Source organism: Balaenoptera acutorostrata, chromosome 17 (assembly GCF_949987535.1).
Source record: "Balaenoptera acutorostrata chromosome 17, mBalAcu1.1, whole genome shotgun sequence".
Classification (NCBI taxonomy): Eukaryota; Metazoa; Chordata; class Mammalia; order Artiodactyla; family Balaenopteridae; genus Balaenoptera; species Balaenoptera acutorostrata.
Genome location: NC_080080.1, coordinates 42360447 through 42648804, shown reverse-complemented (window position 1 = coordinate 42648804; position 288358 = coordinate 42360447). Strand labels below are relative to the sequence as shown.

Here is a 288358-nt window from a genome sequence, read left to right as displayed (position 1 = left end):
CACCGCGTAGAGAAGTCCCGCTACTGAAATCTCGTGGGGAGAGAGCGAGTCCCAGCCGGCCATCTCAGCTGAGGTGCCTGACATGTGAGTGAAGCCGCCTGGGATCCCCCGGCCTCAGCCCGCTGGCCCAACCAATGCCACGAGGAGCAGAACTGAGCCGTCCCCACCAAGCCCAGCTCCATCGCAGACTCACAAACAGCCGAACGGTGGTGGTTTTAAGCCCCTAACTTTTGACGAGGTTTGTTCTACAGCGCTAGATAACTGAAACAGAGGGCCAGGGGGGTTTTCTGGAGAAGTTCAATTTCAGCTAAGATTTGAAGACTAGGTAAAAGGGGCTGGTGCTCCAGGCAGACGGAGCAGCATGTGAAGACCCGGAGAATCATGGCACCGTCAAGAACTGGAAGAAGCCCAGTGTCGCTGGAAAGTGGGGGACCAGGGGGAGAGTAGGTTAGTGTGGAGGCTGGAGGGTAGACAAGGGCCAGACAGCACAAGGCTGGTAAGAAGAGACTGTACATGACTCTTCCCTTCATCCTACATGGTTAGCGGAGCAAAATTGAAAATAAGTACTTTGCCAAGAGAGGAAAATTCCAAACTTGGACTTTGCTAGCTATATCACAGACACAGTGCTGATTACAAGTGAGGTCTGAAGAGAAAAAGAAGATTTATTTATACAAGAAATAGCTGTTGAGCACCAGTCACCTTCGTCATGGGAAAAAGCACTCACAGTTCATGCCTGCTAAACAAAGTCAGTGACATGCACATAAAAAAGCCAGCCTTACACACACACACACGCGCGCACACACACACACACACACACAACCTCCAAAATCCAGAGGGAGCTTCGTGTCAGGTAAGCCTGTGTCACCTCAGAAAAGTCACTTAATTTCACTGAGATTCATCTGTAATCTTGGAAAAACAACACTCCTTCCGTAGATTATTGGGAGTCTTAAGTGAGAAGAATGTATGTAAGACACCTAATAAAATACATGAGAGATGCTAAAAATACGGTAGCAAATTAAAAGAGAAGATCTTGTGTAAATATAGTTCCAAGCAAGACAAGGCACATTTAGTAACACAGCAGAAGTGGAATTCAACATTTAAGACAACAGCAAAGTGCCCTTCTTTTGCCTTCTTTATTGTATTTATCAGGAAATCTATTTCTGTCCGTGGTTGTAGACCACCATGAAAAAAATTATAGTTTGTGTTGTTAGCAAAGCCTTCTCCTAAACCCTTTCCCACTCTCAATGGCATGATAGGGAATCAATAACATATCTTTTGAGACTGTCTGACACTGTGATGTTCGAATGTGCCACAAGGAATGTAAATGAATGGCACTTGGTGATTATTATGTGCCAGGCACTTTGCATACATGAAGTCATTTTACTTCCCCAGCAATCTCCAGTGATAAGTATTACTCTCCCATTTTGCAGATTTGGAAATCGAGGGTCAGAGAAGTTACTGTCTTCCCTGACACTAGGTTCTACAACCAGAAAGTGTCAGGCTCCAAACTCACATCCAGGTGTGCCTGACTCCAAAACCTGTGCTTTCTGCCGTAGGCCAAGCCCCCTCTTGTTTGGCATACCTGTGTTTAGATGCACTGTGGTTTCTGAAGGGAGTTGTCCCAATTTAAATCTTACGGGATCTCACAAGAGGCCTGCAGTGTCTCTTTAAGGACCACCCTAAGTCAGTGGCAATTTTTTTTAAAAACAACTGATATATCAAAGGAGACGAGCCCTAGGGAAGCAGATCATTTCTTGGGAGAAGTGGATCATTTCTTGGGAAGGGGATCATTCTTGGGCACAATGAATCAACATGGTTAGCTCACTGGAGACTGCTCAAGAAAAACACCAAGGTGAGCTCTTCCGGCAATGACCATCACCTCACTGTCTGCTTATTTTTAACATTACTAATCTATTTTAAAGCCTGTAAAATTGCCTAAGGGTCAATAGAGATGATCTCAAAGGGCATTTTCGCTCCAGGATTCTATTATCTCACAAGATCTGCCGTATTGGTTTGCTTTGGAAAGGTGGAGATGCCCATGTGCAGAACTCTGATTGCTCTCATCTTGAGTTCAGGCTCATGTGTATCTAAGAATGGAGACTCTCTAAGACAGACCAGGCTAAGTGACTTCTTCCAAGGAAGGACGAAAATAAACATTTATTAAATTTTGTTTTGTGCTGGGAATTAGGCTAAGAATTTTCCCTTATGTTATTAAGCCTAAATCTGGCAACCCAGTCTATCAAGGCTAAATTTGACCTAAAAGCAGTTTAAGAAAAATTCCATCTTCATCATTAGTACCTATTTGTTATGGAAAAATAGAGGCTGAGATGGGTAGATATCCATTCATCCATACATCAAAATACTTGATTGGCTTGAGATGTGACATGCAGACAAAACTTGGGAGAATTACAGAAAAGAGCTGGGTAAATAGCAAAGAGAACATTTCAGTGCTACGGTGAGACATCCCAGACAAACCCCAGAAAAGGAGGGAATATGCAGCCATCACTGAGTGTGGAGGGGGGTGTGAATGGGCTTTTTAGGGACAACAGAAAGGTGGTGAAAGCCAGGATATAGGACAACAGCCAGGAGATGTGACAAAAGTAATAGGTGTGATAATGACTACAGCTTTTCTGTCAGGATCCTGAACCACACAAACATCAGTCCACCTCCGTTGTATGAATAGGAAATAATGGCATCATTTGCAGCAACATGGATGCAAATAGAGATTATCATACTAAGCGAAGTAAGCCAGAAAGAGAAAGACAAATACCATATGATGTCACTTATATGTGGAATCTAAAATGTGACACAAATGAACTTATCTACAAAACAGAAACAGACTCACAGAGATAGAGAACAGACTTGTGGTTACCAAAGGGGAGGGAAGTGGAGGAGGGAAGGATTGGTAGTTTGGAATTAGCAGGTGAAAATTGTTATATATAGGATGGATAAACAACAAGGTCCTATTGTACAGCAGAGGGAACTATATTCAATATCCTGTGATAAAACATAATGGAAAAGAATATGAAAAAGAATATATATGTATAACTGAGTCACTTTGCTGTACAGCAGAAATTAACACAACATTGTAAATCAACTATACTTGAGTAAAATTAAAAAAAAATAAAGAATGGCACCAACAGTTTCCTTTCTGAATACTAAGAACAAATACAAAATTACTGTCAGCAGTGCAAGGGTTAGTCATATATAATTTAATCCTACAATTAACCCTGAGGTCAAAAGCTAAAGGAAATTAGAATGAAGAGAATCAGAGCCTCTGGGACGCCTGAGAGGGTTCTTAGCGAGGCAATGACAGTTGCGGGGAGTAGTCAACAGATGGAGCTAGGGGGCTGCTAACCCCTAAGATTTCAGCAGGGAGCAGGGCGTTTGCGCAGAGAGCTCGGCTTCCCGCGGTGGCAATCACGCTTAATCAAATATACACACATCCCACACAATCCTGTTAATGGGGTCAGAGAAATATGATTCGAGCCCAAGTGAGGCGTGGGCAGCTGACGGCACAGTGATGTGCATGGATCCTGCGTGGGCTCTGACGCAGCCCCAGGACAAAGCAGGCCCTTTTGCTACCTTCAACCCAGAGGATGTGTGTTACGGAGAACCAGAGGCTGGACCTCAAGGGGTACCCACTTTGGAAATACGGGATCTCTGTCCCTTTCATTTTATTTAATTTACTTACTTATATTTCTCTCACTTATGAATGATCTCATCTGTCCAGAACCGGCATTTTCCCAAAGAAAATGTTTTTGTCCATAAATGGAAAGAAAAATCAGCTAGAAACGTCCCCATTGTGATTCCTGACATAACCACATAACCGGCATGAACTAAGGCCTTGGAGACCAGCCTAAAATCAGTGGCAGGGCTCCTTGGGAGGGGAGGACAGCGGCTCTCCCCTGGTGAGCCGCACCCCTGTGGCAGCACAGGGTTTAAGCTCTGTGAAGGTGGGAGCTGACTCTGCCTGGTATGACTCATGGTTTTATCTGCTCTACCCCTGGCATCCTGCCCGGCACGCAGTAGGTGCTCAATACTTGACTCTTGACTGAATGAACCAACAAATGAATGAATGAAGCTTCCAGGTAGGAAGACTTCCAGCATACAGATTATTCTTAAATTCTGGCTCTTAAATCCTGTCAGGGACAATGTCCTGGGCAAGTTATTTGACCTTCTCTTGGTCATTACTTCTTCAACAATAATGTGCTGTATTTGTCACTATATTCTCAGTGTCTGAAAAATGATAGGTGCTCAATAAATATTTTGTGGAAATGAGACTCCGTGCCTCAGTTTACTCATCTGTAAAAGGGGTACCATGATATCTACCTAGAAGGATTAAATTTGTTTCCATCTACAATGCTTTTTAATCGTACTTCATACTGTTATGATGATTAAATGAGGTGATATATTTAAAGTTCCTGGCCCATAAGAAGCATTGAATAAATATATGGTAACTATTATTTTTGTTGGCAAACATCTCCACTGCCCACTGTTACCTTACTCCAGGTAACCCTCAAACGTGAACCTGGCTGTCTGCATTCCACTTGTCCTCTCCTACACACCCTCTACTCATCTTAGTTTGCACTTAGAGCCATTCAAGGGGTGTCCCAACTCTGAAGGCCCTGACCAGAGATCATTATCCACTTTAGCCCAAAGCTGGAGATCTGCCCCTAGCAACACGAGAGAGAGCAGCAGCTGCAGTGCTCAGCCAGGAGAAGGCAGCTGGCTTCCTGGGAGCCAGGTCCATTCCCAACCATCTCCTTAACCCAAGGTGGGGCCCAGAGGAAGAACACTGCAGTCTAAGCTTAACCCTAGGTCTCAGGGGCCTCCCTGGTTGGAAAGATACTCCCAAAGCTAATCCTGGCCACAGCCTCCTTGAATTTTACTTTGGGAAAGATACTAATGGGGGCTTCCACCTCAAGATTTGGAAGTCATATACTCAAATCTATAGGACATATATGATTCTAGAAGCTTCATGGAAGTTCAAAACTTCAGGACCATCTGGAAGCTTCCAAGAGGCAGACTCTAGATGAATGAAGACAATTTTCTTTCCAGGGTGCTTAAAGGCAGCCTGGCCTGGAGATTCTTGATGAGTCACTCAATTCTGTGTTTCTATAAAATGATGACACAGAGAAAACCCAACAGCAACTCGACTTCTTGAAGATTGTTCTTCTGTTTGGATGGGAATGGATGAGAAGCAACTTTTAGGGAAGAGACAATGCTTATGAGCCTGCATTTGCGTAGTGCTTTGACAGTTCTTTCAATTTTATATTTATATTGCCTACAACTCTATCGGTTAAGTAGACCAGGCACTTTTAATCCCATATTACAGATGGGAAAACTGATATTTAGAAGGTCCAGCTGATTTTCCAAACTTGAATTTAATTACAGACAGACCTGAAATTTGTTTCCATCTATGATGTTTTTTAATGGACCATCCAGCCTCCTAGCTCCCGGCCAAACTTGGAAGAATCTGAATATCAGTATGATGCCTGCCTCCATGACAGGAAACACATAGATTGTTGTGGTTCAAATCTTTCGTATAACGAAATGTCCTTTCCAAATGTTTTCAGAAAAAGACTCAAATCTATTTGAATCTCTTCCCTTTCAACTTCTAATAATTAGTTTCAGATATGTGGCCGCTATTTCCCATGAATTTGTCTTCTGAAAAATATATGAAGGAATGTCACCTTAGGAAAATAATTCTCTCTAAAAAATATGTGAAAAGTTGTGGCCTATAATTTGAAACAATTTGGCCCAAGATTGACTTTTGGGACGGCTGAGGCGCACTTCCCTTCCTAAAATACGTTTCTGAAAATTCATACAAATTTACTTACTTGTAAACATTGACATACACATGATGAATTTAGCTTTGATTGACTTGATTATTTGATTGGTTTATCAGCTGGGTAATTTTCAAAGTGAGGTTATAATCACATACTTTTATTCAGAAATAACGCCTCTCACAACGTCAGCTTCTTCACTCTTGTTTCTTAAGAGATTTTTGAGGAAATTGGCAATAAGACAGTCCCTTCTGTTGGAATAAGAGTGTGTAAGAGACAGCAGTGGATATCTGGAAGGTTTATGGGCTTTGCAATTAGACCTAACTTTGACACCAAACTTGATTAGTTCGTTCATTCATTCATTCATTTGAAAAATCATCCTATCCTATATGCCGAGCATTGCTCTCTGTCTAGGCATAAGTGATGATGAATAAAACTCACGGGTCCTGCCTTTGTGGAACTTACAGTCTAACAACTTTTTTCACTGTCCTTACACAAGTTACAGTACTTCCCTGAGCTCTATTTTAAACTGTAAATTATATAATAATGGATACTAAAACACTAAAATGAGGAAAGATGTTTCTTCACAAGACTGTGGTGAAAAGTTATTTACATAGCATGAAGCACCTGGTTCATGGCCAGTGGTCAAGTAAATACTGGTGTTTGTCCTACTTAATTAAATCAAGTGCCACAGTAGAGGGCAGTAGAATCACTGCCGACCTCTGCAGTCTCAATATAACCTCTGCAATGTGGGCTCACCCTCACCACGCTGCTCCCTCAGAGCTCCCTTGCAACTTGGCCATCTCAGTTGGCTTTTTTTTTTCTTCTTTTATTTTATTGAAGTAGATTTGATTTACAATGTTGTGTTAATTTCTGCTGTACAGCCAAGTGATTCAGTTATACATATACATACTCTTTTTCGTATTCTTTTCCATTATGGTTTATCACAGGATACTGAATATAGTTCCCTGTGCTGTACAATAGGACCTTGTTGTTTAACCACCTTATATATACTAGTTTGCATCTGCTAATCCCAAACTCCCAATCCTTCCCTCTCCCACCTTCCTCCCCCTTGGCAGCCACAAGTCTGTTCTCTACGTCAGTCGGCTTTTCTCACACTTCATCCTCTTCAGTCCTGGCAGTACACTTTGTGTTACTGACCACAGCTTACCTAATTCTACTATTTCTCTCCCATCACTCTTCCTGTTTCCCAGCTCCTTTCTCTCCTCCTCCCCCTCCTCCTATTTATGAGGACCATCTCCATGCACATGGTGCCCATATCTTCTTCACCGGCTGTGACCTTTCTTTCTTCCGACATCCAGTTTCATCTGTCCACCCCCAGGCATGCCACCAGCTGAACAATTCTAGAACTGATTCTATCATCTTCTCCTCAAAGGGGCCTCCTCTTACCTTTTGATTTCTACTTATGAAGTTGAATCTTTTCAGACCCTCCCTGTCCCTCAGTTCCCATAGACAAACAATGATCAAATGCTGATTTGGCCCAGTCTCCTGAATCTGTCCCCTCCTTCTCTTCCCCATCACCTTTGTGCAACATCTCATACCAATTACTCAGACTACCTCAACAGCCTCCCAAATGGGCCCCTGCTCTGTCTTCCTCCATCCCACCTCACTTATGCTACTAGACTCAACTCTATTCCTAAAGCGCAACTCTGATCACCTTGCTTCCTTGCTCAGACAACATTAATGACTCCCCAGAACATACAAAGTAATGTCCAGTTTCCTCAGTCTGGCACCTGGACACCTCTTCACAATCTGACTTCCACTAACATTTCTTTTTTACCTCTTTGGGGCTCTCTTGCCCACACTCCTGCAGATTACGTCCAGTGGGGGAGATCAACACTGATCAATGATCACAGGAGCACACATCTGTAAATTAGGATATGGGCTCTGAATGGCAGAGAGGATGCTATCAAGTCATAAAACTAAAAGCTTGGTTTGGCACATTCAAGGAGCTGACCACAGGTTGGAGAGACATGAACAGAGGGAACAGTGTGGGGTTGTGACTTGAGCCGGGCAGGGCCAACCACTCAGGGCTTTAGGGAGACCCTGTGGCTGACTTTGTTCTTTGTCCTAATGGCAATGGAGCCATTGGATGGTTTTAAATATTATGGGCGGGATCATAATCTCAGTTTTAAAAGATGATCCTGCAACAGGTAGGCTCCTCAACAAGGTGGATGTTGCCTTTAGCTCTTGGTGGCCCTCAGTGCCTGGAAAAGGGTCTTCCATAAGGAGTTGTTAAATGAATATCTGGACAAAAGGAATGAATGCAAACATAAAGGAAGAGGGGGAGATGAAAAGAAGAAGAGGAGGTAGGGAAAGCCAGTTAAATTGACTGGAAAGATGTGAAAGCCACTTGAGATGTATGTATAAAACAATGAGATACTTTTACACAAATATTCTAAGTGTGGGCTGCCATTTCATAGCTGTCACCACAAGTGGGCAGAAACCCTGTTGAAATTTGGCTTTGGAATTGCCTTCAGAGGCTGTTTATCAATTACACACCTCAAATCTCATTGCCTTATTGTCAAATTTGGTACAAACTTTGTCTATTTTTTCACGTTTTCCTCCATGCCTATATGTTCTTTTTATTTGCCTCCTTCTATTGTTTTCTTGAATTATAAATTATATGCCTCTTTATATTGTTTATTTGGATTACAAACATCTAGAAGACAGAGACTAGATCTTTTAAATAACTTTTAATAGGAAAAGCAGCTGTTATGGATCTGGATGCCCTACAGGGGCTTTTCCCATTTACTGCGAAGGTAGAGGGTGTAAGGGGGAGGCATCAGGGCTTGATGAATTAAAAGGGGGACCAGGATCAGGGCAGGAGAAGGAGTCTCCTGCCTTTTTTCTTTCTCCTTTATCTAGTACACAGGATATTGAACTTAAAATATATATATATATATACCAATGTGGAGAAATAGCTTTCATAAGGAGAGTATGGTGTAGTGGTTCAAGTGTGGGCTCTGAAGTCAGAATGCCTGGGTTTAAATTCATACTGCATTACTTACTAGCTGCGGGGCCTTGGGCAAGTGACTTAACCTCTCCATGCTTCAGTTTTCTCATCTGTGCAACGGACTGATAATACCACCTATCTCCTATGGTTAATTAAAGATTAAATATGGAAGGCACTCAGAGCAGGCCTGGTCCATAGGTCTGGCACTCAGCTGTTTACTTCCTCCAATTTTAAGATCCTTTGTTCCATAAGATTTGAAATTACAACTATGAAGTTTGAAGCACATTTTTCATTTATTCTTCTACAGAGTTTATTTTGATGGTCCACAGAAATGTAATTAGCATAATGCAGATATTTTGGTTAGGGCTAAAAGCCACCTCCAACATTTAGCACAAAGGACAAAACGCTTAAGAATCATCACGTTTTGAAAGCTGAATGTGAGAGCTCTGTGGGTAAATCCCCTAACAAGTGAGAGATTTTTGAATAAACAATAATTTTGTAGCAAAAACTTAAGTAACAGCTGCAGGAAGTATTGAAACAAACAGAGCCTGGGGGTTGGTGTAAGTGAAGGATGTAACCTGGTGGAATAATTTATTATCTGGAACAACTGAAATACTAACTTTATGCATATCATCTGTATAGGAAATTTAAGGAATGAAAATCCTTCCATGTCATCTTGGAACATTTATTGCCACAATGTTTACATTTCAAAAGTAGGTGTGACGTTCATTAGGCAGCTGTGGTTTTCTGGTATGATGTATAGAGATGGTAAAACATATGTGTATTTATTTGATATTGTCAGAGTTTCCAGTCATTTCCTAGCCTGAGTATGGCAGCAATTTTCCGTTTCATCATTGTTTTTATTTAACAGAATTTTTGGAAAATATTTCAGCACTTTAAATGATGAGAGAACAAAGAAGAGAGAGGAGAGAGAGAGAAAGAGAGTAGGCAAATGAATAAGACATGGGAAAATGGTAGAGTCATGCGCCAGTAAGTGTAAAGATTAAGTAAAAATCTCGCATATGTCTCTATCGTGAATTTTAGGCCAAATCTTTTCTAATTAAAAACCACCCACGAAGGCCTCAAGATGACCTCTATCCAGAGACTGAATCATCTTTGAGTGGCATCAACATGACTCCCTTGTGCAGGTCGTCAGGAAACAGAGCAAACCCCCATTCCTGATCCGAGAGGACAGCCTGGGAACATTTTCCATCCGTGTGCATGAGGATCTTGATGTGGAAAGAGATGATACACCCTTCTTCCCTACATGGTTCATTCCAGTTATTCATACTCCTAGAACTGAGAAGTTCATAATATACCCCCCTTTTAACGCTGTTTATAGAAATACACTTGTCAGAGTCCATCAAAGTCATGGACAGGGTAAATGGAGAAAGTGTCCAATGAGGGAGAGTCATAGAAATCCCCCAAATGCGGAAATTATAAGTAGATTTTCCATATGACTCCTTTTCTTTAAGGACTTGTTCCATGTATGCAATCCTACTTTTGGGCAACTCCAAAAGAAATGCCCCCTCATCCCTCATTCATTCACCAAAAATTCAAACAGGAAGAGATGGATGATCCTTCCACATTGTCCCAATTAATCCTCAGGGATTGTCTTTTTATTTTCTAACTTGACAAATTAATCAATGTCTGTAGAAAAATAAATTAAAAAGTTGAATCCTTTTCATTTCCCCTACAGCTTAAGTTGCAGTGGAGTAGAATGGTAAAACATATGTTTGTGAAGTGTAGGGCTGTAATGCTGTATTTCTTCTCAAATAAGCAGTATGATAGAGTTTTGGTTTTGCACCATTTTAGAGATGGGTAAAAGCAAGACTCAGAGATTTAAGAGATTTACAGAAGAGTCAGAAACAGCCCATTGCTCTATATTGTAAATCACCTCATTTTGACTGAAATTACCTGATTCACAGAGAAGAAGCCTCATGTTCACTAGGTATAAGAGATGAAGAAGAAGGGAGGAAGGGGAAAGAGGGGAAAAAAAGAAAGGGGGAAAAAAGGAGAAGGAGAAGGGGAAGAAGAAAAAGAAGAACAAAGAACTACATTATTCTCTCAGTTCACTTTTCCCAATTCAAAGTCAGAGCCTGGTAGCTCAGGTAGAAGGGATGTGTGGGGCTAAACCTGTACCCTCTGAGTGCTCGAAGAATTAACTGAAGGGTGTTTATACTGAGCTGTCATCATGCTGCAGACCAGGCTGGGAGGAAGGGTGGGTTTGGTTTATTCACTGTTTACAGCAGTGAAAACAAGTTGAGTAAAATTAAGGCAGACTTACAGTTTGTTGGTTGGTTCTTGGCCAGCAAGGATCATGTGCCTGTCATATTTACTCAGCTCTTACTACTGAGATTGCACAAAAGTTTAGGCAGTGCAGAGTGTTTTTAATTTTTTCTCCAAAGTAATAAACTCTAGACATTCTTAGGTATCAGTGTATTTGGATAGCAGATTTCAAATGTAAGTACAAGAGAAACACCAGTCAGTTGGTTTTACAATGAAAAAAAATTTGTGATTAGCAACAGATAAAACTAACCATGCTTGTTGATTTTAAAAATCTCTTTTCCTTTGGTATTCTGTAGTTTCATTATAGTATGTCTGAGGATGAGTTTATTGTTATTTACACAGTTTGCAAATTGTTGGGCTTCTTGAATCTGCAGATTCATATCTTTCATCAATTTTATAAACTTCTCACCATGATCTATTCAAATAGCCTCTTTCCTATATTTTCTCTGTTTTTTCTATCTTCAACTCCTATTAGCGTATGTGGAACATCTCGTTTTGTCCTCCATGTCTCAATGTTATTGTGTTTTTCATCTCTTTACCTTCCTGGGTTGATGGGCTTTGGGTGATTTCCTCAGATCAATCTTCTAGATCAACAGTTCTCTTTTTTTCTGTGACTTGTCTGTTGTTAACATGTCCATTGAGTTTTAAAATGAATACATACTGTGTAGTTTAAAAATTTGAAATAATTTTCATTTTAAAATAATTATAGAATTATAAGTTGCAAAAATAGTACAGAGAGTTCACATATACCTATGTTCAGCTTCCCCCAGTGGTGACCTATTAAATAACTAGAGTGCATTATGGAACCCAAGGAGTTGATTGGCACAATACTATCAACTAAACAACAGATTTTGCAAGTTTTTGCATGTACTCGTATTTTAAGGTATTTATGTATAAATCTATGACATTTATCACAAGTGTAGATTCATATAACCACCACTACAGTTAACATACAGCATTGTTCCATCACCACAAAGGAAATCCCCCATGTTGCCTTTTTATAATCACACCCCACCTTCCACCTTCTCTTAAGTCTGGACAGCCACTGATCTGTTGTCCATCATCTCTATAATTTTGTCATTTTGAGAATTTTATATAAATGGAACTGTACAGTTTGTAATCCTTTGAGACAGACTTTTTTTCACTCAGTATAATGCCTTAGAGATCCATCCAAATTGTTATATGTAGCAATAATTTATTTAGAGAGTTCTTTTTTTTTTAATTATTATTTATTTAGTTATCCATTTTTTTGGCTGTGTTGGGTCTTCGTTTCTGTGCGAGGGCTTCCTCTAGTTGCGGCAAGCAGGGGTCACTCTTCATTGCGGTGCACGGGCCTCTCACTATCACGGCCTCTCTTGTTGAGGAGCACAGGCTCCAGACGTGCAGGCTCAGTAGTTGTGGCTCACGGGCCCAGTTGCTCTGCGGCATGTGGGATCCTCCCAGACCAGGGCTCGAACCCATGTCCCCTGCATTAGCAGGCAGATTCTCAACCACTGCGCCACCGGGGAAGCCCGAGAGTTCTTTATATATTCCTGATACAAGTTCCTTGTTAGATATGTAATATGCAAATACTTTCACCTCCAACAAGTTTTAGCTTTTACTGCCCTATTTTTTATTTCTAAAAGTTCTATTTGGTTCTATTTCCAAGGTCAGCCTGAACTTTTCTTCAGAGATTCTTATACTTTCTCCTTAAGACCTTCTTTATATAGTTAATCCTTTAAGTCCTTTTAAAGATCATTTCTATTCAAGAATTATAATGTTTAAAATTCTAATTCTGTCTTCTGGATTGTTTGCTGACTCTTTCTCACATTATTGTTTCCTCATATGTTTCACAGTTTTAGACAATGAACTTGGCCTCATTGGAATTTAATCTCTTGAAATCCCTACAGAGACACATTAAGGGGATGTTCAAGAGAGGTGTTGCTTTTGCTTTTGTAAGGTACTCCAGGAGCGTCACCAGCTAAACACTACTTTTTATGCTATTATCTCAATTTAAAGTTTCCTACATCTTGCCCATGGCATGAATTTCAACACCAGATGGTTATGTGGCTATAAATCCTCAGAGATATCTTTTTTATTTTTTTTTAACTCCTATCCAAAGCTAATAGATTTTTTTAAAAATTGTTTTAAAATTCTGCACTGCTTCATCCTGGCTTCATGTTGCAGTTTCAGTTCCAACTTCTTGTCTCTAGGGCTTAAGGCTTTATCTCCTGTTCCTACACAGGGATTAGTATCCAAACCCCTTCCCTGCAGCAGCTGAAGCTTCAAGGCTCATGTTGACCTTACTGGATTTCATTTCCCTCATGATTTTTGGTGACTGATGATTTCTCTTACCTTATTGTGAGCTTGTCTCTTAATTTAAAATATATATTTCATTTTAAAATAGTGTATTTATAAATATTTGTTATATTTTATCCAGTATTCCTTGTGTTTAGTAGTGGAAGAGTTTTCAAACTATCTAGACATGTATTTTTCCCATTAGCTGTTTATAACAAATTTTACAAAACCGTGAACTGACTCCTTTAGTTAAACGATGTCAGTATTTATGATGGAGATATAAGGCTTTGTGTGACTTTGTAAATAAATATGCTTTAAGAGTGTAATTACGAGGTTCTGGCTCTCAACATAAATGTCACATTTGCAGAGAAGGCTTCCTTGACTAATTCCCAGTTCCAGTCTTTCTACCTCTTTTTATCTCTTGCTTTAGTTTAGTTTCTTCAAAGCACTCACACTTTCTTATTTTTTTGATTCTTAAGATATATTTATTACACGTCTTCTCCCCACTAGGATGTAACTTCACAAGATTGTGTCAGATCAGAGCAGAAGGATAGAGAATAAGTTTACCTGTCTAAGGAGTCACCAAGATACTAGTGATGTGAACACATGGAATATGACATAGGTGACCAGAGATGCATGAATGGAATGCAATTTCAACAAAGAAAATGGAAATTTAGTAAAAATATGTTGTGTGCTATCTGAAGGGAGAATAAACATATTAAAAACAAAAGAAAAAAATTTTAGCAAAATCTGGATGACCATCAGAATCATTTTCATTGCAAATCAATTAACAAAAAATGAAAAAAACCCCATCATTTTCATCACCTACAGTTTTGCATGTGGATAACTTTTTAAAAAAAGTTTTCTTTTTATGTAAACTACATACTATTTTATAAAACACAGTAAGAAGCAACATCTCAGGAAGTGTCTGGTCATGCCCACTAGGGGTGGCACAACATTGCTCCCAGCAAGGCTGGAAAAGCTGCCCTTGAGGAGGCAAGTTGCTCAAGCACGGTGGGCAGCAGAACCTTCCCTGGGTTTGCTCTTAGGAGCTACAGAATCTAGAAAAATATGTCTGAGGGCAAGAATTTGGCAGCATTTCTCCAGCTCTGGCCAAGGTTAAGGAGATCTGGTCTGGGGCATTTAGTACAAGGATTATTGCTTCACTTCTGCAGCCTGAATGAAAATGCCATTGGGAGCATCCCTTTGATCTGATTTCATATATCAATAGCAGATATTCATCTGATTAAAAGTGTGGTTGTCCAGGTGTTCTGCATGGCAAACATGGACACTTTGATCTCTGAGAAGGATTATCCCTCCTTGTAATTAGTGAGCTGGCTTTCTGGTTTATACATACGTTTCTTGTGAACTTTGTAAGTGGATCAGTCCCAATCAGCCCTAGTGCAACATCAAGTTTAATGTCTGTCCAGCTGAAGATCAGACTGAAGCTTGGTCTGGGCAACAAACCAGCCTCCAAGACCTCTGGTTCCTCAATTCTCATTCCTGGGCTGGCAACATCAGATGACCCAGGAAGCTTAAAAATATTTATTCCTGGCCCCCACATCAGTCTTTCCTGATTCAGAGCTGGTGTGAGGTGGGGAGAAGAAAAGGGAATCTGTTTTTAAGAAGTCTTTCTGATGAATCTTATGCAGCAGATTTGGGGAACACTGCCCTAGATCATTTTCTTTTCCATCCCCTTGTAACTGGAATGTGCATCTTTTTCACCCTGCCCCCAAATAATGACTCTGATTTCAGAGGACTTAATTGAGTTTAATGTAATCTCCAGTGCTGTAGGCTTAATCATCCCACGGGTAATTGCATTTTGAAATAAGAGCTTGTTAGTGCAAATAAATCTTTGCAGCATTAGGGCCTTCTCATCCTTTGGAGCAAGGAGAAAGGTCAGGTTCAGTTCTAATGTCCTTTCACCCATCCTTCTGCACCCCTCTCCCACATCTGGTGTCTCTTTCCTATTTACACGGGCTGCAAAAATTTATGTTCCAAGGTGCTGTATGCAGCTTTCAGAAACCAGCTGCCTCTGTGCATAATTTCAGTTGGCCCGTGAAGATTCCCTAGGAGACACAGGGTTTCACTCAAGATCTCATGCCTCTCCCAGCCACTCTCTCTGCAGAAAGCATCTACTTCTTTGGAAAATAGAGAAAAAATCAAATTTAGTATGTGGGCCAAAGTGCTGTGACTCAGGATTCCTGTTATTTTGGTTGGGGACAGGGTAGAAGGGATTTTGATATCTTACCTTCTGCTAATTGTTATTCAACTAGGAAAAGAGAAAAGGAATTAACAGGGAATGAAGGGACTGAACAAATAAATATGGCTTTCATGCAGGAAACTGAGTTGATGTCTTTTTTTAAAAATGCATTTTATTGTAGTATAGTTGATTTACAATGTTGTGATAATTTCTCCTGTACAACAAAGTGATTCAGTTATACATATATATATACATATATATATACACACACACATATATATATACATACTTTTTCATATTCTTTTTCATTGTGGTTTATCACAGGATACTGAATATAGTTCCCTGTGTCATACAGTAGGACCTTATTTTTAATCCATTCTATATATAATAGCTTGCATCTGCTAATTCCAAACTCTCAATCCATCCCTCCCCCCACCCCCTTCTCCCTTGGCAACCACAAGTCTGTTCTCTATGTCTGTGAGTCTGTTTCTGTTTCGTACATAAGTTCATTTGGGTCATAGTTTAGATTCCACATGTAAGTGATATTATATGGTATATGTCTTTCTCTTTCTGACTTATTTCATTTAGTATGATAATCTTTAGGTCCATCCATGTTGCTGCAAATGGCATTATTTCATTCTTTTTTATGGTTGAGTAGTATTCCATTGTATATATGTACCACACCTTCTTTATCTATTCACCTGTCAATGGACATTTAGGTTGTTTCCATGTCTTGGCTATTGTGAATAGTTGATGCCTTTTTTTAGAATGGCTGCTTTGGAGAATCTTTGTCCCCAAATTAACCTACTTACTGAAATTTACATGCTGGTAGGCTTTAATTCTATCTTGAAATAAGTGAAGTGGAAAGACTTAAAGAGAAGCATAAATTACTGACTTCACAGGACCCAAGATTTCTTTCCCCAGGACCAGTGCTAGGATTAGAAAGTACAATTCTCATCATTTAATCTCATTATCATTTGAGGATGGTAGCAACCCCTGGCCACAGAGTCCAATTCCATTCATTCAATTCTTCAATTTTATTCAATAAATATTTGTTAGATACCCCATTTGTGTGTAACATTTTTGAGGATGAATACTTTAAATTTCACAAGAGTTAGGACTATCTTGTGTGTGTCTATTCCATGTCCATTAGGGTGAAGTCTAGGAACTTACATGAGAGCTCACATCACCTAGAGTCACATGGACTTGATGACTAAGTTAAGATATCTTAACATATTGCAGAACTCCTATACCTTGTGATGGATTGATAACAAGTATTTTTCTCTCAATGCCTCTGACAAAGCTGTGGAGGCCACAATGCAATGAGTTGTTAAAGTACTGTACAATTCCCTCACAGAAGAGCTTGCACTGCTATTGAAAGAGGGTCTTGTTCACCTTAGAGAAGGTTTCACCTAAAACCACCTTGCATGAACTTGATAACTGGTTTCTCAAATGTTGTCTATTGAGCTTTTCAAGACACTTTTCAAGACAGACCTAATATATTTTCAGTATGGCACCAATTATTTTCTATTTCAGAAAAAATAGAAGAGTTTAAACATCCCATTAAACAGAGTGTAGAGAGGAGTTGTAAGTGAAGGGTTAAAGATGGTATTTCTCTTTTCCTCTTAACTTCAAAACTGTCATGAACAAATGTATAATGATCCATCACTTGGCACTGCATTAAACATATTACAATTATCTATGTCTATACATCTATATCTATTTATAAATTGCCTCTGCCCTCTAACATGTCTCAGTCTGACAAACATAGAAGAAGAGTATTTACAACCCAGCAATATACGTAAGAGTGATATTCAAAATTGTGACAACCATGTGACCAGGACACCTGTCAGTCTAATCACATACTGCTGGGTGCAAGCTTGGATATAATCCTGGAATATATGGATACCAGACGCTGAGATGTGTGGAGATCAAGCTGGGAAAATGAAATGTTCTGGGTACATCAAAGAGGTCTCCTTGGAAAGAATGGGTTTTGAATTGGGTGGTGCACAATGAGAATATGTTTTGGCAAAGTGCCGAACAAAGATTGACTCAAACAAGAAGTGGGTGTAGAGGAAGTTTAAAGGGTGGGCAACCAAGGAGTTAAACTAAGGCATCACTAGAATATAAGGAACTGGAGAAAATTGCACTAATTGGATCTTCATTCAGGGAGAGGACTACAAATGTTTGGAAAGACTATTTTGATAAGCTGCTTGGGATGGTGGGAGGAGATTAAGGGCCTGTAAGTATGTTCATGTTCAAATAACAATACCTGGTCTTTGAATCTCCTTTTATTTTGCTGATTGGGTTACTGCTTCTAGTGGTCCTCCTCCCCATTCTTAATCTTTACCCCAGCCCCTTTGCAGAGCTCAGTTATCTTAAGTAAATGTTGAACAAGTGTCTAAAGAATATTGGTTTGAATATGGGAGCCCATCCAGAGTGCCACACATCTCAATCTGGCCAAGATGCAGAGCTTGGACTGTATGTGAGGGAGCAGGAGGTGTGTCTGTAGTAGAACTATATCCACTGAAGAGAGAGATACAATGGGTAGCGTGGCTTGCTAGAGAGAGCACAAAATTTGCAGTCAAAGTACCAGGGCTCCAGTCCCAGCTCTGCTGCTAACTACCCATATATCTTAAGTAAGTCAAGAATGTAGATGGTTTTTTATTCATCGTAACATCAGCAGGAGCTAACAGGATGCTACAGGGCCTGGAGACATGGAATAAATATTTGTTGACTATATGAGCATATGAATGAGTAAATGAATGACTGCTCTGAATTTTGGTTTCTTCGTCTGCAGGATAGTGATAAATACCTTCTTCTTGAAGTAGGGTTCTTTTTCTTTTTCCTGTTTTCTTTTTCTCTTTTCTTTTTTCCTTTCTTTCTTCCTTAGATTGAAGGAGAGAATGCATATGTATGTTAGTGCTATGGAAACCATAAAGAATCCTCTAAACTCCAGTAGTTTTATAGTCAGTCTAGCGATAAAGGTAGGTCAGGAGGTGTAGAGTCTGCCATGTTAATGTTGAATGTGAGTCTAAGTTGACAGAGATTCTAGAGTTATGCAACCCCTGCTTTGGTATCACAGCTATGAGGACACGTACCCTGCATCCCCAAGTGAAGAGCACTGAATCTGTATATTGGAAAATGCTACATTTAAGTCTATGTCCTGTGAGTTTTTCTCTTTTACTACTCACACAAGAACACTTCACTTCTGGTCACCAAATGTATGGGTGTTTCCCCCACACAAAACAATTCTCCATGACATCACCTGAATATCCTACAATTTAACTCAATTCTGACACTGTCTTCCTGGAGATAGCATCACATCCCACAGGTTAAGGGCTCAGTGCCACAGGACTGCCCCCACCCCACTTCAGATGCCAATTGCAAGTCCCAGGCTGTCACCTGTGCTTCTGACCAATCGGCTATAATTCAGAAGTGTCCATGTCCCCTCTTTGGGTTTGATTAGTTTGTTAGAGCAGCTCACAGACACTCACTTACTTATATTTACCAGTTTACCAGGATATGATACAGGATACAAATGAACAGCCAGATGAAGAGGTACATAGAACTAGGTCTGGAAGGATCCCAAGAGCAGGCGCTTCTATCTCCATGGAGCTGGGATATGTTACCCTTCCAGTGTGGATGTATTCACCAACCAGGAAGCTCTCTGAGTCCCACATTATTGGAACTTTTATGGAGGCATCGTTGCCAGTCCTTCTCCCATCTCAAGAAAGTGGAGGGCAGGGCTGGAAATTTTAAGCTTCTAATCATAGCTTGGTCTTTCCCAGTGACCAGCCCTCAATCAGGAGCCATCCAGAGTCGCCTTGCTAGAATAAAACAAACTCCTGTCACCCAGGAAATTACGAGGGCTTCAGAAGCTCTGTGTTAGTAACTGGAAGCAGAGATCAATACATATTTTATCTATTATCTCACAATCTGAAACCATGACCAGTATTTTACTAGTTCATGGCAAAATGGGGAAAACAAGGTGCTATAATATATATTTTAATAAATCTACTTTTATACAAATTTGAGGACTTTGTTCTTTTTTCTGATATTATGTTCTTCTTTATTTTGGTGTCAAAATATTCTTTTAAAAATAAAATTATGGCAGTAGTAGATATTTATTTTGAATGTCCTTATATATCAAATAATAAGATGGAAATTATCTATCACTCCTTTAATAATAAGATGGAAATTATCTATCATCACTCCTTTAAATTATCTATCACTCCTTAAATTGTATTCATCCATAAAGCCCCCAAATTCAGCAACTGCTAATCCAAGAGAGCTCTGGGTGGACACACAGGAATTTGGGACCCCTGCTTCAGTGCCATTGTCGGGTTATTCAACCCACTAAAGTTTGGCAGTCACAGAAAGAGTTAGAAATTCCACAGGTCAAAAAAAAATCATGTAAAGCCATTTTGGAATGCTGTTGTAATGAAACAGTAAGATACAAAAAAATTTTTTTTGAGTTTTTGTTGAGATTCTGACATCTCTTATTAACAAAGTAAGTGGCTAAGAAGTCTACACTTAAACCAAATGGACCCACCAGCTGAAATATGAATAGATAAAATTACTTATGACAATTTCAGAGCTGGTTTAATTCACTGGGCAAAATGAGGTGCCTGTTTTAACTTGACTCTGGCATCTTCCATCTCTCTGCCTTTTCCAAGATAACTTTTATTTTATTTTATTTTTTAAAATTTATTTATTTATATATTTATTTTTGGCTGTGTTGGGTCTTGGTTGCTGTGCGCAGGCTTTCTCTAGTTGCAGTGAGTGGGGGCTACTCTTCGTTGTGGTGCATGGGCTTCTCATTGCGGTGGCTTCTCTTATTGTGGAGCATGGGCTCTAGGCACACGGGCTTCAGTAGTTGTGGCTCATGGGCTCAGCAGTTGTGGCGCACGTGGCATGAGAGCTCTTCCTGGACCAGGGATCAAACCCTTGTCCCCTGCATTGGCAGGCAGATTCTTAAACACTGCGCCACCAGGAAAGTCCCCAAGATAACTTTTAAAAGACTGGTTTTGACCAAACTAAGTAGGTTTTGGCCAGATTGGTATCAAATTACATTTTGAATTTGATATCTGAGTTAGTCCACAAATCAAGATTGAAGCACAAAAGAGGCTGTCAAGAATTTACAGATGGAATTACCTTTTATTGTTCTTAACAGGTTTCAATTAAGTTTAGTATGTGGGTAGAAGTTATAGAAGTATTTGTTTGCAATAGTTTCTCAAACCTCTTGTCCTCAAGTCATTTTTAGGCCACTGTATTATTTCCTGCTCTTATGCCTCTTAATTTTCCTCTATGGAGGTTTGTCTCTTTGTGTGCATTCTTTGTTTATGAGCTCATCCCTAGGAAAGGTTTTTTGTTTTTATCCTCTCCTGAGGAGGTCCTATGAACCTAGAGCTGCAAATTCTTTACAGAGTAGTTCGACATTTGCATCTACTGAACCCTAGTGTTTTCAATGTTCCTATACTACTTTCATTTAAATTTCTTAGCTTGGGATTCTGGTGCCACACAGATAGTATAGATGTGGATTCTGATGTGCAGGTACGCAGACCTGGATTTTCAACTTTCCTTAATTGACTCTGGCCTCCTTGAAACCCCAGATGGCAAGCTCAAAGCTTGCCTGGGCTGCCTTGTGAATTTTCACTTGTTATTTTTATATGCCCTTTTGTCACCATTGAGCTACCATTTATTAAGTGCTTATCTTGTGCCAGATCTTTTGCAGACACCATTTTATAGGGGCCTCTCTACTCTATCCACAAGGCAAATATCAGTGCGCTCTACCCATTTTTTGCACCTCTCCTTATCAATACTTGAAGGGGATGCTTGCTTTAGGCCATTATAACAAAAGTATTTGCTGAGAATAACTGAACTAATAATTATTTTAGAGTTAATGTATGCAACATAACTATTTTATCTATAAATAAATAGTATATTCTGTGACTCTAATATTAACATCCATTCATTTCCCACAGGATTTAGGGAAAACCCATAGTCCAGAGTCACTGGAATCGTATGTTAGACTACTTGAGTACAGATTATCCTTTGTTTTTTGGTCTCAGTCTATTTCTGGCCCTATTTCCATGCCCCATGCTGCTCTACCTAGATCTACTGTGGATACATAATTTTAGCATCAGAGTGTGTGTGTATATGATTTGCAGAAGGCTTTCAGTTTTTCTCACTGCAATTGTTCAAAATTTAGGTTCTAAAGTGAGCTAAATGACTTGCCATTTTCCAAACTTACCATTCCTCACCACAGTCTTTGTCTTTGTATGTGGAGTTCCTCTACCTGGAATCCCACAGTAACCTTTCTGCCTGACAAACACCTACACTTCTTTCCAGACCAAGTTCAAATGCAGCCTCATTTGTGATGTCCACCCTTAGCCTCCCAGCTAATCCACTCTTCCTCTGTGCTCCCAAAGGACCTGCGGCATCATAGTGACTGGATCACCATTATTTGCACATAGGTTTGTTTCTCCCATTAAATATGAGCCCCCTGGAAAGAAGGGAGTGTGTTTATCATTTCTGTATGTTTAACAAGCAAGAGTTCCTGTCACATAACAGGTGATCAGAAAATGATTGGGGAGTGAATGAATAAAAGTTAAAGGCTTTTTACTTCATCAACTGTATTTCTATTCTAGAATTATTTCCATCCTTTTTTTTGCTGTTATATAGATATGTGTAACGTAGGGATGTGTTGATTCCACCACATCAGGGCTAATGAGTTTTACAAATTGTCTAGGAAACTACCTTCTACAAAACTACCTTCTGAAACTGGTAGGGTGGGTTTTATAGAATTTATCAATCTGGATGAAGATCCCGATTTGTCTGTGTAACAGCCTCATGCTCATGACTCATGGGTAACCTCATAAAAATTCACGTGATCCCACCCAGAGGCAAGAGCAGGAGAAATCCACGACATATCCTATTAAGAGCCTCTGAGTTTTATAAGTGATAAGTGGTTATTCTCTTGCTGTTTTCAAGATTATGTTTTCGTTTTGGATTTCAGTATTTTTAATGTGATGTATATAGTTGTGGCTCTCTTTGCATTTATTTTACTTGGAGTTTGTTGAGTTTCCTGAATGTGTAGGTTATTGTGTTTTTAAAATAAATTTGGGTTATTTTCAAAAAAAAAAAAAAAAAAAGAGCCTCTGGGTTATACACATTATTCCTGGAAGCACTGGACCTTAGCTGTACTTCCAGTTTATAAATGCCTCATCACATTGAAAATGTTTACAGTTCTAAGACCAAGCCACTGCACATAGCTCTCCAGCTTTCCAGTACATGGGGCACAGCTGAAAAGCTGTCAAAACAGCAGAATGATGGCCTGGTACTCTGCCATCCAGAGGTTTGGGGCATAAGGACAGACTCACAGAAATAGATTGCTAGACACGGAAGAAAGGCTTGATTTTTTTTTTAAATTGAGGACTCCAAAGAAATTTTATTTATGTGTATTATATTTTTCAATATTTACTGTATTTGAAAATTAGAAAAGAACATTAAAAATATTAATTCATTTAAAAGTAACAGTAAATCCATTACTGGTTAAAATAACTAATGTATTTTTATGAAAAATAATTACATTTTCTCAAACAAAAAAATTGCTGAGAAGCATGACATTGTTTTACATATTTGAAAATCTCCTTAATGGTCAGTTTACTAGAAGAGCAGTTGGACTCTACTATCTACTTCTGCATTCTATCTGCTTGATATCACATGTCATGTAACCCCTGGAAAACTCCACTGCACACTTGTGAGAGAACAAGTGGAAAAGGGAACGTGACTTGCACTCAAACTCTAATTAGAAAATGAAATTGGATCCTCTTTCTTCCCCAGCGAGAGAAAAACAACCCTATTGCCTCAAGGTGCTGACAGCGGAAGGGACTAATACTATATCATAGTATTGTTATGAAAATGGTTTTGACCTTGCAGATCCCAAAGGGTCTCAGTGACTCCCCAAGATCCCCAGACCACACTTTGAGAATTGCTGCCTTAACTAGATGCAGCCATACCTGACGCTATCTACTCTTACCAGTCTTATGAGCCTACCAATATACGTTTATTTTTTCCCTTAAACTGCTGGAGTTGGGTTTCTGTTACTTGCAACTGAAAGAATTCTGATTAATACACAAATAACTCTTCATGGTTCTTCTTGGTTTAGGAAAAAATTTAGGGAAGCTTAGGGCAGTCTCACAGATGCAGCTTTGAATCTTTTCTCTCTTTGTATTTCCTCCTTCCTTCTAAGGCTTAATTTTTATTTTGTTTTATAAATTCAGTGAACTGGGCAAAGCAGCAAAAGTCAGGTTCTATCTGGTTTACTTCCAGCAAACCAGAGTTTTGTGGTTCTATTTCTCTTCCAAGATATCTCATCTTGGAGATGGGCTTTCATCTTTATCAGATAAAGGGAATAGAGGCCGACTTGGTGGCACAATTCTTGCCGGTAAGAATGAATCAGGGGGGCTTCCCTGGTGGCGCAGTGGTTGGGAGTCTGCCTGCCAATGCAGGGCACACGGGTTCGCGCCCTGGTCTGGGAGGATCCCACATGCCGCAGAGCAGCTGGGCCCGTGAGCCACAATTAATTACTGAGCCTGCGCGTCTGGAGCCTGTGTTCCGCGGCAAGAGAGGCCACGATAGTGAGAGGCCCGCACACTGCGATGAAGAGTGGCCCCCACTTGCCACAACTGGAGAAAGCCCTCGCACAGAAACGAAGACCCAACACAGCCATAAATAAATAAATAAATAAAATTTAAAAGAATAAGGCTTTTAAAAAAAAAAAAAAAAGAATGAATCAGGGGACTTCCCTGGTGGTCGAGTGGTAAAGAATCTGCCTTACAATGCAGGGGACGCGGGTTCAATCCCTGGTCAGGGAACTAAGATCCCACATGCTGCGGGGCAACTAAGCCTGTGTGCTACAACTACTGAGCTCACGTGCCTCAACTAGAGAGCCTGCATGCCACAAACTACAGAGCCCATGCGCCCTGAAGCCTGTGTGCCACAACTAGAGAAGAGAAAACCCGCACACCACAACTAGAGAGAAGCCCGTGCACTGCAGCCAAGAGCCCACGTGCTGCAGCTAGGACCTGATGCAGCCAAAAATAAATAAAATAAATAAATAAATAATAAATAAATCTTAAAAAAACACAAAAGAATGAATTAGGATTCATGTGTTCCCTACAGTTATCTTTGTTTTGGATTATTTAATGCTGAATCCACACCTTGGTCATTCATCCCTCCACTGTTCTACCCTCTCTTGATAAGAAGATAGTGAAAAGTGGACAGGCTGTGAGTTATGTTGTTAGTAATACAACACTTTCTACCTTGTTTTCTCTCTCTTTCTTTCTCTCTCTCTCTCTCTTTTAGAGGTTGATATTATATTCCCAGTCATTGGGCAGAATTATAATTACAATGATAATTAAACCAGTACTTTGAAGGGCCTTGAACAACTTTGCTCTGACAGCCCTCCCACCTCTGATGGCACGCTGCTTGGACAGGGGACTACCTATCTAGAAAGGCAACACAGCCTATGAGATGTTACTGGTTTTGGAGGCAGGAAACTGGATTTGAATCTTGACACTGTGATTTACTGTTGTATGTTCTTGTCTCTCTGAACCTAAGTTATCTAATTTGTGAAGTGGGGCTAATAGAGCATTCAGTTTATGGTAAAAGTAGGCTAGGATAGCACTTCCATGGGGTCAGCAAAGAGCAAGGTGTAGCTGGGATGTTGCTGAGGTCAATCACCCCCCGAATTCAGTGACTCAGTTAAGAAGGCAGGTCCCAGAAGGGCAGCCTAACACGTGCTTGAGGAGCACAGAGGTGACTGGGGCTGAGATGTCCCATGAGGCTGGTGGGGCAGGGGGCAGGGAGGGCCCTTCCTCAGTGGCTACTTAGAAAGCAGGAGGCAATGATGCACAGGTGTTGAGATAATGGCTCACATTTTGGACCTGCCGTTTACTATTTGTGTGACTATAGGCAAGTTATTTAACGTTTGTAAGCCTCATTTTCCTCATCTGGGAGTTGAAACAACAAAATCTATTTGTGGATTTGCTGGGAAGCTTAAAGTAATGGTGTTAATGCATGGCAAGCATTTACCAATAGATTTGATATGTAACAAATGCTTAAAAATTGTAGCTTAAAGCAAACAAGTAGCTGGAAGGTAGCATAGTTCAAGGCAATTTGTCCATACCTGCTAGAATCTCTGTCCATAAGAGGACAGATGAGAAGGGGGTAGACTATCTGTGACAGGTAAGAGCCAACAAGTACAACCATGGCACTAGAGGGTAAGGTCGGGCATTGCTCTTACGGAGCCCACATTGTTGGACAGGATTAGGGAGTGGGTGTTAGGCTTCATCTGGGAATCCTGGGAAACCCGTGGCTCTCATCCTACCTGACAGGGTGTCCAGAACTTTGCCATGAAGTGCATCGTGCCAGGTGGACTTGTGAAGGCAGCATCTCTCAGGGTGAGCTTCACGTTTAAACCTACAGGAGGGGCTATTGCTGAATGCAGCTTTCGAGAGTCTTTTTAGAGCTTGGGGGACCCAGGAGGCGACTGACACCTCCCCTAGATACCCCTAGATGGATCGCATTGACTGAAAAATGCTGCCTGAGCTCCTTAGCATGGCATATAAAGCTTTCTGTGACCTGGCCCCTCCTTGTCCCCTTGGCCCTCCACGTCTTCACACTTTAAGCTTTAGCAATATTCCCATTTATACACTGCGGATCCATGCTTCTGTATCTTTGTTCTTCCCAGACCTTCAGCCTGAAATGCTCTTCCTTCGTCTCTTCATCTGCCAACTTTCAACATTCTTCAAGGCTCAGCAGAGGCATCACCTTCTCGAGGATGCCTTCCTTGAGTCCAGTGGGATGCAAATAGCAACAATTTATTGATCTGAGTACTAGGCAAATGTAGTTAGTATTCTATACTTTGGGTCATGTAATACTTAACAACTGTGAGGAAACAGAGCCTCAAAAAGTTTCAGTGGCTTGTTCATGTCTGCCTTAGCCAGTAGGGTGTGTTGGAGCCAGGATTTTAAGCTAGATCTGCTTAAACCCAAAGCTGATATGATGTGCTGCCTCCCTGCCACGTGCCTTCTTCTATATTCCCACAAACCCCTTTACAATTTCTCTCTAATCACATGAAATGGGAGCCGTTTGTATCTATGTCAGCTTCCACCAACAGATGGAAATTCCTCTAGGATTCTCCTGGGTTCTCTGTACCCAGCTCTTAGAGTCAGCCTGACACAGAGTGTTCATTCAGTAAAGGGTAAAGGTATATAAAATGAACCACAAAGTATGAAACATTTTAAACTGGTGATAGAGAGACATGGACTTAGAGAAGTTTTTCCTTCAGTGTGGAATAGAAAATTGTTAACAAGCAAGGTAATTCAATGGGGGAAAAAGTCTTTAAGACAAATGGTGCTAGAATAATTGGATAAATGTATGGAAAAAACAAACTTTAACCCTTATTTTCCACCATACACAAAAGTTAATTCAACATGGATCATGGATAGCGCTGAACAAAAAAGCTGAAAATATAAAGCTTCTAGAAGAAAACCTAAGAGAATATGTTTGCTACTATGTGTTAGGCAAAGATTTCTTAGACAGGACAAACAAGCACTAAGTATAAAAGAAAAGAAGTTATATCAGACTTTATAAAAATTAGCCATTTCTTTTCATCCAACGATACCATTAAGAAAATGGAAAGATAAGCCACACACTGAGAGAAATATTCACAATACATATGTCTGATAAAGAACCTATATCCAGATACTATCAAGAATTCCTATAATTGAGTAATAAAAAGACAACCCAATAAAAATGGGCAAAAGACTTGACCAGGCACTTCCTAAGAGAAGATATGTGAAAGGCTAATAAGCATATTAAAGATGATCAAGTTCATTGAATGAATTCAAATTAAAACCGCAATGACCACTTCACATCCATGAGAACGGCTAAAATGAAAAAAAAGAAAATTAAAAACTTCTTATTCTAATGTTGACAAGAATGCAGGGCAAGGAACTCTATCTCTCATACATTGCTGGCATAACCATTTTAGAAATTTGTCAATTTCTTATAAATTTAAATATTTACCTACATTACGATCCAGAAATTCCACTCCTGGGTAAATAAAAACCCAAGATTGAAAAAAAGATAAATAAAAACAAATGTCAACAAAACAACTTGTGTATAGAAGTTACATTCATTATAGCCCCAAATTGAAAACAACCCAGATGACCACCAACAGGAGAATGGATAAACAAACTGTGGCATATCCATCCAATGCAATACTACTCAACAATAGGAAGGAACAAACTACCAACACGTGCAACAACATGGATGAATCTCAATTACATTATGTTGACTGAAAGAAGCCCGTCACAGAAGAGTACGTTCTTTGTGATTCTATTTATATGAAATTCTGGTATAAGCAAAACTAATCTACAGGGGGAGAGATCAGAATAGTGGTTGCTACTGTTGGTAGGTTTGGGCTAAAAAAGGGCAAGAGAAAACTTTCTTGAGTGATGGGAACGTTCTCTACCTTGACCGGACTGGTGGCTACACAGGTGTATTTATTTGTCAAAACTCAGAGATGCACTCTACAATATATATTTTTAAAAAGAGCATTAGTTCAAAAGAAGAAATAGAACCACTGTGCTTTGTTCAGACCACACTTTAGTACATTTTAAAAACAACAATAAATCAAAGTACGTTCAGATATGGGTCACCAGGAGGAAGAAGGGTCAGGAAGTGATGATGCAATGAGAAAGGTGAGGAACAGGGGAGATGCAGGCTGGAGAGAAGACAGGTGGGGAGTGTTGTGTCCTTCTATTCATTTATTGGGAGGGCAGTTGTGTGGTTAAATGCGTGTAGTTATTCACTGAAACTGCAGAGGGCATAACCAGGACCAATGGGTAAATGTTAAAAAAAGGAAAAAAGTTAAGAAGAGGAAGATTCTTCTAGATACCAGGCAATGGGGCTGCAGAGCAAAGCAAAACTTGGAGAGTCATCAGGAAGCTGCCACAGAGCCTGGACAAGAGGTGGTGAAGGCCTGGAACACACATGCTATGGGGATGGAGAGGATGTAAAGGGAGAGTGGATTTGAGAAGTGTCAGGAAGTACAGTTGACATGTGACATGTGTGTGTGTGTGCGTGTGTGTGTGTGTGTGTGTGTGTGTGTGGTATACAAGGGAGAACAATAAATTAAGGATGACTCTCACATTTTGCCTAAGCAGACACTGTTGGTATTAGTTATGTATCATAAGATCTTATGAATCATGAAATTGTTTTAAAATGTTAGACCTTAAAATTGTGCAACTGTGTCTGACTAAGCGATTGAAATGGATTTTTTAAAAAATGTGACTGAGTCACAGAGCTATTGGAAACAGGAACCAGAAGCCAAACCACCCACCTGTCTAACCTTTCAAAGTAACAAGGTAAGCTGGCCATTCAAGCCCCATCGCACCACCCTATTTTCAGTTTACTGCACGTACTTATCTGATATTTTGTAGTTTATATTGTCTGTCTCTGTCCACTAGAATATAAGCTTCTTAAGAGCAAGGATGCTGTGGTCTTACTCACTGCTGCATGCCCAGCTCCTAGCACACTGCCTGTCACAGAGGTGCTCAGTCAATACCTGAGGCTTGAAGGGAGGTTTCAGGCAGAGCTTATCTGGTGATGGCTGCTTGGTGGGTGGGTATGAAGAACTGCAGAAACACATGCCAGAGTACGCCAGTCATTCACAGATGCTGTGGAGGGCGTTCCAGATGTTTGTTTCCTTAAGTCTAATGCTCTCCCAATACCTCTGCAGCACTTATACCTTGTGCCAGTGCAGATCCCATGAGCCCCACACCTTGCTCCAGCTGCCACTACTCAAACAGCTTCCAGACAGGGCTCCAAGCAGACTAATACTGCAAACACACTTGTCCTTTCCTGCCTGGGTTTCTCTGATGCCAACGTGTGAGATCCTACAGGAACCTGCAGGACACTCATGAGTGTGCAGTTCAGAAATGCGAGTATGATGGGGCCACCCTTAATCAAACAGGGCAGGTATCAATGCACAAATATTTCCCCCTGTTGTAATTGGGGCTGGTAGTTCTGAGATGACACATTGCAGGAGGCTCCTCAGAAAGTTCAGGCAAGATCAAGCAGTAGTCACCTGTTGCAGGGGCCAACCTGATAACGCATGCTTACATTGGCTTTCCCTCTTCCCTGGCTCCTAGTTCCACTCCGCCCTGGGATCAGTTCCCAAATGATAACCGACCTGCACATGTGCATTTGTCTCAGGCTCTGCTTTCTGGGTGACCCAGGCTAAGACAACAATCTAATTTTCATATCCTCGAATCTGACAGTGCTTTCTTGGTTCAGGAAAACCACCTGTATATAGGTCAGACACCTCTGGCAACAAGAAGGACACATTAAAATCCTCCCATGTCCTTTAACTCCCTGGTCCCCTGAAGTTCCGGGGCAAAGTGAGGATGAGCACGTGGTCCTCATGTAAAGGCAGCATTCCAAGGCCTCCCCAGTTATGGTCTAATGGGTAGTGGCAAACCCTCCCTGAGAAGAGCAAGCAAGGGCAGAAGCCGTCTTCAGATGTGAAAGGCGAGCGCGAGGCCGGGTTGACAGCTGACTGGAGGCACAATGATGGGCTGGACAAGCAGTAGCAAGGAGATTTCTCAACTTCCAATGCAGCTGAAACCAAGGGTAATCATTAGTCAAATCCATTTCACCTGCCTCCGCTAATCAAGGTTTTTTTTTAAGACTTGCGTGTTCTCCAAGTGGAGCATAGCCTAAATAATAAATGTTTGCCTGAATTGTTTTCCAGGAACTTGGAGTTAGCTGTGCCTAGTTCAGGCAGAGCTACTTAAGACTGGTTAGGACCACCAACCCTCCAACTGAGCACACACAAGTGTCCACCGGGTGACCTTTTGATGTCAGAGGACCGAAAACTCCACCCTCAGATGGTGTTAAGTGCCTCCATTTTTGAACGTGCAGAGGTCTGTAGCTCAGTCACACCCATGCAGAATGACGATTACTGTACCTTTTTCCAATTACCTTTCCCTGTGCTCCCCCTGCTTCTATATTCTTCATCCCATAACTACTCAAGCCCCTTGCCTTTGGGGAGGCAGATCTAAGACTTGTTCTCCTGTCTCCTGACTGGGCCACCTTGCAAATAAACCCTCTCTTTGCTGCAAATCTCAGTGTCTCAGCGTTTTTGCTTGCTCTGTGTAGGTTAAAACAAAACTGGCTCGGTAACAGAGCTGCATCCCCATACCGACTACTGAGATCATTGAGGGGGGCAGAGAGGCTCTGGGCTGGGGACAGAGGACAAGTAATAACGGCAGAGTTTCCTCCTCTCCGGTGGGATCTGTATCTCATCCCCTGGCCTTTTTAAAAAAAATTGAGCCAAAATTCACATAACACAAAATTAACTATTTTAAAGTGTACAACTCAGTGGCATTTAGTACATTCACATGTTGTGCAACCATCACCTCTACCTAGTTCCAAATACTTTACATCACCCTAAAAGGAAATTTTATACCCATTAAGCAGTTAGTTCCCATTACCCCGCCCCCTTCCCAGGCCCTGGTTATCATTAATCTGCTTCCTGTCTCTGTGGACTTACCATATTCTGGATATGTCATATAAGTGGAATCATACAATATGTGTGACATTTTGTGTCCGGCACATTTTGATTGTCTAGTCATCATCTGGTGGACATTTGAGTTGTTTCCACTTTTTGGCTACTGTGATTAATGCTGCTATGATCATTTGTGCACAGGTGTGTGATTGAGTCCCTGTGGTCGAGTCTTCCAGTGTGTAGCTAGGAGTGGAATTTCCGCCCATCCATTTTCATGAGGGCTTCTTTTACCAGTGCACCAGTTTGAGTCCCAGAGACTCTATCTGCCAATTGGTTTCCAGAGGAAATTGATAACCGCTTTACACTAAACATCTGTGAAAGGATTTAAGATGACAGCATAACTACAGTCATCCCCAGTATTCATGGAGGATTGGTTCCAGGGCCCTGCCATGCTCAAGTCCCTTATACAAAATGGTGTAGTACAGTGAGCCCTCCGGATCTATGGGTTCGGCATCTGTGGATAGGGAGAGATGACTGTACATCCACTTGGCCAAAGCTGAAGAAGTTGGCTTCTGGGGATGTCTGAGGGAGCTGACCTAAGTGCTTCCCTTGTCTCCCTTTTCTTCACAGTAAGGATCTCAGCCTTACTGTGAACTTACTTGGATGGGTTGGTGAATTTGGCTGTGGGTGAGCGCTGTGCGTGTGTCTGTCTTTGAGCACAAAAGCTGGATTTAGGTACATCTATGAAATCACTTCAGAAAAGCAAGCAAGCAGTGTCCCTGTACCCTTATTTCCACATTCCCTTGTGGGAAGTCCTTCAGCTGGGTGACTGGTTATTTATACTGGTTATCATGTAAGCATTATCTGGAACAAATTTTGAAAAATAGAAAAACGGGGGGAAAAATAGAAAGGATTTGATACTACGAAGCTTAAGGTCAGTTCTCTGAATGAAAACAAACTACCTGTACTGCGACAATCTGGGTTGGAGTTGAAGACTTTCTGTTTTCCACGTTGTGAATGCCCTGTAGACTGAATTCAGAAACATCTCACTGTGGCAGTTTTAAGACATTAAGTCACTATTGGCTTTGATTAGTAGTAATTCTAAGAAATGAATACTGTTTTAAACAAGAAATGTCCTGGAGTTCTCTTTTGCAAACTGTTCTACTTTGGAAAGTTAAGCATGTGTCTGAGTATATATGTTAGTGGGGGAAGAATCTGTGGTAAAGATTGAGACAAGAAACGCTAATAGGGACAGACAACGTATTAAAATATTTGTGGCCGGTCAGGTCTCGGTCCCTCACAGCTTGACCTTTTAATTCAATTCAAGAGCTGTTACTTCTGATGTGTGTACAGGTGTCCAAGTGCCTCTGCAAGAGTGAGGCTTCGCACTTTCTTGCCTTGGTGTCTCTGCTACTGTGGGCACTCAAAACACCCCCCTCTCAGATTTTCCACTGTGGAGGTCACTGACAATGGAGCGATTAAACAGAGGCAGGATCGCTGAGGTATTTAAGTTTCTGTTCATAAGTCTCTGCGGGAACCTTGCACAGGCCCTGCTTTAATTATTTTCTTTCAGAGCCCCAAGGTCGACAGGAACAACCCTTTGGGAGCAGCTTGCTATTTTGATTTTAACTCTCCTCTTCATCAGTCTGATAAAGTGTTTTAAGTGGTAATGGTTTTCATAAGAAAGCTGGATTTGCATCTTGGGGTTTCATGCGTATTTCAGTAATGTATGCAGAAGGAAAACTGCAAGGAGGTATGGAGAATTTTAGCATCAAGAATTTAGAAAAAAAAAATTAGCCAACATTCCTAGGAAAACTCCAAGTTCTAAGTTCTATGGTTCCAAACAAAGCTTCCTTTCCCATCTCATCTCCACAAAAATAGTGTTCCCATAGCACCTAATAGTTACAGCTCCTTCATTTACTTGGCATTGTGGGGTGTAATCTTCTCTCAAATCTTATGATTGGTGTTATAAACTCTGCTTTAAGGATGAAAGAATTGTTGCTCAGGAGGAAGCAGATCATGGTGGTCAGAAGCATGAAATCAAAAGTAAACAGAGGGCTTCCCTGGTGGCGCAGAGGTTGAGAATCCGCCTGCCAATGCAGGGGACACGGGTTCGAGCCCTGGTCTGGGAAGATCCCACATGCCACGGAGCAACTAGGCCCGTGTGCCACAACTACTGAGCCTGCGCATCTGGAGCCCATGCTCCGCAACAAGAGAGGCCGCGCACCGCAATGAAGAGTGGCCCCCGCTTGCCGCAACTAGAGAAAGCCCTCGCACAGAAATGAAGACCCAACACAGCCAAAAATAAATAAATAAATAAATAAATAAATTAATTAATTAATTAATTAATTAATTTAAAAAAAAGTAAATAGAAATAGGATCGAATCCTGTCTACACCTCCATCAAGGTACTTGATCTCTCTTTGCTTAGTTTCTACATCTATAAAATGGAGCCAATAAAACCTTAGTAACTAGGTCTTACGGTTGCTGAGAGGATTAAATGAGTGTATAAATGCATTTAACTTAGCAGGAACATTCGGAAAGGGGTGCTTCAGCTCCCTCTGCCATGACAGGTTTTAAATTCCTGGCTTCTGTTCTTGGAATGGCCTCCCACCTGTTAGTGTCCGTTAAAGTGAGGCTATAAAATTGAGCTCGTCCAACCACCCGCAAGTGCAAGCCATTTCACTGGAAAATTTTCATAAAACTGTTTTCTCTTTGCTGAAATAGAGATAAGAATAGTTTCAATCTCGTAGGGGTGTCATGAGGAGAAAGTGAGGTAATAAGCACAGGGCCTGGCACCATGATATTTAGTGTGTTTTATTAACTACTATTATTATTACTAAATTACCTACTATTTAATATCTACTACTATTTCTACTATCATTTAACCTTTAAAATCTATACTAATTTCCTTGCCCTTCTACCCTTATCAAGGAGAGAAAAAAAATTATCTGTCCCTACTTTTCATAAGAAGAGTTTATACAAATAATTATTCTTCAACCATATCTATTTATTTTCCATTTTCAGACTTGACATTGACCTAGCTGTGCCACGTACATTGCAATCCAGGTACTAGAGGGCAAAGCATCCTGGAATGGCATCAGGAGACCTATGTTCTAATCTCCAACAGCACTAATTTACTGTGTGACCTTGGGCAAGTCACTTGACCTTTCTGTGCTTTGGTTTCCTCCTCTGTTAAACAAGAGACTGGACTGAAGTCTCTTTTAGCACAAAGACTGCATGTTTACAACTCTTCATGTGTGTAGATATATATGAGTATTATCTCTGCATCATAATTATTTTTATTATTTAAAACTGCTTTGTAACTAGCTCATTTAAGCCTTTATTTCTATTTTCCTATGAGGTAATGCACAGAGTTCTGCAGGAGGTAAACAGCAGAGACAGAACTAGGAATTACAGACCTTGGCCTTCAGCCTCTGGTTTAGCTCAGACCTAATATTCCACTATAGAACTCACCAGAGCTGTGGGAAACTAGAAGAGAGTGGTGCGAGGCATACTGTCACCTTTTTCAGTTCTCAAGGATGTTCTTATCATTCTTTTTATCCAAATGTCTCTGCTTTCCTTTGCTTTGGACATTTCTCAAATATATCTAAAAATTTCTCAAAAAATATTATCAATAGTTCTTAAAGATATATTTCTTACCTTACACACACATTTATGAAGGTGAAAAAATTGTTAAATTCTGTCTGGCTCGTAGAGGTATAACATTTGATACCTTCAGTACCTTTAAAATGCTTAAATTTAGAAGCCACAAAATATTCTTTCCCCTGTGACTGAGAGTCCAGATTTCCCTTTTACTACTTCATGCTTAGATTTTTGGAAGCCTGATAACTCTCTCTCATCATTATGATATTAGCGAAGCCTTAAAAGGTTGACCAAAGGCTTTTTAGATTTGATGGAGTTTGGGGTAAAAGCAGAATTAATAGTTAAGAAAACAAACTGATTCCTCACAATCCATCTTATCCCAAGAGGAATTTTCAGCCTAAACTTCTGGCAGAGACATTTTGAATGACTTTGTAATATCTTACAGTTTCCTGGAATGGGCAGGTGCTACACAGATGGGGAAGACCTGTGGGCTCAGGGAGATAACATGAACATCTCTGCTGCTGCCAGCCTTGGGCGAGGCTAGTCCTTCTGCAGCCACTGATCAGTCGCATGCCCTCCTCCTAAGGGCTCGGGACAGACTTGTACTGAGCACATTTCCTTCCTTTTCTTAATTTTATGTAACAGTGGTGTACCCCAAATACAGCACAATACCAACTGGCATTTTACAACATGATTTTTGGCTGTATATGTATAAACACTTTTTATGTTAATAGTTACGCATTTTTAAATGTATATTGTAAAACACTGAGCCCTTTGAGGTTGGCTCTATTGTAATTCCCACTTTACAGATGAGAAGGCTGAGGCACAGAGCAGTTAGGTGACCAGCCCACGGTACTCAGCTGGACAGCACCAGAGCTGGGATTCAAACCCAAGCAGTCTGGCTCCAGAGCCTGACTCTTACCACTGTAGCTTACTTGAATAAATATATAAGCAGGGAATTATTACCGTACAATGGTGAGATACACAGCACTCTCAAGATTTACTTATTTCTATTACTTCTAAACAGTAATTATTTATTATTGTTCATACATCTGTGAGTCTGCTGAGGGTTGGTTGACCTTGACTGGGCTCAGCTGGGTGGCTCTGCTCCGTGAGAGACAGCAGCTGACCATCCACTTCTCCCCATGGGAACCAACATTACCAGTTTCTTGGGTATCTTTCCATATATATCTTGTGCACAAACAGGTAAACAAAAATCCCCCATTTAAACACAGTTGTGGTGTATTTTACACACTGTTCTGTACTTTGAAGATGCTTGGTTTTAAAGGAGGACTATGGAAAACAATACGGAGGTTCCTCAAAAAACTAAAAACAGAACTGCCTTATGATGCAACCATCCCAATTCTGGGTAAATATCCAAAGGAAGTGAAACCAGGATATCGAAGAGATATCTGTTCTCTTATGTTCATTGCAGCATTGTTTACAATAGCCAAGATACGAAAACAACCTAAACATCCATCAAACAGTGAACAGATAAAGAAAGTATGGTGCATATATATACAATGGAATATTATTCAGCCTTAAAAAAAGAAGGGAAATTCTGGGAATTCCCTGGCTGTTCATTGGCTAGGACTCCACACTTCCACAGCAGGGGGTACGGGTTCGATCCCTGGTTGGGAAACTAAGATCCTATAAGCCGCGAGGCATGGACAAAAAAATAAAATGAAGAAGTAGGAAAATTCTACCATTTGTAACAGCATAGATGAACTGAGAGAACATTATGCTAATTACAATAAGCCAGATGCAGAAATACAAATGCTGCATGATCTCACTTATATGTGGAATCTAAAAATGTCGAACTCATGGAAATAGAAGAGCAGGGCCTGGGGGAGGGAGAAATGGGGAGATGGTCCAGGGGAACCAAGTTTCCGTTATCAGATGAATAAGTTCTGGAGATCTAATGTACAACGCTGTGACTATGGTAAACTATTGGTATTGTATACTTGAAATTTGCTAAGAAGGTAGATCTTGTGTTATCAACAAACAGGCACAAACACACAAACACACACACACAACACCCCCCCTCCACCACCAAAACAGAGACATGTGTTGTGGCCAGGGGGATTCTAATTCAGGTCTGAAATGGGGCCCTGGATGTGTATTTTTTTTAAGTTCCTCCAGATGATCCTGTTGCCTGAATTAATTTGAGAATCATTTCCTATTGACGACACAGCAAAAATGATCCAAAGCACAAAGTCAGAACAAAATGTTTCTACGTATTAAAATCTATCTCATAACGAATTAATAATTAAATTAATTAAAAGAAAGGAGAATGATAGGACCGTAACAAGAAGAGAATGAACTCTCTGATGATGGTTGTGCCCTTTTCTTTGATTTTTCTAATCCTGGAGATGCTTCAGCATGTATGGATGTCCAGAGGAGAAAGCCAGGGAGGTAAACTTGGAGAAGGAAGCAGGGGCGTTAGTGCAGAGATCAGAGAACTGGGGGTCAGGCAGATCCCTGCCATAGGCTAGTTTTGAGATCTAGAGAAAGTTACCTCACTTTCTGTGCCTGTTTTTGCATCCATTGAATGGGGTAATAACACCTATCTGAGTGGGCTAGTTTGAACATTAGAGTTTAGATAAGAGAAGGAATAGAATGTATTTAGTCTATGCCAAACCTATAGTCAGCTGCAAATGAGTTGTGGACTTGAACAGACTCCTGTCTGTGCCCCTTTGCCCAGCTCGAACTTGTTATTGGGTAACAGGTAATTATTCATTCTGTGGTGCTGAGATTAAAAATCTTATGGGAATTAGTCACTTTTTACTCTTATCTGTTTTTTCCGCATTGCTTCTGTTCTTCAAAAAGAGTAAAACGTAAAAATACACATCTGAAGGTTTCACATAGTAGTTGCTGTGAAAAATTAATAAACAGAAACCTTAGTTTATAGAGTTGGGAGACCAGAAGAGAGAGCTGTCCTGTCCTGCGACCACAGCAGAGCCCGACAGAAAGAAGCAAGCCTCCTCTTTCCTGGCAACGACTCAGCCAATGAAAAGCCATGGACACTTGGTTTACTCTAGCCCTCCCAACTTCCTTTCCCCCTCTGTAAAAGTGCTCTCCTACCCTTGCTTTGAAAGGACTTGCACGCGGCTCACCATAGTTGTGAGCTCCATGTTGCTTTTCTTTTCTCCGTTTTTTTTTTTTTTTTTTTCCAATTCTCTGCTCATCCCAAACAAACCCGTTTTTTGGCTGGAGAAATAAGTGGTAGGTCAACATTGCAAATCCAAATCCATACTTATGCCAACTATAGCATGAGCCTAGTGTTTTGCTCACATTAAAATCATTTCTGTGACTGTTTTAGTTCTTGAGCTTATTCTCAGAATGTACTGCCTTGGAGCGTGGACTTTGCCTCTGACACCTTGGTCAGCAAAGTAGGTCAAAGGTAATATAAGGTGGCAAATAAGGCATGGCTCAAATATTGGGGGAATGAGGGTTTTCAGAATGTCTTGGCTGATCAGAAGATCACACACCCTCTATCAAAGTGTTCTGTATTCTTTGTCAGTCTCTGCCCTGCCCCTGGGCTAGGAAATGTGCTGGTCACACAGCCTGTGGGGAGTGGAGGAATGATCTTTGCCACCATCTCTTATTTCCCAGGGCAGACGTGCAGATATCTGAAAATGCCCAACATGATGCGCGTGCTCCCAGGTGCCAGCAGCGCAACCTGCAGTGCAACCATGTCCTCTAAGGCCCAAGGAACGGGAGCTTCAAAAGCCAACTGACAAACAGCAAAGATGTCTAATGGTAACCAAGCATTTGCAGCCCGCCTGGCTTCACCCTCTGGGAGGATGGAGTGTGCATTGAGGTCCTTTTAGCAGAACAACCGAGGCTGTCATATCCAGGAAAATGTTCCTTTGTGTCATTTCCTCTGTGTCTCATTTTTAGAGAAGAGAATTGGATTCAACCTTTGTGACCCTCATGTTTTATCCTTACAACGTCTGTTCTAAAGGTATTGCTCTTTGCCAATTTAAGAGTTTAGGAGACAGCACTAAGACTTTTTTGGGGGGGAATACATCTTAGCAAGAAGTGATGTGACAGTAACACAGCAACAGGTCCAATTGATTAAATTACCCACGGAAATCTCCCACTGGCATCAGGAAGGTATTTGTACCAAACTCAGAGTGGAGCGTGAGTCACTCTGAGTCATGGACATATAACCTCATAGAACTCCTCCGTTTGGGGTCACATTACCTTATTAACAAGAAAGGTGTTTTTCTGAGTGTGTTTCTCTCTCGACAGCTCCCAATCATCCCAGATGAAAAAATGTAGTCATAGTGTAGATGATCTAAAGTGGCAAATTATTTGAAAATGCATGTGTCCTTTGCTTTCAAATAGTGAGTGCTCTTTTTGGAGGGGTGGGGGCTGTTTGCCCTGTCAGAACAAAGAGCATTCCAGACGGAGGAAATCTCTAGAGCAAATGATCTTAAGTGAGGATGAATTTGGCAAGCATGAGAAATCGTAACAGGGTCAGTATGGCCACGGTGGAATGGATGAGGGAGAGTATGGACTAGGCAAGGTTGCAAAGGGAGGTGAGGGCACGATCCTGCCAGGGTAGGAAGAATGGTTACAGGGGGCAAGAAAGAAAACAGGGAGATGACGATAGAAGTCCAAAATAAGATACAAGGGATTGGATTAGGGTGGTAGGAGTGGAGATGGAAAGAGGGGAGTGGACTGAGGTAGGATTTGAGGTGCCGTTGACAGAACAGGCTATGGATTAGACTATGGTGGTGGGGAAGGGGGCCATGGGGAGGGGAAGAGGGTTGCAAAGAAAAAATAATCAAAGATAGCTCCTAAAGGCAAGCCTGGGATGCAGGCCTTTTCCTGGGAGGGGTGAGGGAGTACGAATTAAGGATCTTGTTTTGGCCATAATAAGTATGGAATGACCACTATGCACCTAAGTGGTGATGTCCTAGAGGAAGTTGGATACCTAAGTGTGGAATTCCTGGAAGAGGTCAAGGCTGGTGATACTGATTTGGGTGTCCTTGGCTTCCAACTTAAAGCTTGGAGACTAGACGGAATCACCTTGGGGGAGGGAAAGAATGGCCCAGCACTGAGGGGTGGAGGGGTGGAGCAAGAGGAGATGTTAAAGGCAGCTGAGAAGGAGGGGCCAAGGAAGGCGGGGAGGGGTGTTGTGGATGCCAGGTGGGGAGGGAGCAGCAGCTGTGTTGAGCACGGTAGGTGGGTCAGGGACGATGGTCACAAACAAGTGTCCACTGCATTATGCCACATGCAGATCATCAGTGATCTAGACAAAGGCAAGGGCAGCATATGGAGTGTTTGGTAACAGAAAACCAGCTGAAGAGGGTTGAGTAGACACAATGGAACAAGAAGGTGAAACGGACGAAAGACAGCTCTTTCCAGAAATATTGCATTATCTTGTTATAATTATGATACAAAGGTGTGTTAGTCTCACCCCATTTAAGGATCAGAAAATGGAGACCTCAGATCACAGGTCAGTAAGGATTAGAGTTGGTTTTCGACTCACAGTTTTGAGACAGGAGGGAAGGTGGCAGGGCACAACCTTTAAAAGAATGACATAGCCATTAAGGACATGACATAAACTGGTTAGGACGGATTAGGCCCAAGATGGCGGAAGATTAAACTTCCTGTGGACCTTGAGCCTCCTTATGCGCTCATTGTAATACATTAGCATATGCTAAATGACACACCCACAGGCGCCAGGACAGTTCTGAGGTGACCATAAAAGGCCAAAAAGTGGGTGGTGACCCAATTTCTGGAAATCCCTACCCCTTCCCCAATTTAGCTAGAATAATCCTCCCACTCATTAGCCTATGAAATTACCCATCCCATAAAAACTAACAACCCCATAACCTGGAGTCTCTTGCTTTCTGAGATGGCCCCCACTCTGTTTATTGAGTGTGTATCTCCCTGAATAAATTTGCTTTTGTAAGGGGGAAGAGCTAAATGGGACTCCACCTTGGATCTGTTTCTTTGACTTTAACCTTTGCTTTTCCGTTGGTTTTGTTATTATAATCATACACATAATGGCCTGCCTCAGGGAACCCTGCCCCTCTGCCTGAATGTTAAACTAAAGTTCCTTTGTTCAGCTCACAGAGAGACATTCTGACCCTGCCCCCCTGAGAATGGCTGCAGAAAAGAAGAAATCAACACATCCCCTCCTATTTTGCAAGATAAATGGCCTTTTTTCCTTTACTTCCTCACCTCCTCTCCCTCTCTGCTCTGTAAAAGAAACTGGCATCCAGACCCTGCTAAGATGGTTTCTGGGGGACCCTCGTCCGCCATCTTCTCGGTCTGCCAGCTTTCCGAATAAAGTCATTATTCCTTGCCTCACCACTTCATCTCCCGATTTATTGGCCTGTCGTGCTGTGAGCAGAGCGAGAGCTGGGACTCGGTAACACTTTCACTCTACTTCAGCTCCCGCTTGAATTCCTTCCTACGCGAAGCCAAGGACCCTCACTTGGAGGCCCATCCTAGGGACTCCCCTGAGACCTGGAACGTGACCATCCTCTTGTGCCCCATTTTTTTCCTGCAACAGTTTGAGTTCTTATGCACAATTCTTTTGCCTCTCACTCCACTTCACTCTCGAATCCCACAGCTCCTGGGGTAAGGATTAACCGTATAGGGACATCGCTAGAGGAAGAAAGAAACCAAGTTAAGGGCAGTTTCTCTTTTAAATGGCAGTGACCAGAGGCCGTGGTGGGGGGAGTCCCTTCCTCGCCCCCTGGCGCCGCTCCCCAGGGATAACATCATCGTGCCCGTACAGGTATAGCCTGCACCTCTAAATCCAGTCTATTTCTCATCTCCTTATCTTAAACAAACTGCCCCAGAGTCTAAAAGGGAACAGCGGCTACATTCCAGAGAATCAGATTTTGCCTTCTGGAATATAGGCACAGGCCTCAAAACAGCCCAACAGGGAGAATGATTGAAACTTGCAGGGTCTGGCTTTATATACAGGCTTGAAATGCCACACTTTCTATCTAAGCTACCCCAAAAGAAAGGAGAGAGAGCCTGTCAGAGCGAGGCCCTCAAAGAGGACAAGGAATAAGTCTGTGATCAGCACTTTTCTCATTATTCTAGAAAGATTCGCAGCCGCTTCTTTCTCTGCATAAACTGTTTCCTAACGTGAGGCTTAGTTTTCTTTCATAAAAGGTGAGCTCAATAACCATGTCAGAGGTGTCTCATCTCCTTGGAATGAGTTTTCTTAAATTTAAAATGAGGAACAAAGATTCAATATCGTGGTTCAGATGTTTTTCCCCAGGCATAGGCTCCTTTTTTGAAACCAAAAGTTACATGGATCCAACAAACTTATGTTGGTGTGAAGATCATGTGCAACTCCCACCTAAATCAAGCGAGCCTTGGAATACAGTTTTACAAGTTTAGGTGTAGAATCCAGCACCATTCCTCCTGGAATGAAAAGCCATTTACAGTGAGAGTGGCTTCACGTACAAGGCACGCAGCCTCAGGTCGGGCAGGGAAGGCAAGCACTTCTGAGCATGATCACGGTGGTACCCCGGTGGCAAGGCCCACAGCCAAGCTTAGAGGACAAAGGCTGTTCCACAAGGTTCCACAAGGTGTGAGGTCTGCTAAGGGAGCAATAGCCTCCTTTGATCCAAAGCTGCATGCTTTCCCACAGAAACTAGTAACTAGTCCTCTCCTTGGCAAGGTTATTCTCCCCTTCCCTCCCCTCCTCTCCCCTCCCCTCCCCTCCCCTCCTTTCCCCTCCCCTCCTCTCCCCTCCCCTCCTCTCCCCTCCCCCAGATGGCTCTTTTCAGATCAGGAGGCTGATCTGAAAGGGTCCCAGTTCACCCGAGTGGGCTCAGTGCCCTCTCAAGCCTCCACCTGCAAAAAGCTCAAAGAAAAACCTCAAAAGGGCCCAAAGCAGCCTCAGGGCAAGTTACCAGAATCCACAGCCAGAAACTCGGTCTCCTCATTGACTTCTGCAAATAAAGTGGGTCAGCGAGCGCTAGAGCAAGAACTTGAAGGATGTGAACGGGGGTTCCTCTTCTGGGGAGAAAGTGAGGGAGGGAAGGAGGTGACACCCCAAGAGGCCCTCTCTTTGCAGAGGGACGGAGTTGGAAGGACCTTCTCGGGAAAAGTAGAGGACAACACCTGAGCTAGAGAGAGGGCAGCCTTTGCCCTGCCTCTGTCCGCCCTGAGACCTGCCCAGCCCTCAGTGAAGCGCCCGTCGGCAGTGGTTCTGCCAGCTTGGCCTGGAGGAGGCCTGTGAGGCAGGCTGCCCTGGGGAAGGACAGGCTCTGAGGGAGCTGGTGCTGCACGGGCAGGGCTCCTGCTGCCCACCCCACCACGTGGAAGCAGACGTACGCCCTCCACTCATTTGTAGCAGCAAAGACAGAGGTGCCTTCTTGGAGACAAAGAGGAGGGGTCTTGCCACCTTGGAGTGGATTGGGAGGGACACTGGCTGAACTGTGGGTGGGGAAGCCTTGAGCCTCCCTCGTGTGGCCAAGCCCACGGCAGTGAGCCGGAGGGGGAGGGCTGGCTCAGCCGCAAGGGATGCAGACAGCCCAGTGCTGGAGCCTGGGCTCTGCAGCCAGCCTGCCCAATGTGAGTCTCAGCTCAGCCACTTACGACTGTGACCTTGGACAACTTCTCTGGCCTTGCTGGGCTCCTTTGCTCACTATTAAGAGGGGGATAGAACTACTTCACAGAGTTGGTGAGGACTGAATGAGTTCACACACGGAAAGTGCCTAGGAGGGTGGCTGGCGGGAGTGAGCAGGTGCCCTGCGTTGTCTTTTATTGTCTTGATGCTGCACAGCGTGTGCAGTACTAACTAGATCTTATGCCTGTGGGTGAGGGGTAGGGTCCCCCCCAGGCCACTACTTGGCTCTACCATGGTTCTCGCCTCCCCTCCCACCTCTGGGCCCCTCAGAGAACCATTGGGAATCCCCAGAGCTCAGCAACACATAGTTTGGAAAGAGCTACACTGGGTGATCTTTGGGGTCCTTTCTGGTGTAAGGGCCCATGTGTGATTAAGAACTGCATAATGTGGCTTAGTCTAAACCACCTTCTTTGAAGGGAAAGTGTGTTCTTTGGGTCCCTCATCAAAAGAAGTCACATTCAGCACCAGGCTTAAGCCAAACGGTGTTTTCCAAGCCTCCCTGAGTCCCCATTTAGTCCCCTCCTGACTTGTCCTGAGGCACCTGAGCCCCCCATGCCCCAGCTGTCCTGAGCACCGAGCAGGCCTCCCCAGACCATCCTCCCTACTTCCATTTCTTCTGTTCCTCTCTCACAGCCTGCAGCCACATTGGGTGGGGCTGGTTCAAACACACCAACAGGCTCCTTCACCTCTCACCCAGTGTCCCTCAAACGTCGCCTTCCCAATGAGGCGATACGGTCAGCCTCTGCTCCCACCCCCAAAATAAGGTAATGGCAAAGTCAAGCCCATTTTTTCATTCAAAGTGGAAGCTTCCCTGACCTTGAAAGAGTGTGGTGATCCTCTTTGCTTCTGTGACCGTTAAAATGCCATTGAACCCCTCCAGCATTAACATAAGCGGATTTAGAGCCTCTAATTCAAAACCCACTTAATGGGAGAAAAGACAGAAAAAAGAAACTGCTCCTGACGCGGTTAGGGTTTACTCTGAAGCACACGCGCCCCTCCCAGAGCCATGGCATCTGTTCAGTGATAAGGGTCCTGCATTCCGGCAGCTCTCCACGCTGCAGGCTGCATGTGTGACTCACCTGGGGAGCCTTGAAAACCACTAATGCCTGGGAACAGGCCTGAGGTTAGCGGAAGCCTAGGCGCTAGGGTTTTAAAAACTCCCCAGGTGATCGATGTGCAGCCAAGATTGAGAAGACACAGCCCTAGAGTGATTGACATGACTTTCACAACCAACTGCTCTTCTGAGGTGGGTCCAGGCATTCAGATTTTTAAACTCCCCCGGGTGCTCCTAATGTGCAGCCAAGGCTGAGAGAATCGTTGCTCTGACCAATGGTTCTTAAAGTGGGGTCCCTAGATCAGCACCACTTGAGAACTTGTTAAAAATACAAATCCTCAGGGGCCCCACCCCAGGTGGACTGGATCAGACTTCGATCTGTGGTGTAATAACACAGGTTTAGCAGGGAAGACATACCATACATATTACAAATTGCAATGCTTTCTCATCTATGATTTTCTATAAATAAAAAATAATAGGGGGGCTCCATCGAGATTCCCCCTGCTTCCTTTTCTAGAGCAGGAACCACTGCTTTCTTAAGTTCATAGAAACGTAGACCGCCTCTGGGAAAAGCCATGATAAATCATTTGTTGCAGGTGAAGGAATGTTTGTCAGAGCACAGATTTGCGGCCCACCCATAGGCAATTAATTGACCCGGAGGAGAAAAAAGAGGGGAAAATGCGTAAATGCAGAGGTCTGTGAATTTTGAGTGGGTTTCATGCTTGTACCATTTTCCAATTCTGGAACTTTTCATCTGCCAAGCCTGTCTAAACATTGGAGCACATCTGGCATTTTTAAGTTTTTAGCGTCAAACTAATTTTCTTGGAGCCCAAGCCAGACTCTTCTGGTAACTAAGTAACAATTCCAAACTGTGAGTAACAAGAGATTCAAGTCAATGTGTAAAATCCTGCTTTTGGTCTGTCCTTTGTGTTATTACCTTTACAGACTCCAGAGTAAAAGCTGGAGGGGAAAAATGAGGGAAGAAGATACAGAGTGGTACCCATGGGAAAAAATTCAGGCAACCCGGTACACTAAAGGGCAAGCTGACCTGGAGCCCACCTCTGTGAGGGGAGGGCAGGGGGTGAAGGCGCCTGAAGCTCTGCACACAGCCCCCTGCCCCCTCCTCCCTTTATGTGATGCATACATTAAGGGAACAAATCCCAAGAGGCTTTCGGGATATAACAGACTAAACTGTGTTAAGACGCGTCCCAAACCTCATGTTTCACAAAATCACAATTAAAGCAAAAAATGATGTTGACAACCCGTTAGGGATATGAACATCTCCTTGAAGGACACTGTTCAGACATTCTACAAAACAAAGGCTATTAAAAGAATTCTGGCAGTTTGTGTTCTGCGGATGGAATGCGCCTGGAGAACAGCCCTTGAGCCCCTTGGATGCGTGGGGGTCCCTGATCATCAGTGAAGAGACTGAGCTAAGAGGAGGGGGAGGCGGAGACCAGGTGTCATCAGAGGCTCAGCTGTCTTCGCAGAGAGGCTCCTGCATCCCCTGATGGCGGGGAAACATGAGGCCCCTGAGGAATTCCTTAAAATGTAGGTTCCTCAGCTCCCATTCAGGAGGCCTAGGGTAGGACCTGAGCATCCAGGTCTAAAGAAATTTGCACCTGATGCTGATGTGAATAGTTTGTTTTTTGGCTGCGCCAGGCAGGATCTTAGGTCCCTGGCCAGGGATTGAACCCGTGCCCCCTGCATTGGAAGGGCAGAATCTTAACCCCTGGACCACCAGGGAAGTCTTGATGCTAATACTTTGAAGACCTCCCTTTGAGAAGCATCCTACAGAATTGGCTCCAGAGGATTACCTGATTTACTGGCATTTTGTTGTTGGTTTCCAGCCAGGCCAGCAGGGTGTAAAATTGGAGAACCAGCATGTACCATCATCATCTTCATCATCAGCTGGTCCTAGCCTTTATTTCTCTCTGTGGAAGGGCCTTTACTCCAGCTTCCTGGAGCGCCGAGGAGGGTGCCCTCATCTACCCAAGACGCCTGCATGTCTGTGCTTCTGCTCTGCTCCCTGCAGAGACCTAGCCCAGGGCCACTTGAAAGCCATCACAGGCACGGTGTCAGGGCACGAGTGGCCCCTGCCTCCCACACTGGTGCTGACGCCCCTTTGATGTTGGAGCCCCGCTAAATCTTTCCATTTTCACTGGTGACCCTGCTGTGCCCAGGGCCAAAGGTGCTGCTGACCCCGGCATGAAGCATGCCAGCCCTAAAGCGGCAAGGCCCAGTGGAAGGAGAGCACTGCAGGAGCTGGAAATCCTTTCATCCACCTTTGTGACACTGACCCAGGGTGGGAACGCTGGGTCCTTGGTCTCTTTAATCAACAGAAATTGATAAGAGGCCAGAAGAGAAATTCAGGCAAGGCTTTACTGGGACTCATGCTTCAGCACAAGGGAGAGAGAACAAGTAACAGGTGCCCATGCTTGATCCCTGGGCAGCGGGGGAGGGGTGAGCTGGTTCCTTAAATGGGGTGAGGGTGGGAGTCTGCTGGAGGGATGGCTTAGATGGTCTGCTCACCCCTTTGGTGGTGCTGTGTGCAGAGATCACGGGTAATACCCTGCTTTTAATCCCAGCACCTCAGAAGTGGCAGTTGCACTTTGGCCTTTTTTGTATCTTATTGTTCATAACTTGCCCCAGCTGCACATGCGTGCCGTTATTTTTAGTCCCTTATAGTTTCTTTGTATTCTGTTACTCGAGGAGACGGTTGTCCAGGTGCAAGCACTGCAGCAAAGGGTCCCAGGTCCCAGGTCCCAGCCTGGCTCACTGGGAGCCTCAGGGGGAGCAGAGGCAGGAAGAACCCCAGGCTTCCCTCTTGTGCCAGTCGCCCGAAGGGATGCGGGCGGAGCCATCCTAAGGAGACTTTGCTTTGGCAAAGAGGTTACGTGAAGGTGAGGCCAGACCTTGGTCTGGAATGTTCCTGTTGATGCAAAGAGGATTTGCTCTGCCTTTATGAAGTGAAGGGATGCAGGGCTAGTGAGGCCAGCGACACTGAGCCTGTGCTCTTGCTGGACACTGTCCCCCGTTACTGCATTTCACTGTCACAGTCAGTGGGTGATGGAGCTCATTGCTCCACATCCTTGCCAACAGCTGGGATTGTTAGTCTTCCTCATTTTTGCCAATCTGTTGGGTATAAAATGCAGGTGGTATTTAGTATTTCTCTGATTGCTAATTAGGTTGATTTCTTTTTGGAGTTTGTTTGTGTAATGTTTTCTTCTCTGAAATAATGTCCTGCTTTTACTAGTAGCTTATCCTGGCTTTGATGATCTCTGACGTTTGGTTTTCTCTGGGCCAGTCCAGGAGAAAAGAGAAGCGGGAGGAGTGAAAATGTTTCTAGACTTCAGGGAGAGAGAAAATTGGAAATAGTCCTCTGTTCTGAGGGAATAGGCTCCAGCTGCATGATGATGGGCAGGGCCGGAAGGAGGCCTCTGCCATGAGACTGGCCTGGGTAGATTTGACCCAGGACTTTAGGGAAAGTGATGCCTGGTGCCCAACCAGGTTCCTTGTTTAATGACGTAATTTTGTTAGGGAACGATTGACTGAAACTGCCCACCCTGGCCAGGCAGGATAATAACTGCTTGCGTGAGTTATCTCACAACAGGAAGTCCCAATAAGGAACACGGAACTGACAAGCTACCGCCAACTGGAAGAATTTGGGAGGGGCAAAAGGAGGCAGGAGACACCAGCCCGTAATATGTCCGGCCAACCTCCCAGAAATCCTCACCCTTGAATCCATCTTGGCTGAAAGATGCGGGCACCACCAGGAAGGACCTGAGTCAGACCAAATATGGGCACAAGCAAGATGACTGGCCAGAGACAACCCAGAAATCTAACCCCATTACCTTAAAACCTGAGACTGTGAGCCATGTGGCAGAGCAGTTCTCCTGGGTTCCCCTACCCTGCTGCTCTCTGCCCGGGTGCCCCTTCCCAATAAAGTCTTTTGCTTTGTCAGTATGTGTGTCTCCTTGGACAATTCATTTCTGAGTGTTAGACAGGAGCCCTCTCTCAGGCCCTGGAAGGGGTTCCCCATCTGGTAACAATTCCATCATTACAAAAGCCTGCAGCAAGCATCATGAACATATGCTGGGAAGAAGCTAGTGTGGCATGGAGAGGTAGTAGATTGGTCAGAGGCAGTGTGAGAAAAAACCAGAGCAGAATTTTGGTACAAGTGGTGAGAGGACCCTGGCAGGATGTGTGGCAGGGTAGCAGCACTACCCCTTGGAGCTATCAGCACTATTTGGGAGTGTATCCTACTGTCAAGACAGAGCTGGGGCCTGATAACAAAGGAAAGGGCAACCCAGGTGGCCTAGAATACAGGGGACATGCAGTTACATCAGGGAAAGGTGAGGGCCAGAAACACTTAATTCTTTGAATCACCCTCCCGCATGCCTTACTGGATCAAGCTTGCCTATTTCTCTTCCTGTAGGAGCAGATCCTTTCTCAGGCGGACCTCTGTCCCTCAGGCAGCCCAGTTCATGGTTTCTAGGCAGACCTGGACATGTCTGAGTCCCAGCAATGAACCATCTTAGAAAGACATAGGATGCTCACTATAGGTTTTATTTTGGTTTTATTATATGCCCCCACTTTTTAAAATTGAGGCAGAATTCACAAAATATAAAATTAAACTTTTTGAAGTGTATGGTTCAGTAGCATTTAGTACATTCACAATGTTGTGCAACAATCACCACTGTCTAGTTTTAAAACATTTTTTTTCCTTTGAAGTAGACTATATTTTTTAGAGTACTTTTAGGTTCACAGCAAAATTGAGCAGAAAATTTAGAGTTCCCATATACCTCCTGCCCCTCCCCTGCCACACACGGCCTTCTCCACTTATCAGCATCCTGCACAAGAGTAACACATTTGTTGAAATCCATGAACCTACATTGACACGTCATAATCACCCAGAGTCCACAGTTTACATTAGGGTTCACTCTTGGTGTTGTACATTCTATGTTTTAACAAATGTACAATGACATGCATCCACCATTATAGTGTCATACGGTATAATTTCACTGCCCTAAAAATCCTCTGTGCGCCACCTATTCATCTTTCCCTTTCCCGTGTTAAACGATAAACTGAGGGTCTGTTTCTGTTGCTGGGAACCCTGTAGTCTCCATGTGCTGAAGCCTGGGCTAAGCTGCTGGGGCCCGGCCCAGCTATTGCAGCTGTGGGCCCTGCATCCACCAGTCAGCCAGCCAGCCAGCTGCCTGTGAATGAGCATTCCAGCCCACCCGCCAGCTGACCACAGGGAAGAACCAGCTGGCCTAGGTCAGAACCGCACAGCTGAACTCCAGAATTGTAAACGAAGTAAAATGCCGTGTGGATGAAAGGCTCTTGGTGCTCCAGCCAGGCATCAGGGCCGTGCCTCTGAGGTGGGAGAGCCAACTTCAGAACACTGGTCCACAAGAGACCTCCCAGCTCCACGTAATACCAAACGGCAAAAATCTCCCAGAGATCTCCATCTCAACATCAAGACCCAGCTTCACTCAACGACCAGCAAGCTACAGTGCTGGACACCCTATGCCAAACAACTAGCTAGACAGGAACACAACCCCATCCATTAGCAGAGAGGCTGCCTAAAATCAAAATAAGGCCACAGACACCCCAAAATACACCACCAGACGTGGACGTGCCCACCAGAAAGACAAGATCTAGCCTCATCCACCAGAACTCAGGCACTAGTTCCCTCCACCAGGAAGCCTACACAACCCACTGAACCAACCTTAGCCACTGGGGACAGATACCAAAAACAACGGGAACTACGAACCTGCAGCCTGTGAAAAGGAGACCCCAAACACAGTAAGATAGGCAAAATGAGATGACAGAAAAACACACAGCAGATGAAGGAGCAGGCTCAAAACACACTGGACTTAACAAATGAAGAGGAAATAGGTAGTCTACCTGAAAAAGAATTCAGAATAATGATAGTAAGGATGATCCAAAATCTTGGAAATAGAATAGACAAAATGCAAGAAACATTTAACAAGGATGTAGAAGAACTAAAGAGGAACCAAGCAATGATGAAAAACACAATAAATGAAATTAAAAATACTCTAGATGGGATCAATAGTAGAATAACTGAGGCAGAAGAAAGGATAAGTGACCTGGAAGATAAAATGGTGGAAATAACTACTACAGAGCAGGATAAAGAAAAAAGAATGAAAAGAACTGAGGACAGTCTCAGGGACCTCTGGGACAACATTAAACGTGCCAACATTCGAATTATAGGGGTACCAGAAGAAGAAGAGAAAAAGAAAGGGACTGAGAAAATTTTTGAAGAGATTATACTTGAAAACTTCCCTAATATGGGAAAGGAAATAGTTAATCAAGTCCTGGAAGCACAGAGAGTCCCACACAGGATAAACCCAAGGAGGAACACGCCAAGACACATATTAATCAAACTGTCAAAAATAAAATATAAGGAAAACATATTAAAGGCAGCAAGGGAAAAAAAACAAATAACGCACAAGGGAATCCCCATAACGTTAACATCTGATCTCTCAGCAGAAACTCTGCAAGCCAGAAGGGAGTGGCAGGATATACTTAAAGTCATGAAGGAGAAAAACCTACAACCAAGATTACTCTACCCAGCAAGGATCTCATTCAGATTCGATGGAGAAATTAAAACCTTTACAGACAAGCAAAAGCTGAGAGAGTTCAGCACCACCAAACCAGCTTTACAACAAATGCTAAAAGAAATTCTCTAGGCAAGAAACACAAGAGAAGGAAAACACCTACAATAACAAACCCAATACATTTAAGAAAATGGGAATAGGAACATACATATCGATAATTACCTTGAATGTAAATGGATTAAATGCTCCCACCAAAAGACACAGGCTGGCTGAATGGATACAAAAACAAGACCCATACATATGCTGTCTACAAGAGACCCACTTCAGACCTAGGGACACATACAGACTGAAAGTGAGGGGATGGAAAAAGATATTCCATGCAAATGGAAATCAAAAGAAAGCTGGAGTAGCAATTCTCATATCAGACAAAATAGACTTTAAAATAAAGACTATTACAAGAGACAAAGAAGGACACTATATAATGATCAAGGGATCGATCCAAGAGGAAGGTATAACAATTGTAAATATTTATGCATCCAACATAGGAGCACCTCAATACATAAGGCAAATACTAACAGCCATGAAAGGGGAAATTGACAGCAACACAATCATAGTAGGGGACTTTAACACCCCACTTTCACCAATGGACAGATCATCCAAAATGAAAATAAATAAGGAAACACAAGCTTTAAATGATACATTAAACAATATGGACTTAATTGATATTTATAGGACATTCCACCCAAAAACAACAGAATACACATTTTTCTCAAGTGCTCATGGAACATTCTCCAGGATAGATCATATCTTGGGTCACAAATCAAGCCTTGGTAAATTTAAGAAAATTGAAATCGTATCAAGTATCTTTTCCGACCACAACGCTATGAGACTAGATATCAATTACAGGAAAAGATCTGTAAAAAATACAAACACATGGAGGCTACACAATACATTACTTAATAACGAAGTGATTACTGAAGAAATCAAAGGGGAAATCAAAAAATACCTAGAAACAAATGACAATGGAGACACGACGACCCAAAACCTATGGGACACAGCAAAAGCAGTGCTAAGAGGGAAGTTTATAGCAATACAAGCCTACCTCAAGAAACAGGAAACATCTCGAATAAACAACCTAACCTTGCACCTAAAGCAATTAGAGAAAGAAGAACAAAAAAACCCCAAAGCCAGCAGAAGGAAAGAAATTATAAAGATCGGGTCAGAAATAAATGAAAAAGAAATGAAGGAAACAATAGCAAAAATCAATGAAACTAAAAGCTGGTTCTTTGAGAAGATAAACAAAATTGATAAACCATTAGCCAGACTCATCAAGAGAAAAAGGGAGAAGACTCAGATCAATAGAATTAGAAATGAAAAAGGAGAAGTAACCACTGACACTGCAGAAATACAAAAGATCATGAGAGATTACTACAAGCAACTCTATGCCAATAAAATGGACAACCTGGAAGAAATGGACAGATTCTTAGAAATGCACAAGCTGCCGAGACTGAACCAGGAAGAAATAGAAAATATGAACAGACCAATCACAAGCACTGAAATTGAAACTGTGATTAAAAACCTTCCAACAAACAAAAGCCCAGGACCAGATGGCTTCACAGGCGAATTCTATCAAACATTTAGAGAAGAGCTAACACCTATCCTTCTCAAACTCTTCCAAAATATTGCAGAGGGAGGAACACTCCCAAACTCATTCTACGAGGCCACCATCACCCTGATACCAAAACCAGACAAAGATGTCACAAAGAAAGAAAACTACAGGCCAATATCACTGATGAACATAGATGCAAAAATCCTCAACAAAATACTAGCAAACAGAATCCAACAGCACATTAAAAGGATCATACACCATGATCAAGTGGGGTTTATCCCAGGAATGCAAGGATTCTTCAATATACGCAAATCAATCAATGTGATACACCATATTAACAAATTGAAGGAGAAAAACCATATGATCATCTCAATAGATGCAGAGAAAGCTTTTGACAAAATTCAACACCCATTTATGATAAAAGCCCTGCAGAAAGTAGGCATAGAGGGAACTTTCCTCAACATAATAAAGGCCATATATGACAAACTCACAGCCAACATTGTCCTCAATGGTGAAAAACTGAAACCATTTCCACTAAGATCAGGAACAAGACAAGGTTGCCCACTCTCACCACTATTATTCAACATAGTTTTGGAAGTGTTAGCCACAGCAATCAGAGAAGACAAAGAAATAAAAGGAATCCAAATCGGAAAAGAAGAAGTAAAGCTGTCACTATTTGCAGATGACATGATACTATACATAGAGAATCCTAAAGATGCTACCAGAAAACTCCTAGAGCTAATCAATGAATTTGGTAAAGTAGCGGGATACAAAATTAATGCACAGAAATCTCTTGCATTTCTATACACTAATGACGAAAAATCTGAAAGTGAAATTAAGAAAACACTCCCATTTACCATTGCAACAAAAAGAATAAAATATCTAGGAATAAACCTACCTAAGGAGACAAAAGACCTGTATGCAGAAAATTATAAGACACTGATGAAAGAAATTAAAGATGATACAAATAGATGGAGAGATATACCATGTTCCTGGATTGGAAGAATCAACATTGTGAAAATGTCTCTACTACCCAAAGCAATCTACAGATTCAATGCAATCCCTATCAAACTACCACTGGCATTTTTCGCAGAACTAGAACAAAAAATTTCACAATTTGTATGGAAACACAAAAGACCCCGAATAGCCAAAGCAATCTTGAGAACGAAAAATGGAGCTGGGGGAATCAGGCTCCCTGACTTCAGACTATATTACAAAGCTTCAGTAATCAAGACAGTTTGGTATTGGCACAAAAACAGAAATATAGATCAATGGAACAGGATAGAAAGCCCAGAGATAAACCCACACACATATGGTCACCTTATCTTTGATAAAGGAGGCAAGCATATACAGTGGAGAAAAGACAGCCTCTTCAATAAGTGGTGCTGGGAAAATTGGACAGGAACATGTAAAAGTAGGAAATTAGAACACTCCCTGACACCATGCACAAAAATAAACTCAAAATGGATTAAAGACCTAAGTGTAAGGGCAGACACTATCAAACTCTTAGAGGAAAACATAGGCAGAACACTCTATGACATACATCACAGCAAGATTCTTTTTGACCCAGCTCCCAGAGAAATGGAAATAAGAACACAAATAAACAAATGGGACCTAATGAAACTGAAAAGCTTTTGCACAGCAAAGGAAACCATAAACAAGACCAAAAGACAACCCTCAGAATGGGAGAAAATATTTGCAAATGAAGCAACTGACAAAGGATTAATCTCCAAGATTTACAAGCAGCTCATGCAGCTCAATAACAAAAAAACGAACAACCCAATCCAAAAATGGGCAGAAGATCTAAATAGACATTTCTCCAAAGAAGATATACAGATGGCCTACAGACACATGAAAGAATGCTCAACATCATTAATCATTAGAGAAATGCAAATCAAAACTACAATGAGATATCATCTCACACCGGTCAGAATGGCCATCATCAAAAAATCTAGAAACAATAAATGCTGGAGAGGGTGTGGAGGAAAGGGAACACTCTTGCACTGTTGGTGGGAATGTCAATTGATACAGCCACTATGGAGAACAGTATGGAGGTTCCTTAAAAAACTACAAATAGAACTACCATACGACCCAGCAATCCCACTACTGGGCATATACCCTGAGAAAACCATAGGTCAAAAAGAGTCATGTACCAAAATGTTCATTGCAGCTCTATTTACAATAGCCAGGACATGGAAGCAACCTAAATGTCCATCGACAGATGAATGGATAAAGAAGATGTGGCACATATATACAATGGAATATTACTCAGCCATAAAAAGAAATGAAATGGAGGTATTTGTAATGAGGTGGATGGAGTTAGAGTCTGTCATACAGAGTGAAGTAAGTCAGAAAGAGAAAAACAAATACAGTATGCTAACACATATATATGGAATCTAAGGGGAAAAAAAAAAAAAGGCCATGAAGAACCTAGTGGCAAGACGGGAATAAAGACACAGACCTACTAGAGAATGGACTTGAGGATATGGGGAGGGGGTGGGGTGAGATGTGACAGGGTAAGAGAGTGTCATGGACATATATACACTACCAAATGTAAAATAGATAGCTAGTGGGAAGCAGCCGCATAGCACAGGGAGATCAGCTCGGTGCTTTGTGACCACCTAGAGGGGTGGGATGGGGAGGGTGGGAGGGAGGGAGATGCAAGAGGGAAGAGAAATGGGAACATATTGTATATGTATAACTGATTCATTTTGTTATAAAGCAGATGCTAACACACTATTGTAAGGCAATTATACTTCAATAAAGATGTTTGAAAAAAAAAAATGATAAACTGAGGCATATTGAAACTTTTCAGAGTTTATTTGAGCAAAAATCGGTTCAAGTGGAGCAGCGCCAAACTGGAAGTGGTGAGGACCCCTCCTCAGGCAGGAGCTGGGGAAACACTTACACAGAGAAAGTGTGAAGCCAAGAAAGAAAATTATTTGATAAGCTGTAGCTTAAAGTCTAGTGGGTTATTTGTGATTGGTTGTCCTTAGGTTTCAATTTCCTAACCTTGAAGCATTTACAGGCTTAGATTTTGGTTGGCTTACGTAGACCTCCTTCTCCATTAGAGCCACCTCAGTCTAATGGCCTCCTTGTGTAACTAACTTAACACCCCCTAACTTCTGGCAGCCACTGGTATTTTTTATTTTTTAATTTTTATTTATTTATTTATTTATTGGCTGTGTTGGGTCTTCGTTCCTGTGTGAGGACTTTCTCTAGTTGTAGCGAGTGGGGGCCACTCTTCATCACAGTGCGCGGGCCTCTCACTGTCGCGACCTCTCTTGTTGCGGAGCACAGGCTCCAGACGTGCAGGCTCAGTAGTTGTGGCTCACGGGCCTAGTTGCTCTGCGGCATGTGGGATCTTTCCAGACCAGGGCTCGAACCCGTGTCCCCTGCATTGGCAGGCAGATTCTCAACCACTGCATCACCAGGGAAGCCCAGCCACTGGTATTTTTACTGTCTCCATAGATTTTCCTTTTCTGGGATGTCTGGGATCTATATACATAGATCATACAGTAGGTAGCCATCTCAGATTAGCTGAATCTTTTTAGTGCAGAATAATATTCTATTGTCTGATGCACCACAGTTGATTTATTCATTGAGAGACTGACTATACAAATGGACGATGACCCCATATAAAAATAGAACTTTGACCCACAACCTACAATAACCTGCCCAGGAAACCAACCTCTTTATCTGCAATAAGCAACCCAGGAATGCAGCCTGGTATAAGTCAGACTTGAGGAAGCCAGATTGCTATCTCCAGTGACAATCCAGGAAGTTAAACAATAACTTCTGTAACAATCTGCCAGGACTTGATTTATAACTGACAACTTCTAACTTAGGACCAATCAGAGAAAGCCAAATACATCCCCTAACCAGTCACCTAGGATGCCCCATTTCTAGTTAGCCCTTTGGAGCTTCCCCATGCCAACAGCCTCCAATCAGGGCATACCTGAAGCCTCCCCCTTTTTTCCACCTGTAAAGCTATCCCACTCCTCTGTATGCCTTTGAGTCTCCGTCAAATGTGAGTGGGAGATTATCTCAAGATGGCTGAATAGAAGGACACGAGCTTGCCCCCTTCTTATGAAAACACCAAAAGCACAACTAACTGCTGAACAACCATTGACAATAAAATGCTGGAACCTACCAAAACAGGATACCCTATATCCAAAAATAAAGAAGCCACAGCGAGATGGTAGGAGGGGCACAACTGTGATAAACTCAAATCCCATACCTAATGGGTGGGTGACCCACAAACTGGAAAACAATTATATCACATAAGTATCCCACAGGAGTGAAAATTCTGACCCCACATCAGGCTTCCCAGCCTGGGGGTCCAGCAATGGGAGGAAGAGTCCCCAGAGAATCTAAGTTTGAAGGTCAGTGGGGTTTGATCACAGGACTGGGGGAAACAGAGACTCCACTCTTGTGGGAAACAGAGACTCCACTCTTGGAGAGCACACACAAAATCTCATGTGCACCAGGACCCAGGGGAAAAAAGCAGTGACCCAATAAGTGACTGGGCTAGACCTACCTGCTAGTATTGGAGGGTCTCCTGTGGAGGCAGGGGGTGGCTGGAGCTCACTGTGGGGACAAGGACACTGGGAGCAGCAGTTCTGGGAAGTACCCATTGGTGTGAGCACTCCCAGAGGCTGCCATTAGCCCCACCAAACAGTCTGTAAGTTCCAGTGCTGGGTCACCTCAGGCCAAACCACTGACAAGGTGGGAACACAGCCCCACCCATCAGCAGACAAGCAGTTAAAGTTTTCCTGAGCATGGCCCTTCCCACCAGAGGGACAAGACCCGCCTCCACCCACCACCAGTCCCTCCCATCAGGAAGCTTGCACAAGTCTCTTAGATAGCCTCATCCACCAGAGGGCAGACAGCAGAAGCAAGAACTACAATCCTGCAGCCTGTAGAACGGAAACCACAATCACAGGAATTTAGAAAAAATGAAACGGCAGAGGTAGATGCCCCAGATGAAGGAACAAGATAAAACCCTAGAAAAACAACTAAGTGAAGTGGAGATAGGCAACCTTCTGGGAAAAAAATTCAGAATAATGACAGTGAAGATGAATCAGGATCTCAGAACAAGAATGGAGGTAAGGATTGAGAAGATGCAATAAATGTTTAACAAAGACCTAGAAGAACTAAAGAACAAACAAACAGAGATAAGCAATACAATAACTGAAATGAAAAATACACTAGAAGGAATCAATGGCAGAATAACTGAGGCAGAAGAACGGATAAGTGACCTGGAAGACAGAATGGTGAAAATCACTGACATGGAACAGAATAAAGAAAAAAGAATGAAAAGAAATGAAGACAGTCTAAGAGACCTCTGGGACAACATTAAATGTACCATTATTTGCATTACAGGGGTCACAGTAGGAGAAGAGCGAGAGAAAGGACCTGAGAAAATATTTGAAGAGATTATAGTTGAAAACTTCTTTAACATGGGAAAGCAAAGAGCCACCCAAGTCCAGAAAGTGCAGAGAGTCCCAGGCAGGATAAACCCAAGGAGGAACATGCCAAGACACATAGTAATCAAATTAACAAAAATTAAAGACAAAGAAAAAATATTAAAAGCAACAAGGGAAAAATGACAAATAACATACAAGGGAACTCCCATAAGGTTAACTTCATAATAATCAACTATTTGTTTCATGGATCATGCATCTGGTGTTGTATCTAACAAATCATCACCACAGTCCAAGTCATTGATAGACTTAGAACTATATGCTTTATGTATTTTTACATACAATTTTCATACGTCCACACCTGAGCAGTGTATGAGTAGCAGTTTATTCTTTCATCAGTGGTGGAGAATCTGCCTGAAGCACTTTGTTTCTTTATGCTCCTGTTCTTGTTTTATCTATTTCTAGTTGAGTCTAGATCTTGGATTCCTGTGATATGTGGCATCCATTAGAGAAAAGCAAATTAAAATTGAGCATGTAGGGCTTTATGGTAGAGGTTCCTGTTGGGCATCAGGGTGACATGAGGGTTGAGGCAGGAGGTTCAGTAACCTGTCTTCACATTTCTGTAGAGGAGAGGGAACTTCCATTCTATTCTCCAGAGGAAAGACTTCTGGAATAATGCTTCTGGTCCCTCTCTTAACCTCTCAATCCTCTTCCTGTGGGGAGAGTGATTTAGCTGGTTGCTGAGATGACTAGAGTTTGACATCCATTGGTCCCTGGATGTGCATGTTCTCTGTTGGGCAAGGTTAATGGGTTAAAGGCACACCTGAGGTTCCCTCCTTCTGCCCGTCTCACAGTCTCCTAGACTCACAAGTGTAAGGCCAGGCTGATGTTCCATGCTGCTTTCCTGTGCCCAGTACCCCAGGTTTAATTTGAAGGAATGGGGTCAAACCACTATGTTTTCCAAAGGTCTAATCATGCCTCCAATCAGCTTGGCTATCTAGAAAGTGGATGTTTTGCTCCCTATATCACTCCTGTTTACTTCTCAATGGATTCAGAATCTGGAGGGCAGAAGAGAGAAGGCTGTTTAATTCACACCTCAGAATCCCCCCTTCAACGGACCTGGAGTGGTCCTCAGTCAGCCACCACCGCCTCAAGCCCTCCTCCATGGCGAGTTGTGATGAAAGCCTCCCCAGCAGCACATCTGTGGGTAACTTTAATTTTCAGCAAGTCCTCCTTCCTCCATCTCTCCTAACTTCTTACTTCTTTTCCACTCGATTCCATCCATAATGTAGGCAATCATAAGACTTCGGTTTGCTTTTTATCAGGAAAAGTTTGGATATTCTTGATTTGATACCACTGAAGTTGAAAAAGAAGCACTTCTTGGCACCTCATTTTCCTCATATGTGAGCCCTGTCTTACGGGATTGTTGTGAGGATTAAATCAGATAATGCATATGAACTGATTAGCACAATGCCTAGCCCAGTGCTATAATAGTAGATGCTCCGTAAATAACAGCTGCTATTAATGCTGCTGTTGTTATTATTATTAATTATTATTCAGACTCTTATCTATCACTTCTCCCCACATCTGGCAGCACTATAAAACAAAACTTCAATAACTGATATGGAGACTTGTACTGCTATACTTAGATGCCATTTTGGTTAGTAAAGTCATTCTTCATGACCTATTTGATTCATTAAACCAACTAGAAGAATCTGTGGCATTTGAAATTACCAATGATTCAGAAAGAGGTTTTTCATAAAATATTTGAAAACTGGGTAACAGAAACTGGCAAATTCCAGCAGAATGTGTCCTTCAGAATTCTATTGACCTCTAAGGAAATCAGGGCATCTAACCTCAGAAGACTGAGAAAATATTCCCCATATTTTCCCCCAAAAGAATGTCAGGTATTCAAGCAACTTGGAAAGATTTCTCATTTCCAACATTTTCCCAAAGGTAGAAACACTTTACCCTGAGCGTGCATTTGAGGACTGAAGCCTACTTTGCAGTACAGGTTTCCACTTCTTAACCCACAAATTGTGAACAGTCCAATTATTGATTAAGATATTTGAAGCTCTAAAGGTAATTAACCAAGTTGACATCTTCCACTGAAAAGGAAGTAGAGAGATTAAAGCACAGAGGAAATGGTTGAATATAAGGTAATCTCATATGTGAGGTAATATTTCTATTTGTGAAACTGTGAATGTTTTAGGTTGTTTAGAAGTGAAGTCCGGTGTTATGCCACACAATGTTTTTCAGTCTGGAACTCAGAGGGTTATTGAATTCTCTAAAATTATCTGTAAAATTTGGGGGGTATCTGTATGTACATTTTTCTTAAGAGAAACAGTATCTTCAGAGAAGGACTTCCTTAATAACACGAGTAGGATGTGGTCAAATGCTATTTAAAGAAAGTGTAATATACTCAATAATAATAGCTCACATCTTTGGAGTAGTTGGTGCCAGACAATGTGCAAAGCATTTCCCATATTTACCTTATTTCATCCTTCCAACAACTTTATGGGGAAAGGGAGAGGGGCTATTGTTATCCCCATTTTGAACCAAAGAAATGGAAAGCAAAAACATTAATTAATACACCCAAGTTTACATAGCTAGTAAGTAGAGGACCTGAAATTCACACCTGGCCTGCCTGACCCCAAACCACTCTGCTATCCCTGGTCACCTGGTCAGCTAATAAGAAGCCATTTTTCTGTTCCCTTTTTGGAGCTGGCTTCAGAGCCTTGCTCTAGACTCCCCTGCTGGGTGATCAGAGACCCAGAGACCACTCAAGAGACTGGTCCCAGGGCTTGCATCTACCAATTGCTTTCCTTCTCCAGCTGTAAGAAGATACCCAAATGGCAACTTTTCTGCCCGTGGCTCCTAAGAACATGGTACCATCAATGTATGGATCCTGTCTACAGTAACAAGCTGCTACGGAGCCAAGGTGATGTTGAAGACCCCAAGTGGAAGCGATAATAAATTATAATAATGAAGCAACCTATTGCCCTATTCAGAGGCATCCCTGATTAGGAAGGGCAAAAATCAGTGATTCTTTTTATTTTTAAAGATATTTTTGATGTGGACTATTTTTTTTTTAAGTCTTTATTGAATTTGTTACAATATTGCTTCTGTTTTATGTTTTGGTTTTTTTGGCCGCGAGGCATGTGGGATCTCAGCTCCCCATCCAGGGATAGAACCTGCACCCCCTGCTTTGGAAGGCGAAGTCTTAACCACTGGACCACCAGGGAAGCCCCTCAGAGATTCTCTTTACCCAAAGAAGCCACATTAATGTCAGTCTGGTTTTAGCCACCACTGAGCACCATTGCCTCTGTGGTAATGAGAAAATATTCCCAATAAGAAATATTTCCCTGCACATTTTTTCTGTGTGGCTCTGACCTGCAATTGGCAGGTGTCTTGCCTCTTCAAGGCAAGCAGAGTGGGGTCTCCTAAGAATGATATCTCTTGGGCAAAATGAGATATCATTTTCATCAGCAAAAATTAGATTATCCCAATTTAATTAGCACCCCACCATCACCTCTCATCAGCTGTACGGTAGAAAGACAGCCAGGACATATCAGGTAAAAAGATTCAGGTGCTTTTCTAGGCCCAAGGCTGGCTCCCTTGTTAGAGAAAACAAAGCAAAGTGAAGCAAACTAACTCCTGGTGGAATCTGAGCCGCAAAGAGCAAGGAGAATTGAGCCATTAATTAGGAAGTAAGAAGGCAAAGGGGCTAGCATCTGTTAACTCCTTCCTTTGTGCCAAGCCCTTTATGTACCACAAATGTTTAAATAGGCAGCAAGCACAAAAAGAACGATGAGCCTCCATTCTTGAAAGATTAAATATCAAAAAAAAAGGTTTTGACCAATGTGAGGATATAATCTTTTAGAAATGTAAATGAGATAGACAAATGTCTACCTGTTATATTTATTAATTTATCAATACATATTATAAAAATTATAGTAATTTAGAAATACTGCTTTTAAACATTCCCAATCTCATATTCATAAAACCATCTTACATAAATTCTTCATATTCCCTTTACTATCACTGTATTTGTCACAACTAAAGTCACTTTTTGAGGCATCTAACAGTTTTCCAAAGCACGTCGACTTTACTTCCCACTAAGTTGCTTTGAGATAACATTGCTTTTTGAACCCATACAATATGCTGTTAATGAAAATTTACCTTAGGCTCCAAATATCCATTTTCATAAGACTTACTACAGTTGTTTTTTTTCATTCATTCTCTAAATGTGTATTTACGATACTTATAAAATAACCCCATTAGTATTGCTTTTTAAAGTGATCCTTAAAAGGCCTGTTTTTAATGATATCTAGTATTTGCTATTGTGAGGTCATATCCCTAGATTTATGACTAAATCTGTATTATCCTCAGATAATACAGATTTATGACTATATCTGTATTAAATTTGCCTCCTTCGAAAAATCCGTTGTGTAAAGCGACCCTTATAACCATTCCAAACTGCACTGACAGAACATTGTTTCAGAACAATTTGTCCTTCTCAAACAGTACTTTATCAAAGTAATATAAAGGGAAAGAATTCCTCGGACAAAGTCTCCCAGCTACCGCTTTATCAGGGAATGCGCGGGCAGGAGCCGGGTGCTGGGCAGGAGCAGGTATAAGGTGCATTCCTGAGCTGCACCCCTGTTGGTATCAAGGCAAGCAAGTGCTCCATCTCTCAAGACACCCCCCAAGAGGCCTTATAATTGCGTCTTGGCTCAGGTGGGATGAGGGGGAAGAATTCATCCCCCTGCCCTAGTCTCCCTGGGGTCAATATTCGCCCTTGGGGAGCTATCGTCCCTCCCCTCCTGGGGTGCTCAGCATGGGCACTGAATGGACCTCACAGCAAGATGGCAGTGTCTGCAGGGAGACCCAGAAGGGGCGGGAAGAAGGTGCAGCAGGAAGTGGGACACTGTCGAGTTACTCCTGTGTGAAGCCACACAGCTGGTAGCCACAGCAGCTGGGAGTTACCTTGGAAACAAGTGAGTCTGAGAGGCTATGAAGTGGCCTTTAAGGGGCCTCTGATACACCCCATAATAGGAAGACTTAGTAGGGACACAAATATAAGGTAGTTCCTTTTTTCTTCTGAGGGGTAAGTTTTCAGGGGGAACAAAAGGTCACCTTATATGCAAGCATATACGGTACATTGTCTATTTACCCCTCAGAACAACTCTGCCAGGTAGGTATTAGTATTCCCACTTTACTTAAGAGGAAGCCAAAGTTCAGAGAGGCTAAGTAACTTGCCCAGTCTGACACAGCTTGCTGGGACCAGGACCCAGGTCTGAGTCCAGAGCCCATGCTCTTTCCAACACAGAGCCCCTGGTCTTATCACTGTTATGATCAGGAAGAGGAAGAAAAATGGGTGCTTAGGAGAATGGTTCTTTTCATCCTGACTTTTGAAGGAAATAAAGTGGACCCCTCCCCACCTCTCCACATGGGGGTGACAATGATCCTGGGAACTCAACAGAACTGGTTCAAAACCTCTGGTTCCTATCACTTTGGGACTTGAGCTCCTCCTCTCCCCAGCCTCTCTCACTGTTCTTTGGTGGAGCACAGGTGAGGGCTTCCCAAGAAGATGGAACCCGGGCCTGAGGAAAGAGCAGCAATGAGAGGCTCCTGCCTTTGACCCCCCTCCAGTAACCCTGACATGGGGCATTTTTCACCTGACCTGCTTTGTGGACACATTTGCCTCCTTCCTCCCACCCCTGCTGTCACGCCTGCTCTCTCCGTCCTCATTCTCTTGACTTTTGAGTGGATTCCTGCCGGATCCTCCTTGCTGGTCTCCCTACCTGTAGAATTCTCTCCACTGCCCCTGCCCTCTGTGGTCCTCGTCATCTCCTAAACTATGCTCCATCTACGCACTCCTGCTTGGGTGGGTCTCCATGGCCGTACTTTTGCAAAATGGCAACAAATCCCAATTTCTTCGCCTGCCTTGACCTCCCTCCGTGGTTCACTCCTAACCCATCACTCAAGCCGCATCACCAACCAATCCCTTTCGCAAACACTGTCCTTCCATCAAACTGGATTTCTTGCTGTTCCACACACAAGCCTTGCTTTTTTCCAGTTGTCACCATTCCATTTGAGCTGGTTTCTCCATCTGGGAAATATCTCCTCATCCCCCAGTCTCCAATGCCTGCTGAAATTTTCCTCATCCTTTCAGGCCCAATGCAAGTGCCAACTCCTGCCTGAAAACTTCCCTGAGTCTAACACAATGGGTTTCTACCTCCTTTGTTTATTCTAGCATCTTGTACCCCTCTTCCCTGATGCATTTCATTCTATCTTCATTCAGTAACTGTTAAGAACCTACTGGGCACAATGGTACCGTGCTCTGTATCAGCTGGGGTCTTGCCAGGAAGCAGATGGCACACACAGATTAGGATCATTCGAGGAGTTTAGTAAAGGGACTATTTACTAAGGAGTGGACAAGGTATAGGGAAAACACGGAGAGTAGTAAGAGCTGACCACCACTGCCTGAAGGGGCAATAAGGGAGGGCGGTTACCAGAACCTAGGAGGCCAGAGTGATGCGGAGAGAGCCGCCTGGACGGGAGCTGTGACCTTCGCTTGAGGGATGCAGCCAGCCCTCCATGGGCAGGGCATCAAGGGAATACATACCCTGACCTCACTGTGCCCAGTTTTCAGGGTACTCAGGATTTGTTTTATCTAGTACCTTAAGACACACAGACACGAAATGACTGTCATGAAGGAAGAAGTTTTTATACTTACAGTTCCCTAGAAACAGGAGGCATAACACGCCACTGTGCGAGGGGTCCATAGGGAGGTACCAGAATTGGTCAGGAGGCAGAGGGGGACAGTAGAAAACGTGACAAGAGCCTTTATTGTGGTTTCTACTGGAAGGAAAAAGGGAGGCAGGATAAGCAAGCTTAGGATTGGCTAGTTTAAACAACGGGGTTTAGAAGCTGTCTCTAGTTGTCTGGTACCTGGTCCAGGGGTGATCAGGGCAGAGGGACAGTGGCCCAGAGTGAGAGAGCTGATAAAGAAGGCAGCTGGGAATAAGAACTCTGGATTGGTAAATTTGCATATAAAGGCATCCTCTGGGGTCTACAAGGCCCCAGACGTCAAAGCTTCAGGATACAGAAAATAAAAGACAGGCTTAAGGGAGCCCCCCCCCTCTGATCTCCCCGTGGTGCTGTCCATTGGCTGGCCCCTCCCAGAAGCCGGAACATAAGGGAACTTCTCCAATAGTGAGGCAGGCCCTGCAGGCCCACCTCCCGGGATGCGGCGGGGATGGAGAAGACGGGGAGGGGCAGGTGGTTGCTCCCAGCGCACTGTCTTGTCTCCCTCCTGGAAGACAAGGCCTGTGGCTTGTGTGGGGTGCATGGCAGGCCTTCAGTCAATCTTCATCCGTTTATCCAATGCCAAGTGCCTACACGTGCCCTGCACTGCTCTAGGCATGGAGATGGTGGAGCCCACAGAACACATGTGGTCCTTGCTCTCCAAAGCTTATATATTAGTTGAGGGAGACAGACAATAAACAAGTAAACTATGAACAGGATTTTGTAGACAGTAATCAGCGTTAAAAAGAACAGACAAGAGAGTGAAGGTGATGAGGAAGGAGCAAGCACACACCCTCCTCCTTTGTTTAAACCTTGCAGTGGCTCCTGGCCACCTTCGGCTACCCACGACCTCCTTCCTGTGCTCCAGCCTTTGTCTGCAGCCTCATCTCCACCACTCATCACACCCGGACCTGCAGCCTTTGTGGGGCACCATTTCCCCTCAGCCTCTGTTTGTTGACCTTTGCTGCTCTGTCCCACAGATGCGCTACTCACCCTTCGCCTCACTCCCACTTCTTCTCCTGGCTAATCCTCCTCAATCTTCAGGGCTCAGACCTCAGGAAGAAGTGTTCCCCGATGTCCCTGTGCTATCTGCTCCAAGCAGTCCTGTCCCCTTGGCCAGATCGTGGCCCCTTCACCGGGCATTACCCTCCTGGCCTGACTTCCCAGACTTACTCTAGGAACTGGGGTTCAGTCAGCTCTGAAGGCCCTGGGGCCTGGCGCACTGGCCCTTGCTGGCTCTCCATAGCTGCTGCTGTCTTCCTTCACCTATTATTTGGAGATAACAATACCTTCCTCATGGCTTTTGTGAAGAGTGAATGAGATGATGCACATCCAGTGCCTGGCAGGGTATTCAAGAGTGGTATTCAACTCATGTTGCATTTTTTTAACTCAAAAAGGAGCATTATTTTTAAGATTGTTTTTTAAAAATTCAGACATTATTGAAACATATATAGTGAAGGTTAAGTCTTCTTCTCACCTTAAAGTCTCCAATTTCCCTTCCCAGAGCATCAACAGTAAGCCAGTAACCATCTAAGACCACATATTTGCAGGACTTCCCAGTGGCACAGTGGTTAAGACTCCCCACTTCCAATGCAGTGGGCGCAGGTTTGATCCCTGGTCAGGGAACCCTGACAGCCAAAAAAAAAAATGACCGCATATGCCCATGTGTATGTGTGTGCAGACAGATAGACAGATAGATCCTTTTTTTGTAATAATCAAATCTAACACTGTTCCAAAGCTTCTTTTCTTCTCATAACAACATATCTTAGAGATAATATATATTTTTTTAAATTTTTTTAAATTTATTATTTATTTATTATTTTTTAATTTTTGTCTGTGTTGGGTCTTCGTTTCTGTGCAAGGGCTTTCTCCAGTTGCGGCAAGTGGGGGCCACTCTTCATCGCGGCGCGCGGGCCTCTCACTATCGCGGCCTCTCTTGTTGCGGAGCACAGGCTCCAGACGCTCAGGTTCAGTAGTTGTGGCTCACGGGCCCAGTTGCTCCGCGGCATGTGGGATCTTCCCAGACCAGGGCTCGAACCCCTGTCCCCTGCATTGGCAGGCAGATTCTCAACCACTGCGCCACCAGGGAAGCCCTGATAATATATTTTTTAATGGCTGCCTGACATCGCATAATATGGGAGGACCATAATTTATTAAGTGGCTTGTTAGCAATGGACATTTAAGTTGTCTACAGTTTTTTGTTACAATAACACATGACCTTGCACACGTGTCATGCCCTGCCTGGTGAAAGCACGGCAGAATGGATCTTTGTCTCTGAAGCGCCTGACACGGGGGCTGTCTGGAAGGAGGCTCCTGGTGACTGCTGGGTGACAAACCAATGACCAACGTCTGGCCTTCATCCCCTTCCAAGAGCTCAGAGCTCTCTTCTGAGCTCTTCCTCACCCAAGCAAAGGCAGCCAGGCCGCTCAATGTCTGATCCTTGGGTTTGCAAATACCAGGAAAAAAATAATGTGACCTTTTTCTTTGAATCCAGATGTGTTGGGACAGATTTGGATCTCTTGCCAGATATGAGATACTTTTTCATTCTGTGCCTGAAAAATACTAAGGGGCAAAAAACTGATTGCCTGTGTTGTTCTCAGGCTTGAAGCTAAGTTGCCCCTGATATTTTCTTTCATTGCAGTGGCTGGATGGAGCCTCGCTTTGCTTGCCTTTAATCACCATTGTTAAGGCACTGAATCAAAGGCCCTGAGATGTCTCAATGGCACTGAGGCAGGAGACAAGGTTGAAAATCTGAAATAGTGTGAAAAGCGCAGAGCCCTGAGTTGTTCTCTGAAGCGGGTTTGCTGGCCCACTTCTTCCTCCCACGTGGCCTGGGGGAGCTGGGGTGGAAGACTGCTCTAGGCTGGCACAAGCTCCACCTCCAGGCCCCAGGAGGGCGAATTCCCCACCGGAGAGGAGAAGGCGGTCACGACATATCTGTTAGGTGAGAACTCTTAGCTGGGTGTGTGGCTTGTCCTCCCCGTGGGTCTAGGAGCTCTCTGTGGGAAAGGATTTTTCCACACCTGGCTCTCATTCCCAGTCACAAAACAGGTGCTCAATAAATGTCTGTGGAATAGGGTTTGGCTTTGTCCTGACCACCCTCTGCTTGGTCCTGGTTTGTGAGGTGCATGATACACAAGTGTTGAGTACAGTTTGATTCTTGGAGTTTTAAGTGGACTCGACATATACTTATTAAGCGATATATCAGACATTGTGTAATGTTTGGGGGATAGAGACAAAATCAGCATGGTCTCAGGTCTCCAGAAGACAAGAAGAATGAGGAATGCTATAATGGAGGATCGCTCAGCAGAGACAGGAACAGAAGAGAGGGGCCTGGAGGTTTAGAATGAGAATAGGATCCAAGAAACATCCTGGAGAGAGTGACATCTGAGCTGAGTCCTGAAGAATAAGTAATAGTTGGTTGAGGAATGGGTTTGGGTCAGGCGACAGTAACAGTGCGCCACGCGGCATGTGGGGCATCGGGAACAGCGCAGAATGGCTTCGGGGAAGGGGCCAGCAGGCTGTAGAGAGGAGGCGTGGAGGATTGGACAGGGGCAGGCCACAGAGGGCCTGAGTGCTGCCAAAGGAGCACCAACTTCATCCTGAGAACATGGGGATATGACGGGGTTTGAGCAGAGAGTGACACTCCTGGCCCCTTGCTGGGCATTGGAACATTACAAACAGCACAGACATTCTCTGCCTTCATGAATCTTGTTTCCTGTCAGAGAGCAGGCAAGAAGGCGGCAAAGGCGACTCCCAGGTTTTCTGGTCAGGTGGCTGGGTAGCTAGTGGTGACCTCTGTTATGGTGGAAAAAAGGGGAAAAAAAGCAGGTTTTGAAATGTATTTTGTAATGATATTCTGCTTTTACCAAAGGGAAGGGACCCTAAGCTACACTGAAAGGGCCTACTGAGGCAGACAGCTGAATCTCTCCTGCTATCCATTTTCCCTTTCTCTCATAATAATAGAACCCTTTATTTTCAGCTGGGCACACAACTCCCCACAAAAAACAACAAAATGAACAAACAAACAAAAGTTACATTTCCTAGCCTCTTTTGATGCCAGATGTGGCCACGGGACTAAGTTTTAGCCAAAGATACATAGATGAAAGTTGCACATGTAACTTCTGGATCTGGTGCCGGTAGCTGGAATAGGGCAGTGGAAGTGGAGCGGCCCATCCACAACACAAGACGGATGCACATATTGAGGATGGCAGAGCAATGAAATGGAAAGGGTCTGGGCCCCTGACATCTTCACAAAGGAAACTTGCTCTACCAGCTTGGACTGTCACATCGAAGAGAAATAACTTTCCATCCTGCTTAAGCCCTTATTGAATCTGGGTTTCTTTTATTAGCTACACTCCGCATATCTGCCCCAAGCAAAACTGTGTAAGAGGTAGACTGTGAGCTGAGTTTCCTTTCTCTCCACCGTCTTCAGTGTAATCCCTCCACAGGCACCCGGCTCTTCCTATCATTCCCCAGCTCCTCACTGGTTGGGCCTTTGTGCTTCCAATATCCTCTACCCTACCTCGCTCACCCACAACCCATCAAAACTTGCCGATCATGTATCTTTCATTCAATTACAGGGAACTTTCTTCCTCCCGACCTCTTGGGACAGGAACGACTCTTTAATCTGAAAATACAAACTGCCAATAGCTAATTATAGCTTCATGTATAACCTAAAATCGGGACAGGGAATCATATAGACATGGGTTTGAACCTGAGTTCTGCTACTTTCCAGGTGTATGAGCAAGAGGCCTTTGTGGTCTCTGCCTCCTTATTTGTAAAATGGTGATAATATTAGCACCAACTTTACAGAGTTGTTACAAGAATAAAATGAAATATAGCATTTAGCATAGTTCCTGGAAGAGAATGAGGGTAAAATTAATTGCAACTCTACTAGAAATGTGTGTTTTCATCCAGGTTCAAGCCATGCGAGTGAGACTGGTCATTGATGCTGCTTTTAGAGACCCCCAGGGACAGTATTTCCATGCCTGCTTAATCATCCTTGCCACTTAGAAGTCCTTCCTTGTGTCTGCCAGGCCCTCTCTCATGGCCACTCACGCCTTTTTAACCATCTGTGGAGGACCTGTGGGCAGCTTTCTACTTGAGATTCTTTGACTTCTTCCTCTTTACGGGAAAAACCTTTGAGTTCTTTATTGTTACATCATAAAACCCATTGTCTATTACCAGGATAATTTAATAATTTTATTACTCTTTTTAGGAGTCAGGGTGAGGTTTTGATGGTATTCAGCAAGGGACCCAGGAACACCTAGTTTGTAAAAGAAAGCAAAATACTACTTTATCATAAACTGGGCTTGTATCTGAAACTCTAAGCCGGTGATTCTCACAGTGTGGTCCCTGGACCAACAACTTCAGCATTACCCGGAAACTTATTAGAAATGCAGATTCTTAGGTCTCACTTCAGACTTCCTGAATCAGACATCCTGGCTGGTGTCCAGCAGTCTGTGTTTTAACAAGGTCTTCTGGTGATTAAGATGTTTGTTAGAGCTGGAGAACCACTGCTCTGTGCAAAATGGCAGTGAAAAGACTTGGAGAAAGTGGCGCAGCCTGAGGCCTGAAGGGCAGCCCTCAGTTTCCTCCTAGGTGCCCATCTGATTCTCAGGCTTTCACCATCCTCTAGTTGGCAGCAAATGAGAGAAGCCCCCCTACAGGGAGGGGAGAGAGCTTCCCTGGCCCCCTCCCAAACAGGCCGAGACCTCGGCTTCTTTCCCACTGAGAAGAGAAAGGAAGATGGGCCGATCTGCCCTGAACCAGTTTACTGCTTCAGCCACATGCAGAAGAGGAGACAACCACTCATTCCTAGCACCCTAGTCCCCTTGAATGTGACCCAATCAGTGTCCTAGAATCTGAACAACCAGATTATCAGCTCCCAGGGAGCAAGGAAGGGAGGGAGTGCAAAGGCCTCCCCCAGGGGGAAAGAGGAGTAAAAACTTCTAACGGGGCCCAGGGAATGAACAACAGCCCTGGGGGTTTCTCCCCCTCAACTTACTGTGGGAAATAAATGCCCTTTGTTGTTTTAAATTAATTGATTTATTTTTGGTAGGGTGAACTAAAGTACCCTAAATTGTGGGGTTTTTATGATGTGTGTTGGGAATTATTAAGCAATAGATGTAAACATTATCAAAAGCTTGGGCATAGTCCCAAGAGCAGAACTTTCCATAGCAAAACTTCATCAGTTTTCAAATTTCCCTGGAGGTCAAAGGACATCCGTGTGGTAGACGTTGAGAGGCACCACCAAGGGACCTAAATCTATGCCCCAGGTCAGGCTGGCCACTCACGCAGGCTCTCATCAGGCGGTGTGGGCAGTCCGTGTCTGTCAGCATCCAGGCAAGCAGGTCTTGAAAGGCCCTGGGAAGAACACCGTATTACCGCTTTTGTTTTATTTTTTATTACAGTATGAAGCTAGAAGTTCTACTTTTGCCCAGTTCTCTGTTTTGTCACAAATCAGTATCACTCAAAGTTTGAGATAATTCTGAATAATTGGGATCCTAAGTCTCTGTGCCCTGGATTTCAGCAGAGACAAATATTTCAAGCACGTAAGGAAAAAAGTCATAAACGTCATATTTAAAAGTTTATGCATTTTATTATTGTCCTGCTTTTTCTTTTTGGAAAAATTATGCCTTTTAAAATTCAGTTCACATTAGTCACAGGCCATGCGCAGCAGGTCGCTGGTTTCCATAGTGCCGCCGGCTGGGGAACCACAGGGTAATTATTTTGTCACAGGAAGTGCTCATTCCAGCACGACATCCTCTCAAGCTCTGAGGCAGTCTCCGTGTTTCAAAAGAGATAAATTTTGAGGACCTTTGCGTAAATCTGCCGTCTTCTAAATGGTGCCCTAACTTCCTGCCTGATTTTACGTCTGCTCCTTTGTGACGATTCTGTGAAGGCAACTGAGACACACAGGATGTGCGGGAGTTTGAATCCCCTGTCCATTTTCTGTTTTTGAAAATGATTCAAACCTAACCAAATCCCAAAGCAGCCTGCCACCGAACTGAAGCAATCTTTTCACCGGTGACTGAGCAGCCTGGCAGGGTAGCCGGGCCCTGGGCAAAGGCCAGCGAGCAGGAGGTCGTAGCTAACAGAGTCCCTGAACCTTATTCATTGGGCAGTGGTGTGTGCAGAATTTTGTATCGGGCTGGGCAGGAAACACCCCAGTAGTACTGCGCCATCCCTGCAATCGCGAACTTGCACGAAGTCTGCAGGTCGAGATGAGCTTGCGCTTGCTCGGGAGGAACCCCAGCCAGAGATGCACCACACACACACACACACACGCACACACACACACGCACTCACACACACACACACACAAAAGGCTGAGTCTGAGCGAGGCTTATTCATTTTGGGAGGGTTTTTTTTTTTTCTCCAGAAGTGGAGAGGTCTCCTGACCAGGGTGGGGACATGCTATGAATTTCCTTTCCCTTGATTTTTCTTGGAGTTCTCTAGGGGCTTGGGTTGATAGTATCCTCTTTACCCCTATCCTGGACTCCCGGCAAGGGCCGCTGCCTCTGACTCACATTGTCTAGGGGGCCTGAGAAGCCATCAAGTCCAGACTTAACCTTTCACAGACGAGGAAACGAGCCCAGAGAGGGGGTAAATCTGCTGAGTGGATTCAGCTCACTGTGAGCTCAAAAGGAACTTTTATTTTCCATTCCTCCCCCGCCACCCTTCCTCCCACAGTAGCCGTCTAGAAGATGATCCACGTCATTCCCAAATTGTTTTCCCTCTGGAAGAGAAAAAGTTGCCTGTACTGAGGCACGCAATCAGGGGCAGGACAAAACTTCTGAGCTCCTGCTTGGTAGCCAGACGGGAAACCACATCTTCTTCAGGCATTTCTCTCAGTAAAGTTAAGGGGAAATACAGAAGACAAAAGGGGGATGGTATGGAGCCATTTTGAATGGTTTCCAGGGAAAACAATTATCTTCTAAGCAACATAGTAGGCATTCAAAGCCCTGGTGGCTGAGCCCCACTCTCTTCTAGGTCCTGGGACACTGAGGTAAGGCAGGCCCTGTCCTCAAGGCCTAAGAGCCCAGTGTCGGAGGCAGGTAAGGAGACCGAGTGATAACCCCGCGCGGGAAGAGAGCATGCGCAGCGCTTCAGGGGTGCAGGAGGCAGGAGGACCTCCCTTCTCATTGCTCTGGGGTATCAGGTACTAGGGGTTCGGGCAAGGCCTTCCAGAGTGGGTATGTGTGAGCTGGGCAGGCAAGGGTGGAGGAAGGTGGTTCAGACCAGTTAAGAGAGGCGACCATTTGGAATTCAGGACGATTTCCAGGGTCATTAGAAATTGGAAAAATAGTAATAAACACAGTCTCGGATTGACCCAGATGGAAACTCACTTAGTTTCAGATAAATGATGTGCGTCTTAGAAATTTCTCTCAAGGGCAAGCTGTTGACAAAAAGCTGGAGAAGCTCACCACAGACTTTACTAAAGCTTCTGAAGACTGGTATTTTGATTTCAGAAATGGTATTAGTAGTGGGAGTGCAATATGGCATTACACATAGGAAAGGACTATGTAATATTTGTTGAATATTTGTTGAAATCACTTATCTGGAATTTCTTTTTTGTTTTTATTTCTGAGATATACATTTTAAAGTAATAACTAGAATTATGACTTATAAAATTATACCAGAACATATAAGATTTTTAGAAATTTCATGTAATGTCTGAAACATTTATATTAACATATTTCTATACAAATAACCCAATGAAAGTTTAGTATTAGTTGTTTTGTTTGTTTGTTTTTTTCTACTGCAGTTTCTTATTAGTCATCAATTTTATACACATCAGTGTATACATGTCAATCCCAATCGCCCAATTCAGCACACCACCATCCCCACCCCACTGCAGTTTTCCCCCCTTGGTGTCCATATGTCTGTTCTCTACATCTGTGTCTCAACTTCTGCCCTGCAAACCGGCTCATCTGTACCATTTTTCTAGGTTCCACATACATGCGTTAATATCCGATATTTGTTTTCCTCTTTCTGACTTACTTCACTCTGTATGACAGTCTCTAGATCCATCCACGTCTCAACAAATGACTCAATTTTGTTCCTTTTTATGGCTGAGTAATATTCCATTGTATATATGTACCACACCTTCTTTATCCATTCGTCTCTCAATGGGCATTTAGGTTGCTTCCATGACCTGGCTATTGTAAATAGTGCTGCAATGAACATTGGGGTGCATGTGTCTTTTTGAATTATCGTTTTCTCTGGGTATACGCCCAGTAGTGGGATTGCTGGGTCATACGATAATTCTATTTTTAGTTCTTTAAGGAACCTCCATACTGTTCTCCATAGTGGCTGTATCAATTTACATTCCCACCAACAGTGCAAGAGGGTTCCCTTTTCTCCACACCCTCTCCAGCATTTGCTGTTTGTAGATTTTCTGATGATGCCCATTCTAACTGGTGTGAGGTGATATCTCATTGTAGTTTTGATTTGCGTTTCTCTAATAATTAGTGATGTTGAGCAGCTTATCATGTGCTTCGTGACCATCTGTATGTCTTCTTTGGAGAAATGTCTATTTAGGTCTTCTGCCCATTTTTGGATTGGGTTGTTTGTTTCTTTAATACTGAGCTGAATGAGCTGTTTATATATTTCGGAGATTAATCCTTTGTCCGTTGATTCATTTGCAAATATTTTCTCCCATTCTGAGGGTTGTCTTTTCATCTTTATGGTTTTCCTTTGCTGTGCAAAAGCTTTGAAGTTTCATTAGGTCCCACTTGTTTATTTCTGTTTTTATTTCCATTACTCTAGGAGGTGGATCGAAAAAGATCTTGCTGTGATTTATGTCAAAGAGTGTTCTTCCTATGTTTTCCTCTAAGAGTTTTATAGTGTCCAGTCTTACATTTAGGTCTCTAATCCATTTTGAGTTTATTTTTGTGTATGGTGTTAGGGAGTATTCTAATTTCATTCTTTTACATGTGGCTGTCCAGTTTTCCCAGCACCACTTATTGAAGAGACTGTCTTTTCTCCATTGTATATCTTTGCCTCCTTTGTCATAGATTAGTTGACCATAGGTGTGTGGGTTTATCTCTGGGATTTCTATCTTGTTCCATTGATCTATATTTCTGTTTTTGTGCCAGTACCATATTGTCTTGATCACTGTAGCTTTGTAGTATAGTCTGAAGTCAGGGAGTCTGATTCCTCCAGGTCTGTTTTTTTCCCTCAAGACTGCTTTGGCTATTCGGGGTCTTTTGTGTCTCCATACAAATTTTAAGATGATTTGTTCTAGTTCCATAAAAAATGCCATTGGTAATTTGATAGGGATTGCATTGAATCTGTAGATTGCTTTGGGTAGTATAGTCATTTTCACAATATTGATTCTTCCAATCCAAGAACATGGTATATCTCTCCATCTGTTGGTATCATCTTTAATTTCTTTCATTAGTGTCTTATAGTTTTCTGCATACAGGTCTTTTGTCTCCCAAGGTAGATTTATTCCTAGGTATTTTATTCTTTTTGTTGCAATGGTAAATGGGAGTGTTTCCTTAATTTCTCTTTCAGATTTTTCATCATTAGTGTATAGGAATGCAAGAGATTTCTGTGCATTAATTTTGTATCCTGCAACTTTACCAAATTCATTGATTAGCTCTAGTAGTTTTCTGGTGGCATTTTTAGGATTCTCTATGTAGAGTATCATATCATCTGCAAACAGTGACAGTTTTACTTCTTCTTTTCCAATTTGTATTCCTTTTATTTCTTTTTCTTCTCTGATTGCTGTGGCTAGGACTTCCAAAACTATGTTGAATAACAGTGGTGAGAGTGGACATCCTTGTCTCATTCCTGATCTTAGAGGAAATGCTTCCAGTTTTTCACCATTGAGAATGATGTTTGCTGTGGGTTTGTCGTATATGGCCTTTATTATGTTGAGGTAGGTTCCCTCTATGCCCAGTTTCTGGAGAGTTTTTATAAACTCTCCAGAAATGGGTGTTGAATTTTGTCAAAAGCTTTTTCTGCATCTATTGAGATGATCACGTGATTTTTGTTCTTCAATTTGTTAATATGGTGTATCACATTGATTGATTTGTGTATATTGAAGAATCCTTGCATCCCTGGGATAAATCCCACTTGATCGTGGTGTATGATACGTTTAATGTGTTGTTGGATTCTGTTTGCTAGTATTTTGTTGAGGATTTTTGCATCTATGTTCATCAGTGATATTGGTCTCTAATTTTCTTTTTTTGTAGTATCTTTGTCTGGTTTTGGTATCAGGGTGATGGTTGCCTCATAGAATGAGTTTGGGAGTGTTCCTTCCTCTGCAATTTTTTGGAAGAGTTTGAGAAGGATGGGCGTTAGCTCTTCTCTAAATGTTTGATAGAATTCACCTGTGAAGCCATCTGGTCCTGGACTTTTGTTTGTTGGAAGATTTTTAATCACGGTTTCAATTTCATTACTTGTGATCGGTCTGTTCATATTTTCTGTTTCTTCTTGGTTCAGTCTTGGAAGGTTATACCTTTCTAAGAATTTGTCCATTTCTTCCAGGTTGTCCATTTTATTGGCATAGAGTTGCTTGTAGTAGTCTCTTAGGATGCTTTCTATTTCTGCGGTGTCTGTTGTAACTTCTCCTTTTTCATTTCTAATTTTATTGATTTGAGTCCTCTCCCTCTTTTTCTTGATGAGTCTGGCTAATGGCTTATCAATTTTGTTTATCTTCTCAAAGAACCAGCTTTTAGTTTTATTGATCTTTCCTATTGTTTTCTGTGTTTCTATTTCATTTATTTCTGCTGTGATCTTTTTGATTTCTTTCCTTCTGCTAATTTTGGGTTTTGTTTGTTCTTCTTTCTCTAGTTCCTTTAGGTGTAAGGTTAGATTGTTTACTTGAGATTTTTCTTGTTTCTTGAGGTAGGCTTGTATAGCTATAAACTTCCCTCTTAGAACCACTTTTGCTGCATCCCATAGGTTTTGGATTGTCGTGTTTTCATTGTCATTTGTCTCTAGGTATTTTTTGATTTCCTCTTTGATTTCTTCAGTGATCTCTTGGTAATTTAGTAACATATTGTTTAACCTCCATGTGTTTGTGTTTTTTACGTTTTTTTCCCTGTAATTCATTTCTAATCTCATAGCGTTGTGGTCAGAAAAGATGCTTGATATGGTTTCAGTTTTCTTAAATTTACTGAGGCTTGATTTGTGACCCAAGATGTGATCTATCCTGAAGAATGTTCCATGCGCACTTGAGAAGAAAGTGTAATCTGCTGTTTTTGGATGGAATGTCCTATAAATATCAATTAAATCTATCTGGTCTACTGTGTCATTTAAAGCTTCTGTTTCCTTATTTATTTTCATTTTGGATGATCTGTCCATTGGTGTAAGTGAGGTGTTAAAGTCCCCCACTATTACTGTGTTACTGTCGATTTCCTCTTTTATAGCTGTTAGCAGTTGCCTTATGTATTGAGGTGCTCCTATGTTGGGTGCATATATATTTATAATTGTTATATCTTCTTGGATTGATCCCTTGATCATTATGTAGTGTCCTTCCTTGTCTCTTGTAACATTCTTTATTTTAAAGTCTATTTTATCTGATATGAGTATAGCTACTCCAGCTTTCTTTTGATTTCCATTTGCATGGAATATCTTTTTCCATCCCCTCACTTTCAGTCTGTATGTGTCCCTAGGTCTAAAGTGGGTCTCTTGTAGACAGCATATATATGGGTCTTGTTTTTAATTCTTCTTCTCATTCCATCTATGCCATCATTGAATGATATGATTTTTATTACTATTTGTTATTTTAATAGGAAAAATAGTGTATCATTGAATTTCTTTTGTTACTAATAACTTTGAACACTTTTTTCTTATTTTCATTATCTCTTTGTATTTCTTTTTGAATCATAACCTTGACCCATTTTTCCATGAAACCTCAGTGTTTACTCATGTCCTTGAATGGATTTTTTAAATGTATTGTTTATTTTTTCTGAGCAGTATATGAGCATAATATAACATTTAACATTTAATTGTACACATAGTGTGAACTAGTAGTCCCTGCTCTACCTCTGCCCCCCCACCACCAGAGATGACCTCTTTAAAGAGATTTTTTAAAAGAGCTGTTTCTTCTAGTGTTTTCTCTAAGTAACATGTTTTTTCTTCTTTTTTGCTCATTTCAAATTCATTAAGGTATAGCTTACATACAATAAAATGCATATATTTTAACTGTACAGTCGATGAGGTTTTTTTTTTTTTTTGGCTGCGTTAGGTCTTCGTTGCTGCATGCAGGCTTTCTCTAGATGCGTCGAGCAGGGGCTACTCTTCATTGTGGTGCGCGGGCTTCTCATTGCAGCGGCTTGTCTTTGTTGTGGAGCACGGGCTCTAAGCACGAGAGCTCCAGTAGTTCTGGCATGAGGGCTCAGTAGTTGTGGCTCGTGGGCTCTAGAGCACAGGCTCAGTAGTTTTGGCACATGGGCTTAGTTGCTTCGCAGCATGTGGGATCTTCCTGGACCAGGGCTCGAACCCGTATCACCTGCATTGGCAAGCAGATTCTTAACCACTGTGCCACCAGTGAACTCCCCCCATGAGTTTTCTTAATTGGGTAAAAAACATACAAAATTTACCTCTTAACCATTTTTAAGTGTACACTTCAGTGGTGTGAACTATATTTACAGTGTTGTGCAACAGATCTCTAGAACTTTTTCATCTTGCCACTCTATACACATTGAACAACACTGTCCACCCCCACCCCCACCCCAACCAGCCCCTGACAATCACAGTTCTACTTTCTGTTTCTATGAGTTTGACTAGATATCACATATAAGTGGAATCATACAACATTTGTCTTTTTGTAACTGGTTTATTTCACTTAACACAATGTCCTCCAGGTTCATCCATTTGAACATAAATGGCAGAATTGCTTTCTTTTTTAAGGCTACGTAATAATCTATTGTGTGCATATACCACATTTTCTTTATCCATTTATTCACTGATGGATATTCACTCTTGGCCATTGTGAATAAGGCTGTAATGAACATGGGTATACAAATATCTCTTTGAGATCCTTCTTTCACTTCTTTTGGATATATACCTAGAAGTGGAATTACTGAATCATGTGGTAATTCTATTTTTAATTTTTTAAGTAACCTCCATACTGTCTAAATAATATGCTTTAACAGAAGTTTCTTGCTGGTTTTTCTTCAATTTTATAGACATTGTCTATTGGCTTCATACTCTGAAAGATAAGCTTTATTATACCTCTCTTTCATCTCATTTTCCAAGTATATTTACATCCCAAGTATGTTTATATCCCAAGTTTTGGTTAAATTACTATTTTGTGTTTATATTTTTATGACTATACAAACATTATTTATTTTGCTTTCCTGTAGAACTTCTTGTTTTTCTTGGAGCTAAGGATTGTGTTATTTTTTATTCCTTTAGTTCTTTTTATGTACTTATCGCCAATTTACAGCCAGATTCACTTACAAAGCTGTAAAGTTTCCCTCAGTATGGTCAAATACATCAGCTAACCTATTAAATACACTTTTTCCTTGGAGACATCCTCTGTTCTTTTGCTCCATCTCCTCTAGTTTCTTTCTAGGCCTGCTACAGAGCTACTGTCTTGGAACTTACTTCTGCCATCATCCTGGTTATTCTCTTCATCTCCTTTTTGTGTTAGGTTCCTAATTTCCTGGATCCCATGACTTAGCTTTCCTTAAGTCTGATGATCCTTGGTTGCCTGTTTATATTTAAGAGTTGAAGCTAAGTCTTTACATAGGGATTGACAGCGCAAAGACTGATTGCATGTTATGTACCAGACACTGTTGAGCCCATGGGGCTTGAAAGATAAATAAGACTCAAAAGGAAAGAAATACAAACACACAGTTATAAACCTAAAATATAGATGTGACTACAGTGTGTATTTAAGGGATAACAGTGGCAGAAAGGAAGGAGTAATCAGCTCTTCTTAGGCAGCCTTCCCTTCTAGAATATACTAATAATGATATCAATAGTGGTGTCGCTATTGGTGATAAATGCCTACTCTGAACAAGTACTGTTAAATCTCTGTTTAAGACCAAAGTTTTCCTTTGGTTTTAAAGTGATGACCTTTTCTGAATTTTCTGAACAGAATGTTATTGCCTTGAGAAGAATGAGTCATATATCAATAATGTTTGAAGAAGCACAGCTTGACAAGTGGCATTTTGAATGTCTTTGTTTCTCCTTCAGTCTCTATTTATCTTTTAAAATAAAACAAGTTACAGCTTTATTAAGAGAAGTGCCCTTGTGCAGGGCAATATGTATAATATATCATTAGTGCAGAAAGGGATGTATAATACATATTTTTGTATAAATTGCATATTTGCCAAACTTTTTCTAGAAGGACACACCATAGAGTGTGGCTACCCTTCAGAAGGAGATGGGATGTGCAAGTATAGGTAAGTGAAGGAGAGCTTTTTCATAACTTTTCTATGCTTCCGATCAGTTTTAACTTTTTTTTTTTTTTTAATGAAAGCGTCTTTATTTATTTATTTATTTATTCATTTTTGGCTGTGTTGGGTCTTCGTTTCTGTGCATGGGCTTTCTCTAGTTGCGGCGAGCGGGGGCCGCTCCTCATCACGGTGCACGGGCCTCTCAGTATTGCGGCCTCTCTGGTCGCTCCCGACGCGCAGGCTCAGTAGTTGCGGTGCACGGGCTTAATTGCTCCGCGGCATGTGGGATCTTCCCAGACCAGGGCTCGAACCCGTGTCCCCTGCATTGGCAGGAAGATTCTCAACCACTGCGCCACCACGGAAGCCCCAGTTTTAACTTTTAAACCATGTAAATTTGTATTACTTTTATAATTAAAAACTAATTTAAGATAAAATAAAAATCTAAACATGTAAAATGTAATCTTAACATAGTAGAAGAGTGATTATAATGGAAAATATCACCAACAATATTCTCCCCAGTGCTGTTTTCAGGTCAAGAGGGAGGGGAGCAGGACAGGATACTGCCCAGGTCAGGGAAGGGAGTGTGGGAAAATGTGACAAAAGGGCAGATTTCTGGAGTCTTGAAATTGTTCTGCTTGTCATCTCAGCCCCTCACTGACCCCCAGCCTGTAGATGGTGGTGTCTCCAGGTCAGAGCTCTGTCCTTCCAATTCCACCTCGCTGTCACCACTGTCTCTCCTTCCTCCAGAGCAGTGGTCACAACCTGGATGAGAGCCAGGGCTAGTGATGTCCATGTCAGCTTTGGGGCTAGAAACAGGGTCAGAGTCGAAGGGAAAAATCATGGACTGACCAGGCAGAAATGAACCAATCTGACAGCAAAACCAGTTGGTCAAAACAAGAAGTCAGGAGTGGTTCAGGCTGAGGTCCTGACTGTACCTGTGAATGCAGAAGTCCAAGCAGGTGTCAACACCAAGGAGAAGAGGCAGCATCAGCACCTCAGGGGTTTTCTTGCTTAATCGGCCCAATAGGACGATTAGGACGATCTTGCTTAATAGTCCCAATAGAGTCTATGATGTCGACACCATTCTAATGCCCATTTTATAGATGCAGAAATTGAGGCATAGGCAGATGTAGTGATTTGCCCTTGTTCTACAGCTGGTAGGTGTTGGAGATAAGATTTAAGTCCTAGTAGTTCAACTCTAGAGCCAGGAACTGTGCTAACAATGGGGATAAAACACTCACTGCATTAACTACTGACTTATTGCTAATAAAGGTGATTACAAACTGAAGTAAGAGGTTTGAAAGGGAGAAATGCAGCTTGTACCTAAGATACTTGACCTACACTGCAGGGTGAGTTGAAGCTTTCCTGACGAAGGAGAACTGAGGTATAAATATTGAGTTACTGAGACAAAACGCTGGAGGAAGGGGAGTCAGGAAGGGAAGAGAGTTCCAGATAGAAGGCATAGTACTTGGAAAGGTTCTGTGGTGAAAGAGAGAATGCTGAGTTTGAGAAAAGCAAGTATAGCAAGCGCTGACTGGTCTTGGGGAGAGCATGGGGCAGTGACAGAACCTCTTGGAAGTTTGTGGAGGTTGATTCAGGCTGGATAATTGCCTTCATACCTAGGATCCAGGGTAAAGAAGTGCTCTGGCATGGAGGACTCAGACTTTTTGTGGGAATTTCATGTGAGGATGTGTGTCAGCCTCTAGCACTATGCTTGCCCAGGCACCGATACGTGTCGGTGTTGTTCTTCCTCTCCCAGGCCCCCATTCTTCCCTTCTGCTACATTCCTGGTTCTGTGTCTCAGACAGAAGTGAGTAACAATGCCCAGTTTGCACAAAGAACTGGGATGTGGCGGGCCAGCTCCACATCCTTGCAAAGAGGCCCCTTTCCCCCTCCTGCCTCCCCCTGTTGAGAATGACTCACCATAGCGGAGAGAGGCAGACAGCAGAAGTGCCTGTGGCCAAGGCCAATAGCACATTGTGCTGCAGAGCCTGTTGGCTTTCCCTACCCTGGACTTTCAAAAGCAACTCAAATAAAGATGAACAAGCTGCCAGGTCCATTGATCTGCGTCTGTTAGAACTGAGGTGGATGTCAGCCGTGTCCCCGGTTGGCAACACACTTCCAGACTGTGCCAGGAAGGCGCTGGAGGATGCCTACCGTGTGTGTGATGGAGAGCTGGCTGTCTGGCTTGCACTCACTCTGTTTAGCTGGGTCTCCATACAGTGGCATGGCCTTCATCCACCACAGTATTACCATGCTTGGATTGTTTGACTTTGGCATTTTAACTTGTTTTTCATTTCTATGAGTAAAAGAAGATTATTCATTTAATAATCAGGGGTCAATTGGTTATTCAAGAACATTCTGTAAGTGTTACAGGATCAGTTCTTGACTTTTAGAAATAAAGAAAACAGACATTCAGAGAATGGGGAAGATCCAGCTTAGGAACTGCAGTGAAAAGGAAGAGGATGTTAGCAGCACTATGGGAGGGTCCTTCCAAAACTCCCTCCCTCAAAGCTGGACTGACTGGCTTTGTAGAGCTCAGGGCTGTTACAGCAGAGCTGTTTCTTTACATATATGGAATCCTAAACACTGAAAAGTACACAAAAACAATACTTACTAATCACCTAACATTGAGCCCAGCCCTCTTCCAGGTCCTGAAATCCCAGAAGGAGAGGCTCCCAGTGGAGTGGGGACAGACATTAACTATTGGTTACCTCAGAGGAACCGCCAAACCCCTAAGAGATGCTTGCACAAGATGTGATGAGAGCAGAGCAAAGACAGCCATATTTGTTGGGGAAAGGGGGTGTCAGAAGAAGCCTCAGAAGGCTCTCTGACCTTCACACACCTCTTCACAAGGGCCTTGTGTAAGATTTTCACTTCTAAGAGAATTTGTTTACAGCACTTTATGGTTTAGAGTCCCCTTTCTCTACTTCTATCCCTGTCATCACTGCTATAGTGATGTCCTCACCAGAGACAGGCTTCTGAATGGGCTCCTGGCCTAGTAGTAATAATTAACATTTATTGAGTTCTTACCAGGAGCCAGCCACTGCCCTAAGGAAGCCCTATCTCATTCAGTTTTAGAACAATTCCATGAGGCAGCTTTTATCCCCATTCCCACTTATAGATAAGAAATCTAAGACTTGGAGGGATTAAGTGAATTGACCAAAGTCCCACAGTTGAAGGCAGTGGGCTGTAAGATGGGCAGTCTTGTGGGAGAGACCTTGCTCTAAACCAGGAGTCAGCAAATTATGGCTGGTTGGCCAAATCTGTCCCACTACTTGTTTTTGTAAATAAAGTTTTATTGGAACATAGCCATGCCCACTTGTTTACTGTTGGCTATGTCTGTTCTTATGCTGCAGAGGCAGAATTGAGTAGTTGTTTCAGAGACCCTATGGTCCACAGGGTCTAAAATATTTACTATCTGACTCCAGAAAATGTTTGCTGACCCCTGCTCTCCATCAGCCTCCCTTTCAATTAAACAAATGTCTCCCAGGGGACACAGACCGCCTCATTCATCACTGCTATCCCCTCAGCCTCCAACCTGGGAGATTCCATTATTGATGGTTACACTTCAATGGACCTTAAAATGCGTGCTCAATTAAATGGATTTAACCCGTATTTAAACAATCCTAAACCTCCTTCTAAAAATGTAGACATTCAGGCAAAATTCATATTTGCTGCAACCCTCATTAGGTGAGACAAATCCCAGAGGTCAACACCGATGGCTCTAACAGAGCAGCAAGGGCAACCCTAAATTAAAGTGCATGCTACATTTGTAGCAATCTCGTTCTAAAATGAGTTATTCTGTGAGTGGCTCTGCAATAAACTGCATGGAAGGAAAAAAAAAAAGACAATATATCTTTCAGCGCTTTGGAAACTGGAAAGTACACATAAGCAAAACCTCAAGGAGACAGGAATAAATAAAGCCTACACTAAGTCCCTGGCATCTTACAGGCAGCCCAGGAAGGAAGCAGAAGCAAAGGATGAGGTACAAAGTGGGTGTTCCTTTCCAGCAGTGGGGAGGGGAGGTGGCCAGCGGGCACTCAGTCAGACTTGGAAAGGGTTTTCCATTTTGGTGGGTGCCTCTGAACCAGGGTAGACCAAACCCCCAACCCCACTTAGCCTTTCTCGTAGGGTTTGCCCAGTTTTGGGTCACAAAGACTGCAGTGGTGTGGGAGAAGGAACATTGAGCTGGTATGGGAGATCAGGGGTCAAGTCCCAGCTGTTTCATGCCCTGGTGACTTCCTGGCCATATCACCTGGCCCAGAAACTGGCTCTGAGTAAGTCAATGAATGGGTGTCTGACATAGTGAGATGAACACAAGTACTGGAGCCATATAGTTTTCTATTTTAATCCCAGTTCTGCCTTTACTTTTTTAAAAAAATTATTTCACTGAAGTATAGTTGATTTACAATGTTATATTAACTTCTGCCTTTACTTTTAATGTCTTGTGCAAGACTGTTACTTCATCATATTCATCCTTGTATTCCCAACTCCTAAGAAATAATAGGCGCTCAATGTTGAATGAATGAAATCTCTTTATTTATTTATTTAAATTGGAGTATAGTTGATTTACAATGTTGTGTTAGTTTCAGGTGTATAGCAAAGTGAGTCAGTTATACACATACATATATCCATTCTTTTTTAGATTCTTTTCCCATATAGGCTATTACAGGGTACTGAGCAGAGTTCCTGTGCTACACAGTAAGTCTTTATTAGTTATCTACTTCATATATAGTAGTGTGTATATGTCAATCCCAATCTCCCAATTGATCCCTCCCCCACCCCTTCCCCCCGGCAACTATAAGTTTATTTCCTACATCTGTGACTCTATTTTTGTTTTGTAAATAAGTCCATTTGTACCATTTTTTTTTAGATTCCACATATAAGTGATATCATATTATATTTGTCTTTCTCTGTCTGACTTACTTCACTCAATATGACAATCTCCAGGTCCAGCCATGTTGCTGCAAATGACATTATTTCATTCTCTTTATGGTTGAGTAATATTCCATTGTATATATGTACCACATCTTCTTTATTTCATTCCTCTGTTGATGGACATTTAGGTTGCTTCCATGTCCTGGCAATTGTAAATAGTGCTGCAATGAACATTGGGGTGCATGTATCTTTTCAAATTATGGTTTTCTCTGGATATATGTCCAGGAGTGGGATTGCTGGATCATATGGTAGCTGTATTTTTAGCTTCTTAAGGAACCTCCGTACTCTTCTCCATAGTGGCTGTACCAATTTACATTCCCATCAATAGTGTAAGAGGGTTCTGTTTTCTCCACACCCTCTCCAGCATTTATTGTTTGTAGATTGTTTTGATGATGGCCATTCTGACTGGCGTGAGGTGATATATCTCTTGTAGTTTTTATTTAAATTTCTCTAATAATTAGTGATGTTGAGCATCTTTTCATGTGTTTTTTGGCCATCTGTATGTCTTCATTGGAGAAATGTCTATTTAGATCTTCTGCCCATTTTTTGATTGGGTTGTTTGTTTTTTTGCTCTTGAGCTGCATGAGCTGTTTGTATATTTTGGAGATTAATCCCTTGTCGGTTGCTTCATTTGCAAATATTTCCTCCCATTCTGAGGGTTGTCTTTTTTGTGTGTATGATTTCCTTTGCTATGCAAAAGATTTCAAGTTTAATTAGGTCCCATTTGTTTATTTTTGTTTTTATTTTCATTACTCTAGGAGATGGATCAAAAAAGATCTTGCTGCAATTTATGTCAGAGAGTGTTCTGCCTGTGTTTTCCTCTCAATCCCATTTACCATCACATCAAAAAGAATAAAATACCTAGGAATAAACCTACCTAAGGAGGCAAAAGACCTGTACTCAGAGAGCTAGAAGATACTGATGAAAGAAATAAAAGATGACACAAATAGATGAAGAGATATAATATGTTCTTGGATTGGAAGAATCAATATTGTCAAAATGACTATACTACCCAAAGCAATCTACAGATTCAATGCAATCCCTATCAAGTTACCAATGGCATTATTCAGAATTAGAACAAAAAAATTTTTACAATTTATAGGGAAACACAAAAGACCATGAATAGCCAAAGCCATCTTGAGAAAGAAAAACAGAGCTGGGGGAATCAGACTCCCTAACTTCAGACTATGCTACAAAGCTACAGTAATCAAGACAATATGGTACTGGTACAAAAACAGAAATATAGATCAATGGAACATGCTAGAAAGCCCAGAAATAAACCCACGCACCTATGGTCAACTAATCTATGATAAAGGAGGCAAGGATATACAATGGAGAAAAGACAGTCTCTTCAATAAGTGGTGCTGGGAAAACTGGACAGCTACATGTAAAAGAATGAAATTAGAACACTCCCTAACACCATACACAAAAATAAACTCAAAATGGATTAAAGACCTAAATGTAAGATCGGACACTATAAAACTCTTAGAGGAAAACATAGGAAGAACACTCTTTGACATAAATCACAGCAAGATCTTTTTTGACCCACCTCCTAGAGTAATGGAAATAAAAACAAAAATAAACAAATGGGACTTCATGAAACTTAAAAGCTTTTGCACAGTAAAGGAAAACCATAAACAAGATGAAAAGACAACCCTCAGAATGGGAGAAAATATTTGCAAATGAAGCAATGGACAAAGGATTAATCTCCAAAATATATAAAGAGTTCATGCAGTTCAATATTAAAAAAACAAAAGAGCCCAATCAAAAAATGGGCAGAAGACCTAAATAGACATTTCTCCAAAGAAGACATACAGATGGCCAAGAGGCACATGAAAAGATGCTCAACATCTCTAATTATTAGAGAAATGCAAATCAAAACTACAATGAGTTATCACCTCACAATGGTTAGAATGGGCATCATCAGAAAATCAACAAACAACAAATGCTGGAGTGGGTGTTGAGAAAAGGGAACCGTCTTGCACTGTTGGTGGGAATGTAAATTGATACAGCCACTATGGAGAACAGTATGGAGGTCCCTTAAAAAACTAAAAATAGGATTACCATATGACCCAGCAATCCCACTTCTGGGCATATACCCTGAGAAAACCATAATTCAAAAAGACACATGCACCCCAACGTTCATTGCAGCACTATTTACAATAGCCAGGACATGGAAGCAACCTAAATGCCCATTGACAGACAAATGGATAAAGAAGGTGTGGTACATATATACAATGGAATATTACTCAGCCATAAAAAGGAACGAAATTGGATCATTTGTAGAGACATGGATGGACCTAGAGACTGTCATACAGAGTGAAGTAAGTCAGAAAGAGAAAAACAAATATCATATATTAACGCATACATGTGGAATCTAGAAAAATGGTACAGATGAACGAGTTTGCAAGGCAGAAATAGAGACACAGATGTAGAGAACAAACGTATGGACACCAAGGGGGGAAAGTGGGGGGGGGGCGGTGGTGGTGGGATGAATTGGGAGAAGGGGATTGACATATATACACTAATATGTATAAAATAGATAATGAAAACCTGCTGTAGAAAAAATTTTTTTTTAGAAAAAGGAATGACTTTCAGGTCCTTGTAGGATATATATATATATGTTATGAATATATATATATATATATATATATATATATATATATATATATATATATGAAAAAGTCAGAAGGATTATAATTGTCAGCTTTTTAAAAATAAATGCTCTAAGAGAGGGAAGTCAAGGACCTATCTTTAGGTGTTGGCTGAAACAAATTCATTTGGCAGCCCTGAGCTTCTAGATAGGAACTCAGGGGGTGCTGGTGGCTGCTAGAAGCCATGCTAGAGTTTGGTCAAGTCTCTTAGTGCAGGGGTTTGGATGGAGCCATCATGCTGAGAGTTTTTGCAGTTCTCAAGCGTCTCTGCACAAGGTATCTCATCCTCCAACAGGCTCAGCCAGGGTAGTTCACATGGTGTCAGAGGATTCCCAAATAAAATAGAAGGCAAGCTCCAGAGCATAAGCATATTTTAAACCTCTGCTTGCTTCATGTTTACTAATGTCTCATTGGCCAAAGAAAGTCAGATGGCCAAGCCCAGATCCAAGGGGTGGAGAAATAGATTCCTCCTCTGGATGGGAGGTGCAGCAAAGTCACATTGCAGAGGTGCATGCATACAGGGTGGGAGGAATCTTTACAGCCATCTTTGCAAACAATCTACCAAAAATTTCAGTCTATCACCAATCTGACCTTTCTCCCAAGTCCCTATTCTTTAAGCAGGAAAAATAAAAATTTTAATCATATGGCTATCTCAGCTTAACGCTTAGTGCATCCTGGTCATTGAAATAGTCCATTTAGGTAAATTGAGTTTTCTGGAATCAAAATGCTCGTAGATAGCCTCTACTCCTCCCAGTTCTAAGCTGATGTCTGGGGGTAAGGAGGTAGCCAAGAAGAGGTGGGGGTCTAGCTGCTGTGGTCAGTCCATTTGTGTCTTGAACAAAGGGGCCTCAGTGTGCTTGGGGTGGGTGTTTTGTTCTAGCCCATGCCCTGCTTGCCAAGCCCTGAATGGCTGGAACTGCATCAGCCTGGAGAATGGGTGGTTCCTCCAGTTGAGCCTCCCAGAGGTGTGCCTTTTGCCTTCCCTCTGCCCATAAATGCACCTTATTCTAATATGCACAAAGTCACCATGTGTGCTAGCAGAGGCCCAGGAAACACGTTATCCACTAGTCCCCTGGGTGGCATTCCTTAATTAGCTAGTTACATCCTGCTCTCCTGGCCCTTGCAGTGGAACCCTGTGGCTGGAGAACCCAGCTGCTCATGACCCAGCCTCTCACAGCCTGGTGGGACCCAATAGCATGTGCTGACCTGATTGGGTACACCCCCCCCCCACCACCACCTCTTGCAGACACTAAAGACTTCTCTGAGGCCTGGCTATGATCTCGAACTAGAACCTTTCTTGGGCCTTTGCTCAATCCTGGATAATATTTTCTGAAGAACTATGTTGACCCTACTATGGTGACCAGGATCTCAGATACTTCTGTGTCCCATCTGTGCTAGAGCAGAACCCCGACATGTGATTGTGTGCTTCCAGTTGATATGGCTGCTCCCCAGACAATTCAGGGCAGGCCCCTGCCAGTGGGCTCTTCCCATCATCCTTAAAAGCAAGTGTTCCCTGCCTTGGGTGCTCCCCTCAATTTATCCTACACCCTAGTCTGGAGCTCAGAGAGGGGAAATCAGAGACACACTGTTAAAAAACAAAATTCAACTGAGTAAATATGAAGATCTAATTAGCTTTATTCAACAATTCATCAATTAGGAAGCATCCCATTTAGGAACTATAAGGGCACACCTCTGAGGAGTTGTACAAAATGAAGGTTTTTATAGGCAGAAGGAGAGTGGGGCAAGAAAATATTAGCAAAAGAAAAGAAAGGATTGTTCCAGGCCAGGCCATCATCTTTTGGGAGAAGGGAATGGCAGGGATCTTTATCATGCAGATCACCTCACTAGTGTTGATCAAGAAATTTCAGATTCACTGTTTTAAAGGTCACATTTCTGGGAGGGGTTGAAACTGCAATTGTCTTGCTTTGCTATAGTGGGGGATGGGAGGGAGGACAAATGATGTCATTTTGAGCTAGTTATTTCTTTTTAACAACACATATCTCTCAATTCCCAATTTCTTTCTACAGTTGAAACTGAACCGGACCCTGTGGTGCCCTCCCAGGTACAAAATCCTCCCATGTCCCTTGTTTCTTATTTGTCAAAAGATGCTTTAGTCTCCTAAGCCTTCCCTGAGTTCCAAAGAGCAAGCTCAAGCAGTTACTAATTAGGGAAGTGAAGGAATGCAGAAACAAAGGAAAAGCAATCAAACAAGAAAAGTAATAATAGCTTAAACAATAGTTCAGTGATAAAACATAGTCCTACTTCCTCCTCAAAGGATATACATAACAATCTGATGCATGTCTTTGAGTTGTTTGGCAAGAATTAAGACTCCCCCACCCAAGTGGAGGATGGTGACTGCACACAGACCACAAGCACATAGACTCCAGACTGGTTGGAACCAGAAGGCTGATGGTTAAGATTCCCAAAACAACACCCTTTACCTCACCACCAATCAGAAAAAATTTCACAAGCTGCAACCCTTACCCCAAATGTTGACTTTAAAATCCTTCCCTGAAAGCCAATGAGGATTTTGGGTCTTTTGAACATTAGCTGACTGCCCATTCTCCTTACTTAATGCCCTGCAATAAATGCTGTACTTTCCTTCACCACAACCCAGTATCAGTAGATTGGCCTTGCTGCTCATAGGTGAATGGACCCAAGTTCGGTTTGGTAACACAATCCCTGGCTCTGATAATGGGCAAGGCTTCCCTATGTCATATCCTCCTTGCTCTCTGATTCCACCTAAGTCTTCATGGTGGTTATGGCAATTCCCTCTATTCTATAGACAGGTATATCTGCTAACTGTTTCAAGTTTGATTTTTCTTTTTATGTGCTAACAGCAGGTCGTAAGACTGCTGTCTTGTTACATAATTGTACTTTGCATAGCGGAAGCTTACTAAGACTGCCCTCTTTCTTTAAATCTCCATCATCCTCTCTCCTGGGAGATGGATGGTGGATTAGAGGAGTGCTACTATAAGTGAGGTCCAGGGACAAGCAGTGTCTGTATCACCAGAGAGCTTGTAGAAATGCAAATTTTCAGGCCCCACATCAGACCTACTGAATCAGAATCTTTGGAGATAGGGCCCAGGAATCTGTTTTAACAATTCTTCCAGGAGATTCTGATGCCCAATATAAAGTTTGCAAAACATTGGACTAGGATATAGGACTTGTAATATGCTCAAAAATGCAAATGAGAAAAATGCATTAATCATGCAAATAAGGAGAGTTTGGCAACTCTCATAGCAGCATGACACAATTGCAGGTTTGTTGCTATACTCAAATGGGGATGAGTACCACACTGGGAATCCAAGATCCCAGAACCCCAGCCTCCAAGCACAAAATGAGATGCAAATTGTCAAGGAAAGGCCACTTCTCTCAGTGGCTGACACACGTAAGTGAATAATTTCCTTATTATCAATGGAACTAGGGACTTGTTCATTCTCATTGAGATCATAGGTGGAGCCTCGTTTTAATTTGGTGCTTCAAAGATTCTCATACTCTGCTCATGGAAAATGCTGGATCATTCGGGATGAGGATCAGTACAGTGCTACTTGTTAGTGACTGTCTACTCACAAATATACCACCTCTCAATAACTGATCCCAAATGGCAAATGCAATAAACAAAGGATCTTTCTCTCTCTTCTGTGCAAAGGTCTCTCTCAGGACAAAAGGTGATACAAGAAAAGGAGGTCAGACCATAATCTAGGGGATTTCTGTTATTCAGAGAGGAGATTATGGTCCCATGATGACTCATTTGCCTCCTACTCTTCTATTTCTGTCCTGCAAAAACATGTATGGGAGGGAAGTGGCTGTGGGCCTATCAGGCCTTATGCAGTGCTTATGGAGCACCAGTGCAGGAAGGGCCCAGGCCCCACAACACTGTCTTCTCAGGCCAGAGTGGTGCTTTTAAGCAAACCTAGTGAGAAACAGCTGAGCCTGCACAGGAACCTGGATCCTGGTAGGCCTTTAAAAGATGGTCCAGCCCCCAGGAGTTAATTATGCATCCTGGTGCTTCAGTGCCACTTGAGATGACTAGGGGGCAGAAGAGGAGCAGGTGTCCCCCAGATGTCTGGGATGTGTAGGACCCCACTATGGGAGGGGTTTGCAGCCCAGGGTAGCAGAGCAAGGTGAGAAAAGAGGGCAATGACAAAGAAAGAGGTCAAATTTGACAAGTCAAAACACAAGAGTCGGGGCCTGGTGCTGAAATACCATTAAACTCAGGGGAAATTTTAGAGGCCAGAGCAAGAGCCTCCAGGATAAGAGAAGCCAGAACCAAGGTTAGGAATGCAGAGAGAGGAGGAGACCTGTCAGCCAGAGGGAGGCTGGGGCCAGAGATAACAAGCTAACTCTTGTCCCAGATGATGGGCTGTGTGCCCTTGGGGGGTCTTGGGGAAACCCAGCTCTAAGAACATGCCTAGTTCCTCACACAACCTCTGCCTCTGAATTTATCCTTTTCTTAGTTTGCTCTCTGACAATATGCTGTGTTCCCACTGCCAACTCGTCTGTTTCACCACAAGAGGTCTTAGAACTTAGTGATGCAAAGCTCTTTAGCAGATCTGAAATGGAGGTAACCCACTGTCAGAGGCTGCTCCCAGCCAGCCAGTGCCAGGCAGAAGGGTGGTACCAACACGGGATCTGTCTTAGGGTCAAGATTAGGGGAAAGACCTCCAGGGAAGCTGCAGCTCTGCTGCTGGAGACACGCTCCCCAGAAAGGTGGTGCAGTGGTTAACAGCACATACTTGGAATACTAGGGGGGTAAGTGTACAAAATATAACCCCTGTGTAGATGTGTCACTGCGCTGCAGGGTGACAGGTTGTGAGCCATCAGTTTCAGGGGTGTGGCCGTATGCAGCACAGCCTTCCTGAGTCTCCTTAAAGGAAAGATGCTCCTTCTTGATTCAAAGGCTCTAGCAAACACTCCTGTTTTCTCTTCCATTCCCGTCAACAGCCTAAGAATAGTGCGGTAAGCAAGGGAGCACTGTCTTACACATTGGCTAATAAAACAAGAAAGAAAACCGAGAAAGGCACTATTCCTAAATATTACTGCCAGGAAGCCTCCACAAATGACAAAGAATCATTTCAGTGACAAGATGAAGTCTGTTCAAGGAGAAAGCACCCGAGGAGCAGCAGGCTATAAGTGCCTCTCACCTCCTGCACCCTCCCTCCCACGTCTAATGACGTTGCATGGTCCCCAGAACGTAAACAAGGCTAGCATTCCAGCCAGCATGCCAGGGAAAGCAAAGCAGACAGCTCTGACTCTTGGCAGGGAAACCTACATCAAATGTTTATCTAATATTTCTGTTTAGCTTTTCAGGAGCATTTAGGATCTATGCACAGAACCTCAGAGCTACAGACCAATTAAGTTAATGCATTAAAAAAAAGGTATTGGTCTCGGGAAAAAGTAACCAAACCAATTATTTGATATACCACTAGGAAAACAACCATTAAAAATTTTTCTTTTTTACGTTTGCCAGCTAATCATTTCAATGTCTGCTTTAATATGACATCAGAGCATAAAGGCACCTACCATACTTTTAAATGTAAAAATAGTTGTACCCACACAGTGGAATACTACTATGTTATACAATTATGAGCGATAGTAGTATATTTGCAGATATAGGAAAACATTTACTTGAATATTATTAAATGCAAAAAGCAAATCACAAAATAGTTTGCATTACATGAACCCTTTGTAGGGAGAGATGAAGAGATTTAGAAGGACATGAACTAGTGTATTAACTAGGCAGATAAGATTATGTTTCTTGTTTTCTTCCTTTTACTTGTTGACTTCTAATTTTTGTAAAAGATCATATATCCTTTTGTAAACTTAAAAAAAATCATTTTTTAAATAGTCAAAGTGTCAGGGAGAGGGCTGCTGCAGTAGAATTTTTCACTCATGACAAGGTCCAGGATTGCTTCACAGGCCCAAGTCTCAACTATCAGCAGGCGTTCAGGTATGAAAAAAATTACTTCTGGAATAGCAGGAATACTTCTTGTGATAAGCCTGAAGCTCAAGGATCTCCGAGAAGCATTAGAAAAGAGAGAGCCTGTGTCTTGAGAGAACTCTGACGTGCAGCATGTACTCTGAGAAATGCCAGCCAGGTGGCACAGGAAGGAGCCTGGAAGCACTGCCTGCCTGCTGCCTGTCACTCTCAGGAGCAAACAGTGCCTGGACTCCTGGGACATGCCCTCAGACAGTGTCTTCATTCTTCTGGTCTGTTTCTGCTTTGCTGTGGCAGCTCACTCTCATTGTTCTTAGGACTTTAACGAGACCAGTCCACCAGATGTGGAGCTAGAAGTGGCAACAGAATGGGCCCGGAGTGAACAAGAGCGCCCGAGGGTGGACTGAGCCCCCTTCAGGTGCTGGGTCGGGCCCTGGGCCAGTCCTCTCCTTACATGTGTTATTGGGCTTCATCCTGTGTGATCCACGTGGACCAGGGTGGCTTTTGCTTCCCCATTCTATACTCAAGACCATAGAGGTGGGATTTTAAAATTGTAATGCATTATTGAAAAATACCTTGTAAACTGCTGAATGGAAAATTCTAGAAGTAGCTCAGAGATGGTATATCTGCCTTATAAGGATGTTGGGAGGATTAACTATTTCATATAAAGCATTTAGCATAGTACCTGACATATAATAAGTATTTTATAATAAATGCTAGCTGCTAATCATTTCTAACTCAATTTTCCCCTTTTTTAATATAAAATAAATGTGCTTGCATCCCAAATCCTATTTATTTTGAATAGTTAAAAAGTTAGTTTGATTAATTCTTGTCTTTTGGAGATAGAAAGAATTCTCAATCGTCAACGAGAAGATGATGAAGCATCTCAATCAGGCCTAATTTGGTTCTGCAGGCATAGATGCCTCTCTTTTTCAAACTGATTACTCCACTTGATTTCATTCAGGGTTCAGAAATTTGAAGATTCCTTGCAGTGCTACCTGGCTCTGCCAATCTTAAAATGGGTCTTTTGTGTGCTAGGAACCAATGAGGTTCATTCTTAGTGCTTTTATTCTTTTAAATTTCCATTAGTGTCTTTATTCCTTTGGAGATCCTATAGTTGTACTCTACTGGATTTTGCATATTAACCCAGGTAAGTTTGCTCCAGAAAAGAGCTGTGGCTGATGGTTTGCTTTCTTCTGACTGCTGAATGACAGAATGAAACTTCTAGAGACAACAGGGGAAGCTATAAAAAAAATCTGAGCAATTAACAGCATGGCAATCCATTCCAAAGATGACTCCAAATGACTGCATTAGGCAGGTGATGGATAGGTTTTTTGTTTGCAGAGGTCTCTTGAGAGAAATATCCCACTCATTCTCCATCCTTGTGGTTTAACTACATGTGACCTGGGCCCGTCCAGTGTTCTCCACACCCCACCACAGTTATTTTTACCCGGGATAAGTCAGAGCTTTACACTCGGCTTTTTCTGGAGCTAGTAAGAAAGAAGCACTCCTTTCTCTTTTCATTAGGATCCTTAACTGCGAGAATTATGTAAGCCTAGAGCTGCTGGTGACTCTCTTTGCCTTTACAAGGAGAGATGGGAGAAAGGTACCCACGAATAAAGCTAACATGGAGCTGAAAAATGGAAAGACAGTCCCCTGCGAGCATCTTCTGAGTCCCTGGGTCTGGCCTTGCCAGAAACAAGCTGTGTCCCAGTCTTCACAGTTCTGTGAACCCGTAAAAGTAAGTCTAAATTGGCTTCTGTTGCTTGACAACTGAAGGAGACCCATCTACTGCAAAGCTTATTGAGCAATATTTATTGATCTCTTTCTTTGTGCCAGGCACTGAGCTGTGCCCTGTCTTGAGAGACTTTCATTCTCCTTTGAGGTAAATGAAACAGAAAGTCTTCAACAGGAATGAGTCAGCTCCTAAGAGCCCATGGAACTCAGAAATATTGTTTGACCTAATTCTTGAATATTTAGTGAATCTTGAAATATTAAGGATGTACTTCTCATCAGCACCATCTTATTATTCAGTTTTACCAAAAAAGAAAATCACACCTGAAACATTGCTATTTCCACTGCAGAGCTTCTACACTAGGGCACCACATTGGGGTACCTTTAAGAATTCTTAGCTGACTCTGCTCTTTTACCTTGGATATGAAGTTCTCCATTAAGCCATCTGTATTAGTTTCCTAGGAATGCCATAACAAATTAGCACAAGCTGAGTGACTTAAGACACCAGAAATTTAGTCGCTTATAGTTCTGTGGGCTAGAAGTCTGAAATCAAGGTGTCAGCAGAGCCATGCTCCCTCGGAAGGCTCTAGGGAGGAATCCTTCTTTGCCTCTTCCTAGCTTCTGGTAGCTCCCAGGGATCTTTGGTGTTCCTTGGCTTGTAGTTGCATCACTCCAATCTCTGCCTCTGTCTTCGCATGGCCTTCTTTCCTCTGTATATGTCTGTGTCTTTGCATGGTCTTCTTATGAGCATACCCACATTGGATTTAGGGCCCACCTTAATCCAGTATGACCTCATCTTTACTAATTACATCTTCAAAGACCCTATTTCCAAAAAGTCACATTCTAAAGTTCTAGGTGGATATGAATTTGGGGTTAAATATATTCAACCCAGTATACTAGCTTACAAAAGCTCTCTTGGAACCAAACTTTCAGAAATAATGGCCCCAGGAAAATTCCTTCTACTGAGATGATTTCTCTTCATGTCTCAAAAAGTAAAGGTAAAACTTCTAATAGAAATTCTATGTTTTTTAAAGTTCACTTTAAGTGAAGAAAGAACTTTAATAAACTGGGCCAGCAGAATGCAGGAAATATAATGATACCTGCCTCTATTTTAGTCAAACTAACTCTGGTCAACAAACAGTCTACTTACAGATGTGGGAAAGAAAATATCATCCTGAAGGAGATTTTTATTTCGTAATTACTCATCAGGGAAATACAAATTAAAACCCCAATGAAGTACCATTACACACCAAACAGAATGGCTAAAACCAAAAGACTGACAACACTAAGTGTTGGCAAGGATATGGAGCAATGAGAACTCTCAGTCACTACTAGGGGAAGTTGTAATGTTTCAACTATCTTGGAAAACTGCTTAGCAGTGTATACTAAAGTTAAACATATGTCTACCCTGTGACCCAGGAATTCTACCCTAGGTACATACCCCAAAGAAATGAATGTGTTGTCAACAAAAGACTCCTATAAGATACTTTATTCATTGTGACTAAAACTAGAAAAGACTCAAATGTTTATCTACAGGAAAATGGTACATAAATTGTGATATATTCACATAATAGAATATTATATACTAGTATAGGGGAAAAACAGCTGGAGACATAGAAAAATATGGATGAATCTCAAAAACATTTATATTGAGTTTTTAAAAAAGCCAGACATAAAAGAGTATATATACTGTATATCTCCGTTTACATGAAGTTCAAGAACAGGCAAAATTAACCTGTAGTTATATGTCAGAATACTGACTTGAAGTGACATTAAAAAACTTTCTGTAGTGATGAAAATGGTCTATATCATGACCTAGGTGGTAGATATGTGGGTGTATATGCACACAAAAATTCATCAACCTGTGTACTTAAGATTTGTGTATTTTTATATAGGTAAGTAATACCTCAAAAACAATAACAATAATAGTAAAGGATAAGCTTCCTGCCCTCTTGGAGCTTCCTGATGAGTTGGGGAGATGAACATTAACGAATAAGCATTCAAACACATCATTAAAATTATAAATGCTCTGATAGAAAAGAATAATGTCAGGGCTTCCCTGGTGGTGCAGTGGTTGAGAATCTGCCTGCCAATGCAGGGGACAGGGGTTCGAGCCCTGGTCTGGGAAGATCCCACATGCCGCGGAGCAACTAGGCCCGTGAGCCACAACTACTGAGCCTGCGCGTCTGGAGCTTGAGTTCCACAACAAGAGAGGCTGCGACAGTGAGAGGCCCGTGCACCGTGATGAAGAGTGGCCCCCCACTCGCCTCAACTAGAGAAAGCCCTTACACAGAAACGAAGACCCAACACAGCCAAAAATAAATAAATAAATTAAATTAAATTTAAAAAAAAATAATGTACTTTGAGAAAGTAACAGAAGAATACAATTTGAACTGGAGTATTATTTTCCAAATAACTCATATGTTACTATTTCTATCTCAGATATCTACTGCAATCTCAGATGGTGTCAGTTATCTGCAGGCATAATAGGAAGTTATTGAAATCCAGCTGACCCCTGCCTGTTTATTGGATCCCAGGAATCCTGAATCTAAAATACAGGATCATTTCTAACAATGAGTCAGCATTTCATTCCAGGAAGTTGAAGAAACTTGCAAACAAGAATTTTACACCATTTGTCACTGGCCCATCTTCTCTCCTTGAGCAGAGGTTAGATAAGAGGGAAAGGTCACTTGACTGAGAGCCATGATATGGACCTTTGGAGGAAACTGGAAGAAAGTATTTCCATTATGCTCTTGTTAAACATGCCCATCTATACTCAACAAAAGGATTAAGTTCCATTGAATCATTCATGGAGCAATATCTTAAGACTTAACTACTTCCAAGAGTATCCATGTTGCAGGGGATGAAATGGTCAATGACTTACTTGACAAGAAGTTGTAGATTATTAATTACATTAAATGCTTAGGTGAAGAAATAAAAAGCACTACATAATTGAAGTTTTAAAAGGATACCTCCTCATAAAAGGTATACAGAAAAAGAAACAAAAATGCTAAAGCTAGAGAAGGACATATCCCTGTAAAGTGTTTGGCTAAAAGAAAAAGACACTTTAAAAATATCAGATAGAAATTCCCAGCAGATGGGAGAAAATTTGGAAAAATCCTGTAGGCATGACAGGTGAAATCTATCTAAAAGAAGATACCCAATCCAAAAATGCTACTCTGATTATAATGTCTGGAGTGGAAGCACTATGGAATCTCAGTCAAAAGTCTGTTTTCTGATAACTTCAGTATCTCCTAATCCCAGCTACTCTAAGGTGCCCCTTTGGATTTGGTGAGTAAATCCTGTGAATTAATCACAGTATATATTTGGTGTTAGCTTTAGAAATGGATGGTGTCCTTTTAAAATTTTGTGTAATCTCTTGTATATTTTTGAGAATATTGAAAAAATTGGTTACACACACACACACATATATATATATATGTAATATATGAACACTTGTTATTACAAGTGTTCACTAATGGCATTAAGTGGGCACCCCAAGGGGAAGCTAATGAATCTGTGACATGGACTTTTGGGACCAAGAAAGATGCGTTCTGGATGGCATCTTGACTATAATACACTGCTTTTTATTTTTCTGCAGGTGTGAGGGTTTGCTCTCAATCACAGAGTTAGATTAAGAAAGAGGATTCTTGCCTCCACAACAATACTGCTTGCTAGTGTTATACAAGTTCAGAACACTAATGATGATGTGATATCACCACACTGATCAGCTTCAAAGGCGAGAGTGACCTGCCCACAGGAGAATCATTGAAAGCAACATATCTTGATGAGAGTTCTGTTGGTTGGTTGGTTGGTATGTTTTGCTACATTTCAAAAGGCAGCAACAAATTTCTGAACACCTCTGTCTCTGTCACCTGGTATTTCTATGAAATTACTAGGATAACATCCATTTAATTAGAATGAAGTTTCCAATTAATAAAGTTGGTTGCACCTACCTCGTTTTCTACTTACCACATGTATAATTACTATATTGTTGTCCTTAGCATAGACATATATGGCAGAACTTCCACCCACCCTGAAGGAAGGGTGAAATAAATAATAGTAGGCAAAGAGAAAGCAAAGACAGGTTGAAAGAAAAATACAACAAAAGCAATGAGACCAGAGGAAAGAGTGAAGGAATCTAGTGTGGGTGAAGAAGAGGACCTTCACCAGGGAGTTATTTTGTCATGCTGTTTTCCTTTACCCCCAACTGGGAAGTATGAAGAACTTGCCTTCTTGAGAGCAGGCATTTGAGCAAGATGGCCTTGTAAAAAAAATAACCCATTCTAGGCTTTGGAATGTTCTAATGTGGAAACTTATATCCAAGAATGAACTATGAAAAACAGTATCTTTACTATTTTTAGGAGCAAACCACCCTCTTTCTCTGAGTAGTAAGCCTAGTGCTCAGACTTATGACTCAAGGACTATAGGCAAGTGAAAAACTATATCAGAAGCATATTTTCAAAACAGTGTCCCTATTGTATTTGCAGTTTTGCTCAGAATAATTCTACCAAAAATGATATTGAGGATCACAAGCTCATGGTTCCATTGCTAGAAAGAGCTAGCAAATAAAGAGGAGGGAGGGCCCCGGGGGTGGTGGAGAAGGCTATGAGCTCGCAGGCTACCGGGCCAAGCTCCTGCAACAACAGAATAACCTGTGAGGGGATAAAGACACAGACGTAGAGAATGGACTGGAGGACATCGGGAGGGGGAAGGGTAAGCTGGGATGAAGTGAGAGAGTGGCATGGACATATATACACTACCAAATGTAAAATAGATAGCTAGTGGGAAGCAGGTTCATAGCACAGGGAGATCAGCTCAGTGCTTTGTGACCACCTAGAGGGGTGGGATAGGGAGGGTGGGAGGGAGATGCAAGAGGGAGGGGATATGGGGATATATGTATATGTATAACTGATTCACTTTGTTATAAAGCGGAAACTAACACACCATTGTAAAGCAATTATACTCCAATAAAGATGTTTGAAAAAAAAAAAAAAAGAATAACCTGTGAGGACTGTGCCAGGCCCTCTGCTCCTCCAACACAGCAGACACAGCAAGAGGCCTGAGGGGCTGCTTTGAAGACACCTGTGACCAACGTTGGTCCTAAGGAGAATTCTGTACAGTTGTGATTTGAAGGGTTTTGTGTCCCCTCTGCTTAAAAGTCTTGTCCTCACAGTTCTGCTTGATACCAGAAACTGCCACATTTTTAAAGTGTCTGTCTGATCACACATCTGGATCTTGAGGACGAAAGATCCAGGATAAAGAAAGTTTGACAGGAGAAGAAAAAAACAAAGAACAATACTAATGGGTAGCATTTATTAAGCACTCGCTACCTGTGATACTGAGATATAATAAGTATGTATTTGCTCTTTGTCCCTATTCCTGGCACAGAGCTCCTAAAACCCTTGTAATTCCCTAAGTGATAAGTGCTCTAAAGGCTAAAGGAGCATCATCTGTTATTCATAACAAGCCCCTTTAACCACATCTGAGTTTATGTTAATGAGGTGACTTTCGGAAAGACCCTACAGATGGGAGCTGGTTGCTGAGGGAACCAGCCAAGTGATTAGAGGGTTGGAATTTTCAGCCTCACACCCCTCCACTTTTCAGTAGGTGAGAGGGGCTAGAGGTTGACTTTAATCACCAGTGGCCAATGATTTCATCAATCATGCCTGTGTAATGAAGCCTCCATAAAAATCCCTGAAGTATGGGGTTCAGAGAGCTTCTCAGTTGCTGAACCGCTGGAGGTGCAGGAAGGGTGGTGAGCCTGAGAGAAAAAGGAAACTCCATACCCCTTGCCTCATACATTACCCTATACATCTCTTCCACCTGGCTGTTCCTGAGTTGTATCCGTTTACAATAAACCAATAATCCATAGTAAGTAAACTGTTTTTCTGAGTTCTGTGAGCCACTCTAGCAAATTATCAAACCCAAGGAGGCATCATGAGACCCTCCTATTTATGGCCCCCCGGTCAGAGGCACAGATGATAACCTAGACTTGAGATTGGCATCTAAAGTGGGGAGTGGGGCAGTCTTCTGGGACTGAGCCCTTAACCTGTGAGATCTGATGCTATCTCCAGGTAGATAGTGTTGGAATTGAGTTAAATTTGTAGCACACCAAGTTTATGTCCACTGAAATTTGGAGAATTGCTTGGTAAGGGAAAAATCCCTCCCTATACTTGGAGTACAGAGGCCTTCAGTGAATAGTGAGTTAAGGGAACAAGTGTTTTCCTTTTCATCATCTAATTTTCTTTAACCCTCACATAACCTTAGTAGCATCCTGGCAGGAGAAACTCTCGGTTGCCCACCCAGCATCCATTTTTCCCTTTCTTCTGACTGAATCACAGTTTTGTTCTTCCTTAGTGTAGCCTCAGGAAAGACAAATGCATTCCCACACCAATGATAAGTTGGCTTCATTTCAGGGTAATCTTGTCTCCTTCCCAGAATTCTTCTGGATGTCCTGTTATATAAGATAAACTTACTGCTTAAGCCAGCTTGAGTTGGATTGTTTTGCTACTTGCAGCCCAAAGCTGATACATTGCTATTATTTTTTCCCCACTTGAAAATCAGGACTCAGACAGCCAACTAACTAGCTCAAAAGTTGGAGAACAGAGTTCAAAACGGGGTTTCTCTGACTCTGATGCCAAGGTCTAACCTGCTAACTAGTCTGAGAAGGGGCCATTCATGGAGGGGAGGAGAGCCAAGGAAACAATGATCCAGACTCTCGTGGGGGATGCAACATCATAAGGGAGAGAGTGTAATTCTTCTTTGAATATTCCTCATCAGATGGGGGAGGGATAAGAGGCCAGAGTGGCATAACACCCTAGCCTCTTAATGGGGGTGGGGCGGGGGGGGGGTGTGTAGTAGAGGACCCCGGAGGTCCCTTTAAAAGCATGAAATTGGTCCCTTGACCAATTTCACAACTTTAGAAATAATGTTTTCAGAGGTTTTCAGTGTACAAAGTGCTTTTCTGATACATGATTTTAGTTGATTTCATTCTTTTAAGGATACTATTGAGGCAATACATTCACCTCTAGAGGAAACTGAGGCTTTGTGAAGTTACAGAACTTGCCCAAATTCTTTCAGCCAAGCGGTGGAGCTGGGGCTTGATCCAAAGTCCATCTGATTCTAAATCCATGCTCTTCCCATGTCACTGTGTTTGTCAATATGACTCTTGTTCCTGCAGGTGACACACTCAAGACCATTTACTTTAAAAAAAAATGTGGCAGCACTTTGGGAATGGTAGCTTGCATGGTTTTTGCAATGACTGTGTGATTTAGAGGGAGGGCTATACTCTCACCCTTCTAGAGAGCACAAAAGGAGCCAACCGCCTTGAGAGTTCACAAGAAAAATTCAGCCCTGGAGCCAAGAATCCTTATTGTCTGGAAACAGGAAAAGCCCTTTAGGGCAGGTCTCATAGACAAACCTCCCAAAGGATTAGAATTCTGCAGTGCTCAACGTTTAGATGAAAAGTTCTTTGCCTTCCACTAGTACCCTTCCGTCATGAGAGAAGACATTCCCAGTATCTCTCTTGGTACCTGGCAAAAGAGTCGTGCTGAGAAAAGCTATATCATAAATCAGTGGAGAAATTCAAGCTATTGGCCTCCTAATGTTACTTGCTGAGGATTTTCTTTGGTTGTTTATAAAGATGATTATAAATTGGGTTTCCTCAAGCAAGCACACACCTACCCAGAACTATTCTGTTTTCCTTACCAGCAGCTGTGTGCACTGGGGGATTCTGTGTGGGGCCCCTCCCTGATGTTGCTATGAAACCACAGAAATGCAGCTCAGGGACTTCAAGGAGCCCCAGTTCTTTATGTCTCAGTGCAGAAAGAATTCAGCAAGAGGCAAAGTGATAGAAAAGAAGTGATTTATTAGAATAGGACACTTGTGAGGTTTACAAGCAGGTGGGCAAGAGGGTGCCACCCCAAGAACTTAGTGGGCTACAGTTTTATAATCAGAGGAAAAGTGGGGGGTGGGGGGAGAAGACCACCTTCTTCCTCATTCTTGTGTAGACAAGCTTCCATTATCAGTTCCTCCTCCACATTGGGTGGGGTAGTTTTCTTGTCCCTACATGGTCAAACTGGGATTGTCATGGTGCAACCGAGATGAGCAAAAAGGCAAGTAACATATACTAAAGTATGGTAAGCCATCTCAGGCTTCAGTATAATGTCACCTTTTCCTTATATTTTTGTTTTTAGTGTGCACAGAGGAACATGTCCTAGGAATCATTAACTTACTGACCTCACTGGGCACAATGTGCATCTCATTCCACCATTGTTTAAATGTTTCAGGGCTTGTCTCATGCTTCTGTTGCATGGCTTTATTGCTAAGCAAGCCTGCTTGGTCTTGTTGTTAAGCAAGCCTGCTTTCTTGAGTGATCATTAACTTACAGGGGTCTCCCATACTTTTTTTTTTTTTACTTACTATCCCTTAGTGGGATTAACTATTTAATCACCTACTTTGTCCCTTTACTCTGTCCCTATCAGCTATGGGATAATCTACTTGTGATTCTAGTTTCTTAAAACATTTGTAGAGCACTGACCGAGTACCAAACACTAAGCATACCTTTAATCCTAACAACACTGTGACAGTAGGTATTATTATTCCCACTGAATAGATGAAGAGACTCGATTCCATGCTGATTTGTTCAAAGACCCCCCAGCTAGAAAGCAGTAGAGAAGACACTGATTCTGTGATGATCAGCTTCCATTGCAGGTGCATGCACTAACTCCATGACTAGCCCATAGTGACCAGGATGGCAAGAGCAGATTTCATGGCAGTTCTTGTTTATGAACCAACTATGCATACATATTATGCTAGTACTTAGTGTAATAAGTGTTGCCAAAGACCCGGTCTTCCATGAGCTTTCAGTCTATTGGAAACAGCTGTTGTAAAACAGACTTCCAGATGAAATCCAAAGTTCATTCTCCCCTTCTCCTAGGAAAGAGAATGTTTATGTGGGTGCATTATAACCAAGCTAAACACTGTATTTCCCAGCCTCCCTTGTAGATAGGAATGGCCCTATAACAAAGTTCTGGCCAATGGGATATAAGAAGAAGTGGTCTTCACAATTTCTTAATTGTGCCTTTAAAAAGAAGCGATTATGGCAAAGTAGAAAGACCCTGAGCTCACCTCCTCTCACAGGTACACCAAAATCACAACTATTTGCAGAGCAACCATTGGTGAAAAAGACCATAACCTACCAGAAAAATATCTCCTACAACTAAAGATAACTAAAGGAACCACAAGAGTTGGGTAGGAGGGTGGAATCACTATGTAGTCAAGTCCCATACCCTTGGGTGGGAAACCCACAAACAGGAAAATAATTACAATTGCAGAGATTCTCTCCAAGGAGTGAGAGGTCCAAGACCCATGTCAGGCCCTACAGCCTGGGGAGTCCTGTGCCAGGAAGATGAGTCCCCATAGCGTTTGGCTTTGAAGGCCAGCTGGGCTTGCTTTCAGGAGTCCCAGAGCTGGAGGAAATAGCGATGTCACTCTTAAAGGGCACATACTAAACCTCACACCCTCTGGGACACAGGACAGAAGCAGTAGTTTGGTAGGAGCCTGGGTCAGACCTATCTGCTGATCTTGGAGAGTCTTCTGGACATGAAGGAGGCAACTGCAGCTCATCCTGGGGACATAGACCCTGGAAGCTGTCATTTTGGGGAGCTCCTCTACCTCGTGGACAATGGTGCTGGCAAATGTCATTTTGGAATCCTCCCTCTAGCTCATTAGTCCCAGGACCCAGCCCTGCCCTGGCCCAACGGTCTATAGTTGCCAGTGTTGGGATGCCTCAGACCAAGCAACTAATTGGGCATGGACACAACCCCATCCACCAGCAGACAGGCTACCTTAAGACCCTCTGAGCCCACAGCTTCCTCTGGACATGACCCTGACCACCAAAGGGCCCAGGACCTGGCCACATGCACCAGTGCACAGGCGCCAGACATGAGACCACCTCCCCCAAACCAGGGCCCTCCAACCAGAGACCCCAGGACCGAGCTCTACCCACCAGTGGGCAGTCCTCAGCCCTAGATCCCCTGGGCCCTGGCCCCACCCTCCAGGAAACCTGCTCTAGCCTTGGGACAAGCCTTACCAAGGGGCAGACACCAGCCACAAGAAAACTGCAGCCCTGCAGTCTATGGATCTGGCCCACTGACCAGCAGGCCAGATCCTGCCTTGGGACCAGCTGGTCCCCAGCCCTACCAACTGGTGAACCTGTTCTAGCCTCAGTCCCAGGTTTACCCACCAGTGGACAGACACTACCTTCAAGAAACCCAACATCCCACAGCCTGCTGACCCAGCCCACCCACTAACAGTCCAGATCCTGCCCTGGGACCAGCTGGGCCCTGGTCCAGCCCAGTAGCAGGCCAAAACAATCAACTTCAAAGAAACCCCTGCAAAAACAGTAACACATGGAGTCTAAAAAATATGCTACTAAATAACCAATGGATCACTGAAGAAATCAAAGAGAAAATAAAAAAATACCAGGAGACAAATGAAAATACAATGATCCAAAATCTATGGTATGCAGCAAAAGCAGTTCTCAGAGGGAAGTGTATAGTGATATAGGCTTACCTCAGGAACTAAGAAAAATATCAAATAAACAACATAACCTTACACCTAAAGGAGCTAGAAGAAGAAGAAATAAAACCCAAAATTAATAGAAGGAAAGATATCATAAAGAGCAGAACAGAAATAATAGAGACTAAAAAGCAATAGAAAAGATTAATGAAACTAAGGGCTGGTTCTTTGAAAAGATAAACAAAATTGATAAACCTTTAGCCAGAATCATCAAGAAAAAAAAGAGGACCTAAATCAATAAAATCAGAAATGAAAAAGCAATTACAACCAACACCACAGAAATTCAAAGGATCATAAGAGACTACTACAAACAACTATTTGCCAATAAAATGTACAAACTAAAAGAAATTAACAAAGTCCTAGATATGTACAGTCTCCCAAAACACAACCAGGAAGAAATACACAATATGACCAGACCAATTACCAGTACTGAAATTGAATCAGTAATAAAAAAAAACTCCCAACAACAAAAGTCCAGTACCAGATGGTTAATTCTACCAAACATTTAGAGAAGAGTTAACACCAATCTTTCTCAAACTATTCCAAAAAATTGCAGGGGAAGGAACACTTCCAAATGTTCATTCTACAAGGCCAGCATCACCCTGTTACCAAAACCAGACAAAAATATCACAAAAAAAGAAAACTATGGGCCAATATCACTGATGAACATAGATGCAAAAATTCTCAACAAAATACTAGCAAACCAAATCCAATAATACAGTGGTCCCCAATCTTTTTGGCACCAGGGACCAGTTTCATGGAAGACAATTTTTCCATGGCCTGGGTTGGGGGGTGGTTCAGGCAGTAATGCCAGTGATGGGGAGCAGCAGATGAAGCTTTGCACACTCGCCCACTTCTCACCACCTGCTGTGTGGCCCAGTTCCTAACAGACTGTGGACTGGTAGCGGTCTGCAGCTCAGGGGTTGGGAACCCCTGCAATAATATATGAAATGGATCATGCACCATGAGTAAGTGGATTTACTCCAGGGATGCAATGATGTTTCAATATCTGCAAACTCAATCAATGTGATATAACCACATGAATAGATTGAAGAATAAAAACCATATGATCATCTCAAGTGATTCAGAAAACGGTTTTGATTAAAAACTTGCCCAAAAAATGGGCACAGAGGGGATGTACCTCAACATAATAAAAGCCATATACAACAAACCCACAGCAAACACCATTCTCAATGGTGAAAAACTGAAAGCATTTCCTCTAAGATCAGGAACAAGACAAGGATGTCCATTCTCACCACTATTATTCAACAGTTTTAGAAGTCCTAGCCACAGCAATCAGAGAAGACAAAGAAATAAAAGTAATCCAAATTGGAAAGGAATAAGTAAAGTTGTTAGTTTACAAATGACATGATACTATACATAGAAAATCCTAAAGACACCGTCAAAAAACTACTAGAGCTCATCAGTGAATTCAGTAAAGTTGCAGGATACAAAATTAACATAAAGAAATCTGTTGCATTGCTATACATTAACAACGAACTGTCAGAAAGATAAATTAAGGAAACAATCCCACTTACCATTGCATGAAAAAGAATAAAATACTTAGGAATAAACCTGGCTAAAGAGGTAAAAGATGTGTACTCAGAAAACTATAAGAGGCTCATGAAAGAAATTGAAGACAACATAAACAGATGGAAAGATATACCATGTTCATGGATTGGAAGAATTAATATTGTAAAAATGCCCATAATCCCCAAGGCAATCTACAGGTTCAATGCAGTCCCTATCAAAATACAAGTGGCATTTTTCACAGAACTAGAACAAATAGTTTTAAAATTTGTATGGAAACACAAAAGACATTGAATAGCCAAAGCCATGTTGAGAAAGAAGAACAGAGGTAGAGGTATCATGCTCCCTGACTTCAGACTATACTACAAAGCTACAGTAATCAAAACAGTATGGTACTGGCACAAAAACAGACACATAGATCAATGGAATAGAATAGAGAGCCCAGAAACAAACCCAGGCACTTACGGCCAATTAATCTAAGACAAAGGAGGAAAGAAAATACAATGGAGAAGACAGTCTCTTCAATAAGTGGTGCTGAGAAAACTGAACAGCTACATGTAAAAGAATGAAATTAGAACATTTTCTCACACCATATACAAAAATAAACCCAAAATGGATTAAAGACCAAAATGTTAGACCAAAACCATAAAACTCCTAGAGGGAAATATAGGCAGAACACTCTTTGATGTAAATCAAAGCAATCTTTTTTTGGATCTGTCTACTAAGGTAAAGGAAACAAAAGCAAAAATAAACAAATGATACTGAATTAAACTTAAAAGCTTTTACACAGAAAAGACAAAACAAAAACACAACCTACTGGATGGGAAAAAATATTTACTTGCAAATGATAAGACTGATAAGAGTTAATATCCAACATATATAAACAGTTCACACAACTCAACATCATAAAAACAAACAAACCAATTTTAAAATGGGCAGAAGACCTGAATAGACATTTTGCCAAAGAAGACATACAGATGGTCAGCAGGCACATGAAGAGGTGCTCAACATTGTTAATCATCAGAGAAATGCAAATTAAAACCACAAAGAGATATCACCTCACAGCTGTCAGAATGACTATCATCAAAAAGAATACGAATAACAAATGTTGGTGAGGATGTGGAGTGTAAAACAACACTTGTACACTGTTGTTGATGGAAATGTAAATTGGTGCAGCCACTGTGGAAAACAGTACGGAGGTTTTTCAAAAAACTAAAAAGAGAACTACCATAAAATTCAGCAATTCCACTCTTGGGTGTATATCTGAAAAAAATAAAAACACTAACTCAAAGAGATATGTGCAGTGATTAATATAAATAGCATTACAGGAATAAGAGCTACTGTTTATTGAGCACTTATGGTGGGTCAGGCACATCAAATGAGACACACTTTAAATCAATATATGTCATTCAATCCTCACAGCAACTTTTGTGAGGCAGATACTATTATTCATTTTTCACAGACAAGAAAACTGAGCGTAAGAGAGGCAAGTTGACTTGCCCACACCTACAACCACTCACTAGCAGCCTGGCTCCAGAGCTCACTCTAAACCATTATCTTATTGTTTCTCAAAATGTGGTCTGCATAAACCACCTGCATTAGAATCACTTCAGGTGCTTATAACAAACCTTTGCACCCCATGCAAGCTTAGCTGAATCAGAATCTCTGAGAATTCAAGACATGGTCTCTGCCCCATAATACTTACAATTAAGAAGACTAAAGCACATGAAGAAACTAGAGGACATTTAAACATGTTAAACTGTGGGATGCTGACTTTAAGAGTGAGTAGTAAATAGGAATCTTGAGACAAGTGACTGAGAACCAGGAAAGGTTTAGCACCTTGTCTGGAGGGCTTCACTGTGACCAAGGACTGCTAATAGTAACATAAGTGTAGTACTACAACTGCAGGCACACCTAGTGTTATTGCACTTAGCTTTATTGTGCTTCAAAGATATTGCATTTTTTTTTTTTACAAATTGAAGGTTTTTAGCAACCCTCTTTTGAGCAAGTCTGTCAGAACCAGTTTTCCAATAGCATTTGCTCATTTCATATCTCTGTGTCACATTTTGGTAATTCTTGCAATATTTTAAACATTTTCATTATTATTACTATACTTATTATGGTGATCTGTGATCTTTGATGTTACTATTGTAATTATTTTGGAATTTTTAGCAATAAAATATTTTAAAATTAAAAAAAAAAAAGGTACATGCACTCGAATGTTCATAGCAGCATTGTTTATAATTGTCAGGATATGGAAGCAACCTAAGTGTCCATCAACAGATAAATGGATAAAAAGAGATGGTATGTATACACAATGGAATACTACTCAGCCATAAAAAAATTTTTGCCATTTGCAACAGCATGGATATATTGTACAACACAGGGAATATAGCCAATATTGTATAACTATAAATGGAATATAACCTTTAAAAATTGTGAGTAACTATGTTATACACCTGAAACTTACCTAATATTGTACATCAACTATACCTCAATAAAAAAATAAATAAATATAAAAAATAAATTTAAAAAAAGAAAAAAGAAAAAGAAGCAATGTCCTCATTCTTTCCCCCTCCTTTTCCTTCCTGCTACTTGGAATGCAGACATGATGGCAGGAGCAAGAAGTGCCATCTAGAATCATGAAGTGGAAGCCACATATTCAGGATGGCAGAGCAGCAACACAGAAGGAGCTAAGACTGTGATGATTATGTAGCTGCCATATCAGCCTTGGACTATCTCTCTGTACTTTTACGTGAGAGGGAAGTCAACTTATCACTTAAATCACTGTTATTTAGGTCTCTTTGTTAAAGACACCAATTAATAGAAATGTGAACACAAATACCTGTAAATCAGTGCCCAATAACTGGGTAAGCCCCGTTTGCGTAATGGTGTCCCCACTTACTACTGGGAGGCCCAGAAAGTGCTTTACAAGTGGCCCACAACTAGTTTGTTAATGTGCACACTTCTTCTATCCTTCCTTTTCTGCTCCGTCACCCACATTGCCTTCAGCCTGGCCTGCCTTGCCACAGTCACAGCCCATCACAAGATGGCCACTACCCAGGCCAAGAGACTATTTCCCCCACTTCCAACCTCTCCAGACTTCTGGGTAAATAGCGGTGCCAAAGTTCTTTACAAAGGTAAGTAGGGACTCTTTTGCAAATCTGGCCACCTTGTGTCTCCTGGGGCATCTGGGCAGCTCTACCCAGAACCCCTCCAGACACTGGTGTCAGCTTCAGGCTCTCCCTCTTCACCATGAGGCACACTCAGTCCATAGGGCCAGCCCTTGAGGAAGAGACCAAATCATCCTTTCTAATGTCCTCCTCCTCTTCTCCCTGCCCCCACCAAGGCTCTTCCTCCTCTACTGCTCACCAATCAAAAGCTCAGACACATATGAACAGAGGGGAATAGGCCCCAAGATGCAATCATGGTGTAGGCGGTCAAAGTTAAACCATATATATAGCCAAAGCTGACTGAAGTGTGTGTGTGTATGTGTGTGTGTGTGTGTGTGTGTGTGTGTGTGTGTGTGTGTGTGTGTGTGAGTTTGAGGGTCCTGTATTAGCAGGAGCAACCATGGAAGACTTCATGGAGGAAGCATTAGCTCCAGATCCTGGCCAGTTACAGGAAGCTCAGAGAGACTTACAATTTGCCATTCACTCCAAATTCTTAATAGATAGCCAGAGGACAGAGCTGATAGGAAAACTGATGGAGATATTGAAGAGTCTATCTCTGCTTGATCCAATTGTCTTGGTTCATTTATCAAGAGTTCATAAAACAAAAGTACCTAGAGGGTCCACGGAGGAAATATCAATGAGTGAAGTGGAAAACTGGGGACATGTGTCCTCCCCATGGTGACAGTGGATGCTCAGACCCTCTAAGTGTTGCCATATAGGAATAGGGACCCAGATCAGATTAAATCAGATTTGTCAAAAAAATGACCAAAACATATGAATATTTTATGTGAAATATCCCGATTTTATTTTATTTTATTTATTATTATTTTTTAAATTTTATTTATTTATTTTTGGCTGTGTTGGGTCTTCGTTTCTGTGCGAGGGCTTTCTCCAGTTGCAGCAAGCAGGGGCCACTCTTCATCGCGGTGCGCGGGCCTCTCACTATCGTGGCCTCTCTTGTTGCAGAGCACAGGCTCCAGACACGCAGGCTCAGTAATTGTGGCTCACGGGCCCAGTTGCTCCGTGGCATGTGGGATCTTCCCAGACCAGGGCTCAAACCCGTGTCCCCTGCATTAGCAGGCAGATTCTCAACCACTGCGCCACCCGAAATATTTCGGGGAAGCCCGAAATATCCCAATTTTAAAAAGCTGATTATTAAATCTTTTAAAGTAACTAAGTGGGACAAATTAAATTAATCCTTGGGCCACATTCAGACTTTGGGCCTCCATCCTGACATTTTGAGGCCATGTTTCTATCTGTGCTCATTGTTGTTAAATACTAGCTTTGAGCAGGGCACTGTATTAGTTCCAGGTTGTATGTGTATATATGTATGTGGAGAAAGAGATAAAAACAAAGTCACTGCACTCAAGGAATTAATAATCTAGAACAGATACGACATAGACACATGCAATTGCAGGAAGGAGGAAGTCACATCTCATTTGGGGAAATCAGGGATAGACAGCTACCCCAAGGAAACACCTCTGTCAGGAAGAGGAGCCAGAAGAAGGAAGAGAATTTCAGGAAGGGTGTGGTGAGTAAACAGCACCAAATAGTACCGAGTGCTTAAGGAGGACAAAAACCAGGGAAAGGTTGTTGACTTTGACAAGTAGGAGGTCATAGGTCATCAAGGAGAGGGTATTTTTAAAGGGAAATAAGACTGAGGCAGTGGCAAAGCTGAAACTACAAGTGATACCACTTGTTGGAGAGAACTGACCACTGTGGGAAGGAAGTAAGAAGACAGCAGAGGGGACTAGTGTGCTAAAGGGACAAGAGGTCAATGAGACTGTGGGAAGTGGGGACACAGGAGAGGGAGTGATGGATGATGGTGGAAGAGAAGAGTAAGAGTGGACTCAAAGGGGAAGAAGGAGAGAAGGAGCCAAGGGTGTGCACAGGAGGCTAACCTTGGTCAGAGGGCAAGACCTCTGGGAAAGGAAGGAGTCATCTCTCTGAGAATATTACAAATCACAAGATAGCTCCCAAAGGTCCCATATATCAGAACAGAAAGCTGTGTTGGAGAGTTGTAAAACAGAAAGAAAAAAAAAACCTTAAAATTATTTCCATGAAGTTCATTAAGGAATAAATCTTTTTGATTGCAGAAAAAATCTTTGAGAAAATAGCTCAGTGAATAGTTCTAAACTGGGTTGGAGGCGATACAAGTAAAGATGCATAAAATTCAGCTTGGCTAAAGATGAAATCAAGAGTGGATTAGCAGTAAGTATATCTTGGGGAATGGAAAAAATGTTCTAAGAGTCCATATTAATAGAAGGGGTTGTCTGGGGAGCAGAAAGATAGCCAGTGACTCTTTAATTATGAAATAGAAAAACAAAAGGATTAGATCACTGTAGATTATTTTGGAAAGAAGTGGGAATGTGTCTGTTTCAGTGTTACCCACTTTACATTCTCTTATAGCTCCCCTGCCATTGTGAGAATTCAGCATTTGTTTCTCTCCTAAGCTTGACTTTAGTTCTCCATTGACAATGGCCCTGTATCTGGTTTGTGCTGGCTGCTTCTCCCGAAAGGCTTCCAAGAAAACTATTACAACTGCCTTACCCACCATGTTCCTATCCCACTAACTTTGTTTTCAATGAAAAGATTCAGTGCTTTTATTTGTGGTACTTTCCCTACTCATGGCCTCCAATAGATTCCTATAATTGTTGCTAAGGTGACATCATGGGCAAAAGGTGACCTAGAAATAACAACTAGCATTTATCATGGCACATACCTACTACGTGCCAGGCTGGGCTTTACATACATACATTATTGCATTCAATCCTGACAGTCACCCTCTATCTAATCTCTGCCACTTACCAGCTATGTGACCTCAGGAAGGTTCTTACTCTTTCTTGAATTTTTTTCAACATAAAATACAATAATGATAATAGAGTCTACGTCATAGAGTTGTGAAGATTACAGGAATTTAACATACTTAATGTGCTTAAAATAGTGTTCTGTATGAAGTAAACGCTCAATAAATTTAATATTATTGTTATTATTATTATTATTGAAGGGCTATTATTATCCTTATTTTACACATGATAAAACTGAGACACAACTTGTTTATTTCCCCAATATCAACTCAGCCGGCTGGTAAGTGGTGGAGCTGGGTGATGTCAGAGCCCTTCTTTTTATACAAGAAACCAATTAGACTAGCAAGCTAACAGAGCTCCATGCTTCAAGAAAGAAAGGTAAGGCACCATGGTTGTGTGTATTCCAATCTTATTACCTTTCCTTTTCAACTGGAAGTGGCGCATGACTGTGGCTTGCTCTGTTTGCTTACATGCCCATTTGGTTTGCATGGATTTCCCTGGGCAGTTGCAGTCTTCTGAAATTCCATGAGACCTCCTTTCCTCCAGCTGGATAGAGCACAAGCCATTTATGGGCAAAAATCTTCTCTGAACCTTGACCACAAATATCTGCTAAACAAGGAGTTATTCTGGGGGAACCCTGGTGGTTTGTCATGTAAAAAGAAACACGGGTCATGGGATTTGCAGTGAATCACAGAGGCAAAGATTCCTTCATATGAAATATTGTCACAGGCTTCTGTTGGGGGAACACTGAATGTGCTTAATTTACTTTTCCTGTTCCTCTTAAGAGTTGACTCCTTCTTAGTGTCAGTGCCTCTAAAAAATTGCAAGACTCTTCATATTCATACTAAAACTGATGCTTAGTGAAGTCTTATTATGCCACATGGAGAATCACAGCCTAGATTTAGCAATTCTGATGTGTAAAGAATTCCTGTATTGACATACTGTCTTTCTTTCCAGTGGCCAAAAGGGATTCTGAAGCCTCTTTCTTCCCTCTCTCAGCACTGTTTTTACTAGATAGCTATTATTGTTGTTATTATTTTTATTAATCTATTGGTGTCAAAACTCAGGTTCATTGATGCTAAGTAATGGTTCTAAGATTTTGTAGCCAGTCAAGGGAAGAGCTGAATGATGGCTCCCTTTTTGCCTTAGTTGTTTCCTTCATTATGGGGGTATATAAATGTGCCCTAGTCTTCTTTGGTTAAGACTGTGTTTAGTTGCAAGTAAATGAAAGCTCAACATCAACTGTTTAAATAAATATTTTTCTCACATAACAACAATAAAAAATCAATAGGAAGGCCATTATTTCCATTACTGATTCAACAGCTAAAAATGTTAGGACTACTGACTCTGCAATTTTCTCATTTGCAAGGCGGCTGCTGAACTTTGTTTCCTTTTATCAAGGTGTTTCCCCCACCCTCTAGCAGAGATCTGCTTATAACTCTTGCCAGATTGGTGCATATGGCCACCTTTATTTAGCTGCAAGGGAGGCTTAGAAAATAAGCAAGAGGGAAGGGGAAAGGCTGTTGAGTAAGCCAACCCACAGTGCCTTCACATCTAAATCTTGAAGGTTAGGTTTATAAAACTCCTAAATAACTGACTCAAGTTGTTCAGCAACTCAATGAAAAATATTTGATTTGTTTGGTGGTGCAGCCATCAATTGCATTGTATATTTTATTATTTAATGGGTTGTTTGGCTTTAGTTGGACACCCTAATCTTGTTCAAATCTTCTGTAATTTTGGTCCACTGATGTATTTAGATAAAATCTGATCAAAACCAGTCATTTTCAATAGCATTCAGTGAATCAGTGCTAGGTTGACTCCATAAGTATCATCTACTTATTCCTGAGTCAGTTTTGGTAATTTGAGTCTTTCAAGAATTTGTCCATTTTGTCTAAATTTTTAAATTTGTTGGTATAAAGTTGCCCATAATATTACCTTATTATCATTTTAATGTCTATAAGATCTATAGTGATGTTCCTTCTTTCATTTCTGATATTGGTAGTTTGTGTCTTCTCTCTCTCTCTCTCTCTGTAATCAGTCCAGCTAAATGTTCATCAATTTCATTGATCTTTTTTTTTAAATTAATTAATTTATTTATTTATGGCTGTGTTGGGTCTTTGTTTCTGTGCGAGGGCTTTCTCTAGTTGTGGCAAGCAGGGGCCACTCTTCATTGCGGTGCACAGGCCTCTCACTATCGTGGCCTCTCTTGTTGTGGAGCACAGGCTTCAGATGTGCAAGCTCGGTAATTGTGGCTCACAGGCCCAGTTGCTCCGCAGCACGTGGGATCTTCCCAGACAAGGGCTCGAACCCGTGTCCCCTGCATTGGCAGGCAGATTCTCAACCACTGCACCACCAAGGAAGCCCCTCATTGATCTTTTCAAAGAATCAGCTTTTACATAAATTGATTTTTGCTATTTCTTTCCATTTTCTAGTTAATTGTTTTCTGCTCTTTATTATTTTCTTCCTTCTTGTTACTTTAGGTTTAACTTACCCTTCTTTTTCTTGTTTTATAAGATGAAATTTTAGATCATTGATTTTGGCCCTCCTTTTTTCTAATATAAGCTTGTAGAGTTATAAAATTCCCTCTTAGGAACTGCTTTAGCTGAATCCTACACATTTTATATGTTGTGTTTTAATTTTCATTTAAATCTAAATGTTTTCTAAATTTTTTGTAGTGGTGTCTCATTGTTTTTTTAATTTGCAATTCCCTAATGACATATGATGTTGACTATATTTTCATGTACTTTTTTATCTGAATATCTTCTTTAGTGTGGCCTCTGTTTAGGTCTTTTGCCCATTTTTAAATCAGGTTCATTTTCTTATTGTTGAGTTTTATGAGTTCTTCATGTATTTTGGGTAACAATCCCTTTTCATATATGTCTTTTGCAAATATTTTTTCACAGTCTGTGACTTGTCTTTTCATTCTACTGAGTTGCTCATTTTTTACAGTCTTTTTTCTCTCTGCTTCAGTTTGTATAGATTCTATTGTTATGTCTTCAAATTCACTAATCTTTTCTCCAGTAGTGGCTAATTGGCTATTAATATCATCCAGTGAACTTTTTAAAATTTCAGATATTGTGGTTTTTATGTCTATAATTTCCATTTCAGTTCTTATTTATAGCTCTACTGATCTCAATATTTTGTCTTTAAACACTCAAATACAGCTGTTTTACCACCCTAGTCTGCTAGTTCCTTGTAATGTAAAATTTTACATTTTAAATATCATTCTGCAATACTGTGAAGTTGTCATCCTTACCCAATCCCCAAGTTTCATCCCATCGTCAACTTGTACCTGGAAATTAAGATCAAAGTGATCTAGGATGGGGGAGGATCAGAGTAGAAATATCCACTAATTTATTGGGTATATCAGTTGGTAATTTTAAAAAATAAACAGTAATTTTTCATTCTGTTGAAGCAACAGAATACTGTGATCAAAATAGTTACATCAAAATACTTTCTATATCAAAATAACCACAACCAAATGGCTGTGTTAATCAATCCTGTTAAAATGTTTTTCTTCAGGTATTTTTTTTCAAAAGAGAAAGTGACTTTAAAACATATCCCATTTTAAAAGATCACAATTTCTGAAATATTTTGTTTTGGCTCTTAGTTATCTATTTTGTCTATTTAGTCAAAACAGATTAGAATTTTCTAAATGGACCTTGAAGCAATAGGTGAAACCATGAATTGGGAGACTAAAGAGTAAATTGAATATGAGAAGACATACGTCTTCTTAGCTCAGTCATTTAGGAGGGATGTCTTCCATAGTTATCCTTAAGCCCATAGGGCCACCACTCTTTGCTGTTAGGTGAGAGAATGGCTACCCTGTGATCTTCAGCAATAGCATGGCAGTACTTCTTGAGACCAATGAAAATAATCCATGTCTATTAATACATATTCCTAACAGGGTAAGTGACTGCAGAAATGTGCTTAGGTACATATGGCTGCTGGCAGGCCTCAGGTCCACCCTGGCTACCAGCCAGAACCATTAGGGGTTTTGTCATGTGACTCTCTCCTTAGGACAGCTCACAATGTGGCAACTGGCTTCCCCAGAAAAAGCAAATCAGAGAGTGAGAATGAGAGGGCAGCCCAAGAGAGAAGCCACAGTCTTTCTGCTACCTAACACCAGAAGTGACATCCGTAACTTCTGCCAGATTCTATTCACTAGGATTCTGTCACTAAATCCAGCCCACACTCCTGGTAGGAGATTATACAAGGGTGTGAACGCAGGAAGTTGGAGGTAGTGGTAAAGCCTGCCTACTTAATTGGTCTTATATGCAAATTGCAACTATCATCATCCAGATTACCACTTTGTTATTAAATCCACTTGACACTTATCAGTCCAAGGCATCTCACTACATTTGATCTTGTCAACCACTTACTCCTTTCTATAATTTTCTTCTCTGATTTTTGTCAACCCTTTAGTCTGCAAGTTTTTGTCTTACTTTTTTGACCTCTGTTTTTATCCTCTTTCATAGGGCTATCTTATGCCCTTTATCCTTATCTTAAAATAAGGAGTTTTCACCTTATTCTCTTCATCACATGTTATTTATCCATGTGTTTATGTATCAGTGAAATGAACATTACTGAACATCTACCACGTATGAAGTGTCCTGACATTAACCACTCTAATTGGCAGAACCATTTAAAGATTAAACTCCTTGGAATCAGTGGTCCAAGCTTATTCACATTATTGGCGCTGATGGCAGACATACTGGAGATTTCTTTGTATTAAATCTGAAATCACCTGCATAAGCCAGTGAGGAAACAGACCTTTCTGCTTTATTGTTTTCCATTTTACTTTTGGAACATATGATGTAGTTTAAAAGCTTGGTAATGTTTGCTCTGAATTTGCTCATCTGAAAGTGATTTCAGTTGAGTAATATAATGATTGGAACATTTCAGAGCTTTTTCCAGGGCACCAAAACTTTTAACATGGTTTATGAATTCTGCATCACTCTCTGGCTGACTGTTCCCAGCTGCTGGGGAGAATTTACCAAGTCTCTCTGTAATTCCATAGTTCCGCCCTCACAAAGGGATTTTACCTTTTATTTCCTTAAAATGTTTCCCAGTTGATCTTAGGATCAGGCTCTGATTGTGGTGAAACACCAGAGATAGGAACAGTCCAAAGTGGGTAAATATTACTGCAAACATTTACTTAATAATCGCTTGGTGGAAGAGTCCTTGAACCTGGAGTCTGGGAACATCCACAATTCCTTCTGAAGACTTGACAGAGTTCTGTTGAATGAGAAGATTAATGGAGAGGAAACTGCATGAACAAAAGCTATAGGGGTTGTTACCACTGCTTCTGCCTGCTTCGTAGGAATAAAAAAGTAATAAATAGTCGTTTGTGGATTAAGTGAATAATGCATGAATCTGAAGAAGATAATCCTTAGCTAAATTCAGAGTGTCCTAATTCAGGGAGCAAATGTCATGTCAATCATTGGGATGACTCTTTGGAAAAGGTTCTCATTGACAGAGCAATCTCATCATGCACTCTCAGGGTAAATGCTCACTCATCCTCAACAACTGCTTTTTTACTTACTTTTCTCTCCTTTCCCTCACTCTGAGCATTTTTTCCATGCTTCCTTTATATTCTAAACATGATTTTTATAAACAAACTATGAGCATTACTAATGTTAAGCTGTATTAAAGAGCTGGACATATGTCAAGAAGAAAACTATTCAGGGCACAGTTCCAGAAAACACATACCAAAATGACTTCATTCCTAACTCCATTGCATGGTGTTGTCCTTGGCTGAAAAGTGGCAATTAATATTCCCTACAAATTCTGAAATAACTAGATGCTTTTTAAAGGGTTGAAGTTTATGGCAAAGAGTTTTCCTTAAATTTTTAAATTGTTGTTCCATTATAGCAGAAAGTTATTTTAGTTCATTCTTCTGTATTCTTGTTCAATAATGTCTAATCTTGGGTAAGGCAAGGCTTCCCAAATTAAGTCACAGATCAATTAAAGCTAAAATGAGATTTCTGCTCTTTAATAGTCTTTGACAAGGAGGACACGAATTTGGTTTATATGGTTAACAGGCAACAACCTTGGGCTCAGGTGAAATGAGGCAACTTGCTCCGCTAAAAAGAGAACTGAACTTCTGGAAGGTCTTGGAACTCTTCAATTTAATTCAACATTTACCAAGAAACTTTTATTAAAGATGCTTTGCTAGCAGCAGAGTTACAATGATAATAAGACATGGTCTCCTGCCCTCAGGAGGTGGGGTGAGGAGAGGTAAACACATGAATAAATAATAAAAATAAGACTTGATACTCTATAGACAGACATCCTTCTAGACATGTAAGATAAATAAGGCAAAACATGTATAAAATGGTAACAAATCTTGACCTTCAAAATTTACGGTGTGGAAATCCATGAAATTCAAAATTGTACAACTATTAAGAGAGTGAATCAAATGATGTGCTCTATTAGATCTGTGTGAGTGGGTGGAGGGGGGCAGGAATAGCTGACTGAAGACACTATAATTGTTGAGCTGTATCTCTGCTTCTAAAATCCTTGAAGGGATTTTAAAATATGGCCATCTGAGGTCCTTTCTGGACATTGGGAATCACTTTGTTCACGATGCTCGAAGTGAGAACAGCATCCATAATGGTTTCCCCAAAACATCCTCATTCCTAGGCTGAGGAGCCATATGAGAGTTCAGTCTCAATGTTGTGTTTGGTCCCCGAAGGGAGTCCACCAAAGCACTCTGGGGAGAGAAGGCTGGACAACTGGCCGCCATGGCTTTCACCCATGTTACAGTAAGTTGAAGGAGAGCTCAGGAGGTAAGGAAAGCTAGGGTGATTCCAGATACTGAAAATAAAGGTGCTTCAAACCTGCAGAGAAGAGAAAACTATTTTTTGTTCTCCCACAGACTGCATTATCTCCCCCAGCTGGTTTTTCTCCAAGGCCATCCCTAAGTGTCTGAATTCTGCCCACCCTGTTCAATGCTTGCGTCTCCTTGACAGTTTCCACCCACACCAATCTCTCCATTCCTTGAGAAGTTCAGCAGCTATTTTCTGTATCATAGACGTACCTCTTGGCTCCATGATTAGATTCTAAGCTAAGCCATTCATCCATTCAAATAGGGAGTGTCTACTATATGCCAGCACCATGCTCAGTGCTGGGACACAACAGTGAACAAAATTTCTGCCCCCAAAGATGCAAACTAATAAAGGACATATTATACACTATGAAAAGTGCTAGGAAGAAAATTAACAGGTAGAAAATAACTGGCAGGACAGCTCGGAGGAGACCAACTTTACAGAGACCTAAAGCAAGAGAAAAGGCAAGCCATACAAAAGAGGCTGGAGCTGGGAGAATGTTCCAGGCAAGGCACGCATAAAGGAACGAAATGGAAGGCATTCAGCCTCCTCAAGGAAGTGCCGGATGGTCAGTGTGGCTAAAGCATGGTGAGCAAGAGGAAGGAGACCAGGTCAGAGTGCCGCACCAGGCAGGCCTGCGAAGGGATTCAACACTATACTTCTTTCATTCAGCATTTGGCTCTCAGGCCACGACTTCCTTCAACAATCCCCTTAATGCCCGGCACAGACCTTTGCTCAGGATGAGATTTCAGAAGATACTTGATAGTTGAAATGACTGAGGTCCCAGTCTTGAGCAACCCTTCCAGAACCTCCCGCCCATCAGTCATTCTCTGCCCAAATTCAGAGTCAGTTCTCCCAAAGGTCTCTCTTCAATCCTTGTGTTTGACAATGTCCAGTCCTCATTCGTGCTTATCCCAGGAAATGGAGAGCTCAGTGGATGAGAATGACTTTGGTGAGCATGTCTCATCACTAACTCTCTTCTTTTTCTTTTTTTCAGTTTTATTGAGATGTACAGTAATTGACAAATAAAATAAAATTTGGTTGGCCAAAAAGTTCGTCCGAGTTTTTCTGTAAGATGTTACAAATGAACTTTTTGGCCAATCCAGTATTCAAAAGTGTACAACGTGATGATTTGAGTTACGTACACATTATGAAAGGATTCCTCCCATTGAACTATTTAAATTAACACAATCATCACCACACATATTTACCTTTTGTGTGTGTGTGTGTGAGAACATTGAAGTTCTACTGTCTTCCAAGTTTCAGTTATACAATACAGTGTTATCAGACTAATTTACTTCTGAGAGGTGGTCCAGCAGTGTGGTTAAAGTCTGAAACTTGGGAGTCAGGCTTCCAGAGGTCCTTATCCTGGTATATTTCCCTCTAGCTGTGCCCTTCGGGATGAATCGGTTCACCTCCTTAGCCTCAGGTTTCTTCCTGACAAGAGTGCTTTCTCAAAGAGTTTCTGTGGGGATTAAATGGGATGATGCAAAGAAAGCCCTTAGGCAGTGCCTGGCACACAGTGAATGCTTCATGATTAGCTGTTGTTAGCTATAGCAATATTATTAGCATTAGCATTATCAACCATGGCCCTTAAAATGCCCCAGACTTCCCATTTCATCCTCCCCTTCTGTATTTGGAGAAACGCTAAGGCACAGCTGGGTGTCACTTCTGTGATGGGTTCCCAGACCCTCAGGCAAAAGTGAAGGTCTCTCTTCTCTCATCACCACAGCAATCTGTGTGCTCCACCTTGGTGATACCTGATGCTCACCTTATTGCATAATGACTGTTTAGGTTGTCTCTCCTGTGCAATTGTGCAGCCCATGAGAACAGAGAAAGTGCTTCTGTGTAACAACTGTCGATTCAAGACTCACATTTTTTCACATTTTAACATCTCTGAAGTTGAGTATGCAATCATATAATGGTACGGCAAAGTTAACTGATAGTGCTCTTTTCTTTCTTAGTGTCACATAAAATAACAACACATCTTACAATACATGGTTCCATAGATTAGACGAAATATGGTAGCTTTGGGCATGGCCTTCAGAGTAAGACTTCTGGGATCTTTTATTTGTGACCTTGAGCAAGTTACATTCTTAAGCTTTCTCTATCACAGTTTCTGATCTGTACAATAGACATAATAATTGTATCTCACTCATACAGTTGTTGTAAGGATTCAATGACAATATTTTGTAAGGCATTTAGAATAGTTCAGGGCACATTATAAATGCTGTAGAATTATTAGCTACTGCTGTTTGTGTTCCTAGCGACCAACTCAGTGTCTGGCCATGATGGGGGTTCGATAAATATCTGACAAATAAGCAAAAGAGCAAAACAGCAAACTATGACAGCCATGGGAGGGCAGGTTCAGACCTTCCCTCAAGAGGCCCCCACTGCAGGAGCTGGCTGATTGCCATCTTCACCTTCAAGATCACACCCCTAGTCAGCGACCTGGCAGAGTAGGGGTTCTAAGATCAGTGGTTTCTGCCGAACATGGGCTCCTCCATCAGTCTTTGCTTCGGGGCTCTGCTCCTGCCTGGCCCAGGCTCTCTCAGAGCTGTATAATGGGCCTGAGGCTCTTCGCATCAATACCCCCTCCCTCCTTCTCTTCTTTAACACCCATCAACCTTCCATCACGGCTCAAGGTCAAAATCCCTGTGCTGGGATTTCTGCGAGCATACACCAAGCCACGTTTGCTTACTCAGGGGAATCCCTCCCCCTCGTAGGCCCCAGGAAGGCTGTCTGAGACCCCACCACAAAAGGCAAAACTCAGCAGGGAACCTCAGCTGGGGCCTCTCCCCTCCTGCCCCACAGTGGACCTTTCCCTGGTTCTTTGTGTCCACCGCCAACCAAGGCCATGGCTGACTCTGGTTGTCCCAGAGCAGAGCCCCCGGAAACTCTGCCTCCGGGATCTCTTCTTGGCCAGGAGCCAAAGAGGCTCAGGTTAACTTCTGTTACTAAAAATATATTCTGTTGTCTCCCTGTCCTGTGCTTAGTTCAAGAGACTAACTGAAATGCTGGGTACACACAGGGGCTATTTTTATTCCCACCTCCTTCTGCATACCCTCCTCCCCTTCCAAATGCAGCCCTCCAAATCCTGGACTTACCCTCAGCCCAAGTGCTGCAATGGAAAAAATGAGAACTCTTTCAATCAGATGAACGCTTGTTTCCATAACCGGCCATTCTTCACACCCCTTCCTGTCGCACTGTGCACTCAGTCGGCCCTTCCAGGATAAGGATCACATGAAAAAAAGGGGAGTTTTGATTTCCGCCCAAAGAAACCAATGACTGTTCGAGGCAAGGAACTTGTGGAGGCCTAAAGTGGGACTTGTGCTTTAGCCATCGACATTATTAGCCCTGGATTCCAGGGCAGCATCTTACCCTTTAGAATTATCTACCATCTCAGGAGGCCGTCCTGCTTGTCTTAAGGGTCCAGATGGCTGACACAAGACTAACACATAGCATATAGTCATTTTGAAATGTCGAATGGAGCCTGAACTATGCTAGGAGGTAAAAGTGGAAAACCAATAAAATGGGAAATAATTGTTTGTGTTATAAAAAATGTTATTTATTTTTGTTAACATTGTCAGGAATTTCCCTTTAAATAGCCAGTTTTCCAAGCACAAGCACAAGAAGATCACTTTACAGAAATGTGTGTTTTCACAATAATTTTTGCTCTGGTCTACAAAGGGGCGACTCTCCTGCAGGTGAAACCAGCTTCTTTCTTCTCAGCTTCGTGGCTGGATTTCATAGGCTCCGATGTGCTGGCAAGAGTGACCTGGGTCTGGACCCACCAGGCTGCTCTTAGCTGAAGGATCTCTGTGGGCCAAGGGATGGCTCTCTTGACAGCAGCCCTTCCTACCTTCCCTGAACTCTGGGGCATGGCCCATGTTTGCATTGGGAAAGGGTCTAAGCAGGCCTGGTTAGGATTAAAGGTGCCCAGAAAGTTGAGAGGATTGGGAAGCTGATGTTCTGAAGAAAGAAGCTGATTCAGACCCTACAAAAGATCATATTCCACACCAGACTGGTACTAATTCCTCTGGGGATTGTCTGGAATAAGGGATCTCAGCTGTGGTTGCACATTAAACTCACATGGGGATATTTTTTCAGAATATTAAAGCTAGGGCACCCTGCCCAGAGATGCTGACTCAGTTGGGGGTAGGGCTCTGGAATGAGTATTTTTGAAAAACTCCCCCAGGTGTTTCTAACCTGCATCCATTGAGCACTCCTGTGGTAGAGAGCTGGGCATCCGACACCTGATCACAGTTTTGGGACTCAGTCAGAATAAGACAGGCTTTGGTGAGAAGAAATTTAGGAGCAATGAGTGGTGTTTGGAGAACACACCTGCATTGTGTATACATTGTATGGATATCTTCACAGGTGTGTAAAATGTATATTTAAGTATATACAATGTGTGACACATTTGAATGCAACAAAATCAAAAATAGCATTAGTCTTGAGAGAGTCTCCTCATAAGATAACTTTTAGGTTTGAATTCTATTTTTTTCTCTCTTACTATTTTAAAACCTGTTTTAAAACATTGATATTATGAACAAATATTGTATGATTCCATTTATACCTAGCACACTCAAATTCATGGAGACAGAAAGTTAGAATAGTCGTTACCAGGGACTGGAGGTAGGAAGGAATGGGGAGTTCTTATTTAATGAGTAGAGTTTCATTTAGGAAGATGAAAATGTTCTGGAGGTGGATGATGGTGGTGATTGCCCAACAATGTGAATGGACTTAATGCAACTGAACTGTACATTTCAAAACAGTTTAAATGAGTTTTTAAAATCAAATTGTAAGATATTGTATCTTTTCAGGTAACTTTTAAGGTTCCAAGTTTAACAAGTTCCCATGATGCATATGGCATTACACAGAATCTTGGAAACAAATTATTTCCTTCTTGCCCTAGATACTTCAGAGGTAATCTCAGCTTCCTTCTTGTGAGCTATCTAGACCATGGACCAGCACCCTGAGATCTCTACTCTTAATTTACTGCTCTTCAGAAACCCCTGAGACTTTCTACGTAGCTGCTCACAGGAGTTGCCCCTATACTTCCCACCCCCACCCTGAGACCCTCTCACTCTCCCTGCTATTTCTTAACCATCCAGAAATTCTTGAGGGCTTTGTCACTCACAGCCTCATTCACCACTGCATTCAGCTCAGAGGATGTTTGAACGGAGCATCAGAGTTTGCATGTAGGGAAACGGAGTGTAGTGAAGTGGGAGTTTAAGGCCTCTTTGAGGATACTGTAACTAAAAACAGAGAGAGGATTAGTTTCAGTTTTGTCAAGTGGGTGGCTCTAAGACGACAACAGCATAAGTGGCCTACATGAATCAGCTATTTCATGTATTCATTCTTCAAAAACTTATAGAGGAGCCACTATGAGCCAAGACTTGTCATAGAGACATTGAAAGGATTCCAAGAAGTCCCAGACTAGTTGGGGAGATCAAATGGGCTCTAACTGTAGAACATAAGGTCCATAAGCAAGGCACAAATATGCACTCTTGGTTGCAAGGGCAGAAATATATTGAGCTTTAAGTAATAAGGAATGTACTGGCTCACAGGATAGGAAAGTCCAGGGCAAGGTTGCCTTCAGACACAGCTGGATCCAGGCACTCAACATCTTCAGAATCTTCTCTCAAGTCTCTGTGGTCCTTGTTCTGGGGTAGGCTTACCTTTTGTGGTAACTAGAATGCTCTGAGTTTATTTTCTACTAGTTTAGCAAATTCCACTTAAAGAGAGCTATTTTCTAAGAGTTTCAACAAAATTCTAGAAGTGAGAGATGGGAAGATGGGGGAGAACAGGAAGTTGACTCTACTCAAACTATACAGACTAGGTGTGGAAGAGCCAGGTGAAGGAGAGGGGAAGATGTTTTTCAGTGGAAATGGAACCATCTTTACCAGAAGAGGGAATCGATCCTAGAATTTTCCTCACCACAGTATAGAAGTTTAGATGAGGTAGTGGCCTGGTACCCTGTAGTTTCCTAAGACAAGGCTTCCCAAAGGGACCAGTATATAAATTGGTCTTTAAGCCTTTAGGAATGGGTGGGATCTGGTCGTGGAAGGAAGAGAAGGTTTAGAGGGAAGGCCCACCCAGAGGACGAACAGCACAAGAAATGTGAATACTAATCAGTGATTTTAGACGAGAAGGTTATGTGTGATCAGTCCATTATTAGGTGATACAAGTTGGTCCAGAGAGAACAACCCTGAACTGAGGCAGGAGGCATCCCTGAGCCCTCTGAGCAGACCTGCCTTGGGACTGCCTCAGTCTTTCAGGAATGATAAAGTGATTTCCGGAAAATAAGCAGGGCTAGCAATGATGCAATTTTAAGTGAACTAAATGTCATATCACAGTCACTCTTGGTCAAAAACACACAAAAAAATACCTATAGAAGTTGCTGAGAAAGTTAAGCCATTCCTTAGGTTGGGGTATAATTTGCTGTTGGTGCTCTTAGATTTTTGTTTTCTTGTTTTGTCTTTCAGCGTATGGTGAGACAAGAGAGAACCTCGCCATTATGAGATTTCTGATGAGCCTTGTGTGGAAAAAAAACAGGTGAAAGAGATCAATATCATCCTGAAGCACAGGATAACATTATATCAATACAAGAAAGTAATACTGAGGTCTTAGAAATAGAGTTTGGATATTTTCTTTTGTTTTACTTTTTTGCCTTTAAAATATATAATAAAAGCCCACAAAGAGGATTATTTATGAAAAACAGAACTCCATGGCCTGCTTCAGCCGTCATTGTAGGAGCACCTTTTCAGATACAAGTTGTTTTCCCAAAAATTCTTGAAAATTCTGAGAGGTTGTGTAATGTTGAATGCTTTCAAGCCTCGAATCAGGAGCCAGAAAACAGCTACAGGGCCTCGAAATGCTTCCAAATCTCTAAGGTTTTCTTATTTAAAATTTTAAAATTCCTAGTGTATCTGCCTTGAACACCCCAATCCACAGTCATGAGCACAGGGAATTTTTATCTCATTGTGGACCCCCTCTTTATGGGTTAATTCTACATGGGAGGCAATTTTGATAAATGACAGATAACCATTGTTATCTAGTCCTTCCCTCAACAAATGCAGAGAACCAGGAAGCAGAGACAAAGAGATCCAAGAAACAAAACCAAAGCCAATGTTTATTCTTGATTTTTGTCACTACATCTTTTGTGCTTCTTTATCTTCCTCTACTGTTAAATATATAATAACCGAAACTTTATTAATATACACATAAAGAAAACATGCGCAGCATGCGAGCATGGTAGGTAGTGAGTAAACAGGTTAGCGGCTGGTGTTGGCACCAGGGTTTATGAAGCAGGCCTCTGCATGGTCTGCAATGAGTTCATGCTGTTCCCAAGTGCAAAATCCTCCAACAAAAAGCAACATAATCCACGTGGGGCTAAAGGAGTCTAATAACAACAAAGAGTTTCTGTTCAAACTAAGGGACAGGTCTGCGTTTTAACTTTTTTCCTGAGACTTAGCTTTGTTCCTTCTTCCAACAAATGTTTTAAAATTAGTGAAATACCAAAGGAGATATGGAGGAAGGAGACACGGGATGGAATTAGAAAAAGCATAAATGGAATCCAGGATGTGCTGTGATGGATGACTGATAGATCTCTTGACGAAGAAAAAGATGCACAGAGTATTTCATCAGCCCCTCTTTCCCTAAGAGGGAAAAGCACATACATTTTTGTGTTTGGATAAATAGCTAAGGCTTTTGCAGGGTGGAAAAGTGTCATGAGAAAATGGAAAATATCTCTAATGTCTATAGCACATGAAATATCTAAGAGTAATAAAATAGTAAAGGGCAAGAGGGTATATCATAAAAAATTATAGTGCACATGTTGGATGAAAAGCAAAATAATGGGGTTAAATGGTTGTGTTACTGAAATAGCACTTGGTACATAGACTCAAACATTCCTTTTCATATTCAGTTTCTCAGAGGCTTGACTTCAGATGCTTGAGCACTTTCAACATTATGTTGGCCTTTATTCTTCTTTATCTGGAAAAACACAACTGCTAAAATTATACCTAAAAGAGAAAATTCAGAGTCAAATAGATGGAGTCTTAAAATGTACTGTCACATTCATTTATAAAGTAGCACCCACATAGGAAAAAATGACTCATATAATTTCATTTTTGTTTGTGGTTCAACAAAGTTTCATTGTCCTGGTGATTAAGGGATTCTAGGCATGGGCTTTCTTGGATAAGTAAGCTTACCACTTATCTTGTTGTCAGTAAGTATGTAACAAGTCCCAAGTCATATCAAAGCTGGTGGTGATTGCTGAGTCTCTATCAAGGAATATAGGACCTAATGCCTGCACTACCCTGAAGACTAAGTGTATGAGCATCGGACAGAATTCCTGAACTTCAGACACAGTCAATAAGTGTTGATTCCAGTTCTTCTTCCTCTTCCCTAGAGGAAGTAGTCCAATGAGAAAAACCAGAAAGCTGTTCTTAGACCAATTCACCTACCTAAAGCCTACTTTCACCATGTCCACATCAAGTATTACATTTTCTTTGCCATCTTCCTCATCACTCCAGCTTGAGTAGACTACCTAACCTCTCTGGTTTCCCCCATCTCTGACCTCCTACAAAATTACATTGTGCATTTTAGCACTAAATGTATACTATAAATCAGAGACTTATCTGGAAAAGTAAGTTGTTTTTAAGAAATTAACTTGTCAGTAAGTTTACAAGAGGAATCATGGCAAAAAAGACTGGTTGCTCAGAAGCCCGTTAAGAATCTTGCAATAATCCCAACCCTCCTATTTTGAAAAAAGTAAGGATATGAAACTACAAGATCCTATTACTTCTATCTTTAGATCACCAAACTCATCCAATCTTTAACTTGTGGTAAAATTATGAGAGTAAATGGTCATGTTAGAAAACCATGGCATATAAACTCAAAAATCCTTTCAAGATGAGAGGACAAATAGAATAAGAAAAGGCATAGAGGTAGAGGGGAGTTTGATAAGTGAGTAAACCTCAAAAGCCAGCTCAATTAGTATAAAAGGTGTGCACCAAACTGTGGTTCTCAAAGAGAAATGATGGTCACCATGCAATATTAGGATGCATAATGGTCATGTCACAAAGGCCCTTCTATGTCATAATAATGAGGAATTCGAATGGAAGGGTATAAAGAAATGAGATCCTTTTTAGAGATGTGAATCAGAGTCCAATGTGGTAGATTGGATGGCAGCAGAAAAGACGAGATGCCAAGAGAGCAATTAAGAAGACTTAGAATAATTCCAGCTCTTCCTTTAAAAGAGAAAGGATGTGGAACTGTATAAACCCCTTTACACAGGTGAATTGATGAAGTATCTACTTTTTATTTTTAATACATCTTTTTTGGAGTATAATTGCTTCCTAATGCTGTGTTAGTTTCTGTTGTATAACAAAATGAATCAGCCATGTGCATACATATATCCCCATATCCCCTCCCTCTTGAACCTCCCTCCCACCCTCCTTATCCCATCCCTCTAGGTTTCGCAAAGCACCGAGCTGATCTCCCTGTGCTATGCTGCTGCATCCCACTAGCCATCTATTTTACATTTGGTAGTGTACATATGTTGATGCTACTCTCACTTCACCCCAGCTTCCCCCTCTCCACCCTGTGTCCTCAAGTCCATCCTCTATGTCTACGTCTTTATTCCTGCCCTGCCACTAGGTTCATCAGTACCATTTTTTTTTTTAGATTCCATATATACATATACGTTAGCATACAGTATTTGTTTTTCTCTTTCTGACTTACTTCACTCTGTATGACAGACTCTAGGTCCACCCACCTCACTACAAATAACTCAATTTCGTTTCTTTTCATGGCTGAGTAATATTCCATTGTATATATGTGCCACATCTTCTTTATCCATTCATCTGTTGATGGACACTTAGGTTGCTTCCATGTCCTGGCTATTGTAAATAGTGCTGCAATGAACATTGGGGTACATGTCTCTTTTTGAATTATGGTTTTCTCAGGGTATATGCCCAGTAGTGGGATTGCTGGGTCATATGGTAGTTCTATTTTTAGATTTTAAAGGAACCTCCATACTGTTCTCCATAGTGGTTGTATCAATTTACATTTCCACCAACAGTGCAGGAGGGTTCCCTTTTCACCACACCCTTTCCAGCATTCATTGTTTATAGATTTTTTGATGATGGCCATTCTGACCCGTGTGAGGTGATACCTCATTGTAGTTTTGATTTGCATTTCTCTAACAATTAGTGATTTTGAGCATCTTTTCATGTGCCTCTTGGCCACCTATATGTCTTCTTTGGTGAAATACAAGTAGCTCATGGAGCTCAACAGCCAAAAAACAAACAACTCAATTAAAAAATGGGCAGAAGTATCTACTTCTAATACTTAACTTGTGGTGAGGACACCAGTTGAAAGAGGGTAAGGACTACACTAGGCACTGAGCTGTTTACAAAAAAGAAGACAGGGAACTCTGCTGTCTAGCCGGGCCAGGGGCCATGGCAGAGTGAGGCCTGTGATGCAGTGGAATTATTCTGAGATAATAAAGAATCAAGGCCTGCAGTCACAAAACATAAAAAGGGGAGTTCTGCAAAATTTCAGGTATGCCAGCATCTCCACTGGAAGGCTAGCTTCTACCTATTCCAACAATGGCAGACTAGACCATAAGCTCTGTGAGTGAAGGATCTGTGTATGTCTGTCACTGTGTTCCCCACCAAGCACAGTGCCTGACACATAGCAGAGGCACAGCTACTGCATTTCTTTCTCTTTCATCATGAAAACTTGGTAACTAGGCATAAAATACATTAATTTATTCTTTAAAGCCTCTTATGCTGTATTTCCCAAACTAACCAGCAAGGCAGTGATAGGTAGAGGGTGGTACTAAAGCAGTAGCTCCCAATCAGGAAAGTTGGATATGGTTTACTGGTGATCTATATTCTTGGTTATTGCCTAGATTGCCATTTGAGCAGCCCCAGACCAGTCCATGAAGTCAGACCCTGATGTGAGCTTATGTTTACAAGGCCCAGAACAGAAATCCTTGAATCTGAGAAATTATACTCACCAATGACCAAAAAGGTGGTAAGGAGTACACCAACTGTCACGCCCACAGTGGGTATCCCAGGCATGTGACCTGCTGGTTGGAAACACCTATCTTCCACACACTTGCAGAAAGTAACTGAAAAACAGAACAATATTTCGTAGATAAATTTTCGAGCGAACAATTGCAGAATCCCATCTCAAAGACAAGAATTCCTACAAACTACCATATTGACAGACATTATCCCAAGTTGCCTGCAGCAAAATATCTACCTGGTAAAGAGACAGTCCCTTCCAAGGGTGGCCGACCACCATCATTGATGCGGACTGGGATGTGGTAAACTCTCTCCTCAAAGCCCGTGTGCTTGGTGGAGAGGCTGGCATGAGTTCCTGTCAGAATAGGGAAAAAATGACTGACATGAAAACACAACTGTAGGCCCCTGGATGAGCAGGAATAAAGCTCATCTCTGTATCATATAATACTAAAGTTGACTGGGAAATGGTTAGATATAAGTATAAGTTAAACTACCAAAAGTATCACCACTCCACAGGTACCCTCCATAATGTCAAAAAGGATGCTAAAGCATCCTTCAAGTTCTCAATTCATGACTTCTCTGTAGAAATGAATACTAAATATAGTAGGTTGTCATTACTCATGGTAGTTATGTTCTATATAGTGACCGCAAACACTGAATTAGAAAGAGAAAACATATTTGAAAAAATAACTGCTAACTTTTTTCCAAATTTGATGAAAAGTCTAAATCCTCAGATCCAAGAAGACAGACAAATCTTAGGAAAAAGAAAAATGAACAAAACTACACCAAGTCACATAATACTCAAATTACTTAAAACTAGTGAAAAAGAAAATCTTAAAGACATCCAGAGAAAAAAGACACATGACATTCAAAGGAACGAAGAAGAAACAATACAATCCAGAACACAATGGAGAAATATCTTTAAAGTACTCAAAGAAAAAAGTCTCAATAAGTTTAAAAATATTCCAGTCAAATGTTCTCTGTTCACTACAGAATTAAATTAGAAATCAGTAACCAGGAATATGTGGGAAATCCCCACATATATGAGAACTAAATAGCCCACTTCTAAATAAACCATGTGTCACAGGAGAAATCTAAAGGGAAATTAGAAAGTATTTTGAACTGAATGAAAATGAAAACATATCAAACTTTATAGAATACAGCTAACATGACACTAAGAGATAAATTTATAGCATCAAATGCCTGTGTTAACAAAGAAAAAGTTCTCAATTGCCTCAGCTTCCATCTAAATAAAAATAGAACCAGAAGAACAAGCTAAATACAACATAAGAAGAATAAAGGAAATAACAAAGATCTGAACAATGAAATACAAAACAAAAAAATAGAGCAAAATCAATGAAACCAAAAGCTGGTTCATTGAGAATATATCAACAAAATTAATAACCTTTAGCCAGCTTGATCAGGACCAAAAAAGAGGCAAAATTTTCCAATATCAGAATGAGGTGATATCACTATATATTCTGCAGATATTAAAAGAATAATAAAATAACATTATGAATAACTTTGTGCCAATAAATTAGACAAATCAAATGAAATAGAGAAATCATTTGAAAGAAACAAACTAACAAGCTCAACCAAAAATAAATCTATAACTTGAGTAGCCCTATATCTATTAAAGAAATTGAATTTGTAGTTAACTTATGGTAAGGACACCAGTTGAAAGAGGGTAAGGACTACAGTAGGCACTGAGTCCTACTGTAGAAAACTTTGGGCCAGAAACCTTCACTGGTGAATTCTATCAAACATTAAGGAAGAAATAAAAAACAATTTTACACAAACTTCCAGGTAATTGAAGAGGTAGAACCCTTCCTAACTCATTCTATGAAGCCAGCACTACTCTGATACCTGGGGGTGAGGGATGGACAGTGTGGGGTGGAAAATAGGGATTGCAGCAGAGCATGCATAAAACTTTGGGGGTGGTGGAACTGTTCTTATCTGATTGTGCTGATGGCTTCAATAGTATATACATATATTGATTTTTATAAAATTGTATGCTTTAAATATGTGCTGTTAATTGTAAGTCAATTACATTTCAGTAAAGCTCTTTTTGTAAATCATGATGAGCGGGTTTCCCTAGTGCGCAGTGGTTAAGAGTCCACCTGCCAATGCAGGGGACACGAATTCGAGCCCTGGTCCGGGAAGATCCCACATGCCGTGGAGCAACTAAGCCCACGTGCCACACTACTGAGCCTGCACTCTAGAGCCCACGTGCCACAACTACTGAGCCCGTGCACCACAACTACTGAAGCCCTCATGCCTAGAGCCCATGCTCGGCAACAAGAGAAGCCACCGCAATGAGAAACCCACGCGCCGCAACCAAGAGTAGCCCCCGCTCACCGCAACTAGAGAAAGCCCGCGCAGCAAGGAAGACCCAACACAGCCAAAAATAAAAATAAATAAAATAAATAAATTTATTTTTAAAAAAATCATGATGAAACCTGTTTCTCAGCTGCCGCTGGAAATTTTGCAATGCTGCTCTGATTGTCCAACTATTCATGTACACTAAGAGAGATGTTGTGTATTAACAATCTTTCTTTCCTCCAAACCCCGGGGGCTTTCAACCCTCTGGAGAGCTTGCCTGTGCAAGTTTCCACAGCATGAACTTCCTTCCTGGAGCGTGGAAGAAAGCTCTGTGTTGAGTGCTGCATGCATACCAAGGCAAATAAAAACTCACTCCATCGCCCATCAGTGTTTTTCTCGATGTTCTTTTGACAACTCACCATTGATTTTGGAAACTTCCCAGTCTTTTTGTAAGCTTTCACTGCCAAGGGAAAATGTAAAGTGTCGACCCCGAAATGACTGCTGATCATCATCAGTGGCCTCGAAAATGAGACTTTCGGGTGCTTTAGGGGGATGGCAGAAGAACAAGCCTGTGTACTCCTTGGCCAGCCGCGGCGGGTTGTCGTTCACATCCATGAGGGTCAGGTGGAATTGCGCCATGGAGCTTAAGGAGGATCCACCTAAGGAATTGAACCATTGAAATAGGGTATCTGCTTTCTCATTCTCCTCTTTAAACAAGAATTTACAATTCAGACCTAGTTTCATTTTCTGCTTAGAAAGTCTTGATAATAATAAGAATTATGTGCTAATATTTTATATACATCACTTCAAAACAACACTGGTGTACATTTACAGATGAGAAGACAGGTTCAGAGAAGTTGTGTGACTTGCCCAAGTTCACATAGCGGTAGAGAGGCTTCCAACCCAGGGGATCTGACTCTAGAGCCCACACCTTTAATTGCTCAACACTGACTTAGGCATGTTTGTTAAGTTTTCTAAGGCTCATTTCTTCAGCTGTAAAACGTGACTTTATGAGGATCTGACATGTATTCTTAGAAAATTGTACAGAGCTGTACAAATGTTATTTGCTGTGGTATTGTGGAGAAAATTTTGACCTCTGTAGCCTGAACAATTGGTAACTGTGTGATCATGGGCAAGTTACTTCTCAGTACCATGGTTTCTTCATACATCAAATACGGTCAATAATAGTACCTACCCCCATAGTATTGTATGAGGGGTAAGTGCTTAGAACAGGATGGTCAGTACAACGTAAACACTTACTATTCTCATTCTCCCTGATGTTTCTAGAATTTCTGACTCCGAGCTGCTTCAATTCCAGTAAACCCTATTTGCCTGCTTTTCTTGTCGGCTGTCTCCTTAACCAAAGGAGGAAGTCATTTCATCAATGTGTATCATTTCAGGGCCAACAACTGCAAACAGAGCAGGGTTTTGAACCCTGGTTTTGATTCATGAAACTTCTAAAATGTGAGAGGCCTTTAGGACACATCTAAAGCGAAGTGCTGACCCCACAGTACATTTTAGCGGAAGGGACAGCACAAAGGCTTAGCCAGAAACTTCCTGCTGATTAAATCAGGAACTTTTAAATTGAGAGTTAAATTTATAGAGTGTGATAGTGGTATGTGCTAGAAGCATATCAACTAGAAGTAAGAGAGAGAGCCAGTCCCCGACCTGCCTCAGCGAGGCCGGTCCAGTCACACACACCATTCCAAGTTCGACACACGCTTCTGCATGTCTACCCTCATTGGTTTAACGTGACTGCAGTACTTTTGTTTTTCTTCATCTTTTCACAGACAGGGACCATTTTCATGATTCCCACCTATTGGAATGTTCCACATTCCAGCTCCCAACCCTGGGCTTCACATTTTGAAAGTTTCCTTCTTTGGTATAAAACTGTATTTATTTAGTCATAATTTGTTCAATTCTAATTTTTTGGTAAACCAGGCAGATATATTTATTGTCTAATTAGAGGCTCTGACCAGCATAAGATCAACAGAATCCCGACTCCAAGTTGGAAAATTCCATTTAAACGTAAAGAAACTCAGTGTTTTAATCACAAGCCTTATCCCTGGTAAGCATAATATTCCTGTGAGTTTATTTTTATAGATTATATAAGATTCAAACATCCTTGGCTTATCTTTATAATAAATCTTTCCTTTCAAAAGTTCACCCGGTTTCATCAAAACAGATATCCAGGGCCACCCAAATCTACCAAATCAGAATCTGCAAGGTGAATTCCTATCTGTATTGAACAAGCTCCCGGGTGATTCTGGCATATATAAAGTTGAGAACATTGAATAAAACATTTTATGTTTCAAAAGGATGAGACCTCGGTCACTGCAATTTAAGCCTGAAGGAGCAAGTAATGGTCTAGGTCAGCAGGGCAGTGGTTTGACCCTGCTCCCTGGAGAAACCCACAGCCACTTTGGAGGAAGGGAGGTAGCTCAGTGGGGACACAGGAACCTTCCTAGAAGCTGTGGTCCCTTCAGGACACCCCAGAGTAAGCAGCAGCCCTGAAGCCTAGCCAGCCTCCAGGTGCATCCCTGCCTGAAAGAGCCCTGCTACTGGGCACGGGGGTTCTCATCTTGAACAAAACTGAGGTGTGAGCACTTCTCTCCACTTTTGTACCCTTCTCATTTTTCCACTGTAAGATATTCTGACAATTTGACCCAGTTTCCCACCCACCTCACCCTCCTTCCCATTTCTACTGACGTAGCCCCTAATCATTTGTGTTACCTTTTATTTATTATTTTTTAAATTTATTTATCTATTTAGGCTCACCTACTTCTGTTGCCACCACTTGTACCCGATACAGACTTTCAGCTTCCCTGTCCAGCGGAGCCACACTAAAGATCTCGCCGGTGACGGGGTCAATTTTTAGCCAACCTCTCTTGTCACCTCTTAATGAATAACTTTAGTAAGAGAAAAGAACAAAAGGAAGCCCACGTTACTCTGCATGAAAATGTAAAATAGTTTATGCATCACTATGCTATTATATCAGCACTATTCCTTGCATATTACTGACAACATATTTAAAGAAGCATGATCTAATATTTTTACTGCTTTATTTGTATACCATCTGCCTTCAAAGGGAGGATTTGTTCATCCTTACAAAGTGGTTTTTGTACTTGTTTTAAAAGAAAAGGTATAGTCACAAACCCTAGCAGAAAAAAAGTTAAACTTTTCTGGCAATCAAAGATTTTCAATTAAAACAACCTGGAATTATCTTTTAAAATTGATTAGCAAACCGCCCCCTCTCAGAAAACTTGAACGCTCATTGGTGGAAATGTGTGAATGGGTGGATACTCAGAGGCTACTGGTGGGTGGCACAGTGAATTCCTCATTCAGCAGACATCTATTGAGGGCTTAGCAAACATCAGGCTGTGGACCAAGAGAGGAGATTACAAAAAGAGGTTCTAGGCCAGTGGAGGAGACAGACACAGAGACAGATAATTCCAGTAAAATGTGGTGAATACAAAGAGGCCATGTGGAATCCCAAATAAGTTAATGGGAACCAGAGAAGTCTTTCTGAAAGAGTAGATGTTAACTAAAGCAAGAAAAAGAAGGATGCTTTAAGCACAAGGAATTGTATGAACTAAGGCTGAGAGGCCAAGGAGTAGCTTAGGGTGTGGAGGCATCAGACATTCCAGCAGTGGTGGAATAAAATATCAATAGGACGCAGTGGATGGCAAAAGATGAAGCCAGAGAGATTGGAAAGAGCTGGATCATGAGTAGCAGTGGGCAGCCAGGGAATGGTGGTAAGCAGGACAGTGACCTAGTCATGTTTGTGTCTTCAGTGGAACTCATTGGTAGGTGTATGAAAGGTGAATTTGAGAGAGACAAGCCTAGAACCCAGGAAAACCAATTTCTATAGCCTTTTGGGAACAACACATCAGAGCCATAAGGATGTCTACATCTTTAGGTCAAAGAATCCCACCTCTGGAAATGTTCTCCAAATAAAAAACAATTGAATAGAAGTTAAAAAAAAGAATTATATACATACATTCAAAACTTTTCTAGAATTAAAAAAAAAAAAACTGGAAGCAACCTACATGTCCAGTAGTAGGAGAATGATTAAGAAGTTATGATGTGTTAGTTCAAATTAATTTTTCCCCAGTGTTAGAATATTCTATATGCCAAGCACTGTGTTAGGTTATGTGTATGTTCGGTGAATTAAAAATTCCTATGTAGTTGGGATTTCTGAGTGAGACAGACACCCTTTGGAGGGTTTTCAGAGGAGTCACATGATCTGATTTACTTTTTTAAAGACCCACACTCTGATTGCAGTGAATGGACTCAGGGAGGGGTGGAGGAGATGATTATGGTGACCTGGACCATTGCAGAAGTGGTGAGAAGCAGGTGGATTCTGGATATGTTTCAATGAAAGAATCTCTAATATTTACTGATACATTGGATTAGGAGCCATTGGGTGCTAATGGATTCTAAGTTTGTGGACCTGAAAGAAAGAAAAGAATTAAATTGCTCAGGCTTTGGCAGCTTTGGAGTCATCCTTAATTCTTAACTGACTCATTACTAGCATTCGAACTATTGATTATTCCTCATTCATGAAGTATTTTTTTCATTTGTCTCTTACAGGACACTCCCTTTCTCAGTCTTCTTTCTCATCTTCCTGATTTTAACTTAATAGTACATGCGTTATATCTTTTCCTGGATCCATCTGAGGAATGATCTTAAATGCCTTTGTTTTCTCCACTCATAAACTCAAATTTTTACTCACTTGTCTCTGACTAATAACTTTCATAGCATTCTCATAAGGGAGATAGAAGCATTTGTTAAACAATAAATGGTTGTTAAATTAGGAACATTTTGTGCCTCATCATAATTAGTGACTCTGATGTATGAAGCAGTATCTACACTATCCATACAATACAACCCAAGTCTTCTTTCCTTTCTCATATTTGTCTTTATGAAAGTTGGCAAGTGCTTGCAGAACAAAACAGTAGGTGGGATCTTTGACAGACAATAAGAAAAAGGTCTTGGAACTGATTCCAATTGCCTAAATGATCGCTCAATGGGAGGGAAAACTCCCCTTAAATGTTTAGAGGCACTTAAGGAATTGTCATTCATAACCACATGCATGGGTTTTAAGTCATGCTAAAATATTTGTCATGCCATGGACAGTAGGACTGATGTTATACAATAGAAGCAAAAGATCCGGGTTCAAGTCCTATCTGTGTGCTTATTAACTAGATGATCTTAAAAAGGTTATAGATATTGATACAGATATGGATACATACATATACATATGTTATCTTGGAAAAATTAATTATCATTGTACATATTTAAGGCAAATCTGTGTGGGTTCTATTGCACTGAAAAAAAAAAAGATTGAGAATTGCTAAGATAGAAAGAGTTATACATCTTGTTTAACCTTCTTAGCCCATATACTCATCTCTCCAGGGCTGAGATCTGGAATGAGTCTTGTTGCCCCAGACCTGCTCTCTGCAAAGCTGAGGATCCTATACAACCCTCTTTGAGAAGATTCCCTTCACCCTGTCAGGTGGTTGAGTCTGCCCAGTCAGGTTTTTTGCTTTATTCTTCTGTTTAGAACTCCAGTCCGCCTTAGGGGCTGGAACTCTTCCCCAGACCCTTGTCCCATGACTGGTCCAGACAGAGGGCCTAGCTTTGGACAGCCCAGTCTCTAGACCCCACTTCCTGAACTCACCAGCTCTCAGCTGGGACCTGCAGTAGGCAGGCTAGGGTGGAATCTGACCCGCTTCCTGCTTGCCCGAGCCTGGATTCTCACTGATGCCCCCCAGGGTACAGGCACCTGCCAGAACCAAGGGCAGATTCACCAAGTGCACTGCGACATGGCCTCAGATTGCTGGCTGCTCCCTTAGGGGAGAGTCCTGGAGTCAGGCCAGCTTCTCTGCCCCTCCCAGCCCTTCTTCCTCCCCACCATGTGTGGTCACAGCGCACGGCTAGGCCTGCCCAGCACTGCTCTCCTCTACCTTATGTCCAGACCTTCCGGATCCTTGGCAGTCACGTTGCCCACTTTAGTGCCTTTAGCCACATCCTCACTGACTTTTGCTTGGTATACTTGTTGGGAAAATTGTGGTGCTTCATTCACATCTGTCACAATAAGTCTGAATGTAGCAGAAGAGCTGGCATTGTACTGTACACCATGCACCAGAGGCTCAGGATTTTCTGCTTGGAACACAATATTGTGAGCGGCTACTGCTTCAAAATCAAGAGGCTGTGTAGGGGAAAAAAAGAAGGAAAATTAATTGGGGGATAATTAGCTCTCTTAAGATTCATTCCCTATGTTCCTTGAAAAACGCTTACAGAGCAGCAGTTCTTAATCTAGTGTCAGCAAAAACTTACTTTTCAGGATAATAGAGCCATGGAAAAGTTTTTGCTGCAGGACTTCTCAGGACTTTTAAGATGCTAATGTGTGTTCTGACTCTCCTAGAAGAGGAAATCAATGCAGCACTCCTCAAATTTATTAACCCTGGAGTAATTCATTCATTCAGCAGAAACTTACTGGTTCTCTCAAGACGGTTCTCAGAAGTCATTGGGAAATGCTTATGCAGAGATTTCCACATTGGTGGAGGATGATTTCCCAGAAACCTCAGGACTCAAACCTCAAAATAAAAGACTTTAAACTCATGGAGGGTGGGAGAGGTTAGCAGAGACAATCAAGAAATCGATGGTCTGCTCTGGTTCAAGCCATGTCGGACAGGACCAGGAATGAAAATCAAGAAACTAATTTTGGTTTAGTTTGAGGAAGAATTTAACGGTTAGGGTTACCCAAGACAGAAAGAGTTGCTTCAAAAAGCAAGTTCGTAACTCTGGAAGCTTTCAAGAATAGGCTTAAACAATACATGTCAGGCTAGCATAAAAGGACTTAAGTATCATTTAAGCAATTGGTTTTTTAAAAAATATCACCCAAACGATTGGTTTACATTCTTTTAAGGTTTCTCTCAAGGCAGAGTCCATAATTCTATGGGGAAAAAGTCCTAATCCTAGAGACCTGCTGAGGAGTGAGACAGACCCTAAAGTAGGGCTTCTAAAGGGGAAAAAAGGGGCTTCCTGGGATCCATGAACTCCTAGAAACCAAACTCTAAATATTGTATTGTTAAAAAGAAACAGGAGGCCCAAAATGGGGTCACTTGTGCTAAACCCCATGTCAACAAACCAAAACTTAATACCTAACCTAATTACAGTCTCAACCCCTGCCCAGAAATGCAACCTTTAACCAATCAACCTGGAATTACCTCATCAGAACTAGTGAGGTAATCTGCCCAATAGGCCCTTTTGTTCTCTTTAGGAGGGCAACCTTGCCTGAAACAATGCATTCTTTGCTAATAATTTCCTTTTTCCGCCTCCTTTCTGCCTTTAATAACCTCTCCTTTTCTACAGCTTGGCAGAGGTTCTTTCTATTTGCTAGATTGCTAATGCCCAATCCATTAATTGTTTACTAAAGCCAATTGGATCCTTAAATTTCCTCAGTTGAATTTTTGTTAACAAATTTGGTGGCAGTGGTGGGATTGAAGGAGACTTACAACAGCTTTGAGGACAATGAGAAACACAGGTGTGGTACCCCTCAAAAACTCTAAGTTCACCGTCCTTCTTGCCATTTCTAAGAGCTGGGGGTAAACCCCTCTGAGCTCCACTCTCTTTGTGTTTAGCTCCTGATCCAATTGGCTTTCCAGTCCAGGGCTCAGTGGGTCAACTTGAGCTGGCAGATGGTTCCATGCAGAACCTGAGTCGCTAGCCCTTGGTTCTGTCTGAAGTTCCCCTCGGTTGTATAGAATCCCTTTCCCTAGTTCCACTCCACAGTCCCCATTTACTGGAGTCTGTTGACTTAATCCACGCTGGGAATTGCTGATGGTGTGCACAGCCTTCTCTTGGTCAGTCTGCAGTAACATCTCTTGGTTACCTCTGGTGTGTTAAGGTGTACATGTTTGTTTGTCTTATTTTGTGTAGATAAGGGCTATTGCTAGCAGAGATCTCAGAAGCCAAAAAAAAAAAAAAAAAGCTGCAAAATTTGGTGGGTACATATGGAGCATTTAAGGGCTGTTAGAGTGCTCACCACCTAACTCAAAGACTCCTGTATTAGGATAAGTTGTTCATAGAACAGGTTAGATTGATACAGACCACCTGCCAACCTAAAGAAAATTTCTGTGCAACAAGGTACAATACATGGTAAAACAATGCACAATCCCCAAGTCAGTGGCACAGGCCTTTTAGGTATTAGTTCAGCATAGCTAATGGGATCCATAAACTCTAAAGAGTTAAGTGTGCCACCTTCCAGCATACTTGCTTATTTTATGTCTAAAAACTATGTCTCAGGAGCTATAAATACCTACCAAAAAATGGCCAAAATTTTACTAAAGACAACCTAGAATTTTGTGCATAAGAACTTGGCTTGGTAACCATCGGACTGAGGTCGCAAATATGGCTGAACAGAAAGTAATGGAAGTTGAACTCCATTTGCTGCTAAGGGTCCTAGCAAACTGCTGCCAGCCCTCAGGGGGATGACAATGACCATCATGAGGAACGTTCCAATTAGATAAAAGCATTTAAGAATTGCACTTAAAATCAAGGAATACCTATTTTAATTGGCATGCAGAAGCCTCCAAAAGACTTAAAAATTCCAAAATAGTGTCATTGAAAATTTCATTGCAAGAGGCTAATAAAAAATTAGAGATATAAAAGGTACCCAAAAAAGACTATAGGACTGACATAATTCCTAGTGTTCCCCTCCATCCTCCTTTATTAGAATATTCATTCTGGTAATTTTCTGTCTGAATTGCCTCTCCACTCTGAAGAAACTATTAATTAGTTACCTTTTATTAATAAAATAAGAGCTTGGCTTGGCTTTCTGCCTACCTAGGGCAAGCAGGCTGTCAGTTTTTCCCCTTCGCTATCTTTGGGAGTAACTCTGGATCTTGGAAAGGTAGTAACCTTTGCACCCTCTTTGAGGATGCCTCTTGGGTCCATGGAGTTCTTTAATACTGCCAGAAACATTTACCATTTAAACAGGCTGAACACTGACAAGCTATTTATGATGTCATTTAGGTTTCAACCCAATTCCTTGAGGAATCAAGAGCAATTCTTTTCATCTTACAAATCTTTGCAAAACTAGATATGCAGCTCTAGAGGCGATTCAAAGTTCACCTATTCCTTTTACCAATCATCTCCAAACCTCCCCTATTTTATCTTAAAAGGCTTATAACTTGCATTCTTTCCCTGTGCCTCTGAGATGTAAATGTTAAAGTACAAACTTCAGGGAGGTAAGTTTTATCAGAAGAAAAACAAAAAGGGGAAAGGTCATTTGAAATTTAGGACCAAAAAAAGCAACTTAAATTCAACTCTTTTAATAACTAGTAAAACAGAAGCGATAAGGTCTCTGCATCCGTCTGTATGTTCGTGTGTGTCTACATATACATGTGTTGCAGATGTATGGTATTGCTAAAACTCATTTACAAAAGAGTTCTATTTAGCTGGCTTAAACAAACAAGCATTTATATAAATTTAGTCTTCATAGAAAGTCTTAAAAATATAATAGAGGCTAATCCAAATGTTTTTCAGGTTTATATATTCTGGGAAAATATTTTATATCAAAGTTAATTTAAAGTTGCTGGTTTGATTAAAATAGAATGTGTCTAGAATTACACTGAATATAATACAGGCACACAAATTTTATTCTACATGGGTTTATTAGTCAAATAAGTCCATGTTATCTCTGTTACAAAATTTGTCAGCAAAAAATTAAAAAAAAAAATAGCTTGGGGTGATGGCTGACTTTGTCTAATGTCTCATGAAGTTTTCATGGGTAATCTAAACATACTAGTTGGGAGCAAGTGATTTAGATAGATGGAAGTGGGATAAGAGTTTTTAGGTAACCTTTTTTCTGCAATAATTATATTTTATGGTATGTGTACTTAGTCTCCCAAATCTCTTTAATAACTTACACCCTTAGCATTTTGCTAAATTAAATGATAGAAGTTCATTGAATATCTAGATCACTTCTAAATAATATAAAATACTAAAACATTAATTACTGAACATAGATTTTTACCTACTTTTGGTTTCCTTTTGCAGAGGAACTAAAGATATTTGGCTCTATTAGCATATATGGTTTGTGCCACATTACAAATTTTACTATGAAGGAGCATGTATTTCTAAAAATTATGAAATGTATTCACAAATTTGCTAATCTAAAGAATGCTAGTGTAATAGTTCACAACTGCTTACTAAATTTTCACTATAAATTAAGGTTTCTAAGGGTTAAGAATTCTAATATATGCAATTTAAAATAATAAGAAACAACTCTGTATGCAAGGAAAATTGGATGTGTTTTTTGTTTTGGAGTTGGTTTTTTTTTTTTGGTTAAAAGGGTATGAAGTATGGAGATACATTTTGTTGCGGGAAATAAAAGTGATTTTGCTCTAAAGTAAAACTAGTTATTTCAAAATGGGAAGAAAAAAAAAGGACAAACTATGGACATAGGTAGTTAAGAAGAATGAAAGAGAAAAAAAGAAAAAGAGAGGAAGAAAGAGGAAATCTTGTGTGGTCAAGTTGGCTAAAAATTTAATTGTTATTATAAGGGTTTTAAAATAAGATTTAATACCAGTAGTATACTTATGTAAAACTAAAACTTAATTTTCTTTCCTCTGTTAAAAGGACAAAGTTTTATTAGATTTACTAATAAATGAGATCTACTCTTAATAAGAAATTGAAACAAAGTTTTTTCTTTACCTTTAAAATAACCTGCCTGGAAAGCAAAGATTTTGTGTTTTATCAAAATAACTTTTTGTGTTTTATATCTTTATTATCAGGTCTTTGATTACTTAAGTAAACTGAGTCGTCTCAATATTAAAAGAGCAAAGTTTGGCTCAGAAGTATGTAACTTATTGCATTTACTCTTGAAATCTTTTATTGTCACTTTGGATAATTAAGTGGATAATTAAGTATTGTTTCATAATGATCTGTAATCCTTTTTAGCCAAGTGTCCAAAACCTTTTGAAGTTTTTGGCAAACTTCCCCAAAACAAATTCTAAGTGAAGTCTTTTTGACCTGGAAATAACTTTGGGATTTTCCAGAGGGCCTTTGGAAAAATCAGAAAAGATTTCTTCCTTCTCCTTATAAAAAGAGAGATGTTACACTAATTAGGCTTATTTGCTATGTTAAATTATATGGGAAAAATCGTCAAACAAGTAATACCGAGCCTTCTTTATGTTATATTTGTATAGGTACATGTTATAAGTGTTACAGAAATGGGATAAAATTCCTGGAAATCTATTATTTCCTGGTATGATGTTATCAGTCATAATTGTAATTATTATCTTAAATATTACATATTACAAAAATAACCAAATTTCCTTGTCAATTTCATTATAATGAATTCTCATTAGATCTTTAATAATGGGCATTTTAAGGATTTTGTCATTTACAGATAGTTAATTTTTTTATTCTAATGCTTTTGCAAAAATGTTCCTACAAAACTGCTTCATCTTCAGAGAAATCCATAAAAATGACTCGGACAGGTATTCTAGAATACAGGTTTCTGATCATTTTAAGATCATAAAACTAAACTGAGTAAGAATTTCCAGAACTAGTGGAAAAACTAGATTCAAATAGAGCAAGTATTAATTACATTGGATTAAATAAACTGAGGAGGATGATTGATTATAATTTGTATGACTTTTAAAACACTGCTGGTTCCTTAATGTTTTGGTTTTCCAGATTTAAAGAAATCTTTTCTCTTAAGCAATCTATGACTTACAGCAATTGATACACTATACCTTTGTAAACAAAAATGACATTTTTTTCTACATGATCTCTCGAGGATTCAGAAACTCTTAATGTATTCTTTTCATGGCAATATAGGCAGTCATTCACATAAGTTCAATAAGAATCTGTTCTCCTGTAATGGAACACAACTGGAAACATTGACCATATTACCAAGGCTTGGACTGAATTGTCACATTTGAGAGAGATGTACATAGACTCAGAGAGTACCTTGCTTCCAAGGTTCCAGCAAAGCAATCTTAAAAAGAGCTTGATGTGACAAAGTGAGAGAGTGGCATGGACATATATACACTACCAAACGTAAAATAGATAGCCAGTGGGAAGCAACCGCGTAGCACAGGGAAATCAGCTCTGTGCTTTGTGATCACCTAGAGGGGTGGGATAGGGAGGGTGGGAGGGAGGGAGATGCAAGAGGGAAGAGATATGGGAACATATGTATATGTATATGTATAACTGATTCACTTTGTTATAAAGCAGAAACTAACACACCATTGTAAAGCAATTTAACTCTAATAAAGATGTTAAAAAAAAAGAGCTTATATAGTCAATCACTATTCTTGCTGCACTTATGTAAATAATCAAGGCAAATTTAATGCAAACAAATTAAGTTTTAGTGGGATTATCCTTAAAAAGACTTTTTTTAAAAAGCAGGAATAACTGCTTAATAAATTATGTTTGTACCTTTATCTATATTAGATTCTAATCCTGCTAATTATCTTTAAGGATTTGTTACATACCTGTAAACTGGACTGGATCCTGAATTTTTCTACTTTCCTCAAATATCTGGCCACAACTTTCCAAGCTAATGTTTCCAGTTTTCTCCCACCCTTCTGAATTGGAATCACTAAGAACAAAGACTGCCCTTGAATCTCCTTGGAAGCGACTATACCAGGTCCTCCTCACTACCCAGATGGCAGCCAAACTTCAGGGTTTTAAACCTTGGATACACATCTCACAGCTGAAGAAAGCTCCACTTGACATCTGGTCTTATACAAATGCTGGAAATCTCCAAATCAAATTGACTGGGAAGAGAAGTAGCTGACACTGAGGTAGATGCTTCCTTCCAAGACACCACATCAAGACTTCACACTTCAACTGAACAAGAAACTTTCTTTTTTCTTTCCCTTTCTTTTACTCTGGCATTGGCCTGGAAAGGTAACACCATCATCTGTATCTTCCAGGCCATTGCTAAGGGAGGTAACCTCTGAAATTTAAAACAACTACTATTTCAGGCTAGGAGAAAACCTAACTGACATCTAGCTTGAACAGGCAAATGCAACTATCCTTGCAAGTGAATCTATTAACAGTGCCACCTTGGTGGAAGTGATTTGTGTCCCGATGGGATTTATCTTTTTCTGTGGTGGTTGTCATTCTTCTTATGTACCTAGACGGCTGGTACATATCAGGCAATGTCTCTTAGGTTATCTAACTGTTCCCCTAACTGTTCACAAACAAACTGAGACACCTCATTGGTTGACTCCCCTGGATTTACATCATTGAGTTAGAAAGGCATTATCAAGAGGTATTCATGACTCAGGATTCACTTCCTTTAGCAGGGCCATACTTCCCCAGTTAAGAGTATATGTAAATGAGAGAAAAAAAAAAGAGTATATGTAAATGAGACTAGATCAGGAACCTTTCCTTAACTCTTGAAAATATTGAAACATATTGAAAAATCCTCTGTTAGAGCAATAGCTGTCCAACAAAAAAATCTTTAGACTTTCTGGCCAAAGTTGTTCTTGATTATAATATAGCCCTTGATTCTCTTTTAGCTGAGCAAGGAGGTGTCTGCACTGTGGCCAACACCACCTGCTGCAGCTGGAGTAACACTTCTGGGGAAGCTGAAATTCAGTTCCATAAGATCACTGAGCAAGCCACTCCTCTTGGCTTAAAAGGGTGACTCCTGCAATGGAGTCTTTCTTTGACTTATTTGATTTGATTGCTTTGGGTCTTGGGGACCATGACTCCAAAGTGCACTCCAAACATTGGGAATTATCCTGCTTGTTAGAATCAGAGTACTCTCCCTCATGTGCTGTATTCTCTCAAAAGCATTAAATGCATGCTCACAACTGCTAACTACCAAGTCTCCCTAAGACTAGAACATCAGAAAAGAGACAAAGAGAATGACCAACTTAAAAATTGTGAACCTGAAGCTGATGCCTGTGACTATCACAGAGATTAAGCAAAATAACATTATGACTTGTGAATACCACACAGAGGATCAACAGAAGCTGAGAGAACTACAGAGAGGTATGTGATAGTGGCATTTAATGCCTTAAATTTTGATCACATCTCTCAGATAAGCTGAGAGTCTGATCAAAAGGGGAAAATTGTTAAAAAGAAACAGTAGGCCCAAAATGGAGTCACTTGTGCTAAACCCCATGTAAGCAAATCAAAACTTAATAACTAACTTATTGCAGTTTCAATCCCTGCTCCAGGAATGCAACCTTTAACCAGTCAGTCTTAAATTATCTGGTCAGCACTAGTGAGGTAATCCACCCCATAGGCCCTTTTGTTCCCCTTAGGGGGGCAACCTTGTCTGAAACAATGAATTCTTTGTTAATAATTTCCTTTGTCCCTCCCCTTTCTACCTTTAAAAAGTCTTTTCTTTTCTACAGCTTGGTGGAGCTTCTTTCTTTTTGCTAAATGGGATGACACGATTTATGAAGTATTTAATAAAGCCAATTTGATCCTTAAATTTACTCAATTGAATTTTTGTTGTTTAACAATACATATGTGAATCTTTTGGTAGGGAGAGGATATGTAGCTTTTGTCAGAGTCTCAAAGGTACCCATGACCTCAAAAAGATGAAGGAATCAAAGTAAAGCCCAAAAGGCACATTACAGATTATGGGAACTGCACTGTTTTATTCACTCTTCCAGGCCTGGAGGACCCAGGATCTCTTGGTGAGCTGTCAGCTCTTTAACTTGAGTTTATATCAGTTTGTCATCAGTTAAACAAAAATGGTAGTATCCTTTCATGAAGAGAAAAACTGACACATGATTGCATTAGCTTGGCCTGCCCTTCCCCAACATCTGAAAAAATTCTCCCCCTCAGTCAAAAATTGGCTCAATGCTGTCCTCTCCATATTGGCTTCCCTGGACCTTCCTCTCTATCCCCAAATGGGTGAGCTCCATGTCCTCTGTAATCTCATCATACTTAACTCAGGATTCTAATTGTTTGGTTATGTATTCTAGATCCTTATTGACCATGAGCTCTCTGAGAAGAGGAATTGTTTTATATTCTTCTTTGCTTCTCATCACTTCCCTGACATGCAGTGCCTATAGTATATCCATTAGGAAAGATAAAAATGAGAAGGCCTTGGTCCTTCTCAAGCCCTTGCAGACTCCAGTGGGAAAGAGATTCTGGAGAAAATCCCCACTCTCTAGAAACCGTCTCCTCCATGTACACACAAACACACACAACATCACAACCCAATTTCTAGTTCAAAAGAAAGTATAATAGAAAGTTTGCCCATATGGAAGAGAAAGAATTAAGTATGAAGACTCAAGGTCATTTGAGATAGAAAATAAGAATCAATTGACCTTTGTTAAAATACAGGATATAAAATTTTGTAAGCTAGCTAAGATGTAAAAAAAGAGGTTTTTCATAGAGATAAGCACCCACTGCCTGCAGGGCACAACCCCATGATGATCTCTTGATCACTACCACATGGTCTGAAAGGGCCCCTCACCTGGAGGGTTTTGAGGAAGTGCGTGCAAGCTGGAGCATCTGACTCCCCGGGACCCATTCATCATCTCAAGGGATAAGGGCAGGGGTGTCAAACTGAGAAGGTCTGGTTGATGGAGCAGAAAGGCAGCGGCCCCCAGAGCAAGCCTGCCATGTGGATAAAGGACACAGCACTCTGTTCCTTGTGGGTCCAGCCACACCCAGGCTCAGACAGGCAGCACAGCATTCTGTGTGCTCAGGCAGAGGATGCACACCCCCCATTCTTGCCATCGGGTCCTAAGTGCCCTCCCTGGCTTTTCCATCCCTTCATGTGGTCACCAGAGGTGAGGGGTAAAGAAATGAGATGGTATATCTGCAGATGAGGAGCAGCCTGTGTTACCAGAACAGAACATGTGAAGCTGAGAGAAGAGAGAGATGACAGAGAAGATGCACATCAAGCTAAGAAGTTGGGACTTTATTCTTGATGAGCAGAGACAGGTGGTGAGTACAAGACTGACAAGGGGGGGATTTGTGTTGTAGAAAGTTAACTCTGGGAGCAGCCATGGGAGGGATGGATTTGAATTTATCTGACCTGGGCAGGGAGACCAGTGTCAGTCTCCTGGGAGTCACCCTCCTAGGAGAGGGTGTCAGTGCTCCTGAAACATTTACTGAATGGAAGAATCAGCCTGCCATCAATCAGTCTGCTTAACTTTCACACCAGGTAAAACACTGAACCAAATTTTCCAGGGATAAAATTAGAAATGGAAGATGCTAAATTTGCAAATGATAATCAGCAGAGTTTAATCAAGGACAAGCCTTGTCAAACCACGTATACTGTCTTTCATGACATGGCAGGCCTTCAAAGCCAAGTCAAGAGACCCTCATGGCCTCTTGGGATAACCTTGGGCCCATCTGGGCAACTTACTCATCAGGTAAGCTGAAAACACATACTCATGCCACAATCCCTCTTCTGCGTACAACTGCTCAAAAGGTCAAACCCCATGATTTAGATTCAACCTGGAAGCAGAGATAAAGTGCTGAAGGAAAGGAATTGAGACTGGGGATATTTAACATTTTCACCAATCATCAGTGATGAGAAAAAAGTGCACATTTGTTTTCCAGATGATACTCTGGCTGGTTAAAAATAAGTCACATACTAAGAATTAAAAAGGATCAGCTATCATGAAGAAGTGACAAAATTTGTATTAAAAAAAAAATTAAAGCCAAAACAAACCCCTGAATTTCAAGAAAGGGGGTGCCAGGAAAGTTATTGATGAGCCAGGCAGGGCTCAAAGAAATTGCCTTCCTGGCTCCTGACACCTGCTTAGTCCCAAGAGTATGATGATTTACCACACAACAGGCGAGAGCTTGGAGCAGCAGTAAACAGAGAGAGGACAGCACTTCTAAAACTTGCTTAATCCTAAGCATCACTTGGGGCAAGTGAAACAATAAAAAATGTATCTTTTGGTCTCTGCCCCTGGTTCCTGACACTGAGCTCCTAAATCCCTTGGAATTTCCTGGATGATAAGAGTGCCTTTTATTCTAATGAGGTGACTCTTGGTGGCTCCTTGGATGGTTTCAGGATGGGGGCTGGTTACCAGAAAGACCAAGCCATGATTAGAAGCTTGGAACTTTCAGCCCCACACCCCCCTCCCCCGGAAGGGGAGAGGGGCTGGAGACTGAGTTAATGATCAATCATGTCTACATGATGAAGCCTCAGTAAAAATCCCCAAAGTAAGGCCTTCAGAGAGCTTGTGGGTTAGTGAACACATCCATGTTCTGGGAAAGTGATACACACCCTAACTCCATGGGACAGAAGCTCCTACTCTTGGGGCCCTCCCAGATCTCGCCCTATGTATCTCCTCATCTGGCTGCTCATCTATATCCCTTATCATATCCTTTGTTAAATAAAAATTGGTAAATATGTTTCCCTGAGCTCTGTGAGCTGTTCTAGCAAATGATCCAACCCAAGGAGAGAGTCATGGGAACCTCTGATTTATAGCCAGTCAGTCAGAAGGACAGGTGACAACCTAGGACTTGCAACTGACTCTTGAAGTGGGGTGGGGGGAGTCTTGTGGGACTGAGCCCTTAACCTGTGGGGTCTGATGCTATCTCCAGGTAGACAGTGTCAGAACTGAGTTAAATTGTAGGACATCAGGCTGTTGTTGGAGAATGGCTTGATGTGTGGAAAACCCACAAACCTGGTGTCAAAAGGGAAGTGTGGTAGTAATGCAAGAGTAAAGGAGGAACACTTTGCAGGGCACTAAAATTACTGATTTCCAGGTCCTCCCATAGAGAGGCTGAGTCAGCAGTCCCCAGTGGGCACCATTTGACTCTTGGATTAGACAAGTTTGGTCCCCTTGGCAAGAAGCGAAAACACATCTGTCCACAGGCAGAATCCTGGCTTCTGCCCTCACTCTAATTAATTAGAATTAAGATAATGCTGGACATTTATTAAATTGACTGCTACCTTCTGGGGGCTGTGTTAAGAGCTATATATGTATTTTCACACCGAATCCTCTAATGTCCTTATCAAGAAGGTGTTGCCATTTCACCAATGTTTCAGATCAAAAAACTGAGGTCTGAGGTTACAACATTTGGTCAAGGTCGCAGAGCTAGTAAATGGCAATGCCAGGCCCCAACAGAAATCATTTCCTGAAGGGAGTCAGAAGCCTGGGGTCAAGTTCCCAACTCTGCCATCCCTGGGGGACTGACTGTATCTTGCTGTGGGCCTGAACCTCATCTGTACAACGGGGCTATTTCTGCCTCCCTCAGAGTCAGCGTGAGAAGAAAAGGAGCGTGTGCAGAAGCGCTTCATGAAGCACAAGGGGCTTCAGCTGTGGAGTGTGCGCTCCTCAGTGAATTTTACCTGCCGTTAGCACATTTGTAATTCAGATGAACAGGTGCTGATAGAATTGTGATTAAGCAAATATCAGGGAGAGGGCCTTCAAGATGGCAGAGGAGTAAGCTGAGATCACCTTCCTCCCCACAAATACATCAGAAATACATCTACTTGTGGAACAACTCCTACAGAACACCTACTGAACGCTGGCAGAAGACCTCAGACTTCCCAAAAGGCAAGAAACTCCCCACATACCTGGGTAGGGCAAAAGAAAAAAGAAAAAACAGAGACAAAAGAATAGGGACGGGACCTGCCCCTCTGAGAGGGAGCGGTGAAGGAGGAAAAGTTTCCACACACTAGGAAGCCCCTTCACTGGTGGAGATGGGGGGTGGTGGAGGGGGTAAGCTTCGGAGCCATGGGGGAGAGCACAGCCACAGGGGTGCGGAGGGCAAAGCGGAGAGATTCCTGCACAGAGGATCGGTGCCGACCAGCACTCACCAGCCCGAGAGGCTTGTCTGCTCACCCTCCGGGGCGGGTGGGGGCTGGGAGCTGAGGCCCTGGCTTCGGAGGTCGGACCCCAGGGAGAGGACTGGGGTTGGCTGCATGAACACAGCCTGAAGGGGGCTAGTGCGCCACAGCTAGCTGGAAGGGAGTCCAGGAAAATGTCTGGACCTGCCTAAGAGGCAAGAGACCATTGTTTCGGGGTGCACAAGGAGAGGGGATTCAGAGCACCACCTAAACAAGCTTCAGAGAAGGGCGCGAGCTGCAGCTATCAGCGCGGACACCAGAGACAGGCATGAAATGCTAAGGCTGCTGCTGCAGCCACCAAGAAGCCTGTGTGCAAGCACAGGTCACTATCCACACCTCCCCTACCGGGACCCTATGCAGCCCGCCACTGCCAGGGTCCCGTGATCCAGGGACAACTTCCCCAGTAGAACACACAGCGTGCCTTGGGCTGTTGCTACGTCACACTGGCCTCTGCCGCCACAGGCTCTCCCCGCATTCCATACCTCTCCCTCCCACTGGCCTGAGTGAGCCAGAGCCCCCTATTCAGCCGCTCCTTTAACCCCTTCCTGTCTGGGTGAAGAACAGACACCAGAGGATGACCTACATGCAGAGGTGGGGCCAAATCCAAAGCTGAACCCCAGGAGCTGTGCAAACAAAGAAGAGAAAGGGAAATTTCTCTGTGCAGCCTCAGGAAGAGCAGATTAAATCTCCATAATCAACTTGATGTACTTGCATCTGTGGAATACCTGACTAGACAATGAATCATCCCAAAATTGAGGTGGTGGCCTTTGGGAGCAACTGTAGACTTCGGGTTTGCTGTATGCAACTGACTAGTTTCTAATTTATATGGTTATCTTAGTTTAGTTTTTAGCACTTGTTATCATGGGTGGATTTGTTTATTGGTTTGGCTGCTCTCTTCTTTTTTTAATATTTTTATTTTAATAATTAAAAAAAGTTTTTAGCTGAATAACTTTATTAATTTTATTTATTTTTCTTTCTTTCTATTTTTTCTCCCTTTTCTTCTGAGCTGTGTGGCTGACAGGGTCTTGGTGCTCTGGCCGGGTGTCAGGCCTGAGCCTCTGAGGTGGGAGAGCCAAGTTCAGGACATTGGGCCACCAGAGAACTCCTGGCCCCACATAACATCAATCAGCAAGAGCTCTCCCAGAGATGTCCATCTCAACACTAATATCCAGCTCCACTCAATGACCAGCAAGCTCCAGTGCTGGACACCCCCTGCAGAACAACTAGCAAGACAGGAGCACAACTCCAGCCATTAGCAGAGAGTTTGCCTAAAATCATACTAAGTTCACAGACACCCCAAAACACACCACTGGATGTGGTCCTGCCCACCAGAAAGACAGAATCCAGCCTCATCCACCAGAACACAGGCACCAGTCCCCTCCACCAGGAAGCTTACACAATCCACTGAACTAATCTTACCCACTGGGGGCAGACACCAAAAACAACAGGAACTACAAATCTGCAGACTGTGAAAAGGAGACCCCAAACACAGTAAGTTAAGCAAAATGAGAAGACAGAGAAATACACAGCAAATGAAGGAGCAAGGTAAAAACCCACCAGACCAAACAAATGAATAGGAAATAGGCAGTCTACCTGAAAAAGAGTTCAGAGTAATGATAGCAAAGATGATCCAAAACCATGGAAATAGAATGGAGAAAATAAAGAAACCTTTAACAAGGAACTAGAAGAACTAAAGAGCAAAAAATGATAACACAATAAATGAAATTTAAAATTCTCTAGAAGGAAACAATAGCAGAATAATGGAGGCAGAAGGACGGATAAGTGACCTGGAAGATAAAATAGTGGAAATAACTACTGCAGAGCAGAATAAAGAAATGAAAAGAATTGAGGACAGTCTCAGAGACCTCTGGGACAACATTAAATGCACCAACATTCGAATTATAGGGGACCCAGAAGAAGAAGAGAAAAAGAAAGGGACTGAGAAAATATTTCAAGAGATTATAGTTGAAAACTTCCCTAATATGGGAAAGGAAATAGTCAATCAAGTCCAGGAAGTGCAGAGAGTTCCATACAGGATAAATCCAAGGAGAAGCACACCAAGACACATATTAATCAAACTATCAACAATTAAATACAAAGAAAAAATATTAAAAGCAGCAAGGGAAAAGCAACAAATAACATACAAGGGAATCCCCATAAGGTTAACAGCTGATCTTTCAGCAGAAACTCTGCAGCCAGAAGGGAGTGGCAGGACATATTTAAAGTGATGAAAGGGAAAAACCTACAACCAAGATTATTCTACCCAGCAAGAATCTCATTCAGATTCACTGAGAAATTAAAACCTTTACAGACAAGCAAAAGCTAAGAGAATTCAGCACCACCAAACCAGCCTTAAAACAAATGCTAAAGAAACTTCTCTAGGTAGGAAACACAAGAGAAGGAAAAGACCTACAATAACAAACACAGAACAATTAAGAAAATGGTAATAGCAACATACATATCAGTAATTACCTTAAACGTAAATGGATTAAAAGCTCCAACCAAAAGACATAGACTGGCTGAGTGGATATAAAAACAACACCCATATATATGCTGTCTACAAGAAACCCACTTCAAATCTAGGGACACATACAGACTGAAAGTGAGGGGATGAAAAAAGATATTCCATGCAAATGGAAATCAAAAGAAAGCTGGAGTAGCAATTCTCATATCAGACAAAATAGACTTTAAAATAAAGACAATTACAAGAGACAAAGAAGGACACTATAAATGATCAAGGGATCAATCCAAGAAGAAGATATAACAATTGTAAATATTTATGCACCCAACATAGGAGCACCTCAATACATAAGGCAAATGCTAACAGCCATAAAAGGGTAAAGTGACAGTAACACAATAATAGTAGGAGAATTTAACGCCTCACTTTCACCAATGGACAGATCATCCAAAATGAAAATAAATAAGGAAACACAAGCTTTAAATGATACATTAAACAAGATGGACTTAATCGATATTTATAGGATATTCCATCCAAAAACAACAGAATACACTTTCTTCTCAAGTGCTCATGGGACATTCTCCAGGATAGATCATATCTTGGGTCACAAATCAAGCCTTGGTAAATTTAAGAAAATTGAAATCGTATCAACTATCTTTTCTGACCACAGCGCTATGAGACTAGATATCAATTACAAGAAAAAAAAAATGTAAAAAATACAAACACACTGAAGCTAAACAATACACTATTAAATAACCAAGAGATCATTTAAGAAATCAAAGAGGAAATCAAAAAATACCTAGAAACAAATGACAATGAATACTCGATGGCCCAAAACCTATGGGATGCAGCAAAAGCAGTTCTAAGAGGGAAGTTTATAGCAATACAATCCTACCTCAAGAAACAAGAAAAATCTCAAAAAAACAATGTAACCTTACATCTAAAGCAGTTAGAGAAAGAAGAACAAAAAAACCCCTAAGTTAGCAGAAGGAAAGAAATTATAAAGATCAGATCAGAAATACATGAAAAAGAAATGAAGGAAACAATAGCAAAGATCAATAAAACTAAAAGCTGGTTCTTTGAGAAGATAAACAAAATTGATAAACCATTAGCCAGACTCATCAAGAAGAAAAGGGAGAAGACTCAAATCAACAGATTTAGAATGAAAAAGGAGAAGTAACAACTGACACTGCAGAAATACAAAGGATCATGAGAGATTACTACAAGCAACTATATGCCAATAAAATGGACAAATTCTTAGGAAAGCACAACCTTCCGAGACTGAACAACGAAGAAACTGAAAATATGAACAGACACATCACAAGCACTGAAATTGAAACTGTGATTTAAAATCTTCCAACAAACAAAAGCCTGGGTCCAGATTGATTCACAGGTGACTTCTATCAAACATTTAGAGAAGAGCTAACACCTATCCTTCTCAAACTCTTCCAAAATATAGCAGAGGGAGGAAAACTCCCAAAATCATTCTATGAGGCCACCATCACCCTCATACCAAAACCAGACAAAGATGTCACAAAAAAAGAAAATTACAGGCCAATATCACCGGTGAACATGGATGCAAAAATCCTCAACAAAATAATAGCAAACATAATCCAACAGCACATTAAAAGGATCATACACCACGATCAAGTGAGATTTATCCCAGGAATGCAAGGATTCTTCAATATATGCAAATCAGTCAATGTGATACACCATATTAACAAATTGAAGGATGAAAACCATATGGTAATCTCAATAGATGCAGAAAAAGCTTTCAACAAAATTCAACACCCATTTATGATAAAAGCCCTGCAGAAAGTAGGCATAGAAGGAACTTACCTAAACATAATAAAGGCCATATATGACAAACCCACAGCCAACATCGTTCTCAATGGTGGAAAACCGAAACCATTTCCACCAAGATCAGGAACAAGACAAGGTTGCCCACTCTCACCATTATTATTCGACATAGTTTTGGAAGTTTTAGCCACAGCAATCAGAGAAGAAAAAGAAATGAAAGGAATACAAATTGGATAAGAAGGAATAAAACTGTCACTGTTTGCAGATGACATGATACTATACATAGAGAATCCTAAAGATACTATCAGAAAACTACTAGAGTTAATCAATGAATTTGGTATAGTAGCAGGATACAAAATTAATGCACAGAAATCTCTTGCATTCCTCTACACTAATGATGAAAAATCTGAAAGAGAACTTAAGGAAACACTCCCATTTACCATTGCAATAAAAAGAATAAGATACCTAGGAATAAACCTACCTAAGGAGTCAAAAGACCTGTATGCAAAAAACTATAAGACACTGATGAAAGAAATTAAAGATGATACAGATGGAGAGATATACCATGTTCTTGGATTGGAAGAATCAACATTGTGAAAATGACTCTACTACCCAAAGCAATCTACAGATTCAATGCAATCCCTATCAAACTACCACTGGCATTTTTTACAGAACTCGAACAAAAAATTTCACAATTTGTATGGAAACACAAAAGACCCCAAATTGCAAAAGCAATCTTGAGAAAGAAAAACGGAGCTGGGGGAATCAGGCTCCCCAACTACAGACTATACTACAAAGCTACAGTAATCAAGACAATATGGAACTGGCACAAAAACAGAAATATAGATCAATGAAACAGGATTGAAAGCCCAGAGATAAACCCATGCACATATGGTCTCCTTATCTTTGATAAAGGAGGCAAGAATATACAATGGAGAAAAGACAGCCTCTTCAATATGTGGTGCTGGGAAAACTGGACAGCTACATGTAAAAGAATGAAATTAGAACACTCCTTAACACCATACACAAAAATAAACACAAAATGTATTAAAGACCTAAATGTAAGGCCAGACACTATAAAACTCTTTGAGAAAAACATAGGCAGAACACTCTATGACATAAATCACAGCAAGATCCTTTTTGACCCACCTCCTAGAGAAATGGAAATAAAAAAAATAAAGAAATTGGACCTAATGAAACTTAAAAGCTTTTGCACAGCAAAGGAAACCATAAACAAGACAAAAAGACAACCCTCAGAATGGGAGAAAATATTTGCAAATGAAACTAGTGACAAAGGATTAATCTCCAAAATATACAAGCAGCTCAATGTGAAAAAAACAAACAACCCAATCCAAAAATGGGCAGAAGATCTAAATAGACATTTCTCCAAAGAAGATATACAGATGGCCTACAGACACATGAAAGAATGCTCAACATCATTAATCATTAGAGAAATGCAAATCAAAACTACAATGAGATATCATCTCACACCGGTCAGAATGGCCATAATCAAAAAATCTAGAAACAATAAATGCTGGAGAGGGTGTGGAGGAAAGGGAACACTCTTGCACTGTTGGTGGGAATGTCAATTGATACAGCCACTATGGAGAACAGTAAGGAGGTTCCTTAAAAAAGTACAAATAGAACTACCATACGACCCAGCAATCCCACTACTGGGCATATACCCTGAGAAAACCATAGGTCAAAAAGAGTCATGTACCAAAATGTTCATTGCAGCTCTATTTACAATAGCCAGGACATGGAAGCAACCTAGGTGTCCATCGACAGATGAATGGATAAAGAAGATGTGGCACATATATACAATGGAATATTACTCAGCCATAAAAAGAAACAAAACTGAGTTAATTGTAGTGAGGTGGATGGACCTAGAGACTGTCATACAGAGTGAAGTAAGTCAGAAAGAGAAAAACAAATACTATATGCTAACACATATATATGGAATCTAAAAAAAAACAAACAATAGTTCTGAAGAAACCTAGGAGCAGGACAGGAATAAAGACACAGAAGTAGAGAGCGGACCTGAGGACATGGGGAGGGGTAGGGCAAGCTGAGACAAAGTGAGAGAGTGGCATGGTCATATATACACTACCAAATGTAAAATAGATAGCTAGTGGGAAACAGCTGCATAGCACAGGGAGATCAGCTCCGTGCTTTGTGACCACCTAGGGGGTGGGATAGCGAGGGTGGGAGGGAGACGCAAGAGGGAGGGGATATGGGGATATATGTATATGTAGAGCTGATTCACTTTGTTATACAGCAGCAAATAACACAACAATGTAAAGCAATTATACTCCAATAAAGATGTTAAAAAAAAAAAAGAGGGCTTCCCTGGTGGCGCAGTGGTTGAGAATCTGCCTGCCAATGCAGGGGACACGGGTTCGAGCCCTGGTCTGGGAAGATCCCACATGCCGCAGAGCAACTAGGCCTGTGAGCCACAACTACTGAGCCTGCGCGTCTGGAGCCTGTGCTCCGCAACAAGAGAGGCCGCGACAGTGAGAGACCCGTGCACCGCGATGAAGAGTGGCCCCCGCTCACTGCAACTAGAGAAAGCCCTCGCACAGAAACGAAGACCCAACACAGCCAAAAATAAATAAATAAATAAATAAATAAATAAATTTATTTAAAAAAAAAAAAAGGAAGAAAATATCAGGAAATAAAAGTAGCCTACATTGGGATTTTAAATTTTTAAAAAATGATCAACACAAAGGTTCTGAAGCAATGGATGGCTTAATGGGGAGGGAATTAGAAGTAAGGCTAAGCTACACACGAAAAACCACATAATAGAGTCTAATTTATTTAAAATACTGAAAACTGTATGAATACATACATCTGTCAACGTGAGTACACACATCCTAGGGGCAGTTGGCTAACATCTAGTGTATCCTCATCAAGAATCCACACCTCTGGGCTGGCTGTCACTTAGCATTTGACAGATCCTAATCAGAGATCCACACTCCAGAGGCAGCTACTACAGGCTTTGAGCTCACACTATCTCAAGCTGCACTAGAAGGTTTGCTAATTAGCAAAGTGATCTCACAAAGAGGTTTTGTGATATTAGTGGTACTCAAGACACGCAGTTTGGTTAAAAATATAGTATACCTCTTGGCCATTAAATGAACAAGAGTGTAGCATCTGGCTAGTCCAGCAGCTTATACCCTTCATAGTTCCAGGGCGCCAGTTCTGTTCTGTCTATCAACACCTTTTCTGTGGACAGTCACATGAATCCTCTCACTAGAGTACTGTGCCCACAGTGCCTGAGGGACAGAGAGCTGGGACATCACAAGCCTAAAGCACAAGTTGGATGATGGTTTTTGTCCCTGCTTGTTATTAATTGTACGTGGCACAGAATTCAATTATTTATTCAATGCAACCAATGTTTATTGAACCTCCACTGCGTGCCAGGCAATATTCTGGACACTTGGACTATAACCACAAACAAAATAAGGATGTGACAAAGATTTTGGCCAGAGGCCTGCTGTACTGTAACATACCTCCTCATGTCAAGAGCGTGTGGGAGGATACTTACAGCCCTCACCTACTGTTAATCATCAAGGTTACCAATTTTTCCCTATAGGTGGCCTTTAGCCACAAATGGTCCAATTAAGTTGATTCACAACAAGCCACTGTGAAAAATTACTGACATGTGGGACTCATTCATACTGAGATGGACAGGACTTTATCTTCTCTTAGATGCCTAGAGACCTCTGGGCCTGTAGGAGGATTGAAGCTATCTGCCCCCACCTCCTGCAAAAAGATCACATATGTTGCCTGGACCACCCACTGCAAACTCTGAAAACTGGCCTTTCCTTCTGGGTTCTTTGTCTCCATGTAGGCAGCCATGAATAGAGGGGGAAGATGTTATGGCACCTTTTCCAAATGTCTAGACTCACACAAAATACTAATGGGTTGAGTAGGTCCACACAAAAACCTCACAGCTAAAACCCAGCGAGGCTCTTTGTCAAAGGTGGGTCATATAGTCATAATGGTATCAGAATTCTGAGATTCTGCCCCAGGGCTTCCTTCAGCACTAGCACTTTTCTCCCTGTGCTTCTATTTATTTTCTGTGAAATTATTCTATTTTGTCTTCATTTTTAGCGTCTACTTCAGCTTTCCTTTATTCTGGGTCAAAACTTTCCTCCAGAGCTTTCTTTTGCAGCCTCCAACACACTGCCTTCAGCATTCAACCATGTCTGCAAAGTCTCCATTGCTGTAACTCTGACCCCTTTTAATTCTAACTACATTGGATGACAAGTGCTGCTTCCTATTGAGTCATCTGGTAAACTGTTTACATGCTCTAAAGCATAAATGAGGCAGCCATGGAGGAAAGGGTCAAACTTCAGCTGTACACAGTGGGGGATGGGAGTAGATTGAGGGAAGGATGGGAAGACCCTCTATTAAAAAGCAAGTATCATGGTAATCAAGATGTTGGCTCTAGACTACCCAGTCCTTACAAAGCAAGAGCCAGTGGACTCAGCAATACCATAAAAGATGAAAGTAAGGGGTAGGCAGGGAAGAAGCCATGAAAGAATAAACTTGTTTATTAAAACTTGTCTATTAAAGGAGACCTACCAATTTCCAGTCATTATTAAAGAGGAGCCAATGGCTGGCCCATTAGGATAAAGAGTCTACAGCCTAAAGGGCTCATAGAGTTCGTCTAGTCTAATACCGCACATTTGCAAAGAGAGAAATAAAGGCCGGAGCACCACCTTGCCCAAGATTTAGCAAATAAAAATATAGAACAACTGGTTATATTGGAATTTCAGGTAAACAGCAAGCAATTTTTTAGTATAAGTATGTCCCAAGTATTTCATGGGACATACTTGTACTAAAAAATTTTCTATCTTGTAGTTTATATATTTTATATGTCAATTCTACCTCACTCTGCAAAGGCTACTTGGTCAGTTAGTGACAGACCCAGAACAAGAATCCTGCCTTCTGTCTTTTGGGAGGACAGGAATGACTGAGAGTGTTCCAGGAGTCCATCACACACCCAAGAGGTCACTGCTAATATGTCACCTCTGCTTATAGGTCCTTGAATGGTCCTAAGTAAATTAACCTTTGAAAAAGACAAATTCCATTCAATGTGCTATTTACCTTTTTAACCTTGACATATCCAGTATTGGTTTCGGGATCTGTTTCAATCTCCAAACGTCCCTCACTGTCTCCCTGTGTAATTCGGTACAGGATTTTAGAACTTCCCGTATGTGGTTCATCGACATCGGTGGCCTGGATGGTTAAGATGACAGTTCCAATGGCTGTATCTTCAGGGAGAGTTAGGTTTCCATACTAAGAAGGAAACAGGGGAAGGAAACAATGAGAATGTCCATTGTCAGCAAGTACAATTGTCAAAGGGCAAACTTGTCTCCTTGGTTTCAGAATGGACACAAGTCACAGTTTGCATCAATACTTACCAAGCATGTTTTTTTCTATTAATGAGTGGGTTACAGTTGATTTTGACATCAGTCATACTTGTAGACTGATATCCATCGTACCAGGAAACACAACGTCTCAGAGATCTACTGATAGGATTCTAAAACGTATCCCTCCACTCACATCCAATATGTTTAATAACTGTAATTATCATTATAATTGAGACAAATAGATAGCTACTATGTATGGCGTACCTACAATGTGGCAGGCACTTTACATTATTTTAATTAATTCTTAAATCAATCAGGGAATAGTGGTTAAGAGCCTGAACTTCGGAGTCAAATGGCCTGGGTATGAATCCTAGGCTTGTCACTTATGACCTGGGTGAACTGAAATAAGATCTAATTTTTTAAAGTCTCAGGTTCATCATCTGTCCTTGGAGATGATGATGATGATAATAATAATAATAATAACAGAACCTACTTCATGTGTGCTGTGGTGATTTACAGAGACAATGCATATAAAACCCCTGAATGCCTGGCACATAATAAGTGCTCAATAAAGATAAGCAACAAAACAAAGCACCCTACTGAGTAGCTATATTATCATCTCCATTTGATAGAGGAGCAAAAGACTGGAGAGGTAAAACCCACCCAAGACCACACAGCTAGCTGGTCACAGAATTGGGATTCAAACCAATGTTTGTCCAACTCCAAAGCAGGTGCTCTTAATTAACACTGACCTAGACCATCTCCCACTCCTCCGCTGAAAATCCCCCAGATCATGTCTCTTGGCATGATGATCGTGAAGATGGTAACAGGCAGGGTCCAGGAAAGGACCACAGCAATGAAAGACGTGGACTCACCTTTCTAAGGCCCAGTTTGCCTTTCCAAGCTCTGAGATTCCCAAAGCAGGACTCTTACCCTCAATCTAAAAACACTGTCTAGATGCAATACAAGGAAACTACAACACACAGAAAGGACCAAATGCCCAAGAGAATGGAGGCAGAGTAGAAACAGGCTCTTAGTCTCACACTTGCTTAACCTCAGTGCCTACTATACAAGTTATATTGTCACACCTTTTACCTCCACAAACCCTCCCATAAATCAATTCCCGTTCTTTGTCACTGCCTTATCCCTATTGTGATTTATGAACATAATCACAAGGCTCTGGGCTGCCTCATAAACTGACTTCAAACATAACAATCTAGCCAAAAGGGCTTCTCTCTTCTCCAGAATAAATAAATAGAGGCATCCATTTTAAGGGAAGCAACGGTCAAACTACCCCCACATTAATAATAAGTTAACTTGAATCCTTCTTGATATACTCAACCGATCTTTTTTCTCCTGCTCTTTTTTCCCAATTCTAATTCTTGCAGATGTCTTGGGCACATTTTTTGGCATAAACCAGAGATTAGTTTTTTCTTCCCCTTTTCTCTTATCCAGTAATTACAAAATGAGTTTAAATTGCCAATATTCAAAATTTTAAATTCTGACTACACATGCTTGTTTGAGACCTAGCAGTAATCTATTTATTGTCCTGCTACACACAAAATATATAATGACAAACTGCAAGCAGCCACTCAACTCCTTTCAATTGGATGAAGATTGTGGTTGTTGCTTCCAAGCAGTCCTTGAAATAAATGAGCTGTTGGCAAAAGTTTCTAATAAAAAGAACAGATGCTCCCAGATACTATAACGGTGAATGTTACTGTTCCCTGAAGATTTCCACTGAAGATGATGCTTGAGTTTGGTACCAGTGCATTGACTAAGATATTAAGTCTGGCATTTTCCCTAACTACTGTTTGTGTCTTTATCCCAGAAGTAGGGGTCAGGTAATATGAACAAAGTAAAGAAAAAACAAGGTGATAACTACTCACATCTGGTTTTTCAAAGATGGGGATCTGATCATTGATATCAATAATGTTGACCTGCACAAAGCAGAGGGTCTTGAAATCTGAAAATCAAAGTCATATCACAAAACTTTTCACTGAAAATCATGCATTAAAATCAGAAATCTGCAAGAAAAACAGTTGGCAAGTAAAGTGACAGCCATAGCCACAATTTTACTATTGACATGAGATTTGTGTGGTGAGGGGATTCTCTGCTCCCCACCTGCACCCATGAGCAGGTCACCAAGGGCTGAAGAAAACCCCACGAGAGGCTCCCCTGGGCTTCCCACTCCCTCTACCTGCCCCCTCCTCAGTAAGGCTTGTCCCTGAGCAAGATGGTTTCTTTTCTGCGAAGCAGCCTCTCTTTTCTGGCTAGTGAAACTTGTGTAGCCTTCAAAGCCCAGTATAAAACTGTCCTTCTAGAAAGACTTCTTTGAGCATCCCAGAGGGTTGTCTTTCCTACTCTGAACACTTCCAGCACTTACTGTCCTGTATCCCTTCTGCCCCCCTAAAGGGAAGGCCCAAGTGAGGGAGGAAATGTACAATTAGCCCCCTTCAAAAGGCCTGGCTGCCCAGCCTACAGAGGCAGAGGTAGCTCATAGAACTCTGGGAGATGGCATAGGCTTTGAGGGGTGGGTCTGACAATTCAGAGACCTAGTCAGAGACAGCAGGTTCAACCTAGGTCCAAGATGAGCATGGAGTACAGGTGGGGATGGGGTCCCCAGGGAAATATCCACAGTGAGAACCAACATGATAGGTTTTTTGTTGGTGTTTCCATTGTTCTAACTATGAAGTAGTGTATTATACAAGGGCGAAGACTCTGGGCTTTGGAACCCCACTGTTCAAATTCTGTCTCTGCTACTTATCAGACGTGTGAGAGCTTGGGAATGTCACTCAAAATCTCTGTGCAGCAGTCAGTTTATCTAGAAAATGTAGATTGCAACAGAACCAAGGTTCTCGGCCTAACTGACATTGTTAGCACTCTCTATGTACCAGGCACCATATTAAGTGCTTTGCTTGCATGACTCATTTCATCTTCATTCTAACTCCGTGATGTAGGTACAATTATCATTCTCACTGAGTTCACAAATGAGGAAGCCAAAGGACAGAGAAGTTGGTGACCTGCCCAAGGTCATACAACTAACTAGTGGTCAAGCCAGAATTCAAATCCATGCGTTTCTTTTCCGTCTCTGTCCACTCTCCGCCCTTCACCCTGCTTTGTGCCCCGGAGGCTGACCTTAGGAACTGCATCAGTGGGCATCCTGGCCCTCTGGGTTCTACCAGTGGGAGCACTGGCAGGAGATCTAAGGAAGGGCAGGAGGAACAGGGTCAGGGTCTAGTTCCCCACCTGCCAGCAGCCTCTTCTATAGTCACAGGGACAGGCCTTGCTCCTTCAGGGAATGTTACCTTCCCTCATCCCTTCTCACCATCAGGTAAGAAAGGCTGCCATTGTGCTTCACACCTCCTGTTGGTTTCCCATAACCCCTACCCCCAGCCTTTACAAATAATCCCCTCTCTAAACACTTTTTGGTTACTTCTTTTGAGGGGGCTGTCTGTTTCCTGCTGGGATCCTGACAAATATACTCACACAGCCTAGCTCTAAAGCTTGCACTCGACTCACTGGACACAAAGCCAGGCATGTAATCTAATAATAACAGTATTACAAAGAAGTGGATGTTAACTCAAGTCGGGTCCAGTCCCCAGAACATTTGTAGACAGCAAGAATGGCTGAAGATTTCAGGAGGTCCCAGGGCCTGAACTCACTGGCTCCCTGCTCTGCACAAACCTTATTTGGGCCAGCAGTGGACCTCCTGGCTAACAGACTTTCCCTGATTTTAGGTAAAACTATATTCATTACAGCCTACCAGTCTAATTTTCTATAGTACACAACTGGATGTTTAACTCCATCAATACACATATATAGTTATATATAAATATACTGTATAATCTGGTCCATATAGTCTATAGATGTACTCAGGTACATAGACAATTTGCAATCTGATGCTCTTGCAGCCTCAAACTGCTTCAGGTCCCCATGCATTTTCACATGGGCTTTCCTCTCCTCTGTAAGCCTTTACACTATTTTGTAACTTGTCATATTCATCCATCAAAATTCAGATCAATGACACCTCTTCCAGAAAGCTTTATCAGCTCTCTCCCTCTCCACTGAGTCACTCATTGCCTTCATGGGCTACCTTGCACATATTTCTTACAATTTATTTAGTCACAGGTCCATCTCCTCTACCACAAATGCTCCTCGAGGACAGACACTGGGTCTTATTCATTTGTGTATCCCCAGTACCTTGAATGGTGCCTCAATCACGGTAAATGCTCAATAGCTGCTGAAAGAATGGCTGGCTAATGGTGTGAGATTGTCAGCTCATCATGGACAGGGGTGATTTATTATACCCACTTCTGTTGTACCTCTTAACGTAATGCTAGACATTATGTTAGGCCCTCAATATTTGCCTAATCACTATGTCTCAAACATTCTGCTTCGGGGGCCTGCTAAACCCCAGCTCTCTTCAGTATCTCAGCAACTGTGTAATGAAAAAAAAATGTGAAGCACAGTATGAAATGATGCTCTTCACTTCCGCACACCTGTATAATCTCTCTCTTGTAGCATAACAATCACTGAACTATTTGGTAATCTAAGATTCAGTGCTAGTTAAAGAAAGATTCTTAACCTAGGAGTATTAATGATCTTAAAATAAGCCTACCCCTGAGTTCATGTAAGTTTGTGTGTCTGTGCGATTTGTTGATAATGTGTACATTTGTTTAGGAATTCATAGTTTCCATCAGATTCTCAAAGGGTCTCATGACTTAACACAGATTAAAAACCACTTGCTTTGAAATTGTATAAGGCGTAAGGAAGAATGTCTCCAGATATCGTCAAATGGCCAAATAGAAGCTAATATAAGAAGACAAAACTTCCCAAACGATATATTTTTCCTTCACTGTCATACAGTAGAATCCTTTGAGTCTGAAAGGGAGACTTGGGAAATACAACTAATTTTCTTGTTTGTGACCATGGTGGCCATGACAACGTGCCTTGCCAACCCCTAACACCAGAGATCTTAATTGACAACATGCCGCCTTGCTCTGAAACCCATCACCACATTTGCACCAAGGCCTTGCTTCCCATTGGCTGCCCCAAGCCAGTGACAGAGCAAGGCCGGCAGGCTAAGGTAGGCCTGTTTTGGAGATCACAGACTCCTTCCACAGCCAACTTTGGACTCCTAATGACCTTGCTGAGTTTCCCTTTGACTGCTTAGTGGTCTATGGTACTCCCACCACTGTCCTTCCTTCTCTCCTTCACTCAGCGTCCAGCTTGTATTGAGGATTGATGGCTCTCCCAGCCTTCTCTGTATCCCTCCCCATTTTTTCTCATAGGCAATTCCCTTAATAAAATCCTTATATATTTAATCCCCTCTTGGGCATCTTCTTCTCAGGGAACCAACATAATAACGTTGCCTAAGCTGCAACTCTGGCCGTTACCATGTTGGACCTGCCGCCTTTGTGCTGCGTTTTACATAGGAAGCAAGAACTCTTAAACAGCATCCTTCTGTAATACACCCAGGCATTAGAGCAGCCTAACAAATCACAACTAGAAAGAAAACAAGTGTTATCACTCTTGACACAGTGAAGGCGATACTAACCTTTGTCAGACACCTCTACTGTCAAATTGTACTGCGGAGTGTCTCGCTTCCGCAAAGACTGCACGGCTAACTGGAACGTTCCTGAGTAGCTTTGGACCAGGAAGAGTCCATCTCTAGGAACTTTGGGGGTTTGATCCACAATTCTGTATCCTAAAACACTGTTGATATTGTTTTCTTCATCCATGTCATGAGCAATAAGTGTTCCAATACTGCTCCCTGTAGAGAAGAAAAGAAGGAAACCCATCCATTATAGGCTCTTTTTACTCTATTAAAACATGATTTCACTGAAGAATCAGGTTCCTAGAAAGCACTGGAAGTAACTTTGAGTAGCAGACTAAAGTTCTTAGATCGATGTTGGTTCTTCTAACCCTTTCAGTAGTGCAGTGTGTGGAGAAGTGTCTTAGTCTGCTAGGGGCACCATAACAAAGTACCACAAACTGGATGGCTTTAACAACAGAAACTTATTTTCTCACAGTTTCTGGATACTAGAGGTCTGAGATCAAGGTGTCAGCAGGGCTGGTGTCTTCTGAGACCTTTCTCCTTGGCTTGTAGATAGCTGTCTGGTGCATGTTTTCACATGGTCTTCCCCAGTACTTGTATCTATCTAGATTTTTTCTTCTTAGAAGGACACCAGTCATATTGGCTTAAGACCCATACTAATGACATCATTTAAACTTAATTACCTCTTTAAAGACCCAATCTCTAAATAATAGTCACCCTTTGAGGTGCTGGAGATTAGGACTTCATCAGATAAATTTTGGGAGGACACAATCCAGGATCTTGAGATGAAATCATCTTGGATTTGCTTTTTTTTTTTTTTTTTTTTAATTTACTTTTGGCTATGTTGGGTCTTCTTGCTGTGCACAGGCTTTCTCTAGTTGTGGCAAGAGGGGGCTACTCTTCGTTGCAGTGTGTGGGCTTCTCATTGAGGTGGTTTCTCTTGTTGCAGAGCACAGGTTCTAGGCACACGGGCTTCAAGGTGGGGATGGTGGTGTGCTGAATTGGGCGATTGGGATTGACATGTATACACTGATGTGTATAAAACTGATGCCTAATAAGAACCTGCAGTATAAAAAAACAAACAAAACAACTAATACTAAACTTTCATTAGGTTATTTGTATGGAAATATGTTAATATAAATGTTTCAGACATTACAGGAAACGTCTAAAAATCTTATATGTTCTGGTATAATGTTATAAGTAATAATCCTAGTTATTACTTTAAAATGTATATCTCAGAAATAACTAATTTTCTTGTCAACTGCATTATTATGAACTTTCATCAAATCTTTAACCATGGTCATTTTTAAGTCTTTTGTCATTTACAGACAGTTCTGGGTGTACTCTGATGATTTTGCAAATATGTTCCTATAAAAGGGTTTCATCTTCAAGAAATTCATGGAAAAGACTCTGACAAGTACAGGTTTCTGGTAACTGACTGTACTGCTGAACTGAATGAATAAGCATTTTCAGAACTCTAATGAAAAACTGATGAACTCATAAAAATGCTAACAAAAGATCAAGATGAAAAAAAAGAAATTAATTACATGGGACTGAGTGAACTGATGAGGATGAGTATAATTTTTGTGACTTTCTGTCTGAATTTAAAAAAAAAATCCCACAAGGACTCAGAGGAAAAGAATATACAAATCAATTTTCACTGCAAAGTAAAGGAGCTGTTACAGTGAAAAAAAAAAAAAAAAAAAGAGTTATGGCACACAGGCTCAGTAGTTGTGGTTCGCGGGCTCTAGAGCGCAAGCTCAGTAGTTGTGGCACGCGGCTTAATTGCTCCGCAGCATGTGGGATCTCCCCGGACCAGGGATCGAACCTGTGTCCCCTGCATTTGCAGGTGGATTCTTAACCACTGCACCACCAGGGAAGTCCCTCATCCTGCATTTGGAGTGGGCCTTAAATCCAGTGATGGGCGTTCTTATAAGAGGAAGAGAAGACACAGAGATGCTCACAGAGGAGGAGGAGGCAATGTGAAGAGAGCGCAGAGACTGCAGCGATGCTGCCACAAGCAGCCAAGGAGCCACAAGAAGCCAGAAGAGGCAAGCAAGACTTCTCCCCTAGCTGGCACCTTGATTTCAGACTTCTAGTCTCCAGAACTCTTAGCAAATAAATTTCTGTTGTTTTAAGTCACCAAGTCTGTGGTAATTTGTTACGGCCACCCTCAGATACTAATACACAAGGCAAATGGTAAAACTTAACAAGGACAAGCCAACTGTGGTTACTTCTAAGTAACTTTCTGGAAAAATGGCAGAGACTGACTCCACCCCAAAGATAAAGACAGGCACGGGACAGAGAACAGGCAGACACTGTCTGCCTTGCTGCAGTTTATGGTCCTAAGTTTTATTTCTATTGACGTCTCAGTCCAGGGAGTTCCAGAAGTCCGGCTCTGACTCAGTGCTCCACCCAGGTCTGGGTGAGTTCTGGTTGGTGCTGGGTCATCTTGCTCCGTGAAATGGGAATTGTGGGTTTCTCTACACACAGCCAGAATCCCATGTGAGGGCTAAAACTTGAATATGTATTCCCCACTTGTGGAGGTCGGTTTCATCCCCTCCCCCATGTTACTTTGCATCTACTGATTTACTGGGAGATTTGGAGGGTTTGTGAGGGGAGGAATGGAAGTACCTATGTTATGTCTATAATGGAGCCGGCACGAGCAGATGTGTCTCATGGGCTGGGGAGGAGGGGCAACGTGGGTAGCAGAAGAGAACACGTATCTAGTGTTGCAGCTGCTGCCATTTCTGCTTTCACAAACAACCGAGTCACCTTTGGAATATGCATCTGCCCTTGTAAGGAAAGCATCTGTGTGTTGGAATGAAAGAGTGTCTTGCAAACTTCTGTGATTGTTTGGTGTCTGAGCAGCCCTGCTCTGGACCTTTCCCGCAGCAAGTGAGCATAACACAGAGGACACTGTCCTTCTCTCACCACGGAGGAAACCTCCAGCTGTCAGAGGCACCGTGAAGACTGTTGACGTCAGTGACAGGGAAATTCCAGTAGGAGATGCCACTCAGTGGGAGCAGAGAACTTATGAATGAGCCAGGAGTCAAAGAAGTGCCATGTCCCTGAGTGGGAAAGGCCAGGAACAAGTGGCAGCACAAATTGATTCAGAGGTACATACAGCAACTCTTGGGGTACTCAGAAATACTTTAGGGAGGTGGGGCTTTTACGAGAGGATAAAGTTCCCGTATGAACACAAAGGTCTTGGTAGCAGGTGGGATTTCAGAATTAATGTTGTTATTGCTGAGACTTGGGGACATAAGTCCCACAAGATTCTGGCCAATATAAGACACCAAACAGGAGAATATAAATATACTAAGGAATAATTGAGTATTTTATTGTGCTAGACGGTAAGCCCCCAAAAGGCAGGGACATTTTTTGTACCCCTTTGGGCTACATATAGAGAATAGACTCAATCTGTGTTGATTTATAAGAATTCCTGGTCCATTAAGTCCACAATTCAAGACTTTGTGAAATATTGTTACAAAATAAATTCTCATTTTTGGAGATGCAAAGAGCATGCTGCACCTCTGAACAATTTGTTTTACCAACAATGACATCCTTAGCAGCTTCAGAAAACTAGTACTGTCCTCCTCCCAAATAAGGCAGGCAGCCTCTCCGGTGGCTCCCAGCAATCCCCCCAACCCTGATATTGATGCCTTGGTGTAACCTCCTCCTTTTGAGTGTGAACTGGGCCTAGTGACTCATTTCTAATGAATATGGCAAAAGTTATGGGATGTTACTTCTGAGATTAGTTATAAGAAGACTGACTTCCATCTTACTTGCCATTTTCTGAGCTCTCTCTCTTTCTCTTTCTCTCTCTCTCTGAATCAAAGGCACTCACCTCACATCCAAATTCTGAATTAAAGACATGCACCCCATATCCAGATTCCTGACTCACAGAAACTGTGAGATAATAAATGTTTGCTGTTTTAAGCTGCTAAATTTGGGGACAATTTGTTATGCAACATAGATGACTAATACACTAAATGTTAGGCCCTGTGCAAAGAGACTTGAGGTATCATCTACAAAGGTCTTCAAAGGTCTTCTGCCTTCATTCAGCATCACAGACCATCCCATGTTTTCAAAAAGGGTGATGCCATAAGTGTTTCTTGGCTATTGTCACACATTTCATTGTTACTCCACTGTCACTTTAGAAGATTCTTCCTTATAATTAACTGAAATCCTTCAAACTGTCATTTAATACTTCCTGTTGTAAGAATAACTGGAATAAATGAAAAAGAGAAGACCTAAGCAGAACACACTGACAATAGGTAGCCTACATGTGACTCTTGACAGCAAGAAGGAAAAAAAGTGAGCATTGAGCAAGCCATGTGAGCAGTGTCCACCAAGCCACCAAGACAGCACCCACTGTGTGAAAAGTGTGTGGCAAGAAGAGTAAAGAGATCAAAAGAAAATGATGAGAATGCCCATGAAGCAGGTGAGGATCTGCCTACAAGGGCAGCCAAGCCCTGGGAATGGTAGTCATGGGAGCCTGCTAACCCTGTAAGCCCTGAAACTTACACGAAACAGACAAAAACATTTCAAGCAATGCCAGCCTGCTCAGCCAATGGGCTCAACACCAAGGGGTAACAGACAATAGGTGTCCCAAATCCAGCAAAGTCATAAAACTCCCAGAAATCACAGTGCTCTAATAGTAGTTGTCCCTGTACAAAACTAAAGCTATCCTGGCACAGTACAAGGAAACAAAACAGGTCAAGAACAAAAGGACAAAAACAGATAGGATTTGAACTTCATCTTCCAGCCTCATGCGCTATTATCAGCTTCCTAGAGAGGGACAATCAAGGGTCAATTGCAGGATATCTGACATTGAGTGTGAATGTTTGTTTAAATTATTTAGCAAATTTGATGGGATTTTACCTGTCACTGAGTTTGTTGAAGGCAAATAAGAATCTATGGAAAAATCTTGCAGGGGCTTCCCTGGTGGTGCAGTGGTTAAGAATCCGCCTGCCAATGCGGGAGACGCAGGTTCGGGCCCTGGTCCGGGAGGATCCCACATGCCGCGGAGCTACTGAGCCCGTGTGCCATGACTGCTGAGCCCGCGTGCCACAACTACTGAAGCCCGTGAGCCTGGAGCCCGTGCTCCGCAGCAAGAGAAGCCACCACAATAGGCATGCGCACCGCAACGAAGAGTGGCCCACGCTCTCCACAGCTGGAGAGGGCCCGCGCGCACCAACGGAGACCCAACGCAGCCAAAAATAAATAAAATAGATGAATTATTAAAAAAAAAAAAAAAAAAGAATCCGCCTGCCAATGCAGGGGACACGGGTTCGAGCCCTGGTCTGGGAAGATCCCACATGCTGTGGAGCAACTAAGCCCGTGTGCCACAACTACTGAGCCTGCGCTCTTGAGCCAGTGAGCCACAACTACTGAAACCCGTGTGCCACAACTACTGAAGCCTGCGTGCCTAGAGCCTGTGCTCCACAACAAGAGAAGCCACTGCAATGAAAAGCCCTCGCACAGCAATGAAGACTAGCCCCCACTCACTGTAACTAGAGAAAGCCGGTGCACAGCAACGGAAGATCCAATGCAGCCAATAAGTAAATAAATAAAATCTAAAAAAAAAAAAAAAAAAAACCTTGCAAAGAGATAACCTTATACATGTATACAGGATACTGGTGTAAATGGTTACGGTGCTAGTGGTAGTGGTAAGGGTGGTAGTAGTAGTAGTAATAGTAGTGGCAGTAACAGTGCTAGGAGTAGGGGTAGTAGTTATAAAATCTCCAATTTTAAAACACTTCCCAGATATTGTTTGAAATTAAATACTGTACCTATGTGAGTCCCAAAGTCTATTCTACCTCTATGCTGTGCTGGGCATGGACCACTGATCCCCAATCAGGTTTACCTGCCCACCTTTTACCTGACAAAGAGGAGAAAGGGATTACAGAGTTAACATAGGGAGGACAGATACACGGTTTCTTACCAATTTGTTCATTCTCCTGGACCTCAAGTACAGTCACTGCAGATGGACATGTAGGTGGATTATCATTAATGTCTTTAACTTTCACTTGAATTTGCAGTGGAAAGGCGAGTGGTTTTCCATGCTCATCCTTTGCAACCGCATAAAAAACATACTACAACGAGATCAGAGTTAAGACATGAATCCTTCATCATCTCCTTTAAAAGGCAGAGAAAACAACTATTTCAATGCTATTTCATTTATCCCCTTATCATCAATTCGCTTAGAATTGGGAAATGAGAAAATATAAAATGGGTTGAATTTGTCGGGGTATTATCAAGTCTCTGAGAGCAATAATGCACTGAGGTTCAGAACACAGTTTGGGGGATATTGGTGGGGGGCAGGGTGTTAAGTAAAATTGTTTCTGCTCTCAGATATCCATGGGCCCAGGATCTCATCACCTGTGAAACTCCTCCTAATTCTACTCACTGCGTCCTTTTCTTCTCGGTCCAAGGGCTGAGTCACATAGATATTTCCTTCCTGGTCGATTGAAAATGGGAATTTTGATGGCTTCTCCTTGTCCACTAATGAATATAGTGCACCTGGATCGTTCCACTGCACCTACAGGGCCCAAAGTGAATTGTTAGGAAAGATACATCCAGACAGAGAGAACTGGAAAGGAAATAAACAATTTTCTGGTTCTCGATTTGAAATTTCTGACAACCTTGTTTAGATGTCTGTGGTTTCTTATAACTACTAAATTACATTTTTCATTTTCAGCTTAAAATAATCCCTCCCCTTTTTTCTCCTTTTTACTAAGTTATATTGCTCCAAATAAGGACATAAGGGTATTTTTCTTTTCTAAAGCAATTCTTTGTGAACCCTCTAAAGAGTTTGTGGGTTGTTCTTTTGGAAGTCCGAATGTGAAGACTTCATGTCATGAAACACCAATTTAAGAAACAAAATGTACTTAGTAGCGGCATTATCTGAGCACTAAGCCATGATGGACAACAAGCTCCCAGAACTCACCAGTGAAGATGATGAGACACTTTCAGTTCTTCACCATGCTATTATTTAAGCAAGACAAACGACACATAAGTAAAGAACATTCCTCCCTTAAATCTTTAAAGACTTCAGGGATAAGAATATTTGCCAACAGACTTCCCTGGTGGTGCAGTGGTTAAGAATCCACCTGCCAATGCAGGCAACACGGGTTTGATCCCTGGTGAGGGAAGATCCCACATGCTGCGGAGCAACTAAGCCCACGCACCACAACTACTGAGCCTGCGCTCTAGAGCCCGCGAGCCACAACTACTGAAGCCCGCGTGCCTAGAGCCCATGATCCACAACAAGAGAAGCCACCACAATGTGAAGCCTGTGCACCACAACGAAGAGCAGCCCCCACTCACCACAACTAGAGAAAAGCCTGCGTGCAGCAACGAAGACCCAACGCAGCCAGAAAGAAATAAATTAACTAATTAATTACTTTTTTAAAACAAAGAATATTTGCCAACTCCTAGAGTTGTTTTGTGAACAACTTGGCAAAAAAAATCAATAAAGTGGTTCTGGGAAAATTGGACAACTACATGTAAAAGAATTAAATTAGAACACTTCCTAACACCATACACAAAAATAAACTCAAAATGGACTAAAGACCTAAGTGTAAGGCCAGACACTATCAAACTCTTAGAGGAAAACATAGGCAGAATACTCTATGACATAAATCACAGCAAGATCCTTTTTGACCCACCTCCTAGAGAAATGGAAATAAAAACAAAAATAAACAAATGGGAAAGGAAACCATAAACAAGACGAAAAGACAACCCTCAGAATGGGAGAAAATATTGCAAACCAAGCAACTGACAAAGGATTAATCTCCAAAATATACAAGCAGCTCATGCAGCTCAATATCAAAAAAATAAACAACCCAATCCAAAAATGGGCCGAAGACCTAAATAGACATTTCTCCAAAGAAGACATACAGATTGCCAACAAACACATGAAAGGATGCTCAACATCACTAATCATTAGAGAAATGCAAATCAAAACCACAATGAGGTATCACGTCACACCGGTCAGAATGGCCATCATTAAAAAATCTAGAAACAATAAATGCTGGAAAGGGTGTGGTGAAAAGGGAACCCTCCTGCATTGTTGGTGGGAATGTAAATTGATACAACCACTATGGAGAACAGTATGGAGGTTCCTTAAAACACTAAAAATAGAACTACCATATGACCCAGCAATCCCACTACTGGGCATATACCCTGAGAAAATCATAATTTTAAAAGAGACATGTACCACAATATTCATTGCAGTACTATTTACAATAGCCAGGACATGGAAGCAACCTAAGTGTCCATTGATAGATGAATGGATAAAGAAGATGTGGCATATATATACAATGGAATATTACTCAGCCATAAAAAGAAACAAAATTGAGTTATTTGTAGTGAGGTGGATGAACCTAGAGTCTGTCATACAGAGTGAAGTAAGTCAGAAAGAGAAAAACAAATCCCATATGCTAACACACGTATATGGAATCTAAGAAAAAAATGGTTCTGATGAACCTAGGGGCAGGACAGGAATAAAGATGCAGACATAGAGAATGGACTTGAGGACATGGGGAGGGGGAAGGGTAAGCTGGGACGAAGTGAGAGAGTAGCATGGACATATATACACTACCAAATGTAAAATAGATAGCTAGTGGGAAGCAGCTGCATAGCACAGGGAGATCAGCTCGGTGTTCTGTGACCACGTAGAAGGGTGGGATAGGGAGGGTGGGAGGGAGGTGTAAGATGGAGGGGATATGGGGATATAAGTGAATATAGCTGATTCACTTTGTTATACAGCAGAAACTAACACAACATTGTAAAGCAATTATACTCCAATAAAGATGTTTGAAAAAAAATCAATAAACTCAATAGTAAGACCTGTCTACTTGCTACAGACAGAGCCTGGCCTATCTGATAGTCTACTACTAATAACAACAAGTATTGAGGGTTTTACCCCATTCCAGACACAATTCTAAACACTTTTATATGTTATCTCATTAAATCCTCAAACAGCCCCATGAGGTAGAGACTATTGTTATCCCCACCTTATAAATGGGGAAACTAGGGCACAAAAATTTAAGTGACTTGCCTATAGTCTTACAGCCATTTGAAATTTCCACACTAAACTATTCTCTTAAACCAGGCTGGGAAGGGTATCCCTTTCTAGTTATTTAAGCACACCCTCTGTCCAAGCCAAAGACCATGTTCTTAGTTGTAAGCGAGCTCCTTTTATGCCCTAAAAATTCAGCCTAAGTTCTTCTCTCTTGAGCTGTCCCCCTCTACTCTTCTTCAGTTTCAAGACACACAAAGTACCTTCCCCAGGCCTAGGTACTGGGTGTGGCTCTTTAGATTTTCTTTTCTTTGACAGCCCTAAGAGAGAACAAGTGTATGTGTTCTTTTTAGCATTTACAAATCCTTATGAAGGTAACCTAAACAATAAACAGGAAGACTTTAGTAAAGGAACCCAATGTGAAATTCTCATGGTAAAGAGTCCTGACATACTTTCTTAGCTGGTAAAGCAGAATATTTCTTGCTTTCATTCTTTTTTTTTTTCCTCTGAAGGTGAAATTCATTAATTCAACGTTTAATAAATAAAAATCCTTTTAAGTTAGACAATAGATATGGTGGGATAGGCGATTCCAGTACCCCTTAACAACAACAGTGTCATCTAAAAAAAATTAGGGCTACTACAGACTACAACTCCTTCATAACATTAATAACTTTTATTCACTTCCACAGATACTAATTAATATCCACAACAACCCAAAGATCTGTTATTATCCCCATTTTATTGGTAAGAAGTTGGGGCTCATAACAGTTTATCTGTTTCCAAATCCAGTGCTCTCCCATTAACTCACAGCTTTTGTGTCAAGAAACTTCCTGATCTTCCAGAAAAGATCAGATCTGGGTGAACACCAGAGTGGATTTCCAGGAGCTAAAGAAAGAGGAGGGGGCTCAGGATGAACACCAGCCATAGAGGTGGGACCAGGGGAGGGTTTGAATGGAGGGGAGAGGTACCCACAGGAGATGGAGTTGGCAGGGGTGGGCTCCAAGGGTAAAGGTTGTCTACTCAGCTTTTACACTTGACCAGTCTTATCTCTGTTCCTCAGCCTGTGATGGGTTGAGTCTTTCACATAGAGATTTTTCCCAAAAGAATAAAAAACAGCTTTTCAAAAATAATTTGCAGCCCCAAATTTGAATCATGTACATGTACCATATACAACCCACTCTAGGGCAGCCATATCCTACACTATTGACAGGGAACAACAGTATTATCTACTTGGAAGGTGAAGGTGAGTGAAATTCTCTTTTAAAACTCATATATATATATATATATATCTGAATCCAAGTTGTAAAGTCCAGAGTTTACCCATGATGGCAAACTCCAGAGACTTGGGGCCAGAGACCTTGTCTATTTAGTTTGCTTCATAATGATGCTATGCAAAAATGTCAGTGAAGACCATGATGGTGGGCCCCTACAATGTGAGTGCTGATTGACTGGGTAGGCTCTAGGCATTCCTTGGGCACTACCTGAGTGATTTTAATGGGGTAAGGATTAGTTGAGTTTTCTTCAATCTCCACTGGTTCTGGTGCTTTCCAAATATTCTCCTTCACCATAATATCCACAGATGTGCTGTCACTAAAGGAATGATCATTCTGGCCTCCCATGTCCTGCACTGAGACCACCAGCTTGTAGGAAGGATTCTTCAAAGGATCCAGTTCCTGGGATCCTATGGGAAGTAGGAGAGAAAAGAAAAGGAAATGTCTCTGAAGGTGATACAGATCTAGGTCCTTTTTACTGACTCATGGAGTCATATGAGGGCATCACTTAACTTACCTTCTCGAGTAAGTGAAATTGCCCCCGTTTTGTTGTTGATCTGAAAGTACATGACATTGTTGACCTTGGGAAGCTGCATGATAATTTGATAAATAAGCTGGCCATTGGGTGTGGCTGGATCATCCAAGTCTGTAGCATTGACATACATAAAGGGCTTTCCTGTTTAACAAAATGTACCCAGAAAAAAAAGATATTAATTGAAACCCAAACCAACCATAGACACATTTGCCTTCTAAGAGGCAGAAATAGAATGGAGGAAGGTGCCATAATTCATATCAGTGGTGGAATAATTCTTTATTCTGCCCCTTTCCTCTAGGATGAGGTTTCTTAAAGTATGGTCCAGGGACCTCTAGAGGTCTTTGAGACTGTTTTTAGGGTCATACATGTGTAAAAGACCCATTCAAATCAAAACATAATTTGATGGATTTTAGCATAAAGGAATATCCCCAAAAAGGCATTAATATGGTTTCAGATTATACATTGCAACTAGCATTTAAGAAACCACCACTTGTTGAGTTTTGGTCTAGTATCAAAGAATATCCACAATTATGTGAAGCGTTATTACACTATTAACACTGTGTAAGGAGAGTTTTTCTTTAAATATTTCAACCAAAACAGCATACAGCAACAAAATGAATGCAGAAACAGAAATGAGAATCCAACTGTTCTCAATTAATCCAGACATTAAAGAGATGTGCAAAGATTAAAACAATGCCATTCTTCTTAACATTCCTTTTGTCTTTGAAAATAGTTATTTTTATTAAAATATGCTTATTACTTTAAATCAATTACTAAATAAATATTTTTAAATTTCTCAGTTTTAATTTCAAATACGATAAATATTGATAGATATAGCCAGTGATGTATTGGAGTCAACTCATGAGACCTAGTTGAATTTTCAGAAATTTTGTGAGCCAATTATTAACACCAGTGGTAGCTTAAAATAGGTTATGGTGAGAGTACTTATACCACAGAAATTGACAAATTCTACAAATCAGGGTTTTTTCTCCCCAGAGAGACAGCTGTTAAAATTTACCAGCACACCACTGGATATAACCAAAAGTTTCTTGGAGTCCACAATAGTTTTTATGAGAATACAAGGGCCATGAGACCAAAAAGTTTGAGAATCACTGAATTAGAAAACCCTATTGGTAAAGAATAAGACCTGGAAGATTATTACTTGGCAGAGTTTAGTGGTGAGCCTTTGGTATGCAACCTCAGGGGCAGAGACACGTGAAATTGCTCCACATAATAAAGTGGAAGGAATATTCTTCCTGCGTTATTGGAAGTGGGCATTGAAGAGTGAGAGCGATTAAGTGACACAGAGGGAAGCTTGACAGTGAGTTGATGGAAATGGCCAAAAGTCTTTCTGAGAACTCACACTCTAATATTCATGTTTATTTTGTGCACTGTTATGACATGATGCTCCTTCATTCCTCTAAATCTTCAGTAAAGCCTGCCACACACACCTATGCTTTGATGAGGGGCTTTTGTAGAAATGAAAAGTAAAAGAGTGAAGGGATGAGCCATAGCTAGGATCTGAAGACAGAGAAGAATAAGAACTGGAAGCCAGCAGTGACCATGAGAGTGTGGATTTCTGGGAGGATGTGGGAGAGTAAGCTTACCTTTCCAGAGTGTTCTAGAGTGTTCTAAAGCTGTAAGGTGTTCTAAATTCTCACCCTAAAATGGTGATTCTTAACTAGGGGTGATTTTGCCCCCCAGGGGACATTTGGCGATGTCTGAAGACGTCTTTGCTGTCACAATTTAGAAGGGAAGTGTTGCTCCTGGCATCTGGTGCATTGATAGATGTCAGGGATGCTGCCTAACATCCTATAATGCACAGAACAGCCCCTAACAAAAAAAGAATTATCAGGCCCAAGATGTCAATAGTGCCAACGTGGAGAAGTTGTGTCCTAGAGCAATGGGGGTAATAAAACAACTCCCAGAGGATTGCTGTGAAGTTTAAATAAGATAAATAAAATTTAAATAAGATGGTAAGTACTTAATGAATGATAGTTACACATGTTAGCCACACAAATCTGCCCCTCTGCCTGTTACACTTCCATCTTTCCACAGATATCTCCAGGCTCCTGCCTATTACCTGGGCGAGAATTCTGCCTTACTGAGCCTTCATACTTTGGCTGGAGAAACACAGGTCGATTGTCGTTGATGTCCTTCACTTCTATGGTGATGGGGACTGGGCCCTCCACTGTATTGCCATCAGCATCCAGGGCTGAGACCTGATGTTGACAGGAAAAGGAAACCTCCTTGGTGAGCCTGGACCTCGTATCACACAGTCAAAAGTCACTTGAAGGAAGTTAGAGCCAAAATAACCAATAACCTGGTCACTACAGGGGAGAAAGACACCCATAAGAGCCCAAATTGGGAGCTGCTAAAATAGAGGCCCTATCAGTTAAACCGATCTAAGCATGACTGTGTTTTTCCAGCAGTGGGGTTGGCTGGACACTGGACATGCTTTTTTTCTAAATAGCTGGAATCAGTAAAATAAGAACACTTTGACCCTTGAGGGTATGAAAATATGTCCTGTTACAGAGGCATTTTAGCTGTGATCTGCACAGCCAGTAGTAAAACTTAAACAGAAAGCTTTTGGCTTGCTCTTTCCCCACAATTAGCTCTCTATCATTCAGATAGAGATACAAACCATGAAAACTAAGGGGGAAAGAGAGAGAGAAGGGTCTCTCTAGGCAGCCTCTGACTTTGGTCATTGATTACTTCTGCTTCTTGCAAGGCCCAAAGGAGCTCCATCTAGTACCAGTGCTGCCTTTTTGTGGGTCCAGAGCCCACCCAACAGCCATAGGCAGACACCAGTGAAATATCAGAGAAGTACTGGCTAGTTTTGATCCAGGTGCCATCATTTTGATCCAGGTGCCATCCAGGTTTCCACTCATTTTGATGAGTAATGCCATCTAAGAGCCTTAGCAATATAAATTGGGTTACTCTGGTCAAAAAGCCTAAAAAAGAGGATACCTTTGCCACACGCCTCTCTAGTTGTTAAAAAATAAAATTAAATTAAAAAAAGACAAATGAGATTTGCAAAGCATGTCATTAGTGTCAGGAGAGCTGAAACAGGATTCTGTGCTAGGGAAGAAGGTGCCAGTGATACTTCCAGGACAAAGAGTGCTCAGAGAGATTAGAGTTAGTGTTCTTTGTCTGGTCTCAGTTCACCTGGAGTTTGTGAACAGCTCTTGTTTCCCTGTCCAGGGCTTTGTTGTGATACAGAAGTCCATCTGGTTGTATCTGAAATATGTCATCTGTCTCCCCAGTTAGTTTGAAAGTCACAGCAAGAGGACTGGCCTTAAACTGGGAAAAAGCAAACATTAGATTAGGTTGTAAGGAAAAACAATGTTGTAGAATTTGTAGGAAGTCACCAATTTCAGGTAACGTTTTCATTTGTACAATCACTAAAATAAGAAATTCTAAGCTTTTAAAGTGATACATTCTAAAAGTCTGCTTGAACGTTAGCTATGTACATTCAAAATACATTTTCCTCAAGAAACAATGTGTGAAATAATTCAGTACATTGACGAAAGCCAAATAGATGCTTTAAATTGTAGCTAAAGTTAGATGAGATTTTTCCGGGAATATCGGAAAGCTATAATACTACTAGCTTTTAAGTAACATTAAAAAGGGTAGCTTCATTGCTAGGATAAAAAAGATGTCATTTAGTACTTCTAAAAATTGTAACAAAGATTAAAAGACATTTTAATATTAAGGAAAACAACTTAAAATTGGCTTTAATTGATAAAGTTCTATATGACAATCTCACTTAATTTTTCAGAAGTAAAGAAAATCCCAATGATTATTCATGGGATAGCTATAATACTTTTAAGACCACAAGAATAGAAAATTTACATAAAATAAAGCAGATGTAAAAGTTGTTCAACCTCATTAATAATTTTTAATATATTTTTATATATTTAAAAAATAAACACTAATAGTCAATGTTGTAAAGGATGTAAATAAGCACACATATTATTGATGAAAATATAAATTAGCATAATCCTTTTGGAAATAACTTGAGGCATAAAATGTTTGTAACCTTTGATAGCAAATATTACTAAACAGAATTTATTGTAAGGAAATATTTTTTAAACAATAAACTGCATGCTTGTAGTATAGTAGCCTACAATACTGGTAAAGTTGAAAACTCCTAAATGGTCAAAAAAAGAAAGGTATACAATTATATAACACATAGACTTAATGAATTTTAAGCATTAAAATGTTCATTCTATAAATTATGAATCAGCAAAAGAACAATGATATGGTGTAAAGTAACAAAAGGAGAACATGAGTAAATCTAGACTATGATTGTAACAGTACCAAGTGTATTCATGTCAGATGGCAAGAAATGGAATTAAAAAAAAAAAACAGCTGATGTGTTACCTGGGTAGAACTGTGGGTGAAGAGCTTTTTATGAGTGTTTGCTTGTTGATATTATGTTGTTTATATAATAAATGAAAGTGTTACTATTTTGCATTTTAATTAAAAAGCCTGGAAATCAATGGAAAGGTGGAGTAAGGATCTACAAAAACTCCCTCTCCATAAAAGTAATGAGAAACTGGCAAAAATTATAAATATCGACTTTTTCAGAACCTTGGAAATAAACCAAATGCTTGCAAAATCCAAGGACTGTTTATTTAAGAAAATTACTATCAGTTAGAACCAAGCTTTGTAGTCGCTTTGACTTGCCCTAATGGCATCATCCTTTCTCAGGATATGCAGTGGCCTTGAAAACGAACAGCCTCACAACCACGGTACTATGTAGGGGGTAGAAGGAGTTTGAAGTTTGGAGTTTCCCAGAAGTCCTGTCCCCAAAGAACTGATATTATCTAACCTATCTGGAAGCTCCCTGGAAACACCTACTCATGCAGCTTGTCTTTATTTGACCCAACTCAGAGCGCACTCACTGCAAACAATTTTCCTCCTGGGAAATTTGTTGAAAATAATCATCAGCAGTTGCTTAACACTGCAGCTACCTGAGACAGTGATAACAGTTGATGCAAATAAGACTCTAACTGAAACATTTAAAAGGTAAAACTTGAGAATAAGATGTTCCTTGCAGGGGCTGGGGGAGCATCAAAAATCTCCAATAGATTTCTGGGAGTCTAAAAGGCCACATTCATAAGTAGAGCTGTACACATGCCCAGGAAAAACCTTAGAAGGCCCTAATCTCTCACCTCTGACTGACCTTGAGGCTCTGTGCAAGCAGGAAGTAAAGGCTAAGGCAGAGTTGTAAACCGTTTGCCACATCTTTGAAGATGTACCCAACAAGTACTCAAAGCCTATTGGCAAAGGTTGGAAGACTTATTGATTCTAGGCTTGTAAGGAAATCTTAATTCAATCATTAGCTGAACACTAAGCTAACCAAACAGACTTCAGTGGCTACATATGGCAAAGAATACAGACTTTACAGAATTAATTCAGGAAAGTCATTAAACAAACAAACAGCAACAACAACAAATCCTGGGAAGAAAATGGGATATGATTTCTGGCGTTGCCACATCATATTATTTATAAAGTCCAGTTTTCAACAAATGATTGTGAGACATGCAAATAAAAGAAAAGTAAGGCCCATATATAGGAAAAATAGCAGTCAACAGAAACTCTCCCCAAGGAAGTCTAGATGTTAGACTTACTAAATAGGATTTTAAATTAACTATTTTAAACAGGTTCAAAAACAAAAGGAAACTTTCTCTAAAGAACTAAAGTATTATAACAATGTCTTACCAAATAGACAATATAAATAAAGACATGGACATTATTTTTTTAAAAAACAAATAAGAATTCTAGAGTTGACAAGCATAATAACTGAAATGAAAAATTCATTAGAAAAGGCCCAACAGTAAGTCTCAGCTAGTGGAGAAGAATTTGTGAATTTGATAATAGATCAAGTGAGGTTATCCATCCTGACAGAAAGAAAGAAGAAATATTAACAGAACCCTAGAGACAAATGGAACATCATCAAGCAAACATGCATAATGAGAGTCATAGAAGAAAAGGGAAGAGCGAAAGGGGCAGAAAGATTATTTGAAGAAAGACTAATCAAAAACTTCCCAAATTTGAGAAAAACATTAATCTATGCTTCCAAGAAGTTCACTGAACTCGAAATACAATAAACTCAAAGAGACTCAAACTTAGACTCATCATAATAAAACACAAAACAAACAAACAGGGACTTTTCTGGTGGTGCAGTGGTTAAGAATCCACCTGCTAATGCAGGGGACATGGGTTCGATCCTTGGTCCAGGAAGATCCCATGTGCCATGGAGCAACTAAGCCCATGTGCCACAACTACTGAGCCTGTGCTCTAGAGCCTGCGAGCCACAACTACTAAGCTGCATGACACAATTACTGAAGCCTGTGCACCTAGAGCCCATGCTCCACAACAAGAGAAACCACTGCAATGAGAAGCCTGCACACTGCAACGAAGAGTAGCCCCCACTCGCCACAACCAGAGGAAGCCCTCGTGCAGCAACAGAGAACAAATGCAACCAAAAATAAATAAATAAATAAATAATTTATTTTAAAAAAAAAAAACAAAAAGAGAATTTGGAAGTGCAGAGACTCATCACATACAAAGGATCCTCAGTAAACTGAACAGCTGATTTCTCATGGAGACCAGAAGACAGTGAAATGACATATTCAAAGTGCTGAAAGAAAAAGACTGCCAACTAAGAATTGTATATGCAACAAAACTATCCTTCAAAATGAGGGTGAAATTAAACTATACTACTATTAGAACAAACAAACTTTAAGATAAAAATTATTACTAGAGAAAAAAAGGATATTCTATACTGATACAAGTGTCAATCCATCAAGATTCTATAACAATTATAAACATATATGCACCTACCAACAGACCCCAAAATACATGAAGCAAAAACTGACAGAATTGAAGATAAAATATACAATTCAACAATAATAGTTGGTGACTCAAAAACTTCACTCTCAATAATGAATATAACAAACAGACAGAAGATCAACAAGAAAATAGAAGACTTGAACAACACTATAAACCAACTAGAAGCTAACAGACATCTATGGAACACGCCACCCAACAAAATCCTAACACACATTCTTCTTAAATATACATTAAACATTCTCCAGGCAAGATCATATGATAGATCACAAAACAAGTCTCAGTAAATTTAAAGCATTGAAATCATACAAAATATGTTCTCTAACCACAATGGAGAAACTAAAACCAAATAGCAGGAAATGTGGGAAAACCACAAATATATGGAAATAACAATACACTCTAATAACCAATAGGTCAAAAAGGAAATTAAAAGGGAAATTAGAATATACTTTTAGATGAATGAAAATGAAAACACAGCATACCAAACTCTATGGGATACAGATTGAGCAGTACATGGAGGCAAATCTATAGCTGTAAATGCCTATAAAAGAAGAAAATCTCAAATCAATAATCTTCTACCTTAAGAGGCTAGAAGAAGATGAATATACTAACCTAAAGCAAGCAGAAGGAAATAAAAATTAGAGTGGAAATTAATAAAATGGAGAATACAAAAGCAAAGGAGAAAATCAGAAAAACCAAAAGTTGGTCTTTTGAAAAGACCAGCAAAATGGACAAATCTTCAACTGCACTTACCAAGAAAAAAATAGACACAAGAGGGACTTCCCTGGTGGTCCAGTGGGTAAGACTCCCTGCTTCCAATGCAGAGGGCCTGGATTTGATCCCTGGTCAGGGAACTAGATCTCGCATGCATGCCACTACTAAGAAGTCCACATGCCACAACTAAGAAGTCCACACACCGCAACTAAAAAAAAAAGATCCCGTGTGCCAAAACTAAGACTGAGCACAGCCAAAATAAATAAATAAACAAATAAATATTTTTTTAAAAAACACAAGAATCAAACAACTAAAATCAGGAATGTAAGAGGGGACAGTACTACCAAATTTACAGAGATAAAAAGGATGAAATAGAATACTATAAGCAATTGTTTTCCCACAAATCAGACAACCTAAGTGAAATGGATGAATTTTTAGATAAAAACTACCAAAATTGACCAAACAATAAGTAGAAAGTCTGAATAGAACTATAACAAGTAAAGAGCTTGAGTTAGTAATCAAAAAAATTCCCACAAAGGAAAGTCCAGGACCAGGTAACTTCACTGGTGAATTCTACCTAACAAGTATGGGAGAATTAACATCAAACCTTCACAAATGCTTCCAAAAAGTAGAAGAGTATGGAATACTTCCCAACTTATTCTATGAGGCCAGTGTCATCCTTATATGCAAAACAGAAAAAAAAAATAACACAATAAAACTACAGAGCAATATCTCATAAATATAGACGCAAAAGTTTTCAACAGAATACTAGCAAACTGAATCCTGCAACATATAAAAAGAATTACATATCATGACCAAGTGGAATTTATCTCAGAATACAAGGCTGGTTCAACATATGAAAATCAATTAATTTAATACCCCATATTAATAGAATAAAGGACAAAACCAGATGAGTATCTCTATAGAGGCAGAAAATCATTTGACAAAATCCAGCATCCTTTCATGATAAAAAAATACACAACAAAGTAGGAATAGATAATTACCTTAAATGTAAATGGATTAAATGCTCCTACCAAAAGACACAGACTGGCTGAATAGGTACAAAAACATGACCTGTATATATGCTGTCTACAAGAAACCCACTTCAGACCTAGGGACACATACAGACTGAAAGTGAGGGGATGGAAAAAGATATTCCATGCAAATGGAAATCAAAAGAAAGCTGGAGTAGCAATTCTCATATCAGACAAAATCAACTTTAAAATAAAGACTATTACAAGAGACAAAGAAGGACACTACATAATGATCAAGGGATCAATCCAAGAAGTAGATATAACAATTGTAAATATTTATGTACCCAACATAGGAGCACCTCAATACATAAGGCAAATACTAACAGCCATAAAAGGGGAAATCTACAGTAACACAATCATAGTAGGGGATTTTAACACCCCACTTTCACCAATGGACAGATCATCCAAGATGAAAATAAATAAGGAAACACAAGCTTTAAATGATACATTAAACAAGATGGACTTAATTGATATTTATAGGACATTCCACCCAAAAACAACAGAATACACATTTTTCTCAAGTGCTCATGGAACATTCTCCAGGATAGATCACATCTTGGGTCACAAATCAAGCCTTGGTAAATTTAAGAAAATTGAAATCATATCAAGTATCTTTTCTGACCACAACACTATGAGACTAGATATCAATTACAGGAAAAGATCTGTAAAAAATACAAACACATGGAGGCTAAATGATACACTACTTAATAACGAAGTGATCACTGAAGAAATCAAAGAGGAAATAAAAAAATACCTAGAAACAAATGACAATGGAGACACGATGACCCAAAACCTATGGGATGCAGCAAAAGCAATTCTAAGAGGGAAGTTTATAGCAATACAATCCTACCTTAAGAAACAGGAAACATCTCAAACAAACAACCTAACCTTGCACTTAAGCAATTAGAGAAAGAAGAACAAAAAAACCCCAAAGTTAGCAGAAGGAAAGAAATCATAAAGATCACATCAGAAATAAATGAAAAAGAAATGAAGGAAACGATAGCAAATATCAATAAAACTAAAAGCTGGTTCTTTGAGAAGATAAACAAAATTGATAAACCATTAGCCAGACTCATCAAGAAAAAAAGGGAGAAGACTCAAATCAATAGAATTAGAAATGAAAAGGGGAAGTAACAACTGACACTGCAGAAATACAAAGGATCATGAGAGATTACTACAAGCAACTCTATGCCAATAAAATGGACAACCTGGAAGAAATGGACAAATTCTTAGAAATGCACAACCTGCCGAGACTGAACCAGGAAAAAATAGAAAATATGAACAGACCAATCACAAGCACTGAAATTGAAACTGTGATTAAAAATCTTCCAACAAACAAAAACCCAGGACCAGATGGCTTCACAGGTGAATTCTGTCAAACATTTAGAGAAGAGCTAACACCTATCCTTCTCAAACTCTTCCAAAATATTGCAGAGGGAGGAACACTCCCAAACTCATTCTACGAGGCCACCATCACCGTGATACCAAAACCAGATAAATATGTTACAAAGAAAGAAAACTACAGGCCAATATCATTGATGAACATAGATGCAAAAATCCTCAACAAAATACTAGCAAACAGAATCCAACAGCACATTAAAAGGATCATACACCATGATCAAGTGGGGTTTATTCCAGGAATGCAAGGATTCTTCAATACATGCAAATCAATCAATGTGATACACCATATTAACAAATTGAAGGAGAAAAACCATATGATCATCTCAATAGATGCAGAGAAAGCTTTTGACACAATTCAACACCCATTTATGATAAAAGCCCTGCAGAAAGTAGGCATAGAGGGAACTTTCCTCAACATAATAAAGGCTATATATGACAAACCCACAGCCAACATCGTCCTCAATGGTGAAAAACTGCAACCATTTCCACTAAGATCAGGAACAAGACAAAGTTGCCCACTCTCACCACTATTATTCAACATAGTTTTGGAAGTTTTAGCCACAGCAATCAGAGAAGAAAAAGAAATAAAAGGAATCCAAATCAGAAAAGAAGAAGTAAAGCTGTCACTGTTTGCAGATGACATGATACTATACATAGAGAATCCTAAAGATGCTACCAGAAAACTACTAGAGCTAATCAATGAATTTGGTAAAGTAGCAGGATACAAAATTAATACACAGAAATCTCTTGCATTCCTCTACACTAATGATGAAAAATCTGAAAGTGAAATTAAGAAAACACTCCCATTTACCATTGCAACAAAAAGAATAAAATATCTAGGAATAAACCTACCTAAGGAGACAAAAGACCTGTATGCAGAAAATTATAAGACACTGATGAAAGAAATTAAAGATGATACCAATAGATGGAGAGATATACCATGTTCTTGGATTGGAAGAATCAACATTGTGAAAATGACTCTATTACCAAAAGCAATCTACAGATTCAATGCAATCCCTATCAAACTACCACTGGCAAAGGGAGGGAGGGAGATGCAAAAGGGAAGAGATATGGGAACATATGTATATGTATAACTGATTCACTTTGTTATAAAGCAGAAACTTACACACCATTGTAAAGCAATTATACTCCAATAAAGATGTTTAAAAAAATAAAAATAAATTTAAAAAAAAAAGAAAGTAGGAATAGAAGGTAAATTCCTCAACCTGATAAAGGGCATCTAAGAAAAACCCACAGCTAATATTATACATAATGGTGAAAGACTGAAAGTTTTCCCTATATGACCAGGAACAAGATAATGATGCCCAATTTTGTCACTTCTATATAACTCTGTACTTGAAATCCCAGGCAAGAGAAAGAAATAAAAGTCATCCAGATTGGAAAGAAATGAGTAAAAGTATCTCTATTCACAGATGACGTGATCTTACATATGGAAAATCCTAAGGAATCTAAAAAAGTTTTACAGCAAATAAACAAGTCCAGTAAGGTTGCAAGATAAAAGATCAATATACAAAAAAAATCAACTGTATTTCTATACACTAGCAAAAAGAAATCTGAAAATGATGTTAAGAAAACAATTCCATTTACAACAGGATTAAAAGGAATAACATACTTCAGAATAAATTTAACCAAAGAAATACAAGATTTGTAAACTGAAAACTACGAAACATTGTTGAAAGAAATTAAAGAAGATCTAAATAAGTGGAAAAACATCCCATGCTCAAAACTTGAAAAACTTAATATTGTTAAGATAGTACTATTCTCCAAGTTGAGATACTAATTCAACACAATCCCTATCAAAATTACTTTTGTGTTGTTTGTAGAATTGACACGATGATTCTAAAATTTATATTAAAATGTATAAGGCCCAGAATAACCAAAACAATCTTGAAAAAGAAGAACAAAGTTGGGAGACTTAACACTGCCCGATTTCAAAATTTACTACAAAGCTACAGTATTCTAGAGAGTGTGGAACTGGCATAAGGACAGACATATAGATCAATGGATTCAAAATCAGGAGTACAGAAATAAACTTTTGTATTTATGGTCAAATTAATTTCTGACAAAGGTGCTAAGATAATTCAATGGGGAAAAAATAGTGTTTTCAACAAATGGTGCTGGAACAACTGGATATCCACATGCAAAAGAATGAAGTTAGATCCCTACCTCTTGTATCATGCACAAAAATTAACTAAAAATAGACCAAAGGCCTAAATGTTAAGCGTTAAAACTCTAAAACTGAGAAGAAAACACAGGCATAAATCTTTGTGACTCTGGATGAGGCAATAGGTTTTTAGATATTATAGCAAAAGCACAAACAAAAAAGAAAATAAATTGAACTTCATCAAAATTAAAAGCTTTTGTGCTTCAAATGAACTATCAAGAAAGTGAAAAGTAACCTATAGAATGTGAGAAAATATTTGCAAATCATGTGTATGATAAGGAACTTTATGCAGAATATATAAAGAGTTCTTACAGCAATAAAAAACAAATAATTCAATTTAAAAAGAGGTAAAGGATTTGAACAGACAGTTCTCCAAAGAAGATATACAAATAGCCAATAAGCACATTAAAAGATATTAACATTAGTCATTAGGGAAATGCAAACCCAAACCACAGAGAAATATCACTTTACTCCACTAGGATAGCTATCATTACAATAAAGAAACAGATAAGTAACAAGTGTTGGCAAGGATGTGGAGAAATCAGAACACTTACACAATGCTGGTGGGAATGTAAAATGGTTCAGTTGTTTTGCAGAACAGTTTTGCAGTTATTTAAAAAGTTAAAAATTGAATTAACTATGTCCCAGAAATTTTACTCCTAGGTATATATCCAAGAGAATGGAAAACATATATCCTCACAAAAATTGTACACGAATGTCCATGATAGCATTATTTATAATAGCCATAAATGTCCATCAAATGATAACTGGATATTCAAAACGTATTATATTCATACAATGGGATATTAATCAGCCATAAAAAAAAGGAACGAAGTACTAATACCTGCTACAATATGGATGAACCTTGAAAACATTACGCTAAGTAAAAGAAATTATACACATAGGGTCACATGTTACATGATTCCATTTATATGAAATGTCTATAAAGGAAATCTCTAGAGACTGCAAGTCGATTAGTGTTTGCCAGGGGCTGGGAGGAGAGGAGAATAGGGAGTGACTGCTAGTTGGTACAGGGTTTCTTTGAGTCTGGTGAAAGTGTTCTGGGATCAGATAGCGGTGATGGTTGTACATTTTTGTGATATATTAAAAACCACTGAATTGGGCATTTTAAAAGGGTAGATCTTATGATACATAAGCTATATCTCACACATTACAAAGAAAAAAGAGGCCGTCCTACCGCGACGTCCTCCGCCCCCGCAGGTGGGTCCCCCCAAACCGCGGAGCTGCCGGCGTGGTCGCAGGCTGGAGGCGGGCCCGGGGCAGCGCCGCCGCCGGCCGCCCCTCGCTCCGGGCCCCGCCGCCCGCGGACGCTGATCCCCCTGCTGGAGTCTACCGGGGCCCTCAGCGAGTCCCTCGGGTTACCCTTCGGCCCACGTGGGTCTGGGCCACTCCACACCAGAACCTGGGCGGGACCGCGCAGGGGGTCCCAGCGCCGGTGTCTGCCCAGACCTCGCACTACGGCCTCCTCGGAGAGCCTCTGCCGCCCTAAAAGTGCCAACGGTGGTGTGTGCGCAGGACGCAGACTGGGGCTCCGTTTGGCTGCCTGTTTATGAAACATTTCAGAAGCCAGAAGAAAATACATTGGTGAGAACGCAGCGAAAGCAGCTTTTCTTGAAAAAAAAAATGGACAGAAACATCCAGAGGTCTCAGTGCTCAATATATTTTCTGATCAAGAGTGCAACAGATCAGTCACTACAATAGCAGCTTCTCTTGCTGAGTTAGGCGATTCCCTTCTGGCTGCCTGCCTGGAGGCCTTCCAGTCAATTGATATGGAGGTTCAAGAGGGGATCCATCCTTGCCTGGGAGCAGTGAACCTGATTCCCATTTACCCTCTCTCTGGTGTTGGAGTGGAAGAGTGTGGAGCTGTGGCCAGAAGCCTTGCTGAGAGTCTGGTCCAGCGTGTTCCTGGCTGTAGTGTGTTTCTCTTTGGTGAGGCTGACCTGCCTGAGAAGCGCACTCTTGTCCAGAGAAGGAAGCAACTGGGCTGGTTCACAAGGAGGGATTTCAGTGCTCTTAAACCTCACCTGGGAGCTGCATCTGCCCGAAGATGTGGTTTAACAGCTTGCTTCAGGGCGTTGTGACAGTTGCGTTGGAATAAAATTGGAATTTCAGCTTTGCCGTGAGGAGATTCATGCCGCCACTAGAGCAGCCGAGAGCCAATCTGCGGGAGGCAGGAGCTGAGCGAAACCTCAAACTGAGAAACAAACTTTCACATCAGGCATCAATCGTAGCTAGCCCGTATGTGATGAACTGCAATGTTACCATAGATTCTCAAGACTTGGCTCTGGGAAAAGAGATCGCTAGTGCCATTCGGGGCTCAAATGTGAATGGACTGAAGGGCGTCCAAACGATGGCTTTTCTCACAAAGGGAAAATGGAGATAGCTTGCAATGTAGAGAGTTTTGAAGATCAAGAAGTTACAGAAACCTCAGAAGGCTCTCAATACATGGCTTACAGTGTCCTTGGGGACCATTTTTATTATGCATCTCCTCATTACATAGAAGCTCAAGTTAAAAAATTGACAAGTGATCGGGGAATTGGTACTACAAGGAGAGCATTAATTGGATTTACACCCCAAGAGTGCAAGAACTGTGCTGAATACGCTATTAAGGAAGGCATTGGGGAGTTCTTGAAGATACGCGGAGGCATTTTCATGTGATCCAATCTAAGGCTTCATTGAAATTGTAAGGAAAAAATATCAGCCATTACAAAGTTTTCCTTTGGCCAGTGAAGACAAGTGGAAGATCCAAGAGCTTGGTTCCAGCTGTGAATTGGAAAACTGGAAGCCTTCTCTGTCCAGTGACAACAACAGGTGTTTATAGATTGTCCATAGTCGCCTTATGATATTTCTAGTCGTCATTAAAACTTCGTGAAATCCTCCTCTGTATCAAGTTCATGCACTTGCATGTACCAGAAGCCCTCCTGAATGAGCTGCGTAAAATGGCCATCGTTGTTGAATCATCTTTAATTATTATGAACAAAACTAAAAACGGACTCAATTTATTCGGTATTCCTGACCTCTTTATTCCAAAGTCCTGTATTCAACTCTCATTTTTTAAGTAATCATTTTTTTAATGTGCAGTTTTAAAAATCAAGTACTAAGTAACTAAAAAATGGGGAGAATTATAAAATAAAATTACTCCTTTGAAGCAAAAAAAAAGAAAAAAAGAAAAAAAATTACGTATCTGAGATATGTATCATACTATCCTTAGATCTGGAAGCCCCTGAGAGTACAGAGCTGGGGACAGTTGAAAATCCTCAGTGAAAGAAGTCTGTAGGTGTTTAGTTCTTTTTTCTTCCTTTCTTTCTTTCTTTGTTTCTTTTCTTTTTTGGAGGACATGTTAATAACCCAAGGATCAACCTCATGGGGCAAAAAGCTTGCTTTGTGCCTCCCTGACTTCAGGTAGAACATTTCAAGTGATACAGATGAGGGTACTGGGACAACTCCTTCCCACCACTGTAATAAAGAGCCCAAAGTACATCTTACCAAGGCTGGGTTTTCTACATCATTTCCACATAAGAAGATGGAGAGAGCATGGTATGCTATTTTTTTTTTTTTTGTATAGTCCAGATTTTATTTTATTTTTTTGCTATGTAACCTACTTTTTATTTTGGCCTTTTTTTAAATTGAAGTATAGTTGATGTACAATACTACATAAATTATAGGTGTACAGCATAGTGATTCAAAATGTTTAAAGGTCATATTCCAGTAATAGTTACTACAAAATACTGGCTGTATTCCCTGTGTTGTACAAGACATCCTTGCAGCTTATTTATTTTATGCATAATGGTTTGTACCTCTTAATCCCCTACTCCTATCTTGTCCCTCTCCCCTGCACTCCCCCCACTGGTAACAACTAGTCTGTTTTCTGTATCTGTCTTTTCTTTTTTGTTATATTCACTAGTTTGTTTTATTTTTTAGATTCCACATGTGATATCATTCAGTATTTATCTTTCTCTGTCTGACTTATTTCACTAAGCATAATACCCTCCAAGTCCATCCACGTTGTTGCAAATGGCAAAATTTCATTCTTTTTTATGCTGAGTAGTATTCCATTGTGTGTGTGTGTGTGTGTGTGTGTGTGTGTGTATGTACATGTGTATATATATATATATATATCTATATATATATATAATATCTTCTTTATCCATTCATTCATTGATGGACACTTAGGTTGCTTCCATATCTTGGCAACTGTAAATAATACTACTATGAATATTGGGGTGAATGTATCTTCTCAAATTAGTATTTTCATTTTTTTCAGATATATACCCCAGGAGTGGAATTGCTGGGTCATATGGTAGTTCTAGTTCTAGTTTTTTGAGAAAGCTCCACACTGTTTTCCTTGGCTACACCAATTTACACTACCACCAACAGTGCATGAAGGTTCCCTTTTCTCCACATCCTTACCAACATTTGTTATTTGTGTTCTTTTTAATGATAGCCATTTGGCAGGTGTGAGGTGATATCTCATTGTGGTTTTAACTTGCATTTCTCTGACGATTAATGATGTTGAACATCTTTTCATGTGACTGTTGGCCTTCTACATGTCCTCTTTGGAAAAATGTCTATTCAGGTCTTCTACCCATTTTTTAATTGGGTTGTTCGCTTTTTGATGTTGAGTTGTATGAGCTCTTTCTATATTTTTGATATTAACCTCTTATCAGTCATATCATTTGCAAACATTTTCTCCCATTCCGTAGTTTGTCTTTTCATTTTGTCAATGGTTTCCTTTGCTGTGCAAAAGCTTTTGAGTTTAATTAGTTTCCATTTGTTTATTTTTGCTTTTATTTCCTTTGCTGTAGGAGAGAGATCCAAAAAATATTCCTATGATTTATATCAGAGTGTTCTGCTTATGTGTTCTTCTAGGAGTTTTATGGTTTCAGTCTTACATTTGGGTCTTTAATCCATTTTGAGTTAATGGATTACTCAATGGTAGAGCTACTACCCTATGAGCTCACTGGGCACAGGGATGGTGTTGGGGTCATCTTGTATCCTCAGTCCCAGCATAGTGCCTTGTAACAATAGGCACCATCAGGAACGAAACTGGGTCATTTGTAGAGATGTGGATGGACCTAGAGTCTGTCATACAGAGTGAAGTAAATCAGAAGGAGAAAAATAAATATTGTATTTTAACACATATATGTGGAATTTAGAAAAACGGTACAGATGAACCTATTCGCAACACAGGAATAGAGACACAGACATAGAGAACTGACATGTGGACATGGGGCAGGGGCATAGGGGGGTGGGATGAACTGGGAGATTGGGAATGACATATATACACTACCATGTGTAAAATAGATAGCTAGTGGGAACCTGCTATATAGCGCAGGGAGCTCAGCTCGGTGCTCTGTTGTGACCTAGATAGGTGGGATGGGAGGGGGAGGTCCAAGAGGGAGGGGATATATGTATACATATAGCTGATTCACTCTGTTGTACAGCAGAAACTAACGCAATATTGTAAAGCAACTATACCCCAATAAAAATAAATAAGAATATATCAAATTCAAAAAAAAAGATGAACGTGTGCCTAGCCCACAGCATTCTTACCAGCTTATGAAGCATAAAAATACACAAATGAACAGAATTTTTTTTATTGGAGTATAGTTGTTCTACAATGTTGTGTTAGTTTCTACTGTACAGCAAAGTGGAGTTCCCTATGCTATACAGTAGGTTCTCATCAGTTATCTGTTTTATACATATCAGTGTATATATGTCAATCCCAATCTCCCAGTTCATCCCACCCCCCTTTTCCCCCCTTGGTGTCCATATGTTTGTTCTCTACATCTTGAACAGAATTTTTTTAATGTAAGCGAGATATCTATAACTAAGTGCTCCCTGGCAAGGGAAAGAAAGTTAGTTAACGAGATCATCTCTTGTGTGAGCCCTGCCATAGACTCCCAACCAGTTCCTTTGCAACCTCTTCTGTTTCCCGCCCCGCCCCCCCCGCCCTCCAGTTTGTAGCCCTGAAAAGAAACTTGATTCAGGCCTGCTGCTTTGAGGAGAAAATGTAAGAGCCTTAGAGGTCAGGACCCTTCCTGTCTCTGCAGCCTCCTCTCCTACCTTCTTCTTCAGGATCTCTGCTGGCCTTCTGCCAAAACTCGGGGCATGCCCTGCCCTCTCCCAGCACAGGGCAGGTGTCTAAGCTGTGCCTTTGCTGGGACACTCTTCTCTTATTAGCCTCCAGCTCTCAAAGCATTTGCTCCTCACTCAGTGGCGGCTTCCCTGACTGCAGAGGTCAAAGCCTCTAAAATACCCACAGCAGGGCACATAGATACACGTGCACCCCCAGCAGCTCATACTATGGAGCCCCTTGGCACTAATTTGCTACCAAATGAGAGAAGGTGGGATGAGGCAGCTTTCAGTCTCTCCTCTGTGGACGAGAACTGCCGAAAACAAATGCTTGGACAGTTAACAGAAGGCATCCACCTTAGATGGTAGTTTAGCAACCCTCTGTTGCTCCCCCAGTGCATGGGATGGGAGATCATGGGCACACCCAGAGGCTCATCAAAGTATCCTCAACCACTCCAAGGCCCAGCAGGCTTCCCCAGGGGATTTCTGGTCCGTGCAGTAGTATGTTTTTCTCCCTCTCTCCATTACATTTCCGGGATTATTTCAGGGCCCTTAAAGCTGAAGTCTCTTGCAATCCTCCCCTCAATCTGATGCTTTTCTCAGTTAACTAACTAAATGAGATGACTGCCACCCAGTGTGCCTTGTCCAACCCATGGGTGAGGGCCCAGGGATGGGCTCAGAGGAGGCGGTGAGGAAAGCAGGCCATTCCAGCGCTAATCCAGAGAACCCTCATCTTCAAATTCTTCAAGCAGCCAGCTCATTGAAGAGACAGATACTCAGATGGCCATGCCACTCCAGAGACAGGTTCCCTTCCCACCCTGGGGGAAGAGGCGGAGTCTACAGGCACCAAGGTCCCCACCCCAGAGATGGGAATACTTGCTCCAGGCACCACGGAGGAAGTCCGAATGAGGATGTCAGGTAGAGCGTCTTACAACACTGAAGCCACTCATCTCTGTGTTTAACTTAGCTTCTGAAATCATTCTTGGTAATGAGATCTACTATGCTTATATTTTATTTCTGGGTGTACGGTAGATAAAGGAGTAAAAGTCCACTGAGAGAGCCTGCAAAATCAAGATGACAGTGATCAAGAGTAGCCATTACCTGGAATATGATTTGACTCGGTCCTTGGCCTTCAAAAATAGAAAAGGTCATGGGCTTCAGGGGTCCACTAAACTTTCCCTCTTGGCCATATCCAGTTGTCTGTTAAAAAAAGAAAGAAAAAGAAAATTAGCATCACCATCTACTATGAATGTATATGTGTCACTTGCTGATTTTCTTATGGTTCCAGGACTGATATATGAAACCTAAGATTCTAACCGGGCTCAAAACAGTGTGAAATCTAGTCAAAACAGGCAGGAAGGGGTCTAATATTTGTTGAGGCTCTACTATGTCAAAATGGTTTGCTTAGAGCCTAGCACTGCTTTTCTCATTTAACCATTCAAGCAATCACCCTGTGGGGAGAAATTAACACTCCCATTTTATAAATGAGGCTCACAGAGGTTAGCTAGTTGCCCAGAGTAAAACCCATAAGCAGTTGACATGGCACACACACTGGGTTCTAACTGAAGGAAAGTTCATGATCTTCCCACAATGCCACTATGCTGTTAAATTCTACATGGTTTTACATAAGCTTCTTTTTTTTTTTTAATTTTTTAATTTTTGGCTGCGTTGGGTCTTCGTTGCTGTGCACAGGTTTTCTCTAGTTCCGGCGAGCAGGGGCTATTCTTCGTTGCGGTGCCAGGGCTTCTCACTGCAGTGGCTTCTCCTGTTGCAGAGCATGGGCTCTAGGCACATGGGCTTCAGTAGTTGCAGCACGTGGGCTCAGTAGTTGTGGCTTGCAGGCTCTAGAGCGCAGGCTCAGTGATTGTGGTGCACGGGCTTAGTTGCTCCGCGACATGTGAGATCTTCCCAGACCAGGGCTCAAACCCCTATCCCCTGCATTGGCTGGTGGATTCTTAACCACTGCACCACCAGGGAAGCCCTACACCAGCTTCTTAAAAGCCCTCTATTTCACTCCTGTTGGTTTATAAGGAAATCCATGGCAGATTCCCAGCACACTAGAGTTCAGGCACCTCAAAGACAATTGAACTTTTAAGGGGAAAAAATATGTAGACGTGTTTAGTACAATGCTTGCCTGGCACCCAACAAGAAGAGCTCACACTTGCTAAATTAGTATATGCTGAGCTTTGTCCTAAACACATTGAATCCCGACAACAACCCTACAGGGTAGATTATTATTGCCAGCTCTGTTTCACCGGTGATTAGACTGAGACGCAGAGAGGTTAAGAAATTTGCCCAGGTAGTGCAGGAAGCAGGATTCGAACCTGCAACTCCAGACCCGGCCCTCTTAGCCACTACCCCCACTACACACCAGCAAAAGCAGCCAAGACAGCCTGGGGTGGGGGTCGGGGGGGTGGGAAGCTGGCAGCATGGGGATGTGCAAGAGGGTGCATTCAGCAGTAGTTCCTGCCATCCCTTCATCTCCCACCAGGACTGGTCACTAATGGGAGTCGCGAGGCAGAGCGGAGCAGGCAGAACACAGGAAGGGACAGCCAGCCGTAAACCCCCACAGAGAGCACCCTCTGGAACGAAGGATCTAGCACCCACACCGATGCCAGTCCCCCCTCCTTCCCGAGTGGTTCTTTAGGTCTCCTACTTGTTATGGGAATCAGGGGTGGGATAGGTTAGAATCAGAAGTATGATACGGAAAGTTAATGGTTTGGGGAACTGGACAGGTAAAACCAAAAAAGAAAGAAGAACTGGTGAGAAGAGAATTTATTTTCCATTTCTTTATGAGGAGCTAGTACACTCTTATCGTATAGAAACACTGGGAATAACCCAAAAACAATTAGGATGAAATCATGGGGAAGAAGGTCTTGTACTATATCCCTTGGTTCATTGAATCTTGATTAAGTTGATCTGGGTTGTCCAACAAAAAAATAGTAACAAACAAGAATACAGAGGACTTTGGAATTTGGTCTCCTCTCCCTCAGAGTTGTGTCAGGCCCTTGGGTTAGCTGACCCCAGCCATCGCCAGCCTCTCTCCCTTGGGAAGACAAGTGATCTCTTTCCCAGACTCCCTTGCTGCTAGGAGGGTGACCAAGTGACCCAGTTCTGGTTTGCGAAACAAAAGGTGGAGTCTGCTGTGTCTGGGTGGAGGTGGGGGAATGGTTCTGGTCAAGATTTTGTATTCCTGATTAAGAAAGACAGATGTGGCTGGCATCTGCCCTGTTCTTCTTGCTCAAGCAATGGACCTCATGTCTGTAGCTGTGGCAGCCATCATGAAACCACGAGGGGACAAACCAGCTCAAACAACGGTGGAGCAAAGAGAAAGAAGCCCAAATCTCTGATAACATCACAGAACTGCTAAACCTGCTCGGGACTGCCCACGGCAGGCTTCTCGTTGTCTGAGAAAAATAAATCCCTATTGACTGGAGACACTCTAAATTTGCTTGTAGCTAAAAGCATTCTTAACTGACACAATAATTATATAGACTTCTAGCTCATCAGTTCCTCTCAAAGTGTATTTTCCTCTGGGGGCTCTTCCTCCCTTCCACTCCTTTCCACATCTTCTCCAGCTCCATCAGTTCCTCTGGAAGGCAGGACACAAGAAGTGGGTGCCATGGTTGGTACAGGACGAGGGCAATGCTTTTTGAGGGGCTACTGCTTAACAGCAAACGGTTTCATCAACTTTCTGCTCACATCAGCAAGCAGTCCATCTTTCAGCTGATCACACCAGTGACGGCGTCTATAGGAAAACTACATTAGTCAGGCAAACCTCACAAATAAGCCTGCATTTTTCCCAGGTGGACGAGCTGACTCACCTATGAGAAATAAAGGATAAGTCTCAGCTGCAATGTTCAAAGTTGGGTTGGGTTCTCGTATCAGGGCAACAAATCTCTCTTCCTGCCCATTAACCTGGCTATCTGAGCTATAAAGATTTCAAAATGCATGGGCATATCATGAGTCATCAAGCCATACATCCATAATTGGGAAGAATGCTATGGTGGAAATTTGTGAAAAGAGTTGGAAGAATAAAACCCACCATCTTGCATAAAGAGGTGAAAAGTAGGAAGAGAATGGAACTGATATTTTTGAGTGTTTCCTGTATGGCAGCTATGGAACTAGACCCTCCACACACATCATTTCTTCTGATCCTCAACAATATCAGGGAAGCTCTGGAGAAGTCCCACAGCAGAGGCACATGTAATTGGTGCTGCTGTGGGATGGTGCCAGCTCTGTTGGACCACCAAGCCCCAGCTCTGCACCATGTTGCTCCACTGCCTTCCAGGCCAGCAAAGGATGCATGCTGTTGTCAGATCTGCCTGCCTAGTAGCCACCGTCATTGTACTTTCCAGCAAGAGTGCTCTGCATTGTTTACATAGTATGTATGTCAGCTCTTCTTCCTTCCGGAAGAAGCATAGTCCCAGGCAAAACTCCAAAATAGTTGGCTTCTCCTTGATTTCCCTGCCTCCCTACTCAACACTCTTTCCCAAACCCTCTCATCAGTGCCCTTACAATATATTCATGCAGTGTTTCTAACCCCCTATGAGAACCAGTTCTCAGGAAAGGACAGGAGAGCCACTCATAGTATAGAATAAATGACTGGCAATCACTTTAAATGGCTACCTCTGCTGATTAAAAAAACTTTATGCTGAAGGAAAGAAGCTCCAACGGAACTTCCAGCCTTCACAGGAGGGGGTCTGGGCATAGGGGTCGGTGAAGGCAGAAGAGAAATGGCTCTGTCCCAATGCCCCTGAAATCCCAGCACACAGGTCTCAGCCTCCCTCCTTCACCCAGAGACAGCTGTGCACGTGGCTGTCTCCTGGGCAAGGCTCTTGCTGCCAGCAGCAGTTTGGGCAGTGTTTCTTACTCCAGGTAGAAATCCCACTGGGGTGAGAGCAGGGAAAAAGGAAAACTTACTTTCATCCTTTATCTAGGAAGAAGAATGCATGTCTCCTTCTCAGACAAGAAGCTGATGAGCCTGCTGATGTCAGATTATCGCGACAGAATCTTCTGTCTCTCTTAGGTCTCACTGTTGTTTCCTAATGTTTCCTAATATAAATCCATAATTATGTATTTAATTTCTAACTTGTTCCAGGCACTGTGCTATGTGCTGAGGCTGCAAAGATGATTAAAACACAGTCCTCCTCATGGAGGTCAGAGTCCATTTGAGTGTAGATGCTGAATATTTAAAATGTGGTAGTAATACTAATAGCTAATATTTATCAAGCCCTTAGACTGTGCCAGTCATTGATCCAAGGGCTTTATAAATGCATTAGCTCATTTAATTGCCACATAAGGCAAGTACTATTATTAGACCCATTTCACAGGGCAGAAAACTGAGGTTCAGAGCTTAGTAACTCACCCAAGTTCTTGTCACTGATCAATAGCAGTGCCAAGTTTGAACTAGGCACTGACTTCACCACCATTCTGAGATAATATAGATAGCAAAGGACATCTGAGAGGGTAGGAAGAGGAGAGAAGTCAAGTGGGGATGTTGGACCCAGTCCTTAGGCAGTTTTAGCTACAAGCTTCAAGCCCAGGTCTGTGAGGATGCACCTTGCTCATAAGGTTTGAACTGCAGATTTTCCCCCCAAGGGGAAAGCTCTGGTAGGTTTACAAGTTTGGCTTTATTTCACTCTAAATATTTTGAACTGTGTGGGCTCTCAGGGGCTCTCTGGAACTTGAAATTCAATATGTTATATTTGGGTTTTAGAAGAAAGGAACCAAGATTAGAGGTATGAGGATCTAGTAGCTTCCTTCTAAGGAGAAAGCAAATGCTTCCCCATAATCTTGCTTCATAATACAACAGATTTGGAAAGTGTATAACCTTTATGAGCTTAATAAGGAAAGTGAAGACGGCATCCCTGTCTCTACCGGAGGTTAAGGTCTGGTCTCCCCAGTTTCCATCCAGCTCCAACTTCTAGAAGCCCGAGTCGATAGGGTTAGCTCAACAAGTGACTAAGCACAAATTTGGTCAGAAAACTCCAAGCCATATACGGGAAGAAAAGTACAGAGCAGAGAAGGGTCAAAAATGGAGAAAATGCTTTTCTTAATTTTGGTGGTAATTTCTCATGGTCAAAGTTAAAAAAAAAAAAGAAGTCATGATTAAGGGACATAGACTAACACATGTATCAGTATACTTTTCTTTCCAGATTCCCTGAGCTGTATGCAATGGTCTAAAGCTAAGTAGATGGATTTGTTTAAACCTTGCCTGTGAAGTGGCATTGGCTTTTAAGAGCTGAGGAGAAAGCACATCTCTGGTTGAAGGTTGGACATATGACTTGTAGCTATTTCAACAAAAATAGTCCATCGGGGCAAAGTGTCCTTTGTTCGCAATGAGTTCATTTTGATAGACTATTTTTTAAATGATGATAGCCGTTGCTTCCCTGGTACGGGGTAGAAGGATGACTGGAAATATTCTACTAAATAAATAAAGAACATTCTCTTCTCTTACCAAGTAAAGTGTAAAGAGACACAAGCAGTGCAGTTGGGCTTGCAACATCATGGTTTTCTCTATTCAAACTCCTGTGAATAAACCGGAGATAAGTTGATTAGTTGCCATCCTGTTAAAACCATGTTTCTCCAAGCATAAAGGATCATTGGATGATATTCATTTATAAATCTAGTAGAATACATCCTTGAAGTTCAGCCTCTCCTCTGTGGAACAGCCTGGACTTCCAGAAGCTTCCTGATACCTTGTCCACAGCAACTACAAGTCAACATCCGGAAACAAGCATGTGCTAATTCCATCTTTACTAACCGCTTCACTTTATTAGTCTTCTTCATTTAAGAGTCTTAAATGATAGGCAATAAATATAATTTTCACTCATTATATGTGTGTGGGATATATGTTTTGGCAAATGCCACAATAACTAGATACTGAAATTTTAGTGATGCTGATTCAAAGCTGCAAATAGATGAGCTTCTTCAAGCAGGAAGAACCCAAGAATGTTCACAACCCTTCATTCAAAGACCTCACCAGCTGCCTCTTTGCTCTTCTAAACCTTGCTGTTAACTATGCAATACATCTAAAGAAAAAATGTACTTCTTATTACTTCAAAAGCCACCCAATAAAAATCCAAACTCTGCCCCTCTTCTATTCTGTTCAATGTTATTTTTCCTTTTTCCTTGTGCCTTTGCATTTCACAGAAATTATAACTTTCACCCTAAGACACGTCATGACTAACTGATTTTAAGATCTGAGATAAATTTTCCACATGGCCTGTAAAGCAGGGTTGTTGCCTATCATAATATTGGACTGCTAAAACAAAACAAAACAAAAAACCAGGGAAATGAAGAATGCATTCACTTCACTAAAATTCCAATTATTTTATTGCCTCTAGGGATTGTGGATGATCTTGGTTTATTTCTTTATCTTTTTCTTTATTTTTTAAAGTTTTCTACATTGAACTTATATCATCAATATAATCCGCATGGGAAAATGGTTATAAAATTCTAACTACTCTAAAAATTTAGACCCTGAAACTGTTTAATTCCTTACTTTTGGATAGCTTATATTTGAACTTTGAAAAGGTCAAAGTACTATCCCATTTTAGCTTCACAAATGCCCCGGGAGATAAAGATAGAAATGAGCATTTATTAAGCATCATTCTATAGGGTAGATAAGTGGCGGGACCTTTACAAACAGAATGACAGAGGTGGAGAAGGTAAACTCTGAGTCAGCCTGGACCGGAAACCCAGCTTGGCCTTTCATTAGCTGTGTGGCTATGGGTATACTACTTAATGTCTCTGTGCCTCAGTTTCCTCAAATGGAAAATACATAGCAATTGCTCAGTAATAAAGCAATTGCTCAATAATGAGTGCTCTTATGAGTTTATCACAGACATAATGAGTTAGGAAATGTTACTCTTAGTACATGAGGAAATTGAGGTTCAAAGTTAAGCCATTCACCCAAAGACACATAGCTAGGAAGTGATATTGCCGTGTTTCCAACCAGATCTGTCAGATGCCAAAGTCCAAAGAGTCTTTCGAGTCTTTCTGCTATACCCTACACAGTGTGATAGCCGAAGAGACGTAGCTGTAGGTGTAGAGATGTAGAGACGTATAAAATGTACATATTGCTTGTACATGCTATATAAATGAAGCAACTTGTCCCAAGGATCTACAGCTATTTTAAGGAAGAGCTAGGACTACACCCCTTCAGTGCAATTAGATCTGTAAATTTTGTGAATGCTTAGAAATGAGCTTTTGCAACAGAATTAGTCTGGTCTATGTGTCCAAACATCATTTTAGAATTGGCTCCTTGTCAAACACAAACAAGACATTTTTCTGCTGCTTTAGACTGCTCACAGGGTTTGGAAACACACAGAAACAAATAACAATCGCAGTTTCTAGCATATTGCAATATGAAATGTATCTAAATGAATAAATTGGTATTCTTAAGTCTAACTAGTCTTTTTTTATATTAGCCAAATAAACATGATCAGCTATCAACCAATATTTGCTTATGTAAAAATACAGACGATAATGACACATTTGAGGATCTTTCTCCTCAAACCCCTCAGCGTTCAAGAACTTTTATTTATTTATTTTTATTTTTTGGGGGGGGGCTGCATTGGGTCTTCGCTGCTGCACGTGGGTCTTCTCTAGTTGCAGCGAGTGGGGGCTACTCTTCAATGCGGTGCGCGGGCTTCTCACTGCTGTGGCCCGCCATCCCCGTTGCGGAGCACGGGCTCCAGGCGCACAGGCCTCAGCAGTTGCGGCTCGTGGGCTCTAGAGCTCAGGCTCAGTAGTTGTGGCTCACGGCCTTAGTTGCTCCGCGGCACATGGGATCCTCCTGGACCAGGGCTGGAACCCGTGTCCCCTGCATTGGCAGGCGGGGACCCAACCACTATGCCACCAAGGAAGTCCCTCAAGATCCTTTAAATGCTGTTCCCACTTTACTCTTCTGGCCTTATCTCCCACACCCACCACACCCAGTAATGCTGAGCACCCCATGGACTTTGCACCGAGCTTCCCTGTCTCCACGCTTTGTCACTGGCTGTTCTCCCCACCCGTCACAGGGCCCCACCCGGAGTAAATGACAATTGATATTTTCTGAGTCAAGCTGGATTGAGATTATCCTTTCTCACTTCTACTTTTACTTCTCATACCTTACCATCTAAGACCAACTTATTCATTTATTTTAAAATCACTGAATTTAATAATTCTATTATGTGCCAGATACTGTGCTAAGAACGGGGATGACAAAATAAGGGGTACAGGGTCTGCTTCATGGAGCTAGAACCTACGTCCTTCATGAAATCTCCCTGATTTCCAGCCAGAAGCATCTTCCTCTCAAGGCCCCTCCTGCCTGCCTTTTATTTTTTATCACGTATTTACATGTCTGTGTTGCTGCCTCTACTAGAATACAAAATCCTTCAAGACAGAGACCTCATTTTAAAATTATATTTTGGGGGCTTCCCTGGTGGTGCAGTGGTTAAGAATCCGTCTGCCAATGCAGGGGACACGGGTTCGAGCCCTGGTCTGGGAAGATCCCACATGCCGCGGAGCAACTGGGCCCGTGAGCCACAACTACTGAGCCTGCGCGTCTGGAGCCTGTGCTCCGCAACAAGAGAGGCCACGAGAGTGAGAGGCCCGTGCACCACGATGAAGAGTGGCCCCCGCTCGCCGCAACTAGAGAGAGCCCTCGCACAGAAACGAAGACCCAACACAGCCAAAAAAAATAAATAAATAAATAAATAAACTTATAAAAAAAATTATATTTTTTTAACCTCTCATGGCTCTTCATAGTATGGTTTGCACATACTAAGCTCTCAACAGATGTTTGTTAAATTCTAAAACACTTGTGATTGTCTAAGATTGGTATTCTATGAATTTGTCCAATCTATAAGAGCTTTCAGAATAAACAGAAAATGTTAAAGGAAACTAATTTGAGATCTAAAGGTTTATTCTGATGCAAAGTAATAAATTTTTATTGTTGACGAAAAGGATTATTTCTCTTTTAAATACATGAACAGATTTCTGTTCAGTAAATAGGTTAAGAACTGGTTGATATATATACCATCTCCACTTGAAATGATTTTTTTAGCACTTTCAATCTTCCAAAGACATGTAAGTTGAATGATAAAAAACAAATAAAAATAAAATAAAAAAATAAAAAATAAAAAATAAATGCCTTATTTTAGTCAGATGCTCAAACAGACCACCGTCCGGGGTGTTTTAATGGAACCTAAAAAGTAAACGTAGAATTACACTCATCCTTTCTTTTGTCATTTACATTTAGTTTCATCCTTCACAGAAGGGTTTCTGGTGGGAAACAGAAGTAATTGCTTTCTGCTCCCATGCCTAGGGTCTTGTGATTTCTTTGTGGACAAATCTATCACACCATGTGGTTGTTAGATTGGCTGGTTTGGATCCTGGCTCCTTCACTGACTCATGTCTACTTATCTGTAAAGCAAGGATAATAAAGTATCTACTTTTGAGAGTTATGGGACTCAATAAGTTAATATTTTGAACAGTGTTTGTCAAATAAAAATTCCTTCTGCCACCCAAGTTTGCTTAGTCAGAAATTAAATATTGTCCCACAGGACAGCTCCTATCACAATTCCCAGCTTTCAATGGCCCTGGCCATAAGGATACTCAAGAAGCACCCTTCACCTCAACACCCTCACAGCCAAATGAAGTGGCCAGGCAAAGCCTTCGTCTGAATGATCCAAGGCAAACTACACCACTACTAGGATTATTCCAGAAGAGGACTTCAGCCTCTCAAACAAGTCTTGCCTGTATTTCCTCTTCTTACAGACATAATTTCACTAATGAATACCACATCCTGGATCATAATGATGCTGGAGGGAAACCATGGTTTATAACTGAAATTGCCTAAAATCACCAAGCCATACACACTTGATAGATTATTTCACAAACCCTACTTGGCAAAGGATTGGAGTAGATTTCCAGATAATTCAGTGACATTCCGTCTGAACTACCTGAAATAGTTGATACAACCATCTGCTGGGAATTTTTGCTATTTGTCAGGGTTTCCTCAGGTACAAAGACTAAATTCAGACAGTTTCTATGGCAACTATCTGAGACGGCAAGTACATCCTTAGCAACAGAGGTCAAAGGTTTAGGGGAGTTTTGAAAAGCCACCACCACTTGCTTTAATCTTGGACCATTTACACATGCAGAATCAGGGCTGCTGGACTTGCAGATTAAGGCTGAAGGCGTCATTTAATTCACCGTAGCCCAGACAACACTGAAACCCTCCATATCCTGAATCTGTGTCCAGCCAGGATAACATCACAAAGGCAGCTAACATCTACTAGAAACCCTTTGTCTCAGCACATGCTGAGAGATTTATATGAATTATCTTATTGATTTTTCATAAGAACCCTATGAAGCAGGTACTGTTAAAATTTCTCTCTCAAAGATCAAAAATCAAGAGGTGAGGGTCAAAAAAGTTACCAGACTTGTACAAGATCACACTGCCTGGCTAATTTCACACCTATACTCTTATTCATATATTATTCTCTCTATGAAAGCACAAGCATCCTGATAAATAAGATATCTAGCAGTACTGAATCTATTATACATCTTTCCAAAAATTCAAAAAGGTTTTTTTTCACTCCATAGCTGCTCTTCTTCTTCAGATGCTGACATGAGTCTGCCTTCTCAGAGGGCCATCAGCCTAGGAGTTTGGCTCCTACAGCACATCTATTTCTGATTTGTACCCTCTCTCCTTCTCATTTCCTTCTGACCTTCACCTCAGCAGTCTCTTATTTTTTAACCAAGCCAAGTGTTATGGGTTGAATGGTGTCCCCTGCCTCAAAATTCATGTTGGAGCCTAACCCCCAAGTACCTCAGAATGTGATCTTATTTGGAGACAGGCTCTTTACAGAGGTAATGAAGTTAGAACTAAGTCATTAGGGTGGGCCCTAATCCAATATGACTGGTGTCCTCATCAAAAGGGAAAACTTCGATGTGGAGACACACATAGAGGAAAGACAACATGAAGACACATGGGGAAGACAGCCATCTGAGAGCCAAGGAGAAAGCCCTCAAACCAATCCTTATGGCCCTCAGAAGGAACCAGCCCTGCAGACACCTTCATTTTGGACTTCGAGCCTCCAGAACTGTGACACAATAAATTTCTATTGCTTAAGCCACTCCGTCTGTGGTACTTTGTTACAGCAGCCCTAGCAAACTAACATATCAAGGAACTCTCGTTTTGACTGACAAAGGCACTGCTGTCCCAGGATAGGGTGGCCTCAGATGGGGTTTTATCCAGTTATTATACATGCAGTGCCCACGGCATCCCAGGGGGACCACTCCAAGCTTGATCGAATCTCCTGCTGGGCTCCAGAGACTCCAAGAGGCATTTTTAGACCCTCCTGTCATTTCCCCATTTATCTGAGTAAGGACAGGAAATTTCTAGGTCTCAGTTCTCAAAATCGACAAGTAAATCAATACATAAGCACTGATTTTTTCCCCCTCTCTTACAAAAGCTAAGTGATAGGTAAACCTTAAATCGAGTCAGTCATGGCTCATCCTTTTTGTTAAAAAAAAAAAAGTTAAGGGCTTTGAATTAAAACGCTTCACCATGCTCTAAGGCTAAACCACACATTTCCAAAGAACAAAGAAGGTACAGAAGGAGAGGACTGCAAAATTTGTTTTCAAGTATCATAGGTGATGTGGACAGGAAAGAATGTGACTAGAATTCATAACATCACCAGAACCAAACAGCACCAAATATCCTGTGTGCCATTTCGTTTACCTCTGCGTTGTATATTGCTAAGAGCAGCATGAGTTATACAGCAAGGCCAGATATGAATAAAGATCAGATAAAAAGCTTGCTCACACCATTGTTCATCAAGTATTGTTCGGATCAATCATGCCCATCTTTGTGTCCTCACTCACAAATCTCTGGCACCAATTACATCACTTAAGGTTTAGAAAGAATCACAGGAGGATCTGACCAATTTGCACTCTTGGCAAGTTAAGGACCCAATGAAAGTGACCATTAATAAGCTAGAAACAAACAGGCAGGCATAAAATCTGGGCTGCTGCCTGGCACTTCAGACTGATTAGGAGGGAGGAAGGAAGGACCAAGGAAGGAAAACGAAGGGTGGATTGCCCCCTCCCCACCCAACATACACATAAATGTAAGCGCTTTGTTCTCTCACTAAACTTTGCAGTAAGTATGCCAATCTTTCAGCATATGAAAATCTGGATTTACACATATGCAAAATTGAGGGTGATTTCTTACTTAATCAATAGGTTCATGATCAGGTAAATAGTCTTATGAGAGGATAGATGGCTCCTCTTGAAATATTTTAAATTTCTATGATTGACTTAAATACAAATTACAAGCATAATTATTAAAGAAAATAATAATGAGTTCTAAGGAATATTTTAGGAAGTGTGCTCACTCTTACTCCCAGCTGGCTATTGTCCCACCCGGCACTCCCCCAGCATGAGCAAGGGAAGGGGCAGCAGGGGTGAGGAGGTCAGAGGGGAGGGAGGCCCCCCACATGGGGACACAGATGGTGACCCCCCCACCCCATGGTGCTTCTCTGACGTCTTAAGCAGGTTGGCAGTAAGGATGTCAGTGTTGAGTTCTCTGAGGTGCACAGGTTTCCACCCCAGAAACTCTACAAGGGAGACAGAGGGAGGACTTTCTTTCTTCCATATCTAGCAGAACAACATCACAAGGGTCTTTTCTGGCCTAAAAAGGAGGGTAGAAATCACTTTTTCTCAAAAAAGTGGCTTAATTATTTTTGACAAAGTGTTGCTTCATGCATTATACAACATTTCTTTGTGTATTATAAAGTGCACAGATGAGTATTTTGTCAAGATAATAAAACTACACACTCTGGCCTTAGAAATTCAGTACGAGGTAAATCTCAATTAGATCCCATCCCATATGGTTTAAACACTGAGATTTAAAACAAAACAAAACAAAAGACTTGCTATAATACTAGCTCATTTATGAGGTGACCTTGAGGCAATGACAAAAATGCACAGTCATGCTCGAGTGTAGTAGGCTAACTTTCTGATTTCTGTAATTAAATCATAATTGACAACTGGGATGGGCAAGAGAGTAAGGCGGAAATAAATTTAGTTCTGTCTTCATAAAGGATGCCATACCACTATGAAATCTCACTCATTGGCTAGTATTTTTTAATAATTGAAAGTTTAAAAAACTAGCATTTAATGAACATTTACTAAGCTAAGTACTTTGGAAGACTTATTTCATTTAAGTTTCACAACAATCCTATAGGCAGGTCCTGTTGCCATCCCACAGGGCAGGAAACAGCTCAGAGAGGTTGAGGAAAGGGTGTCAGTCTGACTGCAGAGACCAAGCACAGACCCTCTGTGTGAGGAAGATGTGCTCATCCTTAGTTTAAATATTCTTTAAGGGCATAAATCTACCTTTCTGATTTCTCTTTATCTCTTACTCAGAAACACAAGTCCTAAAGTTTTAAAATAATTAACATACGGTAAGAAATCATTGATTCAGAATATCATAGATGAGAGAACTCAGTGTCAGTCTTGCAGAATATTTTAAGAGAAATTAAGTTTTCTTTGTGTCACATACACAATAACCAAGGATAGCTTCGTCTGTTATATATGCATAAGTGAAAAAATCATCTTGAGTATGGTTAAAACCTCCACCACTAGGTGAATGTCTGCTTTTATTAAGTTAATATTTCTTATACCTAAATAAACACTCATGTTTGTTCTCACAAGTAACAAATAGATAGATAGATATTCCCCTAACAAAATTCAGTACTCTTTCCTTGTTTAATCATTGGGGAGACCACAGAACAACTAGCCCCTTCTAAATTCAACACCAGAGGTTTCTGAAGGAATACAATTTTATGCCAACAAATAAATATGTATATTTCTATCTGTGTAAACTAACAGCCATAAAAGCACTTATTTGTCAGCCTTTGGAGAAAGGGACACAGTGGTGTTCAGCTTTCCTTCTCAGAGTTGTCTCTCTTGACCTGGAAGAAAAGCGAGAGCACACTCTCCAGAGAGTTCCTTTGACAAAGGAATAGGAAGTCGAGTTGCTGCCAGGATATATTTTGCTTTTCATAAAAGAATGGAGGAGGGGGGCTTCCCTGGTGGCGCAGTGGTTGAGAGTCTGCCTGCCAATGCAGAGGACACGGGTTCGAGCCCTGGCCTGGGAAGATCCCACATGCCGCGGAGCAACTGGACCCGTGAGCCACAACTACTGAGCCTGCGTGTCTGGAGCCTGTGCTCCGCAACAAGAGAGGCCGCGATAGTGAGAGGCCCACGCACCGCGATGAAGAGTGGCCCCCGCTTGCCACAACTGGAGAAAGCCCTCGCACAGAAACGAAGACCCAACACAGCCATAAATAAATAAATTAAAAAAAAAAAAAAAAAAGAATGGAGGAGGTACCAGAAATGCAATCTTCACCTTGAATGACAATGACTTTTCCCAGGGGACATCTTAGCAAGTTTCAAAGGATGCCACACCCACACCTCCCCAGAAGGCTTATAGTGAAACATCAGAGGGGCTTTAAAATGTCTCATTAATGCTGTCCCACAGGTCTCTGAGACTGTCCTCAGTTCTTTTCATTCTTTTTTCTTTATTCTGCTCTGCAGTAGTTATTTCCACTATTTTGTCTTCCAGGTCACTTATCTGTTCTTCTGCCTCAGTTATTCTGCTATTGATCCCTTCTAGAGAATTTTTAATTTCATTTATTGTGTTGTTCATCATCGTTTGTTTGCTCTTTAGTTCTTCTAGGTCCTTGTTAAACGTTTCTTGTATTTTCTCCATTCTATTTCCAAGATTTTGGATCATCTTTACTATCAGTATTCTGAATTCTTTTTCAGGTAGACTGCCTATTTCCTCTTCATTTGTTAGGTCTGGTGGGTTTTTACCTTGCTCCTTCATCTGCTGTGTGTTTCTCTGTCTTCTCATTTTGCTTCACTTACTGTGTTCGGGGTCTCCTTTTTGCAGGCTGCAGTTTTCATAGTTCCCGTTGTTTTTGGTGTCTGCCCCCAGTGGCTAAGGTTGCTTCAGTGGGTTGTGTAGGCTTCCTGGTGGAGGGGACTAGTGCCTGTGTTCTGGTGGATGAGGCTGGATCTTGTCTTTCTGGTGGGCAGGTCCAATACTGGAGAGGGTGTGGAGAAAATGGAACCCTCTTGCACTGTTGGTGGGACTGTAAATTGATACAGCCACTATGGAGAACAGTATGGAGGTTCCTTAAAAAACTAAAAATAGAACTACCATATGACCCAGCAATCCCACTACTGGGCATATACCCTGAGAAAACCATAATTCAAAAAGAGTCATGTACCATAATGTTCATTGCAGCTCTATTTACAATAGCCAGGACATGGAAGCAACCTAAGTGTCCATCTACAGATGAATGGATAAAGAAGATGTGGCACATATATACAATGGAATATTACTCAACCATAAAAAGAAACGAAATTGAGTTATTTGTAGTGAGGTGGATGGACCTGGAGTCTGTCATACAGGGTGAAGCAAGTCAGAAAGAGAAAAACAAATACTATATGCTAACACATATATATGGAATCTAAAAAAAAAAAGTGGTCATGAAGAACCTAGGGGCAAGATGGGAATAAAGACATAAACCTACTAGAGAATGGACTTGAGGATACGGGGAAGGGGAAGAGTAAGCTGGGACAAAGTGAGAGAGTGGCATGGACTTATATACACTACCAAACATATAACAGATAGCTAGTGGGAAGCAGCCGCATAGCACAGAGAGATCAGCTCTGTGCTTTGTGACCACCTAGAGGGGTGGGATAGGGAAGGTGGGAGGGACAGAGACGCAAGAGGGAAGAGATATGGGGACATATGTATATGTATAACTGATTCACTTTGTTATAAAGCAGAAACTAACACACCATTATAAAGCAATTATACTCCAATAAAGTTGTTAAAAAAAACAAAAAACCTCAAAAGAAATAAAATAAAATGCCTCATTAAAAAAAAAAAAGCAAAACTCAAGTGTTTTCTCATCCTCTCATATTATTTGACCCCACTTCTTTGGCATAGAATTGGTTTCTCCCTTGCACAATGGACGATGTAGTTATTGCAACATTACTCGTTTTTTCCCCTAGAGAATGAAACAGCAACTTCTCAGTTTGACCTGCATCACCTGCTTGAACTTTCTCATGGAAAGAAGAGTTAATATTCATTGAACGTCTGTTGAGTGTCAGACAAGGTACTGAGTTCTTTACACGCTGATCTAATTTACTCTCACAACCACTTGGTTAGGCAAATATCTCCATTTTGTAGATGAGAAAATTAAGGTACAGTGAGCTTAAGCAATCTGTTCAGTGCCTGCTGACTGGTAAATGATGAAACTGGCCTAATCCATCTGCCCAACCCTGAAGACTCATAAACTATATACCTAAGAGTCCATGATAAACCCTCAGTCACACTACAGTCCATGATAAACCCTCACTCAGTAAGACTCATCTGTTTCCTGGTAAGAGCTGAATGCCATCCATTTTCCATGTCATCTAAACATATGCTTTCTTCTTCTTTCAAATTATTCCTCTCTTGCTATCTAAGTTTTTGAAGAAAAATAAAGACAAGAAAATATTAGAGAATACATTGCTCTTCCAATCTCCTGTTTGGCATCCCCCATCACAGAGGGCATCTGTTCCCAGAAAGTCACTCACTCACAATGAAGAAAAAACTGAGACAGAGGCAGGGGCTGGACCTTTGAAGACACCAATAAGCTGTACATGTTTAGACATCTCAAAATAATCACACATTAGTTGATGTTACGTCTGCCGATGTGGCCGAAAGAATGACCAGAATCTGACCAACATACACACCAGCCTTGCTTTCCCAATTGGGAAGGCAGATCTGTTTGTTTTCAAATCTTATTCCACTTCTTTTAAGAAAGGGCTTTTTTCCTCCTATGGCTTTCCCCTTCCCTGCTGTGTCCTGGGCAGTCAGTCCTAAGAATCCTAAATTGAATCTCACTCTCTGAGAAGTAAAGAGAATGCTCAGTTTTTGAAGACCACATCTGAGAGATGACACTTCGTAAAAATGAGATTCCAGCCCTGATTTGTAGAGTGTAAGAGCCCCAGGGCATCTCAGGGCTAGGAACTTTTTTTATATTTTAATTACAAAGAATGGGTGTAATCCACATTTAAACATCCAAAAGCTTATTCTTTTCTTTAATGCCACTACCAAGCTAGATTCAAGCCAAACCACTTCATCAAATGAATTTATAAAAGTTATAGACTAATAAAAAGAAACCACGAAAGAAGTTATGCTCGGTAAGCAAAACTTATCACACTAGAAATAAACTTTCCTTCCCAGCAAATGACACATAGCACCCCTCAAGGAATAAATTTGTCCAGCAACTTAAGTAATCCCGCCACCATCTATTCTGTCAGTCTTAAAGAAATATACTATCGACATAGTTAAGACATGTCAACGCTTACCTTTCTGTAAGTAACAAAATGGTTGTTAAAAGTTATTTTTCTTCCATTCAACTGTTGAGACTCTTGCTGGGACTTGAGTGTCTTCCCCAGAGGACACTCCCTCTGCTCTGCTCTGCTTCCCCAGCCTCTCCCTTCACCTTCAGTCAAACATTAACCATCGACTGGCTTTATTGATTTTCAGGAAACATCAGATGTCATAAAAGGTATTGTACTCCAGGAAAGAAATGCGTTTGTACCAAAAGAAGTTAATTCACATCTAATACATCTCAAAACAGGTTTCTGAATTTTCGAATGTAGGTTTAATAAATTAGAAGACAAGAAGAAAAAGTGGAAAAACTCTCTATGTATTCAACTATCTGTAGAGTGCGAGGTCCATGACATCCAAGAGTTTCATCCATATTTTGCTCCCCCACCACTTAGCACAGAAGACTCAGCTGACATATATTTGTGTAGATTCCGTCTTAAACACAGACAAGCACAGGGTGCCATGTCTGAGCAGTGACTCAGTTCGTTGATAACCAGCCACGAGAGACATGGGAAATGCCTCAGAAGGTACAGCCAATGATGCAAACGGGCTGCACCTGCTTCTGAAACCCAAGGGTCCTCTTCAAAGTCTGCATGAAACAACCAGCAGTAGCCTTCCCCCAAAACACAAACCAAGTCCTTTTTCTCACCACTCTGAGAATGGATTTGCCTGAGAGCAAGTTACTACTTTTTTCACTCAGAATGAGGTTTCCGATTAAACAACATGGCCCCAGATTTCTTAAGTCAAGGGCTCTCTTAGACAGATTCCTGATTCCCACCCCTCAGTCACTCTTGGAATCTACACTAAAGATGAGAATCAAGGTCACCTTTGTGTCAAATTTGATATCCATTCTGATATTCATTTCTGGGCTTCTCCTGAGCTGTGTTGTGTTTTCCATCTGCCTCTAGGTGTGCATCTAGCACAATGAAAGCACAAGAGCACAGCCCACTCTCTAGATGGGCTTCTTGCTTCCCAGATCCCCTTCAGAAGACTTAGTGATTGCTCTAAGCTTCGTTTTGTTTGTTTTTTTTTTAAACAATCACTTTTGTTATTTATTTATTCATTTATTTATGGCTGTGTTGGGTCTTCGTTTCTGTGCGAGGGCTTTCTCTAGTTGTGGCAAGCGGGGACCACTCTTCAGTGCAGTGCGCGGGCCTCTCACTATCGCGGCCTCTCTTGTTGCGGAGCACAGGCTCCAGACGCGCAGGCTCAGTAACTGTGGCTCACGGGCCTAGTTGCTCTGCGGCATGTGGGATCTTCCCAGACCAGGGCTCGAACCCGTGTCCCCTGCATTGGCAGGCAGATTCTCAACCACTGAGCCACCAGGGAAGCCCTAAGCTTCGTTTATCTTGGGGACCGTGAAGGGAAACCACCTAGTTGCATGCCAGTGGTTAGCATACTCAGTGGACCAGCAGGCCCAGGAAAGATCCTTCTTCCTCTGTTTCACAGCCAAGATAACCACATTTAGGGAAATGAGGTCAGTGAGGCTAAGCAGCTCTCACTTTCTTAACACCTGTGCCCTCCCCTGAGCTGAATGAAATGACCTTGTTCCACAAAATCAAATAGCTTCCTCTTGTATGTTTCACCTCCCGAATCAATGACAAGAATCTCATGGCATTGCTCTGAAAGGAGTTTGCTTCTTCTTTGGAAATATTTGGTACTTTCTAATAAGGTATGCAAAAAGTACATTTAAATCTATAAAGTTTTCTGTAAAAGAATGTATATATATATGTATCACTTTTAACCATTGTTTCTTAGCAATATTATACAGCTATGTTCATAGCATATGTTAAAAAAGATGTTTTCTTGTTTAGTCTTTACAACATGGCCTGAAGTGGATTCCATCTTATAAACAGAAAACAAAGGCACAGAGGGGTTTTACCTCTTGCCCAAGTCACGCAGCCTGTGATTACAGAATCAGGACTCCAGCCCTCGTCTGTCTGAGTCAAAGCCCAACCTATTCACCACAAGTGTTGAATTTGCCAGATTATTTTCCTTCTGACTCCAAGTAATAAAAAATCTACAGGAAGAAATCCCTCTGTGTGAGGCCGTGACTGAAGGGAGATGGCCAAGTTCCTGAACTGGGCTTTCCTATATATTTTATGCTACCTCTAGGCTGTAGCTTCCAAGTCAGAGAATCAGATTGATTAAACTCTAAAAAAGCCATCAGAGAAATTAACAGGTGATTGCATCTCTGAATTATAAAGGCTTTTCCTGTGCTCCCCATGATAACAGGTTAGCATGGTTCTCAGAGCTGTGTGTTTCATCATTTATGTATTAAATTATACATTTATAACTTATAAAATTATCTGGATTTTATAATTCTAGATTAAATCCAAAGATTAAGAGCATGCAGGTTTTGCCCTGTGTTTCAGAGTGAACACCATTGCATTTTAGGAACCCATTTTCACGCAAAAATGAGGCATTTCTAGTTCCGTAGTTTAATACTGACTCAGTAATAATAGGAATAATAAGGAAAATCTAATTGATGAAGATTACTAATTCCCTGTATCAGAGCAAAGTAGACATAAATTATGTATATGATGGAAACAAGTGAACAATTGGAAAGATTTGGGCAAATACTTCTGACCAACAGCTTCATGGTATTAAAACATATTAGCACTTCTGTCTATAATAATGTTTTAACCATTCCTCAAACATTAGCCCTAGAAAATATGTAAGTAATATTTAATTTTTGGACAGTGCTAGTCAGCAATGAGTAAAGTTTGGATAGCCTCCCAGATAAAAACTTTATGAAATTTGGAATGACTCTTAAAATTCAAAGTATGTTACATTTTTAATATTCCTATTATTTAAAACTCGTGGTAAATGAAGTCTACAAATGCTAAATTTTTCCATTTTTCATGCACTTGCACTTTAACATGGACTTTATTTGCATTACATATCATGTGTCTTGAGAACATTTTATCATGGGCCTATCAACATACAACCTCACCTGACAGAAGTTGTATAATACATACATATGTAACAATAATATTTTTAAATTACTCGATATCTGTCTCTTAAGGTTAACTTAATGATGGCAGAAACTTTGTCTTCCATTAGCACTCAGTAAATACTTTTTAGAATTGAACTCCTTTCAGTTGTTTAATTCCATAATTCCAAATAGGATTGCAGGCAGGCTCAACCAAGGCTGATGGGAACCCAGACAAGTGAATGATTTTGTACCCCCTCAAACCAATATTTTACATCTTTTGTTCCATATTTATTTAGTGGGATGAGGTGAAACTAATTTTCTGCTAGTGAATGTTTGAGGCTGAAGCAGAATTTTCCCTAATTCCTTTCACTGGCCAGGACAGTGCCCATTTAAATATAAGCAATACACCCCCTACTTTTACAGCTCTTATACTTGTCTGTGGGTTTGTTTGAGTTTGGGATTCTTTTGATGTTGTTGTTTTGGGCAATTTTCCAAACCAGGACACTTTAAGGAATTATTAAATGATTTAAGACTTAGATAAGAAAATAAATCACTAATGCTAAGAAACACCGAACCATACATAATGCAGTTGCAAAATCTTAGCTAAGAGTCACCTGTGTTCAACCTAAAAATATTCAAAAAATACAGTTTGAGGCTAATAAAGAGGTTTTTCCCCCTGCTATCTATTTTGGCAGAAGTAGATCCGGTTTGCAGTTGTTTATTTCAGGAATATTTTTACTCCATCTATAGATGGTTGCTCCAGGCAATTAGGCAAGGTCCTTAATCTGGCGCTAGCTACCCATGTCAGGAAACTGCTAGAGAATCTTATGACTGGAATGGTTAGTAAATATCCACATCAGCCATACATTGGACAAATGCCGTCTAGAGCTTTCTAAATCTGGAGAGTTTATTAAAACTGGGCCTTATATCATGAGATCCTGGTTCAGTAGGTCTGGGGTGCATCCCAGGGATCAACATTTTTAAAGCCCTCTGGATTCCTTATGTGGGTAATCACATGGACCCTTCTCTGAGAAACACAGCTTAAGGATTCTGTGCTTTATCCACCAGTAAATATTCTTTAGCAAGGCCTGTGCTTGATATTAATTTCCCCCCATCATTTAGGATCCATTTCTGCAGGATCTGTCTCATACAACACTGCAGTTGGCTTGATGTTGTACATGCAGACTGAATCTGGCAGACACAAAGATGCTCATCTTGCCTCAGACATTTTTTTTTCACAGTCTACTGAATGTTTTATTTGACCTCAGTTTTTTTCTTAATTCCAAGAAATTACAATAATCTTGTTGGTTTTCTGAGACCTATCTCTGTGTCTCTTATCAGATTTCACCAGCATGGGTCATTCCTCACATCCAGTTCACTGCCCAGACCATTGCATCTTGTTTCCACCTCCTGTACCCAATTGAAACTGCCCTCGCCAAGGTGATAACACCCCCTCATGATAATCAGAGACGCTCTCCGTGCTGCACCTTACCAGACCTCTTACAACATCTGACACTATCCACAGCTCTCCCTGAATTGCCTTTTACCCTTGGTTTGTTTGCCAGTACTTGGTCCTGGTTTTTCTTCTACCTCTCGAGCCAGTCCCTGGTAGTCCTATTTGTAGCCTCACCAGACTCCTGGGGTCAATCTCAAGTTATCTGGCCTCTTCACTCATTCTAGGAAGTTGGCTCTGTTCCCATCTGTACACCAAAGTCTCAAGTCTCTCTCACCAGCCCAGATCTCTCTCTTGGTCCGGGCTTCAGTCTTTTTAGTCCAACCAATTTTTGCCAGAGCACCATCTACACTTCCCAAACACACAACGAAACTCAACATATCCAAAATTAACCGTACGGTTTTAATTCCTCCCAAACTGATCCTCCTGGGACACCACTGCTTCATGCTAGCCCTGGTAGCATGTGTGCTGTGATTGATTAGTAATTCCTGTCATGGGTACAAATAGGAGACTGGCAATGGATATGCCTGGAAATCACCAACCTTGTCTAGGACTCTGTGACTTGGATATTGGGGCCTCAATAAACATTGGTTTCCCTTCTCTGCTTATGAGTCTCTCACTAGACAACAAAACATTGGGATTGCCTCTGAAAATGTTATCCTTAAGAAGTATTTCTTGGGAAAAAAAATAGTCTTTTCAACAAATGGTGTTGAAACAACTGCATATCCACATGCAAAGGAATGAAGTCAAACTCCTACCTCACACCATCCAGAAAAATTAACTCAGAATGGATTAAAGACTTAAGTGTAAGAACTCTGTAAAACCCTTAGAAGAAAACAATGGTAAATCTGTATGTCCTTGGATTTGGCAATGGTTTCTTAGATATAACAGCAAATGCACAAACAATAGAATAAACAAATTGGACTTCATCAAAATTAAGAATTTGTGCTTCAAAGAATACTATTGAAAAAGTGAAAAGACAACCCACAGGATGGGAGAAAATATTGCAAATCACATATCTGAGAAGGGAATTGTAGCTAGAAGACATAAAAAAACTCTTACAATTCAAAAATAAATACATAAAAATCTAATAAAAAATAGACAAAGGGTAAGAATAGACATTATTAAAGAAGGTATACAAATAGCTAACAAATATATGAAAAGATGGTCAACATGATTAGGCATAAGCAAAATGTAAATCAAAACCACAATAAGATACTACTTTATACCCATTAAGATAGCTATAGTAAAAAGGACACACATAATAACAAGTATTGGAGAGGATGTAGAGAAATCAGAATCCTCATACACTTCTGGTGGGAATGTAAAATGATACAGACACTTTGGGAAAAAAATCTGGAAGTTTCCTCAAAAACTTAAACCATTGGACCTAGCAATTTCATTCTTAGGTATGCATCTAAGAAAAATGAAAACATATGTTCAAACAAAAACTTGTACATGAATGTTCCTGGCAGCATTATTCATAATAACCAAAAGTAAAAACAACCAAATGTCCATTCATCTGACAAATGGATAAACAAAATGTGGTATATCCACATAATAGGATATTTTTCAGCCATAAAAAGGAATGAAACACTGGCATATGCTACAACATGGATGATGTAAAAGTAGCCAGACAAAAAAAGGCCAAGTACTGTATGATTCTATTCATGTGAAATGTCTGGAACAGGCAAGTTCATAGAGCTAGAAAGTAGATTAATGGTTGCCTGAGGTCAGGGAGTAGGGGGATGGGGTGGAGGGTTATAGTTAAAGGATATGGGGTTTCTTTCTGTGCTGATGAAAATGTTCTAAAATTCATTGTGATGATGGTTGCACAATTCTGTAAATATACTAAAAACTATTGAATTCTATACTTTAAATGGGTGCATTTTATGTACATTAATTTTATCTCAATAAAGCTGTTAACAAAACAAGGAAGAGGTAAGTCCTGCAGCCAAACCCACCCTGATATGAAATACAAGACACAGGCTAAACATTTGCAGTTACCTCAGACCAGGCATTTCAGAACAAATTCATTGTGTTCTATTATTATAGATGTTTTGAGGGGTTTTAATCATTTTATTTTCACTTAAATATACTTGTTTTACTTATTTTACTTATTATTTGATGTCCTCTTTTATGTTTTACTTTTAAAAATGTGAATAAGAATATTTCAGTACTTGAAGATTATCTTTGCCCTGAGCAAAGAAGGAAGGAGAAGACAGTGTGACCACAGGCCCTTTGGTCTCTCTCCTAATGTTTCAGGTCAGGCAGTTCAACACTAGAGAAACCCTTTAAACTCACTGCCCACCCAAAAGGGAAGACAATTTTCTTTCTACATGACCACACCTAGCAACTCGGAAGAAAAAGGAGACATTTTTTTCTCCCTTTGGTCTTTCCCCTCAGGGTAATATTAAGCCTAGTGTCAGTAACAACCCAGGAGAATTTCTGGAAAACCTCTGTTATCTTAAGCCTGAAATTTTCCAGTTGCTACATGAGAAAATCCAGGAACTGAAATCTCACATCTGCGATCCACTTGGTTCCCCTGCCTCTGCCAGTGCTCAGGAGCTTCTCACAGTGCAGAGGAAGGAGGAGGGGAGGAGGGGAGCCACTGGGGAGAGATTCTCGGGGGTCACCAATGAACGATCAGGAAGCACCAGGTCTCCCTCACAAAGCATGGGGGAGGCCCTGCAGAGCACCTTTAATTAAATTGCTTAGAATCCCTCTCACCCCCATGCCCCTAATTTAAACCTGATGTGCTTGACCAGTGTGTCACAGAGGCAGGGCTCCAGAGGGACTATTTTTACTCCCATATCCTCCCAAATCTGCTCCCTAAACATGAGAAACAAAGGGGGTTGGCTAGAACCAGGACTACATCCAAACAGACTTACAAGACAGAGGTGGCTGTACTGTCTCTAAGTTACAAATACAAAAGAAAACTAATAACAGTTAACAACACAGGATTTGACTAAAAGTTAACCAAAACCCACCACTCTTTTCTAACCCCTGAAAGAGTTTTCTGAAGACAAATAATAAATTTTCAGGACTGAGTTTCTTAGCCCTGGCTGCATGGAATCATAGGATTCTGATAGGATTGGTGTCTGATGACCTGACAGCAACCACCTCTAGGTTCTCCTTGGTACCAAAGGCACAGCTCAGGTTGAGATCCACAGATCTAATGCCTGCCTTTGCCGGGCACTTTCCTAATTGGTCTCAGCATGGTATCTCATTGAATCCTCACAACAAAACTGTGAGGTCATTATATTTATTACTTTACAAATAAGGAAACTGAGGAACAAAGAAGATAAAAATGGACTCTCCAAGGCTTGAATCCAGGTGTGAATTAAAAAAAAAAAAAAAAATCAAAGCACTTCATAGCTGCCCTGGGCTGAGCTCCTGTAGAATGCGTCTCCTACACAGCTCTACTTACCTACCAGGCACGACAATCAGATGGGCAGCTCAGTCCGCTAGGCAGATGCATCAGCTCACAGAGCCACAGCCAAAACATCAACACTTCCACCCCAGCAACATTCTCACCAGCTGTCCTTCCACTCCACCTTTTCTGAGAGTTACTTCACTGGGAATCCTGCCCCAGCTGTGAAACCTGCCCGGGTGTCATTTCCATTCACTGATAACATCAACCACTTTATCCCATAGAGTGCTTTCTACCCAGATCTCTTCCCCAGCTGTGTCCTCTTAGACGTCCCCCTGACCTCCCTTGTCATGGAGCAAGAGCATCCCCTGGCTGACTTGGATCCAGTCTCTCTCTCAGCTGGTCTGGAGGAAGGTCACCCTCTCTCAGAGCTAATGAGGAAGTGGTTAGCTTTACTGGAGCTCAGCTCAGACCAGCCAGGCCTAGCAGCCAATATTGTTCAAAGAATTAGACGTGACGCCAGGTGCACCTTGCCCCCAGCAGTAACTCAATTACCCCTCACTCAGTGAGCTTTCTACATGTACCCTCCCCTCAGTGACTGAACATTCTCTCCATTACTGGGGTATCATGTGGCTCCCAGTGCAGCAATGCCAACGTGCTGAACTTCCTTCTGGAATTTAACAAGAACCTTGGACTTTGAAAATTAATTTTCTTCTGTCTTTAGAATACAGGACTCTTTGGTCCTTTTTTTTATTGATCATGAGGGAAAGAATGAAGGGAAAATTACCAGGGAGCCAGTCCCAGGGGTTCTCAGTGTCAATGACACATTTCATGAGACTGACACAGGCAATGAGAACTTATTTCTCCCCGGATTTATTTAGCTCCCTAATAAACAAGTCTACTATTCTCTGAGTCAGAGTGTTTAAGACAACAGATTTTGGGTACTGGCAAATTAGGATCTGAATCCCAATTCCAGTGCTATTCTTTGACTTCTATATTTAACACCAACATGGATTTGGAAATCTTAGATTAGACCCTCCATACCTCAGCCCCTAGTCTGTTTGTGCTCATAACTGCAGTGGCCCAAGGGGGTGAAAAACTAAGATGCATTAGGGGTGTTTGTAGGGAGCTCTGAACTCTGTCTAAAAATGGTACCAAGATATTTAAGAATATATCTACGGTTGAAAGAGGAAATCCCAACATCTTCCATTAATTACTTTTCTAAACAGCCTTTCAACTCTACTCCACCTGCCTTGAGAGTGTTTTTGCCATCTGCCTCCCAAGCCCAGACCAGAAACCAACAGCAATTAGCCACATCTGTCGCAAGCCTAGGAGGCTTGATCACGCTATCTTGTTGTATTACAAAGCCTGCTAGGAAACTAAAATTGGTGTCGTTAACATAGCAAACCAAATACAAAGGAAGCCACAGAAAGTTAAGTTCAAATCCTCATATAAGTTTCTATTTAAAAAGTTAAAATGCAGCAAACATCAGTGAGAAAGCTTGAAATGAGTCATTAGACACCACAGTGAACACAATTTGGACACGTTTCTCACCAAATGACTTCTGGAGTTGCGGTGGGAACTCTGATTTCTATTGGTAGCTGACTAGAGAGTTGCCCTGACTTTATAACCCTGCAGCATATTCTTTATAACCCTATCTTCATATTCTGTGGAGCCTGCAACTCTCCCCAGCAGGAACCTTGCACAGTTTTCAAATGTAGCCCATCTGATTGCTCCAGAAGTTGTTTTGCCACTTAAAGTGTCCATCTATTGAATTCAGGGATGGTCCCCAGTTCCTGCTTAACTGTTTAGTCTGATCAGTAAGCAGTTACTTTATTTTTCTTCCATTTATTTGTTTATTTATGCCTTCTCTTTTTTTCCTCCAAACTCCCAGTCCATCCCTCCCCCACCCCACATCCCCCTTGGCAATCACAAGTCTGTTCTCTATGTCTGTGAGCCTGTTTCTGTTTCATAGATAAGTTCATTTGTGTCATATCTTAAATTCCACATATAAGTGATATCATATGGTATTTGTCTTTCTCTTTCTGAATTACTTCTAAACAGTTACTTTGATGATGTCTATTTAGCAAGTGTCTATTCTGTGCCAGGCACTGGGCAAAGTGCTTGGCTTATGTTATCTCTAATGTACACAAGTCTGAAAGTTAGGTCACGAACTCCATCCCCACTTACAGTTAAGGAAAATGAGGTTCAGAGAAGTCAAATACCGTGCTAAAGGACACATAGCTGGTAGGTTACAGAGCTAGGATTTGAACTCAGATGTACTGACTCAAGATCTTTGTCACTGTGAACATTGCTCCTGATTTATAGAGATGTCCTAGTCACAGCTTCTACCCTGGACACTGTGACCCCACCCTTTCTCTCATCACTTGGCCTTGAGTGACTCCACCAATCAGAAGAGGCCTTAGTATACAACCAACTTTGTTTTACATACTCTTAAAAAAAGTTCTGGAGAATTTATGTCAAAACTAAAACTGCTGCTTTGGGTAAACTCACTAATGTTCAAGTAGGCAATATTAAACAAGCCCTATTAATTCATCTACTTCTATAGTCCCTCCTGGACATATTTATATGAATTCATCCAGACTGCTCTGTCCAAATGCCATGCTCTCCATTTCAGAAGCCTCCTGGGCTCACTAAGGCTCTCCTGAGGATGAGGAAGGTGGTAACTTCTCTTTTCCTCTTGTACTGGTTAGGTCCTTGGAGGCTTTTTCCAAGTCTACTTGTGCTCAAGTCTGAAGAGGCACCATGCAAGTTACTCTTAACATCACCCATTTGTTGTAGACAATTTGAGGAATTTTGCTCTCTTAATCACAGAAGTTGGTAAGTTCTGCCTCTTAACTAGGAGTTCATGAGTGCTGACTTTGAACACAGAAGTTCATAAGTTGAACAAATGATCTATAGCTGCCTCCAATCAACAACTTAGAATAACTGACTTCCAGGCTCTAACCAGCTTCTAACCAGCTGAGTCTTGTCTGGCTGCTGCTACCCAGTTCTGATCAAAACCCTGAATGAATATGAGAAAGATTGAATGCTCACACACCAGGATGCTCACACCAGGACAAATTTCAAGTAGACCACAGATTGAATTTTTTAAAGGAAACATACAAGTACCAGAAGAAAACATGGCTGAATTCCCCTACAATCAGGAAATGGAAAAACCTTCCTAACTCAAAATCCAGAAGCAACAATGAAAAGACTAATAAACTTAATAATATTAATTTTTAAAATTTTGCATGGAAATGAACACTAAGAACAAAGTATCAAGATATGATAAACTAGGAAAAAAACACATGCAACATATAACAGAGAAAGACTTGAAATATTTAATGTATAAGAGCTTCTTAAAATAGAAACAAAAAAGACCCAAAAGAGTAGACAAATGGACAAGCAATAGGAACACTAGTTTACAGGAAAGAAATGCGAATAGCCCTAAAACACATGAGAAAAACACTGTACCTCACTAAAAATTAAAAAAAAATTGTAAGTTAAAGACTATTTCTTAACTATCAGATTAATAAAAATCTAAAATACAAGTCCTGTTGGAGAGGCTATGGAGAAAGAACTACTCTCATACATTGCTAGTGGGAGCAGCGGGAATGCGAAATGGTATTACAACGCTGTGGATGGGAACTTGGCAATATTAGCAAAATTACATTTACCCTTTGTCTTAGAAATCTCACTTCTAGGAATATATCCCATAGATGCACTGGAAAAATTATCCAAACATGTATGTACAAGGTCATTTATTTCAGCACTGGTTATTACCAAAAACCAAAAAAAACTAGAAGTAACCAAAATATCCACAATAAGGTTCTGGTTGAATAAAATATGGTGCACCCACTCAATGAACAGTTTGCAGTTAAAAGGAACAAGGATGATTTCTATATACCATTATGGAGCAATCTCTAGGATAACTATTAAGCGAAAAAAGCAAGATTGAAAAAAGTATATATAGTATGCTACCATTTATCTAATAATGAAGAAGGGGAAGATACAAATTTATATATTTGTATGTATATAAAATTATGTACATACATAAACACATGTAAGTGTGCATTTGCTTATACTTCAGAAAATAGAAGGATAAACTATATTTGTTTAATAGTTACCTTAGGGGAAGCAAGGGATCAAAGTGGAGAGAATAAGAACAGACGCTAGAACTTCTCTGAATATAACTGACTGTATAGATTTGACATTGGAACCATGTAAATTCTTTACATAACTACAAAACAACATTAAATCAAATTGAAAAGGAGCTATTCCTGAAAATAGAAAGCAAATTAAACAAATGAACTTCGCTGCATATGGAGTCGGAAGCATAACCTGAGAGGAACTAATCCAAGTAATTTAAAAACAGTAATATCAGGCTTCCTGGTGGCACAGTGGTTAGGAGTCCGCCTGCCAATGCAGGGGACATGGGTTCAAGCCCTGGTCCGGGAGGATCTCCCATGCTACAGAGCGGCTAGGCCCATGTGCCACAACTACTAAGCCTGGGCTCTAGAGCCTGCAAGTCACAACAGCTGAGCCCACGTGACACAACTACTGAAGCCTGCAAGACACCACTACTGAAGCCCGTGCTCCTGGAGTCCGTGCTCTACAATAGGAGAGGACACCACAATGAGAAGCCCGCGCACCGCATCAAGGAGTGGCCCAAGCTTGCTGCAACTGGAGAAAGCCCGCACGCAGCCCAACACAACAAAAAATAAATTAAAATAAAATAAAATTTTAAAAAAGGAAAAAAAAACCAAACAGTAATATCTCTGTGAACCCTAGTGGGTTAGAACCTAAGGACAAAAATCACTTTAAAAATCTTGAACTGTTTTCAGAAATCATTCTGCTAGCAATTATATTAATATCATCATTCTGAAACGTAGATAGTAAAGTCAAAAGTAATTATGTTAATATTGTTTGGAACCAAGATTTTAGGCAGAAGAGTGGAAATATACAAATACAAAATCAAAGAAGTTAAAGTCCTGCAGTACTAAGTTCAAATTCAAAATATTAGCAGGAACTCATGATGTATTTTCTCTTAAATATTTTTTATCATTCTGTCCACTGAAACAGCCTAGAAACAATGACCAACTCATAAGCAGTGAGCAGCTTGGCTAAAGCCAGCTTGTGATCTTTAAATATTGTTTTTCACAGAAGGAACTAAGCCTCCTTGGAGAAATTGCTGATTCTAGGTCTGGAGCAGGAAATGACAAAATGTACCTAGAACATTTGTCATAACGGACAGCAAGGAAGTTATCAAAAAATACTGGGGTTGTGTCAAAGGATTCAGAAGCAAACAGAAAGAGGCTCTCAGAGGCAAAAGGTGGAAATATTTGAAAACCAACAAGAATAATGATGGCAATGAACTGAAACACATCAAATATGTTAAAATTCATGAAGTTGTAATTATACTTGACAACAAAAACTCATTGATCACCTTTGGAGGATGCCTGAGAACCAATTCATTATTCTGAACACATTTAAGAATCAAGGATTTAACCTGCCCTTGCCATACAAACTGTATCTCAGGGTAACCAAATAGTTTTAAGGAAAAGTTTCTCTTTCTAGAAGTCTTCCAGTGAATAAATGAAGGAATTATAGAATTAGAATATTACCATTTTGCAATCCCTACTGAAAAATCGGATCTAATCAAAGATGATAAACCACAACAAACAGACAACTGGTCACCCAGTTTGCCTCCTGAAAGAAGTATGCAATACCACTTATGAAGAATTCTTGATGGAAAATTATACTTAAATCAGATCAAACCTTCCATTCTAGACTGTAGGTCTAAAGAATTAGTCTATAGGAAATGTTGGTCAGAGGAACAAGTTACAGACGAAATGACACTCAGGGCTGCAAAATACAAAATGTGAGAAACTGCAGGACAGATGACTCTGTTTCTTCCATATATAAATTGAAAAGGAAAAAATGATTAAAAGATTATAGATTAAAAGAAATTTAAGAGAAGGTGTGGACCTTATTTGGACCTGATTGAAACAAACCAATTCTTTCTTTTTTTTTTTGGCCACACCCCAAGGCTTGTGAGATTTTAGTTCACCAACCAGGGATCAAACCCAGGGCCTCGGCAGTGAAAGCACAGAGTCCTAACCACTGGACTGCCAGGAAGTTCCCCAAACCAATTCTTTTTTTAAAAAAATACATATAAATAGGGAAATTCTTTTGTTGTCCACTTTTAGGTGTGAAAATGGTTATGTGGTTTCAGTTCTTAAAAGGTTCTCATTTAGCAATACACATAAAAATAGTTATGGGTGAAGTGGTTTGCTATCTTTTTTTTTTTTAATATTCTAGATTGACTCTTTTTTTTTTTAATTTATTTATGGCTGTGTTGGGTCTTCGTTTCTGTGCGAGGGCTTTCTCTAGTTGCGGCAGGCGGGGGCCACTCTTCATCGCAGTGCGCGGGCCTCTCACTATCGCGGCCCCTCTTGTTGCGGAGCACAGGCTCCAGACGCGCAGGCTCAGCAATTGTGGCTCACGGGCCCAGTCGCTCCGCGGCATGTGGGATCCTCCCAGACCAGGGCTCGAACCCGCGTCCCCCGCATCAGCAGGCAGACTCTCAACCACTGCGCCACCAGGGAAGCCCAGCTATCTTGTATTTGCTTCAAAAGAATCCATTCTGGCTGTCGGGGAGGGTAGTATGGTAGAGGGCAGCAGAAGTGAAACAAAACTAGGCATGAGCTGATAATTGCCAAAGGAACTGGGCAATGATGGTACATGGGAGTTTATTACATTATTCTCTCTACTTTTGTTTATTTTGACATGTTCTATTAGAAAACTTTAAAACGAAAAAATTTGTTACACACACACACACCCTGACTTTCCCTACCTTCTTGATCATGTTTTGAGCAAAGGATCTGGGTCAGTAATGGGTGAGTGGTGATTTTTTTTGTTCAAACAATCAAGACATTTATTTCTTTAGAGACAGTGATGGGCACATTCTCATTGGAAAGCTGCCGGAGGAGAGACGGTTCCACCGTAACCCCATGTGCTGTTCCTCTGATTTCACATTCTGAATCTGGCCTTTCAGAAAAAGTGAATGAAGATTCCTGAACTGGAAGGTAAATTTGGAGGTCAAAGTACTACAATATTAGTATTGAAACAGAAGAACTGTTCTCCTTTGTTAGCGTCTGAACAGAAGTAGTGCTTGTAGACAGAGGAGCTGGTGACCTGGAAGCAAAGGGGGTGTAGGGGGAAAGGGGCAGACTGTCCACTTGAGATTAAGCCTCAGGAATTTGCAAACATCTTGGGGATGTCTTTAGCCTTTCACAGCGTGATTTGAGATTCTGTGTCTCCAATGGTCAGGGAAATCTGAGCTGATGGCGGGTTTACAAGCAATTAGACTCACTGCCGTTCATGAATTATCATTCCAGACCATGTACTAAGCATTTTATATTAATTACCTCATTGAATCTTCACGGTCCTTCCCCTCCACCATGGCACAGGAATTATCACCCCAATTTTACAGATAAGAAAAAGGAGGTTCAGAGAGGTCGAATTATCCTCTCAGGGTCACACAGCTAGCAAGTGACTTCATTTGTCCTCAAACCTAGGGAAGTCTGCCTGCAAAACCCTTCCTCCACTGTCTGGGTTTGGCAGGCCTTGGGCAGCACTTTGTGGACACCAGTGATTGGTGTCACTGCAGGCATCATGCACAGAGCATTTCCTGGGTGAAAATCCTACCCCTTGAAATAAGGGCAACGGCACCATCAGGGAAAGGATGAATACCTGTTACAGAAGTTAAGTGAGTTCAGAAGACAATGTATGCCGCTGTCGCCTATCCGGGCAGCAAATCCAGGACAAAAACATCCAGAAAGCCCGACAGGTGCTGGTGGGCAGTGAGTAAGGAGAAAGTATATTTCACAGCTCCTTTTTCCCATTACCTTATAACACTTTTAAATAGACCTCAAATGATATTTTTATAGACAAACACAGCCCCTTTTCCCCTGTGGCAAGTAAGGCAATAAAGGCTCATTTATTTAGCATCCTATTGATTAGAAAGTAGTGATACACATTAGAGAAATGCAAATCAAAACTACAATGAGGTATCACCTCACACCAGTCAGAATGGCCATCATCAAAAAATCTACAAACAATAAATGCTAGAGAGGGTATGGAGAAAAGGGAACCCTCTTGCACTGTTGGTGGGAATGTAAATTGATACAGCCACTATGGAGAACAGTATGGAGGTCCCTTAAATAACTAAAAATAGAACTACTATATGACACAGCAATCCCACTACTGGGCATATACCTTGAGAAAACCATAATTCAAAAAGAGTCATGTATGACAATGTTCATTGCAGGTCTATTTACAGTAGCCAGGACATGGAAGCCACCTAAATGTCCATCGACAGATGAATGGATAAAGAAGATGTGGCACATATATACAATGGAATATTATCCAGCCACAAAAAGAAACGAAATTGAGTTATTTGTAGTGAGGTGGATAGACCTAGAGTCTGTCATACAGAGTGAAGTAAGTCAGAAAGAGAAAAACAAATACCATATGCTAGCACATATATATGGAATCTAAAAAAAAATGGTTCTGAAGAACCTAGGGACAGGACAGGAATAAAGATGTAGACGTAGAGAATGGACTTGAGGACGTGGGGAGGGGGAAGGGTAAGCTGGGATGAAGTGAGAGAGTGGCATTGACATATATACTCTACCAAATGTAAAATAGATAGCTAGTGGGAAGCAGCCGCATAGCACAAGGAGATCAGCTTGGTGCTTTGTGACCACCTAGAGGGATGGGATAGGGAGGGTGGGAGGAAGACACAAAAGGGAGGAGATATGGGGATGTATGTGTACGTATAGCTGATTCACTTTGTTATACAGCAGAAGCTAACACAACATTATAAAGCAATTATACTGCAATAAAGTTGTCAAAAAAAAATAAAGAGCATAAAAAATATCAAGGAGACTATTTAAAGCATGTTTAAACAGAGGTTATTCTTCTTTGCCACTTATTCTAGAACAGGGCAGTATGCTAAGAGCTTTAAATGTATCCTGTTATTTCAATATTCTATAGCATTCCTATGTGGTAGCTTCTATTTTTAACCTCAATTACAGAAAAGCAAGCTAACATTTAGGGGAGTTCAGTGATTTACTCAGCATTACACAGCTTGTAAGTAACAGAGCCAGGATTCAAAACCAGGTCTCTCTGGAAGCAGAGACTGCATGAATCTTTGTTCTTGTTTTTTGTTTAAAACAGTTTAGACATGAAGGATGTAAGTTATATATTAAACTCCCATGTTACTATTGCCCAGCTTATGACATAAAATATTAGGAATAAAGTTTATACCCCTGCAAAAAAAAAAAAGTAGTGGTACAATACAGTGAGAATTGATGACTGTGAAGATGACCCAAAGGCAGTGAGATATCCTAAAGAGGTTTATGACCCATCAAAATGCAATTACATTCCAGAGGCAGAGCATTAAATATATCTTATTGAATTAGATTTATCTGACAACTGTTCAGCTGCATATGGTTATGTGAAATCTATATAACCAGAATACTTGATTACCCAGAATAAACATATTCTCTGATGATGCTGGCTTTTCTGTCATTGGATCTAGATAAACAAAACCTCCACCGTACATATTTACTCTACCACATGAAGAGTTGAAGATAGATAAAACTGAACTGGAAAGAATCTAGTAGAAAATCATCTGGAGATAGCCCTTTCAAAATGTATCATTTCTAGGGAGATACTAAACACTACAACTTGGAAGCCTGCAGTGATTCCCTGGTACATTTGGGGAGGCTGTCCAAATCTATTATCTTGTTTAAGGAAATAATATATGTAAAGTCCTGTATATGCCAAATAATTGGTAAGGGCTCCTAAGTGGCAGCTATTGTTATTACTATCATAATTATTAAAATGATCCTTGCCTTGTAGGTCCTTATAATAGAACTACGTTGATGGAAACTGGCTTATATTGTCTTTTATTTTGTCATCAGAAGAGGAGTGGGTGTGTGTCTTTGGTCTTAGTTTGAATTAAGATTCCCTTGAACATAGTACAATCTAATAATGACCATATTATTCCCTGTTTTATGCTTTTAATTTATCCCAAGTAAGGAAATACTGAAAAGCAGGCACAAGACAAAAAGACTACAGTATTTCTAAAATGAAGAATCTTTGTGAAAAAAGTGCTATGAGCAGGGTTGTCAAGTGAAGTCCCTCAGCTGATACAAGGCAGCAGAGAACACTGATACCCTTATTGTCTCACCAGAATTAGTCAGGGTTCTCCAGGGAAGCAGAACCAACAGCAAGAGATTTCTTTTAAGGAATTGGCTCATGCAATTATGGAGGCTGGCAAATCCAAAATCTGCAGGGTGGGCCAGCAGGCTGGAGAACCAGGAAGAGCAGTTCAAGTCCAAAGGCCATTGATTGACAGAATTCTTGCCCAGGGGAAAATCAGTCTTGTTCTGTTCAGGCCTTCAACTTATTGGGTAAGGCTCACCACACTAGGGAGAGCAATCTGCTTTACTTGAGCCCACCAATTTAAATTTTAATCACATCCAAAAACATTCTCACAGAAGCACATATGTTTGACAACATATCTGGGCAGCATGGCCCAGCCAAATTGTCCCTTAACTGTCACAATCTCTCTCTCTCTCTTACACACACACACACACACACACACACACACACACACACACACTTGATCAAGATTCATCACAAAGTGAGGAAGGAAGTATCTACATCATAATGCCAAGCACCAGGGGTCTTCTGGAGCCCTCCAAAGAGGTCACCTGCCTGATGAGAGCATCTTCATATCAATTTCAAGGTATGATTATTTTATTTCTTCTTCTTTTTTTTTTTTCACTTGCATAACTTTTCTTTTTTTTTATTTATTCATTTTTTATACAGCAGGTTCTTATTAGTTATCTATTTTATACATATTAGTGTATATATGTCAATCCCAATCTCCCAATACATCCCACCACCATCACCCCCCCCCCCCCACCGCTTTCCCCCTTTGATGTTCATACGTTTGTTCTCTATATCTGTGTCTCTATTTCTGCCTTGCAAACCGGTTCATCTGTACCATTTTTCTAGATTCCACATTTATGCATTAATATACGATATTTGTTTTTCTCGTTCTGACTTACTTCACTCTGTATGACAGTCTTTAGGTCCATCCACGTCTCTACAAATGACCCGATTTCATTCCTTTTTATGGCTTTCATTCCTTTTTAAGGAATCCTTTTCATTCCTAATATTCCATTGTATATATGTTCCACATATATACAATGGAATATTATATATACCATTATATATATGTACCACATCTTCTTTATCCATTCATCTGTTGATGGGCATTTAGGTTGTTTCCATGACCTGGCTATTGTAAATAGTGCTGCAATGAACATTGGGTGCATGTGTCTTTTCAAATTATGGTTTTCTCTGGGTATATGCCCAGTAATGGGATTGCTCGGTCATATGGTAATTCTATTTTTAGTTTTTTAAGGAACCTCCATACTGTTCTCCATAGTGGTTGTATCAATTTACATCCTCACCAACAGTGCAAGAGGGTTCACTTTTCTCTACACCCTGTCCGGCATTTACTGTTTGTAGATTTTTTGATGATGGCCATTCTGACCCATGTTAGGTGATACCTCATTGTAGTTTTGATTTGCATTTCTCTAATAATTAGTGATGTTGAGCATCTTTTCATGTGCCTCTTGGCCATCTGTATGTCTTCTTTGCAGAAATGTCTATTTAGGTCTTCTGCTTATTTTTTAATTGGGTTTTTCATTTTTTTAATATTGAGCTGCATGAGCTGTTTATATATTTTGGAGATTAATCCTTTGTCTGCTGATTCATTTGCAAATATTTTCTCCCATTCTGGGGGTTGTCTTTTTGTCTTATTTATAGTTTTCTCTGCTGTGAAAAAGATTTAAAGTTTAATTAGGTCCCATTTGTTTATTTTTGTTTTTATTTCCATTACTCTAAGAGGTGAGTCAAAAAAGATCTTGCTGTGATTTATGTCAAAGAGTGTTCTTCCTATGTTTTCCTCTAGGAGTTTTATAGTGTCCGGTCTTACATTTAGGTCTTTAATCCATTTTGAGTTTATTTTTGTGTATGGTGTTGTTAAGGAGTGTTCTAATTTCATTCTTTTACATGTAGCTGTCCAGTTTTTCCACCACCGCTTATTGAAGAGACTCTCTTTTCTCCATTGTATATCCTTGCCTCCTTTGTCATAGATTAGTTGACCATAGGTGTGTGGGTTTATCTCTGGGCTTTCTATCCTGTTGCATTGATCTATGTTTCTGTTTTTGTGCCAGTACCATATTGTCTTGATTACTGTAGCTTTGTAGTATAGTCTGAAGTCAGGGAGTCTGATTCCTCCAGCTCCATTTTTTTCCCTCAAGATTGCTTTGGCTACTCGGGGTCTTTTGTGTCTCCATACAAATTTTAAGACTTTTTGTTCTAGTTCTGTAAAAAATGCCAGTGGTAGTTTGATAGGGATTGCATTGAATCTGTAGATTGCTTTGGGTAGTATAGTCATTTTCACAGTATTGATTCTTCCAATCCAAGAACGTGGTAATAGAAACATTTGTGCTGTTTGCTTGTAAAAGTTTGTGTTGGACCAAGGGGGATTGGGGAGGCGGATAAATTGAGAGATTGAGATTGACATATACATACTACTACATATAAAATAGATAACTAATAAGGACCTACTATATAGCACAGGGAACTCTACTCAATACTCTGTAATGACCTATATGGGAAAAGAATCTAAAAAAGAGTGGATATATGTATATGTATAATTGATTTCACTTTGCTGTACAGCAGAAACTAACACAACATTGTAAGTCAACTGTACTCCAATAAAAATTAATTTTAAAAAATGGGGCTTCCCTGGTGGCGCAGTGGTTGAGAATCTGCCTGCTAATGCAGGGGACACGGGTTCGAGCCCTGGTCTGGGAAGATCCCACATGCCGCGGAGCGGCTGGGCCCGTGAGCCACAATTGCTGAGCCTGCGCGTCTGGAGCCTGTGCCCCGCGACGGGAGGGGCCGCGATAGAGAAAGGCCCGCGCACCGCGATGAAGAGCGGTCCCCGCACCGCGATGAAGAGTGGCCCCCGCTTGCCGCAACTGGAGAAAGCCCTCGCACGAACCGAAGACCCAACACAGCCAAAAATAAATAAATAAATAAATAAATAAGAAAATCCTTTAAAAAAAAAAAAAAATGTCTGTGGTGGTATTTTGGCTAGGAAAGCAGTTTATCTCTTTCTTCTCCGTATGGGTCCCAGATAACCCTATTCCTGCCTTAGTGCAGTGCCTGATCTCCAGGAGGACCGGGAGTAGGTAAGAGGCTGAGTGCTTGGCAAAGCCTCTGGGTGCAGACATGAAAATAACACACCCATCCATGAGTTACACACCCAACAGACACGTCCAGAGCAAGCGGATATGCCCTGGTCACCTTCTGGTGGGAATGACACAGGAGAAACTGCCTTCCCCTCCACAGTGCCTCTTGCTGCCAACAATGGGCCAGTGTACATTTGCCAAAGCTCTGCAAATCATGACTAATGTGAAAAACAATGCAAGAGCAGCTGGTCTAAGCCAAGGCAACCATGGGCAAGTGACAAGAGGTAATCCCAGACATTTCGATGCCAAGATAATGACCAGAAACCAGGACAGTGGTTGCCTTAAATCAAAAAAACATATTACTAGCAATAAGGTAACAATTCAGAGAGGATTTCTATTAAGAGAATCCTGCACTGGGAAGAAGATAATAATACATTAACTCAGGGGTCCCCAACCCCAGAGAAGTTAAGTAAACTTACACAAAGTAACATAACTAGTAACATGATACAACCAGAATATGAAACCAGGAAGTGTGACTCCCAAGTCTAAAAACTTAGCCACCCTACTACACGGCATCCTAATTTTGTAATGTTTTTATGCCTGTGAGACATTAATAGGGCTGTTGAGATTTATCTTTTCCTTATCCCCATCTTATAGTTCAAAAATATCACATACATTTGTTTATAAATAATAATAATAAAATTGTATATTTTCTAAGTATTTTATAATTTTGACTTGTTTTCCAACAAATAAGATCTTGTCCATGCCCTTCCCTCCAGAATTTTCCATATATGTGACTTGTTCTGGGCTGGCCAAGTTTTAACCCAAATTGGTTCTTTAAAATATGAGATCACACTGCTCATTACCCTATACCATGTTGCCTCTTTCAGGTCAAACTGAGTTTTAGCTTCTTTCAAGAATGATTTCATTGTATCAGAAATTAAAGCCTTAAGTTGAGCTCTAATTTATTTTCACATATCAATGAGTAAGGTGAGAGGAAACTGAAGTGAGATTTGGGTTTTCTGATTTTCAGTTTTTGGAAAGGATTTTTTTTAAATTTATGGTCTTCCTACAATCATACCATGGAGATAATTCCATTCTGCATCTGCAGATAGGTGAGCAATTTGCTTCTGGGTGAATAGAAATTTTATAGGAGTTTTTTTTTTTAAGTCATTCCAATGCCTTAAACAGTCCTTGTGGTGTCACAGGCTCACTGTGTGGTGACCTAACTCTTCATTTAGTTGCTGCGGTATCGTAACTTGAAGCCTCAGTTTTCTCAGCTACAAAATGTAGTCAATAATCCCTACTTCCTAGAATTGTGAGATATAACTGAGGTAGTAAAGATAGAGACCCAACACAAGGCTGGCACAAGGAAGGACACAATGACAGTTAACACTTGCATGATTCCCCTAGTCTGAGCTCTACCAGTCACAGTTATGTGATTTTGGATATGCTTAATTCTTCTAAGACTCTGTTTCCCTGTATGTGGGTCTAGACATCAAAGGGTCCCACTGACTCTCTCTGTGGTTCCAAGATGTCCTCTGTCCTACCCACCACCCCCTCAGTGTGCTGACTGTACCCCACCACCCAGGCAGGCACTCAGACTTGGTCCAGGCTCCTGGCAGATTTTCGCATCCTAGTTCACATCTATTATCTTCAGGACATCTGAATTAGCTAAATGTGCCAACTATGCACTACTCAAGTAATTGCACAAGTTTGAAGCTGCCTCCATTAAAATGAATGTTTGGGCTGAAGAAAACTTCAGCTTGGAAAAGAAAGACAATTCCCAAGTTTGTGAGAGAATTTTCTTAATGCTGTGACTAATCTAGGCTTGGCAGAGCTGAGGGCTCCCCCGAGCAATGGAAATGTCTCTCTTCCTCATCCTCCAACCCCAGCACGCTCCAGTGTAACTGCACCACCACCTCTCCCCATCCATTGTCATCATATTTGATTTGGAAACTGGTCCAAAGAGAAAGAAAACTGAGCTCAGTTAAAAAAAAAAAATGGGGTGCTGAAAGAATAAAACAATAATTACAGAGTACCCACCATTTATTGAACACTTACTCTGTGTCTAAGTTCAATCATTAAGACAATCCCCACAACAGTCCTATGCGGTAAGTAGATATTTATGAAGTAAGAATTTTAATTATCCTCATTTTATAGCTGAGGAAACTGAGGCAGAGAGAGGTGAAATAGTCTGACTTCAGAGCCCACGTTCCTTACCAACACACTGTCCTATCCCTGATGGCAATAGTAACACTGATGATGGCTCATATTTAGTGAGCCATCTGCAATGCACTGGACACTACACAAGTGTAGTATGAAAAGAGAATTTGCTCATTTAAAAAAAAAATCCAGCTTCTAAGATGTCCACATTTTAAAGAAGGGGCAAAATTCATCTCAGAGACACACGGTGTTTTTGTTTATTCCAGTGGTTTTCAACCTTAGCTACATATTAGAACCACCTGGAGAGACTTTTTAAAAATACCAACATCAAAGCCTACCCCACATCTGGGGGTGGGACCGAGTCATCAGTAATTTTTGAAAGTTTTGCAGGTGACTCTGATGCCCAGGTTGAGAACCACTGGTATACTTTAATCAACACACTTAGGACTATTTTTGGTGAGAACATGATTGGAAAGGAAAACATTGTCAACAAAGAAAAATAAACATTTTGCATAATAAAGTTACAAGAAGTTGGAGTGTTCTTCAAATAGCAAGAAGAGTTGAGGAACCTAGAAGAGGGAGAAGAGATCTCTTTGGAAAGAGATCCAGACAGTCCAGGAGGAGAGACTGAAGATCCAACAATAAGACAATAGGAGAGACCCTGAGGGGAAAAGATGGAGCCATAGGTTACAAAACATAGATACAGTACTTCACTCTGCCCTGTATCCACACCTTTGCCATGTGGCTTTGTAGCTTCTTGTATCCAAAAGGAGATTCCTTTTTGTCTCCTCTTGAATCGGGGCTGACTCTATGAGTTTCTTTGACCAACAGAATACAGTAAAAGTAGTAGAGTGCCAATTGTAAGCCTACATCTTGGAGACCTTGCATGCTTCCATTCACTTGCCATGTGAACAAACCTGGGCTTAACTGCTACAAGTTGAGAGACCACATGAAATAGAGCTTACATGCCCCAACCAAGCCCCCGGACATGTGAGAGTTCAGCCAAGATCAGCAAACTGACCACAGCTAACTGACGAGCCATATGAGAGACCAGCTGAAACCAGAAGAACCACATTGCTGACCATCAATTGCTAATGCACAGAATTGTGACCAAAAATTGTGGGTAATTTGTTATGTAGCAATAGCTAACTGATACAGATGACTAGTGAGACGGCCTGTGGAATGGCTGAGAGACATTAGAAGGGTAATACCTAACACTCAGCTTTAGGTTGTTGTCTGGTCTGTGCTGTAAACCCTCTTGAACCACCCCCAACTAGACCCAGATCTTCAGTAAACCCAACCACCGTCGTAATGATACTTTTCCTAGTAAATAAAAGGGACAGGGGTCAGGGAGTCACAAGAGGGCAGTTACAGCAAGAAAGATGCAGACGGGGCCTGAAAATTCTTTGGAGGCAGGAAATCAGAGTGAGAAATCCTCAGGAGGAAAACAAAATCCCCCCAAGAATTCTGAGAGCCCTGAAGGAGGGGAGATGGGACCAGCCACAGTGTGTGGAGTGGGCTTCAGGTAAGACTTTCAGGGTATCAAGGAAAAGGTGAGTCTCTCAGGCTAGAGGGCTCAGGACACCGCAGCAGCTGACCCCTGGGTATGCTGGTATTATTCCATTTGACCCTCACATCAGCCCTAACAGGGAGGTATTTATTACTCTCATATTATAAAGATAAGGATTAGAAAGTTAAATAACCTCCCGAAGATGACTCAACAGGGAGGAGGTGGAACTGCATTTGTCTGACTCAAGCTTTCTGAGTAAATCTGATTAGGAGGTAGGAGTTCTGAACCCTTCTTCCTGAAACTCAAAACTTCCAGGCTTCCCAGGATGTGGCATTCCACTGTACCCCAGCCTTATGTAAAGGTTGAACAAAGTGACCCCTAATCCCAAGATCCAAATCCTCCCATCCCATTCAAGTGCCATCCCAACCAGCCGCCTTGGACTTTTCTCTCTGGTGAACAATTCCATTGGCTTCCCCCATCCCACCCGCTCTGCTTTCAACAAGAGCCAGTGCTTCCGAGTTCCTGTGACCACCCCATCTTCCCCCATGTTGTAGGACTGGCCCCTCAGATCAGGAGACCAGCCCGGGGGTCACATTAGCATTCCCTGCTCAACCCAGTGGTCCAATTCTGCCCCAAGATGCAGCGTTTTTTGCAAGAGCCTGTGCTTGGCTGTGCAGCCCAGAGAAAGCCTCACCCACTCCAGCGTGTGCGCCGACCATCCGCGTGGCACAGGGGAGGGGAAAATCAAGAGATGGACAAGTTAAAGCTGGGGCATCACAGAAAACATCAGGAACCCACGGCTTGTGTTCCTGCCCCTCTCGCTCTACCAGTGCAGGGTCAATATCATCTCTGGATGCTAGAAATTTTCCCCTAAAAATATGCTTTCTTTTTTTGTTTGTTTGTTTGTCTGTTTTGTTGTTGTTTGTTTTTTCTCACACACACACTGTATTTTATTTTTACAAGAGATAAATAAACTGACACCAAGCATTGTAAATGGATGACCACAACAAAAGCAACAATGATTGCAATTAACAAACACAAAACACACTCATACTATGTCAGAATATTGACATTCAGTCCAGTAATCCTCCACTGTAACAGCTCCTTTACTTTGCAGTGAAAATTGATTTGTATATTTTTTGCCTCTGAGTCCTTGTGGGATTTTTTTTTTATTCAAACAGAGAGTCACAAAAATTATAATCATCCTCATCAGTTCACTCAGTCCCATGTAATTAATTTTTTTATCTTGATCTTTTGTTAGCACTTTTATGAATTCATCAGTTTTCCATTAGAGTTCTAAAAATGCTTATTCATTCAGTTCAACAGTATAGTCAGTTACCAGAAACCTGTACTTGTCAGAGTCTTTTCCATGAATTCTTTGAAGATGAAACCCTTTTATAGGAACATTTTTGCAAAAGCATCAGAGTACACCCAGAACTGTCTGTAAATGACAAAAGACTTAAAAATGACCACGGTTAAAGATTTGATGAAAGGTCATAATAATGCAATTGACAAGGAAATTTAGTTATTTCTGAGATATACATTTGAAAGTAATAACTAGAATTATGACTTATAACATTACACCAGAACATATAAGATTTTTAGAAATTTCATGTAACATCTGAAACATTTATATTAACATATTTCCATACATATAACCCAAAGAAAGTTTAGTATTAGTTGCTTTTTTTGTTTGTTTGTTTTTTTATACTGCAGGTTCTTATTAGTCATCAATTTTATACACATCAGTGTATACATGTCAATCCCAATAGCCCAATTCAGCACACCACCATCCCCACCCCACCACAGTTTTCCCCCCTTGGTGTCCATACGTTTGTTCTCTACATCTGTGTCTCAACCTCTGCCCTGCAAACTGGTTCATCTGTACCATTATTTTAGGTTCCACATACATGCGTTAATATACGATATTTGTTTTTGTCTTTCTGACTTACTTCACTCTGTATGACAGTCTCTAGATCCATCCACGTCTCAACAAATGACTCAGTTTCTTTCCTTTTTAGGGCTGAGTAATATTCCATTGAATATATGTACCACATCTTCTTTATCCATTTGGTGTCGATGGGCATTTAGGTTGCTTCCATGACCTGGCTATTGTAAATAGTGCTGCAATGAACATTGGGGTGCATGTGTCTTTTTGAATTATCGTTTTCTCTGGGTAAATGCCCAGTAGTGGGATTGCTGGATCATATGGTAATCCTATTTTCAGTTTTTTAAGGAATCTCCATACTCTTCTCCATAGTGGCTGTATCAATTTACATTCCCACCAACAGTGCAAGAGGGTTCCCTTTTCTCCACACCCTCTCCAGCATTTGTTGTTTGTAGATTTTCTGATGATGCCCATTCTAACTGGTGTGTGATGATACCTCATTGTAGTTTTGATTTGCATTTCTCTAATAGTTAGTGATGTTGAGCAGCTTTTCATGTGCTTTTGGCCATCTGTATGTCTTCTTTGGAGAAATGTCTACTTAGGTCTTCTGCCCATTTTTGGATTGGGTTGTTTGTTTCTTTAATATTGAGCTGCATGAGCTGTTTATATATTTTGGAGATTAATCCTTTGTCTGTTGATTCTTTTGCAAATATTTTCTCCCATTCTGAGGGTTTTCTTTTCGTCTTGTTTATGGTTTCCTTTGCTGTGCAAAAGCTTTGAAGTTTCATTAGGTCCCAATTGTTTATTTTTGTTGTTATTTCCATTACTCTAGGAGGTGGATCAAAAAAGATCTTGCTGTGATTTATGTCAGAGTGTTCTTCCTATGTTTTCCTCTAAGAGTTACATAGTGTCTGGTCTTACATTATGTCTTTAATCCATTTTGAGTTTATTTTTGCGTATGGTGTTAGGGAGTGTTCTAATATCATTCTTTTACATGTAGCTGTCCAGTTTTCCCAGCACCACCTATTGAAGAGACTGTCTTTTCTCCATTGTATATCTTTGCCTTCTTTGTCATAGATTAGTTGACCATAGGTGCGTGGGTTTATCTCTGGGATTTCTATCTTGTTCCATTGATCTATGTTTCTGTTTTTGTGCCAGTACCATATTGTCTTGATTACTGTAGCTTTGTAGTATAGTCTGAAGTCAGGAAGTCTGATTCCTCCAGCTCCGTTTTTTCCCTCAAGACTGCTTTGGCTATTCAGGGTCTTTTGTGTTTCCATACAAATTTTAAGATAATTTGTTCTAGTTCCATTAAAAATGCCATTGGTAATTTGATAGGGATTGCATTGAATCTGTAGATTGCTTTGAGTAGTAGAGTCATATTGATTCTTCCAATCCAAGAACATGGTATATCTCTCCAACTGTTGGTATCATCTTTAATTTCTTTCATCAGTGTCTTATAGTTTTCTGCATACAGGTCTTTTGTCTCCCTAGGTAGGTTTATTCCTAGGTATTTTATTCTTTTTGTTGCAATGGTAAATGGGAGTGTTTCCATAATTTCTCTTTCAGATTTTTCATCATTAGTGTATAGGAATGCAAGAGATTTCTGTGCACTAATTTTGTATCCTGCAACTTTACCAAATTCATTGATTAGCTCTAGTAGTTTTCCGGTAGCATCTTTAGGATTCTCTATGTATAGTATCATGTCATCTGCAAACAGTGACAGTTTTACTTCTTTTCCAATTTGTATTCCTTCTATTTCTTTTTCTTCTCTGATTGCCGTGGCTAGGACTTCCAAAACTATGTTGAATAATAGTGGTGAGAGTGGACATCCTTGTCTCATTCCTGATCTTAGAGGAAATGCTTTCAGTTTTTCACCATTCAGAATGATGTTTGTTGTGGGTTTGTCGTATACGGTCTTTATTATGTTGAGGTAGGTTCCCTCTATGCCCACTTTCTGGAGAGTTTTTATCATAAATGGGTGTTGAATTTTGTCAAAAGCTTTTTCTGCGTCTATTGAAAAAATATGCTTTCTTGAGGAAAAAACTGTGCCACCTGATTTCTCTTTCAAATTCCAAAGGAACAGGCTCGATTTTACTTCCCCAGGTTTCTGGGTGGGGGGGTGGGGGGGGAGGGGAGAGGACAGTGAATCTCATTATTCCCCCATCTGCTCGGTTTGCACATCTCACAAATACACTCTCCAGTCTGGAAGGACCCCCAGCTGCAGCTCCCCCTGGCCCTGGCAGAGAATGTAATCCTTACAGCAGCGGCCAAGCTTTGCTGCAGGAGATCAGGCAGGTCAAATAAAAATTAATTGAATGTGAAGCACTGTCTCTTCATGCTAATTGCAAACCCAGCTTGGAGCCTTACATTTGTAAGAAGCTTTTATCATAATTAATCATGTATTTTATAGGAGGGCGGCTCTGGCGACAGCTTGGTTCGGGTCCCAGAGTTTCTGGGCAAGCCTGTGAGTGACTCACAGAGCATGCCTCATACCCATCTCCATAGAGGCCATGACCTTTGTCCATTAGCATCTGTCATGCAACGGTGACTTCACCGGCCATCAGAGCCCCCTCTCCTGGGGCCCTGCAGCTTGCAGATTCATCTCTAGGCTGTTCTGTTTACTCCACTTGAGCTGCTGGTTACCTTAAAGGTCCCTCTGAAGCCTCTGCACATCCCACACACTTCCTTTTGCTAATGAATGAGTCTAAGCTTATCATGGCTGCTTACATGATAATTAAAATCCAGGGCCTGGAGGGTCAGCTATCAATTGGCAATTAGTTCTCAAATTACCAGCCACCCACCATAAGGATGCATCCAGGCTTTACTCACATCCAGTTTACTCCTCCTTACTTTGAACCCTAAAGTCAGGAAAATCACAGGGTGGCAGTAAGGGGAGAGGGGACAATGGGACACACTGGAAAATCAGGATTCAAATCCAGTTCTGCTGCATCATAGCTGTGTCTCCTTAGACAAGACACTTGACCCCCATGCAGTGGGAAGGATGACACATCTCACAGTGCAGTCGTGATAATGTGTGTGAAAACACAGTGTTCAAGGGCTGCCATGAGTAGGCATCGTTTATAGACTCATAGAATGCAGGGGCGTCAGGAGACCTTGGAAAGCATCATCACAAGAGCATGCGTCAGGCTTTATTTAATGTCACATCCCTCTAGCAAACAGCCTGGTGCATCATCAAAGCTCAGTAAACGTTTACTTTTGAAATAATAGATTTAGTCCAACCCTCCTTACTTTCTAGAGGAAAATATCCTGCATAGAGGTGACGAGACATTTGTGGAAGAGCTGAGGCTTGTCCCAGGTCTCCAGTGTCCTGCCTCCTGGTTCACATTCTAGAAAACACCATCCTCATTACCAGGAATATTCCCACTGCCCATTCTCATTGATCCCAGCTTATTGCACACGGCATGCGGGTATTCATCCTCAAACCTGACCCTCTGAGAAGCAATGCTGATCCAAGCCTTGAGAGGCTCCCAGCAAAGCCCTGATTGCTGCCTTCTGAAACCCGTCCTCGGAGGGTCCGGAATCACCCACCACTTGGCCTTAAGTTTTGGAATTAACAAACATCATTCCTGGTCATGTAAAAGGAATGAAATTACTTGTAAAAGAATGATATTAGGGGGGCTTCCCTGGTGGCGCAGTGGTTGAGAATCTGCCTGCTAATGCAGGGGACACGGGTTCGAGCCCTGGTCTGGGAAGATCCCACATGCCACGGAGCAGCTGGGCCCGTGAGCCACAATTGCTGAGCCTGCGCGTCTGGAGCCTGTGCCCCGCGACGGGAGGGGCCGCGATAGAGAAAGGCCCGCGCACCGCGATGAAGAGCGGTCCCCGCACCGCGATGAAGAGTGGCCCCCGCTTGCCGCAACTGGAGAAAGCCCTCGCACGAACCGAAGACCCAACACAGCCAAAAATAAATAAATAAATAAATAAATAAATAAGAAAATCCTTAAAAAAAAAAAAAAAAAGAATGATATTAGAACACTCCCTAACACCATACACAAAAATAAACTCAAAATGGATTAAAGACATAATGTAAGACCAGACACTATGTAACTCTTAGAGGAAAACATAGGAAGAACACTCTGACATAAATCACAGCAAGATCTTTTTTGATCCACCTCCTAGAGTAATGGAAATAACAACAAAAATAAACAAATGGGACCTCATGAAACTTAAAAGCTTTTGCACAGCAAAGGAAACCATAAACAAGACGAAAAGACAACCCTCAGAATGGGAGAAAATATTTGCAAAAGAATCAACAGACAAAGGATTAATCTCCAAAATATATAGACAGCTCATGCAGCTCAATATTAAAAAAATGAAAAACCCAATCCAAAAATGGGCAGAAGACCTAAATAGACATTTCTCCAAAGAAGACATACAGATGGCCAAGAGGCACATGAAAAGATCGCTAATTATTAGAGAAATGTAAATCAAAACTACAATGAGGTATCACCTCACACCAGTTAGAATGGGCATCATCAGAATATCTACAAACAACGAATGCTGAAGAGGGTGTGGAGAAAAGGGAACCCTCTTGCACTGTTGGTGGGAATGTAAATTGATACAGCCACTATGGAGAACAGTATAGAGGTTCCTTAAAAAACTAAAAATAGAATTACTATATGACCCAGCAATCCCACTACTGGACATATACCCTGAGAAAACCATAACTCAAAAAGACACATGCACCCCAATGTTCACTGCAGCACTGTTTACAATAGCCAGGTCATGGAAGCAACCTAAATGTCCATCGACAGACGAATGGATAAAGAAGATGTGGTACATATATACAATGGAATATTACTCAGCCATAAAAAGGAATGAAGTTGGGTCATTTGTAGAGATGTGGATGGACCTACAGACTGTCATACAGAGTGAAGTAAGTCAGAAAGAGAAAAACAAATATCGTATAGTAACACATATATGTGGAATCTACAAAGATGGTACAGATGAACTGATTTGCAAGGCAGAAATAGAGACACAGATGTAGAGAACAAATGTATGGACACCAAGGGAAGAAAGTGGGGGGTGGTGGTGGGATGAATTGGGAGATTGGGATTGACATGTATACTCTAATATGTATAAAATAGATAACTAATTTTAAAAAAAGAAAACAAATACAGAACTACTAATGCAAAAAACAAAAAACAAACAACACCAAAAAGAACCATCATTCCCTCCTTCCTTGAGCTGAGGGGGTTGCTGCAGTCCTGGTGGACAGCCATTCATTTCTCAAACACCAGGATTTGTGAAACAATAGAAATACGGATGCCTGCATGGAATTTGGAGAAGCAGGAAGAAGGGGCGCTGGCAGCAATAAAAAGGCACCCATTCTGACCATTCTGAAAGTCACAAAAGATCCCCAAATCAATGACGGATTTACAACTGTGCCCTGGGGAAGACAAGCCATGCCCGTGAACACAGGCCCCTGTCCATCCCTCACATTGATCTGCTTCCTATCACTTCAAGCCCACAGCCTCTCAGACACCAAGATTTAGCAAACCAGGCACCTGGCCAAGGTCCTGCCAGGACCTTGCAGGCCACAATAGCGAGACTCTCTTCTCTCTGTTCACAGGGATTTCCAAAATACAGCTCTACAGAGGTGAGTCATGGCAAATTTAATGAGGATATGGAAATTGAACCATATTTGTTATATGTTACTACTTTAGAAGCATGCTGTCCATTTTTGGAAGCTAGGAGACTAGCTATGGCATCTCAAAAGACTGAGCTCTTTCCACCGCCAGGAGACTTGTCAGGCTTTTGTCCCCAGATCTAGGCCAGTGCCCATAAAGTATGGTCAGAAGACCTGCTGAATCAGACTCTCCCGGGAGCTTATTGTGGGTCCCACTCCTCTGGAACTGAATCAGAACTTCTGGGGACAGAGCCCTGGGATCTTCAGAAGTCCCAGGAGACTGAAGTTTGATTACTGGGCTGCACTCCCCTTACCCCAAGTGCTGGATCACTAAGTGCCAGAGGAAGAGGAGATGGAGGTGTTGACGCTTTGAAGTAAGAAAGAGAAATGACTCAATGTCAAATGGGATTGGAATCCCAGATCCTGGGGAGGGGAGGGGTCTTCTGAAGGTCTACTCCAGCATTCCACTGTGCCACTCCACACACAAGAGGACTTGAGTTTGGGTTTGGCTTCATGGGTGCCTGCAGAAGCCAATGCTAAGAGATTTGGGAAGCCACACTGAGAGCCCCATGCCGAGTATGAGGTCAGGGGTGAAGAGCACTGTGGGGGGCGGGGAATCTCAGAAGCCCACCTAGAGCGTCAGTGCCCAATACATGAGGGATCAACACGTAGTGGAGGTACTGTGTATCAGAAAGCAGAACAGTGATTAAGATAACCATTCCCTAGAGACCAGTTGTTTGGGCCTTGAATAAGTCCCATAGTATCATGAATAAGCCAAAGGAGTGGTGGTCTCCCAAAAAAGACCAGCCCTGCTGAGAAAGTGCTGAACTAAGATTTAATTTTCTTTTAAAAAATAAACGTATCATTTCTCACATCTCAGTGTCACAGAGAAACGTATTCCTATCACATAGATAATATGTACACCAAAAAATTTTGTGAACTGTTTTTCTGCTTGGCTTATGTGAAGTCATCATTAAATCTGTGAGTTTATGAAAGAGGGTTACTTGAATCTGACCCTTAGCTTCCCAGCACGAACTTGGGAAGTCCAGACCCACTTCAGCTCAGTGCTTGGATGTATGTAACATGAATGTGTCCTTGCTCTTTATGTAAGCTGTGTCTAATTTACACACTGAAGAAAAGAGTCAACCTGGATTGAACTTGCTATTGTACAAGTACAGAGCTCTTTTTACTAGCATAGGAGAGCATTTCCCAAAGCATGTTCTATGGAACATCAATCCTGTAAGATGCACTTAAGAGTATCTTAGACAAATAGATATGGGAAACATTCCCTATCCTATTCCTGCCTACTTGAGATTCACAATGTATTCATTATCAGTCAACTTCTGAGAAAGTTTTCAGTGAGGAAAAGTAGCAAGTATTTATTGTTTGGCCTAGCCAGTACCCCTTCCCGCGTCCTTTTGTAACCACATTCTGGTTTTCCTTTGGGGAATCACTCCCTCCCTCCCTTCCACCCACCCAAACCCTGCATTTCATCTGGGCTTGTTCGTTGAGATAATTCAGTAACAATGCTGCCTCATCCTCAATACACACACACACACACACACACACACACACACACACACACACTTCCACTTACAGGCCTCCCAACCAAATACGATACACACAAGATTTTTGGAGCTAAGTCTCTCAGATCACAGCATCATTAGAAACAGTCCGTGAGTTCCTGTTACTAAGATTCCTAAATCATTGCCATATTCTGTACTTCCAGAGATTTTACCATTCAGAGTTTCCCTTAATTCCTATGAACAATCTAGAATTATACCAATAATCAGCCTATCTCAGTTTCAGTTGCTTGTAACCAATGAATTCTAGATGATGCAAGAAGCCTATTTCCCACATGCAAAAAATATATATATAATGAAGTTGTACCCTTACCTTACACCACATACAAAAATTAACTCAAAATAGTTCAAAGACCCAAACATAAGAGTTAAAACTATAAAACTCTTAGAAGAAAACATAGAAGAAAAGTTTCATAACATTGGATTCCGCAAGGATTTTGAAAACAAAGGCAGTCATCAGTTAGATCTCTTAAACCATAACTTGCTTAATAAATAATTTCCTGTAACCTGCCTTCACTGATCAAGCTCACCTTAACTGTTCTTGCATATTGCATACCCTCCAAGCTTCATGGAGCTTAGACAATATATCACAAGACTCCTTTAACTGTCCCCTATAGATGACACCTCTGATGTATGGTTCTCAACAGTAACAGTTGTTGAAGTTGTTTTTCAGGAACATGGAGCTAGTCTTGCCCAGATCAAACCGATTTTGATGACCAACCATCCAGCTGGGACTGCGCGAGTGTTTGATGGATGGCTTTTGATGTTAGAGGGCCCCAAACTCTACCCTTAGATCATGCTAATGCTGCCATTTCCTGAACGTGCATCCCATGAAGAAGCATGTAACTCAGATACGCCACAGAACACCAGTTACTTTACCTTTTTCTTGCCTCCAATCATCTTTCCCCATTCCTCAGACCACCTCACTTCCTTACCCCATAAATATCCCAAGGCCCTCACCTTTGGGAAGGTGGATTTGAGACTTGTTCTCCCATCTCCTCACTTGGCTGCCTTGTGAATAAACCCTTTCTCTGCTGCAAACCTCTCTATTTCAGCATTTGGCTTGCTGCATGTAGGGCAAATGAAACTGGCTTGGTAACAATTTCTTGGATATGACAACAAAAGCACAGGCAACAAAAGAAAAAGTAGGTAAATTGGACTTCATCAAAATTTAAAATGTTGATGCATCAAAGGACACTATAAGCAAAGTAAAAAGACAACCCATGGAATGGCAGAAAATATTTGCAAATCATATGTCTCACAAGGGATTAATATCCAGAATATATAAAGAACTCCCACAGCTCAACAACAACAAAAAAACCCGATTAAAAAATCAGCAAAAGACTTGAATAGACATTCCTCCAAAGACAGTATATAAGTGGCCAATAAGCACATGAAAAGACACTCAACGTCACTAATCATTAGGGAAATGCAAATCAAAACCACATTGAGATATTGCTTCATATCCAGTAGGATGACTGTTATCAAAAAAAAAACCAAAACAGAATATAAGAAGTGTTGGGAAGAATGTGGAGAAATCAGAACCCTTGTACATTCATTGCTGGTGGGAATGTAAAATGGCGCAGCCACTGTGGAAAATAGTATAGAGATTTCTCAAAAAATTAAAAATAGAAATCCTAAAAGATCGAGCAATTCCATTTCTGGGTATATTCTCAAAAGAATTGAAAACAGAGACTCAGATATTTGTACACCCATGTTCATGACGGTATTTTTCATAATAATCAAAAGGTACAAGCAATCCAAGTGTCTCTTGATAGATGAACAGATTTAAAAAAATGTGGAATACATTTGTGGATACATTCAATGGAATATTATTCAGCCTTAAAAAGGAATGTGAGTCTGACACATGCTACAGTGTGAATGAATCCTGAAAACCTTATGCTAAATGAAACAAGCCAGTCACAAAAGGACAAATACTGTATGATTCCACTTATCTGAGGCACCTGGAATAATCAAATTCATAGAGACAGAAAGCAGAATGGTGGTTGCCAGGAGCTTGGGGGAAGGGGAATGGATGTTAGTGTTTAATGGATAGTTGGGAAAGATAAAAAAGTTCTGGAGATGAATAGCAGTGATGGTTACACAATAATGTGAATGTGCTTAATGCTACCGAAATCTACACTTAAAAATGGATAGAATGGTAAATGTATGTTCTGTATATTTTACTACAATTTTTTTAAAAGAAGCCTATTTTACTTTCTATAGCTTAATTTTCCCTGAATATATTTGACCATGGAATTCTCCCTTTTCACCATAACTCACTTGAATACCAGAGTGCAAGGGACCAGAGATCACACTATGGGAAACGTTGGCATGTGGCGTGGAGGCTGGACCTTCAAGGATAAAACCCCACATTGCAGTAGGGCAAGGATCTCACCTAACATGAGGAAGAGACACATCGGGCCAGGCATCTAGGGAGGGAAGATGCCTGTATCTCACTCAGTAAACTAGGATTAAGAGGGAAAACACTAAACAGCAGGGAGCAGAGCAGGCATCTGCTTCTCTGGAGCTTGATGTCAAGATATCTAGGCGGTAGTTCCTGAGTGGGGGAACTTAGGGAATCCTCTTTTGGAGGCAGGCTTGGAAGCTTGGAAACAAGAAATCCAGGCAAGAGGGCTGAGACAATATGCACCCAACATACATCCTCAGGGACTGGGAGTTAATTCCCTCCGCCTCTGTTTACATGCAGAACACAGGCTACTTAGCAACCTCAGAACTTACCAAAGGCTTTTTGAAATTTTTAGCCTGTTCTCAGCTGCTAAGGGGAACTCTTTTGGCAGAGAGTTTTGTCCACCTTTTGGCCAGGGCATTCAGGCTGGATTACCCATCAGAATGGTATTGACTGCCCAATGGGAAAATGAGAATTTACAATAACAGAGTAGGACAGTCTCTTGTTAGACAGCCCCTCCCTTCTTCCAGGCTTCCCTCCTAAGACTAGTCTCTGAAGGCTCTTGGTTTTTGTTTGAATAAAGAAAATAATAAAACATCGCGAAAAGCTTTCATCATGGGCCAGGGGCTGCACTTTTTATGCGCTTTCCCACTATTCCCTGCAAAAACCTAAGAAGTAGATCATCTTAATTCATTTACTCAATTTCTTCCTTCAGATGACAAAACTGCGCCTGAGAAAGATTGTTACTTGCCCAAGTTACCGAGCTGGGAACAGGTGGAGCCAGGATTCAAACCCAGGCAGATGGACTCAGAGCCCAGCCTCCTCTCGGTTCATCTCATCTTTTCAGCCACCCGCTCACACGGCTGCACGGTCTGCATCTTCCTTCTCAGTCATAAAGGGGGTGGATTCCATGTGTCCACTTCTGTCTTCTTTCCTATACTCACAGTTATAACCCAAAGCACCTATGAAACCTGAGGGTCTCAATTATCCGTTGGGTGGAACACTGTTCCACCTAAAAGCGGGTAAATGGACAAGGTCACTATCAATCTGACTTTTTTTACGAGTCAATTGTCCTCATCTTCCACACCTAAAATAGCATTTCTCATTGCCCAGTCTGTACAGAGACTCTCAAAGACACAATAAAGAAAATCAAATTACAAGTTCTCTCCTTTTGCTGCCGGAAGAGACAGGCTTGGCATTTCCCCAACTGCTAATGTTTTTTAACTGGCTTGAGACATTCCAAGGGAGAGTGATCAAGGCCAGTCCAATATGCCAGCAAAGTAGGTGAGTGTCTACACCCGGGGGGGGCAATCCGCTGCGGGTGGGCACTGAGAGACCCACCTACTCTGGAAGATCTTCTCCATGTGCCAGTCAGACTGACACCAGTGATTCTCCTTCAAACACTGTTGAAGCCATTGATGGGCAAACAAGCCCTAAGGCCACCTCATACATGCAAAGCACTTTAATAAGCCTGTCGAGATTTTAAGACCTTTTAGAGATTGCAAAGCACTTTTACTTATCTCATTCCATCATCTTAAAAACACTGAGGCTGGTATCATTTATCTTATTTTATGTATGAGGATTTTGAGGCTCCCTAATAATTAGCAAAGCCAAGACCTGTATCTAAGTCTTTTAACTAAGGTGGCAGGGCAGTTACTCTTGTGGAAAGAGCATTGAATTGGCATCAGGAACCCTGAGTTCTGGCCCAACTGGGTCACTGAGCAAATCGCACTTGTCAGGGTCTCAATTTCTCTCTGTGCAAAAAGGAGGCCCTCTGCCATCTGAGGCCATCTCAAGCTCTAACCTGGAGTCATCTTTTGGAGACAAAAGGTCTGCGTGTACTGCCGTGGGACCAAGAGAGCTCGGTAAACATTCGTGTCCAGAGTTTGGCTAAGCTACTCTACTCCAGGGTATTGCTGCCTCTGCATCCATTTTATTTGACCAAGTGACCTGTGGGAGGCCTTAAACAGACACGAACCCCCTCATGCAAGTGCGTGCCCTAGATAATAGCCCACGGAGTCATAAGCAAATGTAAGTCCCTGATGTGGCTTTCCCAGTAGCCCTGTGAGCAAAGTCTCCCCGCACCCCTTAGATAAGACCGCCGCGGAGCTTACCAAAACCCCCGCTCTTTTGTTTGAATTGACCCATCCAGCCTTGCCCCAAGAACCCCAAAGCCCTCCATCCTGGGATCTTAATAAAGGCGTGTGTGCAGGTCCTGCCACTCTGTCTGCACCCTGCCTGGACCTCCCTGTGTGGCCCCTCAAGGCACGCTGTGCTTCCTCCAGGACCTGTGAGTAATGAACTTCTCTATTTCACTTCGTCTTGTGGTCCGTTGTTGACTGGGGTTCACCATCCAGCACTCTGTGCTGCACTAACAAATGGTAAGTCAGCAAAGTCATAACAATTAGCTACCACCATCCTTATGGACAACATCGTCTTGGCCATGTCTCCAATAATGCATGCAGGACAGTTAAAACGTGCCCTCCTGCAATGCTGGGTGAAAGTGCACGTGGGGCGACCACCCAGCCGCCGGCCTGCTTCCCCAGGCGGCACATTCACAGTGTGGCAGGTCTTGTCTGAAAGACCTCTGGAGGTCCTGTTTTCACTTATTTTTTCCACCTCAGCTCAGAATTCCTTTTGCCCAATCATTCCCCAAATAATCCAAGTTCCTCACAACGCTGTTTCCAAATATTGAAACACATTATGGCCAGCCGCCGGCTCTATCTTACAATCAAATAGATGAATCACAGGCAATTTCCTTTGGATTTTTTTTTTTAATAGGATTTCCACTTCTACTTCATTGCCTTGTCCAGCCTGATGCTTACAAAAAAAGAAAGTACTGCTTTCAAGCATATCTGACTGTGTTTTTTAATCAAATAAAAGCTAACCGACTATCGAATTGCACTCCTCACAGCTCTTTGCCTTGCCCATTTTCTGATATTCACAACATGCTTTGTGTCTTTGTGTCTGTGGTAGTCCTGATAAGGTACCTTTTGCCAATATTCACGTGAGGGCTATAGTTCCCTCATCAGATATTTATTTTAAAACATCTGCCATCGGTATTACAATTATGGTTTCTCTTCAAATGAGGCTGCTGTAAATGTGTGCGTGTGTGTACATATACATGCATATATAGGTAGGAAGGTATGTATATGTGTATGTGTGTGTAGCTAAAATTACAAATACCCTACAAGAAAGTGCCCTTCAAAACTGTTTCAAATTACCCACAAGGCAGCCAGATTTCTGCAAGTCAAACAACGACCGTGAGGTCTCTGGGTGATGCTAGATCGAGTACATCTCAGGCCGCCTGAATTTCCATGTTTCCGAAAGCCCGACAGTAAGAGGTCGCTTCTCTACTTCGGATCAAGTGGTTAAAAACATCAGCAGCACAGAAGATGCAGGCTCACTTTGGTTTCCACTTATTTGACCACGATCTCAGCAAACTTAAGTTACAAATCATCTTGAGTTTCTGAAAGGGCACACACCTCATGAATACTCAGTTTCCTTAGCAACCGCATAGCACAGGGAGATCAGCTCTGTGCTTTGTGACCACCTAGAGGGGTGGGATAGGGAGGGTGGGAAGGAGGGAGATGCAAGACGAAAGAGATATGGGAACATATGTATATGTATAACTGATTCACTTTGTTATAAAGCAGAAACTAACACACCATTGTAAAGCAATTATACTCCAATAAAGATGTTAAAAAAAAAAAAAAAAAAGACTTCAGACAGAAATCAACACCCTGATTTTGGACTTCCAGGCTCCAGAAGTGGGAAACAACACATTTCTGTTGTTTTAATCCACCCAGTTTTGGTACTTTGTTATGGCCGCCCTAGAGAACTAATATAGACTCTGTGGCCTTGACCCTTGGCTAGAGCTGCCTGGACTCTGGAGTGATGGGGGCCCACCTCCCACCTGACATGGGGATGGGGAAGCAAAAGAAGCTAATCAGCAAAGAAAATAGAATCACAAAACAAGCAAAAAAAAAAAAACAAAACTCAGTTTCCTTGATAGATGCTGAAGTAAGTAAGACCACTGACAGCAGCAGCATTTTGGGAATATACTGGAAAGTGGAGCAAGATGAGAGTCTAGTTCACTTTTGAAGTTATTCTACTTGCAGGGCTCTACTCCCTTAGCTGTGAGCCCTCTCCTTCCCACCTCTGCCCCTCAACGCACACACATACACACATACACTTCTGCACCGGCACACGTACATGCACACACACGCACACTCGTGCAGAGTCACGTGCATGTGCAACGGCGCTCCTCAAGTCCTTGGTTTCCATCCTTTTCCCTAGTCACGTGACAGGGCAAGCAGGTGTCTAATATTTACTTCCTCGGAGCTTCAGGAGTTAAACTGGACCATTACTGATGGTTTCTGGTGTCTTGTATTGTGGCTGTTTCCTAGGCACTCACTAAGTCAGAATCCTCACCCTTACTCCGGTATAATCTTGTAACCCAGGGCCTCAGCTGACACCTGGGCCCGCCCCGTTCTGCTATCTTTCTCCCTCTCTCATTTGCATTGCTGTCTGGCTATTCAGGTATCAGGCCTGACTGCGTTGGGAGCACCCCTTGTACAAAACCTTGAACCCTGCCAGATATGTGTACTCGTAAATCCAAGGGACACATCGATGCTTCTCCTGCTGGACGGCTTCCTTCCCTCTGCCCAGGGCACAGTACTCGGTACACTAGGCCAGGTGTTCCCGAGGCTTCCTCAACGGTCTCCTTGCGGGGAGGGGATGGTCTTGTGCCTCTTGGCTCCTGCCAGGTCAGCGCTCCTGAGGCACGTACTGAAGCGGCGCCACTCATCTGTCACACCCTATTTGGCGATATTCAAAAACTGCATTGCCTTCTGAACCAAGTCCAAACTTCTCAGCCTGAAAAGTGACGTAGTCTATGACTGCTCCCCTCTTATCTTCCTGGTTAGTCACTCTCGCGCTTTACATTTAATCCTTGTGATAATCCTTTGAGATGGGTATTATCCTTGTTTCTCAGATGAAGAAATTGAGGCTTATAGAGGCTAAGTTGCCCTAAATAACCCAGTGTATTTCATTTCCTAGGGTTACGGATGTTACCATAAACTTGGTGGCTTAAAACAACAGAAATGTATTCTCTTGCAGTTCTGGAGGCTATAAATCTAAAATCATGATGTCAGCAGAGCCATACTTCCTCAGAATGCTTTAGGGGAGAATCCTTCCTTCCTCCTGCAGCTTCTGGTTGTGCCAGACATTCCTTGGCGTTGCTTGCTTGCAATTGCATCACTCCAATCTCTGCCTTCGTCTTCATGTGGCCTTGTTCCCTACGTGTCTCTTCTGTGTCCAAATCTGTCCCCCTCTCTTTTCTCTTATAAAGGCATCACTCATTGGATTTAGGGCCCACCACAAATCCAGAATGATTTCATCTCAAGATCCTTAACTAAGTACACCTACAAAGACTCTATTTCCAAATAAGGTCACATTTTGAGGCAGACATGGATTTTGGGGGAGCACAATTCAACCCACTACACCTAACAAGTAAGAATGTGAAGCTACATTTTTCTGACTCCAAGCCTCACATATTTAACCATTTACATAACCACCTTCCAGGAAGCTCCTGGTCAAATTGGACTTATTTTTCTCAACAGATTTTTCTCTTTCCTGCCTCTCTGCCCTTGTTCATGTTATTTTCTTTACATAGGCCAACTTCTCCATTTTTCTTTCTTTTAACCAATCTTACCCGTGGAAATCTTGAGTAGTCTTCAAGATGAAGCTCGATGTCACTTCCTCCAAGAAGCATTCCAGGATTGCACCAGCCAAGCAAGGAATTCTTTTTCCCGTCCAAGCTCCAACCACCTTACTTCACATGCCTCCACGGCCCCTTCTTATCTTCTATGTCATATTCTAGGTATTTGTGCAGTTGTCCTCATTCACACCATGCCCCCCTCCCACCAATATGTCATAACTATATCATAAGCTTCTTAAAGGCGAGACTGCCTTCTCCCACCGTGTATTCTCCACAGCACCTTTGCACAAGCAGGCACTCCATGGACTTTGCCAAGTGATTTTATTTGCCTTGTTCCCTGTATTGAGTAGTTCATGTACTGAGCGAAAATGTAGGATGCTTAAAATCCAACTTTTCTCCAATGCTCCTAATTCCCCAGAATGGAATTTTTAAAAATAGCCCAATTTACTTTTCCACACCGAATCCAATCATTTTAATAATATTTTTCTTTCATTTGAATTTTATCTAATGGCAGCAAATCTAACGCCTTCCAGGTATAATCCTCCCACAGTTCATTTTCTTCCTATCTCTAATGCCACCTTCTTTGGCTGTATGGGATGGTCAAATTTACTATTCTCGAGGACTCTGAGGACCAGGATAATGTCTTAATCATCATTATATTCCCGGCACCTGATGGTGCCTGGGTGCCCAGTAACATCTGAAGGAGGTGTGGGCGAATGAAGGTGAGAATGCTGCGTTGGAGAAGTAGTGGGAGTTCTCTTGGGGCGAGAACTTTTGTCGGTCTCATGTTATTCTCACCACAACACTGTGAAGTAGGTGATGCTGTCATCCCCACTTCACAGATGGGAAAACTGAGGTTGAGAGAATAAGCAAGTTCCTCCTGGTCACACATCCACAGTGATGAAACCATATTGAAACCCAGATCTGTCTGACTCGAGCCATAGCTCTGAACCAAAACACCTCTCAGACTGGACTGCAGCCAGAACCGTGTGCCTGGCTCAAGCTGGGGCAGCTCCGGGGTGACAATCCTCAACAGGCCCTGGAGCTTAGGAGGCTTGGGAGCTGTCGGCCATTTGTCTGGGAAGATCTGAGACAAGTGAGGAGGACAGCTGAATCTGGCAGAACAGAGAAGAGTATAAAGAATGTGTGTGTGTTGGTGTGTGTGAGGTACGTATGTGGTGTGTGCGCTGTGGGATATATGTGTACTGTGTTTGCTGTATGTGTATGTTATATGTGTGTGCTGTGTGGAGGGGTGTGTGTATGGTGTGTGTGTGGGGATGGTCCATGAGGATGAAAAGAGCTGTGTGTATAGGAAATGGTTTTGGATACTAGAAGATGCAAATGAGTTACATCTGGACCCCAGTCCTAGCCCAGACATTTCACATCTGAACTAATATCCCCCTGGACTTGTTTGCTATAAAATGTTCTGTCAACCTCATGGGGCCACTGAGAGGAACAATTCAAGAAGAAACACTATAAGAAGCTCCAATATGTGCAAAGCACTGTATTGCAGAGCGTAAAGAAATGAAAAGGAAAAGACATAGTGGCCCCTGATTTTGAGTTTCCAGACATATAAAACTAACTAACTGATGCAGAACGGAAGATGTGTGACAATGAAAACTGCCGTCTCTCGAGCTCTTTACGGTATGGCAGACTGAAAGACATCCATCTCACAACCTTACAAGGTAGGTATTATTGGCAACCTCATTTGCAGATGAGAAACTAATAGTTAAGAAGCTTTAAACTTTAACTACTCCAAAGACACACGTGTTAAATGGCACAGCCAAGATCCATCCCAGGCCCGTATAACCTGAATCTTTACTCTTATCACCTCCCTGTACTGTTTCCTTGACCAATTCAAAGATGCAAAGTGCAGAGATGGGAACCTTTGCTCCCAACTTGGAAAAAGGAGGAGAAAGGGCCAACAAAACAGAGCAGAGACACCTTGTAAAACTGTGTCACTTTGGGCAATATGCAAGATCCCTTGATTGTCACTACTAGTGTATGTCTGATTACAAACTCAGAAAGATAGGGAGTTGAGAGAGCAAGAGCGTGCTGGGGGTGGCCAGAGGTGTGAATGGGGAACAGCAGGAAGTCCCACCCTTGAAGCAGAAGGGCTACACAGCACCACTGGAAAGCAGCCACGTGTTAATGTCCTGCTGTAAAAATGTCAGGGAGGAGAATTTGGTTAAAAGCCTTGTCTGGCTAGAGCTCAGGCTGAAAATCAGCAGTTTCCTTTTTCTCCCCCTTAATCCTTTATAATTTCCTCTAATGCTTTACTCAAGCTTAGGACCATGAGCCTTTGGGGAGCAAAGCAAAGCCCATCTGTTGAGTCAGGAATTTGCCAGACCAAAGTAAAGGTCAATCTCGCTTTTACTGTAACTTGGCATTTACATGACCTCAAATACTTCCTAACTGTATCAGCCAAAAATCACTTTACATTATTGTGAATCACATGTCAAAGGAGAGATGTCAGGGATACTCTTTAAAACAGATAATGACTGGGCTCTTGCCAATGAAGAGAAGAAATAAAATAATACGTATGTTTCTTTATAATGTGCTTGCTCTAGAAGCTACATCAAAATGATCATAATCATCTTGAGTCGGGAGGAAAAACATTTAGGAATCCCTTTCTTTTCAAAGATTTTATTTATTTTATTATAAGACATATAGGTAAAAACTTGAATATTCTGAAAAAGATAGAAAATGGTAATAAAATGGGCATTTTTCTTATTAAGAAACATGTTCATAAATATGCTTTATCAAATGTTAAAATGGTTGTTATTTTGCAAAATAATAATAAATAGAGCAGAGCTGTGGCATAAAAGGGTCAACCCAAAATGCTGGAAGTATTTATGTTTTGTGTTTTATAAAACTTCAGACCTTCGATTATATTTAAAAATTTGGTATTTTGCACTCCAGTTTCTCAATAATTTAGATTTTAAAAATATTTTTTTATGATGGCCCTATGATTTTAAAAATAATGCAACATAAAACGTGGTTTGACTAAATAGAATTTGATTAAAATAATTTTCCTTTAAATAAAAAATTAGAAGACAACAGTAGTAAAGATATAATTTTTGAACCCATTAGTGGTACATGTAGCAGTTCCCAATTCTATAGACTTCTGGATCTCTGACTGTGGGCACTGAACAAAAATTGTTTACTAAGCTTTAGTTTCCAGCAAGTCCATCATGTCTTCTCACAGCTTCATGGAGCAATAACAGTGATGATCGTGATGAACCCAGTTCTGCAATCCTAGCTCCACAAATATAAGGTACAGAGAAAGAAGTTCTCCCTCCTTTGAAAAATTCCTTTGATGGCTTTCCTATATTTGTTTATGACCCACTGATTGGCCTCAAATTCACATAACAGAACACCAGGCAAAATTTGAATAATGAAAAATTCTTGTCTAGGCATCATTTTGCAGGCTTCAATTCTCTACTAGCCAAAGGAGAGAGGAAACACATGTGAATACCAACCATGTCCCCTAATGAGTCTTGGGTGTTCAAGTAGCAAAGGTCAGGCTTTTCCTGTAAATAAATACTGAGTCTTCACAAAGCTCTTTCATTTCTCATGCATTTTGTCGCCCATCAGCCTAGCACGTTAGTTCCCAGCTACCAATAGGGGAAGCCACATCTAACAATACTTAAGAATCCAATCTAATATAGATTATGGGTCCCAATGGCCTTCAGTGATGTCCAGTGGGGGACATTGGCTGACTCCGGGTGCCTAGAGCACAGAGAGGTCATGGCAGGATTTGGACTTGAGCTTGAAGGCCATGTTCTTGTTGTTTTTGGCCACGATCTTGCCCCAGAAGCGCCTGGCTTTCCTGGGGATGCTCTCCCTCCTCTTCTGGTAGGCCAGCCGCCGCTCATTCTTTTCCTTGCTGTCCCGCCGGAGGCGGACCTGCCTCACAATGCCTTCAAACAGCTCCTTGACGTTGTGCTGGACAGCTGCAGAGGTCTCGATGAACTTGCAGTCGAACACCACGGCACACGCTCTCCCTTCTGGTGGGGAAAGGAGGGGAGAAGAAAATCAGGGGGGCTGCAGAATATGACCCTACACACACAGAAAGCCAAGCTGGATGAGTGCTAATTTTAAATGGTCCTCGAGGGAACTCTAAGTCAGTCATATATGCGACGGATACAGGAGGCCACTGGGATACCTGTCCTCTCAGGGCTTAAATAGAAGGAAAGACTCTCACATGAAGATTCCTGGAAACAGGAGAGATGGGCTTTAGATCTGGCCCACCAAATTCACTGTGTGAAAGTCCAATTTCATCAAATATCGTAATTTTAATTAGTCAAAGCCTTAGCCTTAATTTATTCCCATAAGGAACTGGGTTGAATACTTTATAAACATTTTTTTAATGTTTACAACAATCTTTAAGAATACATTATCCCTTTCAGATAGGTGATGAGACTGGAGGGGAGAGAGGTGGTCCTTTAAAAACTTGAGGCAGTTCACATAGCCTGTAGGTGGCAGGTGTGAATCCAGGCCTGCTTCACTCTCAAGTTCATGTTCTTTACTCTTTCTCCTGAGTCAGTTTCCTGAATTGAAAATAAGAATCTGACGATTTGACTTTCCTCTCTGAAAAAAAATTTTTTAAGCTTTGATGAGATATTTTGAAAAAAATTGGAGAATTTCGCACAGTGCAATTACGGCAAACTATCCAAACAAGCTTTTCTGAAAGTCTCATTCTCGAATGTTCTACTGTGTTCAATGACTAGGTGTCCAAGTTTTGGTTTGGAAAAAAATGACTACTGTAGACAGTCATTTCCTAAGAGTAAGACATTCCCAAGCTGGTTGGGTCTGTTAAGTATTCAACAGGGTTCTTTTCTCCTGGGTGGAGCCTGGCAATGCAGTATTTTATTTTTCTACCATTGTACCAAATCTGTATTAGGCCAATAAAATTTTAAGGGCCCCCAAAGGCACTTGTGTGCCAACTCAACAAATAGGAATTATCCCTGAACCAAGTAAGACAAAGGATACGTGACACCATCAGACTGATGCCTTAACTGAAACTTAGGAAGCAAAGGGTAAGGGCTGGGAGGGTGTTTCTAGGGTCTACAGGAACTAGAGGCAACCAGAGTAGAATTCTTAATCTCAGTGAGACTCTCACAGTGCCCCTAAATCAAAGTTCCCATCCTTCTTGCTTGAAGATGCTACTTTCACTTCCCAGGACTCTTGAGATCTCCCTGGAGAATAGAAAGGATGAGGAGAAAAAGCTGGGGACTGCCAGTAAACCCCTGAGCATGACCTCTTCCCTAAAGGAATTCCAGGGAAAGCCTTGGGGATAGGGAGACTGGAATCCTGCAGGTAGAACAGATGATCTGCTGGGAACATAGGCACCTTAGAGAGTATGCATAAAACTCCATGTGGCATTTTAATAAGTCCCTGGTTCCAGCTTCATGAAAGAGGAAGGAAAGAACAACTGTTGGAAGGAAAATGCAGGTGACCCAGAGACAGTTTCTATGGTATTGGCACCACTGCTCTCACCTGATACAGACACTTCCCGGCACCGCACTAGGTCACTTTTATTGCCAACCAGAATTATAGGAATGTCCTCTGTCTGCCGGGCCCTGCGGAGCTGGATTCGAAGCTCAGATGCCTTCTCAAAGCTGGCTCGGTCCGTGATGGAGTAGACAATCAGGTAGGCATCCCCGACTTGCATGCAGTGGTCCTGGAGCCACTCATTCTCCCCCTGATGAAATGAGATCTCCCATGAGCTCAGATTTGCCTGGTAAATGAGGTGTTAGTTTGAAAGAGACAATGTGTTTATCCTAAAGTACCCTTGCTGATATGAGAAAGGAAGAAAACTTATTCCAACTCTCCAAAAGGCATCAGTCTTCCATGCCTACAAGATGTCTGTGGCTGTAAAGACTCCTAGCTCAGACAGCACTGATGCCAAAAAGTTTTACTTTATGATTCCTCCTACAGCTTGAGTTGATAAATTATACAAAGAGTCTGCCAAACAATATTTCTAATTTTATTTAAGCTACCAAAAATGAGTCTTTCCTGGCTTCCATAAAACTCTTTTGCCCCTAAGTGATAAAATTAAGAATCCTTTTGTTAGCATAGGAGGGTTCTTAATAAACAGAAGGTCTAGCAAATAGGCTCAGAAACCCCAAACCTTTAAAAAGCAAATGTTGAAAACTAGTAGTGAGAGTGTCAGCTTCATATAATATGGTTTTATGTAGTTTAAAATTATCATCCATACTTACTGGCACTTTCCCTAAAACAAATACACTTTTTTGTATTCTTGAATAGAACTAAGGGCAAATCACTGCAACTTGCTTGTTATTCAAAGCTCATTTATGAACGACTTGTTCCTTAGAACAGTTTCATTCTTCAGAAGTAAATGCTTTTAATCAAGAAAATGAGTCCACCTCATCTGGAACATCAAAAAGGGCAATGTCACCCTTGCCCTAAACAGCCTGTTGGAAGGCAGGCCCTGAAGGAATTTACAGAGAGCTACAGGCTCTGCATACCTTATTTTCCCACATGTCCAGGAGTATAATTGTTGCACTTTCCCCATCAACAATCAGTGTTCGCTCATATGTATCTTCTGGAAAAGAAAGAACAGTGATCCTGGAGGCAGGCAAATAGGCAACACTTTTCTGTAAAGGGGTGTAGAAAATTATGCCAGAAAATAAACTTACTAAATACACAATTAATTATGTAAATATACAGAGTAAACTGTGTAAATATTCACACAGGCAAATTATTTTTTAAATCACCTTCAACAACATTCTACGTATATCCCTCCAGTATTCTGCTTAGTAATAAGCAGAACACCTATATCTTCTGAACATGTATCACTAAATGCTTGAAATGAAAGGCATGGCATTTGTTTTCATCATTCCTATACCTTTTATATAGTAAAACCATTTAGGAGAATAAACTCACTTTACTGCTTTTGACTCAGAATCCATGGACAGTGCCATGAGAAACACTGACTGCCCAGCAGAACTGTAAACCCAGCTCATAAGCCTTCCATGGAAACCCACTGCACCTTCCAGTGGGGTGATTACTGAACATTCACTGGCCATTTCAGGAGCTTTCAGCTCAGAGACATTTCTCCTCTTTTGAGATGTGCAAGAAAAAAATCTTGAAACTATCCCTGCTTTGGTGAAGTTTTCTTCGTTAAAAAAAAAGACAGTTCCCTAGGAATAAACAGGCTTGTTTTTCCATCTTAAGTAGAACAGAAGTGCAGTCTCCAGCTCTACTTAGTAATGGAAACTTTCCTCCCTGCACTTGAGCCCAGATTGAGTGCAAGTGAAGGGTGAATGCAGTACAAAGGGCCAGAGCAGCTCCAGCCCAGAAAAATCAGTGGGAGAGGGCAGAGGGGGGATTAACTGAGTTAGCTGGGATTTTTGCAAGAGAGATTCCCATCAATTCCACACAATTGAACCCATACCCACTCTATTTTCACAATGAGGTTTCCTGTTTTGAATTTTATCATTTGAGAATTATGATCTTCATAATGATTTTTGGACATTTTTCTTGCTGTTCCTTTTGCCTGGAATCTGTTCTCTCAAATATCGAAAAAGCTTGTTCCCTTATCTCTTTCTGAGGGATGTGCTCCCTGACCATCTGTTTAAAATTCCATCGCCTCTCTGCTACCAATAATCCTTACTCCCATCCTTGTTTCATTTTTCTTCATTGTGCTGATTGCCATCTAACATGAATCCATTTAACTTACTTATTTTATTATTTTCTGTCCCTCTCGCCTTCCAGAATGTTAAGGCAGAGACTTGCATCTATGCTGCTTACTGCTATTTCCCCCAGCACCCAGGACAGCACCTGGTAGATTGCAGGTGCTCAGTAAATACTTATCAAATGAATGAATAAATGATAAATATAGCATTGTGGCTGTGAGCACAAGCAAACCTGAATTCAAATCTGGGTGCTATCTCTTATTAACTATTTGGCTCAGGACTGCTTACTTAAGTTCTCTGAGCCTCAGTTTCTTCATATGTGAAATGGGATTGATAACAGTATCCACACCTCAGGGCTGTGACAATTACATATATTAAGCCTGGGCACAAAGTAGAAATGCAATAAATGTTAGCTGTTATCATCATTTCTTCAGATGGAGGAAGCTGGCTCTTGCCATACTTGCCGTTCCCTACTATAGGTAAATCCTAGCTTAAGAGCCCTGCATTGTAGGAACCAGGACATTTCCTGTTTCATAATAGTGAGGGGTTTATAAAAAGCCATGCTCCTGGTTCAATGTTTCTTCCTCTAGGAATTAGAATCAGGAGAGGGAAAGAAAAGAAAATATGGACAAATGAGAATAAAATTAGCCAGGAATGGCTCTGTCTTTCTGTCAGTTTTCCCATTTCTTTAGGTGTCATTCTCTTAAATGATGTTAACAGTTTCCCACTGGGGGATTTTAAATCTATTATTCCCATCATGTTTGCCATCCACAATATGTATCATGAATGGGATCGCAGTGGAATGTCTAATTTGGCTTACTGGAGAGTAGGGCCTCATGACCTCAACAGGCAAATTTACACAACCAGGTGCAAAGCATCAAAGCTTGAGCAGCACAGATGGGAGTAGAGGGGCGGGGGAGCTGACTGCCCCTTACCACCTCAGAGTTTTTCTCTTTTCTCTGAAAGACCTCCCTGCACTCAGAAAACTCAAAAAAGCACTTTCTCTGCCCTCAGCTCATCACTCACCACGCAACAATAGGCACAAGAGATTCATGTGAATCCTTAGTAGTTCAGACAGAAACATACTGTATCCCAATAGCTAAGGGGAAAAGCAAACTCAAACTTTCTCTTGGTTTACGAGGTACCAGAAGAAGTCTAGAGAAAAAGTGGACTAAAGATTCCAGCTGCAAAAGTAAGGCCAAACTGCTTTGCTGTTCTGGAAAGTTCCTGACAGGATCATTCTGACTGGACTTACCTCTGCCTGAAAGTCATTGTGCTGGAAACCCAAAAGCCGAAAGCAATACACCTCCGCCCTGCTTGGTGCATATGCCCTGCACCTGGGCTTATGTATCACCTCTGGCCACATGTCCCAAGGATTTCTCACTCAAAGCATCCTGCTTGAGAGCCTTCTGCAACCAGGAGAGGACCTGCTTGCAACCGAAGCTCTATTTTCTTTTCCTCCCTTAGTCCCCACCTTTCAGCCTTTTCAAGGGTTAACTGGGTGAGAAGAGGGGAAATAAAAGAATATAAAATTCTAGAAGAGTCCTTTGAAATTTGCCCTGGGCTAAGGTGTATGGAGAAAGGGTTAAGGCCTATTGGCTTATAAGGCTTTTCAGTAACCTGGTCTGGGGAGTCCTCATTTTTCCGGTCCTCTCCATGAAAGCCAGGGGTGTGTACTCACACTGCGTAGCAAGAGAGATCATCCAGATGTGCGGGATGGAGTTTGTTGTCTGTGGCCATTTTCCCTGAACTAGCGAACCTCAATTTGTCTGTCTGCATTTGACCCCCACTGTGCTTGGAGGACCATCCTGCTCAAGACTGGCTCAAGTGCTGTGCGTGAACCTGCCCAAGAGTTCTCTTACCCTCTGGAACTGGCTAAGGCAGCCCCTCGAAAGATCTGAGGCTCCAGCATCCCTCTCCCCTCAAAACTCTCAACTGCTTTCAGCTTTCAGAGCACAGAGGATCCCAAGGAACCCTAAAGGAACTCCTGCTTAGGAATACTGGCCTCTCCTCTAGTGGCTCACGTCTCCTCTGCACATATCACAGGGCCCCAGCCAAGAGGGACCAAAGTGGATGAGGACTTCAAGCAATGAAAGGTCCAGTTGTGGAAGATAAGCCCAAGGAAAGGAAACAACAGATTCAGAATCAGCTCTAACTAATGTTCACTCAGTACTTACTATGTGCCAGGCACTATGCTATCACCTGTTATCCTCTTAATACACTTTGAAGTAGTTATTGTTCCTATTTTACTAAGAAGGAAGCTTAAGGAGGGTAAGTTTCTTGTCTCCAGAGCACCTAGCTAAGTCAGTGTCAAAACTGGGGTCCAAACTCACATCATCAGGCTGCGAGTCCGGTGCTCTCTCCTGTACGCCCTGCGCACACGTGCAATGCCTTCCACCTACCTCAGGGCTTCCAGATCTTAGTGGTCCTTAGGGTCCAGCTCAGAGACCACCACTTCCATTAACCCTTTTCTGATTTTCACAGCCGGAAGTAATATTTATTTTCTCCTCTGAATTCCCACAGCACTGCCCTTGTACCTCTTTGAAGACACTTATCGCATCCTATCGATTTATATCTGATCTCTACTGCATATACTGTAAGCATCTTTAAGCAAGAAGCCCCATGACTCTTTGTATGTCCTCATAGTGTCACATCAAGCTCCACGGTATAGGTTCAGTAAGTGTTTAGGGATGAATGGATGGATGGATGAATGAATGAACGGCATTAAGTGAGCACAGAGAGTCATAAGATTATTGCAATATAATCTTAACAACATCCATCTTTATTTGGAGAAATGATGATGAGAGTATTGTGTATTTTTTTTCTTATGGTTAATGCTGAAAAAAGAACAATGCAGTGAAATGCCATGGAAAACCCTCTCCTTGGGAAACATAAAGCCAACTAGTGATTCCAACAGCCACCTATACGTAAGGGCTGTAACCCTAGACAGTATAAATTTAGTTACTCAAATAGGACACGTTAGGTAGGATGAGTCAGCTGAGAAGCTTCTTGTTGCCCAAGATTCCCTCTTTGAGGAGGTATGGAAAGGATCCTCTCTACCAACTGCCCCCTCTCCCTATTAAACAAAGAAGCTTCCCAGATACAGAAGCCTGCCTTCCCAAGTTTCAGGGATGGGTCAATCTTCTTAATACTCTATGCCTATGGGGATACCGCCCTCTGGATAGATACCACTGCACTCTAATGGACAAACATTTTTGAAAGTCTGCTATCCACCAACTGTTTCAATTCCTCCCTCCTAAAGAAACAAACCAAAACTCTTGGTTGGTCTCTTCTTTATATCAGTCTCCAAAGCACTTTATTGTTACTTCTCCGGGTATTCATATAATTTTATCCTGCTCTGAATTATAGCCACTGACACTTAGCTCCTTCCTAAGAGGGTCTGTATGGTGTACCTCGTTCACCACTGGGTGCCCCAGAGCCTAGCCTGGAGCCAGGCACGTGGTCGGTACCCAGCCCGATGTGCTACAGTACATAACAGCATTTGGATGCTAAATCCAGGGGCTGCCGAGTACAGCGAAAGAACACAGGATTTAGGTTCAACCACAACTAGTTTTGAATCCTGTCCAGACCATGGACTAGCTTTTTCACCCTGGGAAAGTCACTTGACTTCATAAGCTTCCATTTCTTCACCTGTAAAATAGGGATATTAATACCAAATTGGTTCAATTTTCCTAAGTATTATCAAAATACTTGTGGGAAGTACTTAGCACAGTGCCTGGCACATAGCAAGTTCCCTGTCAATGACAGAAGGAGAACACCACCAAACTAACATTATAAAATCCTGAGTTCTAATTCCAGCTGTCCCAGTGGGTGATTCTAGGAAAGTCCCTAAGACTCAGTTTACTCATATGAGTACAGGAATAATGTCAGGACCAAAATAAACAGTAGCAAATATAAGGCTCCCAATAAAGTGCGTGTCCCACTGCAAATGTACATTCTAGATAGTAGTTCCTCCTCCCTTTCTCCTATAGTGACACTCACCCACAGGCCTTTACATAAAAAGAGATACTGACCCTCTTTCTCCCTTGAAATGGGGTTTAGCTATCATCCCTGAGATTTCAGGAGTGAGGAGAGAAATCAATGTTCCATCAATGAGTCATCATTTAAAGCCAGTTCGGAGCTGCCTCATGAAGCAGTGAACTCCCGGACAATGGAAGAATAAACGTTTAGTAGAAATCGGCTGACAGGAGTGAGGAAGGAGTAGGATTTCTATGCATGAAGTAGAGGGCAGAACCGAGTCATCACTAAGACATCTTCCTACTCCGGCAGTCTGTGATTCAGCTGTGAGTTGCAACTGAGCGTACAGACAGACCACGCCACTGGGACAAGCACTGGAAGGTTCTTCCTTCATTTCCACAGCTGCAAACAGGGACACACAGCGACCCTGGCTTTGTCTAAGATGGGAGCCGTGGCTGAAAGACGCTGTATGAAAGCCATCGACTATTAGGATCCTCATCTCACTTCCCAGAATGTAGTGCTATGCTTTACACGTATTTGAGGACTACGTGAATTTCTGACATTGTGTCACCTCAAATGAGTTTTGGAAATCAAGGCTTAAATAATAAATATTTTAAATGAGATTGTACAGGGAAAGTTGTCTTGAAAAACTGTCAGACTCTATACAAGTATATGTATCATCCTTGTTGTATTTCAATATTTTTTTTAAATGTGCTATTTAAAATACAGATCTTAAATGATTTTATACCCTCAAAAGCCTCTAATATTGCAATAAACAAACTAACGAATTCATCCTAACAGTTTTTCAAATCGGTTTGGTTTCAGGTACCACCATGGAAAAAGGCTGTGTCTACACTCAGTTCTTGAAAGGTCCAGGTCAGAAATGGCAAAAGCCAGAGGTGGGATCCTGACCCTCCGGCTCTGCCCTCTATAATCCGTCTCCCCAGTCCCTTTAGAGCTGGAATCTAAGAAATTGCCTTTCTGGCCCAGGTTCTATCTACGAGCATTTTCATGTTCTTGTCCCAGGAGCTTATGCCAGCGCTTCTGTGGGGACTCAGCTCCCGAGCCAGAGCCAAGAATGCATACTCGCAGTTCCCGACTCTGCAGGTAAATGACCCACCTACTTGCTCTTTCTGCTGGACCACTGCTGACCACAGGAGCCCGCGGGGCTGGTCCACCTACCTCCCAGCATTTCGCAGTCACTATCCATGCTGTCGTGCACGCCCGCAAAGATGCTGGCCAGCGTGGACTTGCCCACCCCCTGCTCCCCTATGAGGACCACCCGGTAGTAGGTGTTCCCCGACTCGGAGGAGATGACTGAGTCCGTGGAGTCGGAGGACCAGCTCCGGCGGCAGTGGTCCTCGGGGGTAGCAGAGTGACGGTTGCGCTGGCTGTACTGGTGGGGCTCTTTCTGGACCATCAGATGCCTGCCATCGGCTGGGACGCTCCAGCGCTGCTGCTGCGGCTGCATGCCCACAGTGCCCTGGCGCATGGTGACATTATTCAGAGTCATCGTTGGGTCCTAGAGAGCAAAGCAGCCCAGGTGTTAGCATTAGGAAGCACGGGTGAGAGCTCCGGGGGCTTAAACACAGGCATCAGTGATGTTTTATTAAATGCGGTGAGACCCAAGTAACCCTAACACAAGGAACACCAATGAAGCAGTCAACAGGCTTTCAACCGAACACACACACACACACACACACACACACACACACACACACACACACACTGTTACCAGCTCCTCGGGCAGATTGTCATTTGCAAAGAGGAAAAAATACCATTAATATCGCCCACTGCCCTGGGGCTTCCTCCATCTTCAAAGAAGCCTTGGGATTCCCCACTCAGAGCTGGCACAGAAGGAACCAACAGCCTCCAGAGATGGCTTGAAAAGCAACAAGTTAATGCAGCTGGGGACCAGCTGGCCAGGTTAGCTGCTCTTGTCTAAACATGGCTCTTAATTGCACCAGCATCCAGTGGGCCTCAGTGGGAAACACGTGACAATGACATCACTCCCCCTGGCTGGACTGGACAAGCGATTATTGGAACTTCCATGTTTAGTAAAGTTGCCCTGATGTTCCCCAACTGCCTGAATTAGCTATTATTTGAGGGGGGGAAAGAATTTGTTTGAGGTTTATGCCTCAGCTCCGCCCTCCTGCCCACGGATATCACATTTAAAACATCCCAGCCCCATGCCTTGTCGTTCTGGCAGGGAAATTGACCCCCTCAGGTTCAGACCCGTCAAATTCGCAGAGAAAATGCTTCACTCTGATTAAACCATGTCCGCTACAAGAGTTCTTTAATTCAACTCAGATTTCCACCTTTTTGAAGCAAATCAGGTCAAAGACTCTCCCCAAAGACATTCAACAACTTTGCTACAACTTTCCCTTTCTCAAGACTCCCCCCCCCCTCCCGCCCCCCTTGCACGGAGGTCTGTACTCCCAGGCTCCTTGAGATCAAGTAGAAGCATTCTTATTTGAATCAGCAAGATCCACTCGGGAGAGCGAGAAATGCACAGACCCTCCCCTTCCCACGCTCACCCCCACGTTCCACACCCCAACCCGTCGATGACCCTAAGCACGACCCTGACCGCGATGATCAGCCGGGTTTTTTAATCTCACAAGCAGCGCCCCCGTTGGCCGACTTGAATTCAAACAACCAGAGCCTGACGGCTGCCCTCTGACCAAAGCCTGTAGGAAGAGGTGGCCCTCTTCCTGAACTGAAGCAAGGAACCTGCTGATGACAGATGGCATCCTTTGCACCTTAAACTTTGCCCCCGACCTGGAAAAACACAGCGCGGAGAGCACGTTCCGAAGGCTCTTTTCTCAACTTAGAAAGTTCTGCGGGCTGGGAACGCCTACCCCTTCCCCAACCAGCCCCCCCACCCCTCTCCAAAGTTGGGAGGGCCCCCGCGGGCCTCCTGGCTTACTTGGGCGTCCGAGGGTCGGTGAGCGCTGTGCTGCTGGGGCCGCCGAGCGCAGGGTGCTCGCGCGTCGCCGCCGTCTGTGCCTCCGCCCGAGCCCGCCGCCCGCAGCCGCCGCGGCCCCGCGGTTTATACCGGCCCGGCCGACCCGCGCCGGGGCTTTTCCGTGACGTCAGCGCCCCCGCCGGGAGGGGCCGGCTCTGCAGCAAACCCGGACTTGCAGCCACTTCACTAAATCAGTTACTCGCCATCATGTGACCCCACTCTCCCCTTTTAAAAAATAACGACAGTTCAATCCCGGGCTCCTTTATTTTGCTTTGTTTTATTTTATTTTATTTTTACTAGGTGGACACGGGAAGGTGAGAAAATACGCTAAGTGCCACATAATCGCGCTTCCCAGGAAAACACTTGCGTGCCGTCCCGATAAAGGATGGAGGAAGAGGCAGGTTTGAATTGGAAACCCAGTTTCGCCAGAAAACAAAACAGGGATCAGCCGGGCGCGCGTGAAGATTTAGCCCTTCGGATGGGGCTGCAGCCACCTTGAGCGGTCAGGGCTTGTGTTCGCCGCATCTTCTGCAAGGAAAACAGCCTCTTCCTGCTCCTTTTACTTTCTCCCTGGAAGAGGGATGGAGGGAAGACCCACACTGCTCTGTTTCCCTTCTCTGACTGGGACCCAGAGAGAAGGGGCCAGAGGAAGTTGAGGAAAGGGGACAAGACCTTGAAAAGGTCTTGAAAAATAACCTAATTAAGGGTCCAAGCAGATTGTGCTAAATGTTGCCGGCGCTCCCGCTCTGGACCGGGATGCTGAGGCTCCTCAATCAGGGAATTTAATCAGCGGCGCGTTAGGCAGCATCTCTGTGCCCGGCTCCCTGGCATGGCTGGGCCTGGTCTTGGAGCCAGTTCTCCAGCCATGGGAGGAGCCCTGAGCCAGAACTGGGGCCCAAGTCCCCGGAATGAGTCCTGTCAGTAAAGGGCACAGGGTAGTAATACAACAGCCACTTCTACTACCATTTACTGAGTACCTCTGAGTCCCTATACTCAGTAGGGACTGTTAGGCCTCTGCAGGACCTGGAACTTTACTACAATTTGGCAAGGTGGATATACTGCCACTCCCACTCTATGGAGGAGAAAAACGACAAAACAGCCAGAGAGCTTGCTCAAAGTCACACAGCTCGGTCAAGTGGCAGCGTCAGGATTCAAAGCCTGGTTTGCCCGGCTCTTTGCACCAGCTGAAGGGATTCAGTGACTTCTTTCTGGGCACATGGGCATTTCCCACCAGCTGAAGGGATTCAGTGACTTCTTTCTGGGCACATGGGCATTTCCCAGACACTGTGTTTGGAGATGACACCGGCCTTTCTAATACATCCATCCATCCACTTTTCCAGCCAGCTTCTTCTCTAGGTTGGCTGGTGGCTCCGGAAAACAGCCAGAGGCACCAGCATCTATTCGAGTGGCTGGACTCTGCCGTGAATAGGGCCCATTCTCCGCTATCCTGCAGCACTTATCTGCTCTGGGGATTATCCAAGTGACCAGCTGCTGAGACATGCCAGGCCCCAAGCTGGCAAAGGTGAAATCCACAGAGGAATGAAAACTTAGCGATCTCTCAGTCCTACGTGCCCTGCCCACCCCCCCGCAAACTCCTACTTATTTTATATGTGAGGAAGCTGATACCCGGAGGGGTGACTACCACTCAGTTAGTAATTAGCAGAGCTGGAACCAGAACCTGGGTGTCATAATTTCCTGGATGGTTTCCGTCATTTCCATCGAGTTTTCCTTCTGGGCTTAACCAGGAGGGGATGGCTACAGATGTGGGGAAAGGAGAAGAGTGGAGGGTCAGGGAGGGACAGAGAGAGAGAGAAGGTGGGAAGGACACCATCCAAAAGTCTTCCGCTGGCTCCATGCTAAAATACATGTAACACTTGAATCATTTGTACTTCAGAATTATCCATGCTTTTTCCATGCTGAGCCTCCGACTCTGTCAACTGGTCTCAACAGAAACATTACGTGCAGTAAAAACTAAGAATAAATCAGAGTATATAAGCATATCATCTACCACTCAATTCTACTTTTGCCCATTGATAAGAACTTAATTCTTCCCATTGATAAGAACCTAATTCTATGTCTAGGCAATATCCACTCTGAGCTATTTTTCATTGGTATATGTGAGGCATGCGAAAGAAAACCAACTCTAAAGATGGGGGAGGGGGACTTTCAGTCCACTGTTGATTCGGTAAGTACAGCAATGTTGTGTTTGAATAATAGAATCTGCCTTCTTAAATTTTCTGTCCCACAAGAAGCCAGATGAGAAAACAACTACTTAGGAAAAATTTCAACTGAATGGCAGTTAAGTTGGAGTGAATATTTAGACAAAAGTCACAGTTATACCTCGCAAAGCACATTTGACAGCCAAGCCTTATCCAGCAGAGCCCCAGCTACCTTGTTCAAGATTCCAGCTCACTGAGACCATCTGAGGTTATAGAGATGGAGAAAAAAAGGTGGAATCAGGGAATTTGGGCAAATAGCAAGTTCCAAAGAAGAAAAATTGGCAGAATATTGTAGTTTCTTGTTCTATGAATTATTCCATCTGTATTCCTTCTGCGGGCATTTGAAGGCTTCCTCAGGTTTTAGCTAACAGAGAAAAGAGTGGGGCTAGGACACAGAACTCCAAACAAAAAGAACTTATATTTACTGACCAATGCACATACCTTATCTCAGTTCATCCTCATCACCACTGCATCTACCCATGTTTCATGGATGAAGATGCTGAGGAATGAGGTCAAGTAACTTGTTCAAGGTCACAGAGCCAATAGGTAGCAGAGCTGCACACTCTGCATCCACAGTATTAACCACTGTTGTTTAGAGTAAGGGATACACTTCAGCCCTATTCTCATGATAGCCCCACCTCAGCCCAGCCCCTTCCTAACCCCCCTCAAAAGAGAAGGAGTTTTTATTTGATTGGCCAAAGCCCATGACCTTCATTGGGCCCCATATTAATGGGGAAGGTCTCTCTCTCCTTAAAGGCATGAACCACGCTGTTCTCTGTCTTTTCTCTGGGTCCTATGCCTGGGTGAGAAGGTAAACTTGGGGTTCTTTTGGGGGCCTGACTACCTCTCTTGTCTTTGTCACTGTCATTCTTTGTCTCAGCATAGAGACCTGTGCAGCTACCCCATGATTTCAAAAAGGGATGAGAGAGGGAGGAAGAGGTGGGGAAGGAGGGGGAGAACTTTTGACCAGGGCTGGGACTGAGGCATAAGGGACTTGCACAACCAGAAATGTCATATTACTTTGAATCTCATCCCTTGAAAATTCTAGGGAAGACAAGATGATGGGTAGGCCCAGGATATGTACATCCTTGGGTCTGTAATACTATCTTAAAAGCCATAAAATCACTCAATCTTTTTTTCTTTTCTTTTCTTTTTTTTTTTATTTATGGCTGTGTTGGGTCTTTGTTTCTCTGCGAGGGCTTCCTCCAGTTGTGGCAAGCGGGGGCCACTCTTCATTGCGGCGTGCGCACCACGCCTCTCACTATCGCAGCCTCTCTTGTTGCGGGGCACAGGCTCCAGACGCACAGGCTCAGTAATTGTGGCTCACGGGTCCAGTTGCTCTGCGGCATGTGGGATCTTCCCAGACCAGGGCTCGAACCCCTGTCCCCTGCATTGGCAGGCAGATTCTCAACCACTGCGCCACCAGGGATGCCCTCACTCAATCTTTAACATATACTTCCTCATCTATACCGGAGACTTACTGCAACCAAGGTCATGCTTACTCATACCACCAAGTCAGTGCTACTCAGTGATAAAGTGACACCATCCATCTTCACCACCAACAAAGAGAAGTTATAGACTGGACACTGAAGAGGTGGTAAAATAAATGGGTTTGGTTTTTATTGCTTTTTAAATGCTTTGCATTTTGATGCCTTTGGGCAAAGCATGTTCTCTAATTCCCCCACAGTCCTCACTACTCCCTAAAGTCTTCTACTCCAGCCAGCTTCTCTCATTTAGATTATCTACCTGGCCCCCAAAGGCACTTGCCTTTGTGACCCCTGCAAGGACTGAAAGAAAAACTAGGGGATTCAGCATTAGAAAAGCAAGTTCAAACCTCGGCCTTTCCTCTTTGGTGATCCTGGGGATGTCACCAAACCCCAGAGGCCTTGGCTTCTGCTGCTGTGGGGACTAAAGAGCTTCTGAGCATGGAGCGCTTTGTTAACCACAGAACACCATGTCAATGCGAGTGATTATAATGATGACGCAGGAGCCAAGGCTTGGAGCTTGGCCACCTGCCATCGGTTTGGCTGCCCCTTAAGGCTCACGTTAAATGAATCCAGCAGAAATCAGGACACATGAGGCAGAGGGAGGCAGGGGGGTGGGAAATGTACTCCTATTGATGTTACTAGGAAAAAATAATTAGTAAGGAGAGTGGTATGGTTAAGTCCTTTGTAAACAAACAAGGATCTGGGGTCAAATCCAGCACACAGAATAGGTCTGCACCAGCCACAAAAGCACTGGGAGGAGGTGGGTGGGAGGCAATGTGCAAAGTGTCTGAGCACAAAAAGAACCTCCTACCCCCTCTGGGAAGTCTAAAGAAGGAAAGAATTACTATATGGAAAATCATTGCTTTACAGAAGGGGAAAAAAAGATTCCAGTTGCAAAATCAAGAGAGCCCTGATTAAGAGAAAATAAGGACTGAAGAAAAGATGGCTAAGAATGACCTCTCAACATCCAGAGGCCTGTGGGATCCAGATGGACACTCCCTCCAGCTGCATCCTCCTTCAGGCTGGCCCCAGCTTCTCATCAGACCCCTGCTGGGCAGATTTAATTTTCCACTGAAAAAATTTTTAGCTGTCACACTTCCTCCGCTCCATTAGCCCAGCCTGCTGCAGGCCTTTCTTGCTCCTTCAAAACTCCTGCAGGGTAAGTGCAGAATGTAGCTCAGAAGGCCGAGGGGAGGCTCCTGAAGTAAATGGACATTCACTGCCCAGGTTCCTCCATTCATTACAATAACTACTGAGCATTTACCTGTTACCAGAACCTGTTCTCAGGGCTAGGGGTAAGGTACTTAGGTTCGTGGAACTTATATTCTGGTTAAAGAAATAATAAATAACAAATAAATAAAGTATCACCATATTCATTCATTCATTCACTCATTCACTCATTCTTTCTCTGAGCTTGCCACTCTTTTTTTTTTTTTTTTTTAAAGTTTTACTTGATTTTTTTTATTTATTTATTTATTTTTGGCTGTGTTGGGTCTTCGGTTCGTGCGAGGGCTTTCTCCAGTTGCGGCAAGCGGGGGCCACTCTTCATCGCGGTGCGGGGACCGCTCTTCATCGCGGTGCGCGGGCCTTTCTCTATCGCGGCCCCTCCCGTCGCGGGGCACAGGCTCCAGACGCGCAGGCTCAGCAATTGTGGCTCACGGGCCCAGCTGCTCCGTGGCATGTGGGATCTTCCCAGACCAGGGCTCGAACCCGTGTCCCCTGCATTAGCAGGCAGATTCTCAACCACTGCGCCACCAGGGAAGCCCTGCCACTCTTTAACCTCAGTTTTCTCATATGTAAAAAGAGAATGATAACACTGGAGACAATGTATAAAGTAGGGGTCAAGTACACACCCATTCAGAAGTCTGACAGCAGCAAGGTTGATGAAAATGTGAAGAAGGAGAGTACTTGTGCCCTGCTGGTGGGAGTGTGAATTGGGAAGCCACTTTGGAGATCAACCAAACATCCAAGCCAACATCCAAGATATGCACATCCTTGGTGACCCAGCGATTCTGCTTCTCAGTGTGCATCTTCTATATCACACAGGAGACAGACACAAGGATGCTCGTTAAAGCACTGTTTGTAATAGCAACAATCAGAAAACACCTAATGATCATCAATGAATAAATGCATGGTGCTATATTTCTGCAATGAAATATGCAGCAGTGAAAATGAATGAACTAGACCTACTTGTATGAACCTGGATAAATATTGAGACCATAATGGTGACTTTAAAAAGCAAATTGCAGGATATCTACAAGAGTAATAATTTATTTAATTTTCTGAAACCCCACACTAATATTTTATAGTTAAATATATCTAGTAAAAGTATAAGAACATGGATGAGAAAAATACACACCAACTTCAAAATAGAGATTACCTCAGGGAATAGGGGAATGACAACTAAGTAGATGGACACCAGGCTTCTCAAAAATAGCCAAGAAGCAAGTAGACAGTCACATAATAAGATCAAAGTGTTTAGGGAAAATAATAAACTGGAATATTATGTTCAACTAAACTGTTGTTCAACAATGTGAGTTAAACAAATATTTACTGAGCACTTGTTATTACTAAGCAACATCCTAAGCCCCAGAGACACAGAGTTATATAAGACCAGAAGCATATGCTCAAGGAGCATAAAGTCTGGTGTTCCTTTCCCCAGAAATTACCAAATCCATGAGAAGATCATCCAAGAGCTGCATTAAAAGCTTTGGCCAAATGTATATTTGGTGTCCCAACCAACATGATGTTTTCCCTGAGGTTCCTTCCTTCAGCAACAGAAAAATCAATGACACTATTTAACACAAGGAGTGAAAACCAGCCTAAGGCTAAAGCCTTGATTTAGCCAATTGTAGTGACCCAAGAATTCTTCAATGATAAATCTAGAAAGGCCAAAAGAATGAACAGTAGTTGGGTTGAGGACATAGGCAGTTAACACCTTTCCTACATGGTTGTAAGTAAGCTCACATTTTGATCTCTATCTATGTCTCATTAATCTATATCTCACTGGGTTGAGAACTTTGAAAACACATTGAGATTTAGCACTCTCTCAAACCCCAACTTATATGAAGGTAGAGATCATATATGATTTATTTACCACTGCACAGCAGGTGTCTAGCACGGTGCCAGGATTATAGCTGGCATTTAATAATTATGTTGGATGATTGGCTAAAGAATGAGATTCCTTCCAGAGAGAGTGATTGAGAAAGACTTTATAGTAGTGATATTTAAGATGAGTATTAAATGTAATAATACTCATAACATTAATGAGAATAACATTAACTAGCTTTTTTGAGATCTTTCCATATTCTAGGCACTCTGAATGTAGATCATCTCTACCTGTGAGCTAGGTACTATCATAATTAAAATTTTACAGATGATTAAACTAAAATATAGAAAGTTTAATTAACTTGCCTAAGGTCCCATAGCTATAAACTGGTAAAGTTAAGATTTGAACCCCAACTGCTGATTCCAGAGAACATGAACCTGATTGAGTAGGCCACTGGGAGCCATCAGTTCAACAATGCCACTCAACAAACAAATGTGAAAGAGTTATTATACACCACTCTCTAGGAATACAGGGTGCATAACAGTCCCCGTACAAGATGGTTGGGAAGAAAAACTGAGGAGTTGATAGTAATAGCTGCCCTTTATTGAGCCGGGTATTTTGCTAAGTGATTTACCTATATCATCTCATTTAATTTTCTCAACAAACGTTTATGGTTATTATTAACAGTATCCCCATTCTACAGATTAGGAAACTGAGGCATGGAGATATTAAGTAACCTGCCCAGGATCACGCAGCCCAGTGATGGAGCTGTAATTTGTAGCCAAGCAACTTGACTTCAGGGACAGAGCCCTCATATCCAAAACCATCACTGCAAAGTGACATGACAGACAGTGTCACAGATTATGTGTGCAGAAGAGTGGGACAGCAAGAGGGGGTGATGAACTATGCTCAAGTGGGTCAGAGAGAATCTCACAGAGAAAACTTCAGTTTGAGTTTTGAAGTACAGAGAGCAATTGGCAGGGTGGTGTGTGCATGTGTTCTGTGCATGTTCTCACACCACCATGTGGACAGGGGCTGGGAAAGAGGAAGCATTCCAAGGTTAAAAAAAATAGAAAAGACTCAGAAGTATGGGCATTTGGGGGATTACAAGTAATTTCAGGTGGCTGGAGAACATGTTGGGGGGAATGAGAAGTAGGGCCAAAAAAGTGGTCAGGAGTCCTCTGCAAATTCCAAACTATGGGAGGACAGTCCCAATGCTCTGTTTAGTCCTACCCACGATCTCAAAGTTCCAGCAGGAGCTCAGGTGATGGGAGGCGGGGAAGAACCTCTAGAGGTACAGGAGCAAACAAGGAGAAGCCAGCTCTGCCAGCCTTGAAGGCCAAGTGGTTGCGGGACAGTGCCGTGCCAGTGCCTATCTGCCCTTTCCCATACAAGGAGCAAGAGGTGCCCACAATTGTTATGAGGGAGCAGCTCCATTAAATGGAGCTAAGTGGCTCACCAGACCCACAGGCTCTGCTCCAGAGGAAGGGGGTAGGCCTGGGATCCACCAGGGCCAGCCAGACCACCAAGGAGGGACAGGCCGCACATAGCGCCACCAGCTGGCTCAGGGAGAGATTTCCTGCCCACTCACCCATTCACCACTTCCCCTTTCTCCTCCTCACTCCCTCTTGACGCCTCTCTTCTTTGTCCTTGGTCTACATTATTTTCCTGAGCATCCAATATGCAGCACACATGGTTTGTGCTCAGCCAGGGATTCTCATGTATACACGAGACATCACGGTTGGATGGGGAACAGATGTTTCTGCCCATTAAAATTTACATGAAAACTATAAACATTCCTCTGATGGGTGAAATAAGTGGAAGCCTCCAAGAAACTGTGAAGTCATCGCTCCAGGAGAATTCAGCAGGAGTGATGCACAACCCAATGGCAAGTGGGATTATCATTTTTCTCTCAACATTAAAGCACAATCTGAAGTAGAAAAAAGCAAGATCCCTGAAAATGACATGTAGATCCAATATCCTTTTTTTTTTTTTTTTTTTTTTTTATTTATTTATTTTTGGCTGTGTTGGGTCTTCGTTGCTGGGCGTGGGCTTTCTCTAGTTGCGGCGAGCGGGGGCTACTCTCCGTTGCGGTGCATGGGCGTCTCATTGCGGTGGCTTCTCTTGTTGCAGAGCACAGGCTCTAGGCACGCGGGCTTCAGTAGTTGTGGCATGAGGGCTCAGTAGTTGTGGCTCGCGGGCTCTAGAGCGCAGGCTCAGTAGTTGTGGCACACGGGCTTAGTTGCTCCACGGCATGTGGGATCTTCCCGGACCAGGGCTCAAACCCATGTCCCCTGCATTGGCAGGCAGATTCTTAACCACTGCGCCACCAAGGAAGCCCAGACCCAATATTCTTATCTGTATCCCACACTAGGGCATTCAAAACTTGAGGGTTAAGAACTTGCATAGCATAGGTACCATCATCATAATTAATACCTTAATGAATTATACTGGGCATCTATCCATTTGCACGCTCAGATTATATAATTTACTATGTGGTTTGGTTTCAGGTTTTGGATCCTGTTTTTGGTACCTTCAAACTGCCACTGAGAAAAATTATTTATTCTGTCTTTCACTCAATAAGTTTTGATGGAGGGCCTATTAGGTATTGGGCCAGGTGGTTCAAGGTACACAAATGAAAGCAACACAATCTTCACCCTCAATAAAGTCACAATCATTGAACCCACATTTAGTACTAAAGTATCTGTTCACCAAGAAGGCCAAGCCCTGTCAGCACACAGGGGCAGGACCACAGTGAGACTTCAAATAGGGAAAGGGGGACACTGTACCTGAGAATATGGGCATGCGGCCCCCCATTCCTACTGCACTGAGACAGCCTCTGCCCTCCAAGAACACAGACATACAAAGGGCAATGAGAAGAGAAAACAGCAGAAGTATCCTCATATAGAAATTGGTATTTGATATTTGAAGGTTTAACTCCATTAGTTCCATTACATCAGATTCTCCAGCTATGGTTGTTAGTCCCTTCTGGGTTTCAAGAAAATGAGACATACCCAGCTGGGAACTTATTGTAAGAGAGGCAAGATGCCGTCGTGGCAGCTGCCCTACTAAGCTTCAAGGAGAACACAAATTTTGTGCAGGTTACCACACTAGCTCTATGTTTTCATTGAGACTCCTCTTTGCAAAATCTGAAAAGATTTTGCTACCTTGAGCCATGTTAATTTTTTAAATGGTAGTGGATATTATAAAAGTACAGGCACCTTGAGGCTCTAAGGGATGTTCTGTGGGGATCCGAGCCAGGAAATGGAAAGCTAGCAGAAGCCAAGACTCTCACACTGTCTCCCTCCTTCTCTCCACATGGCTTCTCCAAGTCTGCCTCTCACTGCACATCTGTTTCTTTCTTTTCTCTCCACACACCAGCTTTGTCATCTTCTCACCCCATAGCTCCACATCCTGTTGCTCCAGCCACACAGAGAGACAGACTATCTTTCAGTCCCAGTTCCAAAGCCCCAAGAGGGAGCACCTGATTGGCTCAGGAAGGATGACACTGCCACTCTTGATCCAATCAACTGAAGCCTGAAAGGTGGGGCTATGTAGCACAAACATGGTTGCCACAGAGGAGGCTTAAGAGGATGAAGGAAGGGCATTATCGATGAAAGGTGTGAACGGAGCACCGCCCCAAGAGGTGTAACTAATCTTCAGTATTTTGTCATCTTTAAGTTTCTCCCCTCTCTTATTTTATAGCTTGTGGCTTGTTTTTACTTGTAACTACTATTGTTTCATGCTTTCTATTTACTTCCTTTCTCCATGTTTCTTGGCTTCTGTGCCACTTTACTGCCAGCATCTCTCGGAGCGAATGGAATTCACTCTCCCTCAAAGTAGATTGGATTGGATTGGCTTTCCAACCTCAACTGACCTGTAGCTGTCTCTGGGCCAGTCATCAACTCGGCAGTCCATCAATCCCTGGTCCCATCAGCTGTGGTCAGGATAGTGGGGTTACAAGGCTACAGAATAGAAACCAAGAGTAAAGAATAATCTTGCTTTTCCCAGAAAAGAACTATGGGCCTGCCAGTTTTCCTCAAAAGTACTATGAGCTTTTAGCACACAGATCATGAAAGACCTGTCCTACCTCCAGATCCTCTCTAGACATAAAGTGAGCTCCTCAGGAATCTCTATGGGCATTTAAATTTTTCAAACAATAACCAGTTTAGCATTTCATATACATTTAATAAAATTACTACTGTGCTATTCAGTGTACCCCCAATTGGTATTTTAATAAGCCTTATTCTTTTCAGATACAGTTGACCTTTAACAACACAGGTTTGAACTGTGCAGGTCCACTTACACACAGATTTTTATCAATAGTAAATACTACGATACTACAAGATCCGAAACCCACAGTTGGTGTGAATGCAGAACTGTGGATACAGAGGAACCAAGGATACAGAAGGCCAGCTATAAGTTATATGCATATTTTTGACTCTGGTGGGCGCCCCTAACCACCATGTTGTTCAAGGGTCAACTGTACCTACTTCTGAGAATCTTAAAGTCAAATAGGGCAAGTAATTGATAGATTAAAAGAAAAACTCACATATCACAAAATCATTAAAACTGCTACATAACTTCTTTGTGACTGAGGCCTTACAATGTTGGAGATAAGATTGTGATTTTTCCTGTAAAATCCTCTGTAGATTGCTTATTTAAATAAGTAGAGACAAGCAGTATACTCTCTCTCCTGTTCTGCACTGAGTAATATGAGCTAATTAATATTAAATTTTACAGTGCCTCAGCTCTCACCATAAATTAGGGAGAAATATAACACACAAACACGAAGTAAGAGGAAAGATATATCACTGAGAACAAAAGAATATATCACTGAGATCCAATGGGAGTTTTAGAAAAAGACAGACACTGAGAATCAGAAGTCAGGAGACATAACCTGTCCAAGAAGAACTATAGCCCCACTTCTCACAATGAACCCAAATCCCGTTTAGAGCCCCTCTCCGCCACAGGTCTCTCCCTCCCATCTTGTGGTATAAAACAGCTTTTACCAAGTAGGAGTTCAACATAAACTCCAGGGTAATTTCTTTTGAGACACTGCATCTAAAATTGAATAAATCCTTATTAGCAAAGTCCAAAAGTAGCACATGATATCCAGAAAATCTGGAGTAAAAGGCAAAATAGAATACTTATGTGCATGTGGGAAATCCAGTGAGTTGAATTACTGAAAATTTAAATACAGAATTCCTAGGTAAGTCTTTTAGAATGAAAAACCCATGGAAATACACTCATTAGACAGTGAACCCCTCAGTAGCAGTAACATACTGTGGTGTCACAAACTACCCCAAACCTTAGTGGCTTAAAACAACTATAATTTATTAGCTCATGACTATGGGTCATTGGTTTGGGCTAGACTCAGATGGATGTTTTCTTTCCCCTGGTCTCACCTGGGCTTACTCTTGTCATAATTATCACCTAGCAATTTATCAGGGGCTGGATGATCCAAAATGGCCTCACTCATGTGACTGAAAATTAGTGCTGGCTCTGAGTTGGGCTTCTCTCTCTCATGTGGTTTCTCACTACCAAGGAGGCTGCCTTCTTCCCATAGCAGCAGCAGAATTCCAAGGAAGCAAGACTGGAGGCTGCAAGCCCTGGAACTCCCATAGTTGAGAACTCCCACAAATATCTCTCTTGCCACATTCTATTGAAGACAGCAAGTCACAAGATCAGCCCATATTCAAGATGGTGGAAAAAAGACTTCACCAACTGATGGAAGGAGAGGCAGAGTCACACTGTTAGAGAAACAGGACACAGAGATGGGAGGAACTTGGAGCCATTTATTTCAGTCTGCACAAGCAGGGATACATTTTTTTTTTTTTAATTTTATTTATTTATTTATTTATGGCTGTGTTGGGTCTTCGTTTCTGTGCGAGGGCTTTCTCCAGTTGCGGCAAGCGGGGGCCACTCTTCATCGCGGTGCGCAGGCCTCTCACTATCGCGGCCTCTCTTGTTGCGGAGCACAGGCTCCAGACGCGCAGGCTCAGTAATTGTGGCTCACGGGCCTAGTTGCTCCGCGGCATGTGGGATCTTCCCAGACCAGGACTCGAACCCGTGTCCCCTGCATTGGCAGGCAGACTCCCAACCACTGCGCCACCAGGGAAGCCCGCAGGGATACATTTTAATGAGCTCTATTCTCCCTAGAACGTAGTATAAAGTTAGGCATACATAGAGGATATTTCAAGTCTGTTGTTAAATGAATATACGAGTCTTCGGAAATATAGCCAATCAGTTGCCACCTAGGTGAAAGATGAATTTCAAAATTAAAACTGCCAGCACTGGGCTTCCCTTGTGGCGTAGTGGTTGGGAATCTGCCTGCCAATGCAGGGGACACGGGTTCGAGCCCTGGTCTTGGAAGATCCCACATGCCTCGGAGCAACTAGGCCCGTGAGCCACAATTGCTGAGCCTGCGCGTCTGGAGCCTGTGCTCCGCAACAAGAGAGGCCACGATAGTGAGAGGCCCACGCACCGCGATGAAGAGTGGCCCCCACTTGCCACAACTAGAGACAGCCCTGGCACAGAAATGAAGACCCAACACAGCCAAAAATAAATAAATAAATAAATAATTAAATAATTTTTTAAAAAAAAGAATGGTTCATTCATTAAAAAAAAAAAAAAAAAAAAACTGCCAGCACTTTTTAAAACTATGGTGTTAATATCTTGCTCAACTCTACTCTTATGTCACCATATTTCCTTTTTTTCTACATCTATTGGTATGAAAATTTATTTTCTCCAAATAACTAAGCTTGGCTGAGGCTAATTTTGACACCCCCTTGAAAAATTGTGCTAGTTCTCCATACTAGCTTCTAGTATCAAAATAACATGGATCATTCTAGATATAATTGTGTAAACTGCTTATAAATATAACTCTGATGTTCTGCTCCACAACATCTGGAAACACAACCACAGTCCTTTACCAAAAAGAAGGCAGGCTTACTTGTAGCTCATCACAAACAAACTGGGGGACCATTTTACACATTCTGTCTAAGAAGGGAACCCAGAAATACCCTCCTTTTAAATTCTTCCTTCTTCCTTTTCCATCTGCATGCCTGTCCCTTTTCATGAAATGTGATGCATATGTGCAACTGAGTAGTTTTGTCAGACTGCTTCTCACCTCTAGAACTTTGGAGGTCCAACAGCATTTTCTCATTTCCTTCTGTCCCTTTCAGTCCAAACTGACAGTGCTTCTGCTGGTATAAGATTATCAAGAACATTGTGGGTCTCCTGTGTGTGTCACAAGGATTCACTCCATTAGGCAAGAGGCTTGTCCCCAGATCTCTGCAAGATAATCCCATCTGTGTTTTTGCTTATACTGAAATGGATGAGGGACAATGCTTTTAAGCTTTCCCTATGCTCTCTGGTTTGATTGAGGGGATCTGTGAGCCACACCCTTCAAAACGCCTTTTGTGTGACTGGATACTCTTACGTTTGATCTTTCTGAGGTATTAGCAAAACGTGGTACAGCCACACCCTCAGCTTTTTCTTTAGAGCATATGCTTTCCTAACAATAAATCTCTCAATTTTAGAATCTTTTGCAATCTGGATAGGCTGAGAGTTTCCTAAAGCATCAAGTCTTGGGTCTTTTTTGTTTAACCATGATCTCTGTCCTCTTCCATTTTACTCTAAGCAACAAGCAGAAACCAGGGTGCACCTTCAACACTTTGCATGGAAATCTCCTCAGCTAAATATCCAAGTTCATCATTTACAGGCTCTGCTTTCTACATAAATGCAAGTCACAATTCTGCTAACCTTTCCATTATATAACAAGGATCCACCTTCCTCCAGTTTCTAATAACATGTTCCTCATTTCCTTCTGCTTCCTCATCAGAAGTGTCCTCAAGGGCCAGATTTCTATTAATAGTCTGTTTACAACCGTTTAGATATTCTCTACGATGATTCTCCTGAGCCTTCATCAGCAGAGACTTTAACATCTATATTTCCACCATCAGTCTAAGGCAATTTAGCTTCCTCAAAATTTTTCCAGCCTCTGCCCACTGCTCAATTCCAAACCTATTTCAACATTTTTAAGTATTGGTTACAGCAGCATCCAACTTTCAGGTACCAAAATCTTTATTAGTTTTCTACTGCTGCTATAATATATTAACACAAATTAAGTGGTTTAAGATAACACACATTTATTATTTTACAATTCAGAAGTGGGTCAGAAGTGGGACAAGGTCTCACAGGGCAAACTAATACAGATGTGTTGGCAAGGCTAGGTTCCTTCCTGAATGTTTGTGGGGAGAATTTGTTTTCTTGCCTTTTCCGGTTTCTAGGGGCCACCACATTCCTTGGCTTGTGGTTTCTTCCCTTCCTCCATCTTTAAAGCCAGAAATGGCAGATTGAGTCCTTTTCATGTCAACCTCTCTGACCCTCCTTCATCATCACATCCCTCTCTGACCATAGCCAGGAACAGTTCTCTGCTTTTAAGAGCTCATCCAGATAATACAGGAAAATATCCCAGTCTCAAGGTCTCTAACCTTAATCACATCTACAAAGTCCCTGTTTTCACGTAAGGTAACATTCACAGTTTCTAGAGATTAGGACATAGATATTTTGAGGAGGCCATTATTCTGCCTACCACAGAAAGAAACTTCTATCTTGTCTAAGTCACTATTATTTTGTCCTTTGCAATAAAAACCAAATTGGCATCCCAAATGATATAATCCTCTTGTCCAGTTTCAAGGTTTTGAGTGGTTAAATTTCCTGCCTTTTTCAAGTGCTGTTTATAAGGCAGGATGAGATAACAGTCCACTGAGAAGTAGAGATAACAAACGTCCTATGTAATCTAAATGTACCTCACTTTATGTAAGAGTTACCCGAGATTATATATATAATTATGATTGTTGTAAATTGAATCGTATTTTAAATATACCAGGAGAACTTACTATGGAGAATCATTTATAAAGTGAAACAACACTTTGTATAGTGAATAAGCATTACCTAATATACATTTTCAACCCAGATTTTACATATTTTGTTTGACTAAAGTAGGACATACCTACATATAAGATATGAACATGTTACATAGTTACTCTGTATTTTTGGATGCCTATAAGGTACTAGACTCTGTGCTAGGTGTTTTAAAGAACTCAAAAGACTTTTAATAGAGTATTAATGTGTGTTTTATTATTGAGAATATTTATCTCTGCTAGAAAAGACAATAGAAATAAGTGGAGGTTGAAACTCACAAAATGTAAGTAATGAGTTTAAGTTAAATTTAGGGGAGATGTTAAACATAGACAATGAGCCAACAACTAGCTTGTGAGAATTAGGCAGAATTCTTCAGTTATGGGCATCCAAGGGCTCATGCTTTCAGAAGGTACTTTTTACCCTTAGTAAACACTTTGCTGAGTTCCCTCTTTCAGTGGGTGTACCCCAATCTATTCAGCTACAAACAGGAATTCAGGAGTCAAGCTTGACTATTTCATCTCTCTCTTTCCTCACATCCAATCCATCCCAAAGTCCTGTTGATATACCTTCAAAATAGTTCTTGATTTCATCCACTTCTCTCCATTTCTCCCATAATGGCGCTAGTCCAAACTACTGTCCTCTCTTG

The 288358-nt window shown here is 41.5% G+C and overlaps 3 protein-coding genes across 9 annotated transcripts; 1 reads left to right on the top strand and 2 right to left on the bottom strand.

Annotated features, from left to right (window-relative positions):
• Positions 1-127514: 127514 nt before the first annotated feature.
• CDH17 (cadherin 17) lies at positions 127515-257537 on the bottom strand. Of its 6 annotated transcripts, none has more exons than XM_057532487.1 (18): positions 257414-257537; positions 203369-203439; positions 198010-198108; positions 181786-181920; positions 180701-180839; positions 178600-178758; positions 178293-178492; positions 174196-174327; positions 173731-173881; positions 167781-167996; positions 164110-164186; positions 161955-162146; positions 139734-139978; positions 136543-136673; positions 134184-134423; positions 131681-131797; positions 131433-131546; positions 127515-128427 (listed from the first exon to the last, which is right to left on the bottom strand). In XM_057532487.1, the coding sequence occupies exons 2-18, from the start codon at positions 203417-203419 to the stop codon at positions 128327-128329; spliced, it is 2499 nt and encodes an 832-aa protein (XP_057388470.1). In that variant the 5' UTR covers positions 203420-203439; positions 257414-257537; the 3' UTR covers positions 127515-128326. The 6 variants fall into 6 exon arrangements, with proteins under 6 accessions (XP_057388470.1, XP_057388468.1, XP_057388469.1 ...); XM_057532485.1 differs by lacking the exon at positions 257414-257537 and adding an exon at positions 223193-223430; XM_057532486.1 differs by lacking the exon at positions 257414-257537 and adding an exon at positions 223197-223430.
• On the top strand, positions 191958-192914 carry LOC130705549 (uncharacterized). Its single transcript, XM_057532403.1, is given in 1 exon segment — positions 191958-192914. A coding segment is annotated over 1 exon segment (957 nt).
• Positions 257538-260478: 2941 nt separating the features above from the next.
• GEM (GTP binding protein overexpressed in skeletal muscle) lies at positions 260479-272142 on the bottom strand. Of its 2 annotated transcripts, none has more exons than XM_007164920.2 (5): positions 271988-272142; positions 270244-270583; positions 263914-263990; positions 262922-263126; positions 260479-261429 (listed from the first exon to the last, which is right to left on the bottom strand). In XM_007164920.2, exons 2-5 carry the CDS (start codon positions 270572-270574, stop codon positions 261152-261154), a joined length of 891 nt encoding a protein of 296 aa, XP_007164982.1. In that variant the 5' UTR covers positions 270575-270583; positions 271988-272142; the 3' UTR covers positions 260479-261151. The 2 variants fall into 2 exon arrangements, with proteins under 2 accessions (XP_007164982.1, XP_057388157.1); XM_057532174.1 differs by lacking the exon at positions 271988-272142 and adding an exon at positions 270840-271000.
• Positions 272143-288358: the final 16216 nt, after the last annotated feature.

What these genes read in the sequence shown, in the direction of transcription:
- GEM (XM_057532174.1), bottom strand. Translation starts at nt 270,875, where the DNA reads ATGGAGGAAGCCCCAGGGCAGTGGGCGATATTAATG. An exon ending in TGGACATGTGGGAAAATAAG is followed by an intron (nt 263,127 to 263,913) that starts GTATGCAGAGCC and finishes TCATTTCATCAG; the next exon opens with GGGGAGAATGAGTGGCTCCA. An exon ending in CCGGGAAGTGTCTGTATCAG is followed by an intron (nt 261,430 to 262,921) that starts GTGAGAGCAGTG and finishes TTTCCCCACCAG; the next exon opens with AAGGGAGAGCGTGTGCCGTG.
- CDH17 (XM_057532487.1), bottom strand. Translation starts at nt 203,419, where the DNA reads ATGATGTTGCAAGCCCAACTGCACTGCTTGTGTCTCTTTACACTTTAC. An exon ending in GAGCTGTTCACAAACTCCAG is followed by an intron (nt 180,840 to 181,785) that starts GTGAACTGAGAC and finishes TGTCAACATCAG; the next exon opens with GTCTCAGCCCTGGATGCTGA. An exon ending in ACCGAGAAGAAAAGGACGCA is followed by an intron (nt 173,882 to 174,195) that starts GTGAGTAGAATT and finishes ATCTCGTTGTAG; the next exon opens with TATGTTTTTTATGCGGTTGC.